Source organism: Cervus elaphus, chromosome 33 (genome assembly GCF_910594005.1).
Source record: "Cervus elaphus chromosome 33, mCerEla1.1, whole genome shotgun sequence".
NCBI lineage: Eukaryota > Metazoa > Chordata > Mammalia > Artiodactyla > Cervidae > Cervus > Cervus elaphus.
This window is the reverse complement of record NC_057847.1, coordinates 28746817-29002500: the sequence shown is the minus strand read 5'-3', so window position 1 is coordinate 29002500 and position 255684 is coordinate 28746817. Positions and strand designations below refer to the sequence as shown.

Sequence of the window (255684 nt, the reverse complement as noted above, 5' to 3'; positions counted from 1 at the left end):
GCATTTTATTTTGTTGTTTAAAATATAGTATATAGAATATATAGATTTTAACATTGTTATTAATATAAGTAGTTTTGGCAATTTCACTTTCATCATTGATTCATCTACTTTTGATTTGATAATGATAGCTGTTCAAACTGTTGAGTATAAATGTTCATAATCTCCCACTTGTCTGTGTACAAGTGCATACACAGACTTGTTTCTAATTAAAATATATCTATAAATAAAGTTTAAAAGGAAATAGACGTAATTATAAAATCATAATTCAGAAGCTCTAAAATAACTGGTCATATAGAATAACTGCTTCAGTAATATCATGGCTCCTAACAGTACTTTAGAAATGATGTTCATTATCAGCTACTGCATAGATAAGACATACTATAGATGTTATTCTTTGACTAGCTATAATGCCACAAATTCAAAGAGAAATTCTTAAATCTCTAGATGAGAATGATGCAAACTGGAATCTCATAGATGTCTTACTAGATTTATGAAGGTAATGTGCATATAGCAAAAACAAAGCAAAAGTCAAACAGTCCAGAGCATTCTTCTCAATGCCCCAAACTTAGTCCCTCTCCCAGAAGCAGTCATTTTTTAAATTTCTTTCTAATTCTTTTAATGGTTTCCATCATGTCTCTGAATAATTTGCTTTGATGTTGATTTATCATTTTAGACAATATCTACTCTCCCCTCTATGAAAGATGTGCATTTATCTCAATTTCTTCACCCCCCTCTTCTTCCAGTGCTTACAATTTTGTGTTTAAATTGTTGTTGATTACCTTTTAAACTTTAAATTATATAATTAAATACCTGTTTTTTTTGTGCCATTGACTCAAGACAGTAGCTCTGTGAGAATGCCTGACATGAAGAAAACCAGAAGACTGAAGGGTAATATCAAGACAAATAGAATAATGATCCTTGGAAAAAATAGAAATAATTCCAAGAATAGTAGAACAGTATTTTAAAACTTCATGGAAACCATTGGTGTTCATGTTCTGAACTGCTGTTTCTTCCCCCATCTTGGTTCATCTGCAGATATGCCTCCATCCCCTTTCTAAACTTAATTTTTAAATATAGTACATATACAGAAATAGGCACAAATCAGAAGACTTGGCTCAATAAGTTATCAGAAAATGAGTATCTATGTAACCACTCCTACAGTCAAGAACAGAGCACTGTCAGCACCCTAGAAGCCTCCTCCTTCCCAATCTCTACTACCCCCACCTACCTCCCCAAAGAGAAACACTCTCATGACATTATGGTAAATACTTCCTTGACCTTCTTCATAGTTTTACCATTTACATGTATCCCTAAACACTACAGTTTGGTTTTATCTTTTATAGATAGATTTGGGAGACTTTATATAAATGGAATCACATAGTATATAATTTGAGAGGGCCTTGTTCTTTTCATTCAGTGTTATATTTGTGAAGTTCATCTGTGTTATGGGATGTAAATGTAGTTCATTCATTTTCATGACTGTGTAGTATTCCAGGATATAATTATGCCATAATTTATTTAGCCATTATACTTTTGATAGACAAATATGAATTGTTTCCAATCTGGGTCTGTTTTGCAAATTGCTACCACAACATTATTGTATATGTCTCTTAATTTATATTTGCATGCCTTTCTATTGGCTATATACCTAGGATTAGAATTATAGGATCCTAAGGTACACAGCAGCAGCAAGGTACGCATACCCTCACTTCAGTAGATAATGCCAAACTTTTTCCTAAGTGATGTACCAATTTATCGTCATTCTGGTAGTATAAGAAAGCTCCCATTGTTCTGCCCACTCCAGTATTCTTGATGCGAGAATCCCATGGATGGAGGAGCCTGGTGGGCTACAGTCCACAGGGTCACAAAGGGTTGGACACGACTGAGCGACTTCACTTTCACTTTCATTGTTCTGCGTTCTCACCAACTCTGGCTGTGATCAGTCTTCTTCATATGAGCACTTTGACAAGTATATAGTAGGGTCTTACTGTGATTATAGCTCACACATCGCTGACTAATAATGATATTGAGCATATTTATATGTGTTTAATGGACATTTTAGATATCTCCTTTTGCTACATGTCTGTTTTTTATTGACTATTTTTCCTTTAATTTGAGGAATGTATTATACATTGTTAGTTTTATGTGTTGCAAATAATTCCTCAACTAGGTGGCTTGCCCTTTCTTCTTCTTAAAAAGCCTTTTGATTGAAAAGAAAGTTTGTCACTTTAACATAGTACAACATATCAATCTTTTCCTTTTTGATTAGTGCTCTTTTATAGCCTATTAAGAATCTTTTACTTAACAAGGTCATAAAGATATTTGCCTTTAGTATCTTCAGGAAGCATTAATTGCTTTGCCTCTCACATTTAGATCTTCAACCCACACAGAATTGACTTTGTGAATGGTGGAAAGTAAGGGTCAATTTTCAGGTTTTCTGTAATAGATACTCAGTTGTCTCAGCCCCATTTAATGAAAAGGCCATCCTTTTCCTACTGTTCTAAATTACTACTATTTACATAAACCAAGTGTTCATGGGCCTGTTTCCAGATACTTTATTCTATTCCATTGAGCTCTCTGTTATCCTTACCTTAAATGCCATATTTTGATAATAGGTCTTAGTATATATCAGAGCAAATCTTCCAGCATTGTTTTTCTTTTCCAAAACACCTGTGATTAGTTTGGTCCCTTTGTATATTGTAGAATTAGTCAACTTCTAGAGGAAAAAAAAAGCCTGTTGAGATTTATTTGGAATTATCATGAGTCTATAAGTCAATTTAGAAGGAATTATCATGTATACAATATTGGATTTTTCAATCCATGAACATGATATATCCTATTTATTTCTTCTCTCAATAATGGTTTGGAGTTTTATGTGAGAAATCTTATACATATTTTGTCAGTTGTATTCCCATGTACCATATGTAATTTTTATTTAAAAATTTCCATTTGTTGCTTGCTATGGACTAAATGTTTATGTCCCCACAAAATTTGTATGCTGAAACCTTAATAATAAATAATCCCCAATTTATTTGATAGCGTGACCTTTAAGAAGTGATTAGGTCATGGCTTCCCTGGTAGCTCAGCTGGTAAAGAATCCTCCTGCAAAGCAGGAGACCCCAGTTTGATTCCTGGGTCAGGAAAATCCTTTGGAGAAGGGATAGGCTATCCACTCCAGTATTCTGGCCTGGAGAATTCCTTGGACTGTATAGTCCATGGGGTCAAAGAGTTGGACATGGCTGCGTGACCTTCACTTTCACTTTCATGAGAACAGAGCCCTCATGAATGGAATTAATACCCCTATAAAACATATCCCAGAGAGCTTGCTTGCCTCTTCTGCATGTAAGGATACAGTGAAAAGGTAGCTAGCTGCCTATGAATCAGGAAGCAGGCTCTCACCAGACACCGAATCTGTCAGTACCCTAATCTTGGACTTCCTAGCCTCCAGAACTGTGAGAGAGAAATTTCTGTTGTTTAAGCTACCCAGTCTATGGTATTCTGCCACAGCAGACTGAACAGACTAAGACATCGTCCTTATATGGAAGTGCAATTGATATTTTGCACTTGAGATCTAGCAATGTCGCTAAATTTACTCATTAATTCCAATAATGTATCTGTAGATATTTTTGGATTCTCTACATATAAAGTTAGACACTCTGCAAATAACTATAGATTTTTTCTTCCTTTTCAATATTTATACTTTGCTTTTTCTTGACTCACTGCCTGTTTCAATTAGTTATTGCTGCACCATAAACCACCCAAGTCAACCACGTATTTCTCACAAGTCTATGGATATTTTTGGATTTTCTACATATACAGTTAGACCCTCTGCAAATAATTATAGACTTTTTCTTCCTTTTCAATATTTATACTTTGTTTTTTCTTGACTCACTGCCTGTTTCAATTAGTTATTGCTGCACCGTAAACCACCCAAATCAACCATGTATTTCTCACAAGTCTATGGGTTAACTGAATGTTTCTGTTATTTGAGCTGTTCTTGCCAGGGCCCACTTGTGCATCTGAAATTAGCTGCAGGTCAGCTAAGCAGCTTTACTGATGTTGGCTGGGTTCCTTACACATCTAGAGCCACAGCAGGGACAGCTGGGCTAACTTAGTTCCATTCAATGTGGTCTCAGCCTTCAATTTGCTGTTATCCCCAGTGGCAGTGTCTGTCTCCAAAAGAGAGAGATGCCTCTTAAGGACTGGCACATTGTCAATTCCACCACATTCTTTAAACCAAAGCAAAATACAAGGCTAGCCCAGATTCGAGGTAGATAATAGAATCCATCTCTTGATGGGAAGTGCTGCAAAGTCAGCTATGTTACAAAAGGCATAGGTACACAGAGAGATAGAAAATGGAATCATGTTTATAATCAATCTGCCATACTGACCTGGCTAAGATTGCCAATACAATGGTGATTAGGAGGGTTATCAGTAAGACTCATCTTTTCCCCAATCTCAAAGGGAAAACTTTCAGTACTTTACCAAATGTTTGCTATCTCTTCTATTTGTAGGAGAGTTTTTTCTTTATAAGTAGATGTCTGATTTTATCAAATACTTGGTTTTTGTGTGTATTTAAATTACCTAAGAATTTTCTCCTATATTTTGATAAATAGTTATGCTGATTTTCTAATGTGAATAAATCTGCATTCTTACAATATATACAACTCTATCATGTTGTATTATCCTTTTACATACTGCTGCATTTGATTTGTTAATTTTAAAAATAATTTTTATAGCTCTGCTCATGATAAAATTGGCATGTAAAATTTTAATTCTCATAATATCCAATTTTTCTTTCTTTGGAATAGTTTGTATAAGCATGACAATAATTCCTTCTTAAAAAAATTTTTTAATTCACTAAGGGAGCTGTTTGTGCCTACAGTTTTTTATAAGGGAAAATTTTAATGGAATAAATTTCTTTATTAACATGACTATTCATATTTTCTATTTCTTTCTCTGTCAGTTTTGGTAGGTTTTCTTTTTTAAGGAATTTGTCCATTTCTTCTACATTTTCAGATTTGTTTAGAATTGTTCAAAAACTATCTTATTTTTTATATTGTAGAATCTACAGTAAGGTCCCCTTTTTCATTTGTGATGATGATAATTTGTGTTCCCTCTCTTTTTCCTTGACTAGTCTTTTTAGGTCTATCAATTTTATTAGTCTTTTAAGGAAAACAACTTTTGATTTTGTTCATCTTTTTTATTATCTATTTAATTTCTATTTTACAAACTTTTCCTGCTATATTTTATCTTTTCTTTGATATAATTTGCTGTTATTTTTCCTAACTTTTTAGAATTTTATAACTTCTTTCTAATTTATTCATTTAAGCTATCACTTCCCTCTAAGTATAAAATTAGTACCAAAATACAAGTATTTTTTATTATTGAAAGTGAAAGTTGTTCAGTCGTGTCCAACTCCTTACGACCTCATGGACTGTAGCCTCCCAGGCTCCTCTGTCCCTGGAATTGTCCAGGTAAGAATACTGGAGTGGATAGCCATTCCCTTCTCCAGGGGATCTTCCCAACCCAGGGATTCAACCCAGGAATCAAACCCAGGTCTCCCACATTGCACTCCCACATTCCACATTGGATTCTTTACCATCCCAGGAATTGAACTGGGTCTCCTGCATTGCAGGCAGATTCTATACCAGCTGAACTACCAAGGAAGCCCATTTTTTTATTGGGCTCAAAACATTTTCATTCCTTTTATGACCTTTTTTAAATAAGATTTTTGGAATTTTATTTATTAATTTCTAAACATACAGGTATTTTCTCTTCTTTATGTTGTTGAACCTAGCTTAACTGTGTTATGGCCAAAGAACTAATTTACTATGATTTGTTGAGACTTTCAGTTCAGTCACTCAGTCGTGTCCAACTCTTTGTGACCCCATGAACTGCAGCATGCCAGGTCTCCCTGTCCATCACCAACTCCCATAGTCTACCCAAACCCATGTCCATTGAGTTGGTGATGCCATCCAACCATCATCCTCTGTCGTCCCCTTCTCCTCCTGGCCATGGCTTAGTGTATGATTTTTTGAATAAAACTTTTATAAATAGTCCATATATACTTTAAAATTAGGTGTGTTCTACAGCCTTTAATATATACACAGTAGTTCAAGTTTGACAATTATCATCTTCCCACTCTACTGATTTTTTGACTGCTTCTATTAGTTGTTAGTTCTTAAGAGAAGTATGTTACAATCTCCCTCTGTGATTATGAATTTGCCTACTCCTTTTTATTTTTGTCAATTTTTTTCTTTATACATTCTGAGGCTATGTTATTAGGCATATACACACACTTTTATCATTCTCTTATGGTTACCCAAGAAATTACAGTGTGTACCCTTGCTTTATTGACTATGCCAAAGCCTTCAACTGTGTGGATCACAATAAACTGTGGAAAATTCTGAAAGAGATGGGAATACCAGACCACCTTACCTACCTCTTGAGAAACCTGTATGCAGGTCAGGAAGCAACAGTTAGAACTGGACATGGAACAACAGACTGGTTCCCAATAGGAAAAGGAGTACGTCAAGGCTGTATATTGTCACCCTGCTTATTTAACTTACATGCAGAGTACATCATGAGAAACGCTGGGCTGGAAGAAGCACAAGCTGGAATCAAGATTGCTGGGAGAAATATCAATAACCTCAGATAGGCAGATGACACCACCCTTATGGCAGAGAGTGAAGAGGAACTAAAAAGCCTCTTGAAGAAAGTGAAAGAGGAGAGTGAAAAAGTTGGCTTAAAGCTTAACATTCAGAAAACTAAGATCATGGCATCTGGTCCCATCACTTCATGGGAAATAGATGGGGAGACAGTGGAAACAGTGTCAGACTTTATTTTTTTGGGATCCAAAATCACTGCAGATGGTGATTGCAGCCATGAAATTAAAAGACGCTTACTCCTTGGAAGGAAAGTTATGACCAACCTAGATAGCATATTAAAAAGCAGAGACATTACTTTGCCAACAAAGGTCCGTCTGGTCAAGGCTATGGTTTTTCCAGTGGTCATGTATGGATGTGAGAGTTGGACTGTGAAGAAAGCTGAGCACTGAGAAATTGATGCTTTTGAACTGTGGTTTTGGAGAAGACTCTTGAGAGTCCCTTGGACTGCAAGGAGATCCAACCAGTCCATCCTAAAGGAGATCAGTCCTGGGTGTTCATTGGAAGGACTGATGCTGAAGCTGAAACTCCAGTACTTTGGCTACCTCATGCGAAGAGTTGACTCATTTGAAAAGACCCTGATGCTGGGAGGGATTGGGGGCAGGAGGAGAAGGGGGCAAGAGAGGATGAGATGGCTGGATGGCATCACCAACTCGATGGGCATGAGTTTGAGTAAATTCCGGGAGGTGGTGATGGACAGGGAGGCCTGGCGTGCTGCAATTCACAGGGTCGCAAAGAGTCAGACACAACTGAGGAACTGAACTGAACTGAACTGAACCCTTGACTTTTCAAAATCTAATATTACTTATGCTACTTATACCCTCTTCTTAGATAATGCAAGAACCCAAGGACCTTAAAACACTATTCACAGTGTCTACCTATCTATCATATTCCTTGACTATATTCCCACTGCTATGGGGTATCTTAATTTAACATGTATTTTGTATCCCATAAGACATTATTATTGTTTTCATGTCTGCTCATTTTTTCCCACATCTCTGACCTTCTGTTCTAGAATCTGTTTCCTTCTGCCTAGAGTTTCCTTTAGTGTGAGTCTCCTGCTGTAAGGTTTTGTTCAACTGAAAATATCATTATTTGACCTTAGTTCTTGAAGGATATTTTTGATGAGTGTACAATTCTATATTGGCAGTTATTTTCTCTTAGAACTTTAAAGATAGCACTCTATCTCCTGGTTCTCATTGTATCTGTTGAGAGGTCAGCCTTAGGCAAATTGTTCTTTTAAAGGTAATCTGTCTTTTTCCATGGCTGCTTTTATGGTTTCCCCTCTCTTTTGTTTCCAACAGTGTTACTAGATATGGTTCTCATTCATGTTTTCTTACTGTCTTAGTTATTATTTATTTCATGATGGAAATTATATGTACAAAGTTGTTTGTAAAGGTAATTGGAGGCTCAGAATAGTATTCTCTTCCTCCATAAGACAGTAATATTTTCTGGGGCATGAATAAATCAGGACAACTTTAATCTAACTTCAGAGTCTGGGATGGTTGGAAATGGACCTGCAGTCCCTGTGAGAGCAGCTGCGTCTGGTTCCCTATCTGCTAGAGGAGAGCTCTTGGCAATCCGAGTCAGGATATGTGTGCATGTGTTGGAGGCTATGTGTTTAAGAGCCCATCTTTTGTCCCATTGGCCCCACACTGCTCAACCTAACAGCTTCTTCTTCTTTTTTTTTTTTTAGCTGCTGCTTCTTAGTTGTCTCTTCTGTAATTAGCAAATGTCTCCCAGAAGAAAAGTTACCCCCAGTGCTGAGCTATCCTCTTAGAATTTCTATCTTCTCCTACACCTTGGTTCAGTATTTCTTCACTCTCTTGCTAGCTTTCCAATGCCTTCAGTTAGGTATATTTAAATTTTTTTCTGAATTTACTATTTGACCTCAAAGAAAGGCAGTTTGAATTACCTATTTCTTAATTACTAGAAGCAGATACTTTCTTTATCCACTTTTCATCTTCCAGAAATATGTTAAAATCATTTCCCTTGAAAATTCCATATTTGAGTTTATTCTCATGACAACTTTGCGTTTATTCTTTTCAGTTCTCTTTACTGCCATTTAAATGAGATCTCGGGCTTCCCTTGTGGCGCAGCTGGCAAAGAATCCACCTGCAATGCAGAAGACCTGGATTCGATCCCTGGGTTGGGAAGATCCCCTGGAGAAGGGAAAGGCCACCCACTCCAGTATTCTGGCCTGGAGAATTCCATGGATGAGTCCATGGGGTCGAAAAGAGTCAGACATGACTGAGAGACTTTCACTTCACTTCACTTCACTTCACTTCAAATGAGATCTCAGGAAATAGATACAAATGTGTGAATGCTTTATTTGCTTTGTTGTAACTTTTCCTACTTAAGTGTTAGTCACTCAAGTGTTTCTGACACTTCGCAACTCCATGGACCATAGCCCATGAGGCTCCTCTGTCCATGGAATTCTTCAGGCTGGAATACTGGAGTGGGTTGCCACTCCCTTCTCCAGGGGATCTTCCTGACCCAGCAATCGAATCCAGGTCTTCTGCATTGCAGGCAGATTCTTTACCATCTGAGCAATAGGGAAGCCCAGTGCTCTGCTTAAAATTATATAAATGATTTTAAATTATTTACAAATATTAGTATTTGAACTTCCATTTTTATGACAGCTTTATTGAGATAAATTTCACATACCATACAATTCACCCTTCAGTTCAATAAATTTGTACAGTTCAATAAATTTGAACTATTATTAAAAATAAATGATTGTTCTGTACCTCATGACTAACCTCCAGATATTACTGTTTCAAGATGCTATCATTGAGCTGATCTAGGAGCTTACAATATAGAAAGGAAGAGTCGACACATGGATAAATATTTACTAGGAAATGGCAGAGTAGTAATATTAGAGGACAGAACCTAAAGGAATGTTTCATGAAGGAATCAGTATTCATCCTGAATCTTGAATAGTGAAGCAGCAGGAAAATTCAGGTCCTTTTCTGGTTTAATTAGCGCATAGAACATATATAATAGGTAAAACTAGAGACGTTGATTATAGAGAACTTTGAATGTTGTGCTAGGGAGCCTGTACTCTACTGGCAAAAAGAAACCACTGGAGACTTTGTTCAGAGAAATGCCGTGAACAGAGCTGGGATTCAGCAAAGGCTTGTTGGCAGTAGTGTGAAGGGGAGAAGTGAGCAGCAAGATCAGCTGAAAGTCTTACATGTTAGTTCAGCAAAAGGTAGCAAAGACCTAGGCGGTGCTAGTGGTAAAGAATCCGCCTGTCAATGCAGAAGATGTAAGAGACATGCATTGGATCCCTGGATCGGGAAGATCTCTTGGAGAAAGGCATAGCAACCCACTCTAGTATTCTTGCTGGAGAATCCCACGGACAGAGGAGCCTGGAGGGCTACAGTCCATAGGGTTGCACAGAGTCAGACACAACTAAAGCGACTTGGCACACAAGCACCTGAGTGAGAGTATGGAAGGAGAGTAGAAAGGGTATGAAACCAATACCGCCTGCAAAAATATCATTTATGTGTTGAGTGGTAGGGGATAGGGAAGGAAGGGATAGGGAGGGATAAATTAAAGATGACCCCATGCAGAAGAAACAGGTTAAGTTCTGGAACTGCTCTGTAATTTATTAACTGGGTGTCTGGGACAGTCACTTCAGTTTCCTGTGGCAGCCGACTACTTCTCCAGAAGCTTAGTAGGAAAAAGAAGGAAAAGGGTGGAAAGTTAATTCAAGAAGCTTGTAGGATTATCCAGATTTTTAGGGTGGAAGCAATCAGAGACTGAAGAGAAGGAGTAGAATTGAGATTTGGACTGAAGATGGGAGAGATTTAATTTTTTGTTAATGAAGTAGATGAGGTTCAAAAGTGAAAAATCATTGTAATAACTAGACTGTCCTAGACATTAAAGCAGTCATTGAAAAGTGGTTTGTTCAGGGCTGTGAGTGTTGGTATTTCATAGTGTTAATGTTGCTTTGTGGGATTTCATAAGTTATTTAATGCCAGTTCCCTGATGACAACTAACATAACCTTCAAGAGAAAGAGTCTATTATATCATATATATGTGTGTGTGTGTGTGTATATATATATATATGTATATATATCTTTCAAAGTTCAGAGACTATTTCCTAAAATAAATCTTGGGGGATTTCTTTTTTAACTACATATGGTGGCCCTTTTCTATGTAGCTATTATTGAATTATTATAGTCTTCATCCTAAGTCAAGTTTGTGTGAAGTAGAAACTTTTTTTCAGACTGTAGACGTTTTATTTTGTATTGAGGTACAGCCGATTAACAGTGTGGTAGTTTCGGGTGAACAGCAAAGGGTCTCAACCATACACATAAATGTATCCATTTCCCCCCCAAAACCCCCTTCCATCCAGGCTGGCACATAACATTGAGTAGAGTTTCATGTGCTATACAATAGGTCCTTGTTGGTTATCCATTTTGAATATGGCAATATGTACATGACCTTCCCAGACTCCCTAACTATTCCTTCCCCCCAGCAACGGTAAGTTGGTTTTCTAAGTCTGTGAATCTCTTTCTGTTTTGTAAGTGAGTTCATTTGTTTCATTTCTTTTTAGATTCCATATATAAGTGATGTCATATTATATTTTTCCTCCTCTGTCTGACTTACTTCCCTCAGTACGATACTCTCTACATCCGTCCATGTTGCTGCAAATGACATCATTTCATTATTTTTAATGGCTGAGTAATATTCCATTGTATATATGTACCACATTTTCCTTATCCATTCCTCTGCGGATGGACATTTAGGTTGCTTCCATGTCTTGGCTACTTTAAATAGTGCTGCAATGAATACTGGGGTGCATGTATCCTTTCAGATCATGTTTTTCTCTGGATATATGCCCAGGAGTGGGATTGCAGGGTCATATTTTTAGTTTTATGATGAACCTCCTGACTGTTCTCCATAGTGGCTATATCAATTTACATTCCTACCAACAGTGCAGGAGGGTTTCCTTGTGTGAAGTAGAAATTTTAAAGGGATGTTAAGATATTTCCTCTTAAATATTTTCTTACTTGTATCCATGACTTGCTCACAGTACTGTCTAATCAGACCCAGTGGTTTGAATCATTTGATCCATTGAAGACCTGTCAATAAAGTCAGGCTAGTTATTGATCAGGCTAATTGGTTGAAAGACTGACCCAGCTATGTGTAAATACCAGTTTGGCTATTTTTATTGAAGTGCTCGGTCAAATCAGGCTTTCATTGTAATAAACTTATGTTAAGGTAGAGAAGGATTTTGTGCATTTACACATGACATCACATGAACCAGTGACAACCTGGGGAGAGCCTGTGCTTATTTATTTAGTTGCATAATGTTTCCCACTTACATAAACCTCTATTGTTTACTGTTCTCCAAACCAGCCAGCAAAGAATGCTAGTCTATTGAGTCACACAGAATGTTTTCTTCATTCACACACACTTGTGGATTTACTGAGCCATATACAGTTCAAAAAAAAAGGAAGGGAACAAAAATAAAACAACAAAAGAAGTTTGATTTGCCAAGAAAATATTTCTACACATTAACCTTCCTTGACATCATTGCATAGTTGAATGTCACTTGCTAGACGTCAGGACATAAAAATGACATGTCACTGCCCTGTATGCACACAGGTTCTATTTTGGGACAGTTATTAAGACAGAAAATCCCTAGGCCAATCTACTCTTTTTACAGATGATGGAGCAGAGGTCCAGTGATTTGCCCTGGGGTCACACAGTGAGGCAATAACAGAGTAGAGGAAAGAATCTAAGTCAATTTATTTTGTGTTCTAGGCTCTCTGTACCAAACTGTCAGGCTTCCTGGTTATGTCATACTGTCTAAGACCTGCCTCATTTGTACACGGAACAGACATCTCTTAGAAAAGAGATGTTTTTCTTCCCAAAAATATTTCTCTCGTTCTCCGAATGCATAAGATGTTGATACCAGACCTAGTGCCTGGCAACAACTTCACAGATATTTACAGATATAATCGAGGATATCTAAAGCCATTTTTGAAATTTAAATATTTAATGCATTTATTTAACAAAATTTCACTGGCATTCTCCTATCAAATCTTCACACCGGCTATGTTAAGTAGGTGAAAAGTATAAACAGAAAGCTCAGAAAGGTTACCTGACCCTGGTCAGAAAGCTAGGAGGAAGGAGCAATAGGCAATCCAGATGTATCAGAGTCCTATAAGCATGTTCCTTCCAGGAGCCATGCAGCCTGCATTTCACTGTCCTTTAAGGTACATTGGTAGTTAAATGATGATCCACCTGGGACAGATAGCCAAAATGCAATTTAATATATAATATCCTGACGGTTTCATATAATTTTTATCTGAGAATAATAGAACTGGCATGTATTGAGTACCTGTTATATGCAAAGTCTGGGGTTTTACCTCCTAATGCTCCATTTAATCTTCACAGTAATCTGTTAGATAGATGTTATCATCATTAGTAGTAGCATTTTTACAGGAAACTTAGGTGTGGAAATGTTCAGTGTGGTCCAATGGGGCAGAGTTTGAAAAAAACTTGAAGCTTCAGACAACTATTAGCTTGTGAAATATTAAATTACTGGATGTCTTGAGGCAGTGTGGAATAGCCTCAGCAGGAGTTTGCAGAGCTATCCTGGATTTCTTGGTGAAAATTAACAAAACAATGGGGAAGATGATGGTGAGCCTTCTGTTTGAAGACCACCTAAGCCATCTTTTATCCGAAAGAAGAGTGCATTAAACTCTCGTCACAATCTACATTTCTGTTGTGATTAGTTTCTCAGATGTGCTAACTTCTGAGAGCTGGTATTAAAGCAAGGAACCAAGAAAAACAAACTTTCTGGAGACTGACAGGCAGTGAAAAGTCTGGGGTGTGTTATGCAAAGGCAGCCATAGGCAGTAGTTCTGACTGCTAGAACCGAAGCTAAAAAACACTGTTGATAAAACAGACAACTAATGAGAACACACAGCACAGGGCATTCTACTCAATGCTCTGTAGTGACCTAAACGGGAAGGAAATCCAAAGAAGAAGGGACACACACACGCACACGCACACACACGCGCGCGCGCGCGCACACACACACACACACACACACACACATACAGCAGAAACTAATAAAACATTGTAAAGAAACTACACTCCAATTTTTTTTGTAAATATCCAACTGATGTAGAAGTATAACCCTAAATTCACAATGTCTTTATTTTGAAAAGTCCTTCATCACAAATATTAATAGCATGCTAACTCCATGACACACAATTTTAGGTTAGCAGTCACTTCTGCTTACATACTCAGAACATTCAGACTGAAAAAAATCAAGACTAAAACTCATCAGCCTTTGCCTCAGCTATTTGGCACTTAATATCCAGATGGTAAAATGAATAACATGGATTTTCTTCAGTACTGATACGCAAGAATTGTGACTAACCATGGTCATGCAGGAAAATGGGCTAGTGGTTGACATATCCAGCCTACAGCCTCTCGTTATAGATAGTTTGGTTGGTGCACAGCCACACCCGTTCATCTGCATTTTGTCCATCACTGCTTTCAGACAGTAACAGCAGTATTAGGTCGGTATGACAAAACCCTCATGGCCCACAAAGTTTAAAATATTTATTATCTACTCTTTATAGAAAAAGTTTCTAACCCCTGCTCTCTATTACTCAGAGAAATGGAGAGAAAACTTTTTTATAACTATTTTCCAACCATTCTGAGAAAACATCAAATAGGTTTAGCCTAGTGAAAATTCTTAAACCAAAAACCTAGTAAAATGGTTTTGTTGCCCTTTAAAAAAAAAAAAGTTGCATGATTAATGCATGCATGCTCAATTGCTCAATCATGTCCAACTCTTGGCAACCCCATGGACTGTAGCACACCAGGCTCCTCTGTCCATGCATGGGATTCTCCAGGCAAGAATACTGGAGTGGGTGGCCATTTCCTACTCCAAGGGATCTTCCCGACCGAGGAATCAAACCCGCGTTTCCTGCCTCTCCTATATTGGCAGGCATGTTCTTTATCATTGAACCACCTGGGAAACCCTACATAATTAATACTCTAATATATAAATGGAACTATCGACTGTGAGCCTTACTGATCATTGACTATGGAAGGAGGAAGACAGTATGGGATGCTTAACAGCTCACCAAGCACACTTCAGAAAAGAGGGGAGAAAACATGATCAAAGAGGACTAAAGTGGGTAGGAGCTGGGACAGAATCTCTCCAAAACTGTAGTTTCTTCATCTGTCCAGTGAGGGCATTGGGCTCCTCCATGGGGCCTACGCCTGGGTTTCCCAGGACCCTCAATCAGTAGCTTCCTTGGCTTTTCCTGAACCACCATGAAACCCCAAGACTTTATGTCCTGAAATCCAGCATCCTACATTCACTTCCAGATTTGGATCCTGCCAATCAACAACCATCAAACCACTGAAGAAGCACCTATTCAGTACACTAGGTCTCTCCAGTTACTGACTACTATTCTAACATCTTTATTCTGTTTATATTTAATATGTTTGGGTGACTTAGCACCTTTAAAAAATTATTAGCAAATTCACATCTTTTCCCCATTATTTATACTTACAAGCTAGATATAACAAGAAATAATTCTTATTAAACACTGTAAGAGTTTGAAGTTCCATAAAGCTTCCACAGTGTATTTCTGTCAGTATATACTTAATAACTACTGCAGACAAACCTATGCATTTTGGATCAGGTTAGTTTCTTGTTATATGTGGTGATGATCCTCTCAACAGAAGCAAAATCAGTTAGCAAGGAAATGTTTGATAGATTTAATTGAAATAGTATAAAAAAAAACTTGGTTCAGTTCTTGTTTTCACTGGGGTTCATTCCTTTCCCCCAGCAAACAGAAAAGCGGGTATGTTTTGTCACTGATGTTAAAAAATAGTCTTGATTTCATTTCTTGTCCTACCTGACCTCTCTCCCACTCCTGTCTGAAGACTGGAGTCATCACAATAACACACCACACTACGGGTATCCTTAGGAATAAAAGGCTGGGGACAAGGTCATGATTTTTAATAGAAACACTTCCCCATGACCATCATATTGTAAGCTCCAGTTGATCACATTATGTGATGGCGAGTTAAATGTATAATTCATTTGTTTGGGGGGGAACCAATCCTACAATAATGATACATTTTATGAGGACTCTGTCAGCTGGTACTAGTTTAGTCAAGAGGCCATTATCACTAAGACATTTATCGAACCAGATTCAATGAATCTTAGCAATTGATTCTTCTCTTTGGTGATCTATTATTACTATGAAGGCAGACAGGCTGATACTGGATTTCAGGACTTCAGAAATAGACTGAAAAGTGAAAAAGTTCAGTTGTCATTTGGACATTGTGGTCTGTGGAACACCCATCATCATTTGGCTTTTTTTCAGTAGCATCAGCATGTTCCCCAAGTCTCAGGAGGACAGAGTGCCCAGATTGAAACCTCAATTTATCAGTCTTGGGTTTGGGCTCTGTAGACATAGCTCCATACCGTAATTCATAGGAAAAAGAGTGGAAAGCCTTTAACACATAGGATAACTGCTTGTTAAATTAAATTTCCCTGACTTAGAATATACAAGACTTTATGTGGTTAAAATAAAATTCCCTCTGAATTCTCAAAATCTTATTCATGAATAAGAAGAGTCTTATTAGCTTTAGTGGCTTTTCCAAATTAAAGATTCAGGAAAATAAGAACTGTCCTCAGAGCCTGAGTGCAGTAATTCATTCTCCATTCTCATAAAACAGTGTGTTTATTAGTTTTTAATGGAAGTCAGCTATGAACTACAGTGCTTTTATTGGGAACAGTTTTCCTTACTGCAATACATTTTATATCAGAGAGTAGTACTTTATACTGAATAAAGTATGCTTACCATTTGAAAAGCTATATAATTTAGGCCTTATACAAAGTCAGACTATCTGTAGCACAAATATACATCCATTCTAAAGTAATGAAATATACCTGTACTAGTGCCTTATACAAAAGTGTAAAATAACACAAATGTTTTAGTGTGTAGTCCACAAGCTGAAAACTACATGGGAAACATATGGGAAAAGAACATAGAAAATTTGGGGAAGAAGAAGATGATTGTTTATCCCTAATTCTTAATAGTGAATGTCCTTCCCTTTGGACTTTTCTCTGTTATTGAATAAGAGGAGAGAGCTCAAGGTGAAAATAACAAGGAATAAGAACAGACAAGGCTAAGATGAAAGCAAGTTTGCCAACCATCTGCCAAATGGGAAATACAATTCATGAGCATCTGAGTTGCCCAAGATATTTTAAAGAGAGACGTAAGTTATAGATAGAAGATAAACTGGCTGAGTCTCGAACTCAAAAAAATCTCTAAGACCACCTATTGTTAGTTTTTTTAATGTATGAATACACACATCTCCATTTCTACTTTATAATCTGAGCTAGAGAAAATTTACCACAGCATTATTATCCAGGCCTCATTACCTCATGGTTAATTAGCTAACATTTGTAAAGTGCTTTGAAGATGAAAAGCATCATATAAATGCTAAGAATTATTAAATAATATGAGAGGAAAATCATAAAATAGATACATTGTTAACATTAATTTGTATTTTATCTTTTCTTATTATCTGCTCCCTAGCATTTGACATTTGGGGCTGAACTATATATAAAAGGCTGAGGGAGTTGCCACATTTATTATAGCTGTGAACAGTAGTATTAACCTAGCTCCAAATTAATACCTGCCAAAAAATGAGTCCTCAGGTGAAAACAAATTAAATGTCCAGAGAGATCAGCACTTATTTTGGTAGAACAATTAACTAGTTAAACATTTTGTCTCGTCCAGCAATTAAAAGAAAAGCTGTATTAGTTAATTAAGACACTATTAATAAACATTTCTGCTTTATTCAAAACAATGCAAAATGTACTAACAAATAGTAAGGTCAGCCAAACAATTTTGGTGTAAAACATATGATTCTACTTTGCACCCACTGTGTAGCTGCAGATCCCGCCTCTGAATAGCTTAGGATGATATATTATGGGTATATTATGTAGTGTTGACTGTTCCCTACTTTTTTGCTGTCATCAAAGCAAGTTAAACTTTTCTTGGAGCTGCATTTCTACTTTCTATCATCGCACTTCCTCCCTCCTCCAATCCTAAATGGACAGAAGGACAGACGGAGGCAAACCGGCCTTAGACAGTCTTTGGCAGTCTGCCAGGGACTGATCTAGAAGGAAGCAAAAGCTATAGTCAAATATTCTTAAAATATGCTCTATCATGAATCCTTTCGAAAACAGGAAATAATAGATCAAGTACATTCAGAGTATTTGCAAAGTGCTTAATTGGGTAAAGGCAAATTAAACTCTTCTCATCACAGCAATGTCCTTATTGTAAAGCCAACTTCTATAATACTAAAGTTAATCCCAAGTCCTGTTACAGGAAACTCATCCTTATTAAAGTAACATTAAGTGCTCCCTTTTTATTGATCTTCCCCTTCAGCTTAATGATAGAAACTTACTGATGTTTTAATAATAACCTCACAAGCTTTATCTCATCTTACTTTGCCTTGGTACTAAAAGATGCAGTGGAAACTAACTTAGCATAAACATTTTGCAGATGTCTTTAAAGGCCAGGGGGAGGTGGGAAAAAAAAAGATTCAATTGAGCTGCGTGTTAACAAAGATGGCTGAAAAACTAAAAGATAAAAGGGAGGCTCCAGTGTGAACATCAAAGAATTGTTAATGACAAGAAATACCATTAGGGTTAGCATCTCTTTTGTTTCAACCCTCTCACACCTGCAATGTGTGGTGAGCTAAGCCTTTGTTCCAAAATCTGAATCACCTCCATTAGCATTTATAGAAAAATGGTTGCAAAACAACAGAAACATACTTTTGGTTCTCCCCTTTTGCTTGAAAAGTCAGAAATTAGGTGTCTATGCATTCTCTTCTAGTTGTTGGGTGTAACTATAGAGACTCTAGGTGTAAGGTAATGGTGGCAAATAAGCTTCGTTGAAATGTGAGAATAGCTTTGTAACTAAGAAAGAGAGGTAACAGAAGCAACAAGGAGAAGTACACATAAGCAGCTCAAGCATTAGCAATAGCAAAATCAGAGCGTGAAATTCAGATTAGCCCTCCCCAGGCTGTGAGAGGAAGGGGGTATTGCAAGACTTGGCATGGCTAAAGGTGTAACCTGTTTTATTTGGCCCCTGAAAAATTTTAACAGATGGTGGGACCAGCTGTCTTTTTCAGCCATTTAATAAACTCTTCGGTGGTAACAGTTTGGAAAGTGGGGGTTTTTTGTTTTAGGCCAGAGGAGAAAATAAAGAAATCTGTCCCAAATTGTCTTTGCCAAGTAGTAAATGAAAAGTTAAAGGGGAAAAATCTAATCAACTAGCTTATTGTCATTGTATCTTTTAAGGAATTTGTTCAGAAACAAATTCCTCTCTGCCAAATTAGATGACTAAGTACCAGCAAAATGTATTTTATATCAGGATTGTGTCTTTATCTGGGATTTTAATTTCAGTCTTTAAAAAAGAGCTGCTTGGTTATTGTGTTTAATGCTCATTCATAAATAACACTTAAGGCAACTATCCACAGCATTACAAAAAGAAGTGAACTAAACACTTATTAGAAATTAGTGCTCATAAGCAGTAAATACTTTGTCATAATGAATATCCTCCAACTTACGTCATTAGTCTAAAATGGCATAGACTCCTCCTAATCATGTCTTGTAAATAAGAGAGCCCAGCTCCAGACCTTAGGGAATGAGAACAATGTTCATGTCATTTTCAGGACAGGACCTAAGAGATTTTCTTTTGTGCCTAAAATATTTTGTAAAATTGGCACTCTTCCCCACTAAATGGCAACTCTCTATTATGGGAGAGTGTATTTACAAAGTGTCTCCCCAATTGGCTGTAAACGCACTCTTTTTGCAAATTTCCATGATTCCTGGATGAGCAATGGCCACTTTCATTTGACAAAGCTTTATTTTGTCCACTGGCTTATCATAATCCTAGAGTGTTTATGTCAAATAAATTGCAACAATAAAATATAAATTCTTATTAAATTGGCAGAAATGAGATACACCTTTTTAGATGTCTAGAAGCATATGCAACATTCATTGTATTTTAGTAAATCTCTTTTAGTTAGTTTCTTGTTTGCCTCTTTTCATGACTAATAACAATGTGTGGCTTCTAAACAGTGAGCAAGGGGTAAGTGATGGAGAAAGGTACAATGAATAATTCTACCTGGAATAAGTTAGTTCAGGTATCTAGGATACGTTCACTTATCCAGCTAGTCACCGAAATTAACAAAATACCATTTCTAATTCCCCAATTATCACAATTTGTGAAATGCCGTAGATAAATTACAGTTCATCCTTAGAGGGTACTGTCTCTAGTCTGTAACACCGGATCACCATTCAGGCAATCCATTTTTAATGAGCTATAGGCCAGGCACTGTGCTGGGAGCTGGAGACCCTGAGGTGAACAAGGCAGAAAAGATTCCTGCACTTTTAGAGTTGGTATAACCCCGGAACTTCTTCACTGTATAAAGAGTGAGAGAAATGCTATAAACATAAAGACCTCCACCAACTAAAAAAATACACATATCTAAATGATGCAGATGAGTTTGACAATTAAATGTGGGGGAGAACAAATTTTGCTTCAACTTTCTTTTTTGTTTTGTTTTGTTTTTTGGCTTCAACTTTCAATGAGAAACCACTAAGGAAGAGAGGGAGAAGCAATTACATGTTCTTCCTAGCAATCCTTAGCAAAGCCTCTGACTTTTCATTCTGTTATTTTGTTTTCTAATCACTGGTTTCACATAGACATCATAAGGTCCTCACTAAACTATGATCATACAGAAATTATATGCATTGTCCTTATACATCACAGAGTGTTTTTCTAAATTATTGGGAGCAAACAAGTAGGCAAAAACATTTTAAATGGAACTTTGTGCATGCATGCATGCTCACTTGCTTCAGTGGTGTCCACCTCTTTGTGACCCCATGGACTGTAGCCCTCCAGGCTCCTCTGTCCGTGGAATTCTCCAGGCAAAAATACTGGAGTGGGTTGCCATGCCCTCCTCCAGGGATCTTCCCAACCCAGGGACCAAACACATGTCTTCTGCACTGCAGGTGGGTTCCTTACTGCTGAGCCACCAGGGAAGCCCACATGGAGCTTTACTTTACAGAAACAGAAGCATTAGTGCTGCATCTGAAAATTAGGTTGATCTCATAACTGGAAGGTAGATTCTAGTATTTAATTCCAGTCCCTACCTCCAAAATTTCAATACCTTTATTTCTGTCTTATAAGCCACTTATAAGTATCAAAGTCAATTTAAATACTGATACCAATTCACTAGATTTTTCAGAATGTAGAAATGTTCCTTGTGAATACAAGAATGAGGAACTTCATGGATTTTAAATGTGCTGGAGAATTCATCTGTTTCTCTAGAGAGTATTATACTTCTATTTTTCTTTGAATAGCATCAAATCAACAGGGGATATAGGATTAGTGAACAATGCAGAATCTGTGACTACTTGCCGTTTTAAATGTCTTCAGATTAACAGAGTTAGGATCCCTGCCTGTCATCAAGGGAAGCATCCAGAGGATGCTGCCTCGGCCATGGTCCATGACTCTCACTGCCCAGCTCACTGCCACAGTTGCCAGGGAGGTCACTGGCAGTGGCTACGGCCCAAGCAGTGACCAGCAGAGAAACCCATGGAAAAGGGAGCAACCCTGGGAATAATCTCCATGGCCCCCAAGTAGCAGTTCTTGTTATGGACAAAGTCCATATATTTATGTTGCTTCTTTAATGCTTTCCCATAAATAAATGCTCTCTATGACATCATTTTTCTTTCTAAGCAATCTCCTGAGACAGGTAACTGTAACATTCCTAGCAAAAACAACAGCAAAAATTTATTCTAATGAAAAGCTAGACGTGATGAAATAATAAAGTCCATTTAAAGGCAATAAATAAATATTTACTTATAAACTTCCTTAGAGTTGTCAGGAAACATCATTAATTTCAGAATCCTGCAAATATGAAACTGAAATTTTTTTAAAATAGTGCAAGAATTCTGTTTATATTAAGCTTTTTCTAAAAAGGTGATTTGTTTTTTACTAAATTGTATAATCAGTAACAGTTAAATTCTTAACATTTAAAGGACTAGTTTACAACATTGTTTTAACTGGTTATACTCTAATACAAAGTAAAATTTTTCTAAAAAATAAAGGACTAGTGTATCAAATTAGTTAACAAATTAGAAGTGCATGCAAAATTATTTCTAGTTTAATTGCTATAATTAATGTAATTACAAACACTCAAAAGGGATGGAATACTTGACAAAAATAGTTGTGTTTCATTAGTAGCATTCAAAAGATATGTATTAAATATTTGCTGTGTGCCAGACAGAACAGTACACAAAATAGATACCATTCATTTGGTACAAAAGCTAAAAAAAAAAAAATACTAAAGGTGACAGGGAGAGAAAGAAAGAAGGAAACAAGGAATAGGAAAATACAGAAGAAAAAAGACATTAAAGTATGCTATCAAATTTCCAAAAAATAACAGAATTTTACTGGTACCAGATTACACAAAATTTTTAAAAATGAAATAGGCAAGAAAAACATGAAATAAAAACAGGTATATGTAAAGTGTGAAAGTGTTAATCACTCAGTCATGTCTGACTCTGTGACTCCATGGACCATAGCCTGATGGGCTCCTCTGTCCGTGGAATTATCTAGGCAAGAATACTGGAGTGGGGTGCCATTTCCTTCTCCAGGGGATCTTTCCAACCCAGGGATCAAACCCAGGTCTCCTGCATTGCAGGCAGATTCTTTACCATTTGAGCCATTATTATATAAGTATTTCTTAAGGATAAAGCTGAAATTTCAAATTACTAGATAAATGATTCAATTAATAGTGCTGGGAAAATTAAACTTTTGGAAAAAATTGAGAAGAAAGTTCTTTGTCAAGAACTGTGACAGTCTCACCTTTTTATTCACTTGCAGACTAACAAGTTAGCCTGACATAGCTTCATGGATGTTGTCCAAAGACACGAGAGTGCTGGGTCAAAGACAAAGTACAATAGCAATAGCCAGAAGATCAGCACTTACACTGCTTCCCTGAGTCCCAGTTCCCACAGAGCAAAGCAAAGAGGACCAGATGATACTTGCACATATTGTGGGGTGTATTACAGAGAGGAACCCCAAACTTAAGGAGCTCTATGTTTTTGTAATGGGTTATAAGCCTGCCTCACCTCTGCCTTGAATGAGGCATTATCTTTATCATATTGGACAACCTATCAACCTACCCTCTGCTCCTAAGGGGACACTGTCCATGTTTTCTCAGGCTGATCACTATGCAAACATCCTTGAAAAGATAATTCAGAACAAAGGCAGTCAGTGCCTCTGCTCAGAAGACGTGCAGCCACACAAGAGACACATGCAGAATTATCTCCCAACAGTCATTAGTGTTTTATTGAAGGAGAATTCTAGGTAGATTAAAGAAAGAGTTCAATGTAAAGAAAGACAGAAAGAAACTACAAAATCTAAGAGAAAATACATATGAATGTTTCCGTAGTTTTTAGGAAGGGGGACCTTTCTAAATGTGTTATCTAAGGCAACTTAAAGGAAAAAGAATAATGCATTTGACTACATAAAAATTTAAAGCCTCTTCATATAAAGACACCATTCAGTAAGTTCCACTGCACTGGTAGAATGGAGAGTTATTGTTTAATGGGTGCAGAATTTCAGTTGGGAAGATGACAAAGTTCTGGAGATGGATAGTAGTGATGGTTGCACAACAATATGAATATATTTAATGCCATTAAAACTCTTAAAGTGGTTAAAATGATAAATATTTTATGTTGTACATAATTTTAAACAAAAATATTTTTAAATATTAAAATTCCAATGCAAGCTAGAAATAACATCTGTTGCATATATGATAAAGGCTAATATTCTTACATTTTTTCATTCAACAAAGATGTCTTTACTATTATGATGCACTAAGAATACAATGGAAATCAAGACATTATAGCCTTGCTTTCAATATCCACAACAAGCTCCCATAAACTACTAAGAAAACAAAAAACACCACCTAAAAAAAGAAATGAAGAAAACCATGCCCAAGGAGTTTACAAAGAAGATACCTATAGGAAATTGGTACCTATAGGTACAAATTGATACCTATAGGAAAGTGGGTAAGCTCTAGGAATAAAACAGAGATTATAAATAAAGTACCATTTTTATTTTCAGAATGGCAGTTTTTTCCTTCAAGTTCTAGTGTTAGAATACTATAGGAAATATGTACTCTCAAGCTCTGCTGATAGAAGTAAACATTAGCATGGACTTACTGGCCTGCAATCTGAGTGTATATATCAAAAGCCTTAAGACAGTTCTTACCCATTACCCCCTGATAGGGATGCAACCTGAGAGAACGATCTGAGATACGTGGGGTCACCACTTATCAGGGGGTAAAATATCCTTGGAAACTCAGCTCAGCTTAATCAGTCTATCTATGGAGGGTCTGGCTCTGGAGGGCTGATAAATATAACCCAATAGTTTGCAGAATGTTTTAGGTCAAGAGCTGTTCCTTCTTGTGAAGTCACAAAAGTCCACGAAACACAGAGGGAAGGCCCCAGCTCCTCCTTTTCCAGCTCCCCAACCCTATACACCTTTGTGCACCTCTGCTGAGCTCCTGGGCCTTTAGGTAAACTCAAACCTCTATCTACCTAATCTTGCAGAAGACAGACTTATGAAACAGGATACCAATTTTTTTGGGGGGGCCACACCATGCAGCATGTGGGATCTTAGTTTCCTGACCAGGAATCAAACCCGTGCCCCTGCATTGGAAATGCAGGGTCTTAACCACTGGACTGCCAGGGAAGTCCCCCAGTTTATTGTCCATAAGAAAACCTACTATGCAAATTCTGAGGTCAGGGTAAGATGACTGGGGAGGATGAAGTCGAGGGGTTAGAGGAAAGGTAATCAGGTTTCTCAAGGTGCTGGCGAGACCCACCTCATTACAACCATGGTAGGGCGAGCTCAGTGCTTGCATAGCCCCAAGCTCCAGTCCAAGCTCACCAATCACAGTCTCCGAGAGTGGGGCCCAGGAGACTGAGCCGAGGTACTCTCTCCAAAGCAGGGCCACCAGAGGGCATGGCGTTAAGATGGCCTGGTGCACTAGCTGCATCAACGATCCGCTTCCCACTGGATATGTTTTCCTAGAAGGCAGGACTGCTTGTTTCAGGCTGGCTGAGCACCAACTTCTCATGACAGACAAATGCTTCATTCTTCAAGATTGTTTCCTATATTCATGTCACCATAAACCTCTGACCTTACAACATTGTCTCAGGGCAGGCAAAACACCAATAATTATACTGCTCATCCTGTGTTACTCCCACATTTAAGGAAGAACGTGATGGTTCAGGAAGAACCATCAGTTTCATCACACTAGCAAGTAATTTCTTGATTGAGAGATTTCCAAAGGTATAACAATCTCATACATGCTTATGTTATTTAAATTTCAGAGAGAGATTTTCTTACTACATTGCTATTTTTGGCTATACACTCCATTTAGGTTCTGAAAAATCTCTGTATATCAATAAAAATCAATACTCTAAAATTGAACTCCTAAAGGAAAACAAGAACAAAATACTTCAAAACTCTTTTCCTTCCTGGCATTCCATTTTCTTTGACTGAAATAAAAACTTCTAAAGAAAAGTTAATGTCCAGGGCAATGCTCTTTTGGCTTTATTTCTGACAGCAGAATTCAGAGCCTAAAACTTTGCATTAATTATACTATTCTTTTGATAATAAAAGAGATGCATCTAGTTCTTTGAAATGCCATGGCCAGATGGAAGTATAATGTGAACATGACAGTATCTATGAAAGTTGTTGGATTGACTGCTCTGGGGACCAGAACTTGAAATTTCTCTGCAAAGCAGAGTGTAGACAACAACAGCGAAGGATTTAACTCTGGCTGCCCAATCTCAGTCAGTGAGCCTCAGCCCTGCCTGCTGGGTCCACCAGCTCTAGATGGAAGAGTCATCTGGTCTCCTCTCGACTTAATCCTCGCCTGTCTGCGGAGAACTCAACAAGGTGCCAATTGTAAGGACGGTTCTGGGTCTCAAACACCTGTCCACTAGGAACTGGACTTACAGCCCCAGCTCCTTCCATGCAGCCACAAGACATCAGATGGCAGCAACTTCTGGCCCCTCCTGAGCAGATCGGGTCCACGGTGTCCAATGGCTCCCTGCTACAGCTTGGCTATTTTCCGGATACTTATCAGAGAGTGGAATTTTGAATGTCGACTGAAATAGCAAAAATCTTTTTCATAAAGCCTTGCCAGAATCACAGGCAGCATGACTTCAGTTTCCTTTCATTGGATTCTCACAATAATCCTTTATTCTCACTGTATTTATTTATATATATTTAAATTTTTAATTAATAGTAGGTTGTGCATTTTTCTGAGCCCTTCACATTTATGAACTGTTTTTAGTCATTATAACCCTATAAGGTAGATACTATTATTATCCCCCTGGCACAGATGAGAAAAATGAGGCACAGAGAGGTTATATAAAGTGTCCATGGTCACAAGCAGTAAGTGGTAAGCTGGATTCACACCCAGGCAGCCTGGCTCCAGGCCTAAGGTATAGCATCAACTATTGTCCTCATTTTCCAGATAAGCTCAGGCACTGGAGGTTACTTGACTTACTCCAAGTCACACGGCTTGAACTTGCCTCTTCTAACATTAAGTCCCAGTGTGTCCTCCTCTTTCTGCTCCAACAGCCTTATGATCATGATGCAGGTGTTGGAGCCTGGTCTGCGTCCTCCCAGCCTGTCATGTTCGTTCCCAGGGCTCACTGTGTGACCGGCAGCCTTGACACTCCCAGCACAAGTGTCAGTGACTGACTCGAGGCTCTGCCCAGGCTGCCATCACCTCGGCCACCCAGAGTAAGCAGGAGAGCAGGACCTTCTCAGAGAGTTAACTGGGGGCTCCGTCCTTTCCTGCCACACGCCGTAACAGGACCCTTGGTTCATTTATTTGTTCTTTCATCCCACATGTATTTAATGGGAACCTACTAACAAGCACCATGTCAGGCACTGGAGATTCACTGGTAGGCAGGACACGGGCCAGGGAGCCACCAAGAAGCCTGTGGTGTCCATACAATGGAGGCAGTTCCAATGTCCAGCAGGAAGTGTCATAACAAAGCGAATGCATTGCAGAGCTCGGCAAGGGGCAGACCCTGGAAGGCTCTCAGAAGGAAGCGCACCCTCTCTCACGTTAGCTCTTAGCAGCCCACAGCAAGATATCACTGCAAAGTTCACTGAGGCTTGTGCATAGGACCTGAGGGGAGGCATTAAAATGGCCCTTGAGGAGTTTTAAGTCAGGAACCAACATGACCTAAATTCAGTTCCCAGCAGAATAATTGTGTGCTAGTATGCACTGAGCTATTAATGTGTCCTCTACATGAATTATATCTATCATCAACTTGGGCTGTTTTAAAAGAATACCATAGGCTGAGGAGCTTAAACAACAGAAATTCATTTTTCACAGCTCTGTAGGAAGGCTGGGCAAGTCAAAGATCAAGGCACTGACCAATTCTGTTCTTGGTAAGAACACTCTTCTTGGTTTACAGAGGGACCCTGTTCTGCTGCATCCTCATGAGGCTGAGAGAGAGAAGGGGAGTGCAAGTTCTCTGGTCTCTTCTTATAGCAGAGACCATCATGGGGCGCCACCCTCCCAACCTCATCTAAACCTAATTGTCTCCTAAAGGTCCTCATCTAAACCTAATTGTCTCCTAAAGGTCCACCTCCAGGTAGCATCACATGGAGAATTAGGGCTTCGAAATATGAACTTGGGGTTACACAGCATGCAGTCCAGAACAGTATTCACTGCGTGCTCACCCTAGAACTACGAAGTTGGTTTTACTGTCCCATTTTATAGGTGAGCTAGAAGGGGACAACAGAAGATGGGATGGCTGGATAGCATCACCAACTCGATGGACATGAGTTTGAGTAAACTCTGGGAGTTGGTGATGGACAGGGAGGCCTGGCGTGCTGCGACTCATGGGGTCGCAAACAGTCGGACACGACTGAGTGAACTGAACTGAACTGAACTGAGGCATAAAGTGGTGAAGCCAGGATTTGAGCGCAGGCAGTCTGACTGCAGCGCCTGTGCGCTCATTCCTCCTCTACACCCCACACCGCACAGCACAGCATCACACAGAGTATCTTGCAAATGTTTGAGACGTGTGGTAGCTACTTCTCCAGTTCTCCTTGGTCCAAGAGTTCTTAGCCCTGCTTCCTACTGGAATGACGTGAAGTTTTACAAAAATGTATCCCAAAGAAAGAAAAACATATATCCTCCAAAACCCTGTACATGAATGTTTATAGAAGCCTTGTTTATGATCATCAAAAATGGAAAATAATTAAGAAGTGAATGGGTAAACCATGTCACAGCCATACAGTACAAGAGTGCTCAGCCGTAACAAGGAACACACTATTGATAAATGCAGCCTCTCGAATGGCTCCCACGCAAGGGCATTATGTCAAGTAAAAAGCCCATCTCAGAAGGTTACGTACTGTATGATTCCAGTTATATAACATTCTCAGAGAGACAAGTAGGTGAAGAACATCTAAGTGGTTCCCAGGGTTGGGGATGGCAAGGAGCAGCAGCCAGGTGTGGCTGTAAAGCGTAGCAGGAAGGAGGCCTGTGGAGCTGAAATGGTTCTGTATCGTGAGTGCTGTTGGGGTCACACTAATCCATTCATGTGATAAAATGACATAGAACTACTCATACACATTGGACTGGTGTCCGTTTTCTGGTCTTATACGTTATACTTAGGTAATAGCTGGATGAAGGGTACATGGGGCATCTCTGCACTGTTTTGGCAATGTCTTATGAAGCTGTAATTATTTTTAAATAAAACGTTTCTTTAAAATCCCAATGCCTGAGCCTCACAGATTCTAATTTAGTGTGTCTGGGTGGGGCCTGAGTGTCATGAAAATTTTCCTAAATGATTCTCACCTGTAGCCGGAGTTGAGCACCTTTGTGCCAGTACCTGGAATCCTATGGTTGGAGGCACTCTTTGAGTTGAGCTGTTATCTTCAAGAGGCCCTAAATGAAGGTAAGAGAAAGTTTACGAGATGCTCTAGCTGTCACCTGGCAGAAGACGTGTCCCCGAGAGGCAAGGACAACAGACAGGTCCTCGTTAATTATGACGGGAGGGAGGGATGTCCTAAAGCAGGGGGAATTAGATGATCTGAAGCTCTTGGAGGTTTTGAAGACTTTCAGTGGAAATCTGAGCTGCCAGCTGCCAAGTATAAGTGCTTGATTTCATTAAATTCCCAATTTGCTCACTTGGCTAAGCTCCTTGGGGATGTTGCCTCTGCAAGGCTTAACCCAGGTGCTCACAGATGGATCCTGAGTCCTGCCTTAAGACTTTCCTCCCCTTCTGGAGGCCCCAGTTCCCAGGTACAGTTTCAAGTCCCTGTCTATTTAATCTTTTTACCACCGCCTCGTAGGAAGGCTCGCTGAGTCCCAGATGGCCCACACTGACTTACCAGGTGATGAGCTGTCTCTGGGGCAGACCTCATACAGAAAGGTGCCAAGTGTGTTTTCACCACCCTGCAACCCGGCGTACGTTAAGCTTTTCCAAGGGGTTACTAAATTGGTATTGATTAAGTGCAGGAAATCAAGCACTTACACTTGGCAGCTGGCAGCTCAGGTTTCCACTGAAAGTCTCCAAAACTTCCAAAGGGTTTCAGATCAAGAAAGGAAATGGATACGGGGCGTCTGAAGCTCCCTGGCTTCCCTGGAACTCCTATCGAGATGGGAGCCACGTGTGCCCCACGTTAACAGAGTGGCCACCCGCGGAGCCTTCTGAGAAGCTATGGGAGCGCACCCTGGAACGCATTTTCTGGTAGCTGCATCTGGGTAAGTGGCAGACTTCCTGGCTGCCTCTTTTTCTTTTTTACAGCCTCTTGGCTGTCTGTGCACAGAGATGTTCTGGCAGCTGGGGACCCGCCGTGAGGCGGATTTGAGGTCGGAGTCCTGATGAGCGGCTTTGTTCTCTTAAACACTATTGTCATCCGACTCACCTATTACTGTGAATAATTTGCTAATTTTGGCTGTAAAAACAAGTTCTTAGACAATCTCCTGTAATGTGTCTTTTTATGTCGATCAGGGGAGTATTTTCCTGCCTTCTCTTTGTTTGATATGGAAATGAGCCTGGTAGCTTTCTAGCCAGCCAGGATTCAGAGCCTGGGAGAGAAAGAAAATTGTGTCCACCGTGAAGGTGGCTTCTGCTGTCTTGTACAAGTCTTTGAAGAATTAGTTTTTGGAAAACAAAGACTCTCAGAATAAATGAACATACAATTAGAGTTCCCAGGGTGTGCACCAAAGCGTTCTGGGTATCTAGAAAACAGAGATATTATGGAACATGTTGCCTGATCCGTTATTTATGAATCACCTGGGAAAAAGCTTCCTTGTGAAAGGAATTAACTGGGTTGAAAAAGTAAAATCTTCATAAATCCTGTGAACCTCTGGGTCCATACTCATTGTTCTAGTCAAGGCAGACCTGCTTCCAAATACCCACGAGCATAACTACTGCAGGCATTTGAGGCCAAGCACAGGTAGAGATGCACAAATCTCCCCACTCCTGGTTTCCCCTTCCTTCACACACCTGCATTAATACCTGCATTTTTAGCATTCCCAGCAACTTGTCTGTTCTGCTCACTCTCTGCCCTTAAACTAGAAAGTTTCTGATAAAATCACTTACACTTGTTGAGGTATAGGTTGATTATACTTTCATGGACAGCATGTCAGTCAACTTGCCCAAACCAAGTATTTGCAATTTAAGACTTTAAGCCTCTGTCCTATGTTCAGGTATTTGAAGCATCCGTTGACAGGTGACTATGGGGACATGGAATCGAGAACTCCATGATTTCTCACTAAACTTAGCTGATTCGAGGTGGTGGGCCTGAAGTCAAAGTGGTTTGGCTGCTGAGAGGCAGAAGTCTTTGCAGGTTGGATTTCCTAGCCTCTTCTAAAGCCGGGTCTTAGACCATCACTGAGCTCCCATCTGGCTCCTCTCCTTCCTTCCCCTCTCCCTCTCTTCTCTCTCCCCACTGCTCCCTTCCCCCCAGTTTACTCCCTTCTTCCCATGTAGTCTTCCTGCTGCTCCTTCTCCCCCATCCCTCACAGACCATAATCTCTTCCCGTGGCTCTGCCCCATGTTCCTAGCTGCACACCTTGTTTTCCAGCACAACTGATGCTATTTTCCCTTCTACCTAATGCTATTTATTTATTTGGTTGTGCCGGGTCTTAGTTGTAGCACACATCTTCAATCTTTGTTGCAGCATGAGGGATCTAGTTCCCTGACCAGGGATGGAACCCAGGCCCCATGTACTGGGAGCTCAGAGTCTCAGTTACTGGGAAGTCCCTGCTTTAACATAATGCTATTTTAAACCCCATAACCTTTCTTTTAGAATATACTGAAATGCAGTCCCTCATCCCCTACAGTGGGATCCCCAGTGACTCAGTGGTAAAGAATCTCCCTGCCAATGCAGGAGACCCAGGTTCAATCCCTGGGTTGGAAAGATCCCCTGGAGGAGGAAATGGCAAGCCATTCCAGTATTCTTGCCTGAAAAATCCATGGACAGAGGATCCTAGTGGGCTACAGTCCATGGGGTCTCAAAGAGTCAGACATGACTGAGTACACATGCAAATTCCCCATGGTAGAGAGAGTACTTGGTCCCAAAGTCCCAAGAGCCTGAGCTCTCCTGGCCCAGACTCCTACACAAAACTGCTCAGTGACGTTGCATGACGTCAACTTCTCTGGGCCTCAGCATCCACATCTGTGAAATAATAGACTGAATACAGGTGGGCTTTTTGTTTGTTTTTTAAGTGTAATTGCTTCAGATTCAAAAAGGAAGGAAATCTGATACATGCAACAGCATGGATGAAAGTTGAAGACATTATGTCACAAAAAGACAAATATTGTTTGAGTCCACTCATACGTAATCTCTAAAGTAGGCAAATTCACAGAGAAAGTAGAATGCTGGTTGCCAAGGACTGGGGAAATGGGGAGTTGCTGTTTAATGGGTATAGAGTTTTAGTTTTGCAAGATTAAAGCATTCTGAAGACTGGCTGCACAACAATATGAATCTACTTAACACTACTGATCTGTACAGTTAAAATTATTAAGATGGTCAATTTTAGTTATGTATTTTTGCCCAGTTTAAGCTTATTTAAAAGCCCTCATATTTAACATATCAAAAAAAGTGTTTATTACTATGTGTTGGAAACAAGAAAGAAAAGCAGAGGCAAAAAAAAAAAAAAAAAAAGAATTGTCCCTTATTACACAGGTGCAGAAAATGAGGCCTAGAGTGGTCAAGAGCTCTGCCCAGGATCACACAGCTATGACTGTGTGCATGCACAGAGGGCTGGACTTGTTACTATTTTTTAACTGAAATTAGGTTAAAGAACTTCATATGTCTGTGAAGTTTCTTTTAGAAGAAAGTGTTAGTCGCTCAGTCATGTCCAACTCTTCAAGACACCATTGACTATCAGACTCCTCTGTCCATGGGATCCTTTAGGTAAGAATACTGGAGTAGGTTGCCATTTCCTTATCTAGGGTATCTTCCCGACCCAAGTATCTAACTCAGGTCTCCTTCATTGTAGGCAGGCTCTTTACCATCTGAGCCACCAGGGAAGTTACTTAGAAGAAAATGTTAACTCTGTATGCTCTGCCAAAAGAATAGAGCAATATATATTTTTATCAATTGTTAATTAGCTTTGTGGAGAACAAAATACACAGGTATTTTACATAGCTCTTCCTTTCAGACTTAAATCTAAGCCATTGTACTCTTAAGTTGTTGATAATCTGGTGAATAATACCAAGATGAGGGCAAATGATTTGGAAAGCTATTAAAACCCTCTCTTGGGGCTTCCTTGGTAGCTCAGATGGTAAAGAATCTGCCTGCAGTGTGGGAGACCCAGGTTCAATCCCTGGGTCAGGAAGATCCTCTGGAGAAGGGAATGACAACCCACTCCAGTATTCTTGCCTAGAGAATTCCATGGACAGACCATGGTGTCGCAAAGAGTCAGACACAACTGAGCGACAAACATTTTCACTTTATTTCACTTGGTGTTAGGATGGGAGTTCAGGGCATGGTCCACTTGACAGAGGTTCACTGGTAAAGATGGGCAAGGCTGCCCTCACCTCAGCAGGCATGTGGGAGTAGGGGAGAGTGACTTCCCTGCCCTGGACCACGCTGGGATGCATCAGGCCCGAAAGCATCTCCCTAAAGTGCTGCATAATAGTGCTAAGACCTGAGGGCACCTTTCTAAACTATCAAGAAAAATTAATGCTTTCTGCATCTTAAAAACCCATCCTACCTAAAGAAGCATAAAATAGTGCCATGATGGGTGAAATCATAACTATTCTAAAGGGATGACTAAATTAGGAGAGTGGTCCAAAGGAGTCAACAGGCAACAGTACTCTTAATTTTCATCATCTATTCCAGAAACAGGTAAATAGATTCCCATGTATTACTGTCAGATTGAAATAAAGTTATTGAGTAACTGGAAAACTGCTTCTGGTACAGAGTCCAGGTTTTATGGTTAAAACTGAATGTTTAGATTAAATATTAACCTCAAAAATTTCCCAGGTTTAATAGGTGTTTCATTCTATGATAATGAGTGAAGGGAAATGGTAATAATCAACACTTATTAACATGAACACATAGTGTCATATATAAACATCATCAAAGCTTTTCTCTACTGGGGCTTGTGGAAGGCTGTATTCTAAACACAATGAGTCTACTGCATCCCCCATTAGCAGGCTATATTGTATGAGTGAAAATTTAGATGATTAGACTTAAAATTTCTCTCTCTCTCTCTACATAAGCACACACATGAAAAAGTATCTTATTACATAGTATATGATTTTAGAGTTTAGCTTTTAGTTCAGTTCAGTCACTCAGTCGTGTCTGACTCTTTGTAACCCCATGGACAGCAGCATGCCAGGCCTCCCTGTTCAACACCAACTCCTGGAGTTTACTCAAACTCATGTCCCTTGAGTCGGTGATGTCATCCAACCATCTCATCCTCTATTGTCCCCTTTTCTCCTGCCTTCAATCTTTCCCAGCATCAGGGTCTTTTCAAATAAGTCAGCTCTTCGCATCAGGTGGCCAAAGTATTGGAGCTTCAGCATCAGTCCTTCCAGTGAATATTCAGGACTGATTTCCTTTAGGATTGACTGGTTTGATCTCCTTGAAGTCCAAGGGACTCTCAAGAGTCTTCTCCAACACCACAGTTCAAAAGCATCAATTCTTCTGTGCTCAGCTTTCTTTATAATCCAACTCTCACATCTATACATGACTACTGGAAAAGCCATAGATTTATGTGTCTAATTTGTATGAATTTAATAACTTGAGGACTGGTAAAAACTTAAACTGAATGGAATTTCATCTGTCTGGTAATTATCTGTTACCATGTTCTCCTTGTTCAAAGAAGGAACTGTGTGAAGGAAATTCCTCCTTGTTCAGTGGTATGCAGAGCTGACATGTAAGTTAAGGTGTCATGAGGACTGGGCAAAAATTGGCATCCTTTGAGACAAAACATGCACACATCCCTAAATAATTAAATCCCTACAGTATTTAACAGTCTATACCTAGATGCCCCTCCCAAAAGACCCTCCTCCCAAATCATTTGTAATTTGAGAAACAGCTCTCCAGGGAGATTATATATTTTCAATTTGTTGTTTGTTGAGGCTTTTACTGGAAAATGTCCAAAGAGGTCATTTAACCCAAACCCCTTAGGACAGATAGATTCATTGTTGCTTCCTTGCAATTCAAGAAATGTTTGAGCCCACCTACCATATATAGATCAATGCATAGAATAGTGGAAAGCCAAGATACATCAGTAATTTTATGGTATTGGATTATGTGACCTTCAAAATGTCATTCAGATCAAAATTGCTAACAGCAGTTCATGATTCTCTAGGGGGGACTTCCCTGGTGGTTCAGTGATTAAGAATCTGCCTTCCAAAGCAGGGGACACTGGTTTGATCCCTGGTCTAGGAGGATCCCACATGCCACAAAGCAGCTAGGCCCATTCGTCACAACTACTGAACCCCCGAGCTGCAGCTACTGAGGCCCGGTGCAACTAGAGAAAGCCTGTGAGCAACAACAAAGACCCAAATAAATAGTTCTGTAGGAAAGGAGATTCTATAGGAAAGGAGAAATTAATTGGAAAAGGTAAAGCTGAGAGGTTTCTTAGAGCAAGTGCTGTCCGGTAGGATGTGGCTAGTAAGATTGAGAAAAGGAGTTTTCACTTGAATCAGTTTAACTTTACATGTAAATAGCCACAGGTCACTACTGGCTACCATACTGTACAGCACAGTTCTAGAGGATGAGAGATTTGAGCTGGTTTTAAGGTAGGACTTTGCTGGATATAGAAAATTAAAATTCCAAACAAAGGCTAGTGCTTGTGAAAATTCATTGAGGTAGGAAAGCTTCAGGCAGGGCCAGGTGAAGAGTTACTATCTAGTAAGATTGGAATGAAAGGTGGGTAATGAGTTAAAGTGGAAAATAAGGCAAGAAGATTCAGAATTATATGGTGCCTTGAATGCAAGCCTGGAAAACATACAATTAATTCCATATTCAGTGGGGAGACATTTCAGTTTTCTGAGCAAAGTAAAAATATGAGCTGCTCAGTGTTTTAGCAAGGTGATCATCAGATGATGTGCAGCATGGCTTTGAGGGCTGTTTACCTAAGGCTCTGCAGTGTGACAGGCCACCCTATACTTAGTGAAGTAAAACAAGAGCCATTCACTGTGCTCATGGGTTTTCTGGGTCAAGAATTTGGACAGAGCATAGAAAAGATGGCTCACCTCTGCTCCATAATGTCTGGACCTCAGCTAGGCTGACTGAAACATCTGGGGACTGGAATCACTCTCAGGCTTCTTCACTTACATGTTGGCTCCTGGGCTGGGATGACTCAGAGACTGCCCTCAGCTGATACTGTTGACCAGAGCCCCTATAGGGAGCCTCTTATGTGGCTTGGTCTTCTCATGCTGGGTTCCAAGAGGGAATATTCCAAGGAGGGAATATCTAGAAAGCAAGCACTCCAAGAGATCTAGATGGAAGTCACTTGACCTTTACACACCTAGCCTTGGAAGTCACTTCTGCCATCTCCTATTGGTTTTAAGTGAGTCACTCAGGCCAGTTAGATTGTGGGATGAGAGATATTGTTGGGATCATCTCTGGAAAATATAGTCTGCCACAAAGGCTGTCAAAAGGGAGCTGAAAGATAATGAAAGCTTCAAACAGGAAAATGGAAGTGGGAGAAGGAAGAAGGAAGAATTGAATGACAGCATGGAAGTGCAGTGAGCAGTGATGGAAGTGGGGAGTGAAGGAAGGAGTTCAGCTGAGCTTGTACGTGAACCAGTTTAAGCACCACCAACCAGAAATCTTGGAACAATGAGTTGGTTTGGAAAGCAGGGAGATGTTTCCTGAGGATATATTTATTTTGGAGATCTGGCAGGACATTCTTGGGGCAATCTCAAGGATGTCAGTTAATAATGGGCTGGAGTTCTAGAGAAAGATCAAGGTTAAAGCTGGAGATGGACTCGGGAGTCATGAGGCAAGGAAACGGTTAAGGGAGCACGCATGTTAGGGACTCAGTAAATACTGGCTGAATGACATAACTCCCCTGTAGTGGGACCAGAGTGACTGAACCGAAATTGGTACTTGCAATTCCCTAAAAGAGAAGTGAGAACCTGGGGATGTAAACCAGGAATCAAGGTGAAGCAACCTCACAAGCAGCAAACATGGCAGATATTTGGAATGGCTCACTTAGCTACTCCAATTTCTTTCTAGGCCAGAAAGTTAAAAAAATCTACATTTTCAGACTCTCTTGCAGCTAGGGTTCCAGATTTAGGGTTCTGTGATTTAGATTAAGCCACTCAGATGCAGCATACCAAATTTAGGAGACAGAAGTACATAATTGTGAGGCAGAAACTGTGTTTCTGCTGCCTCTGTCAGTAAGTACAGTTGTGGTATATCTGTTTTTTCTATGCCAGTTATAACAGAGGTCCTAATGTCACAGCCCTATATTCACAGTGTCAAGAGACAAGGTACAGATCACAGTGCAGGTGGCATAATTCTGAGGCTGGGCAGGTGTCACTGGCTTCCCAATGGCAGGCAGCTTTCTAATGCCACCACCTTCTGATCCTGGAAAGAGACAATGGCTTCCTTGTCCACCCAGGTTTGTGGGGTTGCTTTGGCAGTCATTCCTGAAAGCTCAGCTGAGACTTTGTTTCTTTAGCCCTCCAGTCAAGCTGTAAGACACTGGCAACCTTGGAATAAGTCCTTTTATACTTAAATCAGGTAGAACTAATTCTACTCACTTAACTGAACCCTGACCAATACAGTAAGCAAGAGGTAAGTATGAATCCTGGTGTAGGTCTTGGAGCCTCATGTAGAAGCCACTTAGGCAAATCTTCAGTTCAGTTCAGTTGCTCATTCGTGTCTGACTCTTTGTGACCCCATGGACTGCAGCACACCAGACCTCCCTGTCCATCACCTCCCTATCCATCACCAACTCCCAGAGTTTACTCAAACTCATGTCCATTGAGTTGGTGATGCCATCCAACCATTTCATCCTCTGTCTTCCCCTTCTCCTCCTGCCTTCAATCTTTCCCAGCATTTTGGTCTTTTTCAATGAGTCAGTTCTTCTCATCAGGTGGCCAGAGTAGTGGAATTTCAGCTTCAGCATCAGTCCTTCCAATGAATATTCAGGACTGATTTCCTTTAGGATGGACTGGTTGGATCTCCTTGCAGTCCAAGGGACTCTCAAGAGTCTTCTCCAACACCACAGTTCAAAAGTATCAATTTTCCAGCACTCAGTTTTCTTTATAGTCCAACTCACATTCATACATGACTACTGGAAAAACCATAGCTTTGACTAGACAGACCTTTGTTAGCAAAGTAATGCCTCTGCTTTTTAATAAGCTTGTCTAGGTTGGTCATAGCTTTTCTTCCAAGGAGCAAGCACCTTTTAATTTCATGGCTGCAGTCACCATCTGCAGTGATTTTTGGAGCCCCCCCCAAATAAAGTCTCTCACTGTTTCCACTGTTTCCCCATCTATTTCCCATGAAGTGATGGGACTGGATGCCATGATCTTAGTTTTCTGAATGTTGAGTTTTAAGCCAACTTTTTTACTCTCCTCTTTCACTTTCATCAAGAGGCTCTTTAGTTCTTTGCTTTCTGCCATAAGGATGGTATTGTCTGCATATCTGAGGTTGTTGATATTTCTCCTAGCAGTCTTGATTCCAACTTTTGCTTCCTCCAGTCCAGCATTTCTCATGATGTACTCTGCATATAAGTTAAATAAGCAGGGTGACAATATACAGCCTTGACATACTCCTTTCCCTATTTGGAACCAGTCTGTTGTTCCATGTCCAGTTCTAACTGTTGCTTCTTGACCTGCATACAGATTTCTCAGGAGGCAGGTAAGGTGGTCTGGTATTCCCATCTCTTGAAGAATTTTCCACAGTTTGTTGTGATCCACACAGTCAAAGGCTTTGGCATAGTCAATAAAGCAGAAGTAGATGATTTTCTAGAACTCTCTTGCTTTTTTGATGATCTAGCGGATGTTGGCAATTTGATCTCTGGTTCCTCTGCCTTTTCTAAATCCAGCTTGAACATCTGAAAGTTCACGCATGGTTCACGTACTATTGAAGCCTGGCTTGGCGAATTTTGAGCATTACTTTACTAGCATGCGAGATGAGGGCAATTGTTAGAAAATAATAAATGACAAGGACTTAACAGGGCAGCCAAGAAAAGGGAAAAGAGAGAGAAGAGAGCAATTGGAGATGAGGATCAGTGAGGGTCCCCAAAGGGAACAACTAGTTCTGAGTGATTCTGCAGGGGGAGTGCTAGGATAAGGCAACAGTTTCTACTTGAAACCAAATCATGATCCTAGAACCCACAGAAAAGGGTGTTGTTCCTCAAGACCAAAAGGCCCATGGGTGAGCTGATCTTTTAAATGGAACTAGGGACACTTGGAGACCTGATGTTTGTGTTAGTCCATCCCTAGCTGGACCCCTAAAGATACTGGACCAACACTTATATCCTTAGAATTGGAGCCTTAAACCTTCCAAGGTAAATAGCTGATTCTGTGTGCCCCCTGGTGGCTTGGGATGAGGGTAAGGGGGAGAGAAAGGTCTCCCCAGGCCAGGAAAGGAAAGGTCATGGGTCCAGACTATCCTCCTTCAGGCCAAACTGTCTCTCTCCTTGGGAGACACAGACAGCAGACATCTCATGTGGATCTGACATTTTAACCACGAGGCAAATAAACACCCTGTAACAGGGCTAAAAAAATTACCCAAGTTTCTTGTTTCACACCAGCGCTGCAGACCACAGACACGTGCATTGCTTTTCTAATAACCGAGAGACTTGAGTTCCTCAGGGTGGCACTCTATCCTGAAGGTTAAAAGGTTGCCCTCCGAAGTAACATTATCTGGATCCAAATCCAGTAACAGGATGTAGGATCCTGGGCAAATAACTTAACTCCTCTGTGCCACATTTCCCCCATCCATAAAACAGGGTTGTGAGAGATTGGATGAGACCCCACATCGCTGTGACGGGCAGCAGCAGTGTGAGCCTCCGGGACGTGGTCACATAGGCACAGAGCAAGTCAAAGTGCCTGGGGCACAGGCGGTGACCACCCAGGGGCCACTACCAGCATGCCAGAGAGATCGTGCTGCAAACCCACCACCTCATAGCGCTCCTTTTTCCAGCCCGTGAGATACCGCCCCCCCTCAACCTCCATCCAGGGTGAGGCTAGACTCAGAGGGTTAAAAAAGAGAGAGAGTCCAGAGTTTTTCGTTTCTTGTTATGCAGACAGAATCTTTATTAGACCTGCATCCAATTAATGCATGTTTTCATTTTTTGCTATTTCCAGATCAAATTTCCAGATATTTATGTATAAAATTTTTGTGTAGCTTAGAAGAAAGATTTATCACTTTCTTCTGTTTTAAGGAGGGGGAAATGATCCCACAAGTAACAGGACAAGGAAAATCTTTCAATACTCCTGTTTTCTACCAGTGTTGGAGAAACAACTTAGGCACAACTCAGTTTTTCCACTGTGTTGAGTGATCTCAGGAAGCCAATCACTCACGTCTTTGGGCCCCGGTTCTCTCATCTGCCGTCAATGTCTTCCCCGTGGTCCCATGACCCAACCGTGGCTCCGATGCAAGTTCTTCTGTCCTCAGTACTGGATTCCAGACCCCACAAGTCAGGGCACATCTTCTCCATCTCCGGGATCCCCCACTGTGCCTGAGCGCACAGACCCTCTGCACTCACACAGCCTGGGCTCCCCGTGCCGCGAAAGATGGGAGCAGAAGGAGCTTGAGCTTCCGCCAGCTCCTGCAGTGACCTCAGCCTCTGCACTTCTCTGTGCCATTATTTCTCCTGGCATCAAGTGATTATTGTTACAAATCAAAACACAGGGTAGTTTTAAAACATGAATATTAATAAACTAAAATAGGAAACAATATTCTTAAGAAAGGAAGTTTGGAAGCCAGCTATGCTCACCACTGTACCACCAACACCAGCCACTAAGAAAGGAAGCTAGGTACTATCTTTTGTAGGATGTTTTTTGTAAGCAGGCCTTGTCTGCACTTAAAGATCACTCATATCCATGCTGTTGAAAGCAATATTTTTGCCTACAGCCCAAAGAAAGCAATTTTATATGCCTCCAAAAAAACAGCAGGTTTATGTGGGGACCTCCCTCCCACGGAGGCAGGTAGCACCCCAAAACTCCTCCTCCTGCCCCACATGACAGCCCCCACAGCAGGACATCTGCACCGTCCATCTTACAAGACAGGAGGGGTAAGGACAGGGGCCACATTCTTGTCTGAGGAAATCCAAATGCCAGTAGAGTGGCCTAGAAGGCAGGACTTAAGCGTGTGGTGGAATAAAACATACAGGACAAGGTCTGGCACAAGTAGGTATAAGCATCACCTGATCTGCAAATCATTTCCTACTGCACTTTTAGTGTGGAATACCCCCACCCCCTTCACTTTCAGCAGTGGCTTTATCACGTACCTTAAAAAAAAAAAAAATTTAAGTATGGTTGGTTTGGGCTTCCCTGGTAGCTCAGCTGGTAAAGAATCCGCCTGCAATGCAGGAGACCCCAGTTTGATTACTGGGTTTGGAAGATCCCCTGGAGAAGGGCTAGGCTACCCACTCCAGTATTCATGGGCTTCCCTGGTGGCTCAGACGATAAAGAATCTGGGAGACCTGGGTTCAGTCTCTGGGTTGGCAGATCCTCTGGAGAAAGGTATGGCAACCCACTCCAGTATTCTTGCCTGGAGAATCCCCATGGACAGAGGAGCCTGGTGGGCTGCAGTGTATGGGGTTACAAAGAGTCGGACATGACTGAGTGACTCCGCACAGCACATGTGAAACTAATTTACACAAAGTGTTAGTTTCAGATGTGTAATAACTATACATACATATATATACATATTTATTCTTTTTCAGATTCTTTTCTATTGTATTATAGGTTAGTATAAGATATGAATATAGTTCCTTATGCTATATAGTAGGTCCTTGTTGTTAATTTTATATAAATGTGTATCTTTTAATTCCAAACTCCTAATTGATTCCTCCCCCTCTTTCCCCTTTGGTAATGATAACTTTGTTTTCTATGTCTGTAAGTCTGTTTCTGTTTTGTAAATAAGTTCATTTGTATCATTTTTCTAGATTCCACGTATACGTAACATTATATGATTATTTGTCTTTCTCTGTCTGGCTTCCTTCACTTGGTATGATAATCTCTATGTCCATCCATGTTGCTGCATACTTTGTGCTTTTAGATGAATAAATGAGGAGCCTCCCCCTTGAGTTTCATTTGGCATGGCCCCCAGCAGAAGTTCCTTCCTGCAGTTAGACTTGCTAACCTCTCTCTGCTCCTCATTAAAGGAAGCCTTCACATCTCTACTGCAAGCCCCCAGTCTCTAGGCTCTCCACCTACAACCACCCCCTCTTTCTAACATTTCCTTTTAACCACACCCTAAAACACAAATGCAGCGCTTTGCCTTGACTCTGCTATCTTATCCAGCCACTGCTTAGACTCATATTCCTCTTCCTGTCCCCACCTCAGCTCTGAAGATGGATCCTCAAAGTTTCCTCCCAAATCAGATGAACTCTTTTTCTTACTACCCTTTCCTCTAGCTCTTTACCCCTTTGGTCATGTCCAGTGGTCTTGCTCATCTCCTGCCTCTACATTTTTTGTTTTCTCTGGGCTTTCTTGACTCTCTTTCCCTTGGCTGCTTTGACAGTGCTTCTCCCTCTGTTCAACTTCTAATTGGAGTTTGCTCACAAATTCTGCTGTAGTTTTTCCTCTACCTGGTTCTCCACTCATTTCAATGAGCTCACCTATTCCACCATCACTGCTTTTCAAAAGTTTGTAATTCCTTATCTCTAGTTTTATTGCTCACTTGCACTGCCGGCTCCCCACACTTCTGGCTTTCTGCAAGCATTTCCCCCATGAACATCCAGCTCACAGTTTAGACTCAACAGCCCCAAACTGAATGCAGCACTTCCACGTAACTCCAGTCTTTCTTTCTTCCTTAATCTCCCAATTTCATCAGCAACTGAACCACTCTTACTGCTTTACACGCTGTTTTCAGTTCCTTTTGAATTTTTAACAGCTTTATTGAAATATAACCATGTATCATACTATTCATCCATTTAAAGTGGTTTTCAGTATATTCACAGAGTTGTGCAACCATCACCACAATCTTAGAATATTTCACCCCCACCAAAAGAAAAGAGCAGTCCAAAAACAATCATTCTCTGCTCCCCCTACCCCCAACCCCACAGAGCCTGGCAACCACTAATCTACTTTCTGTCTCTGGATTTGTCTATTCTAGACATTTCTTATAAATGGAAGTATACTATAAGTGATCTTTTGTGACTGGTTTCTTCCACATAATATAATCTTTTCAAAGTCCATTCATGTTGTAACAGGTGTCAGCATTTCAGACTCTTTACAGCTGAATAATATTCCATCATATAAATGTAACACATTTTGTATATCCATTCATCAATTAATAGGCATTTGAGCTGTTTCTACCTTTTGGCTATTGTGAAAGCCAAATAATGACTTGTATTTCAGTTATGGCTAATGCTATTGAGCATCTTTTCATGCGCTTATTTTCCTTTTGCATATCTACTTTGGAGAAACGTCTATTCAGATCCTTTGCCCTTTGAAAAAGTGCGTTAGTTTTCTATTGTTGAGTTGCAAGATTTCTTTATACATTATGAATACAGGTCTCTTATCAGATGCATCATCTGTAAATATTTTCTCCTATGAGCTTTTTCACTGTTTTGATGATATCCTTTGAAGCAAAGGATACAAAGTTATAAATTTTTACAAAGTCCAATTAATCTATTTTTTCTTTTGCCACTTATACTTTTGGTGTATGCAAGAAGGCATTGCCTAACCCAAGGTCATGAGGCCTTAATCCTATGTTTTCTTCTATGACTTTTATACTTTAACTCTTGTATTTAGATCTCTATGATCCATTTAGAGTTAATTTTTATGTGCGATGTAAATAAAATGGCCAACATCATTCTTTTACATGTGACTATCCAGTTCTCCCAGCACCATTTGTCAAGAGAGGGATCTTTATTTTTCCCTTTGTTTCATCTCTTATTCCAACGTGTCAATCAAGTTTTACTCTTTTTCCCTTTAAAATGTTTGTCACCCTTTCACTACCCACACTAGTTCCCAGATTACACCTTTACCATCTCACACTTAGATAACCGTATCTGCATTTACCCTTCTAAGTGCTCTCAGCAAGCCAACCCTCCTAAAGAAGGAAATTTAATAAATGAATTGATGTAATTCACCTGCTAAGAAGCCTACACTAAAGTCCTACTACATATAGCATCTGGGCCAAACGCTTCTCCCTGATTCTCTCACCTGGCTCCACTGTGTTTACACTAGCAAATCTAAGGTGCAGAATTTCATCTTTCATGGTTATTCAGCTTCTCCCTGAAGGGGAGTTCTGTTTCATTGCAGTACTTTACCCTCTCCTTTCTGTGAATTAAAATTCCATAGGGCCTTAAAGTCTCCTTCAAACCCCAGGTCCCTAATAAGCCTCCCTCAACTACTCCAGCCCTCAGCAGCGCTCTCCTTTGAGTCCCTACGGCATTCACGTGTTCTGTAGCACCGAACACTGTGCAGATGCCCCTGTTACACAATTCCACTCCACCACCCAAGGCCAGGGAGCATCTGCTGAGATTCAGTGCCGCACAGGCATGACACCCTTATGCAACTATTGTTTCCTTCTGCCATCAAACGGAGGAGTCTAACTGGATGAGATAAATTATCCCTCCTAGATTGAGAATTCCACTTATCCAACCATCACATACTGATCCAAATTTGAAGCTGAAAGTGAAAGCGAAAATCACTTGGTCCTGTCCAACTCTTTGTGACCCCATGGACTAGCTCCTGGAGTGGGTAGCCTTTCCCTTCTCCAGGGGATCTTCCCAACCCAGGGATCGAACCCAGGTCTCCCACATTGCAGGCAGATTCTTTACCAGCTGAGCCACAACGGAAGCCCAAGAATACTGGAGCGAGTAGCCCATCACTTCTCCAGGGGATCTTCCCGACCCAGGAATCAAACAGGGGTCTCCTGCATTGCAGGGGGATTCTTTACCAATTGAGCTATCAGGAAGCCCACTGAAACTTAAGCTTAAAGTTAACTCAATGTTTCCAGTTCAAGAAACTTTCAAACTAAGCTTGTGTTTTCCAGAGATTCCTAGGATTGTAATTCCTCCTCACTGAATCATCTTGGTTGTAATAATGATCCAGGCCTTGTTTCAGACGCAAGTATTAGGGCATCTGTGATTTGGTCTGCAGTTTAAACTGCAAAAGGTCTCCAAATCCTCAAAGTTAACTTAGAGTGTGTCAGATTGAAACCACCACCACCCCCCCCCCCCCTCACCGACCAATAAAAAACAACAAAAAAAAATCTTTCAGATTGAAAGGGCAAAGTTTGATCCCCTCTCTGTTGAGAGCTGAAAACAACAATTGCAGCTTTCTGCTGTAGCAGGACTTCAAAAGGCTGCCGAGTAACTGCTCTAAGAATACTTGGTTGTAGATGACCGAAGAAAACGCACAGGCATCCTCCTGCGACTCTGCTCTACTACCACCAGGAAAATCCTGCCCTCTCCCCTCCCAACACCTTTAATAAAGCAACAATTGGTACTGTATTAACTAGGTGAATGCGGAATCTTGCAAGGTTAAGGCTTTCGCAGAGTGGGGGCGAGACTGGGCAGTCAAACAAAATCCTGCTCTAAAGAGCCAGTGAATTAAGAATTTGTTGAAATGACCTAAATTATGTATAGATTTTTTTTTTTTTAAGTCAACCGAAGATGGGAGACCTGTTGGATTGATCCCAGGGGAATGGGCCCCCTTTGCTGAAAGAAAATGCCTGAGGAGAGGTACCAGGCCCATCACGAAGTTGCAACCCCAGAACTCTCAGTAAACACGTTTTTCTGTAGTAGATTGCGGAGCGCGCACAGCAGGTCCGTCCATAGCAGGAATGCCTGTGCGGGTTCACCTACCCGCCTCTCCTCACAGGTGGCACCCAGTCAGCGCTCGCCGCCTGCCCTCGAAGAAACCGCCGGGCAAACTTCGCCGCCCGGGAACCCTGCTGCTTGGAGAGCTGCTCCAAGAGCTGCTCCGCTGCGCCAGCCGCCGCCCCGAGGCTAGTATTCAACCTCCCCGCCCCCCGCCGCGGTTAAAGTTTGCTCCCCATTCGCTGCTTCCCACCCCCGCCCCCGCCCTCGGGCGGGAGGACCACAGAGGAGTTCCTGGGTCCTCCAAGCACAAACACACCCACCAACAAAGGAAAGCCCATTAAATCTTCCCTCCTGCGAACTCGCGCCCCAGCGGATACTCCTTTGAACTGACCCCCGCCCCCGCAGCCCCGGAGCCGTCTGGGGCTCGCCCGGCCCTCCCGGGCTCCCTCCCTCCTCCCGGCTGCGCACTTCTGCCGCGCGCTTGGTCTTTGATGTCTCTTTACATTATGGCAGAGCAGCCACACGCTCTTCCCGGGCGCGGGGCTTTGTGTAACGGAACTGACATTTGGCCTTGATACCTGTATCTCTTGGTGATTGCAACAAATTTCTAAAATAAATATTGTACTTTGATCTCCCGGCATTGCATTTTTAATGGACGCACCGAACATTACTTCATTAAGAATAAGTTTTTCAGGAGCCCCGAGTGCAAAGGGAGAACGGATAAACAGCACTTTGTAAAAAGTATCTCTCCAAACTTCAGCTTGCGCCTGGGAGGGCTGGAATCCCCGAGGGTTTTCACAAATGGAGGGGAGGCCCAGAACCAGGACTTCAGTCACGAGAGGGTCTACTGTGTACCCACACTATCCTAAAGACTTTGAATATATTCACCTCTTTTAAGCCTATGAAGACACTACATGGTGAGCAGTGCTATAACCCCCATTTTACAAACTGGGAAACTAAGGCACAAGGCAGTTGAGTAACTTGCTGGCCAATGTCACCAACTGAAAAGTGGCATCTAGAAATCTGCCTTCAGAGTTTCAGAGTTGGAGCTATTAACACCAAGTCAATACTCTCTCCCTGCTGGCCAGTGATGGTCAGTACTCTCTCCCTGTTGGCCATTGGCTAATGGGGCATCTTGGAGAAAAGGTTCTCTTCTGTAACAACTATGGAGATGTGAATTGGGTTTTCTAGCCTTTTTGTTTAAATAGAGATCAGATTCTGCAAATTAAGAATGCCTCTAGCTTGCTTGTCCCAGCCCAGGCGGCACTCTGTCCAAGCATCGATAGTGGAGGTCGAAGAGCTTATAGGAGCCCAAAAGGAAGCTCACTAAAGGACCAGGTCCGCTTTCACGGTGCGGACAGGTGCCTGCATGAGTGTGCACCCTAGGACTCCCTGGCCTCTGACATGCTTGCGGGAAAGGGCCCCTTCCTGTCCCAGGTTTCGCAGGTAATTGATTTCTGGTCTCGTGTGGAGAGATGTAGGTCTGCCCGGCCTCCGAAGCAAAACACTAAGTCCCCTCCCTTTCCTGGCCCCCAGGACACTGGGACCACCTCTTCAGCAGTCAGACTGTGTCAGCCGAGTGTGCAGTCACCGATCTTGGGTGGCACCCTGTTGGAAAGAAGAGGGGCATGCAAGGACCGGACTTGCGAAGTGCTCGAACATAGTATTTGGGCTGCATTCGGCCCACTCCTCTTCAGCAAGATGTTTCTGTTTGCTGGCTTTGGGCATGGAGGATGCCCTGGTGTTGGGCTTCCCCTGGTGGCTCCGCCTGCAGTGTGGAAGACCTGGGTTTGCTCTCGGGGTTGGGAGGATCCCCTGGAGGAGGGCATGGCAACCCACTCCAGTATTCTTGCCTGGAGAATCCCCATGGACAGAGGAGCCTGGTGGGCTACAGTCCATGGGGGTCGCAAAGAGTCAGACACAAGTGAGCGACTAAACACACAGCATACAATACGAGTGCAGAGGGCACCAATACACAGCCCAGACTCCGAACCAGAAGTTGGTGTTGGGCTAACCGCTGGCGCCGCCCGGCAAGTTGGACCACCTGCTCCGACTTCTCATGTGAGTCTCCTGCGGTACCGGGAGAACCGTACCCAGGGAGGCTGGGTGCAAGATGGTTCAGAGGATCCTTGCACGGTCCGCGGCCTCGCAGAGAGGAGACGGTGTACCCGGAGGCTGCACGCGGAGCGGAGTAGGCCCAGCCCAGGAGGCCCACTCTGCTGAGCGGTCACACCGACCGAGGCCGCCGGCGGGAGGCCTCAGCGGCTATTCCCGGGCCCTAATGCCCTCCAACGCGGTGAGGGCACCGCGGAGCCCCGCCTGCCCTACCGGGTGAGGGGATCTGGGTGTCCGCACGGCCCCCGCAGGACGCGCCCTGGGCCGGAGGCAGGCAGATGGTCAGCTGTCCCTCCTCGGCCGGGCAGTGGCTGGCAGCGAGGGTTTGAGGGAGAATACGCTGTGGGGAGAGTTTTCCTGACCCCAAGGAAGCATGTCCCGAGACTGAAGAACTTTTTCTTTACAAAGGTGACAGGAACAACAGCTTTTATGGACTTTTCTTTCCACTTAGAGAGCTACCCTCGTACAATCTCTGGTTTGCTCAACGACAGCGTCTACAGCCTTCCTCCAGGTGTGTGCAGCTTGCAAGAGGGCGCACTCGCCTGGCGGGCCTTAGCGCGGCGGTGGGGATTTCTAGTATCTCTGGGGGTTTCAGTAGGGCCTCATAGAGGTCAGGGCCCTGCCCAGAGAGAGAAAAGCGAGATAGCAAATATTTTTCCCTCGGGTTGCCCTGGGTGTCCTGCCAAGCTTAGCTTTGGCAGTAATCACGGCCTGGGTTTTTCCCAGGCTCACTATTTGCAAAAGTTGTGGCCCGAGAACTTCCAGATCGCCAGGAGGAACGTCGCGAGAGGCGGGAGGCACTGGAGCGTGTGCGCTACTATCCCGCGCCCTGGGCGGCCGCCCGGCCCCGCCCAGGGTCACAGAGCTGCCGGCCTCTCGGCTGCCGCCGGGTTGGAGATGGAGGCGGGAGCACGCGGCGGCGGGGCGCGGGGCTTCCCGTGCCCAGCCCCGGGAACTCCCTCGGGTCCAAGGTGTGCTCGGAGTGAGGATGTGCTCGGGCCTCTGCGTTTGCTGTCCGGCTGTGGGGTGTGTAAGTACGTTGGGAGAAGAGAATTACCCTCATCTTCGTCTCCAAGTCCGGTGCCTGGAAGCCGAAGGCAGATTTCTCTGGAGATAACAAAGACACTTTGTCACTTTGGGCGCTGCCTCGGTGCAAATCTTTAATTGCAAGGGAGTAGGGGGAAGAGGGGGATCGAGTGTCTCAAGCAACCCAAGCGCGGGTCTCCAGGCGGCAAGGCCCCCTTTGATCAGGAAAATCCAATTATTTGTGTATATACATTTCCCACATAGTGATTACTTCATTAATTGTCCCGCCTTTATCTCCTCCCTTCCCATCCCCCCTAATAATCAGTTCTTTTATCCAGACCAACAAACACACCATAGGAGCTTTGTGGATTCAAAGGATTTGCTTTCGCTTCTGAAAGAGCCGCTATTCTTTGATGATTGGGTAGCGGCAAACTTCAAAGCCATAAATCTTCCCTCTGACTGGCTGGCGGCCCAGCAAAGTCCTTATCAAATTCTTGGAGGTGATCCTGAAGCGCTCAGACCGCGCGCGGGGCGACCGAGCGGGGTGCGGCGAGGGGCGCGGGCAGGGAGGGCCCCAGCGCGCAGGGCGGGCTCCGGGAAGGGACGCTAGGCGGCCCTTCGTCCTCGCCCTCGGGTCTCCATGCCTCAGCAGCGCCCTGCTCCGCAGCCAGCGGCCCGCAAGCCGTAGCCATGGCCGCCGTGGCCGTCCTCCGGAACGACTCTCTGCAAGCCTTCCTCCAGGTCAGGGCTGGGCTTGGAGGCGGGCGAGGGAAAGGTGGGAAGGGCCGTGTCTGGGTCTTTCCTGGTACTGTGCCCCCTGAATTTCAAAGAGAATCCGCTAGGTGGGCGCCAATGAAGTGAGACCTGGGGGTGCCCATAACCAACTTCACACCCAACCTTGGTGTCAAGAGTGTGGCCTCTGGGGGGAGGGACGCGCGTATGCGGGGCTTGTTCGGAGGTGCGCCTCTCGCTGAGAACCGGCCCCAGCTCAACGCGCTGGGCCCTCCTGGGGCGGGCGGAGGAGGAGCGCGAGAGTAGAGTGGAAATGAGAGCTTAAAAGATGGGAGGGAAGGCAGATGAGCAGCCGGGCTGTGGGTGTTTCCAGACCCTTTCTGACCGCGCAGTCGGGAGTGGCCCGTCGGATCTCTCTCCCCTCCTACTTTGCCTGCTTCCTCTGAGACTGGATAGCGACTCTCCGCACCAAGTAGTTTAACAGGAAGCGCTCGCGCTTTCTGCGTCCAGGTAGCCAGGGCACAAAAGTTTCCCCTAACTGGTGGGTGCGTGCGCAGGGTGCGGCGGCCAGGGGAGGGACAGCCGGGACAGGGGAGGGGCGGCGGTGTTACAGCCGGCGTGCGGGAGGCGGGCCGACCCGGAGACCGCGCTTGGAGCGCTTAACCTTTTGTCTCTTCTCCGCCCTCCCCTGCCGCCGCCTATGCAGGACCGCACCCCCAGCGCCTCCCCGGACCTGGGCAAGCATTCGCCCCTGGCGCTGCTAGCCGCCACCTGTAGCCGTATCGGCCAGCCGGGCGCCACGGCGCCCCCGGATTTCCTGCAGGTGTCCTACGACCCCGCGCTGGGCTCGCCCTCCCGGCTCTTTCACCCGTGGACCGCTGACATGCCGGCGCACTCGCCCGGCGCGCTGCCGCCCCCGCACCCCAGCCTGGGGCTGACACCACAGAAAACGCACCTGCAGCCGTCCTTCGGGGCGGCGCACGAGCTGCCGCTTACACCCCCTGCCGACCCCTCGTACCCCTACGAGTTCTCGCCGGTCAAGATGCTGCCCTCGAGCATGGCGGCGCTGCCCGCCAGCTGCGCGCCCGCCTACGTGCCCTACGCGGCCCAGGCCGCGCTGCCCCCCGGCTACTCCAACTTGCTGCCCCCGCCGCCGCCGCCACCGCCGCCCACGTGCCGCCAGCTGTCCCCCAACTCGGCCCCCGACGACCTCCCGTGGTGGAGTATCCCGCAGGCCGGCAGCGGTCCGGGAACCTCGGGGGTTCCAGGGGGCAGCCTCTCTGGCCCCTGCGCCGGGGGCCCCCACGCGCCGCGCTTCCCCGCTTCGGCGGCCGCCGCTGCAGCCGCCGCCGCCGCGCTGCAGCGGGGCCTGGTGTTGGGCCCGTCGGACTTCGCGCAGTACCAGAGCCAAATCGCTGCGCTGCTGCAAACCAAGGCCCCCCTGGCGGCCACGGCCAGGAGGTGCCGCCGCTGCCGCTGCCCCAACTGCCAAGCGGCGGGCGGCGCCCCGGAGGCAGAGCCGGGCAAGAAGAAGCAGCATGTGTGCCACGTGCCGGGCTGCGGCAAGGTGTACGGCAAGACGTCGCACCTGAAGGCGCACCTGCGCTGGCACACGGGCGAGCGGCCCTTCGTGTGCAACTGGCTCTTCTGCGGTAAGAGCTTCACTCGCTCGGACGAGCTGCAGCGGCACCTGCGGACTCACACGGGCGAGAAGCGCTTCGCCTGCCCCGAGTGCGGCAAGCGCTTCATGCGCAGCGACCACCTCGCCAAGCACGTCAAGACGCACCAGAATAAGAAGCTCAAAGTTGCTGAGGCTGGAGTAAAGCGGGAGGACCCGCGGGACCTGTAAGCCCACCTGGGGGCCACCTCTCCCGCCTCGGGTTCCCTACCCAGCACCTCTTCGGGGAGGTTCGGGGGTGGGGGGTGCTGTGGGCAGCCGGCCAAGGGGAGACCCAACAGAGGCACTTGCCCCTTCCTGCTCGCCCGCCTCCCAGAGCGACGCCAGGCCTCCAGCTTCCTGGCCGGCCTGCGGACGGGACCCTGCATCCGGGAGGAGCAGGGGTGGTAGAGATGAGAGCTCGGCGCCAGGAAAACGAGGCTCTGAACCATTTCCCCCCAATCTGGGAGACCTGCATTTAGGGGGACCCACCCTGGGCTGACCTTTGTGTATAGCAGACGCTACTGAAATCAAAACGGAAGGACCTTGAGAGATTTGAAATAGTGCTCGAGTTTTTTGCTAGGACTGGGCCGGGCTCTGTACAGGTTATTTAATAGCTTTCTTAATAATTATAATAACATTAATTAAAATGTTACTTTTGTCCTCAGCTCCATGCAGAGCTACAGCATGAATTGTCTCTGTAAAGCAATCAGCAGTTGCAGCGTGAAAATAAATACGTTAACTCCGGGGTCACCTCGGCAAGACCCCGCTGAGCCTGTCTCACTTGATCTTTTCTTCTTCCGGGAGGCTTTACAAAGCGGTCAGGTTTCGCCAGGAATTTGAAGGCTCCTGTGGGCTGCCTCTGTCCGAGGCTTCTTTGGTTTGGAAGGTTCTGGGCACGTAAGTTGGGCGCAAAGATGCGAAAAGTAGGAGAGCAGGGTCAGTTTTGTGGTTAAGAGGTTAGGGTAAGATTTTCCCATCACACCTTGAGTTTCTCGCGCGGCCTTAGGACTTGACCGGAGACTGTCGGGCTTCTTTTAAAAGTTGATACCTGCTGGACGTACAGTACGCGATCTTTTTATCTGGTGAATTGCCTGTGTCTTTCCGGTTGTTGGTACTCTCAGAGTTCACAGGTAAGCTGGGCTTCCTCCTGGCAGCCGGCCATGCTGCGGTCTGCAGAGGTGCTAGTAACTCAAGGATCTGTTCAAGATGAGATTCTGGACAGTTACAGAGTAACTGGCTGCCCTTTTTCAGGTGGGTCTTTGCTCCGGAAAGCAGCGCCTCTCCTGTATTTCAGCCCGGTCACGATACACAACCTTGTCTTGCTTGTTCTCTTCTTAATCCTTTTGCTGTGGAAATCGTACCAGTATTGTTTCACAATAGCCACTTTGGGATTTCTCCCTAGGCCTGGAAGTTTAGCTCCCTTTTGTATCTTGGGACTTTATTTTTTCAATCACTGCAGTAGACTAAGATTTTTCTCAGGGAGGAGCCAGGAATCCTCATCTCTAGGTTTTTCACCTGTCTCTAAAATGTGAAATTTTAAATGTGAGGTTTACAAGTGTTTTTTTCAATTCAGCTGGCTCCTGTTTTCTCAAATACGAGTCTTTAACCTGAAACTGAAACCTCAATCTTCTGACTTAGAACTAGCAAAGAAGAGAAATTATCCTCAATTTTGTCAGTGTTAAATTGACTGGCATTATTAATGCCAAATTTCCATGGAACTAGTTTTTTTTTTTTTTATGGTAGTAGAGGTGTATATAATTTGATAGGATTTCACAGTTAACACACTGTGTTACTTTGCCTTTTGTTTGAAGTCAAACTTAGGGGTAAGTTCTTAAAAAGCAGGAGGGTTATGCTCCGAGACCTAATGTATTAAGTAAAACTCAACCAGCAACATAATTGAGATGAAAATTACTTTTACACTCCTAATAAATAGCATTTTTACTTTGTAACTTGGGACAAGGTAATAACTACTAAAATTATTATGGGAATAGGTCTTAGAACCAGTTACTCTCGTTAGAGATTTGGGGATTATTTAATGACAGATTGGAATTCTTTACCTGGGAAGGGCAGTTTGAGCTGCCTAAATTCTGAAGGCTATGACAGTTTGCAAGTGATAGTAATGAAGATGCTGCACAGTGACACTAACATACATCTAATGTGTGATCTTAATCTACAGCAAGATTCTTGAGAATCATTTCTAGGAAGAATTACAGAAACTCACACCTGAACCATGGGGTTGACTTCAGAGCCAAAAAGGTTTTTTGGCAGATGGTAGGAAAAGAGGAATCCTTGTTAGAGAGTGGAAACACCAAGGGCTTCCTTTGGGCTTGAAATGATTCTCTTATGTGAAAGAGAATGCCCTTGGTAAAGAAATACAACTGGCAGTACTGTAGTGAATCTGCTAGCTTCTTGACAGCTATGATTGTTTAGCATTCAAACAGATGAAGTGTTGAAGATAAAGTTTCCTTATAACTTTCTTTGTTATTAAGAAAAAAAAGGTAAAATGTATGAAATTTAGTATCTAAACAGATAAGGTATTGAAGACAGTTTTCTTATAACTTTGTGATGGTGAAGAGAAAGGTAAAATATATGGAATTTATATAAAAATACAATATTTATAATTTTTAAAAGTAGAATGAAGTCATCTGATGACAGATCATTTTCTTATGCTTTTACTTAACTGAACCTGCAAATTTTAAAACCTTGGTAAAAGAACAGGCTCTAGACTAACTTGGTACAACTGAAAGACTGTTCCTTCCTGTCAGTGCAAATCTGTGTTTCAGTTACTCTAGAAAAAAGTTCTATGCCATTATTCAAGTAGAAACCAGGAAGTCACAATAATGTGATATCATTATTCAAGTGTAGGAAAGCATTTCATGTTTATACTGAAAAATAAGCTAATAAATGCTCAGAAATACAAATTGGACAGTGAAGAAATGTATTAGATTATGTAAGCTGTTAAAATGTGAACTGCTGCTGCATGCTTTATTTGTTTCATTGAACTGCAACCTACTATGGTATTAACCACTTAGAACTTCCAAAAATTATTTTAAAATACATCGTATGCAAGAAATATATGCATAAATTATGTAAATTAAGCACACTTAGAAATTTTAATGAAATTCAAATTTTAAAGTTCAGAAGCAAATTACTGTTAATATAAACTAAAATTTACTTTTTATGTAGAATTTAGCCATCATCCAAAAAGAAAGTTTGAATCCAGTTGAATCCACCAACTGGATTCAAGGCTTTACTTAAGGACCCCAGAACCCAATTCAACTGAGTTTTAAAAACCAAGTGAAGAAACTATGTTAATGATGGCTTCAAGTGGCAATAGACATTTTTTAAGCAACTGTTTTAGTAGCATGCAAATATAATATAAAGACATTTCTATTATATATATAATATAAAGATCTTTCAGAAAATTCTAAAATAAGTGTGATATGATTAAGTTTAACACAGTTGATAAATGAACCATTTGACCGAAAATGTGAGAACATGGAGAAACTGAGTTATCACTAATTTAAGTAATTTGGAGTTACATGTTTCTGAACTTGTTAACAACTCTATAGTTTTCTGCTTTTCTCAAGGAATAATTGTGCAAATTTACATTTAGCTGACCACTAACTTGGAATAGTTTTGGTAATGAAAGTAAATTATGTTAAAGAAAATACAACTGCATTATTCACCATTGTATTAGTCTTTTCAATGTGTTGTATATGTTGCTTTATTTTCCTTTAAGTCAATCTGATAACATATACCTATTTGAAAAATTAATATTGATGAAATTGCTTCTGGCAGAAACCTCTGTCAAACAGTATTTGTAGAAAAGGCAGTTTTTCACCACTGTTTGCAATCTATTTCTATTCTAATACTTCTAGTTTGTAGGTATTCAGTTTAAAGCAGCATCTTTCCCATTTGTTTTGGGTCTACTGTGAGAGTTTCACAGAATGTCACTAAAGCGGTCGCTATGCCTACATTAACACCTACTAAGTTGTTCAGAGCTCAAAAATTGCTAACTACTTTTATTTGTGTTACCTCACCACGTTAAATAATGACTAGTTATATAAACTAACACTATCTCACTAGAAAATCATCGATTGGGGAATCAGATTCAAACCTTAAGCTTTGTTTTATGGTAAATGTAATTATGATTTGCTAATGTGCCAAACTGAGGGCCACTCAAAGCAAGTCATACTAACGTGTAATGAAATTAGGGGAACTTAAAAGAGTATGAGACCAAGGGCAGCTTTGAAATGAAAACATGTGCCAAAATAGTTTAATAAACTAGGAACAGATAAGGAAAACAGCTAGATAGAAAGGCGAATGTTGGTAATGAAACATAGATTAATACACCAAAATGACAGGTTTCATTATTGGGCTACTATAATGGTAACCTGATTCATGTGGCATTCAACATATGTGTAAACAGTAAATTTTTCTCTGGTGTTCAGACTCAGCACATTTTTGCATAAAGATCCTGTGTTAATTGTGCCTCGATTATTTTTAAAGAATCTGCAGTGTTCAAATTAATTTATGGATACTATAAAATAACTTATATAATGGTCCTTTCAATAATGAATAAGTGATATTATTCAGCAAAGAGGTAATTAAACAGTTATGGACAATCTTAAACTTTTAAAAAATAGTTTCACAGTTTCACTGTTAACAATTTTTTTATCAATTGAAGATTTACACGTTATGATTGATGTAGTATTCATTTTCATGCTGACATTTTGATGACTTCCCTTTCTAGACTTTATATACTCCTCATTCCATGTCTTTAGTAATTATGCTGAAGCATAATCCCCAACAGGGTATTTGACACTTAATTCATAATTCAACCCATGCATGTGAACTGCAGTTGTTTCTGCACAACACAATAATAAACTATATTAACTAATATATTTTGATTGTCTACCAAATACCAAAATTCAATTCAGGGGAAATAAATCAAATTCCTAGTTGGATACAGATCTTCCTTGACTTACAATGAGGTTACCTCCCTATAAACTCATCATGAGTTGAAAATATCATAAATTGAAATTGCGTTTAATACACCTAACCTAACTTAGCCTAGCCTACCTTAAACATGCTCAGAGTACTTACAACTGGGCAAAATCATCTAGCACAAAGGCTATTTTATAATAAGATGTTGGTTGTCTCATGCAGTTTATTCAGTCCTGTACTGAACAGCAGAATGGTTGCATAGGTAGAGGATGATTGCGTTTTGTTTGTTTACTCTGGTGACTGTGTGGCTCTCTGGTAACTGCGGTTCACTGCCCGGCCCAGCGTCAACAGAAATATCCTACAGCATATCGCTAGTTCAGGAAAAGATCAAAATCTGAAGTTTGGTATCTGCTGAATGTGTATCACTTTCACACCATCATAAAATCAAAATATTGTGTGCTGAGGGATGTCTGTATATGAAAAATCTGCAGGGTTTCAGTTCTCAAAAAGTTGTTTTAGCATGATGAAACTTTGGTCTGCCCACTGTAACATGAAAGTTTGTTTTATAGCAAAACTATTTTTTTCATTATTTGCCAAAACCATAACATCAAAAATATACTAAAATTTTCTGAGGTCTAAGGCTATATCTAGATGTCACCTGATTTTTTAATACAAGGTTAAAAAATAAGTGTATTAAAAACTTTGTAAAAATACAAAGTTAAAAAAGGTTAAACCGTTCAGTTGCATGGTTGCTTTCTAATGATTTCGTGTTAGCATAATCTGAAACACGGGTGAAAAACATCTGGCCCTCAGCTTAATTTCAGCCAATTCACAAGGCAAGTATCAAAGGTAAACCCTCATTTATGCTTACAGTTGGGAAAACGTGTCTTAATTTGAAAAGCATTCAGTAGCAATTTCCTAAAACTCTATGTAAGGTACCATGAATGCTTATTTCTCTTATTTCTGCCTTTGCAAGTTTTATTCTTATATTTTGTATGTCTCTTTGCTTGTGGTTGCCACATGTCATTGATATATCTGTGTCCATCTCTAGCATGGAAACTCATTTTGTGTCATGTGTCTTTTGTCCTTTTCTTGATGTATTTATGCCTATTATTTTATTTTGTTCTCTATTATGTAGGACCTGACAGGATTCTAAACTCTAGTTATTTAAAACCTATTGTCTTTTTAATAGACATTTATATTCCTTGGTCTGAATTTTACAGGTGAGTGAGTTAAATTTAGAGTTCTATTTATAGATTCAAATCATGTTTTATCTTTGCAGTATATGACTGCTGTTTACTGTAGATTTGTGAACATCATGTTACTTCCAACTGTGATGGAAAAGTATTTCCATCACATTTGAGAGAAAAATTGTAAAATATGGTAGAGGATTATGGTTTGAGTTAGTCCCCAGTTGGATAAACTTTAATTAGTAAAAAACATTTAAAAAAAACTATTACCTAAATTTATAAACACAGCTCTTTATTTATTGAGCTAAGGACCTATAAGCATTTAGCTGTTTTTATTCCTTGTTAATGTTCTTATATTTGACAGAGACTTCATTTTGTCTCAAAGTCTTTATTCTGTTCTGTTTGATCCTTATGAAGTTCATGTCATCTCTCCATAGTTCCACAGACAACTGCCAAGAAAGTCATTGTGGTGACAGATTTTATGCCGAGTCTGGGTTTGGAGTAGAAGGTTGCTGAGTTTTCTAAGGAGAAAGTACTCCCTTCATGAGTCGTGATTCAGGCTTGTGAATAGCAGGCCCGCCCGTCCTGAGCGCTAGGAGCTGGAAACTGGGTTTGGGGCTATAGCTGTCCCCTTGCGTCTGTAGCATGGAGATCTCGAAGTGGGAGAAAGGGAAGCAGATCAGAGGGAATAACAGGACCATGGAGTATAGCAGACATTTGGAAGATCCTGTTTAGACAGGATGTTCCTAAAAGGGTCATTGTGTAGAAGCTGAAGGAAAAGGCTTGATCACTTTCTCAAAGTTATAGTGGACCCCTGGAAAGTGCCTTCCTTACCCCAGGCTGATTCTTCTCTTTAATGGTTTCTTCTTTTTAAACCTAAGCTGAGTATGAGTTGGCAGTCAGGGAGATGTGGACCTCAACAAATTGAACTTGGAGGATGTTTACAGGCTCTTCTCAAGCTGAAATGCTTCAAATCTAAAATCTGTAAACCAAAAAATCCAAATGTATTTTATTAAGGCTACTAAAGATACAACAGTAGTATGGATATTCCTGGCATTCTGGCAACTGCTTTCAGAAATCCAGGTTTTGAAAATATATAGTTAAAGGCATTGAAGAGGAGCAAAGTAATTTGGGGCTAAATCAGTCAGCCTCTCTGCAGAGTAATATCAGAACATATTCACATGCTCTTAATGTTGGTCTTTGAAGATAACACTTCTGGGGGTGTCAGTCTTCATAAATGCTCTACCACGATGCATGTTGCCAAGTCATGTTTATATGTATGGAAATTTCATAGTACAGTGACAGAACTGAAAAGTATAGGCAACTTTTCAATAATTATGTTAATATAACTATTTAGATTTACAAGCTTGGACCCAGCTAAATTTAAAGACATCATACCCTTGAAGTCAGTTATGTTGATATATATAATTAAGAATATGAGCTGCATAATGAATTATTTGTTATTTACAATACTAGATGCAGAAAACTCAGGCAAAACAAATTCAAAACATGTATACATAACTAAGTTCAATTCACCTTTTATTTGATGACTAAGGTTCATTGAGCATTCAAAGATGAACACAGTCCTTCAAAGAGCTCACAATCATAAAGGAGATAAGACATGTACACAAATGAATGTAATACCAGGCCTAAGTAAAAAGCAACTAATGAACCTCCTATTACAACACAAAGGAAAGAGAAATTAAATTACTCCAGGTAAAACAATATTAAATTATCTTATGCCATAAATATTTCTGCTTTCACAAACAGTCCACAAACTCCACCTGCAGCATTCAGAAATCATTTCGGTTTTTATATAGAGCTGAGAGTTCAAGACAGTGTGGTCCCCAGACCAGCAGCATTAGCATCACTTGGGAACCTATTAGAAATGCAGATTCTTGGGTCCAGTTCCAAGTTAACTAAATCAGAAACTCTGGGGAAAGGACCCAGCAAAATGTGTTTTAGTAAGTCCTACAGGTGATTCCAATGCATGCTAAACTTTGAGAACCACTAGTTTAGAAGGTTGTACCTTTAATAATGCATAAGATTAATCTATGGAAATTAGCAAATTCAAGCCTACCACTCACAAGCTATTCTGGGTAAATAGAGAATGGACTTGGCCATTCTGTCTCAATGGACAGGCCACTTGGCTGAAATCCCTCACCCAATCGAGAGACTCAATTGACAATCTTCTAACTCCTGATGAAAAGACAGTAATAGTCTTAATTGTAGAGTGATTCTTCTGTGCTTGGTATACAATTGTGTAGACAATTGTCCTTTTATCATAGTATTTAATGTACACAGAAGATTTATGTTTTTGAATCACCAATCATATTTCATGTTAGTGGAATTTTCCCCCAAATGTGGGACAATAACTTTTAACAACATCTGTTTCCTTTAAAGGAATACTCAGCTAAATAAGCAGTTTGGTTTTCTAGTGTCACTGGATGATTAATAACTAATTATCATAGGGCATGTATAAACTATACCACTATGAGTGGAAAATATAGGTACACTCCATGCTGCAGAAATGCAAAGATGGTATTTCTAAAACACAAGCACAGCTGCTTCAAGCCTTTGTTTTGCTTTAAAAAAAAAAAAAAAAGCCATTTTAAAACAAGTCCAGAGCCCTAGGGCTTCTTGGTGGAGGCCAAAATTTAGGAAGTTGTAGATATTTATCTAAACTCAGAGTCTTCAATTCCTCTGACTTCTCTGCTATCTTCCTCAGCCCACCTTCTCCTCCACCAAATCTTTCTTGACTTATCTCAGGTCTGTTTTTCAAACCAAAGCATGATTTTGTAACATTTCTTTGAAAAACATTTTATTTCTGACCTTTGGAATTACAGAAAGATGTTATGAATTATAAGTTCCCAGGAAGCTGGTAACATAAATGAAAGTTTTTTCCAGTGAATGAGCCTCTTTCTCTGCCTCCAAACCTGAACTGTCCATCATTGATTTGGAGTACTTTCAGTTCAGTTCAGTTCAGTTGCTCTTTGCGACCCCATGAATTGCAGCACACCAGGCCTCCCTGTCCATCACCAACTCCCAGAGTTTACTCAAACCCATGTCCATCGAGTCGGTGATGCCATCCAGCCATCTCATCCTCTGTCATCCCTTTCTGCTCCTGCCCCCAATCCTTCCCAGCATCAGGGTCTTTTCCAATGAGTCAACTCTTCACATGAGGTGGCCAAAGTATTGAAGTTTCAGCTTCAGCATCAGTCCTTCCAATGAACACCCAGGCCTGACCTCCTTTAGGATGGACTGGTTGGATCTCCTTGCAGTCCAAGAGACTCTCAAGAGTCTTCTCCAACACCATAGTTCAAAAGCATCAATTTTTCGGTTCTCAGCTTTCTTCACTGGGGTAATTTAGGAGAACACTTAGTGAATGACAACAAAAAGCTAGGTTGATGCTGACTATGGCATGTTCCCTAGGAGTTCCCCAGAACCTTGAAAGATCAAGGGTGCACTCTGTGACCAGATAAATCCCCCAACTGGTACTTAGAGAGATAGAATTTAACACGTTGGAGTTGGAGGAGAACTTTAAAATCATCCAGTCTGACCTTCTCATTTATCAGACGAGACAGCTGACGGCATGTCTGATCAAATGAAGCAACAGTTATCTATGATACATTAATGAATGAGTAAGTACACTCAATGGAAACCCAGCAGCCTAGAAAAGGGGGACAGAGTTAAGGATCATGAAGAGTGGGAGGAGACTCAGGGACGACACAGGATCTCTTTCTACCCTGGGCTGTTTGGGCAGAGGTAAGGTGGTTGTCGGAGGCTGCTGACTGGCTCCCTCTGCCCTTCCCAGTATCCTGGGTCTCCTGCCTTCTCTGAGACAATCTCAACTTCCCAGTGCCTTAGCAATCATCCCCTTGCATCTTTCTGACTATTGTTATCAAAATCTAAGCTCATATAGAAGGTTGTGCTAAGTGACTATTCAAAGGAAACAAAAAGCAAAAACTAGAAGGGTAGGGAGTAGAAGAAGCCAGAGCTGAGGAGAAAAGGAGAGCCTCTCTGATGGGAAAGCTGATAGTGATGAGTGTCATGTGGAGGACTGAGGGACTGATGATACGGAAAGACGGTACCTCAGAAGGAACAGGTATCTGGTCTTGTTCAGCCGCCCCATCATGTCCGACTCTTTGTGACCCCATGGACTGCAGCACGCCAGGATTCCCTGTCCTTCATCATCTCCCAGAGTTTGTGCAAACTCATGTCCATTGAGTTGGTGATGCCATCCAACCGTCTCATCCCCTGTCGCCCCCTTCTCCTCCTGTCTTCAATCTTTCTCAGCATCAAGGTCTTTTCCAATGAGTCATGTCTTCACATCAGATGGCCAAAGTATTGGAGCTTCAGCTTCAGCATAAGTTCTTCCAATGAATATTCAGGGTTGATTTCCTTTAGGATTGACTGGTTTAATCTCTTTCCTGCCCAAGGGACCCTCAAGAGTCTTCTCCAACACCACAGGAATATGGACGGACCATACCTCAGAAGAAACAGGCATGGCATTCCTAAGAGGCTAGATCCAGAGTATTTGGCAACAGTCTTGACAGAGATTCCTCTGTATTAGTTACGTTCTGTTGCATAACAAATACCACAGTCTGAAAGGCTTGAAACAACACACATTATCTCACAGATTCTGAGCACCAGGGGTCTAGGCAGAGCTTAGTTGTAGCCTCTGCTTAGGGTCTCTCATGAGACTGCAGTCAGTCAAGGTGTTGACCAGGACCAGGGCCTCATCTGAAGGCTGGGCCAGTGAATGATACACTGCCAGACTTAAGTGACTATTGGCAGGACTCAGTTCTCTCTGGGGTGTTGGACTGAGGGCCTCGGTTCCTTGTTGGCTATATTCTGGAGACTACCCACGGTTTCTTGATACATGAGTCCCTCCAACATGGCCACTTCCTTCATCAAAACATGCAAGCTGGGAAAGCAATTTTTAAAAAAATATGCTAGGAAGATGGAAGTAAATCTTTTGTAATCTCCTCATAGAAGTACAGCCTATCAACATTCTATTCACTTGAAGAAGGCTACTCAAGAGAAAGGGGTTACATAAGTGTTTGAATACCAGGAGGTGGGAATCACTGGAGGCCATTTTAGAGGATGATTATCATATCTTGTGACACAACTTGTCAAAAATAATAAAAAAATAATGGAGTCACATATATAGACCATTAGGTTTGGACAAAGAGTTTCTCAGCATCAGCTATGATGCCTCCTCACTGGTGAGAGATTGCCAGTTATCCCCCAGTATGCATCGTTCCTTTCTTCCTTATAGCAGTAGTAATGCCCAGGTTTTAGGGAGGCATGTGACTCTCTGTATAGAGATGACACACCACAGCCTCGCTTGTAGCCAGGTGTAGCCATGTGACTAAGTTCCCAGCCATGGGATGTGAGCCTGAGTGATAAACGCCACTCTCAGTAACATCCTCAAAAGAAAGCTGCATCCCCTCCCCTTCCTCTTTACCCCTTTTCTGAGGCTGGGATGCATATAATGGTGGTGGGCCTCCAAGTCAGTCATGTAGATAAGGGCAACATCCTAAAAGACCTTAGAAAAATAAAAAACAGAAGGAATAGGAGTCCCCAGACCATCGCTTGAAGCAGAGCAGCCCAACTTTCCTGGGCTGCCTACCTGCTAGACTTCTAAGACAGAAATAAACCATCTTGTTTAAGCCATTGTTATTTGCTGTCTGTTACAGTAACTAAACCATAACCAGTATCCGGGTGGATCACACGGTGCTTCCAGAGGCAGGCATTAGCAGTGCTCCTGCTGACTCTTTCCGTGGCAGTTGTGAATTACATCGCTTTAAAAGATGTCACATAGTGTCACCTTACTGGCTCCTCCTAGCCCCTGTTTGCTGGAGTCCTCAAAATGAGTTCTCACCCCCAAAAGGGTATTCTCTTAGGCTGTTGCTATGGAAAACTCCATCACTGCTTTCCAACTTTGCCCATGCTCGGGTACCCAGAGGACTTTAGTCAGTCAGTGATTCATTTATTCCACTATTTATAGGGCTCTTCTCATGTGTCAGTGACATGAGCCTAGGGACAGAACAGTGAACAGGACAGATAAGCTTTTTCCTTAGGAGACTGATATTCTAGTAGGGCAGTAAAGATACAATAAACAAGTAAACCAAAAAAGATAATTCAGGGAGTCATAAACAACAACTTGAAATTCATCTTCATTTACCCTACAAGATCACACAGGGAGATAAAGCTGCAGCCTCAGTGCTGGATCGCTCATAGTCTCCAACCTGAAGAATGGTCCCCAGTCATCCTCGTCTCATATCTGCCTCAGACTAAAGGAGACACATTATTTCTACCTGCTTCCCTTTGATGAGAGTTAGTCCCGTGAACACACCTGTATGCGTGAGGGATGGAAAATATAGAGATGAACATAGCTATTTATTAAACACTAACAATGTTTCACCAACATACTCATAAAAATCCAAATAATAAACAGAGCAGAAAATAAAAGGGCCACTTTATCCTTTCCCTTCATAGATAACCACTGTTAACATTTTGGTTCTTTCATTCAATCAACACATCTTTATTGATCTCCTGCACTGTTCCTGGCCCTGACCTTGATGCTAAATACACCAGAGGTTCCTAATCTCATGTGGCTTCCAGCTTGAGTGTGTGTGTGTGTGTGTCTCCTGGATTTGGAAACTGCCTGTACCCACACCTAGCTATATAATTTCAGACAAACTACTTAATTCCCCAAGACTTGGTTTCCTCATTTGCAAAATAGGTATAATGATAGAACCTAATTTATAGGGTTGTTGGGCATGCGTACATGCTCAGTCCTTTCTGACTCTTTGCAACCCCTGTGCTGTAGCCCAAAAGGCTCCTACCGTCCATGCAATTTTCTAGGCTTTGGGTTGCCCTTTCCTTCTCCAGGGGATCTCACCAACCCTGGAATTGAACCTGTGTTTCCTGCATTGGCAGGTAGATTCTTTATCACTAGTACCACCTGGTAAGTTCTATAGGGTTGTTGAGGCGGGAGGATTAAATTTGATAATACAAGTTAAATAACTTAGAATAAAAAATCTGTTACTGTTGTTTTATATATAATATAAATGTTTGCTTTTCTATAAACAGGATTATATTACTTAAATGCAACTATGGTCTACTTCTTGAACCCTTTATATATTTCTTTTTCCATTTCAAAGTATAGAACATGAAGTTCATTAACTGCTTTATGGAATTCTGTTGTTTGTATTTATCCTAATATGTTTGGCTGAGAGACTCATGGACATGGGGGTCCATGAATGGGCACTGTATGCCAAGTTCTTTCTGGACCTTTATTTTCCCCTGGACAGTGGATACAGAACTTAGTTGTATTCTGAAAAGATTCATAATCCACACACAGGACTGTGATTGAAATAGGCCAGTCCTTGACTTGATCATGTAAGTTCGCCTCTTTGCTCCAATCCTTCCATCTGTGGGTTAAGTTTAATCACTCCTCTCTTTCTCTCTTAGCTCAGTCGGGAAAGAATTTGCCTGCAATGCAGGAGACCTGGGTTCGATTCCTGGGTCAGGAAGATCCCCTGGAGAAGGAAATGACAACCCACTCCAGCATTCTTGCCAGAGAACCCCGTGAACAGAGGAGCCTGTTGGGCTACAGTACAAGGGGTCGCAAGAGTCAGACACGACTTAGCAACTAAACCACCACCACCTCTTTCTGTTGGAAACGGGAAAGATTTCTAGAAAACAGACAAAAACAGAAACACATCGAGTGAAAACCAACAGTTTTACTATGTTTAAACTTAATGATTTCATTTTACTTCCAGCTCCTCACTGGAGCAGCGCTAATGGCCAGCTTCTACACTTGGGTTTAAACAATCCCAGATACCTCCCCAGCTCAGGGTTTAAAAATCAGTTTCTGTACTGTTTATTCATAAGGTCTGTTTGTTTTCCTCTGTAAATTGTGTCCTCCTTTATAGTTTCCTCACTTTGTATCCATCTAAAATACCACTACTAAGATACATATGCTGCATTAAACCCTACAATTTAATGCCACTCTCTATACAGTCTAAATTTGTGATTGACAATGTTCTCTTTGAACACTAATGATTTTAATATTAAACTGCCTCAGATACAATCTTTAAGGGGAAAAATACAACTGTCCATTGTGATTTAGGATTTCAGTTCTGAGATCCACACAGCAGTTTCTCAGGTCTCTCAGGATCTTTCATGGGCACAGACCCGTCACTGCAGTTCCTTGCAGTCTGAAGGCTTGTGGACCAAAGAGATGAGTCTTCTAGTCTTAAGGTCCTTTAAAGGCCTACTATGTATCTGTCTGAAATGGTTCATGAGGCACCATCTTACATCTTTCTGAGGCCTTAAAAAAAAAATTTAAAGTTACACTATTGACTTCTTCTATACTCTGAGACACTGTTTTCCTGATTGCACCCTTGATTTGACCTTTACACTGAGGGCCTTGCCTAACTCTGAGGATGATTTACTGCTTGGAAAGACTGACTGGAGCTCTTTATACTTCCTCTAAATGTTGCTGCAAAATTAAACAGAGCTATATTTTGTCATCAGTAAGTAAAAGAAGCCAGTTGACACTGTCAGCATTCTTTCAGGAAATCTCCTTAGCCAGATCCACTAGTTCATTTGCTATATCTTCTATTTTTCATGTTATCACAGGTGATGATGTTGCTAAGCCTTTTGCTATAACTTAGCGTGGTCGTCTTTTTTTCCACCTTCCAATGACAATTTCCTCCTCATCTCTCTAGCTTTCACTGACAATCTTCTCAAGGTTCATCCAGATTTCACTAACAAACCTCTCAAGACCTTGAGAGGCTGAATATACAAACAGATAAGGGCCAGATGATACATAAAAATTCTCACCCACAATCTGCAGCAGCCAGCCTAGGAAACTAACCTATCATCTATAGTAACTAGCCCAGAAATCCAACCTGCTATAAGACAGACTATAGAAAAGTAGATAGCTTTCTCTTGCAACAATTGGCCCAAAATGACCAGGACTTGATTAATAACTTCAGCTTCCCTAATTTTTATCCCTGCTTCCAATTTAGGGCCAACCAGTGAAAGCCAAATGTTCATCCTAACCAATCACATGAGATTTCCCACTTCTAGTTAGTCTGTGTACAGTATCTTCATGCCAACAGCCTCCAACCACGGCATATTTGAAGTTTTCCCCTTTTGTCCACTACAAAACTGTCCCACTCCTCTGCCTGCCTTTGACTGTTTGCCAAAATGCAAATGATGGTGGCTGACTCCTTCAAGTTTTGAATAAGTAGCCTTTGCTTGTTCTCATTTTATTGGTTTTCCTTTGTTTCCACAAGCTTCTTCCAGCTTCCCAATCAAAAGCCAGTGGTTTGTGGTTTTGGGGGTTGTTATGGAAGAATCCCACTTTCCAGGTACCAAACTCTATTCTCATTATCTGCTTCTGCTGCTGCTCAGTCGCTTCAGTCGTGTCCGACTCTGTGCGGCCCCATAGATGGCAGTCCACTAGGCTCCCCGGTCCCTGGGATTCTCTAGGCAAGAATACTGGAGTGGGTTGCCATTTCCTTCTCCAATGCATGAAAGTGAAAAGTGAAAGTGAATTCGCTCAGTCGTGTCCGACTCTGAGCGACCCCATGGACAGCAGCCCACTAGGCTCCTTCATCCATGGGATTCTCCAGGCAAGAGTACTGGAGTGGGTTGCCATTGCCTTCTCCATCTCATTATCTACTGCTGCTGCTGCTAAGTCACTTCAGTCGTGTCCGACTCTGTGAGACCCCATAGGCGGCAGCCCACCAGGCTCCGCCATCCCTGGGAGTATCCAGGCAAGAACACTGGAGTGGGTTGCCATTTCCTTCTCCAATGCAGGAAAGTGAAAAGTGAAAGTGAATTCGCTCAGTCGTGTCCGACTCTGAGCGACCCCATGGACAGCAGCCTACTAGGCTCCTTCATCCATGGGATTCTCCAGGCAAGAGTACTGGAGTGGGTTGCCATTGCCCACTCCGATCTCATTATCTACTGCTGTGCAAAAACCACCCCAGAACTTAATGGCATAAAACAACAGTCATCTTACTATGCTCACAGATTGAGTGAGTCAGGAATTCAGACAGGGTAAATAAAGATGGCTTGGCTCTGATCCACAACATCTGGGGCCTCACCTGGGAAAGTTCGATGGTTGAGGGTGGGACCCACCTAGAGGCTGCCTCACTCACCATACTGATGACCGAGCCCTGGTACTTGAAGATCCGGCTCAGCTGAGGCTGGCAGCCAATTGGCTTGGGCTCTTCACCACCATTGGCTGGGCTCTTCACAGCTCTTCACAGCCACTGGCTGGGCTCTTCACAGCTCTTCACAGCCATTGGCTGGGCTCTGTGAGGGCATGTCCTGAGAGGCGCACCCAGGCAGTGAGTGAGCTGAGAGAAAGCAGTGAAAGCTGCAAGCCTTTTCTGACCTTCTTTGGAAGTCACATGTGCTCGTTCAGGTGAGTCACTAAGCCTAACCTAGATTCAAGGGGAGGGAATTAAACTCATCTCTTGATGGGAGGGTGACAAAGTCGCTCTGCATAAGGACACACTGCAAAGGAGATGCTCTTGTAGGCATTTTTGGTAATTCTGACTTGCCATCCCAGGCCACCCTCTTCTTCCTTTCAGAAAGAATTTGGAGACACGCAATTAGACTATGGATTGGCGAGCATGGAAACAAAACCACAGGAAGTTGGTTGATGTCAAGTGATAATCTCATACAGGTACTTACTGATTTATTCATCCCATACATCTTTTTAAAGCATTAACAATGAGTTCCACACTGGAGACATAAGGAAGAGATGTGAGGTGAGCAAAATTGACACACATCTTATTCTCATGAAGCTTAAGTCCAGTGGGAGAAGCAGCCATTTAAAAATAATCCCACAGGTAGATGACCACAGGTGTTGTAGGCTCTTAAATGCTGTGTAGCAATGGCCTGGAAGATGCACAGCACAGGAGCTGTTAGAGAGATTTCCCTGGGGGGAAAAAAGGAATATTTAAGCTAATAACTCAAAGATGAGGAAGAAAAAGTCAAGTAACTAGTCTAGGGTGTTGCAAAGCATGTTACATGGACCATTAGTGATACAGAAATACATTATTATTATCCTCATTTTTTTTTACAGTTTTGCAGTTTATGACAGATGATATTGGTTTCCCGTTTTGTTGGCAGATGAAGTTTCCTTGTAAAATAAATGTCTTTATGTTTAACAAAGTATCAGTTTAAAGGAAGGTGGTGATTAAAATGCCAGCTTCCCAGGTGGCACTAGTGGTAAAAGATCTGCCTGCAATGCAGGAGACACAGGAGACACGGGTTCAGTCCCTGGGTCTGGAAGATCTCCTGGAGGAGGAGATGGCAGTCCCCTCCAGGCAAGTGTTCTTGCCTGGGAAATTCCATGGACAGAGGAACCTGGCGTGCCACAGTTGGCATTACCTAAAAAAGGCAAATATCACATAGGTGATATGTGGATACCTGAAAGCTCAGTGTAAAGACTGAAGTAGATGTGTCGAGGAATGGGGTGGGGAGGGGGTCATGGTCAGTGAGGGGAGCATTCTGATGCAAAAGCTCTGAGGAAGAAGAGTGGGGGTCCATGAAACAGAAAGGTGGCCAATACGGCTTGAGTGAAAAGCAGGAGGGCGTAGTTTACAGTGAGCTGGAGAGGCCTGCAGGCCCCTGAGAGTCAGGGGCTTTAGTTCAGAACTGAAATCTCCAAAATTCAACATGAGCAGTTGCCTTTTTTTTCCTTTAAATGCTGTGTCTGTGGCAGGATTAGTACAAAATCCTGGCATTTGAATAGTACATTCATAGTAGAACAAATTTAGATGATACGGATAGCAAGAATATTAACCTGCAGTGTCTGAGAACTAATAGTTCCTTTGGAAATAAGTTTGTTCAACATGTTTAACTGTCCTAAAAGCAATGGAATATCACTGAAGAATTTGGGGAAAGGGAGTAATAAAACTGAGTTTGTGAGATTTTAAAAAATAATTTTTGTCAATGTAATTCATGCATGAAACAACTGTCTAGAAAAGCTAATAATAATAATAACCAACATTCTACTGTCCAACCTCTTCCCTGTCCCAGAGGCAACCACTTTAACTCTTTGCTGATTTTATTCTTTTAATAGTTACCTTCTTATCTCCAAAAAAAAAAATGCTGTATCTGTGTCTCTTGATTTATCAGATTGGGGCGTTATATCAGCTATATCATATGGATTTACTCAGATTTCTTCAGCCTTACCTTCCTCCCAGTCTCTCAGCTCACCCGCCCAGGCCATCCCAGTGGTCGCCAACTGAATCTGAGCTGTTTCCACCCCAGGAGGCCATTAGGCCACACGCACAGATCTGCTTCCCCCGTGGCTCCTGCAGGGGCCAGTGACACAGCCTGCATGCGTGGGAGAGTCAACTCTCCAGGCAGCAGATTCCGATCGGTGGAAGAAAGAAAGCAAAGGCAGATTGTAGGTACGTTTTCTCTACCTTTCTCCCTCTGATGGATTGTTCCAGGCACAACATTACCAACCAGCCTGCCAAAGAGCTTCTTTATGACTGAGTGGTCACCAGCTGAGGAACCACCTATGGTTATTCATGGCACTTTATAAAGCAGTGGCCAATGCAGTAACTCATCATTCATCAATGCAGTAACTCATTGTACTTGCTGCCGATCCTTTCCTGTCTGTCTTCCTTCTAACTCTCTCAGAGCAGGGGTTGTACCTCCTAATAAAACATTAGCCCTTAAGCTTTGCCTCAGGCTCTGTGTTCTAGGGAAATCAGGCCAAGACAGATATGGCCGATGTTTTCTACTGACTCACAGCAATGACTTAACATCATCACTCTCATTTCCCATGTTCCTATAGAGAATTCATTGTTCTTAGTTCTTTCAGTTCTGCTTCTGACTCTCAATTTGGTCCTCATAACTTTACTTCTTTTTCCAATCACCAGAAAGAGTACCTCTTGTCTCTGATATTTTGCAGGATGAAGATACTGGCATCCATTCCCTTCTTTGTACTTCTCCTTTCCCCTCCAAACTGCTGCATCACACTCTCACATCCTTAAGGTTGACAGCACTTGCATTCTCTTCTGTAATCATGATTGTCTTCTGTTATCTTCCTAAGTGCTGCTTCTATATTTGAAAATCCATGAGTATATATATTATATATAGTACTGGTGTATACAGTGCATATACTATGATGACTATCCATTGAACAATAAGTTTCTTGAAAGTTTGCTGTGTCCCATGTCCTGTTCTCTAGGCTCTGAGGATAACACAGTGAATATAACAGACAGAAATCCGCCTTCATAGAGCTTTCATTTCAGTGGGGAGACAAACAATAAACAAGGTAAATATGCAGAATGTATGGTATGGCAGATAATGAAAAGTACTCTAAGGAAAATAAAGAATGGAAGGAGAATAGGAAGAGTCAGCCTGGGAGGCTGAAATTTTAGGTGCTCTGAGCAGCGAGGGCCTCGGGGCCCTTCTCCATGAGAAGGCAGCCTCCAGAGAGCAAGGGAACCAAACAAGTGACCTTCTTGGCAAAAAGAACAACATTCTAGGCAAAGGGGACCGAATGTCCCATAGCTCTAAGACATGGATGTTCTTATTGTGTTTGAACAAGAGCAAGGAAGCTCATGTGGCTACAGCAGACTGACCAAGAAGGAGACCTAGAGAGGAATAATGAAAGTGACGGGGAATAGATCATATGGGGCTGTGTGAGTCCCAGCAAGGACTTTGGCTTTTATCATAGGAGAGATGGGAAACCTTGAGAGAGTTTTGAGCAATGGAGTGACAGGATCTCATGTACATTTTTACAGAATCATTCTGGATACTGTGTTGGAAAGAGACTGAAAGGGGCAAGGGAAGAAGTAGGGAAACTAGTCAGGAGATGATTGAAATCTTCTGAGCAAGAGATAACAGTGGCAATGAAGTAGGATGAAAGCAGTGAAGGATAGGAGAAGTGGTCAGACTCGATATATTTTTAAGGTAAAACCAACTCAATTGTTGAATAGTTGGATGTGAGAGGGGAAAAGGGGAGCCAAGGAAAGGAGCTGTCATATAAGGAAAAGGGAAGACTATGAAAAGAATAGGTTTGAGGGAAAAGATCAGGGACCCAACGTAGGCAGTTTGAGTTGCTGTTTTAGTTGTCTATCACTGCATAACAAATCACCACAAAACTTAGTGTCTTAAAACAACAAGAATAATTATCATGTCTGATTATTTCTGCCAGCCAGTAATTAGATGGTGTTCAACCAAGCAGTTCTTGTTTAAGTTCTCTCATAACACATATATAGGGCTTCCCTTATAGCTCAGTTGGTAAAGAATCTGCCTGCAGTGCAGGAGACCCAGGTTCGATCCCTGGGTTGGGAAGATCCCCTGGAGAAGGAAATGGCGACTCCACTCCAGTATCCTTGCCTGGAAAATCTCATGAGCAGAGGAGCCTGGTGGGCTGCAGTCCACGGGGTCGCAAAGAGTCGGGCATGACTGAGCGACTAACACCAACACCACCATAACGCATATATATGGAATTTAGAAAGATGGTAATGATAACCCTGTATGCGAGACAGCAAAAGAGACACAGGTGTATAGAACAGTCTTTTGGACTCTGTGGGAGAGGGCAAGGGTAGGATGATTTGGGAGAATGGCATTGAAACATGTAAATTATCATATGTGAAATGAATCACCAGTCCAGGTTCGATGCATGAGACAGGGTGCTCAGGGCTGGTGCACTGGGATGACCCAGAGGGGAGGGATGGGGAGGGAGGTGGGAGGGGGTTTCAGGATGGGGAACACATGTACACCCATGGCGGATTCAAGTCAATGTATGGCAAAACCAATACAATATTGTAAAGTAAATAAATAAATAAGTAAAACTGGGGAAAAAATACAAAAAAAAAAAAGAAATGGTCCCAGTTTTAGAATTGAAAATCTTGTGTCCTAGAAAGCCCCTCCCAAGGATGCAAAAAGTTCTAGGTTTCAGTGATGACTGCAGAATCGTGGGGTGGGGCTAGTGCAGCCTCAGATACAGTCTGAGTCACGTCAAAGACTTTCAAATAAATGGTTGACTGACTGAGTGAATGAAAAAAATGGAAAAAGAAACCTTGTGTTTATTTTACTATTTTAATATTTAAAATTTGAAGTTACTTACTTTGCCTTAGGAAGTTTTATTTTCATTCTCCTCTCTTGACCCAGATGGAAGAAGATTAATATATTTAAGTTTAAAAATTACCAAACCTATGATCACAGTGAGGTATGGTTAAATTGAGAGAATTTTAGGCGCAAGAAAGAATTGCATAAATCTTCTTTACTTAGTTAACTAACAGAAATGTTCAATAGCTGTCTTTGTTTTCTGAGCCATAAAGAGGATCCCAGGGAATTATGTCTGAAAATGGAGAGAATAATGTTGAGTAAATAATCCTACCAGTTAGGAATGCATTTAGCTAAAAGTAACAGAAAATCTGTGGCCAAAATATAGGGACTGAAAACCAGGCTGTTATTAGAGTCAAATGGATACAGTGTGAACTAATTGCCCTTAGCAGTTGCTGTCACTGATTTTTCCCCTCACCGCTGATGTTGGCAACCATAATTTGTGGTTCACAATAATGGATCACGCATTGCTGCCTCATTTCAAACAATGTAAGTTAAGTGTGAAACATAAGTGTGTGTGATCATGACACTGAGGCATTGATAATCTGTGTTTGACTTGGCCTATGAATTCACTGTTGTGCTTTGAATTAAGATTATAGAAGCCACCTTGAATAATCAGGCTGGATCACCATCCCCAAATCTGGTTCAGTCAGATGTTGATATTGATGCACACAGCAAGAGGCTGTGAAAAGATTATTTATATCACTGAGGTGTCTGGGGAGGGCAGGGCAGGGCAGGCCTTTCAGGCAGGTCTAGAATGCTTTGAGAGAGCTGGTATAGAAGACATAATACTGGCTTGGGGTTTTTATTGTGGTGAGGGGAGGGGGTGGGGCTTTTATTGTGGTGAGGGGATGGGGTGGGGTGAGGGTTCTCTGTATGGGACCGGGCTTGTGTGTCTTCAGTCTCCTGCCAGCACCAAAGGAGAGAGCATGCAGGCTTTCCTAGCTGCTTGTAGGGCAGAGGGGTAGAAGGAGGATGAGACCTAAAGCTGTTGGTAGTCAAACATCAAAATGGAGCCAATCTCTTATAGCAGAGATGGTGCTAGTCTAAGTTGCTTTATTGGAGGATAATTGCTTTACAATGTTGTGATCTCTGTCGTATATCAACACAAATCAGTCATAATTACATGTACATGTCCCCTCCCTCTTGAAACTCTTCTCCCCCCACCCCCCGACCCATCCCACCCCTCTCGGTTGTCACAGACACCAGGCTGGGCTCCCTGTTCCACAGCCACTTCCTGCTGTTATGTTTTATACATGATAGCGTATACATGTCAATGCTACTTTCTCAATTTTTCCCACTCTTTCCTTGCCCGTAATTTTTAATGTTGTGAATATTGTGACAATGTTTTTGAAAGTTCAGATCCTGAAGATGGGAACAAGTGTGATATCACTGGCATTGACCCAGATACCACCGAAACCAGGGGCTATAAATGTCTGGGTTCTTTTAATGATAGAAGGAAAGACACACACAGCTAGACGAGGGAGGGAAAAAGCCAGAGCAGAGCATGCTGTGCAATATGCAGAAAGGAGTCTGGGCTTGGACAGGGCAGAGGAGGAGATGGTAAAGACATATGGAGACTGAAGCCCACAAGTCTGGGATTAGACAGAGAAATTCCTCTAAATTAATCAAACGGTTCTGTTGTCTCCCAAAGACACCAATGTTCAGTTGAAAATAGTGAGCACAGAATTAGTTTGGGCATACCACACAGCCAACACGCATTATTATATCATTCCCTTTATGGCTCTGTGGAACTGAGTAGGGTACACCATTTACTGATTCTTAGGTTGGAACTAAAACGACCTGTGGGGAAATTTGAGAACAAGTATGCTAACCTCTATTATGTTGCTAGGGCCACCATAACAATATCCCACAAACCAGGTGGTTTAAAACAAACAAGCAAAAAATCATTCTTCATGGTTCTAGAGACTAAAAGTCTGAAATTGAGGTGTCAGCAGGACCATGCTGCCTCTGAGGTTCTAGGGAAGAAGCTATTTTATGCCTCAATCCTAGTTTCTGGTGACTCTTGTGTTCCTTGGCTTGTAGCTTCATCATTCCAGTTTCTGCCTGCATCTCCCCATGGCCATCTTCCCTCTCTCTCTCTCCCTGTGTATCTATGTGCAAATTTCCTTCTTATAAGAACACCAGTCACAGAGACTTTCCTAGCAGTCCAGTGGTTAAAATGCTGAGCTTCCTGTGAACGGGGAACAGGTTCAATCTTAGATTCCACATGCTGTGCAGTGCAGCCAAAAGAAATAAAATAATTTTTTAAGTAAATAAACAATCTCTTGTAGACAGTATTAAAAAATCTAAAAAATTTTTAAAAAGAACACTAGTCATATTGGATTGAGGACCACCACCCCCAGTATGACCTCTTTTTAACTTGACCCTATTTCCAAATAAGGTCTCAGTCACGGGTCCAGGTGGACATGACTTTTAGGGGGACATGAATCAGCCCAATCAGCCACTTACTATGTTGAGTCCATTTTGTCAAATCTTACCTGTGATCATGCTTTCTACACTTTACAGAAATGAGCCAAATAATAGCAATAAAAAAAAAGAGTTTATCCACTCTTAGGTATTTGCATTTGAAAATGGAGTTTCAAATCATTTTCTTGATTTCTATGATTTTAATAAAACTGTAGAAAACACAAAACAAATGATTGTTGCTATCTTGTCCACATAAACACTAGAGTTGGCTCACCTGTCTGTAGATTCAGCAGAGAGTGCAAATATAAATCTTGGCAAATCCTATTCAACCTATAAATATATATAATGTGGACTTGATAATAGCTGAACTGCAAGTCAGAATGAATTTACCTTTGACTATATCCAGTTTTACCACTATATATGAAAGAAAAAATGGATGTCTTAAAGGCCACAGGCAGTTCAGAGGAATGTTACTGGAAAAGAAAACAGGGAGATTAAAAATAACCTACTACATCATGAGACAGAAGAAAACATGTCATTGTTATTGTTCGTTAAAAACAGATAATATGTTTAATTAGTACTTTGTATTTATGTTCTCCTTTTAAAATATACTTATAGATCTTAAGAATATACAATAACATAGCCTACACAGTTTAAATATCCAGTATAGAGTTTTTAAAAAGATAAAGTGCTATATCAAAGGAAAAGAACTATTAAAATACTGTTACATTTTTCTACATATTATTTGTAATTAGCCTGCTATTAATCACTTCTAATTGCCATTGGTAACTAGTCTTATTATTGTTTATTTAAATAGTAGCATTTATATTTATATATTGATCTCAACATTCTGCCTTTGAGAATAATTTAATAAAAATTTCAAATAAAAATTAGAAATAACCCCACTTCCTTAGACTTCATAATTACGTCTTCCTATTTGTTTAATGAAATTGAAATTCATACCCAACTAGAAAAAAAATTTGAATCCAGCAACCATTAATTTAATAGGAGGTAGAATCCCAGGGACAGGGGAGCCTGGTGGGCTGCCATCTATGGGGTCGCATAGAGTCAGACACGATTGAAGTGACTTAGCAGCAGCAGCAGCAGCAGACAATATTTAACATTTTAGAAGATGAGGATTAACTGTAACTGAAATCAATATTTCATGATATGATTTAATAAAATAGATACTAACTACATTATTTAATAATGTTCACCCAATCTGAAGGAAATCACATAAAAGTTTCATCTGTAGCTTTTATCTAATGCATCTATTAAAAATCAGTAGTCCCAGAAATCATTCCTGTTACACTGTAAAGAATCAGCGTTATTAACTTACACTGATTTGCTGTTCAGATTCTTTTCTTTCTAGCTAATGGCATGGCCCTAAGGATGAATGCTGAGAATAGTTAAAAAGATTTGCCAATATTAAATACATTTTAAAAGCCATTTTTTGCATCCAGTATTTTTCACCAATCCTCTTTGTTCTCCTGGACTCCCCCCAAGAATGCTCTGTGATCTTGACAATAGTCCGGGGGTGGAGGAGGCTAGGTCAAAACCTGTCATCACTTACACCACCCCACTCTATGATGTATCACAACTGAAACCATTTCAGTGTGGCTGAACACCCCATTTCTAATGCCAGTTTCACTTTAACTGAAAATACTTAGAACAGAGGAATACAGACAGTCCAACATGTCCAGGAGGACTTGATCCATCACAAAAAGTAACTGCCCTTTGACTCCAGGAGGCATGTACAGCATGGCCATCACTTCTGAGATGTAAGATGGGTGAGGGGTATGCCTTTTTTTTGTAAAGTGAGAGGAGAAGCAGAAACATTTTAGGAAAGAGTCCAGACAGATGTTAAGGATCCAGGAGCCAATTCCCTTAACTATTTTCCTCTTGAAAGCAGCCACAGTTTGAAGACCACTGGTGCAGGAGAGGAAAGCAGATGGACATGTGGCATGATGGTAAGGGCAACACTAGGACCCCCTCGAGGTTAACCATAATGAAGTTAAAATGAAACTAGTCATGTGCTTTCCATTAGCCACAGTCTGCTGGGCTGATACAGGCAGGAAGAAGGTAGAGAACTGGGTTTAACCAGGCTTATGAATTTAACCAAGCAAGTAGTTTTGAGAATTCAAAGATGTGATACAGGCAGATAATGAACAACAGAATAAAAAGAAAGAAACTAGACTGTTCAAGAAAGGAAATGTAATCACAATGCACTGCTAGACTGTGTAGCAATACATTTTTATGTAGATTTTAGCTCCTGCCTTGTCATACTCTCTAAGACCAGATTCAAGTGAAGGGTAGTGGTAAAGCTTGGTCTAAAGTGTGGTCTAAAGTGGTAGAAGTGGACCTGGAGAAAAGTACATGGTGTGGAGAGATATTCAAGATGACGTGACTTAACTTGGTCATGGAATAGAAATGGAATGAAAAAGAAATATTTGTCCAGGCCTCTTGCTAATGGTTTTTTGCTTTGTTTTTTTTTAATGGGTAAAATTTTTATTTACGTATTTATTTTTGGCTGTATTAGATCTTCGTTGCTGCACATGGGCTGCTCTCTGGTTGTATTGAGAGGTCTTCTCTTCTTGCAGAGCACGGGCTCTGGACGCATGGGCTTCAGAAGCTATAGCAAGCCAGCCCAGTAGTTTCAGCTGTGGGCTCTAGAGCATGGGCTCATTAGCTGTGGCACACAGGCTTAGTTGCTCCTTGGCATATGGGATTTTCCCAGACCAGGGATCAAACGTATGTCCCCTGAATTGACAAGCAGATTCTTAACCAATGGACTACCAAGGAACTCACCTTGTTAATGGTTATACTCACTAAGATAGGAAGCACTGAAGTAGGAAAACATTTCTGGAGGAAGATTTTACTATATTTTTAGTGCTATTGAGCTTGAAGTATCATTGATATATCAAGTGAAGAGATCATGGAGGCATATGCTATTACCAGTTTAGAGGTAAGGTCTGAGAAGGCTATACATATTAGGGCATATGAAGGCTATATATTATCCATGGGCAATGAGCCAAATGAATGGATGAGCTCTGTTAGGAAATGAATACAGAGATTGTAATACAGAGTAAGAAGGGGATTAGAGTATATTGTTAAAAAAAAAAAAGGGGGGTGCGTATTCCTTTCATCCTGGTTTGCATGACTTTATGTGATGTTGTCTCCCATTAAGAGGTGGAGTTTATTTCTCCAGATCTCTTTAAGCCTGAACCAGCCTTGTGATTTCCTTGAACCAACAGGAAACAGGAAATGTAATGTTAGGGGAATCAGAGTCTAGATATCAAGAGGCCTTGCAGCTCCCACTCTTGCCCTTGAGGCTGCCATGTTAGGAAGTCTAGATTAAACCTTCTTGAGGATAAGTGATGGGAAGGAGGCTCAGCCAACAGCCATCGCTAACCAACACACATGTGTGTAAGTTCATATTAGATCAGCCAGACCTGAATTTGCTCTCATGTGACTATCATTGTGTGAGTGACCACAGCCAAGAACAGTGGAACCCCTCAGCCAAGCCAGACTCAATTTGCTCACCTGTAGAATCATGAACAGATGAAATATTTGTTAGGTTTACATCACTAAATTTTGAAGTTATGCAGCAATAGACCACTCGCTGATGCAGGAGCCCAGGAATGAATCTGGAGAAACTCTAATATTTAAATTTTGGGTAGAGAAATAAAAGTGGTCAAAAAGAAAAGAAAAAAGAAAAAAAAAGTGGTAACTGGAGAGATAGGATGAAAATCAGGAAGGTATAGTGTCACAGCAACAAGGAGTAGACCCATAGAAACCCAAGAGGTATTTGGTGAATGAGGGAACATCAATAGTGTCAAATATGGCTGGAAGGTCAAATAAGATGAAATGAAAAATTCCTGTTGGATTTAATGACATGAAGGTCGTGGTCAGTCAATGACATTTAGGACAGAGGAAAAATTGATAAGTTCAGGTATAGACAGACTTTGAGATGCCTGTAGGGTATTTAGATGCATCTGTCCAGCGCATAGTTAGATTATACAAGCCTCAAGCCCAGTAGAAAGTTTAGGGCTAGTCAGCATGTAGGTGGTAGGACCATTAGTGTAGGTGAGGTCCCCAGGGAGAGGATGTGGAGTGGGATGGGGGCAGGATCTTGGGGCACATCAAGGGTTTTAGAGGATCCACACTGGTAGAAATACAAAGAAGTCCATGAATTAGGAGAACTAGGAGAAAGAAGTGTATGAGAGTTAAAATACTAGTGTTTCAAAAAAGGGATGAGAAGTAACTGTGCCAAGTGCAGCCTCTGCTCTAGTAAGGCAGGAACCAGAAGGTCCCCCCCATTGAATGTGGCACCATTTGCTAGACCAGTTTGAGCAACACTAGGCAATGGCTGAAAATTAGAAGACGGATGCCAGCGGGGAAAGAGAATCACGCAGAGGAGAGGGAAAGACGGCACTTTCGAGGACCAAGTACTCTCAAGTACTCTGCTTTTTATTCATTTTAGTTTGTTTTAAGGCTATTTGGCTTAAGCTTTCTTATTAAATGAGAGAAAAGAAGTAGTTTGAAAAGAAAGGATTACACCATAATGGGATATTTATTCCAACATTTGCTTTTCCAACTTTCATGGTAAGTTCTACTTTTATTTCATTTTCACCCTTTCTCTTGATAGTTGGTTAAAACTCACAGATCTGTTTGCTTTTTCCATTAGAATTTTAGGCTAGCTGACTCTTAATTAAGTTGGGAAGGGACAAGGCATTTTTTTCTAACTTGGAGCTATTTTCCAAAGCACAAAGGAATTATCTAGTATTCTAAGAATTCGCAAATGATGCTAAGAAAAGAAGTGAAATTTCCTAGTTAAAAAAATTTGAAAAAGACTGTACATTTGAAATTTCTCTGAGAGACTGACAGAGTATATTAGACTGATAAAATCTCCATCCAAGACTTCCTAGCTTATGCAAAAAAAAAAGGAAAAACCCCAAAAACAAAAATAAAAAAACCACCGTCCCTTTAAACTAATTACCTGGAGAATGCTTTTTTCTCTGGATGTTATTAACACATCAAAAGAATTTCACCTAACACCAGTGTATGAAACCCTGCCACAGCAAATTGGTTCTAAGTTCTGTAGATTCCCATAAGGTTTTACAATAGAGAGGGTCTTCCTCTTACCTCTAGATTTAGGGACTCATCTTACCTCAGGGACTTGGAGCCCACTGTAGACTACCTACAGTGAAGAATAATGGTGTCACCACAAATTACCTTGGGGACTCTTTTGTAACACCAGGGTAGGGGGTGGAATTAACACAAGATTTGATTCAGGATAAAGATAGCCAAGGAGAGGTCAGCAAGAGACAATGTCTTTAATTAAGGCTAATGAAGTTTCCTGTTCTGTGAAAGGATTGGTCATTTGTTACAAACCTTCCTAGAAGGATGTGAGTTGAAGACAGGATCAAAGTGCCTCCTTATATGTCTGGAGGAAACAATTACCTTAAATTAATACATACAGTTGGAGATGGTAACGTATTTGGAAATTCTGATGGACTAAAGAAGAGTCAGGAGAGACTTCCCTGTGGTCCAGTGGTTAGGACTCCATGCTTTCACTTCAAGGGGCAGGGTTTTAATCCCTGATCTAGGAACTAAGATCCTACATGTCTTGCAGCTCGGCCAAAATTAAAAAAGGAAGAAGAAGAAGAATCAGGATATAATGCCCATGGTAATGGGATGATCCACACTAGGGGTTAAAAGAGGGAAATCTGTGGAGCACAGGTTTGTCAGTGTGGCCGTGAGCTGTCTCCAGAGTGACTCAGAGAAAAGCAGAGAGCAGTGGGATGGATCCACTGTGAACTCGGATGGAGTCTGGCCTGAACTGATGGTCAGTCTTCCCCTTCCATCTTATTAAGGTGATTAATTAACCAGCCTTTAAAAAATAAAAGGTTGTTATTTCACATATATACTAATATTTAAATTCATCCACACATGAAGAATTGGAAGATAATCATCATTTACAAGAGACCTAAAATAACAGTGTTTTGGCTTCAGGCTCCCTCTACTGTCTCTGCAATAATAAACAAACATTTTACAGCACTCTCCTGACCGGATTCCAACATTTATGAAAATCAAAGCAAACACAATCTTGTATAATAATAAAGGCTATCCTTAGTATGATAATCAGAAAGTTCACTATTTGGAGAAAGTTGACTATAGTAAACTAGTTAATGAAATATTTATACAGACAGAACTATATGAAGTTGGTTGACCATTTTTAATCCACAAGTGGCAATTTCATACGTTTCAACCTTATGTATGAACATTTAATCATCAAAGAATAGTAGGGTGTGTATGTGTTTGAGAGAGTGATTATTACCTTTAATAATCTCTCTTATGAAACTCCCTAAATACATTGGTTAACTTACATGATATTTCTTAGCCAAAATTAACTATAAAATATGTTAAATCTAATGTCTTATAGGAATGTTTATGTTATAACTTGGGGTTGGGGAAAAGAAATCTGCCTTCAGGTTAAAAAGTGTAAAGATACAAAATGTTTCACACAGGAAGGCAAAAGAAAGAAATGCGAAAAAGCCTTATGTTTACAAGAGGAAAGCTGGAAATAAAATAGTTAACATTTTAACTGTGAGAGGAGGAAGTAAGGCAATTTGCATATACTTCAAACAATCTCACCCTGTTGAGAAAACCTGCAAATCCTACAAAGAATTAGAGGGAAAAGCCAAAGTCAATACACTTCAAATACCCTTGATGTTTCACAGACACTAACAAGAAAGCATCTTCTGGGTAAGTTCACACATTGCACAAAATAAATATTAATTCTGTTGTTGGTAATCTTCCAAAAAGTTAATATTTTACAGTTCAGAATTTTATTCCTTAAGTTTGCCTTTGAAGCTGGAAAATTGCTTTTTGAAGTTATGTTTTCATAATCCTAGGAATTCAGTCTAAGAATGAAAGATGCCATTAAAAACCTATTTAAAAAGATGTTCATCAAAACCTTATTTTTATAGTCACTGTTCATCACTTAAATCTTATGCCTAGCATAGTGTCTAATATAAAGTAAATACTCAATAATTATTCTTAAAAGAAGGAGTAAATTACAAATAAATTGTGGCTTATACATATTATATATATGAACACTAAAAATGTTTTTGAAGATTTATTAAGATTGGGGAAATAGACATTAGAGAGAGTGTTAAGAGGGATGCTAACAATGTGTACACTATCTAATACAAGTTTTATAAAGTAAATATATACATGCACACAAAAGGCTAGAAGGAAAAGTAAAATTATTGACTAAGTTGGTTTTTCCTTGTGTTTCTCTTTATGTTGCAATTTTGTCATGAGCATGTATTACTTTTATAATCAGAAAAACACTAAATGTTAAACATTTTTCATTATGCTCTGCTAACAATTAGACATGTGATACAAAAATTAAGCATTAAAAACTATGGAGTTGAATAAAAGATAGTTGTTGGGTGACTCAATATTTCTTTAAGTGTATTTGGCTTTTCCCCTTCACTTTGTTAGAATAAACTGTCACTAGATACATATTTTTCTAATTTATTCAGTGGCCTGAATGCACCATCAGAGCTAAACTGTGCTCTACTTTTAACACCAAAAATAAATTCTATATGAAAGTTAGAGAGATAGATGAGTTAGTTCATTTCTTTCTGTCTTTTTGTAACTCAAGTGTGCGCACGCACTGAGTCATGTTCAACTCTTTGCAATCTCATGGGATGGGCTTCTCTGTCCATTGAATTCTCCAGGCAAGACTACTGCAGTGGGTTGCCATATCCTCCTCCAGGGACCCAAGGATCCAACCACATCTCCTGTGTCTCCTGCATTGCAGGCAGACTTTTTTTTTTTTTTTTTTAATTACTTGAGCCATCAGGGAAGCCCCTTTTGTAGCTTACCTTCCTTTTATTTCCTGGAGGAGGAAATGGCAACCCACTCCAGTATTCTTGCCTGGAAAATCTCATGGACAGAGGTGCCTGTCTGTGGGCTACAGTCTGTGGGGTCACAAAGGGTTGAACATGACTGAACGACTCTCACTTTCATACCACTTATGTCCACACTTGGTCATAAGTGGATACCTACATAATGGCTACTTTGAAGCTCCAAAGTATTCAAAGGTCTAGGGCCCCAGAACTGGCCAAATTCACTTAGTGTTTGAGGAACAGTTACATAGAAGCCCACAACCTGTAGAAATTGTACACCAGTGGTGACATCTAATCATAGGATATTGTGATTAGGGCCTCTCTCTTTCTCTCCACAATTTCTTTTTTTTCCCCTTCTTCCAGTTTTATTGAGATATAATTGAATACAGCACTGTGTAAGTTTAAGGTGTACAACATAATGATTTGACTTACATACATGATGAAATGATTACCATGTTTAGTGAACATCCATCACCTCATGTAGATACAAAATTTCTAGAAAAGAAAAATATTCTAGGTGAATTATTCCTAAAGTTATTCACACAAAGATGAAGTATAATTTTTCTTTTCATCAGGGAGAAAGAGAATAACCAACATGGGTTCAAACAGGCCCTGGACCAGGCACTTTACCTAATCTTGAATTTTTATAGCTATTCTGGATACAGGGACTTTTATTCATATACATAGTGTAGTAGGAGTAATAATAATAGCTAAGTGTTATTGATCAGTTGTCATGTGCCATGCTCTGTGTCAGGGGCCTATTTTCTCTCAGGTCCTGTTCTGAGCAAGTACTTTGATCATCCCCACTTTGTACTTGAAGACCCTAAGGCTCAAAGTAGAAGTCTTATCTGTTTACTCCTATTTACTGTTTACTCATGTGGAGAAAATATTTTTATTCTCCAAGATCATTAAACTATTGTTGCCCCTTCTTTCAGGAACAATAAATACTGAAAACACTGTTTTCAACAAATGGACTCTTCTGTTGCAGGAAAGAGGGGTAGGAAGGGTAAGTTTAATCCATTAGATTTGGGGGTTTCTTCCATTTCCTTGGAGCAGGACGATGGGAATAGCCAGTTAGACATTACCCATGTATCAGTAGTAAGAAAAATTCATCAAAACTAATGTTTTAAAAAGTATTGTTCAAGAAGTATAATGAATTTTCCTTTGCCTTTACTGAACAAAAAGTCTTCAATCAAACTTAAGGCAAAAACAACAACAACAACAAAAAAGACTTAAGGCATAAGGATGTTCCTAAAATACAGGAGATAGTGGTTTGCTATGCACTTTTAAACTAGGAGTTTATCTGTCAATGACTTAATTGAGCTGTTTAAAAAACTTCCATTCCAAAACGTCCATTTCTGGTCTTTTTCCTTTACCTCTTTCCTACCATCCTGGGCTCCAAGGAGGTTTAGAGTTAATATGAACAAATGATTAAGAGAATTTTAAAATAACAGAATCTCTGTATACACTCAGTTCCTGAAATGGTCCACCTGGCTCCATTTTATATAAACATAATTATAAAATTTACCATTTTTAAGCCTGTCTACATGTCAGAACTTTATATACTTTGTCATTTGAAGCTGACAAGCATCTACCAAGGCACATATTCCTTGAGAGCACCTAACAGGTTAAACAGCGATTACACCTCATATCATATGGCTACTTAGCGAAATTAGAATCCAGATTTGATTCCAACAAACAGGCTTCCTTCAAAACACGTGACTTGGCAACAAATAGATCCTGGTGATTCCCTGCATCCCAAATGGAGAAAAACAACCAAATGCTGTGACCAAAGCATTATTTAAGCAGTAAAACCTTTCCAGTGGCAATGTCAATTTCACATCCCAGGACTTGGCCCCCTTAGAGGGAGAGGAGGGTCCCTGGTTTTAATTACTTGAATCTGATCTTGGGAAACGCGATCCAGAGACCGCCCCCCCCCCCCCCCACGCCAGGAAACCCATAATCTTCTCGGGGTGCTCTTAGGTTGGGGGACGAAATCCTGCAGGGGACATTTGTTCATCCACATCCAGGGACAACCCTCTCTCCCAACTCATCTTTTCCCCACAGGTTTAAAACACAAAGGAGGCCACCTAGCCTTTTCCCCTCTCCTCGCCAAAAACATGATCAAGTGTGGACAAGGAAATGCCAATCCCCCTCCAATCTGCCCTTCTCACGGTAACTGGTGCACGTGCGGACTCTCAAACGAATGTGTCCGACCGGTGGTGGTTTAGTCGCTAAATCGTGTACGACTCTTGTGACCCCATGGACTGTAGCCTGCCAGACTCCTCTGTCAGTGGGATTCTCCAGGCAAGAATACTGGAGTGGGTTGCCATTTCCTTCTCCGGGGGCTCTTCCAGACCCACTAATTGAACCCGGGTCTCCTGCATTGCAGACAGATGCTTTACCGACTGAGCTTTGAGAGAAGCGTCGGACAATGTATGCACTCAATTCTCTGAGCGGTAGGAGTCCGACTCCGGGGCTCCCTAGCACCTGGGCTGCCCAAGTTCCTAGACTCCAGCATCATGCTCCGCCCCCTTCACGCCCCCTCAGCCCTGCCCCGCCCCCTCAGCCCTGCCCAAGGTTCGCCCCGCCCCTTCCCCCTGGCCCCTTCTCAGAGTAGTCTGCTTCAGCCGCGCACGCGCCAGCGCGCCCTCTCGTCTCCATGGCGACGCGACGTCTACTGCTCCACGCTCCCAACACCGAGCAGACAAGGAGCTGGGCTAGCTTTCTATGTCAACCTTTCCGATGCTCAGCGTGAGAGGGCCACAGACAGGTAAGAGGCGCCGCACCAAGCACGGTCGCCGTCTCCCCATCCCCGCGAGCAACCTGACCCAGCTCTTCTTACCTCGGACTCCCTCAGGCCCGGCGCCTGAACACGCCAGCTTCTCTGACCGCTCCAGGTTCGGGCTCTGGCGTCCCACCACAGCCCAGGCAGCGCGCGAGAAGGTAGGGGCCGCGCGACCGGAGGTGCACCTCGTACTTTGGCTTCTTCCTCTGGCTGTAGTTCGGCGCTGAGGAAGGGATATTTGTGTCCCTGTGGGTGTGATAACTAAGCGGTTCTGACAGGCGCATCTACACCACTATTCTCTGACCTGCCGATTCCCACATGCCGACTCCCTCCCCTGCTCACCCCCCAAAAAACAATGAAAATAGCCACGTTTCATCCCAGGGCTTCTGGCTCCTTCCCTCAATCCTCAGGCACCCGCCTCTCTTTTTTTTCCTCTAACTTTTGTGAGGCGAGGCGGAGGTGGGGGGAGGACAGTTTAATGGCCAATCAATAGGAGCAGGGACTCAGCTGGCTTGTGGTTAATACTTCATTACTTGCTAGACTACTTGCTTGGCCATGAAGAAATTTCTTTGGAATTTGAGCAAATCATTTAACCTCTCCGGACCTTATTTTCATCTTCTGTTTTTACAGACCTTTTGAATAGGTTTGGGACAACGGATCACTTCTAAGATCCAGTCTTCCGCCTCTGTGAGATAATCAAATTGACTTGAAACTTCCCAAATCGAGATCCTGTTCAGATTACACTGTGCCCAGGTAGCGTTTTAAATTAACACCTGGCGTAATTATAAGTTGTCTGACTTCCCAGAGGGCATAAGTGAAATGGACAGATCTGTTTTTACCCCCAAGAGAGTCCTGAAAGATGCTTTTTAAAAATAGAGGACACTGAAAGTGTCTTTTGATTTGTTTCATTCTCCTAAAACTAAATACAAGTGATCCCCGAATCCTCCGTGTTAATTTTTTTTTTTAATTGAAGTTTTGTCTTAACTCTCAGGAAAACAACAGCACTGCTCTTTAAGTGTTGAGTTTACCAGAGCTGAATTCCAAAACCTTTGCAGGGATTCAGCTGCATCATTCCAGAATTCCAGAACTTCCACCACCCGCCACACACACACACACACACACACACACACACACACACACACACACACACACACACACACACACACACACACACACACACACACACACACACACACACACACACACACACACACACACACACTCAGCACCCCATTAGGGCTCAACCTGCAACATTTTCTCCCCCTTCATTACCCCATCCAGGCTCAGTTGTGCACCTAGAACTCTAAGTCAGAGTTCAGCTTCAGCGCTGTCTCTGCTAGGCTGTAGGTAGTAATAACAATAGGAGGAGGAAGAGTTGGAGTAGTTAGAATTATAGGAGCAGATAGGCGCTGCTGTTATTTACTGTGAGCTATTTATATTAATCCTTGAAGTACTCTGTAAAGCAGGTGGTACTGAAACTGCTGGGTGGCATTTTGGAGGCTTCAAGGAACTCCAGTTCTTTATGTCTCAACACAGAAAGAATTCAGCAAGAGACAAAGTAGTAGATAAGAAGTGACTTATTAGAATAAGATGCTTCTGAGGGTGACAAGTTGGACCACATCCAGAGCTGAGTCATCTACAGTTTTATAGTCAAAGCAAAAGTGAGGAGGGAGAGAAGACCACCTTCTTCCTCATTCCTGAGTAAACATCAGGCTTCTAGGATCAGTTCCTCCTCCACATCTGGCAGGGGAGTTTTCTTGTCCCCATGTGGTCAAATTGGGATTGTCATGGTGCAGTTGCTGCTGCTGCTGCTAAGCGACATGACTTTCACTTCAGTTGTGTCTGGCTCTGTGCGACCCCATAGACAGCAGCCCACCAGGCTACCCCGTCCCTGGGATTCTCCAGGCAAGAACACTGGAGTGGGTTGCCATTTCCTTCTCCAATGCAGGAAAGTGAAAAGTGAAAGTGAAGTTGCTCAGTCGTGTCTGACTCTGTGACCCCATGGACTGCAGCCTACCAGGCTCCTCCGTCCATGGGATTTTCCAGGCAAGAGTACTGGAGTGGGGTGCCATTGCCTTCTCCGCATGGTTCAGTGAAAATTATCAAAAAGTGGTCTGCTGTGCTGTGCTAAGTCGCTTCAGTTGTGACTCTGTGTGACCCTATGGATTGTAGCCCACCAGGCTCCTCTGTCCATAAGATTCTCCAGGCAAGAATACTGGAGTGGGTTGCTGTACCCTCCTCCAGAGGATCTTCCTGACCCAGGGATTGAACCCATGTCACTTACATCACCTGCACTGGCAGGCGGGTTCTTTATCTCTAGCACCCCTATGCTAACATATGGCATATCTCATAATCATTTTATTATGTTGATTTCCTTATATTTTTGTTTTCTTTTATATTTTTTTCCTTATATTTTTGTTTTCTGTGCATACAGAAGAATGTGTCCTAGGACTCATTCACTTGCTGAACTCACTGGGCAGAATGTGGATCTCATTCCACCATTGTTTTATTGTTTTGGGACATGTCTCATGCTTCTGTTCTATGAGTAAGCAAACCTTCTTTCTTGAGTGACCATTAACTTACAGGAGTCTCCCATACTTCTTTATTTACAATCCCCTAGTGGAATTAACTATTTAATCACTCTGTCCCTTTCAGTATTTTTGTCATTTTACACTTGAGGAGAGTGAATCATAGAGGGATTAAGGAACTTGCTCAAGATCACACCATTTGCTGGGATTTGAACATAGGCAATCTGACTTCAGAGTCTGAACTCCTTGCACTATATAAAATTTATAGGTGGTCACCTTTAAATATGAATGTAAGTGAAAGACGACCACTGAAATCATTTTATACACACGAGACTTTGCCATGAAATATTACCCTCCCCTGTTCGGTTTCCCTATTAAGCTCCTCTAGGATGAAAGTGAAAGTCGCTGAGTCGTGTCCAACTCTTTGTGACCCCATGGACTGTATCAGTTCATTTCAGTTCAGTTCAGTCACTCAGTATGTCCGACTCTTCGCAACCCCATGAATCGCAGCACACCAGGCCTCCCTGTCCATCACCAACTCCTGGAGTTTACTCAAACTCATGTCCATTGAGTCAGTGATGCCATCCAGCCATCTCATCCTCTGTCATCCCCTTCTCCTCCTGCCCCCAGTCCCTCCTAGCATCAGGGTCTTTTCCAAGTGGGCTTTCTCTGCTTGCAGTAGATGGGCTTCTCACTGTGGTGGCGTTTCTTGCTGCAGAACACAGTCTCTAGGCACGAGGGCTTCAGTAGTTGCAGCTCTCAGGCTCTAGAGCGTGGACTCTAGTTACAGCACATGAGCTCAGTTGCTTTGTGGCGTGTGAATTCTTCCCAAACCAAGGATCGAAACTGTGTCTCCTGCATTGGCAGATGGATTCTTACCCACTTTACCACCAAAGAAGTCCAGTACTAAGTCTTTATAATCTGATGTGCATATCTCATTTTAAGTGCTAATCGTGTTTTAAGTGCTCAGTTGCCACATATGGTGAGTGGCTACCATGTTGCAAAGCTCTAGTTTAATATGTTCTTTTCCTTTATTCTGTTGTTGCTTCCCTAATAGCTCAGTTGGTAAAGAATCCACCTGCAATGCCGAGGATCCCGGTTTGATTCTTGGGTCGGGAAGATCCCCTGGAGAAGGGATAGGCTATACCCACTCCAGTATTCTTGGGCTTCCTTTGTGGCTCAGCTAGTAAAGAATCCATCAACAATGTGGGAGATCTAGGTTCGATCTCTGGGTTGGGAAGATCCCCTGGAGATGGGAAAAGGTATCCACTCCCGTATTTTGACCTGGAGAACTCCACAGACCCCATGTATATTCCACGGGCTCACAAGAGTTGGACATGACTGAACGACTTTCACTTCACTTGTTGCATTCCTTCTTATTCTATTCATTTAATAAATGTTAATATTTACCAAGGGCCAATTTGTGTGACATGAAGTACATTAAGTACTAGAGATTTTTTTTCTTAAGTGGCTTAAATTTATCTGTTCTTTGTAGCCCAAAAAACAAGCTGAATTAACCGAGTTGTTGACTGGGGTTTTGGTTATTGACAGTCAATTTTTCCTTAAAAGCTAGGGCTGTATCCGATAAAACCTAAGAAGAGCTGGGAGCTATGTTTTGCATCATGTGTAGAAAATCTGCCTACACTGAGAGAGAGAAGAATGAGACCCATGTGAAAGGAGACGCGGAGATGAGCAAGGGGAAGTCCCCGCTTAAGCGCCACATTCTCGTGACCACAGGTGTAGCCACTGTGTCCCCATTCCACACAGCTTGTGTATTCGACTCTTGGACTCTATGAGCCAGGGCTTCCCTGTTTGTGCCTACGCTCCCTTGAGCATGGTTTCTGGAACTTGCAACTGGGAGTTCAAGCTCATATAGCTAAGAGACATTAAGTGCATACTAATACTCATTTGAAAAATACATACTTATGTGATGGCTATACCTTTTTCTGAAAAATTATCAGTCTCTGCTTTAACTTTACCTGTGTTCTCAAGTACTCTGCTTTTTCCCTGGAGTCAGTGATCTTTCTAAGCAAGTATCATTACTTTAGGGCTTATCTGATTGATTAATTAATTAAAAGTCCTTAGAGCTAGCCTGCTTGTCTCAATCACAGTAAAGCCTGCTTTTTGTTCCCCTAAGCAATCTTAATCGGCCCCTGAAGACATCATCTCAGTTTTTCCTTTGGATGAAACATCAAGTTGTTTCTACCATGTCCCTCCTATGTGCCAGGCACTGTACTAAGCCCCTTACCCAGATCATCCTACTTAATGCTTAAAATGAGCCAATGAGGTTGGCATTGTTGTGACCCCTGCTTTACAGATGGAGGAACTGAGGCCTACAGAAGTTTTAGCTCACCCAGGCTTAGATGGGAAGTGGCAGAATGGAATATGAACCCAGTGTCTTTACTCAAGAGCCCAACTTTTTTTTTTTAATTGACGTATAGTTAATTTACAATGTTGTGTTAGTTTCTGGTGTCAGCAAAGTGACTCAGATATATATATACACACATATACATGTACATACAGTATACTTTTTCATATTCTGTTTCATTATGGTTTATTATAAAATACTGACTATAGTTCCCTATGCTAGAGTAGGGCTTTATTGTTTATTTTATGTATAGAAGTTTGTATCTGCTAATCCCAAACTCCTAATTTATCCTTCCCCCTGCTTTCCCCTTTGGTAGCCGTGTTTGTTTTCTATGTCTGTGAGTCTCTTTCTGTTTTGTAAATAAGTTCGCTTTTATCATGTTTTTAGAGTCCACATATAAGTGGTACCATATGATATGTTTTTGTCCGACTGACTTCACTTAGTATGATTATCTCTATGTCCATCTATGTTGCTGCAAATGACATTATTTCATTTTTTATGACTGAGTGGTAATATTCCATTGTATATATGTAGCACATCTTTATCTATTCATCTGTTGATAAACATTTTGATTGCTTCCATGTCTTAGCTTTTGTAAATAGTGCTTCTATGAACATTGGAGTTCATGTATCTTTTTAAATTAGAGTTTTTTTCTTGATATATACCCAGGAGTGGGACTGCTGGATCATATGGTAACTCTTTTTTTAAGGACCCTCTGTGCTGTTTTCCATAGTGCCCGCACCAGTTTACATCCCCACCACAGTGCCGGAGGGTTCCTTTTTCTTCACACTCTCTCCAGCATTTATTATTTGTAGATTTTTTTCATGAGAGCCATTCTGACCAGTGTGAGGTGGAACCTCATTGTGGTTTTGATTTGTATTTCTCTAATAATTAGTGATTTTAAGCATCTTTTCATGTGCCCGTTGGTCATCTGTATGTCTTCTTTGGAGAAATGCCTATTTAGGTCTTCTGCCCATTTAAAACAATTTTTTATTAAAGTACAGTTTATTTACAATGTTGTCTTGCTTTCAGGCATACAGCAAAGTGAATCAGTTATGTACATACATGTATCCACTTGTGTTTAGATTCTTTTCTCCTAGGGGTGTTAGAGTATTGAGTAGAATTCCAGTGCTCTATAGCAGGTTCTTATTAGTTATCTGTTTCTATATAGAAGTATATATAGATCAGTCCCAATCTCCCAATTTATCCCTCCCCTCCATTATCTCTTGGTAACCACAAGTTTGTTTTCTACACTTGTGACTCTACTTCTGTTTTATAAATAAGTTCATTTGTACCCTCTTTTTTTTTTTAGATATCACTTATAAGTGGTATTATATGATATTTGTCTTTCTATGTCTGACTTTCTTCACTCAGTATGGCAATCTCTAGGTCCATCCATGTTGCGACCAATGGCATTGTTTTATTCTCTTTTATGACTGACATTCCATTGTATATATGTAGCACATCTTCTTTATCCATTCCCCTGTTGATGGACATTTAAGTTGCTTCCATGTCCTGGCTGTTGTAGATAGCACTGCAGTGAATATTGGGGTGCACGCATGTTTTTTTGAGGCTGGCTTTTATTAGGTTCTGGGAGGAAGCTGGGGAGGGTTGTTTTGAACAAAAGCTCATTGGAGGAGAATGAGAGTTCAGAGTTGTGGTGGTTTCTTGTTGGCACCAAGTGGTGGGCAGTTTGCTGTTACTAAGGTGTGTGGGAATCTTCTTTCTTCCTGCTGATAGTGAATATTGAGACTAGTGGGAATGCATGAGAACCCACACTATGTGGCTCCCTGACTCCATTTTGCATCAGGTGTCCTTCATCCTTTTTACCCGCAGCATCCTTAGTGGCACCCTAGTGTTTGAGGGAATGCCCCCTGCACACAGATTCTGTACCATTCTGTAGATGAACAAAGACCCTAGGACGTGCATGGGAGAGTCCATTTAGCAACTTGAAGGGCCCCCAGTGTATTCCTGGGTGGCTGCTCCAGACTGAAGGTGGAGCTTCAGGTAAGCTTAGCAATCAGAAGGGGTGACATCTGCTTGTTGTGCTGGGATCATGTCTTGAAGGCTGTCAGAGACAGAATAGCAGTAGTAGTGCTTGTTCAGTCATGTCCGATTCTTTGCAACCTGGTGGACTGTGGCCTGCCAGGCTCCTCTGTCCACAGAATTTCCCAGGCAAGAATACTGGGATGGGTTGCCATTTCCTTCTCCGCATGTATCTTTTGGAATTATGGTTTTCTCTGGGTATATGCCCAGGAGTGGGATTGCTGGGTCATATGATAGTCCTATTTTTGGTTTTTTAAGGAACCTCTTTAATGTTCTCCATAGTTGCTGTGCCAATTCGCATTCCTACCAGCAGTGTAGGAGGGTTCCCTATTCTCCACACCCTCTCAGCATGTATTGTTTGTAGACTTTTTGATGACAGCCATTCTGAGCCATGTGAGGTGATACCGCATTGTAGTTTTGATTTGTATTTCTCTAATAATTAGTGATGTTGAGCATCTTTTCATGTGGTGTTTGGCCATCTGTATGTCTTCTTTGGAGAAATGTCTATTTAGATGTTCCATCCATTTCTTGATTGGGTTATTTGCTTTTGGTATTGAGCTGTATGCACTGTTTGTATATTTAGAGATTAATCCCTTGTAAGTTACATTGTTTGCAAACATTTTCTCCTGTTCTGTAGGTTGTCTTTTTGTTTTGTTTATGATTTCCCTTGCTGTGCAAAAGCTTTTAAGTTTGATTAGTTCCCATTTGTTTATTTTTGTTTTTTGTTTTGTTTTTTTTTTTTGCCTTGTGAGACTGATCCTAGAAAATATTGCTATGGTTTATGTCTGAGAAAGTTTTGCCTGTGTTTTCTTTTAGGAGTTTTTTTTGATGTCACGTCTTAAACTTCGATCTTTAAACCAGTTTGAATTTATTTGCATATTTGGTGTGAGGGAATGCTCATTTCATTGATTTACATGCAGGTATGTCCAGCTTTGGGCTTCCCTTGTAGCTCAGTCGGTAAAGGATCTGCCTGCAGTGCAGGAGACATGGGTTCGATCCCTGAGTTGGGAAGATCCCCTGGAGAAGGAAATGTCAACCCACTCCAGTATCCTTGCCTGGAAAATCTCATGGACAGAGGCACCTGGTGGGCTGCAGTCCATGGGGTCGCAAAGAGTTGGACATGACTAAGCGACTAACACGCACATGTCCAGCTTTCCCAACACCACTTGCTGAAGAGACTGTCTTTTCTGCATAATATAGTCTTGCCTCATTTGTCATAGATTAATTGACCATAGGTGTGTGAGTTTATTTCCAAAGAGGCCCAACTCTTGAGTATTATTTCATACTGCCTCCCAAAGATTTGTTCAGTTTTATGAAAGGAGATTAAGTGAACATTTCCTAGGTAACAATAAAGCCAGACCTAGCAGAGATGGGGTTTCCATCAAGGGCTGGGATCTGCACATCCTAGGTCTTTCTTTTCCAGGTGAAATTGGAAAGTGAATTATATGCACTGATGTTTCGTCCAGGTAAAGGATGGAAGTAGCAATCCATAAAGACCTTAGAACTAGAAGGGAAAGTTCAATTCAGTTCAGTCGCTCAGTCGTGTCCGATTCTTTGTGATCCCATGAACCGCAGCACACCAGGCCTCCCTGTCCATCACCAACTCCCAGAGTCCACCCAAACCCATGGCCATTGAGTCGGTGATGCCATCCAACCATCTCATCCTCTGTCGTCCCCTTCTCCTCCTGCCCTCAATCTTTCCCAGCATCAGGGTCTTTTCCAATGAGTCAGCTCTTCGCATCAGGTGGTGAGAGTATTGGAGTTTCAGCTTCAACATCAGTCCTTCCAATGAACACCCAGGACTGATCTCCTTTAGGATGGACTGGTTGAATCTCCTTGCAGTCCAAAGAACTCTCAAGAGTCTTCTCCAACACCACAGTTCAAAATCATCAATTCTTCAGTGCTCAGCCTTCTTTATAGTCCAACTCTCACATCCATACATGACCACTGGAAAAACCATAACCTTGACTAGACGGACCTTTGTTGATAAAGTAATGTCTTGGCTTTTTAATATGGGAAAGGAAAGCTCTGAATACAATAGGAAGACCCAGACACATGGGCACCCACAGGATGGGGGAATCTGTGGCATGTAAGTACGTCTCAGGAGAGGTCACCTTAGATTTCTTTTGCTAAGATGTTACTTGGTTCATTATTGCATTGTTTTGGCTTCAGAGCTCCACTGCTGTAGAGAATCAAGAGTAGAATCTTTCATTTATCCTAGAGCTTGGTCTTCTACAACTGTTTTCCCAAAAAGATGCCTTTCTTTTTTGAGATCCTTTGGCTCTCTCTGTGAGCTTCTCAGAGGAATAATCAAATTAATAACATATATAATGTCTGGCTTGATCAGAGTTCCCCAGAACACAGTGCCTAAGGCAAAAGTGTAGTATTGCAAGTGCAAATAAGTGTGAGGAAGACACATTTAAAAAGAGAGAAACTTAATGCAAAATAATGAAGCTTCTCTTTTTATTGTCTACAGTTTTGGTCCTGAATTTTATGTTCCAGAAATCCCTAGATATTACTACTAATAATTTTTAAAGCCTGGCTTGGAATATGGGGACTGTTGGGGTGGAAAGGGCAAGTGAATTTAAAAAAAACTTAAAAGTTGATTTTTCTCTTTCCAATTAGAATGAAATGTATTCAGATATATAAAGAACTAAGTTATAGGAAAATCAGTCTACATAGGCTAATTTTAAAAAAATAAAACATTCCAAGAGAAAACATTGTAACTTGTAAGTATTGATAAACTCATAAGGGAACTTTTATCAGGTGAGAATTATATTTTAAACTGTATCTTTGGATAAAATCAAAGGTTTATTTCTAAATGTTTTTTGAAATATTTTACTAAAAATACTGCATCTTGAAATATCATTGAAAAACTTGTTCTGGCTAAGATACATCTATAAAGGTGTTTTTCATAACACGGATGAACGGATGAACTAGAGTGTGGCAGGTAGTTTGGTTTACGTGTTGTTTTTCTTTGTTAAAGTAGGAAAGGAAAGCAGTGTTGTAAACACATGCCACACTGAATTTGTGGTTTCTGGGGTCAACTGAGTAGGAAAGGGATACCCTCAACCTGCTGTATCATAACAATATTTGGATCCAGATCTAGAGTCCAAGTTATATAAAACCAAAAAGGTAACATAATTAGAGGCTAATTTAGTACATCACTTTTCTAACTTGCAAAATTATCCCTATAGCTCTTTTTACATAAACTCCAGGGCTTCCCTGATAGCTCAGTTGGTAAAGAGTCCACCTGCAATGCAGGAGACCCTGGTTTGATTCCTGGGTCGGGAAGATCCATCCACTGGAGAAGGGATAGGCTACCCACTCTAGTATTCTTGGGCTTCCCTTGTGGCTCAGCTGGTAAAGAATCTGTCTACAATGCAGGAGACCTGGGTTCAATCCCTGGGTTGGGAAGATCCCGTGGAGAAAGGAACCTACTCCAATATTCTGGCATGGAGAATTCTATGGATTGTATAGTACGTGGGGTTGCAAAGAGTCAGACATGACTGAGCAACTTTCACTTCATTTCAAGGTGAAATGGGAAGAGGAAGCTTTAATTTCTTTATGCTTTTTTAAAATCAGATTTTATAATCCAGAGGAATAATGTTTTTCACTTAGTATGAAAATAATACTACTAAAAACAATACCAAAATACATGCTTACTGCCCTGCTGACAGACTGAGTTGTGCATTCTGTTTTATTTATATTCCAAGTTTATAAAAATGTTTAAAGACTTACAGAGTAAATATTTTGGTTTTTTGCAGGAATCATCTAGACAGGACAGATGCTGTAAAGGTAAGACTATAGAAACTAATTTTTAGGATGCTTTAATTCTTTCTTACCATCAATTTATATAGTTTTGGAATAATTGACTTTAGTATAAAATTATATTTTAGCCTGAAAGTGAAAGTCGCTTAGTCATGTCTGACTCTTTGCAACCCCATGGACTGTAGTCCATGGAATACTCCAGGCCAGAATACTGGAGTAGGTTCCTTTCTCCAGGAGATCTTCCCAACCCAGGGATCAAACCCAGGTCTCCCACATTGCAGGCAGATTCTTTACCAACTGAGCCACAAGGGAAGCCCAAGAATATTGGAGTGGGTAGCCTATCCATTCTCCAGTGGATGGATCTTCCTGACCCAGGAATCAAACCAGGGTCTCCTGCATTGCAGGTGGATTCTTTACCAACTGAATTATCAGGAAGCCCCCTATATTTTAGCCTAGATAATAAAAATGTTCATATCAAGGCTGTGAATAAATTATTCAAGTGCCTCAAGCTAAAATAATATTGATAATGCTAGTTTTTATTTCTGCTTCTCTCATAGGCACCAAAAGATAGACAGAATGGCAGATTGCTAATGTTTGATCCAAAGGGTAAATGATTTATTACTTTAAAAGAATATATTTGATCACCCTTTTGTCCTAAATATTAAGAAGATAGTCTATAGGAATGGTTGAGTGTGGTTGAGTTAGCAATTAAATCCTTTATTATACTGCCTGTCACTCAAACAATGCCTAAATATTCACCAGTCAGGAATTTCTATTAAGAACATCACTATTGATAAAATACTGGGTTGAGTTTTTTTTCTTCTCTTTCAGAAAAAGTGATGATTGAACCAAATGAAGGAATGTCAGAGTAAGAAGATGTCTCTCGTTGAGCATCTGATCATGCCTTTTAAGCAATTAGAAGTAGATAATGCAGTCATTTGTCACCCAATTAAATTTGAAAGGCCAGAAATGCATGGATTAGCACTTAGCTTTTACTTCAGTCAAAGCAACTGTTTCTTAGATAAGAGGATATTTAAAATGAAAAATGAATTTTGATAAAAATGTAGGGGTATAGATAATATTCAAACCTACTTCTCAACTGCTTAAACACCAAGTATTCTGTATTTTACTTACTTAACTTTCATTGCTCATTCTTGTTTCACTTTGATACTTGCTTGTTTCTTTGAGAATATCATTTTAAAGGAATATTTACCTTAAAATCAGATTTTTATTTACTATGAGAAGAACAATTACTACTAAATAAGGAAAATAATCACCCCAACTAGTTGAAGAGATTGGTGTTGAAAAAATCATAGTCCAGTTTCAATTTAGTAGCTGAATATTAAGTACCTGCTTTGTTCAAGGCACTGATTCTGGTAAACCATCAGAGTCCATTATTTCCTGACATAATCATCTATCTACTGAAAAAAAATTATTTATTCCATGAAAAATTGCATTTTGAAAGTTGATCATAAAACACATTCATAGGGTTCAATTATTGACAAATTGGTAGTGAGCTTCTAGTAGAATTCTATTCAAATCAAAATTATTTTGAATTATTCTGAATATTATTGGCTGGGAAAAATATACCTTATACCATATATGTTTTAACTTATATACTGTCAGAGCTGAAAATTAAAATTAGGGTTCACTTTGACTTTTGCAAATTGTGTAGTAAATATGTGTTTTTATATTAAAGAGAAGGTAATATATTACAGATCAATGACAGATTCTGTGCTTATTTCAGAGTAAATGTTATAGACAACAAGGAAAAGATAAGTGCCCCATTAACTATATTAATCTAAATGTAATTATATATTATGTATCCTATTATATGGTTGAAAAGGTTTAAATAAAAAATCTAAGAAAATTTTAGTAGTCTTTGAGGGAAATATGATATACCTTTAATAATAATGAGAGTTAGTAGCTATTAATGAAAATAAATATTGTGTCTATGAACCCCAGTGTTCATAGACTGTGATAAGCAATGCTGGAACTGGAGCAAGAGGTAACCCATATCCAGAGGTAGTTAAACCCCAGGGGTAAATCAGATGCAGTCTGGGCCAAGAAAGAAAAGCAGTGTGCATGTGTGCTCAGGTGTGTCTGACTCTTTGCAGCCCCATGGACTGGAGCCCACCAGGCTCCTCTGTCCTGGAATTTTTCAGGCAAGAATTCTGGGGTTGCCATTTCCTACTCGAGGGGATCTTCCCAACCCAGGGATCAAACCCACATCTCCTGCATTGTCAGGAGGATTCTATAGCGCTGCGCCACCTGGAAAGCCCAAGTGGCTGCCAGTTTTCTTGATTTCATTAATAATTGCATCTGGTTATCAAACTACTTTTTGCAAGAGCAGTATGATCATGTTCTGTTAACTTCACTTGCAGAGAAGAGTTTAGGTTTGGTTTGGTTATTATTTGGAGTAGGGGAGAAGGAGGGATAGGTAGATAGCCAGTAAGCTTCATAGGTGCATGGCTTTGTACCTCAGCTACCTTACCCAAGCAGATTCTTTACCATCTGAGCCACAGGGGAAGCCCAGTCTCACCGAGAGTAAGATAAACAGAGCCAGTTCTGGAGAAAAGAAAGTAAAAGATCAAGTAGGAACACAGAAAACCAAGGGGGACCTGTGCTGAGGAACAGTGTGACTGACCTAGAGAGTTGATGGATTTTCTCAGCATAGCCTGCATTCCACTCCCCACCCTCTTTCCAGCTTCACAGTCTGACTGGCAAGTGGAATTTCGTGAAAGGTTCTATCCAGGTTGGATTAGGGAAATCTAGGCGTTTTCTTTCCCCATCAGTTATTTGCCTTAATCTTCTGATTGAGTTTTCATTCTGATCTGGGCCACAAGCAGTGTGTGAACTTTCATAAACCAAGAGTTTCACAGTTCTCTGTACACAGAGGCCAAATAACTCATTTCCTTTTTTCCTCATGGATCCCGTATGTCAGAGATTTTGTCTACCCAACAAATGGCACTTAATTAACAAACCATTTTCAGCAGTAAAAGTAAAGTGTATCTTTAATGCTGGATAAAGTCTTATAGATGGTGGACCTTCTATCTGTTGGATTTTTTGGTCAAGCTTTCAAGTTCATAGATGTGTGGGGAAAATGGCTAAAGGAAACTCACAGAACTCAACTCATTGAGGTTGATAAAATATTATCTATAGGTTATTCCATAATCATATTTTATCTTTTATAAAATGTATGACACATTGTTTTATTCCCATTTTTACTCTTTAAGTAAATGCCTCTTTAGACACAGACCAAGATTAGCAAGCAAAATTTATACCTCACAGACTTTTGCTGCAGCTGCTAAGTCACTTCAGTCGTGTCCAACTCTGTGCGACCCCATGGACTGCAGCACACCAGGCCTCCCTGTCCATCACCAACTCCCGGAGCTTATTCAAACTCGTGTCCATTGAGTCAGTGATGCCATCCAACCATCTCATCCTCTCTTGTCCCCTTCTCCTCACCTTCAGTCTTTCCAAGCATCAAGGTCTTTTCAAGTGAGTCTGCTCTTCACATCAGGTGGCCAAAGTGTTGGAGTTTCAGCTTCAGCATCAGTCCCTCCAATGAATATTCAGGACTGATTTCCTTTAGAATGGACTGGTTGGATCTCCTTGCAGATCTCAATAGTCTTCTCCAACACGGCAGTTCAAAAGCATCAATTCTTCAGTGCTCAGCTTTCTTTATAGTTCAACTCTCACATCCATATATGACTACTGGAAAAACCATAGCTTTGACTAGATGGACCTTTGTTGGCAGAGTAATGTCTTTGCTTTTTAATATGCTGTCTAGGTTGGTCATAGCTTTTCTTCCAAGGAGCAAGACTGCAGTCACCATCTGCAGTGATTTTGGAACCCCAAAAAATTAAGTCTGTCACTGTTTCCCCACCTATTTGCCATGAAGTGATGGGACCAGATGCCATGATCTTAATTTTCTGAATGTTGAGTTTTAAGCCAACTTTTTCACTCTCCTCTTTCACTTTCGTCAAGAGGCTCTTTAGTTCTTTGCTTTCTGCCATAAAGGTGGTGTCATCTGCATATCTGAGGTTATTGATATTTCTCCCAGCAATCTTGATTCTAGCTTGGGCTTCATCCAGCCCAGCATTTAGCATGATGTACTCTGCATATAAGTTAAATAATAGAGTGACAATATACAGCCTTGATGTACTCCTTTCCCAATTTGGAACCAACCAGTCTGTTGTTCCATGTCCAGTTCTAACTGTTGCTTCTTGATCTGCATACAGATTTCTCAGGAGGCAGGTAAGGTGGTCTGGTATTCCCAACTCTTGAAGAATTTTCCACAGTTTGTGGTCCACACAGTCAAAGGCTTTGGCATAGTCAATAAAGCAGAAGTAGATGTTTTTCTGGAACTCTCTTGCTTTTTCGATGATTTCTATGTTGACAATTTGATCTCTGGTTCCTTTGCCAGTTCTCAATCCAGCTTGAATATCTGGAAGTTCATAGTTCACATACTGTTGAAGCCTGGCTTGGAGAATTTTGAGCATTACTTTGCTAGCGGGTGAGATGAGTGCAATTGTGTGGTAGTTTGAGCATTCTTTGGCATTGCCTTTCTTTGGGATTGGAGTGAAAACTGACCTTTTCCAGTCCTGTGGCCACTGCTGAGTTTTCCAAATTTGCTAGCATATTGAATGCAGCACTTTCACAGCATCATCTTTTAGGATTTGAAATAGCTCAACTGGAATTCTATCACCTCAACTAGCTTTGTTCATAGTGATACTTTCTAAGGCCCACTTAACTTCACATTCCAGGATGTCTGGCTCTAGGTGAGTGATCACACCATCATGATTATCTGGATCATGAAGATCTTTTTTGTGTAGTTCTTCTGTGTATTCTTGCCACCTCTTCGTAATATCTTCTGCTTCTGTTAGGTCCATACCATTTCTGTCTTTATTGTGCCCATCTTTGTATGAAATGTTCCCTTGGTATCTCTAATTTTCTTGAAGAGATCTCTAGTCTTCCCCATTCTATTGTTTTCCTCTATTTCTTTGCACTGATCACTGAGGAAGGCTTTCTTATCTCTCCTTGCGATTCTTTGGAACTCTGCATTGAAATGGGTATATCTTTCCTTTTCTCCTTTGCCTTTTGCTTCTGTTCTTTTCACAGCTATTTGTAAGGCCTTCTCAGACAACCATTTTGCCTTTTTGCATTTCTTTTTCTTGGGGATGGTCTTGATCACTGCCTCCTGTACAATGTCACGAACCTCTGTCCATAGTTCTTCAGGCACTCTGAATATAAATATAAATAATTTGATAAATATAAATAATTTTAAAACAAAGTTTAAAATATGAACTTTAAAGAATTATTAATTCCAGTAGAAACTTGAGGACATTTAATGTACTTAGCATACTAATTAATTGTAAAACCTGGATTATCTGCTGTCTAGCATAAATACGTTCCAGTGGGATATTTAACTTGACTGTCTAACCTTAGTAGATACTAAATTAAATACTTTCCGTCTTCCAAAAAGTAATAATTTTAATCTTTCCTCAACTGTAACTGTATTTAAAGAAACTAGATCTTTTAGAGTATAGTGGTTATCTGTTTATGTTAATTGGTTAGAGGCAATGTTGCCATAAGTCACTTTCTCAGATGAAGTCAACAAATTGTAGTTGAAGAGGAGGTTAGAGTCTGGGCCTCTTCTTTGAAACTGTGTATAAGAAAGACTGTTTATAAGAAAGTGAGCAGAAGAGGAATTCATATTTTACCATCGATCCTTTGGCCCCTTTTCATGTGTGTTTTTATGGCATGTTCACTGCTTCCAAAGAGTAATACCCTTTTTATTCAGGCTTCCTCCATGTTCTGTCATTAAAATCATTAAAGGCATTTCATACTATTCAAATATTCAGAACTAGATTAGCTAAATTCCCCTCTTTAGGGATGTAACCTTGTGAATATCTAAGTACAATATTTCACAGATTCTGAAGCGCGCAGAGTGTCTTCATACTGTAACATTTCTTACATTTGATGGGCATCTTATGCTGGCAGTGCTTTTCTTTCTTGAATATTAGTATGTCTTAGAATAAATAGGTGGTATCTTTGGCTGGACCTAGAGGTTATCATACTAAGTGAAGGAAATCAGACATAAAGGCAAATATCCTATGAGATCACTTATGTGTGGGATCTAAAAATTAATACAAATGGACTTATTTACCAAACAGAAACAAACTCACAGACACAGAAAACAAATTTATGGTTGCCAAAGGGGAAAGAAGGAAGGGATAAATGGAGGGGTATGGGATTAACAGATAAACACCGCTATATATAAAACAGATAAACAGCAGGGATTTACTGTATAGCACGAGGAACTATATTCAATATCCTGTAATAAACTTTAATGGAAAAAATATGAAAAAGAATATATATGTATACACACACATATATTAAACTGAACCACTTTGCTGTACTCCTGAAACTAACAGTATTGTGAACCAACTATAGTTTAATCTTTTTTAAAAAAGAAATAGATGCTCTTAAATTCAATGAAATTCTGTAATAATAAAAAGGCAGTATATCTAATCTAGAGAAAAGCCCTCCTTTCATAGATAAAAGGAATAGATATTAAAGCATATGAATTCCAGTAATCATTTGTGGTGACCTTTGGCATAATAGGATTCTGTCATGCTAGAAACTGAATACTTAAGTGACTCCTCAACTTTTTACATGTAGGGTTTCTTCTTTGATGTCTCCTTTCACAATTAGAAAATCAAGGAGGGCAGAAGAAGAGCAACTGTAAATCTTCTTTGCTGTGCATTTTTTATCACCAGAGAGGGGTTTTGCTCTAGCAACATATATTGGGGAAGTAAAGGTTCCATTCCCTCCCATAGTATTAGGAATGTAAGAAGCTGTTCAGCCTATTTGCTAAATCACTGTGCAAAACCACTAACTTAACTACTAATGTTATTGAGTCATATTTCAATGGGGATAAAACAGAGCCATCATAACTTTAGGGGAAAAAATAATACTTTACACCTTTTTATATCTTGTCATGCAAAGTAGAAGTTGAATTTTTTAAACTCAGTAAAGAAGACATACTAAAATGATCTTAAGACCATAAAAAATGAACATGGGTTGTTTTTCCACCAGCATTGGTGCCTGTCAGTGTACCACACAAAAATCCTCTGTCTCAATACGTTATCTGTTGACATGAGGTTTCAGACTTAAAGGCTAAAAGAGAAAATTAACCCATCTTTATTTCAGCCATTTAATTAAAAAAACAGGTTCCTTCATATTGTGAGCAAGGGTTAATATTAGCATTGGACTCTAAACATAAACATTTAACAGTGGTAAGAACTGACTCAAAAAAAACACCCAAAGTCTAGTATTCCTTAAATAGTTTTATGTCACCATGTCGTAATGATATGCCAGGGACATTCATATAATGGATTGCTTATATGTTCTCTATTAACTCTGAAAAGATTCTAAGAATCATTACACGATGATAAATGCCTGGTAGAAACAGAATTTTAAACATTAGTAAAACTTATTTTTAATGCTTTTCCACAAAGAAGATACTGCATTTTAGCTATTTATTATTGATATACTGTATGTTTATATTAAATGTGTGTTTATGTATGAACCCATATAGAACCTTTAACAGAATTGTAACCTAGAAAAATATTTTTTAACTATATACTTTAACATCTAGGAAGGAAGTTTCTTCAAAAACTATTGAAAATAAAATCTCTTCAAATACTAAAAATAGAATATCTTCAAAGAGTATTTCAAACAAAGAAATAGAAACAAATCTACAATCTAAGCTATGGTCATCTTCCTTCTTAAAAGAAAGCACAGGTAATAACATTTATTTTATTTGAGTAACTGTAGCTTCTATTTCAGCCTTCCTTCTTTAGGACCTTTGGGATGTTGACAACTTGTAAGTCTGGGGCAGGTCTTAGGAATCAGTAATTTTTCAAACTCATGTATGGGATGATTCTGATATGCAGTCAGGTGTGATCCAGGGGTGTATATTACATAAAATGATAACGATAGAATATTAAAGTTTAGAATGGATTGAAACACCTGTGAAAGCAATAACAAGTTCCAGTCATTCAACAGTGGTTAACTGAGTGCCAGACACTTGTTTGGAAGCTGTGGGTATAATAGTTATCAAAAGGAAAGATGCTTGCCCCTATGAGGTTCACATAGATAGCCAACTATTAAGTAATAATAATACAAACAAATAAGACAAAGACAGGTTGGGCTGGGTACTATAATGTAAATGGCAGAGGGAGGACTACCTTCAATCTGGGGATCAGGGAGCCTCTCTCATGATCCTCAGTGTTTGTGAATTCAATGAGCCCCTGTGACATCACATGAAGTTCTTAATTCCCTATTATGACCATCTCTGATGACACCAGTGTGTTGAGTCTGTGAACCAGCTGGGTACACACTGTAAGGTTAGAGTGGTTTTGAGCCGGCGGAGACTGTAAAGGAAACAGGTAGATGGCCTGAAGAGCCCAGGCATCACACTCTGGGTATCTCTTTTGAGGATGTTATCTTTTGCTTGGAATGAGGAGTTTTCCCAACTTTTTCTTTGGAGGGGCAGAGCCTGATTTTTCTTAACATTGTCTTCTGTCAACCTTTCCTGGGTTTCCTTATTTTCTTCCTTCTAACAGCAGTGTTTCTACATATTTAAAGGAGCTCATGGCCACACCCCATCAAAGAACACATCGCACAAGACTTCCCACACACTCAGAATTCTAAAAGCAGGGGATGATGTAGCACAAGTTCAGGTTGAAACTGTGAAATTCATCTGCAGAGCAAGAGTTGGCAAGCTCAATAGTGTTTCCCAAAGAGATAATTTTAGGAAACACAGGGTAAACTTTTTACAATAGTAGTATATTTTAATGTGTATTAGAAAAAAAATAAGAACGTGGTTAAGAATATGGACTCTGGAGGCAAACTGACTCCCAGATCTACCTTAATTAGTGGTGGTAAGTTGGGTGAGTTATTTAACCTGTCTCCTGTCTCTCAGTTTCATCTACAAATGGGATAGAAACAGTACATACCTCATTGAGATGTTGACAGAATTAAATAATTTAATATGTAGTATTCAGAAGAGTAATGACATAATATTTGCTGTGATTGTTCTATCTTTTATTAATACCTCTGTCAATTTTGGGTATAATTTTTTAAATTTTTTATTTACTTTTGTTATCTTTTGGTCATACAGCATGACATGTGGGATCTTAGTTTTCTGACCAGGATTCCAACCTGTGCCCTCTGCATTGGCAGTACGGAATCTTAACCACTGCTTCCCAATAATTTTTATGATCTAGCAAAATTTCCTAAGTTAAAAAGGTAGAGTAAAAAAAGATACTAAGTAAATAGTATAGCTTACTTTCATATGGCAAAATGGATAAAGTGTTATAAGAATTACTAAAATTCGGAAAATGTCTGCCATGGAGATTTTACCTCTTAAATATTTCTCTAATATCTGTCCTCCTCTATCCCTGTTTTAACAGTGTGCCATCAACCATCTTTTTCACCTGGACTTTTTTTTAAATGTTTTCTTTTGAAATATTTCAGCTTATAGAAATGAGCAGAAATAGTATAAATACTCCAGTAACCCTTCATATACAAGCAACTGTTGATTTAAGGGGTAAAGATCTCATGATCCTTTACCCTAAGTCAACATGTATTTTCTAAGAATAAGCATAATTTAGTTAGTTAATGAATTTCAGGAAACAACTTTTCTTCTTAACCAATATGTAAGATTGTCTTCCCCAATTTAGATGAAGAGCAAGACATACACACTTATATACACAACCATTGAGTCTGTTTGGGGATTTTGTTCCTGAGAATAATATTTTCTAGTTTTTGCTGTCTTTTGGCATATTTGTAGTCAAACAGCAAGGGTTATTGTGAGCTGTCAGTAAATGCAGTCTGAAAACTGCTTAGAAAATTCCCATTATTAGAATTCATTTTGAGCTGGCTTTTTAACAGCTATAAGGCCTCTGAATGCAAAATAAAGAAACAAAGTAAGAAGTGGGACTCCGCAAGTTCCCTCTTCCACAGTTTTATTCAGTAAAGTTACTGCTGGGAATCTGTACAGAATCCTGGAATCTTCAAACATCTCTGACTCCTCTAAGACTTGAGAAAATGTGGTGTTTCATTTTGTCACAGCCTTTCTGAGGGTAATGACAAAAGACTGAAAGATTTTATGGTTTCCCCATCTCACTCCCCTTCCAGAATGTTACCTAGACTTTTTAAAGGTGGTTTTTTTTTCCTAACCACCTCTCTCCCTGCTCTTTTTGTCTTTTTTTTTTTTTTTCAGTCTGCCCTCAAATACAGTTTCTACCCTGCTCTCCAAGAGTTCCTTCAGAAATTAAAAATTTATCATACTTGTTTCCCTACTTAAATCTTTCATGACTAGCCCCTTCATTGTTAGGATAAAGTTCTGACTCCAAGACTCCTGGCCCACTAGAATCCATTATCCAGCTTGTACCCCTCTGGCCACATCTGTCACCATTTCAGCCTCAACTTTGACCCATAATAAGCACATCAAAGTGTTAGCTCCACACGCATTGTTTGTGTACTGGTTCATGCTGTCCCCTCTCCTTGGAAAAACTGATCCATTCAGACCGGAATGGGTGTCTCCTCTTTACTGTGTTGTTTCATGTACCCGGTACACGGCTCTCTCACTGGACTGCCATATTGTTTTACAGTTATCCATTATGTTTCTGACTCCCCAGTTAGAGAGTGAGTGAGTACCCTGAGATCAGTGATGTACATTTTAGTGTTCGTGGGGCTCAGTATAGCGCCACACATTGAATGGGTAGTCAGAGTAGTGCTTATGTTTTATTTTTCAGTTATCTATGAGTTGACATTAAGAAAAATCATTAATAATGTTATATAACCTCTAGTCATATCTAGAACACATCACATATATCTGATTTGTGTGTGTGTGTGTGTGTGTGTCCAGGGAGAGGGACAATTTTATTCTCAAGTATCCGCACAGTGACTATCTGCCTAAGAAGAATTACTTTTCAGCCTCTCTAGTCTTACTTTTACTTCCCAAGGTCTTTATTTTACATTTATATTCCTATAAGAATAATTTAAGAAATATATTTCTATGGATAAAAGAGAATTTTTTTCTTAAAATTATATTCTTTATAAACAAAACGGTTTCCATTTATTACAGTTTCAAGCACCAAACAGTTAACACTAACATCAGCCCAGTATTATCAGTTTGTATATTTTCCTCTTTCACTTAGCAGTTTTTTTACCTTTTTTGGGGAAATGGAAATCAGGTAAGTTTATTGCAGTGCTGTTTAGTCATGAAAAAAAAAAAAATCCAGGACAGGAGAACACATAGTAACATGTGCACTTGCTACATTATAATTTAGGAGTGACCATTTTAAATTTATGAATATGTTTCAATATTTACTAAATTATATATATTGTTTTAGGTGAAATGAGCAAAAATGTAGTCATTGCAGAGCGGGAGAAAAATAATGAACATTGCCCTGAGGATATCGATGATAAGTTGTCTGAATCAACAGATGATGATGGTGAGGATACCAGTGATGAAGATAAGGAGGAAGACAGCAACCCTAATAAGGATACTCATGCCCCATTAGAGTTAATGACAGAAGTAAGTTTTGCTTCTATAACTCAAAAACTTAAAAATATTAAAATAGCTAAATAGTATATAGCCTTGAAGACTAAAAAAATAGTTAAAACATCCTTGCCCACACACAGATGCTTACCTGATTACTCATCTTTGTTACTACTTTCATGAGGGTAGAGATGAGAGAATATTTTGGCAGTGACTCAGATTATTCTGGTAAAGCCAGAAACAGGCATAAGAGAAGTTTTGTCATAAAACTCTCCAAAGACCTCTTTTAGAAAAACTTTCTACTTACTGGGTACCACGCTAGTTACTTGGGATATTTAGAGATAAATAAGAAAGACATGTCTTTACCCTTGAGAACTAACAAACACTATGTTATCTAATGCAATTTATAATATGTGCCAGTAGAGATGTTCATAAAATTCTCTGGGAACAGGCAGTCCTGTAATTGAGAAATGAAGCAGGAGAAACAAGGGGGTAAAGGAAGGATTAAGAGGAAAAGACAAGAGCGGAATCTTAGAAAGTGAAAGGAGGAGGGACATGTAGGAGCTCATTTGGTAAACAAAATGGCATTCCTGGCATAGGACATAGCATTGTATGTGTATATCACACATGTACAGAGGGTGTAAGAAGGGGGACAGATTGTAACAGCAGAGAAGAAACCATGAACTTGAACACATAGCCTTAGAAATTTCTCAAATAAAATACATAGGGAAACAAAGGGCCATCAGTGACTTTGGGGAGACTATTGGGTGGTCTAACATAGGTATAATTATAGCCCAGATAAAGCAAGGGACTCACTATGTACAAGTAAAACATGTGACAACAATAATACAAAGGATGAGAAGGGGGGAAATGAAACTGCACTGTTACGAAGTTCTTCCTGTATACGTGAAGTTGTGTAATATTAATAAAAGTTAGACTCTGATACCACAACATGTGAGGTAAAACTGTTTTGTCCTCCATAGAATTATGAGTAAACATTTGTGAACAGTTTTTGCATGTGACATTTCAGGCCTCCATGCTTTTGCTGTTTCCTATGTTTTGCTAATGCTGTTTCCTATGCCAGGATTGCCTTCTTGATTTGTTTACCAAATGAATTCCTACATGTAAGCCTAGTGTACATGTAAATAGTTCAGAATGTCACACATAAGCAAGAACAGTCCCCCAAGTCTAGTGTCCTTTTTTTTAATAAAAGCTATCCAAATAATAATGGAAGATTGGTGAATTAGGGAGCCTAAGTAAGTAAAAAAATATGTTAATAATGTTTAATTCCATGGGGAGAAGATGATCATGATATGTGGTATATTTTTTATAAGTTACTGAATAATCTTAGTTTTTGTAAATATATATGTGTTCCTTTATGGAAAAAAAATACTAAAATGATGTACATGGAGATGTTTAAAACAAACATCTCTGTGGGCTTCCCTGGTGGCTTAGTGATAAAGAAGCCACCTGCTGTTGCAGGAGACACAGGTTCAATCCCTGGTCCAGGAAGATCCCACATGCCACAGAGCAGCTAAGCTGGTGCACCACAACTCTTGAGCCTGAGCTCTAGAGTCCATGTGCCGCAATTACTTAGCCCACGTGCCACAACTACTGAGGCCCACGCTCTATGGAGCCTGTGACCAGCCAACAAGAGCTGTCGCAATGAGAAGCCCGCGCACCGCAGCTAGAGAGTAGCCTCCACTCACTACAACTAGAGAAAAGCTCGTGTAGCACCAAAGACCCAACACAGCCCCCCAAAATAAATAAAATTATCTAGAAAAAAAATTCTCTGGATGGTAAAAATACAGATGCTGTTTAACTGGGGACAGGGTGTGTTTATTTAGCATTTAAATTTCCTACATGCAACAGATGAACCTATTTGCAGGGCAGGAATAGAGCTGCAGATGCAGAGAACGGACCTGTGGACACAGTGAGGAAGAGGGGTTGGGGTGAATTGGGAGGCTGGAATTGACATATACATACTACCATGCATAAGACATATGGCTAGTGGGAACCTACTGTACATCACACAGAGCTCAGCCTGGTGCTCTGTGGTGACCTAGAGGGATGGGATGGGATGGGATAAAGAGGTGGAGGGCGGTCCAAGAGGAAGGGGATATATGTATACATATAACTGATTCAGTTTGTTGTATAGCAGTTTGTTTAACACTGTAAAGCAACTATACCCCAATAAATAAGAAAAGAAAAAAATTTATAACACATAGAAAAGTATGTGTTACAAAAACAGAAATACAGACCAATGGAACGAGATAGAGATCCCAGAGATAAACACACACACCTATGGGTACCTTATTTTTGACAAAAGAGGCAAGAATATACAATGGGACAAAGACAGCCTCTTCAATAAGTGGTGCTGGGAAAACTGGACAGCTCTGTGCAAAAGAATGAAATCACATCACTACCTAACACCATACACAAAGATAAATTCAAAATGGGTTAGACCTGAATGTAAGACCAGAAACTATTAAACTGTTAGAGAAGAACATAGGCAGAACACTCAGTGACATAAAGCAAGATCTTCTATGACCCACCTTCTAGAGTAATGGAAATAAAAGCAAAAATAAACAGGTGGAACCTAATTAAACTTAAAAGCTTTTGCACAGCAAGGGAAACTACAAACGAAGTGAAAAGACAACCCTCAGAATGGGAGAAAATAATAGCAAGGGAAACAACTGATAAAGAATTAATTTCCAAAATATACAAGCAGCTTATACAACTCAATATCAGAAAAGCAAGCAACCAAAGTGGGAAAGGGACCTGAGACATTTCTCCAAAAAAGACATACAGATGGCTAACAGGCACATGAAGAGATGCTCAACATCACTCATTATCAGAGAAATGCAAATCAAAACTACAGTGAGATACCACCTCACACCAGTCAGAATGGCCATCACCAAAAAGACTACAAATAATGAATGCTGGAGAGGGTGTGGAGAAAAGGGAACAGTCTTGCATTGCTGGTGGGAATGTAAACTAATACAGCCACTACGGAAGACGGTATGGAGAGACTCCTTAAAAAGCTGGGAATAAAACCACCATATGACCCAGCAATCCCACTCCTAGGCATATATCCTGAGGAAATCAAAACTGAAAAAGACACATGTGCCCCAGTGTTCACTGCAGCACTCTTTACAATAGCTAGAACATGGAAGCAACCTCGATGTCCATTGATAGATGAATGGATAAAGCAGCTGTGGCACATATATACAATGGAATACTACTCAGCCATAAAAAGAACACATTTGAATCTTCTAATGAGGTGGACAAAACTAGAGCCTATTATACAGAGTGAAGAAGTCAGAAAGCAAAATATAAATATCATATACTGACACGTATATATGGAATCTGAAGAGATGGCACTGATGAATTTATTTTCAGAGCAGCAATGGAGAAACAGACATAGAAAACAGACCTATGCACGAGGTAGGAGGAGAGGAGGGAGAAGGGGAGATGTATTGAGAGAGTAACATAGAAATTTACAATACTATATGTAAAACAGATAGCCAATGGGAATTTGCTGTATTACTCAGGAAACTCAAAAGGGGCTCTATGACAGGCTGAAGGGTGGGGTGGGGAGGGATGTGGGAAGGAAGCCTGGGAGGGAGGGATATACCTATGGCCGATTTTTTTCAATGTATGACAGAAAACCATAAAATTCTGTAAACCAATTATCCTTCAATTAAGAAAAATTTTTTAATATGTTACTTTATACCAAAAAAATACAATAAAATAGTAAAAGGAAAAACAGATGCGATAAGAACAATCAATATTGGAAAATATTGAAAATACATCATTGTATTGTCATATAATTATGGACTAAGTTCACTTTTATGGACTAATAATTATGCATGTAATTATGCATACATATAATTATGGACTAATACAAGCTGTATCTGAACGTAAGGGATATTAAAGTGTTCGTGTCTTTGCCAGTTGAATCAAAGTATTCTCAGATTGTTCGGTAGTGTGTGCACAGTGTGGCTGTGGTAAAACAGAGGTGAGATCCTTACTCCGTGGCCCTTTAGAAGTGCTTAAATATTCTTCACTAACTGATTGATTACAGACTCACTCCTGAAAAAACATGTATAAAAGTTAAAAGCAAAAGAGTTAATCATTAATGGAATATTTTCTAGGGACTTTATAACTGACATTTAAATTCTCTGTAAAACTGCACAGCTGAAGAATTTCTTAATGTTTTCCAGTTCCTGAGAGCAGAAATGGGCCACGACTACCATCTGGCAAAAAAATTATGTCAGATGAGTAAGTACAAAATACTTCTCTTTTCCCAGTCTTCTCTTTGTTTCTAAATACACTACCTAATATGTAAGATGGTTTGATTATCATACAGCTAGTGAATTCCCTCATAGTGTCTCGGTGAATCCTTGATAGTAAAAATTGGTCTAAGGACTAAGTTAGAGTTCTAGAGTAACTTTGAGTGGGATAACCTGACAAGGATGCCATTAGAAGGTATGTCAAAATCATCAGCTTCATGACAATGGGTTAGTAACATATGTCTTTAGTTTCAAAGAAATGTCATGTAGTAAAACAAGCCTTCCTTAGAAGTGAAGTCGCTCAGTCTTGTCCGACTCTTTGTGCGCCCGTGGATGGAGGAGCCTGGTGGGCCTCAGTCCATGGGGTCGCAAAGAGTCGGACACGACTGAGCGACTTCAGAAGCCTTCTTTAGCTTGCAGTTATTCCACAAATATTTGAGTTACCTACCTGCCAGGCTCCTCTGTCCATGGGATTTTTCAGGCGAGAATACTGTAGTGGGTTGCCATTTCCTCCTCCAGGGGATCTTCCTGACCCAGGGATTGAACCCACGTCTCCTATGTTTCTGAATTGCAAATGGATTCTTTACCACTGAGCCACTGGGGAAACCTGAATAAAAATTTTAAAAATTGTGTGCCAGTGCCGCTGTTTAGGCATTGGGCAAATAATCCCACACTTAATCTAGTGTCAGACAACAAACATTTAATTAGCATGTCATAGATAATAGGTGCTATGCAGGAAAAGGGAAGAAGGAGTAGAAAGCTCTGGGAGGAAGCAAAGCAGTTTTAAGTAAGACTGTCCAGGAAGGCTCACTGGAAGACTAGGGGAAAACCCGTGAAAAAGTTGTGGAAATGAGTCCTGTCATCTGAAGAAAGTGTGTTCCAGACAGGACTAATAGCAAATATCCAATAGATGAGCATGCCTGACCGGGAACAGCAAGGAAGGCAGCAGAAGCGGAGCAGATTAAGCCAGGGGATGTGTGATAGATGAGGTCGGAGAGCTAACAGGTCAGGGACCGTGCAGACTGCAGAGCATCTTTCTACAGCTTAAGGACCTTGGCTTTCTCACTGAGTGAGCAGAGAAACCCCTGGATACTTATGAGTAGATAAATGATATGAACCACCTTACTTTTCTATCTGGGTTTTAGTAGTTTTACTCGATGTTCAAAATGGTGGTGGTTTTCTTTGTATTTAAGCAGAGAGGTTTGGGAGATTTGCTGAGTTTCTTAACTCTGTGGGTTGATATTTCATAATCTTTGAGGATTTCTTGGCCATTAATTTTCAAAGATTACTTCTGCCATATTCTGTCCCTTTCTTCTATACACACAAATTAGATTTTTTTGTGGAAATGAGTTACACACAAATTAGATTTTTTTCCTTTGTGTCCCACATGTGTCTTATACTCTGTTTTTTCCATTTCCTTTTATTTCTATGCTTTAGTTTGTATATTTTCTGTTGACCTGTTTTTGAATTAATTTATCCTATCTTTTGCTGTGTCCAGGGTGCTGTTAAAACTATACAGTGAATTCTTCATTTCAAGGATCTCATTTTCCAGTTTTAGAAAGTCCATCTAGTGGTTGAGAAAGATTCCAGGTCTCTGTCAAAATCCATAATCTCTTCAACTATTTAACCCATCTTTTTCTCTTTGTTAGTCTTAGTTATTTTAAAGGAGAAAATGGCAATTCTACTATTAAACTTTATTAATGACAGGTCTTGAAATATTAACTATTGTAGACCTGTTTTTTGGTTAAAATCTTTTAGTGACAATGTGGTGTAGGGAATGGGGTCTACTCTTCCCTGCCTCACAGAGTCCCCACTGTGGATACAGTACTTCCTAAGTACTAAGCTAATTTTTAAAATTGATTTCTTGAGTACATTAACACTACCTATGTTATATCCAGAATAATTTGCCTTGTTTAATCCTTTCAGGCACTTTTGACCTTTAGAACCATCAAATAAACTAGTTTGATCAAAACTATTTTTGGTGGCCCACAAACATAGAATTTCCAATCAGAAAGAATCCTTAGAGAATCATGTCCAGCCCTCCCTTTTTATAACTAATGAAACCGCAGCAGAGAGAAGGTTAAGCGGCATGTGTAGCCCAGCTCGGGGAGCAAGTGACACAGCTGGAGCCGGAACCCAAGCCGCCTTTTCCCACAGCTGCCTTTCTTCTCTGTGTGGCCAGTACAGAAAGGAGTGATGCTCTAGCTCTGGCTCCCAATTCTCTGAGTTTTTCTTGTGGAGTCTAATTGTAGGAAAATGTGTATATTACTTTTGTTTTTATACCTATCAGTTATCTTAGAAAAGCCTCTGGCTGAAGCTTACGAAATATAGACACTGACATGACCACATTTGTCAGTGAGTCTTGGGGGTTAGCCCCGCAATGTAAACAGCAGGTGCTCAATAAAATGCTTATGGGCCTCAGTAAATGCAGTTCACATGCATTAGGTGCCAGGTAAATGAGGATGAAAAAGTTCAAACTGATCTATCTTAATGGGATTATATTCCGTTAAAAACTCCCTCCCTTCCTTTCTTCCCGCCAATATACATTGAGCACTAACTCTGTACCAGACATTATGCTGGGAGCTGGAGAGAAAGCAGAAATCAGACCATACCTTCTAAAGTGCTCTAAACCCTTCTGGGGTTGACATCAGACGTGGTTTGGTGTGGTTTGCACCCTTACTGACTGACTCATTCAGTAATACTGTTTACTCTTTTCTACCCATGGCAAATAGTGGTGCCTCTACAACTGAGGGTTAAATTCTAGGAAAGGATGCTATGGAGGGTCCTAAGATAGGCACTATTTTCCAGGGAGCCAGATGAGACAGAATTGCTCCCAAGAGGAAGAAGAGGGAAATGTGGGCAAAAGGGCCCAGAGAATGGGGGTAGAGCACAAGGAGTACAAAGTAAGATTGTCTACCCCTGAAGCAGATTGCCAGTCAAGGACGTGAAATGAGAGAAGCCCAGGTTGTGCAAAGCCAGGCAGATTGAAGGAAGAAGGGAGAGTTGTAGACTGTCTCATGGAAAAGAAAGTGCTGTTTCTTTGATGCCAATAGGAACGCTTGGCTGAGGGCTGCCTAAAGTCCCTCTCTGTGTTCAGAGGAATAGAACAAATTTTTTTCATCTATCATGCACCCAAAAATATTATATATAAATTCTTAGAGCATAGATATTATTTTCTAAAATTTATCACATGATATTGAATATTGTCCCCTGTGCTATACACTAGGACCGTGTTTATCCATTTTGTATATAATAGTTTGCATCTACTAACCCCAAACTCCCATCCTGTCCCTCCCTCACCCCCTCTCCCCCTTGGGAACCACAGGTCTGCTCTCTACAGCATAGATATTCTTTTGTCCCCCCATCTTCTAACGTTTCCACAGAACAATCCACCTTTCTCTCTATATATATATTCATGTTTGTAAATTTACTCATGTAAACATAGATTATGTATTTACTTTTTATGTATTTATATATGTATGTATTGAGCACCTACTATAGGAACATTCTTGCATACAGTTTTTAATTCTTACAGCAGTTATGTGGGGCAGATAGGATTAACCCTATTTTACTAATGAGGAAAGCGAAGGTAGCATGGAGAATTGATTTACCCAAAGTCACACAGCTTCCCAATGGTAAAGCTAGATCCTAAGTCTGACTTGAGAGCCTATGATTTCTTGCTATATTTCCATTTCTTCATTTGAATAATAAGCTTATATTTCTGGTCAAGCAGGCAGAGACTTGAAAAAGAGGTGCTTTTGTGAATCAATTGGATTGAAATGGCTCCTATATATTGACCAATATGTATTTTTATTTGTATCTAAGGCAACTAATTTATATGAAATAGTACATCTTTGTCCCTTCAGAGGTGTCTTATAAATTCACTCTCTTGAATAGCCTCCAGTTCCTGGTATATTTCCTTGCCATGCAATCATGGTATGGTCATTTGTATCTTTACTTAGGTGCAGGGCTTCCCACCCTGCATCCCAGGTGCAAATGGTTTCTTTTCTTTTTTATCTACTCTTCTAAAACTTTTGCTGGTGAAGGCTTGGAAAAGTGGTTTTTAAATGAGACTAAAAGTCAGGAATACCAGGTACTTTTCTTAGTTCATCTCATGATTGACTGTGAGATTTCCTGTCAGTGTTCCCATTTCTTGGTCTCTACTTGCAGCTGAGTCATCCCAGGGTGCCAACACTTGTGCTCACAGGCAGTCTGAGATTCTACAAAAATAACATGTAAGCCTGGAAGACCTGTTTCATCAATTATAATACTTGTAAATGTTTAAGAATAATGGCCTGAAAACCAAAATGGTTCTCATAGTTATGCATCTAACACAAAAACAGACATAGCTTCAGAAGAGAGTTTCTATAAAGTTTTCTATTTCTTTTTCAGTAAACTAAATCACCCTTTCTTGGGGTATAATTTTATCAAGGCATAAAAGACTGCTTCCTACTCAGTCATCTATATTCATTTATTCATTATTTTTTTAAATGTTTTGAGGTCTCCCACTCTGTCAAGTACTCTCTTAGAGCTGCAACAGTGAACAAGACCAGCGTCATCTACCCTAAAATCGCCTGCCATCTGAGGGCCTTAGAGCCCCGTGGAACTCAGAGCTTGCCCCACCCCCAGCCCCAGCTCCCTGCCCCAGCCCTTCAGCCGGAAGGAAGCATCCGCTGCACATTTAGGAAGGAACCAAGCCTTTCTCCAGGCCCAGAGTCACTCCAGGAAAACTAATAATCAACATTTATTCAGTACTTACCATGCAGCAAGAACTAAACTAAGTACTTTGTCTGTATTATCTCCTTTATTCATCAGATATCCTGATGTGATCAGCAGTGTTACTATAGATAAGGGAACTGAGGTACAGAGACATTAAATACTTTCCCCAAGGTGACCCAGCTAGACAGTGGCAGAACCAGGATTCTCATCTAACAGTCTTTCTTCAGGGTCCGTACTGGCCTCTGCTTATGGGCCCTGGTTGGAAAACAACCCCAATGGCATGTGCTAAGGGCTTCTCTTTCCTTTTTACAAACCCTAGTGACCTGTCAAAAAGTAAAAGAGAGTTTTTTATTTATCGCCTAGGATGAATATGGGGGCATCCCTGGTGGCTCAGTGATAAAGAATCTCCTGCAATGCTGGAGACTGGGTTCGATCCCTGGTCGGGAAGAACCCCTGGAGGAGGAAATGGCAATCCATTCCAGTATTCTTGCCTGGAAAATCCCATGGACAGAAGAACCTGGTAGGCTACAGTCCATGCGATCACAAGAGTTGGACACAACTTAGCAACTAACCCACCACCACTGGGACGGATATTACAGGGCTGAGTTTCAAAGAAGATACTTCCCTCACTCTGAAAACTGACAGCTGCCAGCAGTTTTTGTTAAACCATGAAAATAGCTGATCCCATACTCCCTTCCCATGGAATAATCCTAACTCCAGCATGAAATTTTCTAAGTTGTGTTCCAGGGAATATTAGTTCAAGATTGCTTAATAAATATTCCACCAAGAAGGATTCCAAGGGAATAATAAATTAGGGAAGCCATATTCTCTACTCTGTAAGATACATACTAGTTCTGAGCATATTAATGGCTATGTAAAATCCTGCAGTTGCTCCTTACTGTAAGCTTTGATTAACTTCATTTAACCTAGTTTCCCACATACATATTAACATCTTAAGAAACTAGTGTCTCAAGGAGCAAGTTGGAGAAACTCTACTCTAGGAAGAGGCTTAACCTCAGAAAAAGATTTAGACTGCTAATGATAAGCATGTTTTAGTTCAAGTTAAAATGTGTAAAAGGTCACTTTTATTAAAGCCTTAAAGGATGTATAAATACCCATAGAACCCTTAAAAGCAGGTTCTGAGCAGGCACACACTCATGCTGACCCAGACTGACGGCACATTGTTATGTTAGTGGATTAGAAAATAAAGACATTGGCTTAGTGTGTCAGGATGAAAGTCACATGGGGTGAGGTCCTCTGAGCCACAGGGGCCTAGTTGAACCATCCCACAATTCTCGCTCTTAGCCCGACGAATAGCACACTTGATGTTTCAGTGCCCCCTGGGGGCCATCAAGATATTACACAGAAGTCACTGCATTCAATGGATGATGCAGAATAATGAATACACCTCAAGGCAGGTAAGAAGATGGCAGAGAGAGATCAGTACAGCAGGATCTGAAAAAATAAGTTAACTAGTGTAGAAAACTCTGAAACAAAATGTATAAAGCTTTCTGGCTTCTAGGACATTGGTAACATACCAACAAGCCTAAAAAATTCTATTGATTTAGTCCAAAGGAAAGAGGACCCATTCACATACAGGATCAGCAAAAAGGAATAAATAGCACTTAAAAACAATGGATCCTACGAAGAGGTGAGAATAGTGTTAAGTAGGTGATGACTGGGTGTCATTAGCAAAGTCTCCATGTATTACAGGATTTGTACCTTGTTTGGGGAATGATTGTAGTCAAGAAACAGCATGGCTAAAGCCTTTGAGGGATGCCTCACAGTGATGGAGATTGCATTTTTTGGACAGGTGGTAGAAAATATAATGAGGATTATTTCCCTTGCAAAGTACCTAAGATAAGTAGAGCATTTTCTCTGTGCTTGGATGTTCCTGTGGTATAATTGTGGGTGTTTTTGCTTTGTGCATTTTCACTTAACTGACAGTTTCAATCTCATACTGAAGAGGTTGTTTGCTGAAACACTTTAAACATTAATAACACGCATTCTGTTGTCCATTTGCAGTCCTAATCTATGAACCAGAAAATCCTGAGGCCAAGGAGTTTTTCTCACTGATTGAAGAAATGCTGCTGATGGGTAAATTTAAAAATTGAAATTCCTTCTTCCTCATAGAATTATGACCAGTCACTATTTAAAAATCCATTATCCCAGGAAACTGGCAAAGTACATCCTCAGGAAGTAGTTAAGAAAAGGCGAAATGATTATCACAGATGGTTTCATGAAACCAGCTTGTCCTCTATGGATGGTCACGATGACTCCATTTCCTCTGTGGGGTGGAACCGCCCAAGCAGCTCAGGCTCCCTGGGCAGACAGTATTGTGCACTGACAGAGTCCCCAGAGGGAACAGTTCCTGCTGATACCCCAGGAACTGAAAGGGTTATCCCACGGTTCCCAGCAAAGTCTGTACCCTCTACGTTACCCTGAATCTCACTTTACTCTTATTCTATTTAAGTAAGAAGTTGACAGTAATGAAAAAAAATTTATAGACCAATGTTTTAAATATATTTTTAATCCACGAACATCTTTATGCCAGTAAAAATATGTTCTTTGTACCACTGCTTTGACCCTCAGCTCAGTTCTCACATTCTAAAACTATATCTTTCTTGATGGAGGGGGAAACAAGGAGGATTATGATTTTTCAGGGTAGAAATATTAAGAAATATTTTAAACAAGTCTCTTCCTTTCTGTGGCAGAGAAAGCACAAAATCTTGAGGAAGAGGATGACGAGAGTGAAGACAACAATAGTGAGAGTGAAGGAGGGAGCACTGAGGATCCAAGCGAAGAGAGCTCTGATGAGTGTGAAGATGGGTGACGATAACTGCTGCTATAGTTTAATCTTCATGTGTGTTCATTACTGTATACTGTGGAAATATAAAGAAGAGAGCTGCATTTCAGTCTAATTGTTCTTTATTTGGCATAGCGTTCCTTTAATTTATCCATATTAACTTGAGCTCCTTCTTAATAGTTAGATTTCAACTCAATGTGAGCTACTCAGAAAGGGAAATAGTCATTGAAAACACTTAAAAGCACTAACAATGTGCCAGGTATTGTTGTATACACATTAATTTGTTGAATCCAACAAAACCATGCGAATAACACTTATCATTGTCCCCATTTGACAGATGAGAAAACTGAGGCACATACAGAGTGGGTCATTTGCCCAGCATCATATCCCTGTTGATCAGTAAAGCCTTGATTTTTATACGAACATTATGGCTCCAGAAGCATACTCCTAGTCCCTACCATGTCCAGGCACTTTTATTTATATCACTTATTTCATGTTTTTTATAGCATGTATCAGTACCTGAAATTCTTATTTACTTTTTTTTAGAGTTTTTATTTGTACTGGAGTATATTTGATTTGCAATGTTGTTTTAGGTGTACAGCAAAGTGATTCAATTATTCAGATTCATACACCTATTTGTTTTTTAATTCTTTTCCCATTTAGGTTATTACGGAGTATTGAGCAGAGTTCACTGTGCTTATACAGTAGGTTTTTGTTGGTTATCAATTTTAAATATAGTGGTGTGTATATATGTCAATCCCCAACTTCCAATTTATCCCTCCCCCAACTTGTTCTTTTTATCTTTTCCCTTCTTGTCAGAAAATGTAACCTCCACATAAGCAGGACTTTGTCTTTTTTACCATTATATCACTAGCAACTGGACATGTGCCTGGAAAATAATGGGATGTGTATACCAAGTGAATGAATGAACTGAAAGTTAAGGACAATGTTTATATTCTTTCTTAAAACATTTATAAGACTTTATTACACTTTTATGTATCTGTTACATTATTTTTCTGATTCTGTATTCCTTGATGAATTTCTGCCACCTTCGAACTAGGTTATAAGGTAACTGAGGTAAAAATGAGAAAAATATTCCTAAATAATTTGTTTTGAGTGTGCCAATCTGATTTGGGGCTAGGCAGTTTGAGTTTTTATTCTTATATCAGCACAATATCACGTCATATCCAAAATGCTTGAAGCATAATTCATTCTTTGAGCATTTTGTAGCATGCTAACGTTCAGAGGAAGAAATCCTGCTGCACCATTTTTATAGAACTATCTGAAAGAAGTAAAGACAGGTATGTATAATCATCTAGTTGCATAACTAGTTGGATAGCACCACAGGGCTGGCTGACAGAGGCCACAAGAACTGCTTGTTCTTTTCATTTGTAGGTTGTTTGTTATTCCTCCTATAACCACCACCATATGTTGATCAGGGCTTCCTTGGTGGCTCAGACAGTAAAGAATGCCTGCAATGCAGAAGACCTGGGTTCGAATCCCCTGGAGGAGAGCATGGCAACCCACTCCAGTATTCTTGCCTGGAGAATTCCATGGACAGAGGAGCCTGACAGGCTACAGTCCAAGGGGTCGCAAAGATCCGGACACGACTGACCAACTAAGCATATGTCGATCTAATGCCACTTACCTGACTTTGGAGTTCTCCCCATAAGAGGTTTTTTAAATATCCTAAAACTGATATTGCAGACTAAATGAATTACACTGGTAAAATTTTAGTTTTAAAAGGCCAGGAAGGTTCTGAGGAAGAAGCTCTCTGAATAAAAAGTCATGATATCATAAGTCATATTATAGCTAAATCTAAGAATTTTTGAAGTTTGATCATGCAGAATAATCCGTATTTATGGCTATGTACCCTTTATTCATAGTCTTCATCCTACTTGCACTCCTTACTCAGTGTAATTCAGGGTGTTGGCCTAACCTGACATAGGCATGCACATCTGAATGTGGTAGCTGAATAATAGAATAGCCAAACATAATCTGCAAAGTATTTTTTGTATTATTTTATATAAGCATTTTATATTATTTAATTTACTGGCTTCTCAGTCCTAAGAGCATGTTATTATATTTTCCCTTTTGGTTACACAGATTGAATTTGGGATGCTGGGTGTATCCAAGGGTAAAGGCTAACTGCCACTACTGCTAAGTCGCTTCAGTCGTGTCCGACTCTCTGCGACCCCATAGATGGCAGCCCACCAGGCTCCCCCGTCCTTGGGATTCTCCAGGCAAGAACACTGGAGTGGGTTGCCATTTCCTTCTCCAATGCATGAAAGTGAAAAGTGAAAGTGAAGTCGCTCAGTCGTGTCTGACTCTTAGCGACCCCATGGACTGCAGCCTACCAGGCTCCTCCGTCCATGGGATTTTCCAGGCAAGAGTACTGGAGTGGGTTGCCACTGCCTTCTCCCCTAACCATTGGACCACCAGGGAAATCCCTTACCTTCATATTTAAAAACTATTCTTTAATACTGCCATTTTTTTCCTCAAACCTGGTATCTGTGGAAATCCTGTATGTGAATTTCACATAGTGGGAATCAATTAACAAAAATACTTTTTAACCAAAAGTACAGTGGAGGCATAAGTGGTGGCTGGACATTTTGGAAGCCAAATAAACCTTCTCTATTTTACTGGGTATTTTAGAAGCTAAATAAATTTCTTCAATTACCCTGAGCTCCAATTAAAAATGTTTATTTTAAAAACTAAGAAAAAGCCAGTTGTAAAATGGTGACGGGTGAGATACACCAAAATAAATTAACTGCTATGGTTTCAAAAAATAAAACTGTGGGAAAAAGAATTATTTTGTTCATTTTTTCCCTGAGTAGTAAAATAATAACCAAAAATATAACTGGAGTGGTTTCATGATAATTGAAGAATGAAGAAATAATATAAATATGAACTGAATCCTGTTGATTAAAAAGAAGCAATCATATATTACAATAAATCCCTTTAACATAGTAGAGATATACCAGTTTTCAATTCTACCATAATTAGAAGTAAAGTATTAACCCTTACAACACTTCAAGTAGATATATTCAATTTATAGAGCACAAAAAGTTTTTTCTTAAGGAGGAAGGTCAAGCTGAGAATCAGAACTCTTTAGTTTGTCTTAAAAATCCAACGTGATTATAAAGTTATTAAACTCTTATGTCCTACAGGATCACAAAGAACTCAGGTAAATAGGGGTGAAGAGTGCTTGCACTGAGCCGTGGACCCCTGCCACATGCAGGTGTGTGTGTGAACACAGGTGCCATGGGCCCGGTGCAGCGCTTCATCCACACCTGCCTTCTTTGGTTTGTCATCTTCTCTCTTTTTTGAAGAAGAAGAATAAGCTTAAAATGTTAACTGGGGTACTGGAATTCAGACGAGGAAATTAAGACTATGAGATGCTAGGTTATGTTTCAGTATGAGAGATCTAGTGAATCTTGAACCCAGTGTTTCATGTTGCTTCACACATAGCTAAACTGTCGGTGAATCAGCACACAAGCAGTGTCTATGAAGACAGTTCAGTTCCAGACCTGTGCCTTCTTCAGAAAATTACAGTGGTGGGAAGGAACCCAAACAATCAACAGCTTGCAAATGTATGAGAATATCCACTCAATGCACTTAAGATGGAAACCCAATAATATAATTTCATTTATCTATTCAATCAGTATTTACTGAAAGCCTACTACGTCTTCTATGGAGAACAAAACCTGGTCCCTGCTTTTAAAGAGTACTGGTGTAGCTGAAATGCAGGGTGACAGACACTGGCATTGAGGAAGGCCAGGGTGCTAAAGGATAGCACAGGAGGGGCACCTAACCCAGGCCAGGTGTCCAGGGAAAGCATTCAGAGGGATGTGGAGTCTAAGCTGAAAAGATAGAATGAGGAGAAACTAGCTACAAGGAGAGGATGTGGGGAAGAGCGTTCTATTAGTAGATACATCTGAGTCCAGAGAGCAAGTAAGCATGGTTGGATTGCAGAAGGAAAATGGACCAGTTAGAGCCAAGACAGATGAAACTATAGTAATAAAGGGTCTGGGGAATGGAGGCTCTTACAAGCCATATTAAAGTTTGAACTCTATCGTTAAAGTAGTGGGAGGCCATTGAGGGATTTTAAAGAAAATAATGACTGTATTTTGGAAAGAGCATTCTAGTAGCCAGATAGAAAAACATGTTCTCAAACTACAGGTGATGATCCATTGGTCAGTTATGAAATCACTATAGTGAGTCAAAAATATTTGGGTTTCTTAAATACATAAAATACACACATTGCAAAAGAGTATATGGGAATTACAGTTTTGTTCAGAAATTTTTTTGTTCAGAGTTTTTGTGTGTATGTCCTTGATCTTGATGTGAAATGTGTTTCTTCCTAAGGATCTCCATTTAAAAAAAAAAAATTATATGAAGCACAGAGAACAGACTGGAGTGGATTGGAAAGGAAGAGCGTCAGGTATTCCAAATCCCAATCATTTTACAATCATTTAATGCCCTACCCTCCACTGTACTTTCCTCCCTAAGATTCCAGTAGAGAGGGACAGATTGAAGAAAGGGGAATAACTAATGAAGTAAAGACCATCTAATGCCTTGGAGAATGCATATGACATCACGTTAGTGTGTGGCAGTAGGTTCCATCTGCCCCAGCATCCAAATGTGAAGTCAGAATTTGTGGATGCCAAACCACAGATCCAGAGGGCCAATTATTAGTTATACTTGGATTTTTGGCTGCATAGTCAGTCAGCACCCATGATGTTCAAGGATCAACCATATATTATACAAGATGATAACCTACATTCCCTTTAACTGAAGTGTGTTTTTTCCCTTGGTTAATGTAAGGTATATGTGATTTTGATTATTTGCCTGGAATGTTGATCTTGGACAGGTAGGGGTGGGCAGTGGGGAGCATTTAACCAGGGCTTATGATGCCAGAAGTGAAGGAAAGCCTGGATCCACTTGAAATGTTTTGGGGTTCTGGGCAAGTGTCCTATATTGAGAGGTATTGAGAACTCATAAGAGGCAGGTAAGATGTGGCCTCCAAGACCAGTCTAAGGAGGACAGAGGTCTCTCTGATTGGGTTTCCTAATAAACTACCCAGCTGACATGGGATGTAAGTTATAATGCTGGGCTGGGGTGGGGTGGGTGTGCCAGAGTTGGAGAGGCTTGTGAAGTGAAACACTGGGAAACGAGATGGGCTTGGGTAGCTACTGTGCTGAAAGTTTTCACTTTCATCTCAGGTTCAAAGGATTTGTTAAAAGAATAAGCCACTTGTTCTATACAAATGAATAATGCCATTATTTGTTAAAGAATTATCTAGCTTACTTTCAATATACTAACATTAAAAGAAAAGAGAACTAGAAACAGCAGAGGATACATCACCAAATTGGGTTTTGACCAACATCCAGACTCAAACAGTGCTGGGAAGTCCCATGTCACAGCACATATGGAGTCCCAATTGGCAAAAGGTCTCAGGCGGCACATGCCACTCTGTGGCTGAGACTTCAAAGATTGCAGTTCAGGGTTCCCACTTATAATTCCAGCAGGCAAACTGATATTGTCATCGGTCTGTGAGCAAATTTCAGCTCTTTTCATATTAATGCTGTTTGTTTTGTCTTAAAAAAACTCGGAATGTTAAGCCTGGGTTGGCCAGAGCTCCTGCAAGGGCTCAACAATCTCAAGATTTGTCCCTTATCTTATCTATGGTGCTGTAAGTCTTACACTCACAGCCGGCAGTCAGGGCACTCAGGGCTGTGTCCAGGCAGGTTGGAAGCAAGGTCAGAGGCCTGTTCTACTTTGTCTCTGAAGCCTAAACAAGGCTATTTATTTAATTTCCCTAACAGTAGCCTTGTTCAAATGTACCCTTTTGCACCAGGAGACAGCCTATAGCAGGCACTGGTTGATTCCCCCTCCATCCTTTTCAACCTAGGTGATAAATCTAAGATAATTATGGTACTTCCATCCCACTTCCTACTAGTTAGTTTGCAACAGCTTTGAAATGTCACATAAAAATTATATTTTATATATATTTAACAGGTACAACTTGATATACAGTCTGAAATGACCACCACAATCAAGTGAATTAACGTATCTATCACCTCTATGTAGTTACTTGTGTGTGTATGTGTGTGTGTGTGTGTGTGTTGAGAAGATTTAAGATCTATCCTCTTAGCAAATTTCGAGTATGGGCATACCTCAGAGATATTTTGAGTTCAGTTCCAGACAACCACAATAAAGCTAATATCACATTAATGTGAGGCATGTGAAGTTTCTGATTTCCCAGTGCATATAAAAGTTATATTTACCACTATACTGTAGTCTATTAAGTGTGCAGTAACATTATGTATAAAAAATAATATGCATACCTTAATTTAAAATATTGCTAAAAAATGCTAACCATCATCTGAGCCTTCAGCAAGTCATAATCTTTCTTGCTGGTGGAGTTTGAAATATTGCAAAAATTATCAAACGGTGACACAGAGACACAAAGTGAGTGAATGCTGTTGGAAAGATGGCCCTGAAAGACTCACTTGCTGCAGGGTTGCCACAAAGCTTCAGTTTGTGAAAAACGCAGTATCTGTGAAGCACAATAAAATAAGGTAGGCCTGTGTATAATAAGTAACGTTAACTGTTGTCACCATGCTGTACTTTAGATCTCAAGAACTTATTCATCTTGCATAATTGAAACTTTGTACTCTTTGACCAATATCCCTTTACTGCTGGTTATTACTAGACAGGGACAGAACTCAGCCAGTCTCAGCTAATAAAACATGAAACAAGAAAGCATAGAGCCCTCATAGATACCTGCAGCAACTTAGAATCATGGGAGGCTTTATGCTAAAGCCAATGCTAAGAACAGTGGAGGAGAGAAAAGAAGAAACTAGTCCTTGATGACATTTTTAGTGACAGTCAACTCTGGTTTAGTCCATTACCTACCTCTGAATATCCTATGTAAAACAATAAATCTTCTTATTGTAGTTTGTTTCTTATTTTCCATTACTTTGCAGCCAAGAGCATCCTATTGTATGTATCTGCGAAGCATAGCAAGTATAATGACAACATTGACATCCTCTAGGATTGTAAGCCTTACTGGACTCTCTAGGTCACCATCAGGTCCCCGGTGGGTCATGGCCACCCAAAGCAGGAAGAGGAACTGGTCGATCCTTGTGCCAGTTACAGGTGCAGGTAAGTGAAAAGTGGAAATATGAAATCAGCTAGAATGGTTATCTCTGTGTTGTGTAAGTGAGGAGGGGAGGTAGGTAAGAAGAATTTTACTTTTCAATGTATGCATTTTAATTTTTTTCATGAGAGGAAGGGATAGCTAGGAAGTTTGGAACCTATATTACACACTGTTGTATTTAAAATGGATAATCGACAAGGCCCTACTGTATAGCATAGGGAATTGGCTCAATGTTATGTGGCAGCCTGGATGGAAGGGGGGTTGGGGGAGAATGGATACATATATGGCTGAGTCCCTTTGCTCTCCATCTGAAACTATCACAACATTGTTAATTGGCTGTACTCCAGTATAAACTGAGGACTTCCCTGTAGCTGAAATGGTAAAGAACCTGCCTGTGACTCAGGACCCCAGGGTTCAACCCCTGGGTTGGGAAATTCCTCGGGGAAGGGAATGGCAATCCACTCCAGGACCCTTGCCTGGAAAATTCCATGGACAGAGAAGCCTGGCAGGCTACAGTCCGTGGGGTCGCAAAGAGTTGGACACGACTGAGCGACTAACACACACACACACCAATATAAAATTAAAAGTTTAAAAAAAAACTTTTAAATTAAGCCTATACATGAGGTAAGACAAAACCTGGGGGGAAAAATTTAATGAAAATGTTAACCATGATTGCATTTGTGTGATGAGATTATTTCATTTTTGTCTGCTATAAAGTCATATACTTTTTTTTTAAAACAAGCATATATCACTTTAAAGGAAAAAATATAGCTGATTTACAATGTTTTGCTCTTCTTTAAAAAGAAACTTAAAAAGGAAGTTAGAATAAACAACAAGGTGCTACCAAATAGCATACCAAACTATATCTAATCTCTTGGGATAAACCATAATTGAAAAGAATATTAAGAAAAGGATGAATGTATATGTATCACTGAGTCACTGTGCCATACGGCAGAGACTAGCAAAGCATTGTAAATGAACTATACTTCAAACAAATAAACAAAAAAGACCAAGAAAAAGTAAAACTGACCTTAGGAGCAGAAAAGTTTACACAAGGAAGAGAAGAAACAAAGCAATATTCATGAATTGCCTATTGGACATGAGGCATTTTAGCAGGCCTTAGTACACTTTTTGGTGTGCTAGAAGCTTCCGATTAGGATCTGTGTGTGTGTCTGTGCTCAGTCGCTCAGTCATGTCTGACTTTTGCGACCCCATGGACTGTAGCCTGCCAGGTTCCTCTTTCCATGGAGTTTTCCAGGCAAGGATGCTGGAGCTGGTTGCCATTTTCTACTCCAGGGGATCTCCCTGACCCAGGGATCAAACCCACATCTCCTGCATTCCTAGGTGGAGTCTTTTACTGCATCACCTGGGAAACCCAATAAGGACCAACACTAACAAGTAAATAAGTAGGTCATTAAGTTCAGAAAAGATGTCATCTGAGACAGAGATGCTGATCTTCGTAGAACATTAACCACTTAGAACACTCACAAACTGGCTTATTCTTATGCACAGTTGGATAATTTAAATAGAGATCATTGCAAATAATCAGCAGCAGCCTCCTACATCCATTGGATCATCGAAATGATCTGTGGGATCATTGAAAAAGCAAGAGTGTTCCAGAAAAACATCTACTTCTGCTTTATTGACTATGCCAAAGCCTTTGACTGTGTGGACCACAACAGACTCTGGAAAATTCTTCAAGAGATGAGAATACCAGACCACCTGACCCGCCTCCTGAGAAATCTGTATGCAGGTCAGGAAGCAACAGTTAGAACTGGACGTGGAACAACAGACTGGTTCCAAATAGGTAAAGGAGTACGTCAAAGGCTGTATATTGTCACCCTGCTTATTTAACTTATATGCAGAGTACATCATGCAAAACATCAGGCTGGATGAAGCACAAGCTGGAATCAAGATTGCCAGGAGAAATATCAATACCTCAGATATGCAGATGATACCACCCTTATGGCAGAAAGTGAAGAAGGACTAAAGAGCCTCTTGATGAAAGTGAAAGAGGAGAGTCCAAAAGTTGGCTTAAAACTCAGCATTCAGAAAACTAAGATCATGGCATGCAGTCCCATCACTTCCTTTGCAAATAGATGGGGAAATAGTGGAAACAGTGAGAGATTTTATTTGGGGGGGGCTCCAAAATCACTGCAGATGGTGACCGCAGCCATAAAATTAAGACGCTTGCTCCTTGGAAGAAAAGCTATGACCAACCTAGACAACATATTAAAAACCAGAGACATCACTTTGCCAACAAAGGTCCATCTAGTCAAAGCTATGGTTTTTCCAGTAGACATGTATGGATGTGAGAGTTGGACTATAAAGAAAGCTGAGCACTAAAGAATTGATGCTTTTGAACTGTGATATGAGAGAAGACTCAAGAGTCTCTTGGACTATAAGGAGATCCAACCAGTCCATCCTAAAGGAAAACAGACCTGAATATTCAGTGGAAAGACTGATGTTGAAGCTGAAACTCCAATACTTTGGCCACCTGATGTGAAGAGCTGACTCATTTGAAAAGACCCTGATGCTGGGAAAGATTGAGGGCACAGGAGAAGGGGACGATGGAGGATGAGATGGCTGGATGGCATCACCAACTCAATGGACATGACTTTAAGTAGACTCCGGGAGTTGGTGATGGACAGGGAGGCCTGGCATGCTGCAGTCCACGGGGTCACAAAGAGTTGGACACGACTGAGCAACTGAACTGAACCGAGCCTCCGAAAGCCCTTATTTTCTTAGAATTGATTATGTAGTTCCTATTATTGTGTGACTACAAAAGAAAGTTTTAATAGTTGGTTAACCTTCCTGAGCTCTTTCCTGCCTTTTTTGAACACTTAGCTTGCCTTCTCTTCTACTCTGTAACAAGTCTTTTGGTGTTTCATGCCCCTAGGTCCCTAAATGTATCTTTCCCTCAAAGAAAAATTATTCTATGTCTTGCCATGAAAAGGATTACTTGAAAACAATCATTCTGTAAAGAAGATAAGTTTCACAGTTCCCTGTCTACCACTGGACAGTGTGATAGGAGGAAAGATTCTTCCCCATCATAACAGGCACCAAATTCAGTTTCTTCCTGATGGCAGCCGAAGAACTGAGCCAAATGTAGGGCAGAATACTTAAATCAGCAGACAACTTCGTCAGCCTATAGCCACCTTCCCTTAGCTCACATTCCACCAGTGCAAGAAAATAAAAGGGAAAAATGTTAAAAATCCTATGTACTAAATGAACTTACAAGAATATTTTTGAGAAACTTGACTCAAAACTGAAACTTGCTAAATTGAGTCACCTTTTGTCACCTATTAAAACAGTGGTTCATATACTGGCTGCTCCTTCATAGGCTAGTTGAAGTCTCCTAAGTGGTTCTGACTTTGGGGGATTTATTTTCATCCTTGTCTACTTTTTCTTCTCACCTCCTTTTGTAAATCCAGATGAAGAAAATGATGCAAAACAACTGCCTATATTCATTCTGTAGGCGCTAGCTGCCTTCCAGATGGCCACCTGAAGATCGTAGGAATATACTCTCTATTCAGCTGCACAAAATATAAAAACCAGCCAAATATGCATAGGGTGGTTATAGTGTCCAAGAACCATTCTGTGCTGGGGATACATTGGTATAAAAAGAAGTTCCTTTACTCACAAAGCTTGTGTTTTAGTGAGAAGAAAGAAGAAATACATACACTATGTCAAGTGGTTAAAAAAAAAAGTGCTATAGGAAAAAAATAATAGGGAGTGCCAAGACTAGGGGAGATCTGTAATTTTAAGTAGAAGGATAAAGGAAGGGCATCAAGAAAATTTTTGAACACTTGAGCAAAGACCAGAATGAGAAGGAAAAATCCTATGGAACATGGGGAAAGAGCTTTCCAAGCAGAGGAATATTTATTGCAAAGTCCCTGAGGCGGGAACATGCCAAAAATGTTCAAGAAACAACAATAAAGCCAGCATCCCTGGGGGCAGAGTGAAGACTTCAGCACAAAACTGGCTCCCTTTTACCCCTTCTCTGCTGAGTCTGAAGAATCAAAACTCTGTAGATTAAAAAACCTCTAAACTACTAAAGAGGAAGCCCTCGAGTCCATGTCAAGGGATGGTGAAGCTCTACTGAAATGGGCAACAAAATAAAACACATATTAGGCTTAGTCTCCAAGGAGAAAATATTTAAATGGATCAAAATCACTGCTGAACTAAGGGGAAGGAATAGGAGCAGGAATTGACATACACCGAAAGCCATAAACTGGGCACCACTGAACTTGTGAACATGGGTTTTATGGACATCAAACAGGATAGCCCAAAAGCTAATATTAGCTCCCATTTTACTGATGAGAAAACTTAGACTGAGAGCATTTAAATAATAGCTGATAAATAGAATTCAGATTTGAATTCAAGTCTGAATATCTTTAAAGTTTTTGCTTTTCTTCCTGTAACACACTGCCTTGACTCAAAAGGTCCTCGAGTCCATAGCATTCACAACAGAAAATTCCCCTGTGAGAGGGATCATGAAACACTACTAATTAATTATTTCAGATGAATGAAGTCTTATCCAGTCTCATCTGATACCCCACCCCTCCCATCATGGGAATGCAAAGAGATTAAGTGATTTTCCAAGGTCAAATGGTTGTTAGGAGGGAGAGCTGGAAGGTCTCACTGAGCAGTGCACAGGGCGCTGAGACTGAAGAAAGAATAGTTTCCAGTCCAATTCTCAGTAAGTGTGTGCTCCGGGAAATCCTGAAACTTATCCGGACTTCAGTTTCCTCATCTTCAAAGTAGAGGATCGTGGGTGATAATTAAATGAGAGTTCAGACAATGAACATATCACATAATTTCCATGAGATAGATTTTTCACCTCTGTAACTATTTCTATAGTCATGATCCTAAAGTCAGAGACAGACACTGAGACGGAGACAGACAGAGGTCTCTGACATTGCCCCTAGCCTCTTCCACCACCACCACCACAAGAAGTAGGTCAGACTGGGACCCCACTCCCTTCCAGCACCACCACTAGCGGGCCACACTGGGCCCAACTGGGGCTTTCCAATAGTAAAGAGTTCACCAATGCAGGAGATGTAAGAGTTGGGGGTTTGATCCCTGGGTCAGGGAGATCCCCTGGAATAGGAATTGGCAATCCACTCTGGTATTCTTGCCTGGAAAAATTCCATGGACAGAGAAGCCTGTTGGGTTATAGTCCATGGAGTCTCAAAGAGTTCAAGACAACTGAACACGCACATGCACAGGGCCCACCCACAAGAAGTAATCCTAGGCAGCCAATTCCAAGGCCATTCTCTGTGTCCAACCTTGGTTCTCCCTGGTCAGTGCTGTATTTGTCCATTACTTCCACAGAAATGATGCATCACACATTAACTCATGGATCTGCAGTTCAGCTCCATTTCTGTGTCCAAAGCAACTTACATGGCCAAGTCCTTATCAAAGTTGGTGGGGATGGGCAAGAAGGAGTCGGGGTGAAGAGTACACAGTTCAGATTTAGAGAAGAGGAAACGTTTTACCAGTTCAAGTCTTCCCATGCTCCAATGCATGTAGGTGGTTTATCCCTAGCTATGTAGTTGAGACAATGTGCCTGTCAGTTCAGTTCAGTTCAGTCGCTCAGTCGTGTCCGACTCTTTGCGACCCCATGAATCGCAGCACACCAGGCCTCCCTGTCCATCACCACCTCCTGGAGTCCACCCAAACCCATGTCCATCAAGTCGGTGATACCATCTAGCCATCTCATCCTCTGTCGTCCCCTTCTCCTCCTGCCCCCAATCCTTCCCAGTATTAGGGTCTTTTCTAATGAGTCAACTCTTTGCACAAGGTGGCCAAAGTATTGGAGTTTCAGCTTCAACATCAGTCCTTCCAATGAACACCCAGGACTGATCTCCTTTAGGATGGACTGGTTGGATCTCTTTGCAGTCCAAGGGACTTTCAAGAGTCTTCCCCAACACCACAGTTCAAAAGCATCAAATCTTCAGCGCTCAGCTTTCTTCACAGTCCAACTCTCACATCCATATATGACCACTGGAAAAACCATAGCCTTGACTAGACGGACCTTTGTTGGCAAAGTGATGTCTCTGCTTTTAAATATGCTATCCAGGTTGGTCATAACTTTCCTTCCAATAAGTAAGCTTCTTTTAATTTCATGGCTGCAATCACCATCTGCAGTGATTTTGGAGCCCAAAAAATAAAGTCTGACACTGTTTCCACTGTTTCCCCATCTATTTCCCATGAAGTGATGGGACCAGATGCCCTATTAGTTTTCTGAATGTTGAGCTTTAAGCCAACTTTTTCACTCTCCTCCTTCACTTTCATCAAGAGACTTTTTAGTTCCTCTTCACTTTCTGCCATAAGGGTGGTGTCGTCTGCATATCTGAAGTTATTGATACCTGGCAATCTTGATTCTAGCTTGTGCTTCTTCCAGCCCAGCGTTTCTCATGATGTACTCTGCATATAAGTTAAATAAGCAGGGTGACAATATACAGCCTTGACGTACTCCTTTTCCTATTTGGAATCAGGAGCTGCCTATAGTCTATAATGTGCCTATAGCCCCAGTGAAAAGATACTGATTATCATTTAATCTGCGTATTTAGGAGCTTCTTGAGATTTTACCTTCTTGTAGATATAAAGGATCCCTGACTTACCCAGAGGTAGAGAAAACAAGACATCAGCCATGCACCCAAGAGAAAGATAGAAGGAGCTCCCAAGGCACTGATTTGCAGCTGACACAGTTGAGAACCTTAGGTGTGAGCTCTTACTTGTTAACAAGAAAGAAACTGAGTTAGAACAGTAATGATGAACCCCACCTGTTAAGGTTCTGTTTTCTTCCCTGAGTAACTGGCCCAGGATTAGGCCAGATAGGGAAGGAATCTGATCAAGAATAGAAATTTAAAAAAAAAAAAAAAAAAGAATAGAAATTTAAGTTGTCAGATTCTCTTCAACTAAGTCAGAACCTTCCAGAAAGAACCTCTCACAAGCAGTAGTCCTAGGCACCTAATTCTGAAAACAAGGGCTAAATACCTGTTGTTCTAAACAGTTCAAGAGCTTTTACATTGAAAAAAAAAATACAGTTGACCCAGTCATAGGACACAGATTTGAACTGTGAGTGTCCACTTAGATGAGAATTTTTTCAATAATAAATACTATCAGTTCAGTTCAGTCGCTCAGCCGTGTCCGACTCTTTGTGACCCCATGAATCGCAGCACGCCAGGCCTCCCTGTCCATCACCAACTCCTGGAGTTTACTCAAACTCATGCCCATCGAGTCGGTGATGCCATCCAGCCATACTATAGTACTACACAGTTCCAGGTTGGTTGAAAGTGTGAATGCAGAATCTAGGATACAAAGGAACCATGGACGTTGAGAAATTCTGTATATGGGGACTGTATGTTATATGTGGATTTTCCACTGTGAGGAGGGCCAGCACTCCAGTCCCCAGTGGTCCTTCAAGCCTCAACTGTATTGCTATTACATACTGTTTGACTAAAAAGCATCTTATATAGGAAATCATCTTTCTTGCATCCCATTCATTTGCTGCTGCTGCTGCTAAGTCACTTCAGTCATGTCCGACTCTGTGTGACCCTATAGACGGCAGCCCACCAGGCTCCCCCGTCCCTGGGATTCTCCAGGCAAGAGCACTGGAGTGGGTTGCCATTTCCTTCTCCAGTGCAGGAAAGTGAAAAATGAAAGTGAAGTTGCTCAGCCGTGTCCAACTCTGCGACCCCATGGACTGCAAGCTACCAGGCCCCTCCGTCCATGGGATTTTCCAGGCAAGAGTACTGGAGTGGGTTGCCATTGCCTTCTCCAAGTTTCTGTTAAGAGAATTGAAAAAAAACAGATACATTTTCGAAAGTCTGTCAGAATTGCAGTTAAAGACTGTTACTTCCTTGGTGTCCTGTTTCACAGTGAAACACCTTGCCTAGTACCAGAGTTTCTGTCCTGAGGCTACCTTTAAAGAGCAGTTTTGTGGGAAAGAATCAGATACTTTACATCCCTTTCTCTTTCACCAAAGGGACAGAGATCCTGAGTGTGTCCGTCCACTTCCGGCAGCCTCTCTAAGCATTAAAAAGAGGGAAAAAAAGACCCTGCTTTGTGAAATATGGCAGAGTGTGAGTGCGAACTGGAAAGGGCCTGCCCGCAGCAGTTTTCCTTCAAGCACTACTCTCTAAGAGAACCCGCTGTTCCCCGTCAGAAGTTGTAATCTGTCGCCATCTGGTGGTCCCTCCGTCCACCAGATGTTTGAAATAGCGAGAATTGGGCGTCTTAAAATGTGCAAAAGATTTGCCCAAATACAAATTACTCTATCCCCTTTGATTAATTTCTTTATTATTAGAATATTTACACCTTCAGAAAGGGACCATGTGACCGAAAGGGAAGGGACCATGTGACCATTATTTGAGGAACTCACCACTGTTCTTTAGAAGAAAAGGTTGCAATTTCCGGAGTCCTCTAGGCTGGGTTCAATTCCGGCTGGAATTCTCTCTCTCTCTGGCCACAACTTTTAACCCTTTCCTGTCTTTCAGGGGTGAGTGTGAGTGTCTTCCAGGGGTGCCTGTTGTGGGTAGGGGTGTCGATTTAGCTATGGTTCCCAAGGAAAGTCCAGAATGAACTATCTTTAAAGTACACAATCGCACCGAATTCGCTCTCACTTAAGAAAAGCTGAGTGTACGGTTAACAACGCTTCCCACAGCCCTCGTCTCGGGAGACAGACGTTTAAACGGTGAGCACTGCCATCCCCCGCCCCCCACCTTTTTGGTCATAAATTAGATGCTTAAAATAGACTTAACGAGCAGGCAAAAATGAATTCACAATGTGGCTCCAAAATTACCTTTTCTGATGGCTAAAAATGCTAAATGCGTCAAAAAAGATTGACGTTTCATATTTACTCACCTTGACGTGGATCATATTTTACGCATAGAAATCTCCCCCGCAGCCCATTCGGGTGCCCCTTCCACTCCTTACTTCACCCACTCCTTTTTTCCTTTGCCGAAAGGTTTGGCTCCAAGTCCACTTGGAGTATCTTTAAACCTCCCAGAGAAGGGGCACTGTGGGCGGAGGGTCATGTTCCCAAGCCCCAGGCATCCTTGACCTAAAGGCAAGTTGTCTTCTGAAGACACAATCGAGTAGCCGGAGCTGCAGGCTAGCAAAACCTCCGCGCCCGGAAGAGAGAGACCAGGGGGGTCGCACTCGCCGCCTCTTTCTTCTGCCTCTGGGCATCTTGTTCCCATTTCTTCAAAGTGCTAAATCTTAGATCAAACGCAAACGAAACAGCTGGGCGGACACCACTCTTTTCCGGGCCACCCCTCACCACCGGTTCGAGTCCCTAGAGAGGATATCTTTTTACCACCCCCATTATCCAGGGCATCTTCCCCCGGAAGTAATAAAACATAAAAAGAAGAGTGGAAAAATATAAACAAAAATATAGATCCCAAATATTCTGAAGAGCCAAAAGACAACCACAACCACCCTCCTTGCATATTCTTACTGGATAGGCAAGAAGGGGGCGAGGTACTCCACCATCACCACCACCACCCCGCCCCAACAGGGGAAAACAAACCCAACATTTACTGCCGGGAGGCGGATGGTGCGAGGGAGGCGAGTTTGCTAAATCCTGGCGACCTAAGCCGAAGAACTGGAGGCTTCAGCGTCCAAATCGTGGGCTCTGTCCTTGGTGCTGAAAGAGCTGTGCCCTACGTCCGAACTCGCTGTGCTGAAACTGTGGAATTCTGGGCCCTCGGGTCTTTACCATCTCCGCTGAGCCCAAGAGCCTGGGTTGGAGTGGAAGATAATTGGAAACCAAACCAAACCCACGAAGTCCCCAAGACTGTTTCTCTCCCCTCCTAACTGGAATGTCCATGAATGCAGGGATAATATAAGTTGCCAAGACAGTGCAAGTTCCCTGAAAACAGTGCCTGACTCCAAACATGTGATTAATAAACATTTAACATATTACTAATATCTAATTAAACATTTTAAAATTAAGGACAAGCAGGAGACTTCATTCCTCCTTTCCATCTATATAAAGGAGAAAGGGATGGATATCCTCGCAGCTGGACGGTCTCAGCTTTAATTTGCGATACACAGTCCTGTAGATTTCTTTCTAAGGCGAGATTATTTTATTGGCTAAAACGTTAGAGGTGAGCGTTTTGGACACAAATCAGAAGAGGGAGTGGTTGGAAATGTCTGAGGCCACAGGTGAATGTAAACAAATCTTCCTTTCTGGGGAACCTCGGGTCTTGGGAGAAGGTGGAAGGGACAGAAGGTGAGCAGGCGTCTTCCTAGTACAGCACACCCTGAGAGGCGCCTCCTCCGGCTGGCCTCCTAGCCCCAGAGCATCTTGAATGATTTACCCCTAGCACCCGGGTGCCTGATTGACGCAACCATTTCTTTTAGGGAGACCTGAGGAGGGGGCGTGGGTGGAATTCCGAGCCTTTTTTCTTAGTAAACTGCGTTTTTCAAGCGTGGCAGAGAAGCTGCGCGGTGCGCGGTTTGGAGGGTTTTTTCCTGCGCGGAGTGGGCACGCCCACCTGCCCAGTCCTGAGCTCTGGGACTCGGAGTTGCAGTGACCCACGCCGGCCCTTCCGCATGCTCTTCCGTCTTTAAAAAGTGCCCGAGGTCTTACTGTAAGATTGAGAGAGGGCAACAGTATTTTCTTTAGTATCAAGGGCAACGCGGTTATTTCAAACCTCACAACGAGAACCCTCTTACTAAATCGGACTGTATCTTCTCAGGAGGAAGGGCGGAATCTTCGGTCTCCCTTATGGAATTTTCGTGCTTTGTAAGATTTTCGGCATTCCCACTGTGTAATGGTGAAAGGCAATAAGACATTCAGAGAGAAGAATCAGGATTCCGGTGGGCTAGCAAGGTCGAAGAAGTGTCCGTAAATAACCCCTGCCTGCAGCATCGCAACAACAAAATCACTGTGAAAGCGAGGAAAGAAATCACTGGTTACACGGTGTCACCCAGACACGGTGATCAACTCTGCTTTGCCCTAAAGAAAAAGAAACTGGGATGGAGGAAAGAGGACACCATAAATTAGAGACGAGGGTGTCTGAGGGTTGGCTTGAAAAGGCCGGAGAATAACAGCCCCGCAAGCCCCTTTAGGGGTTGACCTGGGGCGCGAGCAAAGACCGGGCCAGCACGGGGCCTCTCGGTCTCTGGCCGCATGGCGCCATCTGGTGGAAATTTTTCCGTGAACGCCTTTTTACCGCGAGGGGCTTTCGGGACGCGGCAGTTCGTTCAATCCGTCTAAATATTGCAAAAAGAGAATCCTTGAACAGCGTGAAAGGAAGGGAGCAGTGGAGGGGAGCGGGCCTGGGCAGAGACGGCCGGTCCGCTTCCCCCAGCCCACCCCCGGGACACCTCTATGCTCGGGTTCCCCTTGTGTGTGGAGCGGCGCTCGTGCGTGTTATTAACCTTCAGATGTGATCAGTCAGGAGGACTCCTTTCCCCATCACCAAGGGAACCAAAGCTAGGAGGGAGCGTGTAGTGGGTTGGAAATCGGACCCTTTTCTCTCCGGAGGCACTCGGTAGTGTGCTCCGGTGGAGTATACTTGGGGAAGCTCCGAGCAGGATGAGAAAACTGAAGTGAAAAAGAGATGGAGTCCTCTAAGGGTCTGCGAGCTCTCCCCTCATGTCTGTGTCCTTTGCTTTTACAACAATCCTGGCTCAGTAGAGAGCCAGCAAGGACATGACCCAGGGAGCGGTTTCCGCTCAAGGAGGCATCACAAAGCTGGGGCAGCCGCGGGGCAAGTAACTGAGGCTAAGCTACAGCTCTTCTCTTCTCGAGGATATGGTAATGGGGGAGAGAGGAAAGGGAGGGAGAAGCACTCAGCAAGGCAGAATTCTTCATAGAATTTCTCTTTTCCTTCTCCTTACCCGACCCTCTGCCTAGCTCAAAAAACAGACCGTGTTGAGTACGTTCTGGATTACTCATAGGGCTTTTTCTTTTCGTTTTTCCGGGTGCAAACCCGTGATCTGGGTTTATAATCGCCCTATAAAGCTCCAGAGGCGGTCAGGCACCTGCAAGGAGCCCCGCCGCTCTGCCCACGAGCTGCCCCCGCGAGCAGCGGCCTCGTGATTCCCCTGCTGAGCCGGTCCCCGCCTCCCCACTCCGCCTCCGCCTCCCCCAAAGCCAAGCAGCCGCCTCTTCGGATCGCTCTCCTCTCTTCCAGGAGCTCGCGTGCGGGACGGTACCAGCAAAAGACAGGCTGCAGCTGGAGGTGACGCCGGGCAGATTACGCCTGAGGCAGAGCCGGGCCGAGCCGGGCAGATTGCTGGGCGCTACGCAGAAGAGCGACAGGAGCGCGCGGCTTGCTGTCTCCCAGCCTAGGTGGGTAAGCGCGCAACCGCCGGGACCTTCCCAGTGCCCAGCAGCGACTGTTCAGCTGGGTCCTCTTCACCGGCGGTTTCATGGCCAACCCCCACCCCCAGAGTCTGCCATCTACCCTCCCGAGCCGAGAGCGTCCCGCCCGCCCGAGTCTTGGCTCCCGGTTCCTGCGCGGCGCAGAGACCTCAGCCTTCACAATCATCCTATCCCCATCAGCGAGATTCATGCCCCGGGGACGCACAGGGGCTGAGGCAGAAGTGGAGCGAGAGCGATTTTCTCCTCCGTTTCCCGGCTGCGAGCACCGGTCTCACCAACGGGCTCCTGGCCAGCAGCAGCCGAAGGCGCGACTCAGAGCGGTAACCTGTTACTTCCCCAGAAACCGCTGTCTCCCAGCTGCCTGCGTTGCGGTGCGAGTGCGCGCGCGGGGCTAGGTGTGGGGGTCCTATGGAGAGTGTGGAGGCGGTGGCCTGCGGGCGCTACTCTGCAGGCTCTTGTATCTACCCAGCTTCGCCCGCACTCTCTCTGTTCCCTGGCCTTCGGAAGCCATCGCACCAACGCCGAGCGCGGAGCAGGGGCGCCGCGCACCTATCCTTATCTGCCGCCTCCCGCGCGCTGGGAGCAAGTTGGTTTCCCCGGTGATGTTCCCCTTTCTTGCCTCCCTCACCCTCCCCGGGTCTGTACTGCGAGAAATACGAGGTGGAGGGGAAATACAGAAACAAGGACGGAGCCCGGTTCTTGGCTTCGAAATGGCTTAAAGCGGGTGGGGTAAGAGGGAGACGAGAGAGGTTCCGACTCGCTGCTTTCTGGCTGTCTGGAGTACAAGGTGACTGTATATCTTCCCCAGCCAAATCCAAGGGATACCGTGAACACACGAACCCCCTTTTCTTCTCTCACCTTGTCTCACCAAAGTCCCCGTTCCCTGGAGCAGTTAGCCTCCTTCTTTCCAGGGAATTAGCCAGACACAACAACGGGAACCAGACACCGAACCAGACGTGCCCGCCCTGTGCGCCCTCCTCCGGCTCACACCCCCCCGCCCCTCCCGACCGCCCGCCAGCCGGCTGCCGAGACCCAATAGGGCTTGTCACGGCTGGGCTGGAAAATCGCGCAGAGTCTCCCTAGCCCTCCTAGCCCAGCCGCCCGAACCCGCGCGACCTGCACTGGCCTTGGGTTCCCCTAGTCTCAGCGCTGCGCTCCAGGTCGCGCCACCGCGCCGCTAGACTGGAGAGGAGCCCGGGGCTACGTTGCGAGCGCCCGAATCCCAGAGCTCGCGTGCACATCTCCTCCTCCCCTAGTCCCCAGCCTGGCGCACCCCAACCCAGCCCGCCAGCGGCCCTTCTTCTCGCCTCTCCCTAGCCCAGACTTCAGCCGGAGCGTCCGCGCCCCCGGCCGCTCAATCGCCTCCCGCGCGCCTGGACCCCGGAAGCCCTCCCCATACAGCTCTCGCTTCTCTTTGCAGCCTTTTCTAGTGCCCGACTGGCCGAGGACCCCGGACAGCAGAGGCGTCGGGACGACCGAGCTGATGGCGTCTTCGACCCCTTCTTCGTCCGCAACCTCCTCGAACGCGGGAGCGGACCCCAATACCACCAACCTGCGCCCCACAAGTAGGTCCTGCTCCAGTTTCCTATCAAATGGACTGTAGGAAAGATGGGGGCGCTGGGACCTGAGGAGTCTGCGCTGGCGGAAAGGGAAGGGGGAGCGCGGAGATGATGGAGGCTAGAAAGAAATGGGGCCCTGACCCAGGTCCCAACCAGAGGTCGTTCGACTGCCAGGGATGCTAGGTGATTCCAGGGCGCTAAAAGAGTGGGAACCACGCAGGGTCGGAGCGGCGGCGATCCTTCGCGGCGGGTGAAGGACACGCGGTGAGAGTGTTGTTTTTGTTGTGTTGTGTTGTGTTGTGTTGTGTGTGGTTTCTTTGCTAGGTGAGACGACCGGGGTCGGTGCACCGGACGGTGTGAGGAGCTGGGAGACTCAGCGGGAATAGAGTTTTCTATCTCTAGCTTTCGTTGAGCCGAGATCTGACCCCTCCCCCTCTGCCTTTCCCCCTGGAAGTCTATAATCAGCGGAAATTTCGACGTTAATTGCAGCTTTTAGAAAACTCGGGGTCCCTAATTGCTCCAAATTTGCGTCGAGCTATTGACGAGTGAGGGAGAAGCCAGTGGCGAAAAAGGAGCATAAAACGTTCTGAGATTAAGCCTCGACATTTTAGACAATTAATTACATTTCAGAGAAATGTTAAAAAAAAAAAAAAAAGTGGGCCGCATTCTGAGTGGCAAGAAGTGGGGAACAAGGAGGAGCCCAGAAGGTTTGCCAGGCCAACCTTTTCCGGGGCAGGAGACCTGTCAGCAGTGGACACCTCCCAAAGAGTGAAAGGGGGAACCAGATAAAAGGTGGCGGCCAGATTTATGCTTCCCTATCCCTAGCTCGGTGTGGCTCCTCAACCCATTTCTAGAATCTGGGCTTAATTCAGATTGATTCCCTACCTCTTTGTAGAGGTGGGAAGATGGAGAAATTGTTTTCCGTTTTCCACTTTAGATTGAAATGGTCTCCCTCCAAATCTATCAGCTCGAGAGAGTAAGGGCACCAGAATTTCTGTATAAAAGGGGGGCTTAGGGATGGTACTGTGATCAGAAAGAGGGCTCATTGCTTCACTTTTATGGCACTTTCTGTAAGCTTGAGAAAACATCAATTGTTCTCAACAAGGAAGGTTGGCAGGGGGCGGAGGAGGGAGTGGTCAGGTAAACCCTTTATCCTCCCCATAGATGCTGCCCTTGGCTTCTTGGCAGGAGACCTCCTCTTAAATTTTTAGACTGCTTTCCAGTTCCCTTTGCAGCTCCAATGCCCCACCCCCCAGGGAAGCTACAATTACCCACACAATAAAGAGGGACTCAAGAGAGCCGCCAGCCTTGGTAGCTCGGGAGCCGCACACTGGCCACCAGAGCTGCTCGGAACAGTCCAAGAGAAACACGAGGCTTTAGTGCCTTTGTCTGTTGCTGTGGCACAGATGGATTTCTTTTTCAGTTCTCTCCACATTTCCCGCCCCTTTTCTGCTGCCTTGGCAAGGGTGGGTATCTGTAGTGTTCATCCACCCTCGAGTCCTGCACCCCCAGGACGCCCCTACTTCCCAGAGGCAGCCCCCAATGGAGCCCATGTGCCCAACCCCAGGTCCAGACCCAGTAGAGGCACTGACCTGAATTCGTTCTTGGCCTGGAGGTCGCGCCAAGGCAGAGGGAAGATCCTGAAACACAGGTTCTGAGAAGCACCTGTCTTGTTTCCTGCCCCAACAGCCCAGCTACGGTGTGAGCATCCCAGGCTGCGCTCACTCACCTGGCTCTCTACCCAGTCTCGCCTGCCCAGCTGGCTCCGCTTCTCTGTTCCTCCAAGGTCTCCTGGGAAGTGGCTTTGCTTAGTTCACACAATCTTACACTACCTCTTGCTCCAGCGACCCCGCCTCTTTGCCCCGGACCACTTAGTCTTCCCTGCATCAAAGGGGCTCTCTCACTTCCTCTTCCCATCCTTTCACTGTAATGCCCACCTCTAAAAGGCAGTGCAGTGGGTCTGAACTCCAACGCCATAGCTGAGTGACCTTGGAAAACACTCCTCGCCTCTCTGAGCCTCAATGTTATTATTTGTAAAATGAGTCTTAGATTAACACTCCTCTTGCTTCATAGGGTTATGAGGATTCAGTGGGATGGCGTTTAAACTGGAAGCACTGTTCCGGGTGGAAATAGCTCTTTACCTTAAAGGTGTTGTTACTGGGGTTTAGCTTTCGCACTGATTTACTGTCTGTTGCAGGAACTCCATCTGTGACACGCTGTCTCACTGACATCGGGCTAGTTCCTCTCCCGGCTGAGGCTCTGTTGTGCCTCGGGTTTAATGGATGTCACTCTCCTTATCGCAGCCAACATTCGCGACGGGCTGAAGGCACCGGCCAGGGTGGGGGATGGGAGGGACTAGAGACGCCTTGTTAGGAGAAATCTGAGGGGAATCTCTCGCTAGGCCCACCACACCAGGTCGCATGCGGGCTCCTCAGGCTCCCCTGTACTCCTGGGTGGAAGCTGAACCCTGAAGGCAGGATGGACACTGAGGTGTCTGAGAATACCGCAGCTCCTGAGTCCCCGATTTAGACCTCGAGAGAAAGTGTCTGATTGCCTTTACTTCTCGAGATGCCGGAGGGAAGGGTTAATGAGGAGCAGGTTAGGAAGAGGGGGCAGGGGATGAAGACCCCAGGCGCACTATTGTCTACTGACTCCCCCAGCCCCACTCAAGAGCAGCCAAGCGAGCCCGATCATCTAGTCAAATACTATTTTTCACCCAATTAATTCCTGAACTCTTCCGCGACCCCATTTCATGCCAGTTTATTTTAAGCTGCCACTCGGCTGGAGACCCGCCAGGAAATTATGAGACGCATTGGCCCCAGATGTCTCTTGTGTTCCCTTTCCGGGCTGCTGTGGTCGCCCTTCAAGTCTGCGGGGCGGAGACCGAGGGACAGGGCCTGCGGGTGGGTGCTGGGCAACTGAGGCGCCAGCCCTGTCCCGCTCCGCGACCCCTCGGCGGCTACCCGACTCGAATGGCTGGGGTCGCTTGGAGGCCCAGCAGAGCGCTGTTCCCTCTCTGAAGTAGAATCGGAAAGGGAGTGTGGTGGGTTCTCTGAGGGCACGAGTCTCCCTGTCAGCCCAAAGGTCAGACTCTCAGCTCGTTGGGGAAAGAGCTATTTAATGAGGCGCACTGGCAAAGACCTGCCCCCACCCTCCCCAGAACATCTTTGCCTTCGACCGGGTCCTGGACTGTCGGAGCCTCACTGAACGCACGTCTCTTGCTTTCTAGCGTATGATACCTGGTGCGGAGTGGCCCATGGATGCACCAGAAAGCTGGGGCTGAAGATCTGCGGTGAGTGAAAGGGCCCGCTGGGCCCTAAAGGGCTTCAACGCGAGCTGGCTTGGCGGGTTTGGGAGAGAGGGATGTACGCGGAAGGGAATCCTGGCTTCTGAATGTTTTCTGAAGTGTCTACAGCCCCGACGCCGGGCGGAGACGCTCCTCTGCGAGTCTTGACCTTTCTCTGTCCTCTCCTGACCTGTTCCCAAGGGATCTTTTCCGATAGGGTCCAGGGGTCGGGGCTCCCCTGGCTGGGGAGGAGCACAGTGCCCCAGCACTACAGCCTCGCTCTTCGTGCCCCGCGCTGGGGCAGTTCTGACCGGAGCGCTCGGCCTGAGTGTCGCGAAGGTGGAGTAAAAAGGTCTGGCTTTCCTGGAGAGCAGGCCCAAGGCGAGACACGCGGCTAAGACGGTGGCTAACGCGTCGTACCTCCTCCTCCTCGACCATTGCGGGTTGAAAGTGGGCTTCTCGGCTGGACATTTTTGCTCCGAGATGTCGAAACGGATTCAGATTGCGTTCTTTGAGGCCTTGGAAGCCCAAAGAAAGGATTGCCTGCAGAACTAGGTGGCCTGCCTGGAGGAGGTGCGGGCAGTGCAAGCTAGAGGTTCTGCGGAGCTTGCCCTTAAAGGGAGAGGCGGGAAGGGAAAGGGGGCCAAGGGGGCGTGGGGCCAAGAGAGGGAAAGAGGAGGTGTCGGGCACGATTCGTCAGAGATAAAGGAAAATAGATCTGGAAGCTGGAGGGGACGAAAGAACAGCTCTCCAGAGATGTGAGGATCTGAGATGAAAACGCCCAAGGGGGTGTGATTTTTTTTTTTTTTAAAGGAAAAAAAGATTTGTTCGAAGGGACACAGCTGAGTGGCTCCGCCTGAACAATGAGGACTTGCTTTCCTTGCTACATTTCACCGTCCAAAATCTCTAGCCTTATCTGGTCCAGAAAATACGGACGTCCCCGGGCAGGGGCTGGAGAGGCGGGGGAAGATTAACGAGGGGCTTATTAAAAGGCAGTCCCTCAGCTGCTGCGCTCGGGAGATAGCGGTGGCGCAGGCGTGGGCGCGTGCGCCCACCCAGCCCAGCGAGCGCCCGGGGGCAGGCCGGCGAGCCCGTGGCCTCTGGGACAGAGCTTCCCGGGGCCCTACATCCCGGGGCCCCAGGGCGGCGGCAGTTGGTGGCCTGAGCGAGAAGGCTTGTTTAGCAGTTTGTGGGAGAAACCCACTCTCCCCTGCCCGACCGCGCGGCGCCCTCCCTGCGATTCTGGGGCTCCGTCCCCTTGATCCGAGGAGCAGCAATTACGGCGAGGAAGGGTTGCTCAACTCCAGGACCTAGGCGTTCTGCGGGGAAAGCCCAGCCTTGGGTTTGGCCCCCTCCCCTGCACGCGAGTCCCGGGCCGCGTCCCCGCGCGAGGGCAGCAGGCGGCGGCCGAGCTTTGTTCTATAAATAACCCCCTCCCCCCGCCGCCATTCCCGACTTAATAGCCCGTTTCGCGCGAGGTCCCTTCGGCGGCCGCGGCTCTCGGCTTCGTCAGCCGTCATTGTCATGCAGCTGGGCAAGCAGAACTGAGCGGGCCCTGGGCGCCCGCCACTGTCGAGGACTGGGGTGCGGGCGGCTGGGGCCGAGGGCTGCTTTCCCCGCGGTGCAGGCTTTGCCTGGAGGGCGGCCCTCGTCCATCCCGATCCTGGCTTCCTGGCCTCGGTCCCGGGCGGTGCCCCCTGCTGCCCCGACTGCAGCCCCTCGGAGTCTGGGAGAAAAAAAAAATCTAAGCGCCGCTTCGGAGACACACCCGAAGTGCCCCGAAAGGGTAGAGGTGCAGGAGCATCCCTGGATCCGGGATTAGGTGTCTCGGAACTGGGTCCAGAACTGGGGAGTAGAGGCTTGCATTAACTTCCCCGGAAGAGGAGCTCCGGTGGAATTTGGGGGCTACCATCCTCGGGGAGTTTCTTTTGTTTTTACCCTCCTCCCCAACACTAATTTCAAGAAAGTTGCAACCCCTGTAACAGGAGAGGGAGGGCAGTTTGCCCAAGGGAAACTGGCTTCTGCTAGTATGCAAGCTTTGGGAGCCACAGGCTAGAAGGCTTTACAATACGTTTGATTCCGAAAGGAAACACCAAGAGGATTTGTTTTTCCGTACTTTGAGCCAGCTTGGGCTTTCCATTTTAGTTTAGTTCCCGGAGGCAAAGTACAGTCTTTGGTTTTGACCTGAATCCACAGCCAGTCCCCTCCTCCACACACAGATACCCACCCCGCATTCATCCCAGGCCTTCATAGGCTTGAAAGGTGACCTCTTGGCCTTACACTATCCAGGTTGATTTGACCTTTCACCTTAAGATAGTTGAGGGGACTAATGGTCATCTTCTCATTTCCAAATCCATTGCCCTGGGTAACCCCCATTAAACGTTTCAGTGCCTTGCCAAGATTCAACCCCTTCCACTCGCCTATCCCCTCTCCTGGATCCCCACCCCCAACCAGAAAAACAAAGCTGCTAGGAAGGCCCCTGGTCTCACCGGTGGGACCCTTAGTTCTGGAGGCAGAATCACCTGGGAGAGCAGTCAGCCAGGAGAAACCCCAGAACTTGCCAAGAGGTGGAGAGCAGGGTGGTTACAGGCATGATGGTGTGACCTAAATAGGAGATACAAGGAGCCATGAGTTCTGTTCTGTGCTCTGCTGACTTACTGGTGAGTCCTTGGGCCTCAACCACTTCTTTATGCCGAGCTCCCAGACTGGCTCCCGGTTACAGCCCCTGAGCTGTTTTATTTAGCCCCATGCAGTGTGTTGACATGTGTGTTTTATTTTGCGTCAGTCACCAGCTTTTAAACATAGATTTCAAATTCTCTATACTTACGGTTTCTTGAAACTAAAAAAAAGGGTTTGAGCTGGGGGAGAGATCTGGCAGGGTACTCATATCCCAGAGAAATCAGGAAAAGAGCCCCTTCCTCTAGGGAGATGCAATTCCACGCTATAGCAGGGGCTTGGGCTTCAGTCCTCACTTGCTCCCTTGGCCAGGTGAGCCTTATGCCAGGCTCAGTTCAAAGCCCCACTTGGAAACAACTGGCTTGAACCCAGTGCTCTCCAATTCCTCACATCTCCCTCCAACTCATGGGGCTGATTGGACCTTTGAGTTTGGGGTCAGCTGTGAGGAACCAGCAGCAGAGCCCAGAGAGGCCCTACTGAGGCAAGTGGAAGAGAGCCGAAGCTGCGGTCAGCTTTGATCAGTTGTAGTGCCTCTTTGCCTCCTAAGATTGTTAAAGTGAAGTTGCTCAGTCGTGTCCGACTCCTTGAGACCCCATGGACTGTAGCCTACCAGGCTCCTCAGTCCATGGAATTTTCCAGGCAAGAGTACTGGAGTAGGTTGCCATTTCCTTCTCCAGGGGATCTTCCCAACCCAGGGATCTAACCTGGGTCTCCCGCACTGCAGGCATACACTTTACTGTCTGATCCACCAGGGAAGCCCCAGTTATTCACAAGCTTAAAGTGAGTGAAAGTTGTTCAGTTGTGTCTGACTCTTTGTGACCCCATGGACTATACAGTCCATGAAATTCTCCAGGCCACAGTACTGGAGTGAGTATTCCTTCTCCAGGGATCTTCCCAACCCAGGTATCAAACCCAGATGTCCTACATTGCAGGCAGATTCTTTACCTACAGTCTGAGCCACCAGGGAAACCAGGTCCTTATAGCTGAGATACAGAGCAAAAAGGAGTACAGTCTGCATCAGTCTCAGGGGCCTCTGCTTCTAAGACCTCTTGCTAGCCAGGGAGGTTGTCAAAGCACTAACCTCAGTGTCCTTGAGGACATTGTCCAGTACCTCATCATCCTTGGAGAAGCATACAGTTCCTTCCAGAACCTCTCAGAGCCCAGAGAGGCTGGGGTTATTGACCTTCTTTTGAGGCTTCTAATATTTTAGAAAACATATACCTTCCCAAAGAAGTGTTATTCTGAAAATCATATCCATTAAATGTTTATACTAGCAAATTAATGGCTTTTATCACAGATTATAATGTGGTATTGGCTCAGATGGTAAAGAATCCGCCTGCAATGCAGGAGACCTGGGTTCGATCCGTGAGTTGGGAGGATCCCCTGGAGAAGGGAATGGCTACCCACTTCAGTATTCTGGCCTGGAGCATTCCATGGACAGAGGAGCCTGGCAGGCTACAATCCATGGGGTCGCAAAGAGCTGGACACGACTGAGTGACTTTCACCTTCATAATATAGTATAAGTTGTGCTATGCATAAGATAATTACAAGACGTATAGAACACACTAGTTCCTAGCGCACTCCAGGAAGTGTGGTTCAGGAATGGGATGCAGGTTTAAAGTTGCGTTGTAATTGTTATCTTCCATTCCTATCAGGATACCTCTGGGATTACCTGTGTCAAGAACTCCTTTGGAGATAATACCCAAAGCCCAAATGCAGGTCCTGGTCCTTTCCCAGAGGAAAGGAGAGGCTCAGGGGTTTCACGGCAGAGACTTTTCCAGGGAGTGAGTCAGCCAACCAGAAGTCAGAGACCTGGAGAGCAGGAGTTCAGCAAGGCAGGGCCTCATCTCCATTAGGGCACACGGACATGGTCTTTTTGGCCTGAGAGATTCCACAGCTGCCAGTTCTGAGTGTAGGCAAGCAGTCTTAACCAGAGGCCAGGTGAGGATGGCTCTGCACCCCTCTGGTAAATGAAATGAGGGCTTCTGGTATTGGACTCTAAGGGTTCGAAGGAGGAATTCAGAAAGTAGAAGAAGAGGTGAGGGAGAAGATGCAACCCCCATCTTCATATCTAAGTGTGGAGCTCTGTTATAGTGTTTCCCCATCCTTGTGATGTCCTTTAGAGCTTTAGTGATACGTTTAAAAAGTGCTGGGAACAGTGAAAGGCCTGGTGCCTCTGCCTTTCTATTCTTCCCTCCAAAAATAGACCCTGCTCCTGCATGTGGGAGGATTCTAATCACCCCAGCCTTCCCCCTGCATCCCTGCTTCCTCCACCCCTCCCCACTGAATTGCAGTCCTGGGGAAGTAAAGCTGAATTTCCCAGAATAACTTGCCTCTCTTCCAACCTCTTGGGACTTTTCTCCAAGCTTGCCTTGTGACATTTGTGACACCCCGAGGATCTTGGAATCTACAAATATAGCTTTTTCTTGGGGTCACCAAGAAACTTAGAACTTTCTTCCTCTTTTCAGGGTGTTGTATTTCTAAGATTGAGACTGAATTGGAGGAGATGAGGGAAGGAACAGAAGCAGGGATGGGTGGAGGTACTGAGGGAAGAAATGGTGCTCTTGGCTGGCAGTCTCCAGCCCTTTCAGCTCAGCCTGCTTCTGGGTTTGCTGCTGGTAATGTTTGCACTGCTCTCCTCAAGCAGGAGAGCATTCCACCCCTTCTGAGCAGCAGAGGGGAGGGCTTTGATTCCCACCCTGGACTCAGAGTTCATCTCCATGGAGTTCTTCTCAATTTATTACATTGTTGGTCACCAGCTGCCAAACTGTAAGCTCCTGGAGAAGAGGGGATCTCTCTCATTTATCTGTATCTGTCCACTGTCCTAAATGCTTAGCTTAAGTCCTTTTCCACAATAGGTGCTCAGTAAGTATTTATAGAATTAAATGTCACCACACATAAAATTTTAGGCTTTCTTGTCTCTCCAATACCTTTATTTAAGAGAGGGAGGGTACAGGGAAACCTGTACTTTAAGTTTGGGTCAGAAAAATTAAACTTACATTCAACCCTGGTAGCGTTTACCTGGTGTACCCAAGGAAAGCACCTTCTCCAGTTCTCAATGCTGGTCCTCACCTCCTCCTCCCTCTGGTTGCACAGCCCGTCAACCCAGTACTGGCAGCATCCTCTCTGTTTGCATCCCTTCCCTTAAAACCCCATCCTGGGGCTGGTTACTGGAGTGGAAGCTGTCCAATTGACTTAATTCTGCGTTCACTGTCATGTTCAGAGAGGAGAATGGGCTTCACTTACTGTTTTTCTCTCTTGCATGACTGGGTCTGTGCCACTGATGACTCTTGACACTGCCCCCTCCCCGCCTGAAGGCGAGCAGTGCCAGAGCCCATTGAAAACACAGACAAGCGGCTTCTTCTCAGGGGGTGCGAGCATCCTGCTTGGAGAGTCAACCTGGGCCGGCAGCTAATGCTGTGAGGCTGGGAGTTCGGTGCCCTTCCTCTGACCCAGCTTCTTGTGCTACAGGCTTCTTGCAGAGGACCAACAGCCTGGAAGAGAAGAGCAGGCTTGTGAGTGCCTTCAAGGAGAGGCAGTCCTCCAAGAACCTGCTTTCCTGTGAAAACAGTGACAAGGATGGCCGCTTCCGACGCACAGAGACAGACTTCTCCAACCTGTTCGCCCGAGGTACTCCCCACCCTTACCCCACCCTCACCCCACCCCCAGTGCTAGCCAGTAGGCTCTTTATTGGAGTTTCTTTACTTTCTCCTAAAATTTTGCTGACCTTACCAAAAGAAGTTATTATTCCCTCTGAGGCATCATGAAACTGCTTTCCCAACATCTGTTTAGAATATTCTCCCTCCTTCCATACTGTCCAGGTAGCCATCATTTGAAAACTGGATGAGGGCAATCAGTAAAACAGCAACTCTAAAGATACTTTCAGGGACAAATATAGATTCATAGACTCTGAAAATCCAGAACAAGCTTACATATAAGAAAATCCAGTGGTTCTCTTAATAGCATTTATGCTCCAAGGGTGGTGGCCACAACAACAAAATCGCCCTGTGGAAAGCTGTGTAACTGGGCCTCATGACCAAATTGCTATCCTAAAGCTCATTTTTCTTTTGAAGATCTTTCAGTCACTATTGCTGCCCCTACAACTGTCTCAGCAAGTGCTTTCCCAGTCTTTCCCGATGAGCTCAAAGGTAAACCCATCACCACACCCTTCCATGAACTCCCCACAAGCCATGGAGGCCAAACCGGAACAGTAAACAAGACTCACAAAATATGAGTGGGATAATCTGAAGATTAGACAAAGAACTGAATAGACAAAGAATATCATTACAGCCAGTCTGATCTTGAGCTATGACTGACAGCTTCAGCTTTTCTCCATGGCTGCCTCGCCTGTCTGACTCTGCCTAACAAAAGTTGAAACACAGAGTCATGTCCTGGCATCCCAGAGGCTGAGCTGCAAAGGATAAGGTCAAGAGACAGGCAGGAGTTCCCTCTCTCACCCTCCTAAGCCTCATCTTTCAGTTCTCATTTTCAGTCTAAGGACATAAAGAACCACCCTCCTCAGGGAGTCCTCAGCCTCTACCCACAGAAGCCTCACCTTCCACCAGCAATAGATCAAGCACATCATAATAACACCAAACCAAAAGCCCAGTGTCTGAGCCAGATGTACAGAGACATACCTGGTACTAGGGCAGCAAGACAGAAGCCCTGTACATCACACGCCTGACAGGTGCCCAAATGAATAACAGTGGTATTGAGCAGTGGTAGGCTGCTCATGACTTCTCAAAGCTTTCTATTTATGAGCATATTAACTGTCAGAAAGTCTGTGAACTCCCAGGGAGTATAAGCAACACTTTTGTGTATATGATTGTGTACATTTTTCTGCAAAGATGGTACAACAGATAATGCACATATGTGTCCTGGAAGGAAATTGGGCCTATAAAGATATCATGGATATTAGGGATTTCTAAGCTGAGGGAATCCAGATAGGAGTCAGGTGATAACCACTCATTGACTTTTCTCCCTCAGATCTGCTTCCGGCTAAGAACGGGGAGGAGCAAACTGTGCAGTTCCTGTTGGAGGTGGTGGACATACTCCTCAACTATGTCCGCAAGACGTTCGATCGCTCCACCAAAGTGCTGGACTTCCACCACCCTCACCAGCTGCTGGAAGGCATGGAGGGCTTCAACTTGGAACTCTCTGACCACCCCGAGTCCCTGGAGCAGATCCTGGTTGACTGCAGAGACACCCTGAAATATGGGGTCCGCACAGGTAATGTGGACGGCCAAGTGGACCTGCAGAAGAACCTTTGCCCTGCAGCAGACCTTAGGCAATGGTCAGGATGTCAAAGTCATGTTGAAGGGGAAATACAGACCCTGGTGAAGGAAGCAGCAAAGTGCTCCCTAACTACAGAACCTCCAGAGGCACCAGCAGTTGGTGGAAGGCCCAACCCTGGCCTTGTTATTATTTATTGTTGTAAAAGCCTAGCATTATTTATTGTTGTAAAAAAAGACTTAAAAGATACAGACACACGGTGCTGTCAGGTTCTATATAGAGTTTCATTGTTGATTTTAGGTTATTCACAACCTAAAGAGAGCAGAATGGTCCACCCCTCAGTTCTTTTCTCTCTTCTGTTTTCATCCCTGCCTCATTTCTGATGAATCCTACACTTGCCTGTCCCTGAAACTGGGGAGAATTGGGCCCACTTCCTTTTCTTTCTATACTAGTTTCCTATGGCTGCTACAAACTGGGTCACTTAAGACAATAGAAATTTATATTCTCTCACAGTTCTGAATACTACAAGTTCAAGATCCAGGTGTCTGCAGGGTCATGCCATCCCTGAAGACTCTTGAGTAGGATCCATCCTTACCTCTTCCAGCATCTAGTTGTGGAAATTCTCTGGCATTCCTTGTCTTATAGATGCATCACTCAATCTTTGCTTTCACCTTCACATGACATTTTCCACATGTGTGTGTCCAGATTTCTCTCTTCTTTGGATTAGGGGCTGCCCCAATCCAGTGCGGCCCCATCTTAACTTGTTTACATCCACAAAGACCCTATTTCCAAATGAAGTCACAGGAATCAGGGGTTAACACTTGAACGTGTCTTTTACGGGAAACAGTTCAACTCACTGCACCTTCTATTTTCCAGACCCCACGGTCACACATTTATACACTCTTCTCATTCTGTTCCATCCTGTGGAGTTTAGAGGTTCTGAGGCACCAAATGCTGTCTCCAATGGGGAGCCCTGGAGGATAGCCTCTTTCCTCCTTTCTAAGTTATAGGAACTCTCTCTACTTGGTAATCCTGGCCAAAGTGCCTCAAGTTCAGAGACTTTGGGGATCTCTGTCTGGCTCTTTCTAAGCCTAGGAATCAAGCAGTGGTTTCTTCTTTCTACCATCTTTCCCCGCTGCATCCTGGCTTTCCTGAGCTCTTGGGCAAACAGATGAACAGGAATTGGCAGTCCATGGCATAGTTGTCACCACAGGGAAGCCCCTGGGGCCATGCCTGGTAGCGTCTTGTTCTTTCTCTCTCTCTCTCCCCCCTTTATTATCTTGCTCACCCTTCCTAGTCATTTAAAGATGTGACTGGGGAGGGTGTGGGAATAGAGCTGAGTAAAACTACTGGATATTAAAAACAAGGGTTATAATGAAATAATGACGCTTGCCAAAGAATCCCAAACAGCTTTTGAAGTCTGCCAACACCACTGGTATAAGGGTAGCTTCCTTGAATAACGGCAAGATGGCCAAGACTCAATTATGTTACAAAGTCTGCGTTTGATTTTTAAAGAAAAGTGTGCTCATCAGTTCAGTTATATCTCACCTTGGTCTGATGGTTAGTCTGTTGCTGGATATTGTCTCACTTTTGTCTGAGGGCATTTGTTAGTCTATGTCCATCTTTTGTCTTTGCTATGCAACATGATTTGAACATATTGTCAACTGGTGTGATTGCATTTATTTATGATTCAAACCTATATTAGAATGAAATATTTCTATTAGTGAATATTAAATTATACATATGTACATACACACACACTTATTTAAATGGACTTCAACAAAATTAGTTATGTTGTAGGAGATACAGATTTTGTTGGCACTGACATAAGTAGAACACAGTGAACTAGTTTAAGCTATTTAGAGTAATCTACATGAATGTCTGGAATCTGGCCTTGAACTTACCCTAAGCTTACTATTTATGCTTCTTTTATTTTCTCTAAAGATCAGTGTTATTTTTCAAGGACTCTTGGAGTGCAGAGATTGGTATATTCTGCTATAAGAAGTCCTAGTCCAGATGTTCTGAAGGAGTCCTCATCACATGGAGGGAAGGGCAGACTTTCAGAGAGAGGGACTTAGACCAGGAACATTCCAACATTAGCTCTCTGACAGTTATTTCAGAGGCACAAGCAGTTTCCGCTGGAAACGCAGCAGTCAGCACATCTTTCTAACACCAGTTCTCCGTCAGACACCCCTAGGTAATCTATCGCGATGGCTCCTTCATGACAGCGAAACCTTCTGTGTGGGGTTGAGCTTTCCTGTGAACGCCAAATTGGCCAAAATTTGGCAATAATCCTGAATTTGCCGTTGCTGAGAACAAAGCCTGATAAAGCTTGTGGTGGGTTGACAAGGGCTTTTGAGTTATATAATAATATAAATTATTCTACCAACAACTCAGTGAATGAATGAGGCTGTGTCTGTCCCTATTTCACAGAGCAGATGCCAGGTCACCTCAGCAACATATGTAGTTTAACAGTCACCCGACTATATGTGGGCAAAACACACCAATGCTTGACATCATTTTGGACTACACAGAGGCCCAGAGAGTGATGGCATGCCTTGGCATCAGCTGCAGAGCTGGCATCAGCTCTACACGGGCACAGGCCCCCTCTGAGGCCTGCAGCCTCTTCTCCTCCATGAGTATACCTTGACTTGGGGATTAAAAGCTTGAGATGTTAAATCAAAAATTGAAATATTTATGGAGAGAAATAGGACCACCACATCAAATTTGTATTTAAAAAAAAAAACACAGCAGCAGAGCTCATCTGGAAATCAACAAATAAGATACTGGGCAGATTTTTCTTTTTATGACATTGGATTTTTAATTTAAAAGCATTATGCTTTAGAAACGTGACTTTGAGAGACATCTTCAGTGCTAAATGTTGATAAAGGGTGGGTCAACCTGCCCTTCCTTCAGTATTCTTGGGAAGCCCTGTTAGGCCATTGGTATGGAGGTCCCATCATCGTGGCCTAGTGGAGTGGAACTTGTGAATTGAAGATAGCTTGAAAAATCTGAATATGCCCTGATACTTTTCTGTTACTCACCTCTTTAGGTCATCCTCGATTTTTCAACCAGCTCTCCACAGGACTGGATATCATTGGTTTAGCTGGAGAGTGGCTGACATCAACTGCCAATACCAATATGTAAGTCCCACATATTAGTTTCATGTAAGCAACTATGCTGTCTAAGTATGGCTTGTTGGGGTAAAAGTCTAATTCCAATGGTTCTATAAAAATTTTATTACATTTGCCTTAGTTGTCTTTTCTCTTAAAATCTTTTAGGTTTATCACAGTTCTGAATTAATGGTGGATGGTTGATAAACTATATTTTAATTGAATAATGCAATTTAATAAGAACATGGTCATAAGAAGTAATAACCCTAACTTTTAAAGTTTAGTGTGAAACTTCATGTTAAAAGACTTAGCATTTCTTAATGATATGTTTAAAGAAGTCATGTTTTGGGGTATGATCTTGGTCCATTTTCCCACCCAAGCATATTGCTCCTTATCATTTAGGTCATATTTTCTTCAAAATTAAGGGGGACTATAAAGCCACAAACCAATTTGATCAGCCTATGCTCAACTAAAAGTTCTAAAACAATTAATGTAGTGATAGTCCTTTGAAATGAATTATATATTCATTTGTAAGGAATTGTATATTGCTTTGAAAGGAATTATATGTTCCTTTAAAATAATTGGTTGTTTTTCTGAATGTGAAATATTTTTCATACTTATTTGAGTAGGCAAAGCCAAAGTCTTCCAAAGTGTTTGTTTGTTTCTAAGTTCTTGTAAATTTATTTGAAACTGACTCTAAAGTCCTGATGGGTAGGAGGGGTATGTGTGCAAGTAATATTTGGGTACTCTTCTGGTAATGACCCCACCATTTCTTCTACATGCACATGCCCTCTCTGGAGACAAGGACAGATTACAGGTTGATGGAAAGTCATCATAACCTACTGAGTACTGTCTTTTCTTTAACTTTATGATAATGTTTACCACTCTCTGTATATCCAGACAATGGTACCACATTCTATGAAAGAATCCAGAGGGAAATAATATGGTTATTGCAATAATTTTTAAATGACTTTATAACAGTTATGTGGATTTTAGTCACTAGAAATATTTGGAAATAACTATCTACTTTTAAAGTTCGTGGTAAAGTAGATTTGAAAAATAAATTTAGCTTAAAGAGTGGTATTATTTAAAAAGAGAAATTTCATTTGACATCAAGATAGAATGTAAGTTGTTACAGTTCTAGGTATTCTATTTTTCTTAAATAAACTACTACCAGCCACAAAGCCTGAAAGGGCATTTTAAACTTATATTGATTTGTGTGTGTTCCAAAGCTGTTTAATGCTGTGACTCAAAATACTTAACTACATTCAGAAAAATTTTTATTAATTAAGGATTCCTACTTTGTTTATTAATTTAAAACAATGACAAAATTTAAAAAGCAAATGTGATGAGCAAGGCCATTAGTGCTAAAAGGCATAAAAGATTAAATTGATTGAAAAGCAAAATGGTTTTCCTGCTCCCTGCTTATAAATCAAGGTTAACTTCATGGATTGTCCATGTTGGATCACTGAGGCTCTGGAGAACTGGGCGGAATTCAGGCCAAAGATACAATCACCTGTACGATCTCCTGAACAAAACCCCCTCTTCCAGTCTTTATAATCTTTGTGGTTTGTGAGATAAAAAACATATCAGCAAAAATAGACATCATAATATATTAATTATAACTTGAAAAAGACACTAATGCTTAATTGAACATCTCACACTAAGGAATTATTTTAATTAGAAAGTTTAGCTTTTTAAAAGAAACTTAAGTATTTAGAAAATAAATGAGAAAAATAGAGTAAAAGGTATATACACATTAAGGCCCAAGGACCCTTAATTATATATAGGCACTGAATTCACTGTGTCTTTAAATGTGTATTCTGTAGGCCTCTTGGCTGTGATCTATATATAGATCTATGTATATATATATATATGTATATATATATATATATAGCTCAATCTCAAGGTAAATAAAAGAAATTCACCCTGTTGAACCATTTATGACGACATATTCTCCTAAAAGGCTTTCCTTTAACCAAGGAGATCTCACAAATTCTCCTTTTTTTTTTTTTGTATGTGTTCATAAAATCAAAGTCCCTTCCTCTTCCCTTAGCTCAGCCATGAAATGCTAAAATATTGTCCAGCCATCTGAGGTCAAGGCCAGTCCAACTAAATGGCACATAGTAATTGCACCTGTACTGAACAGTGGATATTTATAAAATATGATCCGATTCCAGCAGATCGATCACAAAGGTTATTTACAATTGTGAAATAGTTTCTGTCAGTTCTCAAGACAAGGCATTGTCTGAAGAAGTAATAACTATTATCTAGAAATTGTTCTAAGCCAGTTCCCCTGGAAGATCATGAAATGTGGCAGCACTGTCAGGAGCTTATGTAGAAATTTGCTCCCTTGTGACAATACCGTCTCCAACTGGGAACAGTATTCAAAATAAGTCTAGGAAAGAACGGCAAGAAGGTCTTTTCTGGCTGAGTAGGATTTAATTAGTGACATACTCATTTTTTGATCTGCAGTAGTCATTGAGTTTGGGTGGCACTGGTAATAGAGAATAATAACTACATTCCTCAGTATAGTCTCTTTAAAAGAACTATCAAATGTCTCCATCCAAGTGACAAAGTATAAGGCACCTGATGGTTAGAATAGAAGGAACATTCATGTTTATGCTTTCACACCTGCCTGTGCATTCAGCTTGGAGATACATTCTTCCAAGCAAAGGACTCAGTGAAGATTCAAAGAAAACATCACCAGCGTGTAGTTGGCCACAGCATATACAGCTCTCTTCTTCCAAAACATGGCCACTGAGCACAACTGTGCGGGTTGAGCAGTGACCGGGTATAAACAACAGCCTGCCTTCAAGGACCTGATGACAATTCCTAATCCCAGTGGCACGATCTATCACAGCCCTTTGTTGTGAGGTTATGATTTCAAGTATCTAGCACTTTATTTTCATAATAATTACAAAGAAGGAATTTTCTATGCGGGTCATCCATCACTTTATACTAGTCGGCAGGTTGTTACAAAGGAGCCTGTAGTAAGTAGTTCTCGTTTGTCATAGAAAAGCAACTCTGATGTAAAGGACTTGGAATCCAGGCTGGAAAACACCCTAAATATGAGATCTTGGAATAGCTCACTGAATTTCTCTGAACCTCAGTTTCTTCTTCAGAAAAAAAAAAATATGAAGAATAATTATGCCCATCTTACAGAGTAGTTCTGAAGCCTCACCAGGATACCAGTGTTAAGTGCCCAGTGCATTCAAGGTGCAATGTACCCCCCAGGAAAGGCAGCCACCCCACAGGTCACTGTTGCACATCTGAAACCCCTCCTCACTTCAACCTTCCAGCTCTTTCGTTTCTGTCTCTCATCATCTCTGGACATCAGAGGGGCTCACTAAGCTCCTCCTCAGGTGTGTTATCTTTTAAGGTAACCGCTATATCCATAAGGAGGATAAAATCTAAGAGGAGTGTCAAGTTAGTGAGTCAACATAGAAAATTATTTCTTCCTCTCATTAAAATAGTTCCTGTCTTAGCAGTCACCAAGGACGCAGGGTCCTTGTGCCTTTCTGATCCATATTGAGGCATGTGGCTCTCATCTTCAGTATCCGCATCTTCATGGTGCAAGCTAGCTAGTAGAGTTCTAGCCATCACTTATATGTTCTAGATCTCAGGAAGCAGTGCAGGCAGAGAAGGGAAGGACAAATGAAGGAAAGAAAGAAAAGGAGGAGGAAGAGCAAAAGGGAAACACACTCTTTGCTTCCAAGAACCTTCTCAGAAGCTCCATATGACATTTCTCATAGCATCTCTTTAGCCAAAACTTAATCTCATGGTCACACCTAGAGAAGATAGAAAATAGTCTTTGATCTGAATGAATTGCAACCCCAAATAAAATTGAATGAAGTAAGGGAAATTTTTATATTGGTTAGCAACTGGCAGATCCTGCCACCAGAGAAAATCAGCTTAACAATCAGTTTGCCTTGGTTCAGAGTTAAACCCACTGGGAAGGTGAGTTGAACTACTAAAACAGGCTGACTCACTCCCCTACTCAGAATATAGAAACTCTCCTTCAGTGTCACTCCCTGAATGTCAAAATCATACTGTTTTTAAATCCTTACTTTGAATCCTGTGTTCTTATGCTTTGACCTAGAGCTTTTGGCAGTTTTAGTGTCTTATCCTCTGATCTGAAATATCATCCTGTACTATGACTTTGGCACCTAACCAGCTTCTTCTGAATCCATATTTGACCTTTGATCTCTTGACTTTATCCACTTTCATCTGTCATTTACGGAAGGGGTACCAAACCTAGAGTCCTGGCTGCAAGAGAAGAGTCTCTTACAAGTGTATACACAATGATGTGCATATCCTCGTTGCCTTCCTGGAGAGAGGGACTATAGCTTTCCTGGAAGTCCTAAGGGTATCTATGATCTCAGCTAAGAACCACTGCTCTAGGGTGGACTTCACAGTCTTCTCTAAGGCTTTGGGTGCAAGCAGACTCCCAGTTGTAGACATGGCCCAGGATGAGAAAGCAAGTTCAGAGGAAGTGTCAGGAATGGGGACACCATGTTAACCCATGTGACAGGCCTGGCTGAGGATCAACAACCATGGGGCAAGCTACCAGCTTCCAGGAGAGGATGTCAGGACTAAGGTCTTGAGTCAGAGTAAGTTCGGTGTTAGCTATGGCATTGAACTAGTCCTTCAGACCCAGGCAAGGACTGTCAAATAGGATGCAACTAAGGCCAAGATGCTGGAGTCATCGTAATAAACTTCCTCCTCAAGACTGGGAATTGTGTCTTGTGACAACTTTGTCTCCTCAGTATATAAAAAGCCACTTGGCAGAGAATAGTCATTCATTAACTACTTATTGAAGAGAACTAAGGCTTTTGGAATCATGAACCTGGCATAAATAAGGAACCTGAGGTTGATGAGATCAGATGGTCTCGTGATCAAACTCTCTAGATTCTTCCTCCTGATCCTGAGAATAATGGTCATATTGCTGGTAAGAAGATTAGTTCATGCAAATCTGGGGCCTAAATTGATTCAAATCATGAAGTGGACCAACCCTCTGGCCTTCCACACCATCCTTTCTCCCTTCCCCGTGTGGTTCCTGTACTGACTTGATTCTGGTCCAGCTTTCATTCAGTCCTTGACAAGGTTCTGATATTATGGTATGATTCCACTGATTCCTTGCCTTACCCTAGAGAGCCTTCTCATTTGGTACTGTGAGACTCCAGCACACAGCCGGCCACCAGTACCTCTTTACAGTGCATACATTTTTGCCAACAGTCGGTGGCACTGTTTATAACGCATTTGTTCAAGAATGGATAGAACCACATCATGAGTTTGCCCCTTGGTACACTCAGCAGCACAGGCTAAACCAGGAATCCTTCTCTTCTTCTTCCTTTATCAGGCCATCAGACATGAGGGAGTGTTGGTTGCTACGGTGATGGGGCTCAGAGCAGAACCAAAGCATGATTGTGACCTCCAGAGGTGATGGTAACTGAACACATGATTTCCAAGGGTCTTCCTCCTAAATTTCAAGTGTCCTCCCAAGGAAAACAAACATATTCTTTTTGAAAGCAAAATTCTTCCACCAAGAGATATACCCTGAGGATCCTGCAGGATCTTTTGTCCTCTTTTACCACCATGTGATTAACTGGATTGTTTAATTTTTCTCCATGTTTAAAACTTAGTATCTTCACCTGTGTCTTTGTACAACCATTGGTATCTCATTCTTGTAAACAGCTTTTCTGAATCATTAGGCTAGCAAAAATTCCCATTAGTCCTCATCACTGGCATTCAGCCTGAATACCCTAACCAGGGATAAAATCTCCCCTTATCATTTGGCTGAGTCCATCTAGGAATCTCTCTTCGGGGAGCATGGTCTGAGCCGAGCCCACAAACTCCAATGCTTAGGAAGGCCAAGCAAAAAGAAGAAAGACAAAAAGCCTCACAGTAAATATCTTTTTGTTTTGGCTTAATTTTCTATAGACTGACCTTCTGTGATTTCTTTTAAGCCCTATGCCTTGGCACCATGGTCTTGTTGTTCAATGACTCCTCACTACACTGTGCTTGTGTTTGAATTGCTTTGAGAAGAGCGTGGCTTTCTACTTTTAAATAAAAAGTCAAAGCTAACCTACCAGTATATCTGATGCCCTCAGTCAGCTGTGTGCCAGTTGACATTCTTCTTGGTTTTTTTGTAATTGGTCATTAGAAATCATCACTTATAATTATTCTTGACAGGTATTGACTTCATAGAGTTATAGAAACCTAACTGTCCTTAGGGACCATCAGTAAAAAAAAACTATGTAGATAATTATATTGCAATCTTTAAAATATGGTCAATATTTCCAATTATCTTCATGGTTAGCTTTCAGATGTTTACACTGTTCTTAAAAGATAAACTTTGGTTCTGGGTTTTATAGATTCTACAAGTGTGAAATCAGCAGTCTCTTTTAAAAAAAATGTTGCAAACAGATTTTATATAGAACTTGGAATATTTTTTTCAATTAGCATTTTCATCATCCTATATTCTTAGAAGTGAAAGGAACCCAGAAAAGTCATTTTATTTCCCTTTATTTCTCTGGGTGGACCACACCTAAGACATTCCTTTCAGATGAGAGTCTGTTTTGTTACTGACGAATCACAGAGCAGGTATTTCCACCACCTCTCTCAGTAACCCAGGCTGGTTTCTGATATTTTGTGATTAGTGACTGAATAACACTTCTAAGAAATGAATTGTTTTAGTGGTTTTGAACATCTTTTTTTTCAAACCCAAGTGCAAAACTAAACCAGTGATCTGTGTTCTCCAAATAAGTGATTTGACTTCTTTATTTTCATTTTTTTTCACCACCTTTCCAGGTTTACATATGAAATTGCACCAGTGTTTGTCCTCATGGAGCAAATAACACTTAAGAAGATGAGAGAGATAGTTGGATGGTCAAGTAAAGATGGTGATGGGATATTTTCTCCTGGTAGGTTTCTGTTCTCTTTTCCAGACTCTCTTCAAGGTTTGCAGTATGGATCCTTAGGATCTTTGAGAACACTAAACACAAAGTGAGTTTGTAGGAGAACTATGACCTGAAAAATATGATTTTTCAATAGTTCTGCCTTCTTTGTCAAAGCAAAGGCTAGCAAGAATGCTACATTCTTTGTGTTCTAACCAACCAAACGCTGTTCTAAACCTGTACAAACTGACAAAGGCTGTGTCTAAACCATGCTACACAACTGTGGTCTGATGACAGCAGTCTGATTAAGCTGGGGATTAGGGAATCAAGCGTATCAGTGGATTGATCAATCTTGGCCAAAATAGTATATTTACTTTAAATCTGTAGTTCAGTATAGATGCGATAAGAATCTTTAAAACAAGGACAAATAATCGTGTAAGTAGGAGGGAGTTTGGAGTGGTGTCAGAGACGGCATGATTGTATGTGCTGCGCTTGTGCTTAGTCATTCAGTCGTGTCCGCCTGGTTGTGACTCCATGGACTGTAGCCTGCCAGGCTCCTCTGTCCATGGAATTTTCCACGCAAAAATACTGGAGTAGATTCTCTTCTCCAGGGGATCTTCCTGACTCAGGAATTGAACCTGGGTCTCCTGCATTGCAGGCAGATTCTCTACCATCTGAGCCACCATGAGGGAAAGAAAAGAAATAAAAATTGCAATTGTCTAGGCAATTCATCCACAGAATTTGCCTGTTTAATAATAGGTAACTAATGCAAACATGATTCATTTTTGTTGTCCAGACATACCTGGTGACCTCAGTTCTCCTGTCATCCTGATTTAAGTAAATATGAGTTTGGTCTTATTTTAATACGCTTGGAGTTCTCCTAAATGACTCAGTAACTCAGTTGGGCTGTTCTTTCACGACAGTACCCAGGCAGTGTCACTGCTTCCATAGGCTCTGTTACTCTCTCTTTCTTTGTCTTTCTGGCTCAGAGAAAAGATTCATCTTTGTCCAGTAAATAGAGCAGAATGTGGGAGCAGGAAGGTTGTAACTCACCTATCTCTGCAGCCGCTGCTTCTGCCACCTTTTACATTGCTGTCTAGGCTTTAGGTGGGATGGGCACCAGAGTAAGTGAATCATCTCCAGCCAAATTGCCTTCATGGCTTTGTTAATGAGTGTGATTATTTGTATTTCCAGGCAGAGGGACCAGAGGGAAGCTCTGGCAATAGAGAAGCCAGCAAAACCTATCAGGATATATTCCTTCCCCTTTCTGACCTCCCTTGTCTCTTAAGATACCACATCAGCCTTTGTTGTTAAAAACAGTAATGAGGGTGTCCCAACTGCTCCCACTGTGTCTTCTTGACAATAGGGGGAGCCATATCCAACATGTACAGCATCATGGCTGCTCGCTTCAAGTACTTCCCGGAAGTTAAGACCAAGGGTATGGCGGCTGTGCCCAAGCTTGTCCTCTTCACCTCAGAACACGTGAGTTGGGTGCACTTGCTCATGGACTGTGGTGTTTTCCAAGGAACTCTCTAACATCTAATGTCCAGCTTCTGTTTGTTGCAGAGTCATTATTCCATAAAGAAAGCTGGGGCTGCACTTGGCTTTGGAACCGACAATGTGATTTTGATAAAGTGCAATGAAAGGTAGGCAGGGGAGAGTGAATATTAGCTTCTTGATGTATTAAATGTGCTCATCTGTTAAATTTGTTTTATTGTGCTTAAGAACTGACTCAGTACAGTGTGCCAAGCTGCTAATGGTCTGTTGAAAATATCCGATTAAATTACTTTTTGCTGCTGCTGAAGTTTTTTTCCATGTGCAATCTCATTGATTCTTCATTTTAATTTCTCTCCTTTTATTATAATTACAGGGGGAAGATAATTCCATCTGATTTAGAGACAAAAATTCTTGAAGCCAAGCAAAAGGTATGTACTCTATGATGTATCTAAATTCTGGTGAATACAGATTTTTTTTTAAATAATCTTCTTTCTGCCTCTGACAATAAAAGTCTTTGATGATATGAGATAATTTTATTGTGTTTCTGAAATTCTTTTCTTAGATGTTTGCTTATTTTTAGCTTGTGTGATGACTTGGCTTTAAAGCTGTATCCACAAAGTATCAATTTTTTTATTTTGAAAAATGAAAAATTCAGTCATTAATCCACTGGTTCTATCTTCATTGTGCAAATGATTAGTTTGATGTACTTCAATAAATCCATTATCCAAGTCTCACAAAGAGACAGCCTAATTGAGGTTTTTTTACTTGCTACTTGTTAGGTATAATCTCATTTTAACAAAAATTATTTAAGGTTAGGATTCTATTGAGCAAATTGCTTCCATGCTTTGGCAGATGGCCCATGATACTTGGTGAACTAAGCCACAATAAGTTCTGTTAAACAGAAAAATCACACAGAACAGATATATCACAAGGCACTGCCAGGCAGCTGTCAGGCCACTTACCAACTCTTAGTTGTTTTGGTTACATTCTTGTACCTCTTTCTCTGACTGTGGTCGTTTGCCTGGGTCTCAGCAGAGGAAATAGATAGAAATGTCGCAAGAACTGAGCAAAGGGAGAGGAGGATCTCCTAGGATTCATAGATTTTCCCATGCCTGTCTGAGCTCTATTACTCTGCTTTCTTGTTTATTTCCTGTTCACACCAAAATTTTACTGTATCCGCCCTGAGGGAAATAGTGCATAGATCTGTTTTCAATAACCAAACAGTGCTTCCATATTATTATTACATCAATACACTTAGAACAGCACAGCTTCTAAAATGTAGTATGTCCAGATAGCATTCAGACACCCGCCATCACTCCAGACACTTATTATTACTTTGTCTTGCTTTATTGTTTGCCATAGAACATGTCACTCTTAAACATACTATTTATTTTTCTTATTTAAATTTGCTGATTGTCAGTCACTCACCATTAGAGTGCAGACTCCACAAAGACAGAAGTCTTTGTCTTTTGTGCTCACTGCTGTGTTCCCAGCATCCTCAACAGGGTCTGGCACATGAATGTCACTAAAAATATTGGTTGAATAAATGAAGAAATGAGTGAATGCACCAATGGAGAATAGTCCCAGATATACTATCGGATATCGCACCAGCTTAGCTGGTCTCTGTTGGAAATAAATGCTACTGCAGTTCGTTGTGTGGAAAGGAGGGAGGTTAGAAAGACTCATCAGCCTGTCCCTCTTATAGGGTTACGTCCCTCTGTACGTCAATGCAACTGCTGGCACCACTGTTTATGGCGCTTTTGATCCAATACAGGAGATTGCAGATATATGTGAGAAATACAACCTTTGGCTGCATGTCGATGTAAGTGCTGTAACTCAGAGTGGCCTGGGCCCTTCGAGGGGTGGAAGCAGCTCTGCTTTATGATTTTCCTCCAGCTTCTCCCATAGCCTCTCTCCCCACCACATTTCTTTCGTCCCCAGCAGGCTGTTCATGACAGGCATACACCCAGGCCTGTCTGTGCCCTGGGGCTTATTCAGTCCTTCCTGGCCAATTGCTGTCTTCTATGGTTCAGCCTACAAGTTCAACTCTATCACTTTCCCAGAAAGCTTCTGTCTGAACAAATGGCTATAGAGTAAAATACAACTGATTTCAAAGGGGAAAAAAATGTAAGATACAATGTGTAGAAATTGGCCATGAATCTGAATATGGACACTCAGCTGCCTTCAGTCCAACCATCTATGGCACTTTTCTTAAAAAGAAAGGAAGGAACGAAAAGAAAAGACAGGCATATCTGGTACATGTAGGAAAAATAAGGCTGTATACGGAAGGTGTTATCAATGAAGAGATTTTGTTCCATTTCCTAGGAACATAAGAGGTAGATTTTCACATGTGTGACTGGGTGTGTTGTTTTCTCTTTCTCTCTCCATTCTCTCATGGGTTTAACTTCCCACAAGTGGACAATGGGGTGATCTGCCCTGATTTGGACAAATGATTACAAAGTCTGTTCCTGTGTCACATGGTGTCCCAAGCTGTTTGATCAACATGCATCAGGGAACCCGCAAAAATGTCCTGCTCTTGAAGGAGCAGTTGCAGAAAATCCAAGCCCGCTAGGGCAGCTGCCTTCAGAGGTTTTCAGAAGGCCTTAGAGTTCTACTCTGGGTAAACTCAGATGGCAACCTCTAGTTGCCAACCTGCTCCCAGAGCCCCCCAGGGGCTCAAGTGTCTCAAGTGGGTCATCTCAAGTGTCCCTGGCTTTCTAGAGTACTTCAGGCCTTGGATCTCAGCTCCACAGGCTCAGCCCCATTTATCTGTATTACTTGCATGGTGACCCTGACATTAATCTGGAGGAACTTTTGAAGAAGATGTGATAAATGATGAATAGTTACAATTGCCCTTGGTGGAACAATCTGTGTGGGTTCTGTTTGTCAGAGGAGCTCGTGTTTTTCACCATTTATATTCTCGTCATGTTTTGCTAGAGGTGTGGTGTGACCGGACTCAGACTCATGAGTGTTGATCAGGGTCCCTTTCCCTCTTTTCTCTGTCCTCACAGGCTGCCTGGGGTGGCGGGCTGCTCATGTCCCAGAAGCACCGCCATAAACTCAGTGGCATCGAGAGGTAAGGGCTGAGCACAGGGCCTCCTCCATCCAGGCCATGCAACACATGGTGTGCTGAGTCCACTGATGTGTCTGCCCTGATCCCCAACATCTTATTCAGTTTAAGCTCACTTTTGTTCGGCAGGCACTTATTGAGCACTTACTGTATGCCAGGCACTGGGGAATCAAAGATGATGGATTTCCTAGTCAAATGAGTTTTTGCCTCAATGAGCTCACAGTTTAGTAAAAGAGAAAGACAAATAGTTACCACACCCTGTGATAAGCTCAACAGTAGATTGATTGCAAGGTGCCTGAGCAGGAGAGAAGAGAGACTTACCAGTGTGGGCATTTGGAGGCTAAATGAGTTTGTCGAGGGTACATGAAGGGGTGCTGATTTACTTCGTTCTTCTTTCTCACTAAGCTTACATTTCCCACTAAACTGAGGAAAGGGCAGGACTCTCAGCATGCCTTATTTACTTATTTTCTTATTTACCATTCACATTCAGTGGGTGTTCTAAACCAAATACGATTTTGACCTAACTCCTAAATATCGATCTGAAATGAGCTCACAAAGATTCATTGATTCATTTGGCAACTATTTACCGAGCACCTGTCATGAACCAGGTACCTGTCTTCAGCCCAGCCACCAGGTACTCTTCTAAAAATGTGTACCTGGCACATGTAAAAAAAATAAGGCAATATATGGAAGGTGGTGTCAACTAAAAGATTTCCCCTCCCAAATCGTACTGTCCAGTGGACTAGATGTTCATAAACAAAGAGATGTTTCATCTGCCAGGGGGTGCTATTTTAGACAGGATAGTCAGAGGCCCTTCTAGGGTGGTAGCGTTTCAGCAGATCCTAGGATAAACAGAGATAGAAAGACAGATACAAGGAAAAATGTTCCAGGTGGCGGGAAGGGCAAAAGCAAAGGTCCTGAAGAAGGATGTTCAAGGCAAGTTGGAGGAAGGACCATCGTCCAGGCCACTGTGGCTGGAGCAATGTGACAGCAGCAAGAGCAGATGAGGGTGGAGAGGTGGACCGGCAGCAGACGTCAGGGAGGCGCTCCGGTGGGTCAAGTGTTCTTACCTCTCTTGTGCCTCCCCTCCTGCCTTTCAGCTTTGAGAGGTCAATATCTGAGTGAGTGGGTGAAGCATAACTTGCTGAAGCATAGTTATATGAGCCTTAACTTGGAGGACAAGATCTTATATGTAGATGGGCCAGTCCAACTGTACTTTAAATTTCTCAGGCAATTTCCATTTTCCATCTGTGAGTCAAGGGAAAACTTGAAACATTTTGCCCTAGACTTTTTCTTTTCTAACATTTTAAAGCACATATGTCTTCTGACAGAAACGGAATCTACAGCATATGTTACTACTTTCCCCTTGTAGCACCAAAGAATGATTTACTTCAGTCCCTTAGGACATTCAAAAAAAAATTTCAGATATTTTGTGAGATCTGTGTATAATTGTTTAATGGTTCAGTGCATGATAACTGTGAGAAAATGGATTAAATTCACTACCTTCTAAAATATGGCTTGACACTGATGCTTTTTAATGAGATAACATTGAGTCAACTTAGAACTTTTCATAAGATTTTCTTTATTCATGTGGTAGAAGGTACTTCAAGCCTTTGTTCTCTTTGAACAACAGTAGAGACTCTATAGTCAAGTATACACTAAATTGTTTTCCCTCTATTGGACCTAGGCAAGATGAAGAGGTTAAAAATTCACAGCAGGAATTTAGCTCCAAGGAGAGCAGAGGCAGTATAATTCCAAGCCAATTGCTATGTCTGGGGAAAACATTCTTCACAGGTATTAAAGCACAGAGCCCAGCTGTGGGCTAGGCCATTGGGAAGGAGTTACCCAAGTTTTAATCATCATACATTACACTTGTTTGTTTCTATAATGTCCTAGCTAACGCGCTCCTTAACCATTTAATTGTGTCTGACGGAGTGATGTGGTTGCTAGGAGACCATGCTTGTTAAACTACCATTGCAGACTAAACAGGCAAGATTATGTTTATTTAGCATTTAAACAATGCTACTAAGTAGTCAAAGTCTGGAATTGTCCAACTGATCCTTGCTTTTATGTGTCCGTCTTCATACTACCTTATAAGCAAGTAGGTCAGCATCACCAGTCCGTTTTATAAGTAAGAAAAGGAAGGCAGAAAGAACCTGAGTCTATTGCCTAGCGGGAGGCAGACTAGCAGAGAGGTTATGAACACTAGATTGACAGTTAGACTCCCTGAATTTGAATCTTGACTCCAACACTTCCTGGCTGTGTGACTTTGGGTGGTGTATTGAACCCTCTTGTGCCTCACTCTCTCCATCTAAAATAGAGGTGACAATAGTCCTAATATGATAGGATTGTTGTAAAAATTAAGTATTTCAGGCATGGTTATTAGCATTATATTTACTAACTCATTTTACTAACTTTATTCAGTTCCTTGAGGTAGATATTATTCTCCCCACTTTACAGTCAGGAAAACTGAGGCACAAAGGAGTTGTGTAACTTGCCCAAACCGGCAAATGTCAGAGCAAGGTTTCAGACTTGGGTAATCTGGCTTCAAAGCTTGAGTTCATAAGCATGACACCACACTGATAAAATGCTTGTAATGCTCTTGGGATACTAAGAAACATAATAAATGCTCTCCCTAAATGTTAGCTAGTATTAATAGCAGTTTTTTAGAGAAGGCAGTCTGCTACTTAGTACTCTGAGACTGCCCACAAAGTGTTTATTTACCACTTTCTGGTCAGTTTAGGGGGCTTCCCTTATGGCTCAGCTGGTAAAGAATCTGCCTACAATGCAGGAGACCTGGGTTCGATCCCTGGGTTGGGAAGATCCCCTGGAGAAGGGAAAGGGTATCCACTCCAGTCTTAGGTCAGTTTAGGGGACTGGGCATTGAAAACGTGCATTGACTTGAGTTGTGGGGGGTGATGGTTTCCTCAAGTGGACAGTTGCCGCTTGCTGACCCCTGCAACTTCTCCTCAGAGTATCATATGCTTCTTTCAGGGCCAACTCTGTCACCTGGAACCCTCACAAGATGATGGGTGTGCTGCTGCAGTGCTCTGCCATTCTTGTAAAGGAAAAGGTCTGTCCTCCCCCTAGAGATGAGCTATTGGCCTGCACACCCTTTAGAAGGCATTAGAAGGGGGAAGTTTGGAGGTCTTCTTACAGTATTTGTTGAGGAATTGCCAAGGCTGACAGCCTGGCTCGGCCTGCCACGGCTGTTGTTTCCCCTCTGTGTCTGCTAGGCTTCAGCTAACCCAGCACCTTCCCTTGGCTCTTGCTCTGCACAATTCCTTCTTCCTTGTTCAGTGCTCAAGGCCCTGCCAGTGGAGGAAACTTCAAGGGCATTGTTTTATTTCACATTCCTTCTCTCAAAAGTGAGAGTGATCGGCTGAGCTGCCACCTCTCACCTCAGGACAAAAAGAGGTGGCAGGAACATACTTCAGGTTCTGAGCGTGAGTCTGTGGCCCCAAGAGCTGAAACAGATTACTCCGAACCACAACTACAAATGTCAACTCAGGGCAACTGGGAATGTTGACCAAAAAGCTGTGAGTTAGTAGCCTGTTCTCTTCTTTAAGACTCTTAACAATGGAACCCCGCCCTGCAGAGCTTGGTTCCTTCAGTAAAACTTTGCACGCTGAAGCATTCACAAAAGTCTGGAGAGTTTTGTTCCTTCAGTAAAACTTTGCACGCTGAAGCATCCACAAAAGTCTGGAGAGCTTTGTTCTTTCAGTAAAACTTTTGCATGCTGAAGCATCCACAAAAGCCTGTTTCTGTCCTGTGGCAGCCACAAATGCAGATGCTCCTTACTCCACTCCTAAGTAGAGTGCCTGTTAACTTCATCTGGGAAAGGACTGGAACACCTTTTAAGGGGCACTTTGGGGAGGACAGTTCTTCTACACATGAGACTGTCCCATCCTCTGTAGGAAGTTTATATCCCCAACTCCTGCCAACTGAATGCCATAGCACTTCCCAGTCTGTGAAATAACCCGAAACAGCCACAGACATTTCCAGATGCTCCTTAGAGGGACAATAGGGTGGGCGCTCATGGTTGGCATCTGAGACGAAAGATAATTTTCCAAGTAGAGTGACAGAGGAAAAGGGGCAAAGGTTCTTCCAAGGGTGGTTTTAGAGAAGGACATGGGGACAAGTGCAAGTCCTCATGAGACATTAGAAGAAAGGTTGTATGTGACCCCAAGTCCAGCGTGCCTTGTTTCCAAGCCATCCACACTTCTGTCCTGAGAATACAGATTTCCATGTGTTGATTTCCATGGCAGGGTATCCTCCAAGGATGCAACCAGATGTGTGCGGGATACCTGTTCCAGCCGGACAAGCAGTATGATGTCTCCTATGACACTGGGGACAAGGCCATTCAGTGTGGCCGCCACGTAGACATCTTCAAGTTCTGGCTGATGTGGAAAGCAAAGGTATGAAGAATGGCCTTCAGGAAATAGAGCAGAAGTGTAATTTGCACAGGCTGGCTGGCAAAAAAGGGGCAAAGCTGTATCACAGATAATTCATTATGTGTGTAATCAATATCTAGATAATTGAGTTAACTGTATTTTCTTTGCTTGTGAATGAAATAACTTTATCCCTTATGTCAAATTGTCTCCCTTTCCATTCAGTCTCAATTTGAATTAGCATGACATTTTCTTTAACTTTCTCTTATAAGCACTAAAAATTTTGCCAAGATAAGGGCTTCCACGGCAGTTCTTAGGGATACTGAAATTATTTAGTGCAGATGTAGAGAAAGAGATAAAGATAAAATTACTGCATTTTTCTGTGTAAAACCGTGAGTTCTTTTATGAGATCGCGAATCATGGGATGTATATGTCAGTTTTAAGTTCTATTTAAATAACGGCCTCTTTCATACCCTCTTGTAGAAAATGCATACTTGATTCTAAGAAATCCTAAACTGAGGCATGCTGTGTCTGCATTTATCAGTCTTTCAGGTTGCTTTTCTATGTCTAGAAGAAAAAAAGCAAGCTATTGGAATTTCCCTCAAATTTTGGATGAGGAGAAGGAATACTATGTGACTATTTGTTTCAAAAGTATTTTTATGCAGTCAAGTAAAGGCAATTTTGATTTCACATCTTTAGATCACAACCATCATTTTTCTTTACTGTAAATTAATTTTAGTAAGTTTCAAGATTAGGTCTACTAATACCAAAACAACAAGGTTTTCCAACCAAACATCTAGTCAAATGTTCTTCTGTAGGAAGAATTTGATGGATTATTAGTGTTTTTCCTCACTAAGTCATTTTGTCTTAATATAGAAATAGTCTGAATTTGATTTCTACCACAAAGTAATCACAGGTATTTTAAGCATATAAATAGCCACGAACTGCAAGAAGAGAAAGAGCCCTATGATTCAGAAATATAATAACCACATGGCCTGTCTCTGTAATTTGTGCCTTGGTTTTGCCTAACAATAACCCCTTGAACCATCTGCCGGAAGTTTGGCTCACAGTGAATTGGTTACCAAGGTGAGATCCTGGTGTGGGCTTCATTCTCAAGAGGAAAGCGGACTGGCCCAGGCACATCCTCAGCGATGACTGCTGCTTTGCCAGTGTTGGCCTTGGCCCAGGTGCATTAGCCACCCACAAGCCTCGTGCATCTGCTCTCCTTGCTGACACCGGCCCACTCAACGCCCCCCATGCTGCTGTCACTAATCAGCCGTGCTGGCTTTGGAAACTCATGCTCAGCCAGTTTGTCAATACTTGGAGCTATTGCCGTCTCAGGGCGTGTCCTAAGACCAGTGCTTCCCCTTCTGCCTGCCTGCCCGCCACCACAAAGGGGTAACATGATGTTATGTGGAGGGTAGCCTCCCCGGGAGTGAGGGGGATGTGTTTGGTCAGGACTTCCTTCTGGGGAAGGTAGGTTCCAAAGTACTATTTCTCCAACTCTCTGAAGAACCAGTTGGGGTTTTCTTTAACCTGTCATAGACCAATACAATAAAGGTGAATTGCTAGAAGGATGAAATAGAAAGCCATACAAAATATAAACATCAATTTTAAAAATGAGATTCAGTAGATGTAAAATTACTCTGTCAAATGGCCATAGAAGTTTCTTACTGCTTAATCTCAGGTTCTCAACTCATCTCATCATGGGCTGGTTACAGTGTGTGTCCGTAGACGACAGTTTGGGTGGCAGTAACCTAAAGCAAACCAAAAATGGGCTTCAGACTCAGGCTGTGAATTACTAGCAAGAATCTAAAAAGCCCTGTTGAGGATAACTGCCCAGAGACTAGAATGCTTTCAAAAGAGATTTGGCACATGTTATCACATACAGAGCTGTGAGAAAACCATACACATTCAATGAGATGGTTCTTGCTAACCATCTCCAAGAATACTCTTCTGTATATTTCTGATAGATAAAGACAGCAAAGCCCTCTCAATGCCATCACAGGGAAATGCAACTCTTCACCAACAAATATGACTTTCTTTCTTTTTAAAAAAAACAGGGTACAGTGGGTTTTGAAAATCAGATCAACAAATGCTTGGAACTGGCTGAATACCTCTATGCCAAGATTAAAAACAGAGAAGAATTTGAGATGGTTTTTGATGGTGAGGTAAGCTGTCATCCTGAACTAACATGTATTGAATATCTATTGATGGAAGTTTACTGAGGGACGCTTCTGAAGCTGTAGTGTCCCACATTACCAGAAGCTGCTTCTGAATTTTCATTCTATGCACTCCTCGTTTACTTCCCTCTGTGTTCACAAATGTTTCTTCCAGTAGCATTGGGACGACTTTTCCCCTTCTCTTGCAGAAAGGTGTAGTTCTCAGCCAGCTCTTCATAGACAAGTCTTTCCTTGGCAGGTCTGAACCCTGTATCATTCTTGGAACTTATTGTGGTGGTGTACCTCCATGAGAAAGTGTTCTTCAGTTCCAAGAAGCTCATGGGATGGGTATACCGATCCTATACCCTTGTCTCCCAAGACTGGTCCTAAAATGAAGTTGTACTTTACATAGATTCATTGTGAGGAGAGCAAGATAAAATTGTCTCTGCCCTGAGTTCAGATCCACACAGCACACAGGAAGGTGCTTGTTATTCTGGTGTTGGCTGAGTGCCTGTCGTGTGTCTTGCCCCAGACTGGCAGCTTGGTTGTATGTAGAGTAGTAACAAAAACAGGTACAATCTCTCCCCTATTGGAGCTCACAGCTAAATAAAGCTGGAATAGGAGCCAGTGCTGAATAGAAGGAATTACACTCATAATCCAGTGTAATAAAATACTGCCTGCATTCAACTCAGTCTATTTATCAGGCACCTAAACTACTAGTAACACTCTGGAGAGTCGCCAAATGAACAAGAAAGAGCCCTAAGCAGTTCAAATCCATCATACAGTGCTCATGCGTTTCACCTCTGGTGCCTCACGCTCATCATTTACACTATTTTAAATGTTCCACTAGCAGGTTAAGATGAATGTGATGTCTCCAACCCATGAAAGGTAGGCACAGTGATGGCAGACAGCAACTAGGAAGGAAACTGAAAAACTGTAGCAAGAATACAGTAGTACTCAAAAAGCATGAGAGTCCTTAGAGAAGGATCACTGAACAATTCAGTATATCTCAGTCAGCCCTGTCTTACAGTTTAGAACCAGTACCAATGTTCATTATAATAATCCTGAATTATCAGGAGAAGGTTTAGTATTGATAGAATAAAGTCAAAACATTCAGTACCAAAACAATTAACAATGCTTTGAGCATCTTCTATATATGAGGCACTACAAAAGGGCAAGATGGATAATACCCTTTATTGAAATGACTGAAATGTAGTATTTTTAACATTTCAGTGTTCAAAGGTGGGTAACTTTAATCATCCAGAAAATTGGTTGTGGGAAATAGCTCTCTTCCCAGATATGATGGGATAAACCAGGCTTTGTTCTCCCAAGTATAGAAGTAACATGAAGCCTTTTTGAGGGATGGGGGTGGGGAGTTAGAACAGCTTTCTCTCAAGTTCTCTTAATTTTCTGTTTTGTTTTTATGCATGCTTGTTTGTGGAAATTGCTGCAGCCTGAGCATACGAACGTCTGTTTCTGGTATATCCCACAAAGCCTCAGGGGTGTTCCAGATAGCCCCGAACGACGGGAAAAGCTACACAGGGTATGGAATCTCTCCTTGTCTCTTCTAACCCTCTGCAGTTTCTCTGGCTGGTCACAACATCCTCACTCTAGGAGTCTGTCTGAACAGGAAGAAATAAAAGCTAAAGGTTTGGGGTGATACGGAGACATCTTGTTATATTCTTCTTCTTGGGTCTGATTGTCCCCACTGTGGTTCAGATGCAGTGGGAATTTCTAGGGAATGCATCCCTGCATGAGGTTGGTGTTTGTCATCAGAGGGGCCATGTGCTGTACAGTTGAATAATATACATATTCCTTGGAACTTCTGTACTAAACCGTGTCTGTTAAAATATCTTTTATTAAGTTTGAGTCAACTCTAATGCTGATTCATTTTAGTTACTGGTTTCTATATCTAGTTTATATGTTAGTTATAGTTGTTTGTATTTAATTTATATAATATTTCACTCTTCTAATCATTCAACAGATATTTGGTGAGCAGAGTTCATGTGCCAGACAGTATCCCAGGTGCTGGATTATACAGATGTCTTCATTTGTATTGTTGCCCATGTGAATTTTTCATTTTTGTTTTTGATTTTGACTTTATTATCATTGTCCTGTGTCTGACTTTAGAAATTCAGTTGCACAATACTTTCTCTAGGAATGTATGATTGAGTAGACTTAAATAGTCATTAGTGGCCATCATCAAAAAAGTTACAAATAATAAGTGCTGGAGAGGGTGTGGACCAAAGGGAATCTTCCTACACTTTTTGTGGAAATTGGTATAGCCTCTATGGAGAACAGTATGGAAGTTAGCTATAAAAAGAATGAAATAATGCCATTTGCAGCTGCATGGATGAACCTAGAAATTATCATACTAATGCGGTAAGTCAAACAGAGAAAGACAAATATCACATGATATCACTTAAATGTGGAATCTAAAAAATTATATAAATGAACTTATTTACACAATAGAAGCAGACTCACAAACATAAGAAACAAACATGGTTACGGAGGAAAGAGGGTAGGTGGGAAGAACAAATGAGGAGTTTAGGGTTAGCAGATACACACTGCTGTATATAAAATAAACACTAGGTCCTACTGTATAGCACAGGGAGCTATGTTCAATATCTTGTAATAACCTATAATGAAAAAGAGTCTGAAAAATAACCTGTGTATGTGTGTATAATGGAATCACTTTTCTGTCCACCCGAAACTATCACAGTATTGTCAATGAACTGTTTATGTCGATGTAAAAATTAGTCATTAGATATTAACCACTGAAGAAATTTGGATATAAAATATTTCTTTGCCTTTGTGTCAGTGTAAATACATAATGAAAAGCAGATTGCTCTCTTTTTCTGGCTAAGAAATGGGTTGTATTATGAAAAAGAGCATGGTGTTAGTATCAATCTTGAGTTTTGTCTTGTGTTTTCCCTTACAAGGTGGCCCCGAAAATCAAAGCCCTGATGATGGAATCTGGCACAACCATGGTTGGCTACCAGCCTCAGGGGGACAAGGCCAACTTCTTCCGGATGGTCATCTCCAACCCAGCTGCTACCCAATCTGATATTGACTTCCTCATTGAGGAGATAGAGAGGCTGGGCCAGGACCTGTAATTGCCACGCACAGTACATCAGTTTCTGGGACTTCCCTTTCCCCTCTGCACTCTAGAACAAACCTCTATATGTTGCTGAAGCACATAGGCCATTTCATTGAGGGAAAACATAATATCTTGAAGAATACTGTTAAAACCTTCCTTAAGCTTATTAGAGTTAGCCGGAAATAATGTTCTTTTTCAAAAGTTGCACATTAGGAGCACAGTATATATGTACAGTTATATATACCTCTCTCTATAAATACACGTCTGTATAGTGAGTGTGGTAATAGATCACAGCATGTCTCCCACTCCAAGAGAATCCATTTTACCTTCTTCCTCAGTTACTGAGGGGCCAAATATGCCGCAAACCAGCTTGCCCAGCCACCCCAGAGAAGATGTTTTTTCAAAATGCTGTGTGTTGGGGACCAAGGAAAATGCTGTTGGCAGGCATTGACCTCACTGTCAGTATTTCACCCATCTGAAGTCATGATGGATGAGAAAAAGTGCCACTGGGTGACGAGTCCCACCCTCCCCATTAGTATCCTGTTAGGGGAAAACAGTAGCAGAGTCATTGTTTCAGGTGTACTATTGCTGTAAATTTAGAGTTTAATTTTGTGTAGGTTGTGCATATTTCTGTTGTTTGTCCTTGGGAGGGGGAGGGGAAGAATATATGTAATGATCTCAATGACTGTTTGTAGGTAAATGAAATATTTGCTTATTTATATTCAGAGATTTACCATGTTAAAGAGGTGTCTTGTATTTTCTTCCCATTTGTAATGTATCTTATTTATATATTAATGCAGTAAGTTCTGAAAATTGTTTATGGTATTTTCGTGCACTTGTGAGCCAAAGAGAAAAGACTGAAATTAGTAAGACTTGTATTATATTAGAGTGCCCTTAAAATAATGATTTAAGCATAACTTTACCGTCTATAAAAGAATTCTGATACTGTACATAACATCGTATATATGGAAATCCCGTGACTTACATAGCATCTGCTCTTCTATTACTCTTTCTGTCTGGCTGTATGTTGGGTGTTCTCTATGCTTTTCTAGTAACTGTTGGGTAATAACTAGGTCTTCTGTAATTTTGTAGTAGTTCATGACCAATCTCTGTGACCCTTAGCGCAAACCTAAGGCAATGTTTCTGAAGACTTTCTGAAGATCTCACACTGACCAGGCTCACAACTGTTTTTGAAGAAAGGAAATTCACACTGTGCATTTTAGAGTATGCAAGAAGACTATAAATAAATAAAAATATTCTCTGTGGAGAATTTGAACAAAATTTTCTTTCAGTATGTGTTTCATGCAGAAAAGAGAGGTTTCCTGTTATGGTTGCTGGGATCACCATAGCCCATTCATGCTCCCCAGCTGACTTCAGGTGATGCTCACTACCTTTATTAGGTTGGGACTCAATCCACAGTCTTAAGAGTCCCAAGCCGCTTATCTAAAAATCATTGGGATTCTAATTAAATAAAATTTGCAGTTCACACTTGGAAAAAGAAAAATCATTCCTATTTTTCATTTTCCTATTCTGTATCTTGGAGTTCCATTCATTCATTCAACAAATGTTTTATTTTTCTGTTATAGGCACCGTTCTAGGACTAGAATTGCAGAAGTGTGCATGGCTGAAAAATTTTGCTTCTCGTGGGGATCTCCCACCACTTGGTATCTACAGTATCTGAATACCTCTAGGAGCACAGAATTGTGCCTTCCAGCTGCTTATGTTTCTACAGTAGGCCCAGTTCACTTCCTCAAGAAATATATTTTGGTGCTGGGTTATTATGAAATAGAGACCATTCTCTATGAATATTCTGTTAAACCATGATAATACCATCTCATTCATTTGGAATACAAGGAGTTCCCTATTTGGCACTTGTAGGGATTAAATGAGTCATTTTTAATAGCATATCAATTGCACAAGTAACCATTGTATTAAACAAACTAGACTCCATAGGAAAGTGATGTTAAAGTCACTTTTTTCCTGTAACTGTTCCTTCAGATCCCCTCTGGAGGGGTTGATTGTTTCCATGCCTCTATTTGAATTCAGGCTAATCTCATAGTTTTCCTGGCCTCTCAGACACAGAACAGCCTCATTTTAGAAACTGTCCAACTCTGTGTAATAAGCAAGACCTCAGATTTGTATCCAGTATAGAGTTCCTCCCCTTGCTCCTGATACTGTTTCAGGCTGCAGTCCATTGCGGGGCGGGGAGGGGCGTGTCCAGGGTGGCAAGGCTGATGGTGGAGACACAGTCAACTTCTTTTTTAACTCTTTCCAGCTACTGTATTTTCCCATCTACAGTCAGATCTAGGGAGAGAAGGGGTCAGAGTAACAAAGTCACAATTTTAGATAACTTAAATTGTCAGTTGGCCTCTAGGCCCCTGGTCTATGACATTTTTTTTTCTCATGGGACAATATTTTGAGAAGAAATTTTTAAATTAAGATATAGTTAAGGTACAGTAAGATTCACTCTTTATAGTGTAATATGAGGGGAAGGGGCGGCAGGCGCCATGTCGGGCCGCGAAGGTAGCAAGAAGAAGCCCCTGAAGCAGCCCAAGAAGCAAGCCAAGGAGATGGATGAGGAAGATAAGGCATTCAAGCAGAAGCAGAAGGAGGAGCAGAAGAAACTCAAGGAGCTAAAAGCAAAGGCCGCGGGGAAAGGCCCCCTGGCCACTGGTGGAATTAAGAAATCTGGCAAAAAGTAAGCTGTTCCTTGTGCCTGAGGCAATGATGACCCTTAGTTCCATTCCTGTTTAAACACCTGGATTCCCTGCCATGATATCTGTTGCCGCCTATAGCTAGAATGAAGTGTTGTCTTGGAACCTATTGTACATTTAAGAATAAACTTCTGTATAGTGTAATATGAATTTTGACAAACCCATTCAGTAATGTAACCATCACAATACCTAGAACAGTTCCATCACACCCATAAATTCTCCCACATCCCTTTGTGAGTAGCACCTTCTCCCACCCCTAATTCTTTGCAGCCTCTGATTTGCCTGTTTCTAGAGTCTTGTTTCTCCCATTTTGTAAATGGGATCATATAACATGTAACCTTTTGAGTCTGGCTTCTTTCTCCTAACACCATGCATTTGGAATTCATCCATGTTGTTGTCTGTATCATTTGTTCATTCCTCTTAGTACTGCATAGTATTCCATTTGTATGAATGTACATTTTTTCTGTTCTCTCACATAAGGAAATTTGAGTTGTTTCCAGCCTGGGGCAATTAAAATAAAGCCACTATAAATAGTAGGGTACAGATTTTTTGTGTGAACATAGGTTATCATTTAACTTGGGTAAATAACTAGGTGTAGGATTGCTTAATCATATGGCAAGAGTATGTTTATCTATGAGGTAACTAGTTCCAAAGTGGCTGTACCATTCTGTATTCTCACTAGCATTGCAGAAATTTTCTAGTTGCGCTATATTTTGCTGACATCTGGTGTTGTTGATTTTTTAAAATTTTAACCATTCTTTTGTTGTTGCTACAGCTTTATTGAAATATAATTCATATGCCATGTAATTCACTCATTTTAAAGTATATAATTCCCTGGCTTGTAAACTGTTCACAAAGCTCTAAAGCCAGCACTCCAGTCAAATTTAGAACATTTTAATCATCCCACAAAGAAACCTCATACCCATCAGCAGACATTCCTCATTCCCATATACATATCCTCCCCAGCCCTTGGAAGCCACTACACGGCTTTTTGTCTATTCTAGACATCACATATAAATGAAATCACACAGTTATGTAGTCTTTTGTGACCAAATGTGACTTCAGATGTTTTCAAGGTTTATCTTTGATATAGCATTCATCATTACTTCATTCCTTTTATTGCTGAATAATATCCTATTGCATGGATACACTACTTTTTTTTATCTCTTCATCAGTTAATGGACATTAAGGTTATCACTTTTTTACTATTTTAAACAATACTAGGCTTTGCAGTTTGGCTCAGATGGTAAAGCACCTGCCTGCAACGCAGGAGGCCCGGGTTCAATCCCTGGGTCGGGGAGATGCCCTGGAGAAGGAAATGGCAACCCACTCCAGTACTCTTGCCTGGAAAATCCCATGGATGGAGGAGCCTGGCAGGCTACAGTCCATGGGGTCACAAAGAGCTGGACACAACTGAGCGACTTCAGTTTCACTATGAATATTTGTGTACAAGTCTTTGTATTGACATTATGTTTTGTATTGTTTTTACACTAATAGTGGTATCTTGCTTTGGTTTTCATTTGCTTTTTTATGGGGCACTTTTGAAAGATTCCACTGGAGTCCTTCCACCTCATTGCACATGAGGCATCAAAGTCTCTCCTCCCGTAATCACTTAGGACTCAGCCCCTCAGCCCTGGGTCCTTGGCCATCCACCCTGTCCAGACCTTATATTGGTACCCCTTCTCTAGATAGTACTCTTGGGTGGAATCTTTTATTTAAAATCAAGTATGTGGGTTACATAAGGAGGGCTTTTAAAATATACACATACAGGATAAAGAATGACTGTCACAGAATACTTGAGTACCCACTGCTCAGCCCAGGAAATAAATCATCATCAGTACCGTAAGAGCTCTCCAACTCCATAATGAACTCTTCCATAACTAGATGCTTTCCTTTCCCCAAGAACTAGATTCATTATTCTGAATTCTGTGTTAATCACTCCTGTTTTTCTATATAGTTTTAATACATATATATGAATCATTATTGTTTAGTTTTACTTGGCTTTGCACTCTATATAAATGAAATATTATAGAATATATACACTTATGACTTATCCATCTGTTCAACATTATGACTTTGTAGGGCCAGTGCTAACCCATAAAGAGCCTAAAGGCACCCCTTCCTTCAGGGATAGACATCCCTGTGCAGGTGTTTTCAGCTTGGCATGTGGAGCACATAATAGATTCTAGCATCTACTAAGCCTGCTCCCACAACCTGCAAGCACAGCCTTATGTGGCAGCCTCATGGTTTTGAGATTCACTTTTGATGATGCTATAATCCATTTTTATGGTTGCAATGCTATTTCACTGGTATGAATATACTTAAGTTGGTTTATTCCTTCTAGGAGGGTAGATAAATGATTTTTCCCCCAGTTTTTGCCTTTAGGGACAGTGTTGCTATGGGCAGTCTTGTTTTTCCTTTTTCTTCAGTTTTTTAAAAAAAATATTGATGAATAGTTTATTTACAATGTTGTATTAATTTCTACTGTACAGCAAAGTAATTCAGTTATATATATATATACACACACACATATATGTATATATGCACATTCTTTTTCATCATGGTTTATCACAGGATATTGAATATAGCTCCCTATGCTACACAGTGCCGTTTATCCATTCTATATGTAATAGTTTGTATCTGCCAACTCCAACCTCCCACTCCACCCTTCCCTCAATCTCCTTCCTCCAGCAACACAAATCCGTTCTCTGTGTCTGTGAGACTGTTTCTGTTTTCTACATAAGTTCACTTGTGTCGTACTTTAGATTCCACATATATGTGGTATTTTATGGTCTTTGTCTTTCTCTTTCTGACTCACTTCACTTAGTATGATTATCTCTAGGTCCATCCATGTTGGCAAATGGCATTTTTTCATTCTTTTTATGGGTGAGTAGTATTCTACTGTGTGTATGTGTATATATTTATATTTTATATATATATATATATATACACACCATATTTTGTTTCTCCATCCATCTGTTTATGGATGTTTAAGTTGTTTCCATGTCTTGGCTATTGTGAATACTGCTGCTGTGAATATTGAGGAGCATGTATCTTTTTGAATTCTAGTTTTCTTTGGATATGGCCCAAGAGGAAGATTGAAGGATCATATGCCAACTCTACTTTTAGCTTTTTGAGGAACCACCATACTATTTTCCACAATGAGCATTCTCTGCACTTGTTTCCTGGTATTCATGTGCAAAATTTTTTCTAAGGCTTAATGCTTAGAAGTGAAATTGCTGGATCATAGAATAGTTGTTGAACTTAACTGAGTAAAGCAGAGTGGGCAAACCAAGTTGCACTTTCACCAGCAGTGCACATTTTCCATACCTCACCATCACTTGCCTAAATTTTTACCAGTCTAGTGGGTATGAAATTATATCTCCTTGTGGTTTTGTCTTTCCCTAATTACAAATGAGGTTGGGTATCTTTATGTTCTCTCTTCTTTGAAATGCCTAAATCACACTCTTGTCCAATTTTAAATTTAAATATTTGCCTTTCTCATATAGTTTTTAGAAGCTCTCTATATATTCCAGTCACTAATTCCTTTTGATTTTGTGTTTAATAAATATCTTCTCTTAATTTGGGGCTTGACTTTTCACTTAACTAGTGGTCATTTTTTGAAAACATGTATTTAATGTAGTTGGATTTAGCAACATATTTCTTTAGTTTTTGGTTTTTTATCTGTCTTCTTTAAGAAATTCTTCCCTATACCAAAGTCATAAAGATATTCTCAAAAAAAAAAAAAAGATATTCTCATGTATGTATTGACTTCTAAGTTTTATGGCTTTATACCTTTCACATTTAAGTCTTCAATCCACCTAGAATTGATTTTTGTATTTGGCTCTTCCTCAAGAATGAAAGAGCTATTATTAACCTTTTTCTCTTCCATATAAATTTAGAATTAATTCATCAAGTTCCACCAAAATACCTTGTTGGAATTTTTATTGTAGTTTCATTGAATCTGTGAATCAATTTTAAGAATATTAACATATTTTCAATATTGAATATAATAACCTTAAACAAAGTTTATATCTCCATTTACCTAGGTCACCTTTAAGGTCTTTCAGTAAAGTTTCATAATGGACATGCACAGCTTTTGATAGATTTATTCCTATGTGCTTTATACTGTTGTTATTTTAATGGCATCTTTTTAAAATTGCATTTTCTAACTCATTGTTGCTGATGTATAGAAACGTAGCTTCTCAGTAATGATTTTGCATCCAGAAAACTTTCTAAAACTCAATTAATTTTGGTTCTTCAGTGTCTTCCAAATATAGAAATATACCATCTATGGATAATGAGAGCTTTGTTTATTCCTTTTTTCCCCCCCTTCTTTTTTTTTTAATTGGAGGATAATTGCTTTATAATAGTGTGTTGGCCTCTGCCATACATCAACATGAATCAGCGGCAGGTGCACACGTGTCCCCTTCCTCCTGACTCTCCCTCCCACCCCACCCCACCCCACCGCCCTAGGCGGCCACGGAGCGCTGGGTTGAGCTCCCTCTGTCACACAGCAAACTCCCACTTGCCGTCCCTTTTACTTATGGTAATGTACATGTTTTCATGCTGTTCTCTCAACTCATCCCACTCTGTCCTTCCCCCTCTGTGTCCCCAGTCTCTTCTCTATGTCTGCGTCTCCATCGTTGCCCTGCATAAATAAGTTCATCAGTACTCATCTTTCTAGATTCCATACACATGTGTTAATATGTAATATTGCCTTCCTCTTTCTGACTGTTTATTCCTTTTTGATCCTTATGATCCTCATACCTTTTCCCCCCTTTCCTTTGGTATACTGCACTGCCAGAATATCTAGTACAATGAGGAAATGAAGGGTTGGTAGCAGGCATCTTGCCTTATTCTGGATGTTAGAGGGAATGTTTTCAGCAGACACCATGTAGTTTTATGTTTCTTTTAGGTTTTTGGTAGATACACTTTATTGGGTTAAAGAAATTTCCTTTTATTCCTAGTTTGCTAAGAGTTTCTGTAATAGATGAATATTCAATTCGTGTTATTATTCATAAAATACTAAAGTTTTCCATATCTTCTTGTGTCTATTTTTGCAAGTTGCATTTTTTCAGGGTTTTATACATACTTTTATGTTTTCAAGTTACTATAAAGTTGTCCATGATATTTTCTTTTTTAAAAAAATCTGTTGCATCTGTACTTATAGTCTCCATTTTTTCCTTAGAGGAGTAATTTGTATCTTCTTTGTTTTTTAATTGATTAATCTTAGCAGAAGTTTGTCAGTTTCATTAAGCTGTTCAGAAAAATATTTGTCTTGGTCCGCACTCTCAATCATATAACTGCTTTTTACATCATTAATTTCTGCTTCTATGTTTATTATTTCCTTTCTTCTACTTTTTTAAGGCTTATCTGCTGTTTGTTTTTCTAACTTCTCAAATTCTGTGCTTTTTTTCTTTTCTAATGGAAGCATCTAAGGATATATATTTTCCCACAAGCGTCCTCTCTCTTATCTATATACTACAAGCTTTGACACACAATAATGTGTTGTCATTCAATTCTAAATATGTTATATTTGTCTATTTTTCCTTGTAGTTTCACTTTTGCTCTGTTATTGGATATAAACAAATTTTTGATTGGCATATTTTTCTGGTGATCTAAAGCTTTTATTATTATGCAGTGACCCACTTTTTTTTTGCCTTCTCGTCTATTTGTCTGATATTAATACAGATATACCACACTCTTTAGTCTTTGCCTAATATGTATTTTCTCTTCTTTGAACTATAATATTTCCATATCCTTATGTTTTAGGTATGTCTCATATAAACAGCTAGGTTTCAACACCTTTTCCATCTGACCAGCTTTGCCTTCTAACTGAAAGATTTTATTGATTGTGATTAGTGATATATTTGGATTTAATTCTACCATCTTATTTTGTGCTATCCATTTGTTCCACCTTTTCTGTTCTTTTTTCTTGTAAAAGATTTGGATTGAGGTTTGTTTTTTGTTTCTGTTGTTTTTCAGTTTTAACTTATGAGAGTATAAGTGCTCATAAATTATACTCCCTGTGTCTACCCTAAAGGTATTGGCATGCATGTCATTTCAAAAGTTAATAATCTTACTCTTCTCATGAATTACAAAAGAACCTTAGATACTTTTGCTCTGATCATCCTCTTCCTGATACATATGCCATTGTTATACAATATTTTAGATCTCTTTTTTAACTCTATAATTTATACATTATTAATAGTTTTATTCAATTGATTTTTGCTTAGATATACCTGCATATTTACCAGTCCCCTATGCATGATTCCTTTTTACATCTCAGACCTTCCATTTGCGTCATTTTCTTTTTCCTTGATCTGCATGTGTTTGAACTTTTCTTTATTGAAGCTTATTAATAACCACTCTCTGAGAATAGACTCTCTAACTTTGGTTCCTGGACATCATTTGTGAGGCTGGTTTGAAAGCACAGTTATTTAGGCGATTTGCTGCCTTGAAGCTGAAAAAGGTAACTCTTAGATAAGGCAGACTTTGTTAAACAGGAAATGTTCCGTCACATCAAGGGACCCTGCTTCTAGGCATGATGGGGATTCTGTTGTCTCTTACAGATAAAAGAAACCATTTACATGCATCAAATTTACCTGCAAGAATCTTAAAATCCTTTAATCTGACCAAATGATGCAGAGCAATTTAACAAAGGGAATCTCACTTTATTTTGGGTTGAAGGTTAGAATTTCTTATAATACAAAGTTTGCTTTAATATTCCAATAAAACCACTTCAAAACTCCTGATTCCCTCAGTGTCCATAGTGGACATTTGTGTTTTTTACTTGTCGGACATCTAATCTTGCTTCTTCTGATCATCACACTCCAATTTTGCTTTGAGAGACTATCCTTTCTTCATTCTTGCCCCATGTAATTGGAGAAATAAGCCCACCCTCTGATTCCAGAGCTGGTCATCTGAGTTAAGTGTGGCCAATCAGTGTACACTCCTGGCTCCAGGGATGGACTCTTGACCCTGGACAGGCTGACAGGTGAGGTGATGAAGCTCTAATCAACAAGAACTCTACCAGCGAAGTAACATGTGAGAAGTCTAAGCAGTCTTGGCCCTGACACAACAGAGGGAACATAGGCCCCACATGAAAGCTTAGACCATGTTCATCCAAGCCCACCGCCTTTCCAGAGAGGAAGGGATGTCAGGGTTGTGCGCTGAGACCCAACACCCCGGAGCGGTAAGAGCCTAGAGGCTGAAAGGGAAGCGGCCTTCCAGAGGAGATGCAACTCCTCCACACTGCTGCTGTTTACTCACTCAGTTGTGTCTGACTCTCAGACCCCGTGGACTGTAACCCACCAGGGTTCTCGGTCGATGGGAGTTCCCAGGCAAGAACACTGGAGTGGGTTGCCATTTCCTCCTCCAGGAGATCTTCCAGCCCCAGGGATGGAACCAGAGGAGAGGGTTAAAGGGAGAGGAACAAGTGGTTCTCTGCTCTGCCCCCCAGTCAGGTCGGTGAGCCTCCAGGTGGGCCACCAAAGTGGGGGAGAGGACAGCTTTGAAAAGCTGGATTGTCTTTCAATAATCAAGAACGACAAGGAAGTAACAGAATCTAAGCTATTGCCAAGGACCCCCTACATAGTGAGAAAGTTTCAGTATGTGGGGCTAGAGATTGGAAGACAAATAAAGCAGATTCATGTTTTACCCCAGAGTTGAGATTGTTGAAAATGTTCACAACGAATTTACAACAATGGCAGAATAAGCACCAAGAATCTTATTTTCTCCTGAGAGTAGGCGAGCTGCCCTACCCTTTCCTGGAAGGAAAACAACAACAACAAAATATCCGGAGAGAAGGGACAACAAGAAAGAAGGGGGAGGGGAGGGGGGAAGAAAGGTTGGAGGGAGAGAAGAGATTTGAAAAGTAATATCTGTGGCTAAACTTAGTCGTGAGCCTTGGAGAAAATAAGGTGAAAGGAAGGAATGGGACGGAGTGAGGGTTACGGGTGCTCAGCTAGCTCCAATTACAACCTAATAGAGAACGAAACTGATTGGGCAGTCGTTTCAGGCTTAATAAAAGAACAGCCTTCTTGCCTTAGTCTAGTCCGGGCAGTCAGAGAAGCTCAGTCCTCCCGGGAGGCAGATGTAGAAAGGTACCTTGTGTTAATGTTATTTTTAGGGTTGGAGGTGGCGATGGTGGTGGTGGAAAAAACAGAAAGCAGAAAAAGAAAAGCTACAGAACACTTCCTTTGTGCTGTTTTAACAGAAAAGCTCTCCTTCTCGCCTCAAGCTCAGTAGACGCCACCTAGTGGGAAAATGGCAGACTCGCACCCAGCCGGCAACCGTGGCCAGCCCAGGTTTGATATTTCCTGTCTACCTTGCTTCACCTACAAAATCCAGAGGTGTAAATTATGTGTTCGCCTCTCAAAAGCTGCCCCTCACTTTGGGGTAGAGGCAGCCGATAATTCAGACTAGCAGAAAGTGGCCCAAGAGCGCCAGAGAGCGCTGAGAGCTGGGGTAGACAAAGGGGCCTCGGTGGCTGCCAGACTCAAGACGGGAGCTGGGAACCGGAGAGGCTGAAGACTGGCCAGGGCTTACAGCTAGCTGTGGGCAGCTGAGGGTCCGGAACCCGCGGTGCCTGCTGAGGCAGGTTGGAGCTCATTGGTCCTCAAGACAGAGATCTGACATTTAGAAGGTCATTGGTATTCAAGGCAGTGGCACCAGCCAGCAGAAATACAGTGGAGAGATTCATTCTAGCCAGGGATCGTCACTCCTCTGGCCTATTCTGTAGTTTATACCACTGTGTGTGCATTCTGGGCCTAGAGAGAACTTCTGGGGCCGGTAGGAGCATGGGCTTAAGGAACGTTTCAGCCAGTGTGAATTGAGGTGTCTTTTTCCTGAGTTATAGTTGACATATGACATATTAGTTTCAGGTGTACAGCATAATGATTCCATATTTGGATTTATTGTGAAATGATCACTGCAATAGCTTAGTTAACTTGCATCATCACAGATAGTTAAAAAAATTGATAAGGACTTTTAAGACCTACTCTCTTAGCAGCTTGCAAATAGGCAGCACAGTATTATTAACTATAGTTGCCATGTTGTACATTACATCCTCATGACTTTTTTAGAACTGGAAGTTTGTACATTTGACCCCCTTTACCCATTTTTCTCACTCCCCAACCCGCAACTCTAGCAACCACCAGTCTGTCCTCTGCAGTTGTGAGGTTAGGAATTTTTGTTTTTGCTTTTTAGATTCCACATATAAGTGAGAGAGTATGATGTTTGTCTTTCTCTAACTTACTTCACTTAGCATAGTGCCCTCATGTTGCATAATGTCCATCCATGTTGTTGAAGATGGCAAGATTTTCTTCTTTCTTATTGCTAAATAATAGTCTTTATATATATATATACTTTATATATATATATATATCACATTTTCTTTATCCACTCATCCATCAATGGACATGTAAGTTGCTTCCATGTCTTGGCTGTTGGAATGCTGCAGTGAACATGGGAGTGTATTTTTTCTTTTGGAGTTAGTTTTATTTTCTTCAGGTGAATACTCAGAATTGCTGGATCATATGGTAGTTGTATTTTTAAATTTGTGAGGAACCTCTATACTGCCTTCCATAGTGGCATGCAGCCACTATTTCCATTCCATTTACATTACCACCAATAGTGCACAAGAGTTCTCTTTTTGTCATTTCCCCACCAATACTTGTTACTTCTTATCTCTGATGAAAACCATTCTAACAGGTATGCGGTGATATCTCATTGTGGTCTTGATTTGCATTTCCCTGATGATGAGTGATGTTAAGTGTATTTTCATGTGTTTATTGATCATCTGTGTATCTTCTTTGGAAAAATGTCTATTCAGATTTTCTGCCCATTTTTTAATTGAATTGCTTGCTTTTCTGCTGTTGAGTAGTATGTCTTCTTTATATTTTTTGGATATTAATTCCTTATCAGATGTATGATTTGCAAATATTTTCTCCCACCCAGTAGGGTTCTTGTTCACTTTGTTGATGGTTCCCTTTACTGCGCAGAAGCTTTTAGTTTGATATAGTCCCATTTGCTTATTTTCGCGTTTGTTGCCTTTGCTTTTGGGTTCAGATCCCAAAATCCTCACCAAACCAATGTCAAAGAGTTTGCCACCTATAATTTCATCCAGGAGTTTTATGGTTTCTGGTCTTATGTTTGAGTATTGATTCCATTTTGAGTTAATTTTTGGGTATGGTCTAAGATAGTGGTCTGGTTTCATTTGAATTGAGTGCTCACAATCAAAAGAATCCTGACTGATACATCTACTCAGTCCTATTGCAGAGGACGTTGGAGAGGCCCAGTGGTCAGAAATAAAGTGGCAGTAAGGCACGTGATCTATACCTACCTGCCCGCATCCCCTTCTCAGGGATGGTCCTGTCTAGACTATCTTGATGAAGATGTGGACCTAAGCATGTTGTTCCAACCCTGCACTTGGCCAGGAGCTGGTGCTTGATCCTTGGACAGTCAAGATAGGTTAGGTTATGCTACCTTAAGGAATAACACCCATATTATTAATGGCTTAAAAGAACATGGAACAGAGGGAGGAACATGGGTTTATTTCCTGATCACACTCCCTGTCCATAATATGTCATGTTATGTTGTTCTCAATCCAGGAGAGGTTGAAGGGGCAGTCACTTATTTTAGAGCATTGCTGGTCACTGCAAAACAAAAAAACGAAACAAAAACAAGAAAATGGCTGAGATAATACAAGGGATTGAATTGTCAGATCAAACATACAGGGATCATCAATCCTACATGATACTAAAATGTATTAATAATTCAAAAGATATAGGCAATTCCAAGATATAAGTGAACATGGAGGAATTTGGGACTATCACTGCAGTTCTCCCTTTCTTTCTGGGTTAGAGGATATTCTTGTTTAGATTTAAAATCTAAATCTAGATTTTAAGAAGGGCACCACTTGGGAAAAAGGAAACTTTCAGCTAAGAAATGTCTCCAACTTATACTCCAGTCATGACATAGCTGACTGACAGTTTTCCATTGGGCCATGCCCCATGAATGCATATATTCCAGATTTGTTGTCAATAAGCAACCAAACAGACCAAGTACCTCTTGTTAATAACATTCTATACATGAAGACTCCCCATTATCTGCCACGGGGAGGTGTGTATAGCACACTAATAAGGAATAGTATCTTTGAATTGCCCTCTGCTACATGTTGGTATCCCCAGAAGGATGAGAATAGATTCAGGCCAGAGGGTAATCTTTTCCTTTGTGGTGATAAATCATGCTTTGGCTTTTAAAAAGTTTCCATCTGCATAATAAGCGTATCAGTTCTATTTGCATTTCAGTGGCCAAAGCAGGTCACATGGCCAAGTCTGGAATCAAGGGGGTGGGAAGCATAATCCTTCCTTGGGGAAGGAAACCAGATATTGCTAAACAGTGATATAGTCTACCCACAGGCAGCCAGTCCAGAGTCAGGAAGGGGGACCCTGATGTACAGCGTTCCCTGGTGGATCACACAGTAAAGAATCTGTCTGCAATACGGGAGGCCTGGGTTCAATCCCTGGGTTGGGAAGATCCCCTGGAAGAGGGCGTGGCAACCCACTCCAGTATTCTTGCCTGGAGAATCCGCATGGACAGAAGGGCCTGGCGGGCTACAGTCCATGGGATCATAAAGGGTCAGACACAACTGAGTGACTAAGCACACACAAGGTGTTGCTAACTGCTGTAACAGATAGCTCTCAATTTCAGTTGCTTAACACAAAGAATGCTTATTCCTCTTTCTTTAAAAAAAAAAAATTATTGATATCTGGTTGATTTACAGTGCTGTGTTAATTACTTCTCTTTCATATTACAATTCTACATGGTATGTAGTAGGCAGCTTTCTACATGGTAACTCAGAATCCCAGCCTCCTTCCATATAATTACCCTCTCTGGTAGCCTCAGAGTTCTCTTCTAACTGGTTCACAGGAAAAAGGAGTGGGATTCCTGGATCATAATAGTGATCTTTTCTTGTGCCTATTAGCCATTTGTATTTCTTCTTTGGAGAAATGTCTGTTTAGGTCTTCTGCCCATTTTTCAGCTTGGCTATTTGTTTTTCTGTTGTTGAGTTGTATATGCTGTTTGTATATTTTGGAAATTAAACCCTTGTTCACATCATTTGCAAGTATGTTCTCCCATTTTATAGGCTGACCTTTCATTTTGGGGTGTTTTTTGTTTTGTTTTATGGTTTCCTTTACTGTGCAAAACCTTGTAAGTTTGTTCAGTGCCATTTGTATATTTTTGTTTTTACTTATTTTGCCTTGGGAGACTGAACAAGTCCTAATATTCTTTTTTTTTTTTTTTTTTCAGTATACTTGATATACAACATTTGTATTTAAGTATACTTGATATACAACATTTAAGTATACTTGATATACAACATTTGATATACAACATATACAACTTGATATCTCAACATATACTTGATATACAACATATACTTGATATACAACATATACAACATCTCTGTTGTATAGCAGAGTGACTCAGTTATAGACATATAGACATTCTTTTTTTAATACTCTTTACCATTGTGGTTTATCACAGGATATTTAATTAACTATCCTATTGTATAGCACAGGAGACTGTATTAAGCATCCTGTCTTAAACCATAATGGAAAATAATATTAAAAAAGAATATATGTATATAACTGAGTCACTTTGCTATATAGCAGAGATTGGCACAACACTGTAAATCTATTATACCTCAAAAAAAGAATATTAGGACTTGTTCAGTCTCCCAAGGAGAAGGCAATGGCAACCCCACTCCAGTACTCTTGCCTGGGAAATCCCATGGACGGAGGAGCCTCGTAGGCTACAGTCCGTGGGGTCGCGAGGAGTCGGACACGACTGAGCGACTTCACTTTCACTTTTCACTTTCCTGCATTGGAGAAGGAAATGGCAACCCACTCCAGTGTTCTTGCCTGGAGAATCCCAGGGACGGGGGAGCCTGGTGGGCTGCCGTCTATGGGGTCGCACAGAGTCGGACACGACTGACGCGACTTAGCAGCAGCAGCAGTCTCCCAAGGTAACTACAGTAGGACCTCATTGTTTACCCATCTTATATTTAATAGTTTGCATCTGCTAATCCCAAACTCCCAGACCCTCCCTTTCCACCCCTTCATTTTGTAGTTGGTTCATTTGTGCCATGTTTTAGGTTCCACATATAAGTGATATCATATAGTATTTGTGTTTTTCTGACTTATTTCACTTAGTATGATAATCTCTAGTTGCATCCATGTTGCTGCAAATGACATTATTTTGTTCTTTATGGCTGAGTAGTATTCCGTCATATACATGTGCCTCATCTTCATTATCCATTCATCTGTTGATGGATATTTAGGTTGTTTTTATGTTTTGGCTTTGTGAGTAGTGCTGCTATGAACATTCAGTTCAGTTCAGTCGCTCAGTTGTGTCCGACTCTTTGCGACCCCAGGGACTGCAGCACGCCAGGCCTCCCTGTCCATCACCAACTCCCAGAGCTTACTCAAACTCATGTCCATTGAGCCAGTGATCCCACCAACCATCTCATCCTCTGTCGTCCCCTTCTCCTTCTGCCTTCAATCTTTCCCAGCATCAGGGTCTTTCAGATGAGTCAGCTCTTTGCATCAGTTCGCCAAAGTATTGGAGTTTCAGCTTCAACATCAGTCCTTCCAATGAATATTCAGGACTGATTTCCTTTAGGATGGACTGGTTGGATCTCCTTGAAGTCCAAGGGACTCTAAAGAGTCTTCTCCAACACCACAGTTCAAAAGCATCAGTTCTTTAGTGCTCAGTTTTCTTTATAGTCCAAGTCTCACACCCATACATAACTACTGGAAAAACCATAGCCTTGACTAGACAGAACTTTGTTGGCAAAGTAATGTCTCTGCTTTTTAATATGCTATCTAGGTTGGTCATAACTTTTCTTCCAAGGAGCAAGCGTCTTTTAATTTCATGGCTGCAGTCACCATCTGCAGTGATTTTGGAGCCCAAAAAAATTAAGTCTGCCACTGTTTCCACAGTTTCCCCATCTATTTGCCATGAAGTGATGGGACCGGATGCCATGATCTTAGTTTTCTGAATGTTAAGTTTTAAGCCAACTTTTTCACTCTCCTCTTTCACTTTCATCAAGAGACTCTTTAGTTCTTCTTCACTTTCTGCCATAAGGGTGTGTCATCTGCATATCTGAGGTTATTGATATTTCTCCCCCCCGGAAATCTTGATTCCAGTTTGTGCTTCATCCAGCCTGGTGTTTCTCATGATGTATTCTGCAAAAAGTTAAATAAGCAGGGTAACAGTATACAGCCTTGACGTACTCCTTTGCCTATTTGGAACCAGTCTGTTGTTGCATGTCCAGTTCTAACTGTTGCTTCTTGACCTGCATACAGGTTTCTCAAGAGGCAGGTCAGGTGGTCTGGTATTCCCATTTCTTTAAGAATTTTCCACAGTTTGTGGTGATCCACACAGTCAGAGGCTTTGGCATAGTCAATAAAGCAGAAATAGATGTTTTTTCTGGAACTTTCATAGGGGTGCTTATATCTTTTATAATAGTTTTGTCCAGGTGTATTCCCAATAGTGGGATTGCTTGATCATATGGTAATTATGTTTTTAGTTTTCTGAGGAATCTCCACACTGTTTTCCATAGTGGCTGTCCCAATTTATATTCCCCCCAACACTGTAGGCAAGATCCCTTTTCTCCACACCTTCTCCAGCATTTATTATTTATAGATGTTAATGATGGCCATTCTGACCAGTGTGAGGTGGTACCTCACTGTAGTTTTGATCTACATTTCTCTAATAATAGTGATGTTGAGCATCTTTTCATGTGCCTACTGGCCATCTGTGTGTCTACTTTGGAAAAATGTCTCTTAAGACCTTCTGCCTGTTTTCTGATTGGGTTGTTTTTGTTGTTGTTGTTGTCCTAATATTCTAAATGGACATCTGTTAATGTCTTTGATAATCCCCTGCCCTGGAAAATGATACTAGATCAATGTCTCTTGTTTCATTCATGAACTTTCAGCATTAGGTTTGAGAAGGTGGGAGACAACAAGTAGTTGTAGTTTTGAAGTTCATTTTTACTTTGCTCCCTGCTAGTACCTTGAAACAGATGGATCCATTCAAATGAAAATGAAGTTTAAAAGTGATTTTTATTAAAATTAACGTTCAGTTTAAGCTCTCCTTTATTCATTCCACAAATAACTATGTGAATTCCCTGTAAATAGGTTGTATATATGACATAATTCATAGTCGTTTGTGCTCTACCAATTACACTGAAATTATGACAGAAGTTACCATAGAACCTCAGTAATCATTATGATGTAATTTGCAGTTTTCAGATTTGGGAGCTTTTTGGAAGCTGAAAGTAACTAGCCAATTGTTTTTAAAGAGTACAGTAATGACTGTTATTACTGAGAAGTTGAATGAAGCTCCTTTTATGCCCTGAAGATTACTTGATAATTATACCTGATGGTGTCTTTAAAAAAAAAGTAACCAACACATAAATAGATAGCAAACTATAATAACAGTCCAATAATGTGGGCCAATATTGTTGGCTGTGAAAATTAACACACTCTTCCATTGTTCTTTATTTCTGTAATGGGAACACCTGCCTATACAAGTACACTTAATTAGATTCATTGCCTTGACTCTTGAATGGCATTAGACAATCAGTGAAATTAAAGGGAAGATTTCTGAGATTTTGTTTATCATGTGAAAGCACAATAGGCCACCAAGACTCAAACTATTAATGAGTCAGCTCACCTTACCTCACCCAAAACAAACCTGGCTCTATCCTCCCTTCACAGCTCCTTGAATATGGTGCCCACACCTACCATCACCATTTCCTTTCAATCATCTGATCTGGACTAGAATGTATTACTATGGCCCACATCTCAGAAAATCCTGACTTTCTATAGATGAAGCCCATTAAAAGATTTTTAGCTTTTAAGTACCCAAAGCCAGTATTTTTCCTCTGTTTTTTCTCCTTTAAACTAGGCTGTAGTAGACTTTCCCCATTTTTTATTTGCATATATTTTTATCATATATATATTTTCCATTTTTTGATTGATATATAGCTAATTTACAGTATTTCATATGTACAACAGAAGGACTCAGTTATACACATATATATTTATTCTTTTTTAGATTATTTCCCATGATAGGTTATTATAAGATATTGAATATGGTTCCCTGTGCTATACAGTAGGACCTTGTTGTTTATTTTGTTCCCAGACATTTTTTATGCAGGAAAACATTTTTCTCATTCAAAACTGACTCTGGGTTGAAGTGTCAGGGATTCAAAGCTTGGTTTCAGTACCATTCACCTTCTTTCCTGCCTTCCCACTCCTCTCACCTTTATACATTCAGTTCACATCTGAGCAAAGCTTGCTTTTGTGATCGTCTCTGGTGCCAGGCCTTGTGCTATCTTTACTAGTGATAATTGTCCTGTAAAATTTACTTCTAGGGAGTGAATAAAAGATTCTCTCCCAATCTTAAAGTACCTCAATCAGAGTGAGTCACATGGCTTCTGAACTCTGATGTCCAGTTACCTTTTTGCAACTCTGGTATAGCCAGTGAAACTGCCCACCATCCTCACTTCCCTGCTGGAAGAATGGAGGTTCCTGCCTGAAAACAGCCCAGTGACAGCATTCAGGTTGAGTCTTTGGTGCCCTCATTTTCCACAGCAGCTATTCCAAAATAAAAGCTCCTGCCTTTCACTGATAGGTTGCCCTAGAAACCACTTTAATACATCTATTACCATCTTTGTTCATGTGCTGTGTGGCTGCTGGTATTGGCTCCCATTTCTAATTTTAATAAGACTTATACTAGCTAGCTCACTGAAACAGCCCTCTTACATTTTTTATTCAACTGATTAACTCCAACTGTTTTATGACTAAACCATTTTATTTAACTTTCTCCAAAAGTACCCAATAAAATGCCTCATGAGTCGTTTTGGGGGGCCTTTTTAATGAGCAAGAGCTATTATACTTTTCAAAATTCTTGTGATCAAACTCATCTACTTTTAGAAGGCTCCAGTTGAAGGAAACACCGTCTGTAGAAAACCTACTGCCTGTACGGGATGACATGATAGACAGAAAGGCTGAGGTTTCACACTACTAGGGTGCCACCCAGCTCTCCCTCTCTCAGGAAACTTCTTCAGCCCCTTTCACAGAGCTGAGTATTGGCAGCCATGTTTATTTTTTTTTTTTTATTTTTATTTTTTTTTTTTTTTTACTTTTCTTTTTTTTTTTTTTATTTCAACTACAGAGGGCAGGTCTTTATTCCCAATCCCGATCCCCCCTCCCACCTCCCTCTCCACCCGATTCCTCTGGGTCTTCCCAGTGCACCAGGCCGGAGCACTTGTCTCATGCATCCCACCTGGGCTGGTGATCTGTTTCACCATAGATAGTATACATGCTGTTCTTTTGAAATATCCCACCCTCACATTCTCCCACAAAGTTCAAAAGTCTGTTCTGTATTTCTGTGTCTCTTTTTCTGTTTTGCATATAGGGTTATCGTTATCACCTTTCTAAATTCCATATATATGTGTTAGTATGCTGTAATGTTCTTTATCTTTCTGGCTTACTTCACTCTGTATAATGGGCTCCAGCTTCATCCATCTCATTAGGACTGGTTCAAATGAATTCTTTTTAATGGGCAGCCATGTTTATACTACAAGTTCCCCACTATCTGTCACAGCTGCTTGGGCCTGAGGGGAGCATCTAACCAAAGTCAGGCCAACCCAGATCTCTGGCCCAGGAATTTGGAACTCAGCCTGAGCACTTAGTTGGTCTGTATATATTTTGCAATCTCAAGAGCAGGGATTGGGGTGGGAAGTGCATGTTACACGCCACCTTGTGGACAGCGGAAGCAGGAAAGCCAGTCTGAAGAGAACGGAATGAAGTGAACCCTTGAGCTCACCTCTGGCTGATGCTCTGTTTCATTTGCCTAGAGTTCCATGAACTCCCCCTGCAGCCTTATAACAAAGCCCTAAGTTCTGCTTCAACTGACCTCTTATCATAGTGTAGGTGGTAGTTTTAAAAATGCATCCCACAAGTTCTTTGCTATTCTCCCTTCTCATGGTGAAGGATAAATTTCCTCCCCTGAAATGTGGGCTGCAAAATAGTGACTCACTTCTAACAGAGAGAATGGGGTGGAATGGACAGTGTAAGACTTCCAAAACCAAGTCATAGAGGGCCTTGCCACACACTTTGCTTTCTTGCGTCTCGATCACTCTGGAGGATCCAGGAGTCGTGTCTTGAGGACACTCAAGCAGCTTATGGAGGGGCTCAAATTGAGAGACACTGAAGCCTGCCACTCTCAACTAGCTCTTCTCACCTGCCATGTAAGTGAACCACTTTGGAAGTGGATCTTGTAGCCCCAATCAATTCTTGGCCAATGCTTCAAATAAAAACTCATGAGATTCCCTAGCCAGAACTGTCCAGCTAAGCTTCTTCCAAATCTTTGACCCACAGAAACTGTAAGGATGTAAGTGTTTATTGTTTTAAGCCACTAAGGTTGGGGTAAATTGTATGCAGCAGCCTTCAAGGCCCCACACTATTTGGGATCCCTCTCAAACCTCATTTCTGGCCCCTGCTGACCTTGCTTTCTATGCTCTAACCACGTATTTTCCTCCTTGCAACCTTCACCCTAGTATTTCCATTGCCTGAAGTCCTCTCCACACAAAAGCACTTTCTCATCTTTTAGGTCTTAGCTTAAATGACAATGCCTCCAAGAAACCTTTCTGAGACCTTACCCAAACTATTCTTCTATCCCATTCTCTCACAGTGTTCTGTTCTTTGTGTTCATAGATGTTTACTATAACTTATGTATTTATTTGATTTGGGGTTTTCTTGTTGATATTTGTCTTTCCACTGTAAGTCCAGGGCCAAGCACACAGGAGACTCTCAGCAGTATTTGTGAAATAAATACTATAAGTGAAATGGGTTCCATTAGCTATGACTAGAGAAAGTGAAGTTGCTCAGTCATGTCTGACTCTTTGCGACCCCATGGACTGTAGCCTACAAGGCTCCTCCATCCATGGGATTTTCCAGGCAAGAGTACTGGAGTGGGTTGCCATTTCCTTCTTCAGGGGATCTTCCTGACCCAAGGATCGAACCTGGGTCTCGCGCATTGCAGGCAGACTTTTTACCCTCTAAGCCACCAGGGAAGTTTTTTATGACTAGAGAAGGAAATGCCAACCCACTCCAGTATTCTTGCCTGGAGAATTCCATGGACAGAGGACCTTGGTGACCCATGGGGTCGCAAGAGTCAGACACAACTTAGCAACTAAACCACCACAAGGAGTCCTTACTAATGGCCCAACAGATAAACACTGGGCCAGGGGACCCAGATTCTGTTTCCTTGTTTTCAATAAACCAAATGCCCTACCCAGGGTGTTTTTTTATTTTCTCTCTCCCAAGATATCTTTAGGATAGGTAGATATCACCTAAGAGGGCCCACAAGCCCAAGGAGTTACTTGTCAAAGGCCAAACAGATAAAAAGCCTTGGACAGGCTGACAAGATTCTTTTTGAGAATCAAAAGGACCAGGTTTGACAGGACGCTCTGGCAGCTCCCTTTGTCTGCCACAGACTCTGCATATCTAGCTTTCCAGCCATTTTCAGAGCAGCAGGTCTGACCCTCATCCTAGTGTCAGAAAGATCTTGATTTCTGCACTTAGCATGAGGCTCCCTAGCTCTTCCCTCTCCTGCTTTCCTCCATGAGGCCACCGGAGGGCGCTCTTCCCTGGTCCCTCTCATTCCCGCCCCTCCCTGCCCGGTCACAGAGAGCTTCTCCAGGGGCCTCACTCTCCTGGGTTCTCAGACTCAGTGGTGCCAATAGCACTGGCCCACAAACTCCCATCTCAAGCCTCTTATTTACCTACTAGGATATTTACAGCTTCAGTAAATATCCTTAGGATCACCCACAGGTAAGGTGACTTTTCGTCACAAGTAGTTGGTGGCTCAGGTGGTAAAGAATCTGCCTGGTCCCATCTCTGGGTTTGGAAGATCCCCTGGAGAAGGACATGGCAACCCACTCCAGTATTCTCGCCTGGAGAATCCCATGGACAGAGGAGACTGGCGGGCTACAGTCCATGAGGTCACAAAGAGTCGGACATGACTGAGTGACTAACACTTTCACTTTCAGCCAGGACATACAGCAGGGCCTCAGCCCGTGATGACCTCCAGGAGCATGGCCATCTCATGGGCAGACCCATGGAGTATGCGGATGAATAGATGGCCACAGCCACCCCTCACTCTCTCTCTCTCTACCCCACCCCCCACTTTCCCAAGACCACTGGTCTCATGTTCCCTCTGTCTCTCTTTTTCATTCTCAGCCAACTTCCTCTGTTTACCTAAGTTCTACAAGGCTCAGCCTGTACCTCATTTCTACAGGGCCAAATACCACAGCACCCACAGGTCACTGGCATTTCAGCTCTAGTTTTCCAGACAGCTTGTGAGAATTCAGATCATATTTTCAAGCCAAGTTATGCCAGTCGGGGAGCAGTGGATCATCTCCACATGGAGGCATCTGGGGCCCTCAGGGGCTGGGGGCAGGGTCCTCCTCAGGCTGTGGGCAAGTGCTGTTCCAGAAGGGTGAGGGGTGGGCAGACCTCCTTCAATGTAATTTCTCCACCAAGACCTGCCTCTCAAGAGAGAAAGTGTGATTTCAGGGTCACCCAACAGCCTAACTATCTACCCCATCAATCTTTGGAATTCAGGGAATTTTCTCCAGAAAAAAAATCCTAATACTGGAGGATATGTTACACAAGCACAGTTTAGTGTCTAGGAAAACAGGACTTTGGAGGCCAGGGATATCTAACCTCACTCATCTCATGTCAGCTTGACAGCACTGTCTTATGAAGAATTGTGCCCTCATCATTCTGTGATGTTTAGGTGTGAGGATGTACTGGATGTCTACCTGGATGTGTTGAGCCACTCAGCATCATTTCTTTGAGGAAACCTACCCTTTTCCAGTCAGTGCGGGACTGGAGTGTCCCTTATGGTGTCCTGTCCCTTCATGCTCAGAGGTGAACATACAGTTGTGACTGAATCTGTTCTAGCCTGGCCTCAGTGATTGGTGCAGAGGTGGATAAGGGACCCCCGCAGGACCACTTAGAGTCCTTTGATAGATATGTTTTGTTAAACTAACAAACCCTGAGGCTGCCAGATGCCCTGTTCCCCATGACATGAGAAAGACTGCAGGGCTGAAGACAAGGGTGGTCCTGCAGAACAGGGGTCCCCAACATCTGGGATCTAATGTCTGATAATCTAAGGTGGAGCTGATGTAATAATAATAATAATAAAGTGCACAATGAATGTAATGCACTTGAACCATTCCAAAACCATCCCCTTCCCCATCCATGGAAAAATTGTCTTCCATGAAACTGATCCCTGGTGCCAAAAAGGCTGGGGACAGCTGCTGTAGAACATAGAGATGGAGAGAGAAAGAGACAGGGAGGGAGAACCTTAATAATACAGTTTGACCTACTGGATCCAACTATGCCCAAAGAAGCCAACTCATTCCTTTTTTTCCCCTTAAACTACCATATCCCCCCATTATCCACAGTTTCTCTTTCTGCAGTTTCAGTTATCCATGTTCAACCTCAGTCTGAAACTATTAAATGGAAAATTCAAGAAATAAACGATTCATAAGGTTTAAGTTGTGTGCCTTTCTGAGTAGTATGATGAAATCATGCTGTCTTGCTCCATCCGCCTGGGTTGGGAATTCTCCCTTTGTCCAGCATATCCTGCTCAGTAGCCACTTAGCCATCTCCATTATCACTGTGTCTATGTTCAGGTCACTCTTATTTTACTTACTTATAACTTCCCAAGCACAAGGGTAGATATGCTAGCAGTTTGGATCTGCCAAAGAAAAGCCTGCAAAGTGCTTCAAGTGCAAAGGTGAAAATTCTCCACTTAATAGGGAAAGGGAAAAAGTTATATGCTAAGGCTGCTAAGATCTAGGTAAAAACCAACCTTTTCTCCATGAAATCATGAAGAGGGAGAAAAAAATGTAGGCAGTTTTGCTATTATACCTCAGATTGCAAAAGTTATGGCCATCAGTCAGTTCAGTTCAGTTCAGTCACTCAGTCGTGTCTGACTCTTTGTGACCCCATGAATCGCAGCATGCCAGGCCTCCCTGTCCATCACCAACTCCCGGAGTTTACTCAAACTCATGTCCATCAAGTCGGTGATGCCATCCAGCCATCTCATCCTCTGTCGTCCCCTTCTCCTCCTGCCCCCAATCCCTCCCAGCATCAGGGTCTTCTCCATAGTGCATGATAAATGTTCAGTTAAAATGGGAAAGGCATTAAATTTATACAATAAGATATTTTGAGAGAGACCATATTTGCATAACTTTTATTACAGCATATCATTGTAATTGTTCTATTTTTATTTAGTTATTAATCTCTCTACCTAATTTATAAATTAAACTTTATCACTGGTGTGTGTACATAGGGAAAGACATAGTATTGTATGTAGGATTGGGTTCTATCTGTGGTTTCAGGCATGCATGGGGATTCTTGGAATGTATTAATATCCCTCAGAGATGAGGCTACTGTAGTTTGAGCTGAATTTCCTGTCACATGAAACTTATTACAGAATTCAAACTAATAATCTCATTCATTTTACAGAGGAGACTGGGAGCCAAGAGAGTAAATGATTTGCCTAAGATCACTCATCTAGTTAGTTATATGGCCAGTTACAAAGTAGGTTCTAAGAGAATGTGACATGACCCATCTCTCCTTGCTGGGTCAGAGAAAAAGACCCTGTTTAAAGCTAGTTGGATTCATTATCTCTCTCTTCCCATATCATTAGAAAAGTTGATAAGCATCCCATAAATGTCTAATAGTGAAGTTGCTCAGTCGTGTCCAACTCTTTGCGAGCCCATGGACTGTACCCTACCAGGTTCCTCCATCCGTGGGATTTTCCAGGCAAGAATACTGGAGTGGGTTGCCATTTCCTTCTTCAGGGGATCTTCCCAACCCAGGGATCGAACCCAGGTCTCCTGCATTGTAGGCAGACGCTTTACCGTCTAAGCCAAGTCTAAGCCACTGTTAATATTCTTAAACAAAACAAGATCCTAGCCACAGAAAACTCCCCCCATAATGACAATGACCCATTGGCCAATCTTCTTTTGAGAAAGTTATTTAATTGCTTACTAACCCACAAAGTATACTATTTCGCAGTCTGCACCCTTGCTACTTAAGGAGTGGAGTCTGGACTTGGACACCACAGTGGAGCCCGTGAAAATGCAGGTTCTCCAGCATAGAAACATGTATATTATCTATGGTGAAACAGATTACCAGCCCAGGTTGGGTGCATGAGACAAGTGCTTGGGCCTGGTGCACTGGGAAGACCCAGAGGGATTGGGTAGAGAGGGAGGTGGGAGGGGGGATCGGGATGGGGAATACATGTAAATCCATGGCTGATTCATGTCAATGTATGACAAAAACCACTACAATATTGTAAAGAAATTAGCCTCCAACTAATAAAAATAAATGAAAAAAAAAAAAGAAAATGCACGTTCTCAGGCCCCACTCCAGACCTTCAGAATCTGCATTTTAGCAAGATCCTCAGGGAGTTCAGTTTGCAACAAAGCTTGAGAAGCATGGATCTTCCATACCTGAGGATCCTTACTGTAACACACACACACACACACACACACACACACACTTTTGCCATATGCCTTTTAAAATTTAATGAACTTATACATACACACCCTTTATCTGAAAATCAGGCAGCCCTTTTGCAATAAGGAAATAGTTTTGTGCATCTTTTTCTTGCTGAACTTGTGTAAGCGCATATTGGAGCATTCCAATAAACCATAATTTTAATAGAAAGAAATATTGTTGAGGCTTAATGCCAAAATGCCAGGACTACAGATTACAGCATCTTCTTTTTTTGACTTTTTGAAAAATGGAATCATATTTGCTCATCTCAGATCTTTCCAAAACCATCCCTAATATTCTTCCAAAACATTCTTCATAGTTCTTTAACGATGGTCAGAGAGGTTCAGTGATTTCATTTGTGTTTTCAATACTCTTGAACTCCTCCAGGTCAGGTCATTCAGGCTCATTTAGAGTGTCTAGGTCAGTGGATTTCAACCCTGGCTGCACATAAGAGTCACCCAAGATAGCTCTAAAACTACCCATGCTTGAGCCCCTCTACAGGCCAATTGAATCAGCGCAGCAGGGCATTTCTTTTTTAAGCACTCCCAGGTAATTCTAATGTGTCACCAGGGTTAAAAGCAATTGAATATAGTGGGTTGTTTTTTTAAAAAATATCTAACACCCAGTGCCTGCAGAATCAGAATCTCTGTGACTGAAGTTCAAGCATCAGTAGTTTTAAGCCCCCCAGATAACAGTCAGGTAGAGCCAGGATAGAGAACCACTGATGAGAAACTGTTCTCAATTTAAGCCAGATATTATGCATATTCTTCTGTATATGGAGCCTAATCTAATCCAAACGAATGCAAGTAGGATTCACCATGTGGATAAATTCCCCAGGCATCCTTGAGCCCTCCTAGCCCAAGGTCCCTTGGCTAGCAAGGAGAAATGATCAATTCAAGGAAAAAGCACAGAAGACCAGTTCAGGAAAAATATATCGCTGCCAGAACAACTCAGTAGGAGATTTTATTGTTATTGAGCTGAAATATTCCTCTAGTCAGTGCAAAGATGTTAAGATGGCCCTTTGCCTGACCAGAAGAAGATGATTTTAAAGCTTACTGGATTCTGGTCCAAGTCCCTGGAGGAAGCTTAAGGGAGGCTGGGTGGAAGGACAAGGGGAGGGTGCACTGCCTAAGAACTCTGCCACATGTAGGCTAATCACCGCCTATATAGATATAAAGATGTAAAGATGTGGGGATCAATTCAAAGTGTCACCCAGGTCCCAAAGTTGAATTTGTGAGGCCTCTCGATGTCACCTCGAGAACTAACCTCATGGCAAGGGCAACACACCTCAGTAAGAATCTCTAATTACTTTCTTTCCTTTTATTGATCTTGGCTGATCTATTCATTGGGTCCAACCCGCACTGAATGGAGACTGGTCCATTTAGTCTCTTCCTGGCTGAGGAGCTTGCTTAATTATTCTTGCTGTCTAGTTCATCACCTTTGAGCATTCTCTATGAAAGATGTCATTGACACCTCAGAGAAAGGAGTCCTTTATAATACAACATTTTTTCTGGAAAGAATTTCATCTGCCACATGGGAAAATACAGCTTGTCAGGCAGACGGGTGGAGCATTTTTCATGCTCTGAGAGTTTTCTTTCAGCTGTTCAGTAGGCTGTGGTCTGGGTCATTTTCAAGATCTACTGAGAGCCAGTGAATGGCTGGGCCCACAGACCCGGCTGCATAAGCCACACATAAGCCTCCCGTGGCCTGGGCCCCCTTCAGAGGTCCCATGTCGCTTTAAAAAGAGCAGTAAGCTGCCACCCCGGGTCCAAATTCTGAATGACTCTGCCCCTGTGATATTGTGACGTATAGTAAGAAATACTTGTATTGGTCTCTGCTCCTGGTTCCTGACACAGTGCTCCTGAAACCCTTATAATTTCCTGGGTAATAGGAGTGTCTTTGTTCCAATGAGGCAGCTCTGGGTAGGCTTCTGGATGGCTCCTGGATGAATGATGGTTATTAGATAGACCAAGCCATGATTAGAAGCCTGGAATTATCAGTCCCCACTCCCATTCTCTTGAGAAGAGAAAAGGGATGCCTATGTGATGATGCTACCATAAAATCCCATAAGTATGGAGTTCATAGAGTTTCCAGGATGGTGAACATATCCACATAAAGAGTTGATGCACTGCAGCTCCATGGGGACACAAACTCCTGTGTGTGGGAACCCCCCAGACCCCACACTTACGTATCTCTTCATCTGGCTATTCTACTGTATCCTTTATCATCTCCTTTAAGAAAATGGTAAACAGGTTTCCCTGAGTTCTGTGAGGACCTCTAGCAATTAACCAAACCTGAGGAGAGGGTTTTGGGAACCACTTATTTGTAGCCTAACTGGACAGAAGTTGTGAATAACCTGGGACCTACTACTTGCAGTTGATATATCAGGTGGGGTCGCAGCAGGCTTGCAGGACCACACCCTTAACCTGTGGGAACTGATGCTGTTTCCAGTGGATAGTTTCAGAATTTGGTTAAGTTGTTGGACACCTGGCTGACATCACAGAGAATTTCTTGGTGTGGGGGAAAACTTCCACAAATTTGGGGACCAGAAGTGAAGTGTTCTGTGTGAGAGTAAGAAAAGAAAGAAAGAAAGTGAAGTTGCTCAGTTGCGTCTGACTCTTTGCAACTGTAGCCTGCCAGGCCCCTCCGTCCATGTGATTTTTCCAGGCAAGAGGACTGGAGTGGGTTGTCATTTTCTTCTCCAGGGGATCTTCCTGACCGCAGGATTGAACCCGGGTCTACCTGCATTATAGGCAAATGCCTTACCACCTGAGCCACCAGGGAAGATTGGTGTGAGAGTAAAGAAAGACACAAAAGTAGGGGAGAACTGGGTTTTTCCTGAGACAGAAAATTGGGTAGGTTTTTCTTTTTCAGCCCCTCACTCTCACTGGCCCCTCACTTTCGGGCAATCAGTTAACATCCCAGGGCCTCAGTCCACTTACTTGTAAAATAAGAAAAAAAAATGTAAGAACGCCTTCAGCTTTGAAATACTGTTACTTACAGGACAACAATGGAGAAACAGACATAGGGAAGAGACTTATGGACATGGGGAGAGGGGAGGAGAGGGTGAGGTGTATGGGGAGAGTAACATGGAAACTTACATTACTGTATGTAAAATAGTAGCCAACGGGAACTTACTGTATGGCTCAGGCAACTCAAACAGGGGCTCTGTATCAACGTAGAGGGGCTTGGGTGGGGAGGGAGGTGGGAGCGAGCTTAAAAGGGGAGGGGATATATGTATACCTATGGCTGATTCATGTTGAGGTTTGACAGAAAACAGAAAAATTCTGTAAAGCAATTATCCTTCAATAAAAAATAAATTTATTTAAAAAACTAATTTTATAGTATTTTGTAGTGGATTTTATTTTTATTTATTTTCATTTATTTTATAAATGAAAACATCTATTTTTTTTCACTGCACATGAGCAATTATTTTTTCTTACTTAAATAGTATTTAAATACTAGTTAATGTATATGTTTTTCCAGAAAGAACACATACACATTAGCAGAAAGATTAAACTGTAAATCTTCCATATTCTCACCACTCTTAATATTTTGTATATATGCTAATAGACTTTTATCTAAGCATAAGCATGTTAGAAATATTTTTACAAAATCTGATCTGTGGTCTAGATCAGATAGATCACATCTGATCAGTGGTCTACTTTTTCACTGAAGACAGTATTTAAAACATCTTTACTTCTCAAATATACACACATATATATTTATATGGTAATGATCACATAGTATTCTAAAAAAGTAGCAAAATTTAACCAAATTCCCATTTTTTTGCTACTATAAATATTGTTGTGTTGAACATCCATGGATATACACTTTGTCTCATTTCTTTTTCCTTAGGAAATTTCCTAGAACTGAGACCCCTGAATTTAAGAATAAACTTCTTTTTAGGGATTTTTATACATAAAATACATTATACATTTTATATATAAAATTATCCTCTAGTAAATTGTATTTGTAAATTGTATGTAAATTTGTATGTAAATTGTAAATTTACATACCTCAAACAGTAAGAATTCATTTTCCCTCATTCTGTTTACTTTTTGTCCTTCATACTGTGCTGTGCTGTGCTTAAGTTGCTTTAGTGGTTCCAACTCTTTGCAACCCTACAGACTGCAGCCCGCCTGGGTCCTCTGTCCATGGGATTTTCCAGGAAAGAATACTGGAGTGGGTTTCCATTTCCTTCTCCAGGGGATCTTCCCCACCCAGGGATCGAACCCACACCACTTATGTCTCCTGTGTAGGCAGGCAGGTTCTTTGCCACTAACTCCACCTGGGAAGCCCTTGTCTTTCATAGGTACATCCTATTACTGGTGATTTAGCATTCTTTGATAAACAACAGGATCTGTTCTTTTGTGTATTTTTCTTGGAGATTTGTGTGTTTTCCATAGAAAACGTTCTGTGTCCTTTGTCCATTTTTCCTTTGGGACTGTCTCTGGACTCTCTTGCATAGGCATAACTGCTGCCACCTTAAACATGACAGATGGATAAGGTGATGGGTGAAGGGGTGAAGAGGCAGAGAGTCACCATGGAAGGTTTGGAGCTAACAGATAGGCCCCTGTGCTCCCCAAAACTTCATTCTGTGCTCTTACCCCCTGGGTAACCCGCCTCAGAACACAGAGAGGGGATACACAAAGACTGCCCCTAAAAATGTGGGGGAAATGAAAGCAGCTTTCCAGGTGTCCAGTGGAAGCTTGGCTGTCACAGCAGAGTCGGGGCACTGGAAGGCCCAGAGCAGTTCAGGAGCCATCTTTGAGAAAAAGTGAGCAGGAGAAACAATGCGTGATGTCATGGGGTTGGGTGTCTCCAAAGTACCCAGCTGCTTCACTGAGACCCACCTTACATTTCTGCTTTCGTCTTCTGATAACTGTTTACTGAGCATTTCCTTTGAGCCAGGGACTACCCTTGCCAAAATAGATAAATGTCCAACAGAAATATCATTACTTATGTAACTATTTGGTCTTTATTTCTTCAAAAGCATTCCATTTTCAGCATTAAGCAGACTGGGAGTATTTCATTTGAAATAGGACCCATAATCAGAACAGTAAATGAAATAGGATCTGAAATGGATGGAGAGGGACCCCTTCTCCAAAGGGTATGTTGTTTGTATAAAACCAGGTGATTAGACAGGACCTGGAGATGCCAGGAGGATTTGCAACAATGCCTTCAGTGGTTTCCTTGGAGCCAGAGGAAGTGATATTACCCTTAGTATAGGGCTGGTTGCTCAGTCGTGTCTGACTCTTTGTGACCCCATGGAAGGTAGCTCGCCAGGCTTCTCTGTCCATGGCATCCTCCAGGCAAGAATTACTGGAGTGGGTTGCCATTCCCAGCCAACTTGCCAGAGGGGAATACATTTTCACAAAAGGCAAACTTATCAAGAGTTTGTGCCGAGTGGTGATAGAAATAGCAGTGGTAGTGGAACATCTATTGGTTTTTACAGTGACGTGTATTATAACTTTTTAATGTGAAAATCTCCAGACTACTGACATGAGAGAGATGGAAACTTGTGGATATTCCCTGTGGCAGCTGTTCAGTAATTCACTATGGCTGACTCAGATTTCAAAAACAGTATAGTTCAGCCCCTCTTTCTTGCCTGCCCCCCAAATACCTAGTGCAATCAAAACAATACTTCAAAACAATACTTCAGTGGAGTATCTCAAAGGTATGGAGTAGTACAGTAAATAAGCCCCACATTTCATGTGTCTCTGTGTTTATAAGGCAGGTTTCACATTTCACCCTGGGCTTATCACTTGCCAGGCCAGTTTTTCCTTTCTGTGTGTTTATTCTATAGGGATGTGTGTGTGTGTGCTGTTGGTCGTTTCTGACTGTTTGTGACTCTGTGGACTGTAACCAGCCAGGCTCCTCTACCCATGGGATATTTCTAAGCAAGAATACTGGAGTTGGTTGCCATTTCCTCCTCCATGGGGGTCTTCCAGTCCCAGGGATTGAACCCGCATCGCCTGCATTAGCAGGTGGATTCTTTACCATTGAGCCACCGGGGCCAGCGGCTGCATACCACAGCAAGCTCCTTCCAGGCCAGGAGGTGGGGGTGGGGAACAGATTTTGCAGTATCTCTAGCCATCTTCCAAATAAATAATTGCCTTTCAGGAACACAGACCTTTGTTTCAGCAGTTCAGGAGAATTCATTCTCAGTAGAGAAAACTCATTTGCGGGTGACAGTGACTCAAGCTGCTAACTTCACAGAGAATATTGCAGGAGCCAAATTCTTTCTCGGTTATGGAGGTCAGAGGTGAGGCAACTGTGCTTACAGGGCAAAGCTCTTTTATGGATTCCCTGGGCTTCCTGCGTTCTTCTTTACCGCCGATTAACACCCAATGGCCATTTCTTTAAAAAAGAAAAAGTCAATTCCTCAGTTTAATTAACTTCCCTAAGGTAGTATTCACCACCGCCTGCCAGAATCTGGATGCCTAACTTGAGACTTCATAATACTTGATTTCAGTTCAAGATAAATCATTGCTGTAGTTCTCTAAATATTGTCTCAGGGCTGTGGGGTCAGGATCAGGCTTGGATTTAACCCTTGGTGAGCTCATGTAAGCACTCCCTTGTCGGTGACTTTTGGAGAGCCTGAAACGTTTTGCCTTGGTTTGACATTTTGCCTCGATTTCATGGTCAAAGCTTTAGCATCAGTCTTCCTTCCCTCTCCAACACATTTGCTGCCAGTGTGGGTTTTGTTGTTGCTCATTTTAACACACTGTGGGGTACTTCTTGACTCACTCTTGGAACACCAATAAACAAATGTTTATTGAGAATCCAGGGAGCATGGTTTGCTTTATACATTTACTGAGTAGCTGTGGATTTAGACAATCATATGCATTTTTATTCTTTTATTATAGCTCTTCTGTGTTATATGGTAGAGGCAATAAACTATAATGGCTTGTTGCATGAATGCTACTTCAAATTGCCTGGGTTCAAATATAGCTCTGACATCTCACAAGTGTGTGATCCTGGGAAAGTTAATTGACTGCTCTGTGCCTCAGTTTCCCCATATATAAAGTAGGAAATAGACAGGATCTACCTTGGGGTTGTTAAGTAGTAGCTTAGCTGACAAATATAAAGCAGTTAGAATAGTGCCCTGGCTTATAGTATATCTTCATAGTGCTCCTCATAGTGAGCATTTATTAAAGACTATCACTACTGAAAGATCAGTATTTCATTGAGAAAAGAGATTGTAAATTGTCTACAATTAATTGTCCTGTCAACTATGGTTCAGCTATTACTTGTTTTCAAGGCACGATGTGAGTGATGAAGCCACAGAGGTGAATCCTACATAAACTCTGCCCTCGAGGTGACTGGGAACTTTGCACGTACATCACAATTGTGTGATTAGTCGCTGTGTGAAATCCCTCCACTGCGCCAGCTAGGCTGGGACCAGTCAGGAACTGGTGCATCTGTGAAGGGTCACAGGGCTCTGATATCCAACTTGCCATTTCCTTTAAGGCTTCTAAATTACCTCACCTTTGTTGGTGATATCTGCTCTTAGGGGAAAAAAAAAAAAGCCTGGGGCACAAGAAAAGAAACAATGCCTACTGACCTTTAAAAGGTGTTATTGTATGTCACAGATTCTAAGGCGAGCATTTTCTTTTAACCTTTTTGTGCCTCTGAAGCTGATGCAGCTAGAAAGCTTTGCCATTGCTTTCTTGTGAGCAAACGTGGTCAGAAGAGCTCAGCTGTCACTTCAATTGACTTACGTACATTGTCAGTACCATAAGACATGAAATTTATCATTGTTCAAATGTCTTCAAATAGATTACAGTATGATTTAGATTAAAAGTTACTGTAGAAATGGAAAGGCACAGAAACAGAGTACTGTAATATATGATTTTTAAAAATTGTACCTAGTGAGAATAAAAGAGATCTTTCATTGAATACAAAACAAATTCTAAGAGCTAGCAAAGCATGGGCCATAGCTTAGTTAGCAACATTCTCTGTTTGGCCTTGGAGTACAAAATGAAGCAGGTCAAAGGCTAACAGAATTTTGCAAAGAGAACACACTGGTCATAGCAAACACCCTCTTCCCACAACATAAGAGAAGACTCTACACACGGACATCACCAGATGGTCAATACCAAAATCAGATTGATTATATTCTTTTCAGCCAAAGATGGAGAAACTGCATACAGTCAGCAAAACCAAGACCGGGAGCTAACTGTGGCTCAGATCATGAACTCCTTACTGTAAAATTCAGACTTAAATTGAAGGAAGTAGGGGAAACCACTAGACCATTCAGGTATTACCTAAATCAAATCCTTTACGATTATACAGTGAAAGTGATAAATAGATTCAAGGGATTAGATCTGATAGAGTGCCTGAAGAACTATGGACGGAGGTTCGTGACATTGTACAGGAGGCAGGGATCAAGACCATCCCCAAGAAAAAGAAAAGCAAAAGGGCAAAATGGTTGTCTGAGAAGGACTTACAAATAGCTGAGAAAAGAAGAGAAGCTAAAGGCAAAGGAGAAAAGGAAAGATATACCCATTTGAATGCAAAGTTCCAAAGAATAGCAAGGAGAGATAAGAAAGCCTTCCTCAGTGATCAGTGAAAGAAATAGAGGAAAACAATAGAGTGGGAAAAACTAGAGATCTCTTCAAGAAAATTAGAGGTATCAAGGGAATATTTCATGCAAAGATTGGGCTCAATAAAGGACAGAAATGGTATGGACCTAACAGAAGTAGAAGATATTAAGAGAAGAGGTGGTAAGGATACACAGAAGAACTATACAAAAAAGATCTTCATGACCCAGATAATCACAATGGTGTGATCACTCACCTAGAACCAGACATCCTGGAATGTGAAGTCAAGTGGGCCTTAGGAAGCATCACTAGGAACAAAGTTAGTAGAGGTGATGGAATTCTAGTTGAGCTATTTCAAATCCTAAAAGATGATGCTGTGAAAGTGCTGCACTCAATGTGCCAGCAAATTTGGAAAATTCAGCAATGGCCACAGGACTAGAAAAGGTCAGTTTTCATTCCAATCCCAAAGAAAGGCAATGCCAAAGAATATTCATACTACTGCACAATTGCATTCATCTCACACGCTGGCAAAGTAATGCTCAAAATTCTCCAAGCCAGGCTTCAACAGAAAACTTCCAGATATTCAAGCTGGATTTAGAAAAGGCAGAGGAACCAGAGATCAAATTGCCAACATCCATTGGATCATCGAAAAAGCAAGAGTTCCAGAAAAACATCTATATCTGCTTTGTTGACTATGCCAAAGACTTTGACTTGTGGGTCACAATAAACTGTGGAAAATTCTTAAAGAAATGGGTATACCAGACCACCTTACCTGCCTCCTGAGAAATCTGTATGCAGGTCAAGAAGCAACAATTAGAACTGGACATGGAACAACAGACTGGTTCCAAATAGGCAAAGGAGTACGTCAAGGCTGTATATTGTCACTCTGCTTATTTAACCTATATGCAGAGTACATCATGCAAAACATCAGGCTGGATGAAGCACAAGCTGGAATCAAGATTGCCAGGAGAAACATCAATAACCTCAGATATGCAGATGACACCACCCTTATGGCAGAAAGTGAAGAAGAACTAAAGAGCCTCTTGATGAAAGTGAAAGAGGAGAGTGAAAAAGTTGGCTTAAAATTCAATATTCAAAAAACTAATATCATGACATCCAGTCCCATCACTTCATGGCAAATAGATGGGGAAACAATGGAAGCAGTGACAGATTTTATTTTGAGGGGGTTCCAAAATGACTGCAGATGGTGAGTGCAGCCATGAAATAAAAAGATGCTTGCTCCTTGGAAGAAAAGCTATGACCAACCTAGACAGCATATTTAAAAACAGAGACATTACTTTGCCAACGAAGGTCCATCTAGTCAAAGCTATGGTTTTTCCAGTAGTCATGTATGGATGTGAGAGTTGGACTATAAAGAAAGCTGAGCGCTAAAGAATTGATGCTTTTGAACTGTGGTGTTGGAGAAGGCTCTTTAGAGTCCCTTGGACTTCAAGGAGATCCAACCAGTCCATCCTAAAGAAATCAGTCCTGAATACACATTGGAAGGACTGATGTTGAAGCTGAAACTCCAATCCTTTGGCCACCTGATGCAAAGAGCTGACTTATTTGAAAAATCCCTAATGCTGGGAAAGATTGAAGGCAGGAGGAGAAGGAGATAACAGAAGATGAGATGGTAGGATGGCATCACCAGCTCGATGGATATGAGTTTGAGTAAGTTCCAGAGTTGGTGATTAAGCTCCAGGAGTTGGTGATAGACAGGGAAGCCTGGCATGTTGCAGTCCATGGGGTCACAAAGAGTCAGACACAACTGAGCGACTGAACTGAACTGATTCTGTTCTTCATGATACATAATACAACAGTTCATTTTACATTTAAAAACTTCTTAGATTTCATGACATATTCAAAGCCCTATAAATAATTAGAAGCTCCTAAGATAGTTACGTTGAAAATTTCCCCAACGTTCCAAATTTTCAATTTGAGGAAGAACCAAACTCCACCTAAATTCCTATTTCATTAATTTCAAACTCATCTCATTTTTTAAACCTAAAAGCATTATTTTGAAATAAAACATACACTATTGTTATAAATATAAAATGAAGGTTTTGACTGCTAGTCAAATGATTAAATATGACTTACAATAAATTTATAAACATGAAAATGAAAAAACACATTTGACTTTTTATCACTTAAATTCATCTTAAAATAGAATGAAGATCCCTTGAGGGAAACCCCACATTTATGTGTGATTTTATCTGCTCGGATTTGTTACTTCCTCACAGCCACTAAGTCATTTCCAGACTTCATTTGTATCTACTTTTAAGAAATCCATGCTGAAAAATCCTGCCCAATCTGAACTCACAGAGAGCAGCTGCCAATTTAGAGTTTGACTCCTCAGTACCCATAACTCCTTTTTTTATTATTATTATCAAGGATGGAAAGTCAATGCCCTACTTTGGCTGTAATGACTGACTCTCTAAGGTTGCCTGACACTTTGCTATAAACCCTTACCAACGTTTTAACACAATGATTTTGGAACTTTTGAGCAGAGGTCTGATTTTAGCCTAGGGACATCATTTTCAAGCTTGGTACTTGTTCTTCCATTTACTTCCATTTTGTAAACCTAGTCATATATCTTCTTCGACTCAATAGAGCATCACTTTCACATATGGGCAGGATTCTTGTGTCAACAAGATGAGGAAATTCTGTTTATCAGCAAGTGACACTTTCCCCACTTTGTGCATCCTACTAATTATGGCTGTTAAGTTTTCAGCATCCTATCACGAAGAGCAGCTCATTAACCTTAATTACTTTTGAAAATCACTGGCTCCAATACACTGAGGCTGGCAGGTGCCAGAGGGTTAGGGTTGCAGAAATTAATTAACAAAGAATGAAAGCTCTTATTAGCTGTAATGTTTTTGCTATCTTCCTTTTTCCCCCCCATTTAACCAGTTTAGAGTGGAGCTAAGACCTTCAATCTGGACGGAGAGAGAAGTTAGAAACTGAATGTTCAAGACCCAAGAAACCCAAGTGTCAGCCCTCACCTAGGAATGGAGCACTTGGCTTGTTTTCCAAACAGTTTATCACTATCAGGTCACATTTAGAGAACTCACAGGTCAGTTGGATCCCAAACCACCTTTAGCTGATGTCAATGTTTAGTTGTTTCCAAATAGAAGCTAACTGTTAAAAGCATGCCTGGGATCCCTCTGCACAGCAGCCTGTTAGTGCCAGATTTCAGTGACCTATGGAAGTTCTCTGCTCTGTGAAGATGTGGATCTTTGCTGTTATTTTTTAAACAGCAAACCTGTTAGAATCAATTGTGGAAGATTCCTCTATTAAATCTATGTCTGGTCTAATTTCTCTCTTTAAAGTAACTTCCTGATGTGGTAAAGTGGCACTCTCCAACACTACTAAAGGCCGTGTAAATTGGCACAGTCTTTCTTTCTTTGGTACAATCTTTCTTGAAAGCAAGATAGCCAAAGGTATAAGATGCCATCAAATGTACATGTAGTATGACCAAGATTCCCACAAATATTTTGTCCAAGGAAATAATAAGAAATGTGGGCAAAGACTTATCAACAAAGAAGTTCATTACAGTGTTAATTATAGCTGTGAAGTATTAGAAAAACCCAGCCATCCCAGCCACCTGAATATTATACAGCCAGCAGAAGTGATACCATAGAATATATGACACTGGAAAATGTTTCCCTTATGTTGTGATGTTAAAGAACTGTCATAGAACTATACAGTGTTCTTCTAATTTTTTAAGCACTTACGAGGGAAAGAACTACCATGGTATTTTAATTTTCATCTCTGTATGTTTCTATATTTTTCAAACTTTCTACATTGAACAGCTATCACTCTGTTTCTTCAGAGAAGAAAGATTCAGTTCAGTCGCTCAGTCGTGTCCGACTCTTTGCAACCCCATGAACTACAGCACGCCAGGCCTACCTATCCATCACTGACTCCTGGAGTTTACCCAAACTCATGTCCATTGAGTCGGTGATGCCATCTAACCATCTCATCCTGTCATCCCCTTCTCCTCCTACCTTCAATCTTTCCCAACATCAGGGTCTTTTCAAATGAGTCAGCTCTTGGCATCAGGTAACCAAAAGACTGGAGTTTCAGCCTCAACATCAGTCCTTCCAGTGAATATCCAGGACTGATTTCCTTTAGGATGGACTGGTTGATCTCCTTGCAGTCCAAGGGACTCTCAAGAGTCTTCTCCAACACCGCAGTTCAAAAGCATCAAATAAAAGAAAGCAAGTCACCTCCTTGAGGCACAGCACAACTGTTGAAATTCAAAGTTTATCACAAAGTCAAATCCTTATTCTTCCTGAAGTTTCAGGAGGAAGGAAACTATGGCCATGTTCTTGGCACTGTGCTGGGACATTTTGCATATTATCCCACTTAATCATCACAATAGTCTTGAAAGGTAAACACTATTATCTTTATTCTTAGGGGTGAGGATGCAAAGTCTGAGAGAACTTAAGAAGCTTAACTTATTTCAGATAACTGACAGTCAGAATTCAGAGTCAGGTCTCATTCATTTTCATTCATTGATTTATTCATACATACATGTGTGTGTTTGTATATATATATAAACACATCTATAAAAATATGTATATATAAACCTATAAAAACACTTTACCAGCTGAGCCACAGGGGAAGCCCAAGAATACTGGAGTGGGTAGCCTATCCATTCTCCAGGGTATCTTCCCAACCCATGAATCGAACCAGGGTCTCCTGCATTGCAGGCAGATTCTTTACCAACTGAGCTATCAGAGAAGCCCATATAAGAACATATGTATATATATATATGTGTGTGTGTGTGTATATATATATATATATATATATATATATATAAACATATATGTAATTGTGAGGATGGCTAAAATAGTCTGGCATATGAAAAAATAGAGAATCATATAACAAACATAGAGAATAACTTAAAATATCCATATATTCACTTTCCAGCTTAAGAAGTTAAATATTTCAGATAAGGAAAAGGATGCCTATGTACTTGTCCCCCATTCCATTCTGTTCTCTTCCATCTAGCGGGAACCATTATCTTAAACAAGGAGTTTATCATTCCCATGCACGTTATTGTTCCTTTGCTACATATCTGTATATCCATAAACTATGCTGAATCAGTCATTGTGCAGTCAGGAAAACAGAAATCACTCTATGTATTAGACACAAGGGAGATTTAATACTGAGAATTGGTTATAGAAGCACAGGAAGGGCTGAAGAGGCAAACAGGATGAGGAAGCTATGACCAGTTTTATCAATTCGCCCCTTCCAAGTCAATTCTGTACCTTTCTTTGAGCTCAGAAAGCTGAACTGTACAGACTGCCCCACTGGATTCTTTTCACCTCTGATTTCCGGTTGGTTTTAGCAGGTGGAATGTGCTGGCAGGTAGCAGGGCAGAAGAGGAAAATGACCTCAGTCTATTTGCTTACTTGGTTTTTTCCCTGTAGGGGTGCTACAAGTTGGCACTACTGCCACTAGTATTGCCACTGATGTGACTGAAACGCTTATTTTCAGTCACCTCTTATCACTGGAAGCACTGCCAGGAATGGAAAGGAAAACAGCGTCTCCCTTCAGTTTTCTGATCTCCTGCACCACCTAACTAGGAGCCAGTATATAAGGGAACTTGCAACATATATTAATAGTTCACACGTTTCCAGTCCTTTGCAATACATATGGGTGCATAGAAGAACTGGGATGGGGTTGAGACTCAATAGCATAAGCGCACAATATTGTTTCAATCTTAAAAACTTTGTATAGATAGTGACCTGCTGTACATATCGTTGCTTTTTTGTTTAACTTGATACTTTTGAGGTGTATCTATATTAATACATATGGCTCTGGTTTATTCACTTTAACTGCAGTATTGCATTCCATAATGGTATTTCTGTAAGCAAATAATTGAAGATAGAAACATAGCATTGATAAAAAGAGATATAAAGATAATATGGCTAACAACCATTGTGTGCTAAGTCGCCTCAGTCATGTCCAACTCTGTGCGACCCCATGGACTATAGCACACCAGGCTCCTCTGTCCATGGGATTCTCCAGGCAAGAATGCTGGAGTAGGTTGCCATGCCCTCCTCCACGTCATCTTCCTAACCCAGGCATTGAATTTACATCTCCTGCAGCTCCTGCAATGCAGGCAGATTTTTTACTGTCTGAACCAATTAGATGAAAGGAAAATATTTCCAAAAGCTGTTGCTTCCTTCATTCAACACAGATTCATTGAGATTCCACCATGTCCCAGGCATTGTGCTTGACAAAAAGAACAGGAAACCAAATTTGACCTGTTCCCTGCTCTCTACTTGTTGACACATACACAATTAGATAAACAATTTGCATCAGGGTAATAAGGTAATAAGCCCTATGATAGAATTATGACTCGTGTGCTATAGATGCACAGAGCTTGATAAATAGAGAAGTAACTACAGAGCAATTTCAGTTATAGGAATAGATTTTAAATTTCTAAATAAATAAAATACAAATGGAATACAGTAGCATGGTGAAAAATAATACAATGCCGAAAACTACTTATTTAAAGAATGTAAAATGTTTCAACATTTAAAAAAAACTATAAGCATAACAAGTTAAATGAGAAAAAGCATGGATTAAGTGGAATTATATCCAAAGGCATTTGATATAAGCCGACATTCAGCAGCTTTTTCTAATAAAAACTTGAAGTAAAGCAGGCTCATGAGGATTCCATCTTAACATTATAAAGATTAGTTAGCAAAAACTGAAAGCAAACATAATGTTAATAATAAATTGTTAAGTACATTTCTATTTAAACCAGGAGTAAGATACCACTAGTAATCACTTCTTTTTTGGACATGTTAAATAGTACAGCAAGTTTGTTGGTTTTTTAATCATTTTTTATTGAGGTGTGGTTAATTTACAACGTTGTGTTAGGTCAAGTGTATAGCAAAGTGACTCTATCTAATATATATGTGTGTGTGTGTATACACATATATATATATGTGTGTGTGTGTATACACATATATATATATGTGTGTGTGTGTATACACATATATATATATGTGTGTGTGTGTATATACACACATATTCTTTTTCAGATTATTTTCCATCATAGTTTATTATAAGATATTGAATATAGTTTGCTATATAGTAGGTTCTTGTTTATCTGTTTCAAATTTCTATGTCCATGTGTCTTTCTATTTCATAAATAAGTTCATTTATATCATTTTTAGATTCCACATATAAGCAATAACATATGATGTTTGTCTTTCTCTGTCTGACTCACTTCACTCGGTATGATAATATCTAGGTCCATCCATGGTGCTGCAAGTGGCATTATTTCATTACTTTTTATAGTTAAGCAGTATTCTTTGCACGTACATATGCCACATCTTCATCCATTCTTCTACTAATGGCCATTAGGTTGCTTCCATGTCTTAGCTATTGTGAAGAGGGATGCTATAAACATTGGGATGCATACATCTTTCTGAATTAGAGTTTTCTCCAGAAGTGGAATTGCTGGGTCATATGGCAACTTTATTTTTACTGTTTTAAGGAACCTCCCTACTGTTCTCCATAGTAGCTGTACAAATTTACATTCCCACAAACAGTGTAGGAGTGTCCCCTTTTCTCCATACCCTCTCTGCTGCTAAGTCGCTTCAGTCATGTCTGACCCTGTGCGACCCCATAGACAGCAGCCCACCAGGCTCCCCCGTCCCTGGGGTTCTCCAGACAAGAACACTGGAGTGGGCTGCCATTTCCTTCTCCAATGCATGAAAGTGAAAAGTGTCTGACTCTTAGCGACCCCATGGACTGCAGCCTACCAGGCTCCTCCATCCATGGGATTTTCCAGGCAAGAGTACTGGAGTGGGGTGCCATTGCCTTCTCTGATACCTTCTCTAGTGTTTATTATTTGTAGACTTTTTAATGATGACCATTCTGACTGGTGTGAGGTCATACCCCATTGTAGTTTGATTTACATTTCTCTAATGATTAATGATGTTGAGTACCTTTTCATGTATCTGTTGGCAAGTAAGGCAGATATCAGGAGGTCAATATTGTTCTTACTGAACTAATTACTGGCCCTACCAGCACCTTTCATCTTCAAAGAGCCCACAAGTAATAATTAACCAAAGGACTCATTCCCTAAAATTAGACACCCATAAAATTGCTAGAAGGACTCAGATGGAGGAGACAGTTGAAAGAAGTAACCTGGGAAAGCTTTAAGCAAATTCTTTTATCTGTTAAAACACACACACACACATACATAGGCAGGTTATCTCAAGTAATAGAGGTATTAGTTTAAAAGACTTGTGGTGATAAAAAGATGATGAAATATGAAAGAAATACAAGAGCTTTAGTACATTTGGGGCCTTATTATTGAAATTGTTTGCTGGGAGGATCACACCCAGCTCTAAAGGTTCTTCTTTGACAAAGGTGCAAAGACAATTGGATGGAGAAAGGATTCTCTTTTTAACACATGGTTCTGGGACAATTGAATGTTCCTAAGCAAAAGAAATGAGCCTCAACACGCACCTTATACAAAAATTAACTTACAATGCATCATCGACCTAACTATAAGGTGGAAAACTATAAAACTTCAAAAAGAAAACAGGAGAAAATCTATGTGACCTTTCATTTCCATGTTGAAAGCAAAATCTGTGAAAAAAAAATGATAAATTGGACTTTGTAAAATTAAAAATATTTGCTTTTTTTTTTTTACAGACAACTGTTAAGAGAATGAAAAGACAGGTCAAATCTGGGTGTAAGTCACATATTTTGTAAGATTTCAAATCCAAAAGACATAAAGAACACTTAAGCTCAATGATATGAAAATAAATAACCCAATGTAAAAATGGACAAAATATCTGAACACTTTGACGAGAAAGAGATATGGGTGGCATATAAGTATTTGAAAAGATGTTCAGCTGCATTTGTCATTAGAGAAATGCTAGTGAAAACCACAATCAGATACCATGACATACCTAATAGAATGCTTAAAATTTAAAAGCGGACAATACCAAATGCTGGTGTGAATGCAGAGCAATAGGAATGCACATTCACTGCTGGTGGGAATACAGACATTTTGGAAAACAATTTGGCAGTTTCTTATAAAGTTAAACAAAAATTTACCATGCAACCCAGTAAATTGATTCCTAGGTATTTCCTCAAGCTAATTAAAAATTTGTATTCACACAAAACCTATGTATATTCAACCTATAAGTGTTCGTAGCAGCTTTTTGGTACTCACCAAAATCTGGAACCAACCAAAATGTTTTTTGATAGGTAAATGGAAAAACAAATGATGATACATCCATACAATGAAATACTATTCTGTAATTAAAAGGAGTGGGCTACTGAGTCACGTAACATGCATGAATATTAAATAAGTTTTTCAAAAATAAAATAAATAAATAAATGAGTTTTTCTTTTAAAAAAATATATTTTTATGTATTTATTTGGCTGCACCAAGTCTTTCTTACTTGTGGCATGGGGGGTCTTTAGCTGCATCATACAAGCTCTCAGTTACGGCATGCAGACTCATACTTATGGCATGCGTACGTGGTAAGTCACTTCAGTTGTGTCCAACTCTTTGCAAGACTATAGACTGTAGCCCGCAAGGCTCCTCTGTCCAAGGGATTCTCCAGGCAAGAATACTGAAGTGGGTTGCCATGCCTTCCTCCAGGGGTTCTTCCTGACCCAAGGATCGAACCCACTTGTCTTATGTTTCCTGCATTGGTAGGTGGGTTCTTTACCACTAAAATGCATTTTACTAAATGAATAAAACTAGACCCAACAGTCTACACATTGTGTAATTTCATTCATATGACATTCTGGGAAGGGCAAAACTACAAGGATGGAAAACATGGTTGCCAAGAGGGAATGGCTTATCACAAAGGGGCCATGTAAGGGAAGTTTTAAAGTGATAGAAGTGTTCTGTATGGTAGTAAGGGGTTGGATACATGCATTTATAAAAATTCATAGAAATACACATCACAAAGAACAAATTATACTGTGTGCAAATGAAAAGAAAATCATGATGGATCCAGGATCCCAGCCTAGAACTAATGAATCTAACTGTATTGCACAGGTGAAGATTATCATATATCTTCACTTTGTTGAAGGGGGCCAGGGGGCAGAGGAGCTGACCAAAGTAACTTTGGGAAATGGTGTTTTGACTGGAAACTGTAAAGCAAAAGATAAAAAACTGTATGTAAATACAGTACTCTAGTTGATAAACAGCTTCTCACAGGAGTCCATGTTAACAATTATGAATCTACCTTGTGTATGTACTAAAGTTGAAAAAATGAGTAAAGCGTAAATAAATGATAGGTAATAGAAGATAGGTTTCTCACTGTCAGAGGCAGAAGTAACAAATAAACATAGGGAAAATGCCGGACTGAATCCTATAGTGCTCAATTAGAGTTGGAGACAGTATGAACTTATATTTAGTTTAATATACACAGATAGAGAAATATTATAAATATGTGTATATACTTAGTATATAGTAACATGTTTTCTGGCTCTGTCTGCTGAGGAGATCAAAGGGTGGTGACACTTCAATAGCAAACAGCATACCCAGCGCCAACATCTTAGCTTCTAAATACCGTTTTCCACGTAAAGGTATCAGAGCTCCTTGGAGGAACGGCTGAGTCTAGGACTGAAACAGGAAAAATACAAGATAAGCCTGGAGCATTTTGTAGCCATCAAGTACAGAAATGCTCAAATAACAAAAGAATGGCTGCACAACAATGTGAATGTACTTGATACCACTAAGCTTTACACTTAGAAACGCTTAAGATGGTAAATTTTAGGTTATTTTTATTTTAACACACACACAAAAGCCTGTCAAAGGGATGCAGAGGCCAACCCAAAAGCGATCCCAATTAGCAAAGGTGAAACAATTTGAACAACAAAATATACCATTTTGCTTTCCTACCAGCATTGAATAACATGGTATTGGATTATAGTCAAAGAATATAATAAAATATACATGAGTCTAATCATTTTATATAAGTCAAATGATTAAATAAATAAATAGGAGAGAAAAGTCAAAATTTCTTACAGAAGAATTCCAGACTATTTCTGTATATTCCCCCATCTAGGAGGTGGAACTTAAGGGTAAGCTAGACTTAGTAACTTGCTCCCAGGGGAAAGGGAAAAATAGTAACTTCACTATTAAGGCAGATAGCATCTTAACAAAGGGATCAAAGTTAACATCACCAGTATGTCATGCTATAGTGAATGATTTAATGATGTAATGCTATGATGTAATTAAAAGGGCACTTCACCTCTTGGTCTTGCTCCCCAAATTCCATAAACCAAGTCTAATCATGAAAAGAACATTGTTGTTCAGTTGCTAAGTTGTGTGAGACTCTTTGAGACCCCATGGACTGTAGCACTTCAGGTTCCATGTCTTCCACTGTCTCCTGGAGTTTGCTCAAGAAAACATTAGAGACACCAAATGCATGTATATTTTGCAAAGTACCTAATACTCTTTTTTTTTTTTTTGCTGCACTGGGTCTTAGTTGTGGCATGTGGACTATCATCTTTACTTCAGCATGAAGAATCTTTAGTTGTGGCACTCGGAGTCTTAGTTGCAGCTCATGGGATCTAGTTTCCTGACCAGGGATCAAACTTGGGCCCCCTGCATTGAGAGTGTGGAGTCTTAGCCACTGGACCACTGGGAGGTCCCTGACCAGTGTTCTTTGAAACTGTCAAAGGCAAAGACCTCATGGAATTTACATTCTGATATGCAAATAAGCATACATTGAGAGAAGGTCTCTGGTTATATTTCTCAGCTCCCAGTGCCCAAAGAGAAAATCTATTGACCAAGCTAGTCACCATCAACTGTTGTTTGTTTTTGGGGGTAGGGAGGTGGTTGGGTGGAGGCAGAGCTTTTCTTAATAGCCACCCCACAGGTTATTGGTTAGTGCAGGTGCTGGTTGCTGATAAGTCAGGGGGTCCCCTCTACTCCAGTTAGCTATGACTGGGGTTCTAAGGCATATAACATGACCCCTCCTGAGGTCTGCTCCCTCAGCAAAACAATCCAGTTCAGGAAAGGGTTATAGATGGAGGAGGCCCTGCTATTTAACTATGCATAGTGGTTGCCCTCCAAATGCCCTAGGAGCCAAACTTTCCCAGAGTAGTCTGGAGGCAAAAATATTAGGCTGTACTAGCCAATATGTCACAAATAACCCTTCTATCATGAACTGCTTATTTATGGAAACTCAGAATTAATGAAACCCAGAATAGACACACAAAATTGCATCTCAGATGCTTTTTCTTCCAGAAAAACAGATTTCATCTTATTTTATTTCTTTTAGTCTGTAGATATTTGCTTTTGTTGGGCTTTGTTTTTCTGTTGCCTGTGATGTTTCAAAATACCAACTTGCCTGCAGCAGATTCCTACTTCAACTGAGACTGATTTGGACAATAATCTCCCAAGCGTTCCCTTCCATCATGACATCAATTTATATTAGCTTTGGCAACATCCTTGGGATTTTATTCTTTGCCCTCTGAACACACTTCCCCAAGTAAAAGAGGAAAATGAATGGCACTAGGAAAATAGGAGCAATGGTTATCACATATTCTCAGGTCCAAATCTGGTGAGCCTTGCACCTCACCCTCTACCAGTTGCCACTAGAGAAATAACACAGGGTTTGATGGGGCACAAATAGGAACAGCAGAGGTAACTTATTAACTGGTCCTGAAAAGGAAAGATTTGGAAACTCTTCATCACACACATTCAAATCAACGAACATTACTACCATGTTCCCAACACTCAAACAAGAACTGGGAATCTAAAACGGAAAAATATGATCCTCAGTCTGAGTGAATAGACTATAAATGGTGGAAGACAGCGTGGTGGTGGGGGTGTGATGATGCTACCAGAAATGAAGGGAGTAAGTATTCCAGGAACTCAGGACAAGGAGAGAGTCATATTGAATTTAAGGGTAAATAAGTGACATTTGAGATGGGTCTTAAGGGATTAGTTGGAATTTTTTGAAATAGAAAATGTGGAAAACAGCATCTCAGATGTATGGATGAGCTTGAGTAAAGTCAAGAAGGTAAAACACTAAATGGTCTGTATGGGAAATAGCAGGTAGTCACTCGTAGTGCTGAGGCACATTATAGCTCTAAGGAAGGTGGAAGTTGCTCATGGGCTGCCTTGGGTCTACAGCCAGGGCTCTGCAAACCACGGCTTCATGCTGGACGTCTGGGAAACAAAAATTTTGACCATTGAACACAGCAATGACTTATGACCTCACCACGAAGAGGGTTATAATTGCCAAGCAGAACAAGAAAATAATCACCAAATCCAGTTCTTATACTTACTCCATTGCGTTAGTTTCATTACTTTGCTGAATTAGCTGACAAACACTCTGCTGAATATTAGGAGCTGATTCCTACTACCTTTCCCAGTTATTAGGAGCCTAATAACTGGAGATTTCATTTCTTTATGTATGTACTGGGTTTCCTAAAAACCTGGTATTGGTCTATTGACAGCAAAGAAAGAAATATTATTTTTGATTTTTTCATTTTAAATACTTTTGTTACAAAAGCAGTCCATGAGCATTTTAGAATGTAGAACCAGCCAAAACAAAAAGAAAACACCTCTGTCACTGCCCAGGGATCACTGCTGTTACCCTTGGTTGGTATCATGCCACATTTTTATATGCATATTATATATTAACATGTATTTTATTTACAAAAATGTTTTCATATTGTTTATAGGCATATTCTGTCTTATAACCTGATTTTTTCAGTCAATAATTTCCACTTTTCCATGACAGTAAATGCTTTTCTTCAAACAGTATTCACATTTTCCCAATTAAGCCCAAAATGTCCTTTACAGAAGATTTCTCCAAATCAGCCCCCAACTCAACACCTTTCACTGCATCTCCTGGTTATTTCCTTCATATCTCTTAACCCAGCATAAACCCTTTCTTTTTTAAAAAATGTTTATTACTTTGTTTTGGCTGTGCTGGGTCTTCATTGCTGTGTGCAGGCTTTCTCTAGTTGCTGCGAACAGGGGCTACTCTCTAGTTGCAGTGCACAGGCTTATCATTACAGTGGCTTCTCTTCTTGTGAAGCATGTGGTCATGGGGGCTTCGGTAGTTGTGGCACATGGGCTTAATTGCCCGAAGGCATGTGGAATCTTCCTGGACCAGGGATGGAACCCATGTCCCCTGCATTGGCAGGTGGATTTGTAACCACTGGACCGTCAGTGAAGTCTTAAACCCTTTCTTATTATTCTGACTTGATGAAAAGAACTGGCTAACTGTTCTAAAGAATAGCCAGTTTCTTTTTTTTTTTTTTTTGGCGTGCTTGCTTCCTTGTGAAGTCATTTTATTTGTTCTTCTATCCTCTGTATTCCTGTAAACAGAAACAGGAAGATCTAACTAAAGGCGTGAGAGGAGCAAGTAAACCTTTTGGGCTGAAATACTTCATGGGTACTTCACGTTGCTTCATATTAGAATACATTTGTCCTGATATCTGGTTCATCTTCCGTCGCTGATGGTCAAATTGGCCCGTGGGCAGTAACTGGGGATTTGGGGGGCGCGGGGGAAGGGATAAAAGGAGGAACCGAATAGGAAAAGTGTGACTACAACTACCTAAAGGAAGTGGAATGGGGAACCCAGCCGGCAGTGCAATGCCAAGGTCATCCAACTGGGTTTCCCACACTGGCATCGCTCAGGTTGTGACCGACTGATCTTATTTTCACAATGAGGGAAGGCAAAAAACAAAAACAAAAAGAGAACTTTGATGGGTCCTCCATGACTCTCTAGGACAGGTGTTTTATAAAGGGGACATTTTCTTTTATAAAACTGAGCGGAGCTGGGCGGACGCGGTAGCCGGCTCACGGAGAGCCACTACCAGGATCCTCTGTGTAACCCGGAGACATGACCTACCAGTTCAGAAACCCCGCGAATCAGGAGCTCCCTGTGATTGCATCGGGCCCTATTCTTTTCAGCAGGAGCCCCTTTCCGGCCTCTGGCCACCAGGGAGAGCTACAGTCGAGCAACTGTTCTTTAGGAACAGCGGGAACGCGTCTAGATGAATCTTGTCAAGCCCAGGGACCCGTAGCAAGGTATCGAGGCAGGATGAACCGTATTTCTGCTCTCTCGCGAGCATAAGTAGGCCTCACCCCGCCCTCCGCTCCAGGCTTCCCTCCCTCCCGGCCCGCGTGGCGCCTCAGACCCCTTCGGGTGGCTCGCGGCAGGTGGCGCTGTCTGCGGCGTCGCAGCGGCCCTGGCTGCCGCGGTGACCATCTCCCAGCGGGCAGTGCGGCCCGGCTCTCCGGCGGCAGCGAGTGCCACGTCCCAAGTGCTACGCGGAGGAGCGGAGCGGACGGCGCGCGGGGGGCGGGGAGCAGCGCGGAACCCAGCCCGACCACACTGATCGCCCGCCGCCATGGGCTCCTCGCAGAGCGTCGAGATCCCAGGCGGGGGCACAGAAGGCTACCACGTCCTGCGGGTAAGGGCTTCGACAGCGGCCCGGGGGGCGGCGGGCGGGAGGCGGGGCTCGGGCGCGGGGAGGCGGAGGCCCCGACGGACTTCTTCCCGGGGCAGCCAGGCCCGACCCCGCGAAGGAGCGGCGGTCGAGGGCGCATCGTTGGACAAGGCCGGCTCGGGAGGCCGCTCGCATCCTGCCTCCCTGGAGCGCCCAGGTTCCGCCGCTTTGGGAGGACGGGCTGGAAACCGAGGAGGCAGCAGGCGACTTGGCCGGGGGTAGCCCAGGCGAGAGGGCAACCCTGACTCCTTTTTCTCTTCGCGGCCTTCTCAGCCCCCTCCCCTTTATTCTTAGCTCTTAAAGTTAGGGAAGGCTCGGAGTGGGTGGGAGGAGCAGTCTGCAAAAGAGGTAATGGTGAAGGTAGCATTTGAATTTTCCGAGAAAAGGAAACCTGGAACCCGCAGACTAGAGGCGGGGGGTGAGAAGGCTAGTGTTAATTCACCTCAGCGCTGTCTGGATGGCCGGAAAAGCCAGTTAGGCAACGAAACGAATTGCCTCGAAGTAGGTTTAACGGACTTAAACCTACTTGATTTTCACTGGATTTCTCTCTCTCCTGTGTCGCTGTTGACCTTCCCAACCCTCCTCTTCCACATTTCCTGGCGGGGGCAACTTCCGTTCTCCTTTTTCCTAAGGCTGCTCAGGGTGTAGTGAATTTTAAGATTTAGATCCACAGTGTAAAAGGTAATGGAAAGGAACTTTAAAAAATCCAGGTAAGTATAGGAAAGCAAGTTCAGTCACCAGGATGCAGAGAAACAGTATTTCGAAAGGCGTTTGCTCAGCCGCAGCTATGAGCAGCCTGGATTGTACAGAGCTGATCCTTTCCTCAAGGAATTGGGAGTCCTTTCCTCAAGGAAGTGGCAGTGTTGGTTGTGTGTGTGTGCTGTGACACCTGCGTGAGTGATAACATGATGGACTGTTAACAAAGTGGCCCCAATCCGTGGTGCTATTTCAGGACAAAATAGAGTGTAAATAGGTCTCAGCTCCTCAGCTCCTCACTGAAAGTGGGAATGCTGCGCTCATCTTCTGCCTTGGGTCCCATGTTCCAGGTGAGAGAACATTTCTTAAACTAAATTAGCAGACATCTGCTTAATGGCGCTGTGATCAATAACCTCTCTGATCTTCAGGATTATCACAGCTAGTTGTCCCTCCATTCTGCTAAAGATTCCTCTTGAAGCCACACTCTGGGTCGGAAAGGATAATTTTCCCAGAAAATAAAGGGAATCTATATATAAATCATAAGACCTTCCTGTTCCGTTTAGCTAAGCCAATCCCCAGGTGCCACACTAATGGGGGACATGGAAGGAGAATTGTCAGATCCCAGATGTGAAGTGGAAGTTAGTGGCAGTATTTTTCTTTGTATTCTCTGGTTTGATTCCTACCTCTCTGCTGTGGGGTGTGTTGTCCAGTATTAGGAGCTGATTGTGGCCATGAATCCCCAATGATAATGTTTTCTAGGTAAAGCACAGTATTAATGAGTGTTAAAAGTCTGTATGAAAGCTGTACACATCAAAAGAATTCCAATTCGGTGACTTCTGTTATTGACTGTGTCGGATGTTAAACGATTTGGAGTGTTTTTTGTTTTGTTTTGTTTTTTACATAGGTGCACCTCAGTAAATCACTCATATTCAGTCTGCAGATGCAGAATTACTAGGGACAACCTTAGTTTCCAGTCCACATCTGGAGCATAAATGTTGCAAAAGATGAAGTAATTCTTTCATTTGAGTTTTATTAGAGGGAGCTTTAAAAATAGTAATGATCATCTACTTTAGGAGAATTTTTTAAATGTTTCAGACTTCCTAACTCACTCTGCCCCATTCTGTAATTGGTTTCTTTATCTTTGTTTTTAGAGGAGGAAAGCAAAGTACTATGTTAAATCTCAAAATATAAAAATCTTATTTTCATTTGTTATTGCCTAAATTATGGTTGTATATTCTGTCTCTGGATTAGTGAGCTTGTAAACCAGAGTAAATATGGCAGGATAATCATGGAATAAAATCACCCATGTTTAATAAGTTCTAGAATGGTTTAATTAAAAACTAGTTTTCTTTAATAATGCTTTGGCTGTTTCCTTGCTAGTGATAAAAATTTGTGTAAGTATGTTTTGAAATACCAGTTTATAGTGCACACATATTCACTGCTAGTTATTATGTTATTTTTAAATTGTATTCCTGCAATTCACAGATTGAACTTTCTGTTTTTTCCATTATTTTTCTATATCTGTTGTTAGATTCTGCTTTAAAAAAGTACTTAGGAGACAACTTTGAAATGATTCCAGATTTTCTCCTATGAATAATTTACTTTTTATCTATTATGTATTTATGTATTAATGCACATTTTCATGTTGTGATCATATTACATAGCCAACTCTCCATACTTAACCTAGAAGTGACCAATATAGTTTATGTATCCTTTCAAAAGTGTTTTATACATGTAAAACAATCCACAGCGCATCCCCAACTTTTAACTCTGCTTTCTTTTATAACTGTTAGAATCACATGATACATACTGTTAGACACCCTGGTCTTCTTAATTGGGAAAAGCATCTTCTCTGTCCTTCCCTAGCAGCACACAGAGAGTGGCTTCTCACTTTCTCTTAGCTCGTTAGTGAATCTGTTGTAAAATAGTTTGGTTAAGCACCACCCCCTGGTGTCAGACACTTAGTTTTTCTAGTCTTTTGTTGTTACAGGTATTTATCTACAACCTTAAATGCTACCTTTTATCTTCACTGAATTGTATTTCCCCATATTAGTGAATTCTAATGTCTATTTATAGGAACATTGGTCTCTGTTTTAGTAAATTAACATTGTTTTCTGATTATCAGCACATGTTTATTAGAAATCATTTGGATAAGTTCAAAAAGTTTAACAAAGAACCTCAATTACCTGTAATCTTACCATCTAAAGGTAACTACTGTTAAAATATTTTTCCTTGTCCTTTTTTTTTTTCTGTGACTAACATTGCCCCTTAGCCACATTTCACAAAGATTTTGAGTAATTTAACATATTTAAGTATATTACAGTATGGCCAAAAGTTATCATAGGATGTTAGCTTTACAACTTATCCAACAGCTGAGGAGCTGTTAAATAAATTATGGCCTAACTGCATATTGGAATGCTATGCATTCAGTGAAAATTATGTTTCAAAACACTCTGGGTTCATAGATGTGCCTTCACATATGTGTATTTGCATATGCATTCAAGTGCCCAGGAAAATGGAAAGCTAAAAAGCCAGGATATTAAAAGGATAATTGGTGGATGGCAACATTTTTATTCTTTTTTTTTCCCAACATGTTCACAGTGACTGAAATATTTGTATATTTTTTAAAAATATAGTTATAAAAATTATTTTTTTAAAGTGGACTACTAGTGGAAGATTTTAAAATTTGCTGAGAAGCTTCCTTTTAAAAATAACGTTATAGGAAATTTCCTGGCAGACTCCATAAGCCGCGTGGTATGCCCAAAAGAAAAAGAAAAGAAAAACAACGTTATATTTTGGATTTCTATATGGATTGGGTCCGATTCTGTGTTCACCATGCATACCACTTTTATTCCCATTCTCTAATCCTAACATAAGGCAGGAGAAATGGTAGCGAGGACTTCTCAGCCTTATTAGAGGTTACTACAGTTGAAGTAACTGTACTTAATAGAGAATTCTTGCCTAGATTTTCCATTATCAAGTGAAACCATCAAGGCCATTTTCAAAATTTTTGGAGTTGCTTTATGGGTGCCCCTTGTAAGATATTTCTAAATGAAAATGTTCAAATTAATTCCACTACACTTCATACTCTTTGAAATGGGGGATATCTGAGGACATTCTGGAGCCAGTATTCACAACAGTATGGGGACATGGAAAATGTCATGTTCACTATTCCTTATAATTTCCTCTGAGAGATTTTGAGATGATGGATGTTTTGAAGGAAAGGCCATTGAGATGAATTGCGTCTCCAGTGTAATAACAGGCCTTTATCTTCCTTGCCATTTGCTGCGTACTGGGCAGCATTAGGTATTCTCCTTAGAGGATAAAGGGACAGTAAGTGAAATTATTTCTATAGAAAACAATACCAAGACCATATCTACTGTTATATAGATGTACTCTTTCTTAATGTTACCTAAGTAATCTACATTAAATCCTGCAAGATTTCAACTTCATTCTTATTTTGAGAAAATGAAATCCCATTATTTGGTAGCCATAATTTTTTTTATTCTAACACAGTGTTTGACTTTTTTAACTTATACCTCCATTTGAAAAACATAAAAATCTCACTATTAGCCCCTTCTCTTTTCACTCATTCTGAAAACAATGGGTGCAAAAAGAAAACAGTGGGTTATTTGAGATTTTCCAAATATGGTCTTATAATTGAAAAAGCTTTATAAGCACCATTTGAAGATTCTAACCTCCCAAAATTGACCTCTGCTAAAGGCTATGAATTGTTTCATAAACATATTTTGCTTTCAAATGTAGAATCAGAATACTTCATTTATGACGAATGTTTTATTTGGGCTTCTTTGGTGACACTAGTGGTAAAGAACCTGACATAAGAGATGCTGGTTCGATCCCTGAGTTAGGAAGATCCTCTGAGAAGGAAATGGCAACCCACTCCAGTATTCCTGCCCGGGAAATTCCATGGCCAGAGGACCCTGACAGGCTGCAGCTTATGGGGCCACAAAGAGTCAGACACAACTGAGTGACTGAGCACAGGCCACAGGGATGTTGTATTCGTTGTATGAAGTACAGTGTCGGTGAGCCTGAGGACACTTTCAGAAATTGTCAGTATCGTTGAGCATAAACTTTCCCAATGTTAATAAGCCTCAAGCCAATTAATACTGCCACGTTGTTTGTATACCCTTATATATTTTTTATGATGAAGAGTATTCTTACGTATGGACTTAAGGATCCTTGTTTGGAGAGACCTGCTCTTGGTGGGTGATTATGGTTTTTGGCTCTGGTCATTAAGTAGTAAATACACAGAACTGGCTTTAGTGGCTTTCTGGGTCAAATATTGACAGGGCTTTTTAATAATTACCCTGAAGTTTTCATAAGAATTGAACTTAGAAAAACCGCTAACATCAGTATATTCATTTTGTTGGCTTTAATATTCTATCAAAATGGTTATTTATATTGCTTAATTCACTAGTAAAATATCAGTTAACAATTTAATAGAAAATATCCATAAAGATTTGATATGTGCTTTAGAATCTGACTGTAGCTTGTCTTGGGAGTTGTAGATTATCAAGTAAGATGATTTTTTTCCACACAATATATGCAAAGCCAAAGGAGTTACTTTGAGAGACTGTGTATGTCCTTTTGACATTGCGTATAAATTTACTACAGCATGAAGAGAATGGTGCTGGGGTTCTTTGGGCTTTGCTTGTGTGTGTTTTTTTAAGCACCAGTGAGAAAGCATTTAAGCACATTTTCAGCAACAAGGAACCTTGTGGACATGGATAGATACATTGAGAAACGATCATAACCCACTATTGGAAACCACCCTCATGAATCACTAGATTCTAGTGTCATTCCATCAATTCATTGTTTTTCCTTGGACAGATTGTTGAACTTCTCTGAGCTTTGTTCTTTTTATCTGAAAAGTGGGGAGAGTAGGAATGCCTCCTCCAGTAGTAATGCCTTTTTTTAAAAACTAAAAACCACATCAGATAGTGTATATGAAAATACTTTGGAAAAGCATTGAGCACATTGTTTATTAAAACTATGCTGTCCACCACCTCATTGGTTATTCTGAAGATTAAATGGCATATTCCATGTAAAGCACTTAACATAGGGTCTGGAATGTGATTAAAAACTCAATAAATGTTAGCTGGTGCCTTTATAAGCATTTACATTATTTTGTCACCCATTGAGAACCACTACTGTAGTGACAATACTGTTAAAATAAACTTGTAAACATTTTAAATAGTATTTCCACTTAGTCACTTAGCAGCTACTTTTTGTCCATGTACCTAACTGTGTTCTTTACTGCTATTTTAAGTTTTGGATCAGATCAGACCCATTAATTCTATAAATGTGCTTAATTTTTGCAGATTCTCATTTTCGAGGAAATTTTTTATCTGTATGTTAAAAGACAGATGAGTGCCAGTGTTCTTTTCGTTGCTTTGCCATTTTTGTTACCGAACACGTGAACTAAAATGACTAAAAGTCTGTATGATTAAAACAATCTTGTTGAGTTTGATCTACACTATAGAATCAATAGATAGCTTAGCAAGAGACTTATTTCTTGCTGAGTCATTAGACCTTAAAGGCTGTCTAGTCAGCCTCCTCACTGCACAGCTAAGGAAAAGGAACAGGAGAGATTATCACCTGAGGTCACAAAGCAAGTTTTCTTTCCCTAAGAAACAGGTACCTGAGGTGGTATTTGAAGAGTATAAAATGAGGTGGCATGTTGTCAGAGTTTTAGTTTCTTTTGGAGCAGACTGGTTTCTTTTATTATTGTTTATCTAACCTACAGATCTATCTTAGAAAGGTATTATGTAATGATGGGTTTTTACTTCAGTTAGTTATCAGAATTTTATTTCTGATTGCTCCATATGTTACAAGTTATAGGGCCAGAATCAGGAGAACAATATCTTTTGAGTTATTTTGGTAGAACATGTGAGAAGAATGTTTTAACAGGTGAGCCTTGAACTCTTCTAGTCTGTTTCAAAATTATTTACCACACAATTGTGCGTGCGTGCTCAGTCACATGAGTCGTGTCTGACTCCTTGCAACCCCATGGACTGCAGCCCACCAGGCTCCTTTGGCCATGGAATTCTCCAGGCAAGAATACTGGAGTGGGTTGCGATGCCCTCTTCCAGGGGATCTTCCTGATGCAGGAATCAAACCCACATCTGCATACCAGTCAGAAGCTTGGATATCTTTGCATATAAGCTTATAAAACACCTAGTCTGGTGATATCCTGTGTTCAGAAAGTCTTATGTGGTTTCCTTTCGTTACTTTAAGGTATTAGTTCTGTATCCTTTAGTTGGAAGTACATAAGTAACGAGATGAATACTTCGCTGGAAATCAACCCAGTATAGAATGATGAGGTCTGTACACAAAGAAGTCAGTCACAAAGATCACATATTGAATGATTTTATATGAGACATCCAGAAAAGGCAAATCCACAGAAACAGGAACTAGGATAGTGGTTACCAGGGGCTGGGGCAATGAGGAGCAGCTGTTTAATGGGTACAGGCTGTCTTCCTGGGGTGACCCTTACTAAGTCATGAGTTTTTGGTACTTCTCTATTTTGACATTTGTCAGTTCTGTCATGATTGACTAAATCGATCTCAGAACCCCACTGAAACTGCCTGTAGTGATTGAGTAAATCCGCATTAGGGATTATTTATGTATAGTTGGTGATTCAGAATCCAGCTTCCAATCATTGGTGCTAATTTATTTTTGTGTAGTAGAGATGGCTGCCCCTTCACTGTGCAGTTTCTGTCATAAACTCATGTTTTGCTTCTTGGAAGAGTATAGAATGTGTAGCATATGCCATCTTGCTTATTGTAGCTGTTTTTTCTAGAGTGCTTATGGAGAATTGTTTCTTTTAATGTTGTGAAGAAGAATGAGTGTTAGAGCAAGTTACTTTGTGGCCTTTACATTGACTGCTCAGTCCTTTTAGACTTAATTGTTGGCTTTCAAACTGTGTCCCTCGTAGGTGAGGTGTTAGGTGTATGTTCTTAAAATTGTGGTGATTTCATTTCTACTTTTTGGATAGAAGGACCACATCTTAAGACTTTTTATACGTAAGTGTACTGCTTGATGAATTTTCAGAAACAACACACTCGTGTAACCAGCATTCTTTCCCTTTCTGATGACACCCTTCAGTTCAGTTCAGTCGCTCAGTTGTGTCCGACTCTTTGCAACCCCATGGACTACAGCACGCCAGGCCTCCCTGTCCATCACCAACTCCCAGAGCTTGCTCAAACTCATGTCCATTGAGTTGGTGATGCCATCTAATCATCTCATCCTCTGTCATCCCCTTCTCCTCCTGCCCTCAATCTTTCCCAGCATCAGGGTCTTTTCAGATGAGTCAGTTCTTCGCATCAGGTGGCCAAAGTATTGGAGTTTCAGCTTCAATATCAGTCCTTCCAATGAATTTTCAGAACTGATTTCCTTTAGGATGGACTGGTTGGATCTCCTTGCAGTTCAAGGGACTCTCAAGAGTCTCCTCCAACACCACAGTTCAAAAGCATCAATTCTTCAGCACTCAGCTTTCTTTATAGTTCAACTCTCACATCCATACATGACTACTCGAAAAACCGTAGCCTTGAGTAGTCAGACCTTTGTTGGCAAAGTAATGTCTCTGCTTTTTAATATGCTGTCTAGGTTGGTCATAACTTTTCTTCCAAGGAGTAAGCGTCTTTTAATTTCATGGCTACAGTCACCATCTGCAGTGATTTTGGAGCCCAAGAAAATGAAATCTGACACTGTTTCCACATTCACCCCACCTGATTGCCATGAGATGATCAGACCAGATGCCATGATCTTCATTTTTTAAATGTTGAGTTTTAAGCTAGCTTTTTCGCTCTCCTCTTTCACCTTCATAAAGAGGTGAAAGTTCCCTCTTCACTTTCTGCCATTAAAGTGGTATCATCTGCATATCTGAAGTCGTTATTTGTCCTGGCTGTCTTGATTCCAGCTTGTGATTAATCTGGCCTGGCATTTTGCATGATGTACTTTGCATGTAAGTTAAATAAGCAGGGTGACAATATACAGCCTTGATGTACTCCTTGCCCAATTTTGAACCAGTGCGTTGTTCTTTTGTTTAGTATCTGCTAAATCCTTTTCTCCATTTCTTTAAGTTGTCTGTCTTTTTAAACAGATTTATTGAGATTATAATTTACATAGCATTAAAATAATGTTTTAAACTTTACAGTACAGTGGTTGTTTAGTATATTCACAGAGTTGTGTAACCATCATTAGTATCTTCATTCAGGACCTTCTTATCACCCCAGAAAGAAACTCTATACCCGTTAGCAGCTGCTCTCTGTTCCCCCTGCTCCCATCCCCTGGTCACTAGTAATCTACTTTCTGTGGATTTGCCTATTCTGGATATTTCTTATAAATGAGATTACATATTATATGGTCTTTGTGACTAGCTTCTTTCACTTAGCGCAGTGTTTTCAAGGTTCACTCGTGTCTTAGCATGTGTTAATACTTAATTTCTTTTTATTGCCAAATAATATTCCATTCTATAAGTGTACTACCTTTAGTTTATTCATTGATGGGTTGAAGGACATTTGGCTTATTATCACTTTCTGGCTATTATGAATAGCACAGCTATGACATTTGTGTGCAGGTTTCTACATAGACATGTTTATTTCTCCTGGTTATATACCTAGAAATGAAATTGCTAGGTCCTGCAATAACTCTGTATTTAACATTTTGAGGATCTGCAAAACTGTTTTCCACAGAGTCTGCACCATTTTGGATTTCCACCATCAGTGTATGAGGATTCTAGTTTCTCTACATCCTTACCAATCCTTTTGTTATTGTCTTTTTACTTCAGCAGTTTTTGTGAAGGTGATGTGGTGTCTTATTGTGGTTTTACTCTCCTCCTTTTTGATTTGCAGTAGTTTTGGATTCGTTCTAAATGCAGTTCCTTTGTTGAATACATAGCCTATCTTTTCACTCTCTTAATTGTGTCTTTGATGAGCAGAAGTTCATAGTTTCAGTAAAGTTTATCAAGTTAAAAAAAATTATGGTTAGCTTTTTGTGTTCAGTTTAAGAAGTCGTCATACTTGATGATCCAAAAGATGTTCTCTTGTTTTTCTCTAAAAGCTTCTTTGTTTTACCTTTTATGTTTAGATTTGCTATCCATATGGAATTGATTTTTGAGAGACAACATTACAGAAATGATTTGTCTCCTCCTCTTAGCTAACTAATGTTCTGTGTCTTTCCCTCGTTTTTTTTAAGGAATGAGAGAGAATTAATACATAGCCAGAAAAATAATGCAGTGTCCAGGAATTAATAGCTAATAAAAATTTGCCCTCAGGTGGTGGTTTGTGGAATTAGGAAGTTGAACTTAAGATTTGTATGACTCTTATCATATGCCAGAGACTTCACCAGGCATTTCATGAAGTTTAACTCATTCAGTCTCAATGGTAGTCTTCTAAAGTAGATGGTGTTATCTCTTCCTTGCAAATGAGAAAATTGAGACCCAGGAAGATAAACTTTTCACAGCTCAAAAAACTAATAAGTAGGCAAACCATGACTCAAAATCAAGAGGGTTTTGCTCTAAAACTCTTTTATCTTTTCATTGTACATTTTTTCCAAAATCATGTAAAATCTTAATTATTAAACTTTCAAATTTAATTTATCCATCTTAAACTTCCATGATATTTGGCCCAATAATAAATAGCCCATGAGGCCAGGTATATGTATTTTTTCTTTTCTTTTTTCTTTTTTAATTAAGATGGTTCAGGAAGCTGGCAATGAATCAACAGTCAAGAGATCTCTCATACGGGACAAGGTAGTGGAGTGATAATCTGATGCTTGAGATATTAGATGCCTGAGAGATTCTCATCAGTAGATAATATTGCCAGAGAAACTTGCCTGTGTGGATGTTTAATTTGCGTTGTAGAGTTTATTTTCCATGCTGTAAAATGTAGGAAGTTCTGTTTTAAAGAATTAGGGTCAAAGAGAGCATTCTCTAGGGCCCCCTCTGCTGGCTTCCTAGCCATAGTTTAAGTAAGATACCTGGTTGCCAGAGTTGTACTGGTACTAACAATGTAAATAAATTTAGGAAAGAAATTAATTTCAAGGTCCATTAGAAACAGGTTGATGTTTGTCGCAGATGAGAATGAAAAATAGAGAAAGGATTATCTTGGTTTATTTATATTAGAATCAAAATTTAGCTATTGAATCTTTTGAGTTCTGGGGAAGAATAATCCTAATGGTATTGGAGACTTTCCATTTCAAACAGATAGTGGTAAAACTTGATACTTGGAGGGTGGCATGATAAGAATCAGTGTGTGGGATCACCTTTCTAGGCTGATGACATTACAAAGGTATTCGTAAAGGTAAACTGTTGGCAGCCTCAGCGGAGAAGTCTGAAATTGATCAATCGACTATTTGGTTTCTTAAAAAAAAAGGTGGTAATTTGGGAACATTCTGAATCAGAGAATTATTTGATTAGTTGTGGACCCTGTTACATGAGAAATTCCTCTCCAAGGGGGCTTCTAAGGTCTGCAGTAGCTATCTTCTTTTCATACCTCAGGCATTTCACACCTAATTGATAGGAACCTAACAGACAGGCATTTTACACCTAGAGGATCATGACCTTTTGCCAGCTAGCTATGACTCAACTTCTCTGTTCTTATTGTAGCTCTAGGCAGCCACCCTTTTCCTTTTTGAGTTGCCATTTAAGGAGAAATCTGTGTGCCATTTTGGGTTCTAGACATTTTGTTTGATAATATATAGAATATAAAATATGCCCCATTTAGGAAAAGAGTATAAAGAAAATAAGCAGGTATGTACTGATTATTAGAACCAACACTTTTAAATAATAAGTCCCTTTGATATTTAACTTGTTTAATTTACAAAAATGGTTTTAGTCCCACATTTGCAGGAAATTTTACATAAAGCAAAATCAGTTTTGGTAAGTTAAACATTGAGCCATTTTTATAAAAAACTATTCCTTACTGTGACAAATGAAGAAAATCTAGTTTTTACTTTGGAGGCAATAATAGTATAATTTGGCTTTAAATGAATAAAAGGTAGCATTAACCCAAAAATAATGAGTGTATCATCAGTTCAAGATTAAGTCTCATTTGTGAAGTCTGATATCAGAAGGACATATTCTGGGAACAACTTGGGTTCTGTTTTGAAAGTATTCAAATGATTTGTTACTGTGTGAATAGCTGCAGATTTGTATGTGGATGGATGTGGATCTTTTATTTGCATTAGCCTCAGAATTGATTATTAAAACTGTTTGGACTATTACAGAGGATCAACCTACAAATATAGTGCAAACTCTTTTCATGGGATAATTTTGACAGTATTTAGTAACATCAAGCAGAATAAAAATTCCTTAAAACATTATGAAAATAGTTTAGAGGATATTTTATTTATCCTCTATGAAAATACTTCGAGGATAATAGAAAAATTTTTTCTATTAACTTTTTGCTCTTTTGTCATTTCACTGCCATTACTAGCTACTTGTGTTATTGCAAATTTAGGAAGTTTAATAGTTTATTTTAATGCATTTGAAATTTGAGATGCTAAACATTGAGTTGTCGAGAAGCTAGGTGAATCTTAATCTTCCAAATAAAACCCTCTGTAAGTCTAGCTGCATTCTTCCTTTCCATCCTTCTCACTGAACTAATGGTTAATAAGATATACTTTTGAGTTTCATCCCTGCCATTTCCCCACTTTGAGATCATAGGCAAGTTATAAAATGGTTTCTTCACCTGTAAAATAAAAGAATTGCAAAAATCCGTTATTTTAACACTTTATTTGGGTCATGGAGACACCCTTTAAGAATCTGATGAAAGCTGAAAACTGCTGATTCATACAAAATGTTGCACATAGTTTATTTCTGTTCTCTACCATCTTGTTGTCTCTAGTTAGGGACATTATCCTCATTTTTCATACTTCTGGGTTTTTACTCATATTATTCTTTCAACTTTCAGATGTTTTTTCTCACCCCCCTTAGCTTTCCTTAGTTCTACCCTCCTTTTAAAGCACAACTCATTTCATTTTTCTAGGAAACTACTTCACTCAGATTTAATCTCACCCTTAAAACTTTGTGCCTGTAACTCTCAACCTGTTTGCTTTCGTATTACAGTTATTAGAGGTCTGTGTGTCCTCCGTCTCCCCTTCTTCTTGCCTGTTATTCAGCAGATTATAATGTTTTGATAACAGCAGCTGTGTTCCTACATTAGTTTTGTAACCAAATGGTACCTTGCTAGTAGTAGTCATGGGATAAATAGAATAAATTAATTTGAATTTGCCACTTAGTTGTAATGATTAACTGTCTGCTATGTCATGTGCTAAATGCTGGGAGGATTGTTTCTTCCCACCCCCTAAAAAGTGGAAAGTAGTGTGAAATAGAACCAGAGGGAAAACCTCATATATGAGATGAATTTAAAGAATGCGTAGAATTTAGGGAGCTGCAGGGGCATTATCTGGAAGATAAGAGAAATGAGAAAACTAGTGAGTACCTGTGTTTTCTCATAAATGAGATTAATCTGTTTTTACTGAAGTGGTAGATATTAAAATTTAACTTTAAATTCATAATTAAGCTTTGCATTTTTCATTTTTGTTTTCACAGGTACAAGAAAATTCCCCAGGACATAGAGCTGGACTGGAGCCATTCTTTGATTTTATTGTTTCTATTAATGGTTCAAGATTAGTAAGTTCAGCTTTTTGTAGTTTCACCTATGATATTTTGTCATCTTTTGAAAATAGAGATTTTCAGATTATCTGAGATGGATATTGATTTATTCATTAGTTACAAACATTACATAGAGTATGATACCAATAAAATAACCATGTGTTAGTAAACATGAGAACGTCAAATATATTGATAGAATACTACACCTCACACTCCAGTGATCAGGGGGAGGAAGAAAGACACTGGAGACTTCTACTTTGTATATTAAATATTTATTTATTTTTTAAGCAGAAAGATGTGATTTTGTTGCTTTTTCAAAAAATGTCAGACTTTTATAGGTTATTGACAAATGATTTAGTAATGACTCATTCTCAAATAACTTGTCAATTTTCTTGTCACTCAGTTCCCTGATATAGAAATAGTGTTATAAAACTAGACAGAGATGTGTTCCAAAAGTGCAGAATTAAAACCACTTTTCAAAAGTTGCTTCTAGTTTACATGTAGTAAAGTCCAATAGGAAGGAAACTGTATTATAATTTCAGTAAATTCTTATGACAATGGCTATTTGGTTTATTTTTTCACAGCAGTCTAAGTTTTTGTTCATTACTTACTGACATGTCTTACATAATGGCCTTTATTCATTTACATAATGAAATATTTAACATACTATTTCCTACCAGTTTGTACTAAGTGTATATGTGAGGAGTAAAGTCCAAAATTAAACTTTAACTCCAGCAGTGTTTTAGATTTTAAAATCAGTCACGCCAACTCTGTTAGCAGTATGTCTTCTTGTGGAATAATTAGAGTTTTTTATCACTGAAGCCCTGGATCATTTCAAATAATGGTGGGTTGCAAATTCCATGATTCCAAAGCTGGCTATTAGAAAAAAGTCAGAAGCTGTTGCTAATGTTATTGAACACAAGTTTGTGTGCCTGACGCACAGTCAGGCCAAATAATACCGAAATGTTAGAGTTTATAGCAGAGAAAGGTTTATTCCAGGACAAGCAAGGAAAACTGGTGGTTCATGTTCAGAAAAACCCAGATTCCCTGAAGGGTTTCAGCAAAGCATTTTTGAAGTCAAGGTGAGGGAGGGTTATCCCAGGGTATGTGATCATCTCATGCACAGTTCCCTGATTGGTTGGTGGTGGTCAGTCCTTAGGCATCAGAAGGTCTGTGGCTACCTGCTTATAATCTTCAAGTAGTTATTTCTTGCTTTTGGTGGTAGTTTTTGGCATCTGAAAAACTTAGGAAATATGCATGAGATACTATAATCTGGGTACTTGAGAGAGGAGCTACAGCAGAGGATATAGGGAAAGGCCTGTCCCCAGAAGGTCCTGTAGAATCCTACTCGGTTACACTAACATAAGTTCCTAATTTCTTGACATTCTTTTACTTTGAGGAATATTGAGTGTTAATGAAATCTCCGCTTATTGAATGTTTTATTTATGTTAGTTATTAATATTACTCCGATAGGGTCATAGGATGCTTAAGCTAATTAACATTAGATTTTTATTTTATTTATTAAGAAAAATTTCTATGTTTACAGAATAAAGACAATGATACTCTTAAGGATCTACTGAAAGCAAATGTTGAAAAACCTGTGAAGATGCTTATCTACAGTAGTAAAACACTGGAGCTTCGAGAGACCTCAGTTACACCAAGTAACATGTGGGGTGGACAGGGCTTGTTGGGAGTCAGCATTCGTTTCTGCAGCTTTGATGGAGCAAATGAAAACGTTTGGCATGTGTTGGTAGGTATCAACTGTGAACTGTTACTTGCAGTTTAAGAAACAGTGTAGAAAGGTGTTTTAATAGTGGTGGTTTCCAATTTGGGAGACTGTAGGGCTAGTATTATTATTATTAGGCTACTTTTAGTTTCTGAAAATCAAAATTGCTTTTAAAATACATATTAATAAAAAAGAAAAACAGCTTGAGGAGGAAAAGCAAATGTGATGCCTAAACATTTTTTCTAATGATTTATCCATTAGAAGAAGTTAAATTAAAGCAAATAGCTGCAGAAATATTTTAAATATTTATAAAAATATTGTTGGTTTTTTTTTTATGTTTGGGATATTTAAATAGGTGTATCCTATAGCTTCTGATCCGACATGGTCTCTAACAAGACAAATATAAGAAAGTTAAAATTACTATAATGACTGAACTATACAGTTTGGAAGATGATTTTATAAACAGTAATTTAATGGGGATGCTCCGCTGGTGGCTCAGCAATAAAGGACCCTCCTGCCAATGCCAGAGACATGGGTTCAGTCAATGGGTTAGGGAGATCCCCTGGAAGAGGAAATGGCAACCCACTCCAGTATCTATGCCTAGCAAATCTCATGGACAAAGCAGCCTGTCCAGCTACAGTCCAAAGGGTCATAAGTCAGACAGGACCTAGTGACTAAACAATAACAACAGTTTGATTGTATCATCCTAGGAAGTGGAATCAAATTCTCCTGCAGCACTGGCTGGTCTTAGACCTCACAGTGATTATATCATTGGAGCAGATACAGTCATGAATGAGGTAATTTGTTTATTAATACTAAAAATAATTTAACATTTTCTCACTAATGTTTAAATTCAAGTATATTTGCATACTTTACATTCAGAGTTGAAGTTTAGGTCTTTGCTAATCAAGATAGCTTATGCTCCAGGGTGATAAGCAAAAATATGGAAGATGTCTCTTGTACCTCAAGATTAAATCAAATCCTCACTTTGATTATTGATTTCATTTTCTCTTTTTCTAAGGTAGCAAAATTGGCTTACCTATTTTAGTTGGATCCTTTTCCATGTTTGTTAGCTAGTGGAAATATGTATTACTCAATTACAAATGACAGGAAAAAAAGGTGCCCAGATAACCAGCTCTTAATAATAGGAAGAAAGCAGAATTTGTTGAATTTGGGTGTAGAAAACTTTTACTCAATTGCTGACTCGGTCTTACAGAACTGAACGTGAGGCCTTGCTGTATAGGTCGGTTTTAATAATACTGATTTAAGAAATGCTTTTTATGCCTAGGGGCAGGATCTGGTCTTTGTGTGTGTTTTGTTGTTGTTGTTCTTTCAGGTGTGTGTTTTGTTTGTTTGTTTTAGGTATTAACTGGGTTTGATATCTACTATTTGAGACTTACTATTCAGAAGTTCAGTAACATAAAAACATTTTTCTCCTATAATGCTTTTGCAGTCTGAAGATCTATTCAGCCTTATTGAAACACATGAAGCAAAACCATTGAAACTTTATGTGTATAATACAGACACTGATAACTGTCGAGAAGTGATTATTACACCAAATTCTGCATGGGGTGGAGAAGGCAGGTAAGGTCGCTTTTTTTACACTAAGTTACAACTCCTTAAATTTACCAGTCAGATCTGTTGTAAGCATTGTTTTTATTTTGAAACAAGTTATTGGTTTATAGTAAAACTTCTCGAGAAAGGCAAAGAGCCAACCTAGAATGTTGAATCCAATAATTCATTTTTTTAAAGCACAATTTAGTGAACATGGTACACAAACTCTAGTCCTTTTTTTTTTTTTAACTCATCTAAGCACAAACTATTTTGTTTTGTTATTTTAGTAAAATAGTTTTCAGTTTTATTTTCCCAATTCTCTCCTCAGCAGTGGGACAATACAGTGTAACTTTCTCTAGTTGCTGGGGGAATTTCTTAGCACTTGGAGGAAACTGTTGGCTTTCAGAAATGAACAGACCAATTTTGACCAAAAGTTAGGCAAAATTGCGACAATAAAAAGGAGTTTAGAAAGAGGGTCAAGCCAAACAGAAAACCAAACTTTATAAAATCAGTTTTCTGGGTCTTTTCTTCAAATCAGTTTCCTAATTTCAAAAAATCAAAGCACAGCATTCCTACTTAATATTATATCTGTAGGTCATTTATTGTTTAAATTGTATAAATTTTTCATTATTTCGAAAGTTCTAAGAACCTTTTTAAATTTGAGGAGTTGTTGAGCATAAGCTCAATTTATAAGAAAGGCTTGGATTTGGAAACTTCTGCCAATGTTTTTAAAAGTTCTAGTACTTGCCAGGTAAAGGATGACCTTAGTTGATGCAAACAGAGAAGGCCTCTGTTTGCCCACAATACCCTAACCCACACAACCCGAGATTCTCCAGCTGGATGTATGCTGCCACCAGAATGCTGACTTACTGTAATTTAAGAAAATGGGACAGAGAATCTGGCCTGTCTGGCAGCCGTACTTGATCAAGTTATGGTTTTTCAATGTCCAGGTTTGTCAGAAAGGTTATCTTCTCAAGGTATTCAAAATTGATTTCATTCTAGAGGGACTGTCTCATATAAACTAAATTTGCAAATAAACTTCTGTATTCATTAGAATTGTGGATTTTCAGCTTACAATAGAAAAATGCTTCCTCTCCAGTTAGAAGAATTCTTAGATCCCATTACTACCTCCTCCTTGCTTGGTGTGCATGAAATCATGGTCTAAGGAAGAGATTCTAGATGAAGTTCAACAACAAAGAACATTACTAGTTTGTTTCTTTTTAATTATGCTGACTAAATACTGTTACATGCTTGTTCTTGGCACCCTTCTTTTCTAGACTAGCAGTTTCTCTTTTTCTGTGGAAGACATTTTTCTTTTGACATGGTTTTGTGCTGTTGATCAGCTGCTGCTTTAGACAGGCCCATACACACCACCTTCTTGAGTCTGCCCCCATTTGGTATATGTGTGCCTATGGTTTTCATTCCTTCCTCAGAGGCTGACCATATTGCATTCACTACAGCAGAAAATTTTTCTTAGCTTCATTCTAGGGCCATCTTTAAATTTTTGGAGGGCCTCTCTCTTGCCTCAAGTGCCTTCTCTACCACCACTTAGTTCTTTTGATTAATAAGTAAATTTTAAATGCATTTTGAATGTTTTTAAATGCAGCTGCCTCTGAAAGGCTTTTATTGATCAGTATATTTCATCTCTCTTCTAAATCTGAGATCCAGTTGAGTAAAAATTGCAGCTTGATGGTATAAGGGAGGAAAAGTGAGGGAACAAGTAATTTTGTAATGTGAAGCACTGTTATGGAATCAGATTCAGATAAGAAACTGCTTTCTCTCTCAGCTTTTGGTGGTGGTGGTAGTAGCCATGGAAATAATAGATGCCTTAACGGGATAGGCACAGAGGTATCTGTACATGTCCTACTCAGAAGGTACAAGTACTTTGGAAAGTATAAGCAATTATGATCGAAACATAAGTTGAAACCTGGTTGTGAAAAGTCTTAAACAGGGACTTAGAAAGGAAGAACTAATTGGCAGTTTCATCCGTAGTCCTGAGAAAGATGGGTAGATTGGCCTGGCTCTGGTCATGAGACACGCCTGATTGGGGCAGGACGGGCCCCCCGATTGACGACAGTCCCACCAGCATTGCACACAGTGCCTGAGGAGTAGTTCTCTAAAGGGAAAAGGGAAACAAGAATGTGGGAGGTCAGCAGACTGGAAAGAAGCATCATGATTGTATCTAGTTAGAAAAATGTCACTGGCGGCATTAGGATGATGAATTAGGAGAAATCGGGATTAATTTGGATTGATATGTGTTGGTTCTGAGGTAGACCTATGGGATGTGTGAATATCATTAGCATGCAAAAGTGCTTGGAACTCTTGAGTAGAAAGACTATATGTCATTCATTCAGCAAATAATCATTAAGTGTCTACCATGTTCCAGGAACTGTTAAGGCAGTAAACATAACAAGGTCTCTGCCCCCTTAACATCTTACTGGGGGAGACAGAAAATAAATATACAGTGTGTTGGATGGAGATAAATACTTGAAGGGAAATAAAGGAGAGTAAAGTTAGTGTCTGTGGTAGAGGGAAGTGTGCTTTTCATAAAGAGTGGTCAGACGAGATCTCTGATAAGAGACAGCGTTTGAAAGAATGGAGATGTGTTGTTCTGTTTCAGAACCTCAAAGAAACATAAGCTGTGATTGACAACAATAACTTTAAGAAAAAATTATTTTCTCAGCCTAGGGTGTGGCATTGGATATGGTTATTTGCATCGAATACCTACACGCCCATTTGAAGAAGGAAAGAAAATTTCTCTTCCAGGACAGATGACCGGTACACCGATTACTCCTCTTAAAGATGGGTTTACGGAGGTAAGGTAACTTTACTGCCTGTTTATGTCATAACTTTCCACCCAGATTAGTTGATGTGTGTGGTGATAGCACTTACTGAAACTGGGCAGATGAGTTAAATACTGACGAGTAGGATTTGAAGTTCTTGTAGGATACCTAGATGAGTATCCTTTGGTTCTAGATTTCAAGAAAGAGGGCAGGGCTAGAGATACAGATTTGGGAATCATCAACATAGAGAGGGTAATTTACCCAATGGACATTGATTTAGGGGAAAAAGAAAAATGGGTTGGGCTTGGGTGGGTTAGAGGAACAAGGCTGGAATCTTGACTGTTCATAGCATTTAAATGGACAGGCAGAGACAGGAGAGTTAGCAGAGAATGGTCAGGAGAAGCCCAAAGGGAGAAAGGAGAGCGTCAGGAAAGCAGGCACAGGCAGCTGTGTGAGGAACTACGGAGAAGTCAGGTGAGAGGAGGAGTGAAAAACGTGTCCTGGGCTGGAGCAGGGATGCAGATACCAACTTACTGGAGAGAGAGGGTGACTGGTGCGGGAAAAGGTGATGACAGATGGTGCTTACGATTTCAAGAAACTTGATTGAGAAAGCGAGGAGAGCTAGGGGTGCAGGAACAATTACATGATCAACGTAAGGCTATTTAAGGAGTACGAGAGGTGTTTGCACAGGCTTAGGGGCTTTTAAAATGTTTCCTGTGCAGGCCTTATAGGACAGTTAACTCTTGCCTGCATGAGTAAATAAAAACCAAACAATCAGAAAGAAAATGCTGCAGTTGTAAAGAAAGGGCTACTGTTATTTTATGGTTTATGGTTTGGCAATCCCTAATTCTAGAGGAAGTGTAGAAGAGCTTTGGGAATGTGTAACCTCTCCTCACCCCACCCATCATTGACTCATGGCCAGAGCCAGTGTCGTTATATATTCAGACTCCTACTATCATATATGCTGGCCCAGTCAGTGCTCTCTGCCCCTGTAAGGCTCAATGGACAGTCTGAGAAAACCAGATGGGGAAATGGCAGCTGGGGAGAATGGCCATAATACAGGTCATGTTGAAAAGTGCCAGAGGACACTGGAGCTGGAGGAAGATGGAGGATTCAGGGGTGAAATCTGAAAAGCACCCATCCACCCATTTGTAGAGTCCATACAGATTCATTCACACCCCTACCCCATGCTCCCGAAGGTAGAGATCTAGTTCCCACATTCATTCACTGATGAGAAAAGATAAGGGGGACTCGTGACGTTAGACATCATAAGAAATTTCTAAGGAATCTTTCATGGTATTAAGACTTCAGCTGACTTCTTCCATGAACAATGAAAATTAAAAACAAAAATCTGGCTGAGAAATCGAAGAGGAAAGAAGTGGTGTTTTAACGGTTGAGTATAATCATTTTTGGCTGGCTAGGAAGGAGAAGAAAGAATCTCCTGGTTTCGAAGTGGCTAGAACAGTGTGTGTGATGGGCTACATGCCATGTGGTAAGAGACCAGAAGTGACAGGATGGGGAGATGTCTACAGCGTGACATCCGTGGCACCTATCAAAATTACGAAGGAGTATCTGAAAGCCAAAGTGCCAGGCGAAAACTTTTGACAGTTTGTACATGATCGAAAAAGTATCTGTAGGACCAGTGAGAGCCAATATGTATATTTTAAGTAAGCTTGAGTAATTTTCCTTTTTTCTTTCTGTTTTTTGGAAGGTCCAGCTGTCCTCAGTTAATCCCCCGTCTTTGTCACCACCAGGAACTACAGAAATTGAACAGAGTCTGTCTGGACTTTCTATTAGTTCAACTCCACCAGCTGTCAGTAATGTTCTCAGTACAGGTATGCAGAAAATAGATGTCTGTTTTCAGTCTGCTTTGTTTTACATGATATTCTTTTTTGTCCCAAGCTTTAGAATTTTAAAAATTAATTCCAGTGTACTTTGAAAATTATAAATGTGCTCTGCATTGACAGGCCCTGTCTGTGAAAGCTGGTAGGTACTAAATTATCACATGCATTTAAGCCTCTTCTCAGCCAGTTTTAGACTTTGGACTTGTCTGTGTTCTACCTTTAAATTGTGTTTAATTGCTTTATTTACTCAACAGATGTTTGCATATCCCCTAGATAGTGTACCCTGGGGATACAAAAGTGAGCAGTTTACCATTCCTTTCTTAGGGGCTCAGTCTTGCTCAGGGGACATGTGCCTCTCTCTTTTTCTATACTCCTTGTTCTACCTACTATACTCCATTTTTGTGTGTTTTAGGTTTTTTTCAACTTTATTGAGATGTAATTCACATAGCATATAGTTTACCCATTTCAAAGTGTACAGTTAAGTGGGGTTTTGAGTATATTTGCAGAGTTTTGCAACCATCACCTCAGTTTAGAACATTTCATTACCCCAAAAGACACCCTGCACCCACTCTTTTCCCCCGGTCCCCCAAGGCCTAGGCAATTATTAATCTACTTTCTCTTTCTAGTCTAAATATTTCATAAAATATGTGTGGTTGTCTGTGACCTTTCTCTGTGGCTTCTTTTACCTTGAATAGTGTTTTGTTTTCCAAGTTCATTGATGTCATAGCATATGTTAATACTTTATCTTTTTATGTTTAAATAATGTTCCATTGCATGGGTATGCCACATTTTGTTGATGGACATTTGGGTGGTTTCTACTTTTTGGCTATTATTGAATAATGCGGCTATGAACATTTATGTACAAGTTTTTGCATAGACATATGTTTTCGTTTTTCTTGATTATATACCCAGAAATTAGAATTGCTTGGTCACATGATACAGTTCTTAACATGGTATGTTGACATAGTTTATTTTTCCCTTTCCTTTTTTTAAATATCTTCATCATACCAAGAGTATATTATATACTCAATCAGTGTTGAATAAGTGTATAAAATACTGCCATGGTTTCATTTTATTAGTATCCTTTTATTCTTGAGCTCTTTTTTTTAATATTTGTACTCCAGATCTGCTCATATTCCACTTTGTTCTGGAATGGACTTAAAACAACCCATCAAGATGCAGTTAAGGTCAACAATATGGTCTAAATACAGATACTCATTTGTGTAAAGAGTAGTACAACAGACCCCCACCACCCAGCTTCACCAGTTATCAGTATGATGACATTCATCCCTACCCCCTAGTCTTCGCTGGGTTTTTTCCCAGCTTTATCAAGCTATAATTTGTATACCATAAAATTTATTTACTGAAAGTGTAGAATTCAATGATTTTTAGTAAATTTATGGAGTTGTGCAGTCGTCACCACAGTCTAGTTTTAGAATATTTCCTAAATGAAATTAAATATTTACGTCATCAGTATTAAGTCATAGATACATTTGGAAGAGATTTTAAAGTTTATTTCATCAAGTAATGTTTGAGTCCTTTTTGTGAGATTGAGTTTTTTTAACTTATATTCCATCAGACATAAGAAATGGTCCTTTAGTTTATTCTTTGAATAGACTTCTCAAGGCAGCAACCCAGTCTGTGTCTGATGACTCTCACCTGTCTTCACAGTGAGAGTTCCAGTGCATGTGAGAGCGCTTCTGTTTTTAGGAGATAACTGATGTCAATTCAAGTTCCAGTTTCTATTTTAAATCTTCCCTCATACATGACAGTTACACTTGTGTTGTCTTATAAGCACATGCACTGAGATCCCTGGTCTTATTACACAATAGAGAAATGGGTTATTGAATAGTAAAAGAGGTATCAATAAATCAGAAATTCCTAAAGGAGATTGAAAGAAATCAGCATTTTCACTTTGAGTAAGTAAATTTAGCATTATGACATGAGAAACCACTTTTTGTTAGGTATTTATTTTTCAATCTTTGCTTTAATTATATTGCTGGAAAGTAGCCCAGACAGTAACTAGAAACAAAAGTATGTGTTTTTAAACAAAAAACAAAAACTTCACTGTGGATTTGAAAAACTTGTATTTTCAGAAAATGAATATATCATTTTGAAATGGCATTAATCGATATGACCCCCTAACTCTTTCTGTCTCTCTTTCTTTTTCTGCACCTCATCAGAATGCAAATTTCCTGAGGGTAGTTATTTTTATTTTCTTTATTCTGTAAGTTCCTCAGTGCCTAGAACAATGTCTTGACATATAGCAGGTGCCCACCCTGCCCCCAAACTTGAAAGACTAAACATACCAACCAACCATCCAACACCTTTGAGAATCAAATAAAACAAAGAACTCTCTTCTGATTTTTCATGCCTTCAGTTTCTGCAGAAAAGTAAATATGTGACTAAATAAATTTATAAAACTATCTGAAAATAGTTGCTTCATACTTTTAGGCACAGTTCATTCTGGCTTTAAGCAGATCTCTGTAAGACAAAATCAAAATCCATGTGCAGTATTACTGTTGTTTGCATATCAGTGAAACTTCCCACTTGAGTAGCTGGTAAGTGTTAATAGATAACCTTTATTAGGTGGTATCCTAAGAGCTACTTGAATGTAAAGAACATAAACTCCTCAAGCTAACATCAGTAAAAATGGAAATGTACTAGACTTCAAAGGCATGTCACAGAACCAAGGTCAGAAGGAAATGGGTGATTCAGGAAGGTCATTCTCCCCATCTCTGGAGGTCCATATGCTCTTGTCTCTTTCAGGACATCTACATCATTCTCTTTCACAGACTGGCATTCACTGCTTCACGGGGCACATAGCCTCCAGCAGCCCCAGGGTTACATGACCTTTTAGATCAGGAGCCCAATAAAGATTGACTGGAATCCTTGTATCTCATTTCCAAAATTCCAAAACAGTTTTCCAGTCCAGCCCTTCTCAGGGGTGAAACTCATGCCTGGTGTTACTTAGCTGGGGTGGGCTTACAGAGCCCCCGCCCCCTTGGCCCAGGCTCTACTAACAGCCCTTGTGAAGGGCAGAGGGCAGAGCAGGTGGGTGAGCCATGGAGTGACACAGCTACAGACCAGCTGACTGAATGAAGTCTCACTGAGGGAAGACCTGCCTGTGGCGGGAGGCTGACACTGAAGGCTGTCCAAGATGGTCTGCTCATTCTTTATCAACTGAAATGTTTCAAAGGACCTGTGCTTTTATTTTAGGTGTACCAACAGTACCATTATTGCCACCACAAGTAAACCAGTCCCTCACATCTGTGCCGCCGATGAACCCAACTACTACATTACCAGGTAAGCCACAGGAGACGTATATGTGATAGTAATAGCTTTACTGGTATTTTACATCTTAGAAACAATGAAAAAAATTTATCCCTATGTGGTGACTTCTTACATGTTTTATTCTCATTTTATCTCTGCTGTGACTTCATGATAAGTGAGAGCAACTGGCAATGAGCTGCAGTCACCAGCTTGTCAGCTGCTGAGCCCTGGGCTCCTTAAACCTAGCCCACCATCTTCTCTGCCCCCAAGCAGCCTGAGGCTGGAATAAGGAGTGTGTAGATGTTCCATTCGACAGCACTTCCTTACTTAGGGCATTCTGGTCAGTGCTTAATGAAAACGACATTGTATCCTAGAGACGAGCACTCCTTGCTTGGGTCCTCGGTAACTAATGTTAGGTGAGATTTTTGTTTATTTTGCTTATTGTTCCTAGTGAAGACTCAGTCCTTTTATCTATCAGGTAGGGATCAGATATTATTTCAGTAATCAAGTAATAGTTGGCATTGTGAGAGCCTTTAATTGTATGGCTAAAGATGTTGTTACACAGACATACTAAGCCATTAACCAAATGTGAGCGCACACAGAATGATAAAGCAAGTGTGATAAAATGTTAATATTTGAGAAATTTGAGTGAAAGATATACATGGGGATTCTTTATTACCAACTGTGAGTCTGAAATTAAAAAGGGAAAAGGAAAAAAAAAAAAACGGCTGAGAGAGTGTAAACCTCAACCATCAAAGAAAATCAGTCCCATATTTGCTGAGATAAATCAGCTTCTTCTCTAAGACACTTAGGCCGGCATCATTCTTGCCCTTGGGTTCAGAGGTTTGTTTTAAGCTTTACTCACTTAGCCATCTAATCACTTAGGTGTAGAAAGATGCTTCATGGGGAGAGATTTTTGTTATCGTGGTTACTGTAGTTGTGGTACAAAACTGCCACAAGGTAAGTGGACTTCTGGTATTTTCACTTCGAAGTGGGTGGTATTTTTTTCAGTACCGCAAGGGTTTATCTTTGGTGCTTTACCTTCTGCTCTCTGCCTTCTCTTCAGGTCTGATGCCTTTACCAGCCGGTCTCCCGAGCCTGCCTGTCCTCCCCAATCTCAACCTGCCCGCCCCGCCGGTCGTGCCAGCTGTCAGCTTACCGGAACTTGTGAACCCGGGTATGTTGCCCATCTTGCCATAGGACTCTGTGTAATAAAAAGTTTTATCCAGGAAAGGCAGTCCTCTATTTCAGTCTTTTTCTGGCAAGGGCAGATTCGTTTAACAAACTACAGCTGCTTCAGATATAAATTAATCTTTTTTATTTAAAAAGGTTGAAAAAGAAGAGGAGGAAAAATGTCTTTGGGATGTTCCTCTGCCTGGCTTCCTGTCCCTCCCCCTTTCTCCCTCCTGCACCTGACAGCCCAAGCTCTGTAAAGGCCAGTTGTAGAAATAAAGAGCGGTGGTGTGGCCTCGCCGAGCTGAGTGGGATGGGAGGTGTGCAGTTCGCCCAGTGGCAGTGCATGAACTTCCTGTGATTCTCCATGTATTTTGGGCAGCTGCCACCCAGGGACTAGTGGTACCCGTGTTTTGCGTGGCTCAGGCTGGCTGGACTTGCTGCGCTTACTACTTGATAAATATTCTTCATTTTCTTAATTGAAGGATAATTGTTTTATAGAAATATTCATTATTAATGTTTTTATAATAAAAACTGCAAGGTTTTAGCTACACATAGTTAAGTTCACAGATACTCAAAGTATTTACAGCCAGGTTTTACGCACTGATGAAAATGAAGCAGCAGAGTCTCCCCAGAGTCTCTTCTTGCTAATGATCGCCCAGATTCATTGGCTTTGAGACAGCCACACGCCAGGTTACTTTTAGTTGCTGTTCTCGAGAGTTTGGCCCATCAGTGATGTCAGTGAATCATCTTATTACACCATGGTATACATTGTCATGTTTCTGTTTAGATCATAGCAGCCCCTGTTGTATATTCATTACCTGTCCTCTTTAACCTATTTTTTGTTTTTTGGCCCAATGGGCTAAAAAACAAATGAAGTCAGTAAATTCAGGCTAATGTTTACTATCTCAGCATTCCCTCTGTCCTTTTTTGCTGGGGGGCCTGTATTCTTAGACTTTTGGCTTTGCCCTTTCCCCAGGTTGACAGACTGGGCCACAGGTTGCCCAAAGCCTGTTTTACAACCTGCCTTCCTTTTGTTTCTTGAAGATGTAATACTCTTTCCCTTCACTCTGTGTTTTAAAATTCTTACAATAAATTCTGCCAAGTGTACTATAAATAGTTATCAATCAGAGGGCTTGAAAAAAGGCTGAGTACTTCTGGCTTCAGGCCTGGCCCCTGTGTCTCCTGTTCCTTGGGTCTGTCCAGAGTGCAGCTGAGAGTCAACCTACAGTTCGCTTGAAGAGCAGAGTTCTGCTCAGCACTCCGTGTGTTGCCTTGCAGGCAGATGGGCTCCTGTCCATCCTGGCTGGGAGAATCGTTTCTTCCCTGAGCTGGGCTGAGTCACACGAGGGAACCTTTCCTCTGGCCAGCTGGTCCTGTGGTGAATATTTAACTCTGTCCCAGCCTCCAGCCAAGGATAATCAGAGGTGGTGATTTGTGTTGTTGCTCCTCAGCTTCCATTTCCTTAGTGAAATGCAAATGAAAATGACTGTGTGACCGTGACTGTTGCCCTTCTGTGCTGGGAGGATGTGTCATCTCTGCCTTTTTGTCCTAGGTTTGCCGCCTCTTCCTTCCCTGCCTCCCCGAAACTTACCAGGCCTTGCCCCTCTCCCCATGCCATCCGAGTTCCTCCCGTCATTCCCTTTGGTTCCAGAGGTCTCTCCCGCAGCAGGCTCCGCAGAGCTGCTCTCCTCCGTCCCACCCGCCGGCAGCCCATCCTCCGACCCCGTCCTGACCACTGCACGGGCAGACGCCGCCTCCGCACTCACTGTGGACGTGACACCCCCCGCTCCCAAGGCCCCGGCCACTGTAGAGGACAGAGTCAGCGACTCCGCCCCAGCCAGCGAGAAGCCCATCTCAGCGGTTACGGTTACAGATGCATTTGCCTCTGAGTCACCTTAGCTTTGGACTGGTCTTCAGAATTGGCGTGGTGTGTCTGTTTCACCACAGGAGCGTGTCTGGAAATGCAAACTCTCTTTAATTTCATACTAGTTTGTACCGTTTCTGTAGGCATCCTGTACATAATTCTAAGGGAAAACTCAGCAAGAGGATGTGGGCTTGTATTCTGCCAAGTGGGAGTGCGGCTCACGGGCCGGGGAGGGAAACGTCAGGAAGTGCTTGTATTTTAAAACAACCAAAAAGAATTGTAAGGGGGGCTTGCTGCCAGGTTTCCACTGCCATTCTTGGGGGTGTAGCTCTTTGGGAAAGGGGGTGACGGGGTGTTCACTCGGTGTTCACGGGGTGTTCACCTGTCCTCCTGCTGCTCCTTCTGTAAGAAAATGTAATATTTTATGCCTAATACCCACTCGCAACATTTCTTGTATTTTGTAAATCATTTGCAAGAATGCAGACCACCTCACTAAGCCGTGAAACGAAAAGATATTTTACTTTTGGTCTCTGTGAGTCACATCTCTATTAAGGTTTACACGAAAATTCCAACAGAGGATGTTATTAAAGTTAACACAATGTGCACTATTAATTGAACATCTTTTTATTCAGCCTATACACAGATCCTTCTTTTGAGCTCTCAAAAGTACTCAGACAACATTTTATAACTGCTGCTGTTGCTTTATACGTCCACTAAAAAATGGCATTTAAAAAGAAATAAAAGAGATGTTGCACAGTTTTAAACCAGAAGGTGGCACTTTGTAGCTACTTACAATATTATAGCTGTACTGGGAAGCATAGATACAGCAATAAATTACAGTACTTTTGCTTTTCTTCTTGTGGTACATTTAAATTACAACTCCTGATTGCCATGGTGCATTCATTAATCTCTAGTGCATCACAATGCATTCCTGTAATTCCATGTCTGATCTTTGCTTTCTCCTAAATTTTCTAAGAGATGGTAAGTTATGTGGAATTGATTTATTGAATGAAATTAAATGCATATTATATCTCTGCTTCTTAAATAAGATGAAAGTGATTCATCAGTTATTGACCTGGCAATGGCTTGAATGTTGCCGAGGAGCAGCGAGTAGAACAGGGCTGCTGAAACCCACCTGGAAACTAGAGTTATCAATGACCACCAGTTTTTAGGATAGATCCATCTCCAAGGCCAGGTTTCTATTTGAAGTAAATGACAAAAGCAGGCTCCAGCTCAGGTAAAGTTGAGCAAGTTGTTATTTCTAAAAGATATTCATGTTTTTTAAAAAATGTTAAGGAGCTACCTTAATGGGAAGCAAGTAAGTAAGTTTGAGCTTTAAAGACAAATTTTTTAACAGTAGATTTTCCAGAGCAGTGATTCCAAACTCTTGTGAGGTCAGAGTTCTCATCTGAGGATGACGGCAGCCCTGGACCATCTTCCCAGAACAGGGTCTATAAGCATATAAAAAACACTGAGCTTTGGGGATAGAGGGATTCTCAGCATTCACCTGGAAGATGGGCACAGACTTGGCCCAGACAGGCTCCTCGGGACTTCCTCAGATGGAAAACACTTACTTTAGATACTCTCTTCTTCCTTAAGCTGTGTTTTTTTTTTTTTTTTTTTTAACACGGCGTATTCTATTTCAGGGGCCAGAAACACAGATGTGAAAGAGTGTCGCTACCATGAGACCACTCACCGTGACCTTTTAGAGGGGATGGTGTCGGTGGTCAGTCCCCTGGGTACTTGAGGATAGCGCTGTACACATTGAGATGAGCCCTCAGTGAGGATGACAGTCGAATTATCTTTGAACCTCTGGGTCACTCAGGGTGCGAGTTTATGCCAGAGGCATGAGGCAGTGATGGGGAGAACGGAGAAGGCTGGTTTGAATAGAGTCAGTT

The 255684-nt window shown here is 41.3% G+C and overlaps 5 protein-coding genes and 2 long non-coding RNA genes across 23 annotated transcripts; 5 read left to right on the top strand and 2 right to left on the bottom strand.

Moving 5' to 3' along the window:
* The first annotated feature begins 48165 nt into the window (after positions 1 to 48165).
* On the top strand, positions 48166 to 51868 carry SP5 (Sp5 transcription factor). Of its 3 annotated transcripts, none has more exons than XM_043894456.1 (4): positions 48166 to 48402; positions 48737 to 48898; positions 49066 to 49139; positions 49837 to 51868. In XM_043894456.1, the coding sequence occupies exons 1-4, from the start codon at positions 48270 to 48272 to the stop codon at positions 50977 to 50979; spliced, it is 1512 nt and encodes a 503-aa protein (XP_043750391.1). In that variant the 5' UTR covers positions 48166 to 48269; the 3' UTR covers positions 50980 to 51868. The 3 variants fall into 3 exon arrangements, with proteins under 3 accessions (XP_043750391.1, XP_043750393.1, XP_043750392.1); XM_043894457.1 differs by having other exon boundaries at positions 48241 to 48406; XM_043894458.1 differs by lacking the exon at positions 48737 to 48898.
* A 15440-nt stretch (positions 51869 to 67308) lies between these two features.
* LOC122688460 lies at positions 67309 to 85397 on the bottom strand. Its single transcript, XR_006339461.1, has 3 exons — positions 85263 to 85397; positions 69875 to 70046; positions 67309 to 67905 (listed from the first exon to the last, which is right to left on the bottom strand). It is a non-coding gene; the product is annotated as an uncharacterized LOC122688460 (long non-coding RNA).
* On the top strand, positions 85047 to 119423 carry ERICH2 (glutamate rich 2). Of its 11 annotated transcripts, none has more exons than XM_043894460.1 (8): positions 85053 to 85190; positions 95915 to 95945; positions 96750 to 96786; positions 103585 to 103730; positions 107351 to 107535; positions 111726 to 111783; positions 118539 to 118610; positions 119228 to 119423. In XM_043894460.1, exons 3-8 carry the CDS (start codon positions 96758 to 96760, stop codon positions 119344 to 119346), a joined length of 609 nt encoding a protein of 202 aa, XP_043750395.1. In that variant the 5' UTR covers positions 85053 to 85190; positions 95915 to 95945; positions 96750 to 96757; the 3' UTR covers positions 119347 to 119423. The 11 variants fall into 11 exon arrangements, with proteins under 11 accessions (XP_043750406.1, XP_043750395.1, XP_043750402.1 ...); XM_043894463.1 differs by lacking the exons at positions 96750 to 96786; positions 103585 to 103730 and adding exons at positions 85836 to 85958; positions 96476 to 96524 and having other exon boundaries at positions 85066 to 85190; XM_043894461.1 differs by lacking the exon at positions 85053 to 85190 and adding an exon at positions 85206 to 85363.
* On the bottom strand, positions 119265 to 135678 carry LOC122688461. The gene is made up of 3 exons (XR_006339462.1): positions 135359 to 135678; positions 134877 to 135020; positions 119265 to 119395 (listed from the first exon to the last, which is right to left on the bottom strand). It is a non-coding gene; the product is annotated as an uncharacterized LOC122688461 (long non-coding RNA).
* A 2385-nt stretch (positions 135679 to 138063) lies between these two features.
* On the top strand, positions 138064 to 177099 carry GAD1 (glutamate decarboxylase 1). Of its 3 annotated transcripts, XM_043894454.1 has the most exons (18): positions 138064 to 138263; positions 138643 to 138800; positions 140254 to 140398; positions 143622 to 143684; positions 149826 to 149984; positions 151341 to 151583; positions 154639 to 154729; positions 161513 to 161625; positions 162965 to 163080; positions 163165 to 163244; positions 163469 to 163523; positions 164801 to 164917; positions 166107 to 166171; positions 169160 to 169238; positions 170434 to 170583; positions 172620 to 172727; positions 174172 to 174261; positions 175661 to 177099. In XM_043894454.1, exons 3-18 carry the CDS (start codon positions 140317 to 140319, stop codon positions 175832 to 175834), a joined length of 1785 nt encoding a protein of 594 aa, XP_043750389.1. In that variant the 5' UTR covers positions 138064 to 138263; positions 138643 to 138800; positions 140254 to 140316; the 3' UTR covers positions 175835 to 177099. The 3 variants fall into 3 exon arrangements, with proteins under 3 accessions (XP_043750389.1, XP_043750388.1, XP_043750387.1); XM_043894453.1 differs by lacking the exon at positions 138064 to 138263 and having other exon boundaries at positions 138317 to 138800; XM_043894452.1 differs by lacking the exons at positions 138064 to 138263; positions 138643 to 138800 and adding an exon at positions 138923 to 139153.
* Positions 177100 to 177315: 216 nt separating this feature from the next.
* Positions 177316 to 178668, top strand: LOC122688459 (translation machinery-associated protein 7-like). The gene has a single exon (XM_043894472.1). It carries the CDS (start codon positions 178326 to 178328, stop codon positions 178518 to 178520), a length of 195 nt encoding a protein of 64 aa, XP_043750407.1. The 5' UTR covers positions 177316 to 178325; the 3' UTR covers positions 178521 to 178668.
* A 47281-nt stretch (positions 178669 to 225949) lies between these two features.
* On the top strand, positions 225950 to 254640 carry GORASP2 (golgi reassembly stacking protein 2). 3 transcript variants are annotated; one of them, XM_043894420.1, is made up of 10 exons: positions 225950 to 226194; positions 239504 to 239584; positions 241113 to 241316; positions 242003 to 242089; positions 242746 to 242876; positions 245530 to 245662; positions 247341 to 247464; positions 250693 to 250779; positions 251813 to 251923; positions 253475 to 254640. In XM_043894420.1, exons 1-10 carry the CDS (start codon positions 226132 to 226134, stop codon positions 253819 to 253821), a joined length of 1368 nt encoding a protein of 455 aa, XP_043750355.1. In that variant the 5' UTR covers positions 225950 to 226131; the 3' UTR covers positions 253822 to 254640. The 3 variants fall into 3 exon arrangements, with proteins under 3 accessions (XP_043750355.1, XP_043750354.1, XP_043750356.1); XM_043894419.1 differs by lacking the exon at positions 225950 to 226194 and adding an exon at positions 226336 to 226731; XM_043894421.1 differs by lacking the exon at positions 225950 to 226194 and adding an exon at positions 226842 to 227276.
* The last annotated feature ends 1044 nt before the right edge of the window (positions 254641 to 255684 follow it).

Coding starts and splice junctions, on each gene's coding strand:
- ERICH2 (XM_043894460.1), top strand. CDS start 96,758: ATGATTGAACCAAATGAAGGAATGTCAGA. Junction 107,536..111,725: donor CATTAGAGTTAATGACAGAA/GTAAGTTTTGCT, acceptor AATGTTTTCCAG/TTCCTGAGAGCAGAAATGGG. Junction 111,784..118,538: donor AAAAAAATTATGTCAGATGA/GTAAGTACAAAA, acceptor GTCCATTTGCAG/TCCTAATCTATGAACCAGAA.
- SP5 (XM_043894456.1), top strand. CDS start 48,270: ATGGAGGCGGGAGCACGCGGCGGCGGGGCGCGGGGCTTCCCGTGCCCA. Junction 48,899..49,065: donor TCCTTATCAAATTCTTGGAG/GTGATCCTGAAG, acceptor CCTGCTCCGCAG/CCAGCGGCCCGCAAGCCGTA. Junction 49,140..49,836: donor CTCTGCAAGCCTTCCTCCAG/GTCAGGGCTGGG, acceptor CCGCCTATGCAG/GACCGCACCCCCAGCGCCTC.
- LOC122688459 (XM_043894472.1), top strand. CDS start 178,326: ATGTCGGGCCGCGAAGGTAGCAAGAAGAAGCCCCTGAAGCAGCCCAAG.
- GAD1 (XM_043894452.1), top strand. CDS start 139,022: ATGCCCCGGGGACGCACAGGGGCTGAGGCAGAAGTGGAGCGAGAGCGA. Junction 143,685..149,825: donor GCTGGGGCTGAAGATCTGCG/GTGAGTGAAAGG, acceptor CTTGTGCTACAG/GCTTCTTGCAGAGGACCAAC. Junction 174,262..175,660: donor GACGGGAAAAGCTACACAGG/GTATGGAATCTC, acceptor TTCCCTTACAAG/GTGGCCCCGAAAATCAAAGC.
- GORASP2 (XM_043894419.1), top strand. CDS start 226,582: ATGGTGAAGGTAGCATTTGAATTTTCCGAGAAAAGGAAACCTGGAACC. Junction 226,732..239,503: donor ACGAAACGAATTGCCTCGAA/GTAGGTTTAACG, acceptor TTGTTTTCACAG/GTACAAGAAAATTCCCCAGG. Junction 239,585..241,112: donor CTATTAATGGTTCAAGATTA/GTAAGTTCAGCT, acceptor CTATGTTTACAG/AATAAAGACAATGATACTCT.